The 225,972-nt window shown below is 40.6% G+C and overlaps 1 protein-coding gene, 2 long non-coding RNA genes, 1 other non-coding gene and 2 pseudogenes across 8 annotated transcripts; 4 read left to right on the top strand and 2 right to left on the bottom strand.

Annotated features, from left to right (window-relative positions):
• Positions 1-17,934: 17,934 nt before the first annotated feature.
• On the bottom strand, positions 17,935-23,015 carry LOC129659444 (uncharacterized). Its single transcript, XR_008718077.1, has 3 exons — positions 22,509-23,015; positions 19,838-20,016; positions 17,935-18,070 (listed from the first exon to the last, which is right to left on the bottom strand). It is a non-coding gene; the product is annotated as an uncharacterized LOC129659444 (long non-coding RNA).
• A 14,184-nt stretch (positions 23,016-37,199) lies between these two features.
• On the top strand, positions 37,200-44,795 carry LOC129641821 (uncharacterized). The gene is made up of 3 exons (XR_008709469.1): positions 37,200-37,242; positions 44,055-44,184; positions 44,761-44,795. It is a non-coding gene; the product is annotated as an uncharacterized LOC129641821 (long non-coding RNA).
• Positions 44,796-50,515: 5,720 nt separating this feature from the next.
• On the top strand, positions 50,516-153,475 carry DNAJC12 (DnaJ heat shock protein family (Hsp40) member C12). 5 transcript variants are annotated; one of them, XM_055590771.1, is made up of 8 exons: positions 50,593-50,651; positions 103,566-103,614; positions 106,785-106,910; positions 117,270-117,374; positions 124,720-124,798; positions 133,976-134,115; positions 145,907-146,111; positions 152,948-153,475. In XM_055590771.1, exons 4-8 carry the CDS (start codon positions 117,297-117,299, stop codon positions 153,040-153,042), a joined length of 597 nt encoding a protein of 198 aa, XP_055446746.1. In that variant the 5' UTR covers positions 50,593-50,651; positions 103,566-103,614; positions 106,785-106,910; positions 117,270-117,296; the 3' UTR covers positions 153,043-153,475. The 5 variants fall into 5 exon arrangements, with proteins under 5 accessions (XP_055446751.1, XP_055446746.1, XP_055446759.1 ...); XM_055590776.1 differs by lacking the exons at positions 103,566-103,614; positions 106,785-106,910 and having other exon boundaries at positions 50,516-50,651; XM_055590784.1 differs by lacking the exons at positions 50,593-50,651; positions 103,566-103,614; positions 106,785-106,910 and adding an exon at positions 50,819-50,960.
• On the top strand, positions 111,791-111,900 carry LOC129642418 (uncharacterized; annotated as a pseudogene).
• A 34,936-nt stretch (positions 153,476-188,411) lies between the features above and the next one.
• On the bottom strand, positions 188,412-188,493 carry TRNAS-UGA (transfer RNA serine (anticodon UGA)). Its single transcript has one exon. It is a non-coding gene; the product is annotated as a tRNA-Ser (tRNA).
• Positions 188,494-215,173: 26,680 nt separating this feature from the next.
• LOC129641820 (40S ribosomal protein SA-like) lies at positions 215,174-216,024 on the top strand (annotated as a pseudogene).
• Positions 216,025-225,972: the final 9,948 nt, after the last annotated feature.

Raw genomic sequence — 225,972 nt, 5'->3', positions numbered from 1 at the left:
AAATGCAAAGTTCAGTTCAGTCGCTCTGTTGTGTCTGACTCTTTGCAACCCCATGGACTTCAGCACACCAGGCTTCCCTGTCCATCACCAACTCCTAGAATTTACCCAAACTCATGTGCATTGAGTCGGTGATGCCATCCAACCATCTCATTCTCTGTCATCCCATTCTCCTCCTGCCCTCAATCTTTCCCAGTATCAGGGTCTTTTCAAATGAGTCAGTTCTTCGCATCAGGTGGCCAAAGTATTGGAGCTTCAGCTTCCACATCAGTCCTTCCAGTGAACACCTAGGACTAATCTCCTTTAGGATGGACTGGTTGGATCTCCTTGCAATCCAAGGCACTCTCAAGAGTCTTCTCCAATACCACACTTCAAAAGCATCAATTCTTTGGCACTCAGCTTTCTTTATAATCCAAATCTCACATCCATACATGACTACTGGAAAAACCATAGCCATGACTAGACAGACCTTTGTTAGCAAAGTAATGTCTCTGCTTTTTAATATGTTATTTAGGGTGGTCATAACTTTCCTTCCAAGGAGTAAGCGTATTTTAATTTCATGGTTTCAGTCACCATCTGCAGTGATTTTGAAGCCCCCCAAAATAAAGTCAGCCACTGTTTCCCCGCCTATTTCCCATGAAGTGATGGGACCAGATGCCATGATCTTAGTTTTTTTTTTTTTTTTTTTTTTTTTTTAATAATGGAGGGGGTTGCCATTTCCTTCTCCAGGGGATCTTCCTGACCCAGGGATCAAACCCATGTCTCCTGCAATGGCAGGCAGATTCTTTACCACTGAGCCACCAGGGAAGCCCCATGATCTTAGTTTTCTGAATGTTGAGCTTTAAGCCAGCTTTTTCACTCTACTCTTTCACTTTCATCAAAAGGCTCTTTAGTTCTTCACTTTCTGCCATAAGGGTGGTGTCATCTGCATATCTGAGGTTATTGATATTTCTCTTGGCAATCTTTATTCCAGCTTGTCCTTTCTCCAGACCAGTGTTTCTCATGATGTACTCTGGATATAAGTTAAATAAGCAGGGTGACAATATACAGCCTTGATGTACTCCTTTTCCTATTTGGAACCAGTCTGTTTTTTCCATGTCCAGTTTTAACTATTGCTTCCTGACCTGCATACAGATTTCTCAAGAGGCAGGTCAGGTGGTCTGGTATTCCCATCTCTTTCAGAATTTTCCACAGTTTATTGTGATCCACACAGTCAAAGGCTTTGGCATAGTCAATAAAGCAGAAATAGATGTTTTTCTGGAACGCTCTTGCTTTTTTGATGATCCAGCGGATGTTGCCAATTTGATCTCTGGTTCCTCTGACTTCTCTAAATCTAGCTTAAACATCTGGAAGTCACGGTTCACATATTGATGAAGCCTGGCTTGCAGAATTTTGAGCATTACTTTGCTAGCGTGTGAGATGAGTGCAATCGTGTGGTAGTTTGACCATTCTTTGGCATTGCATTTCTTTGGGATTGGAATGAAAACTGACCTTTTCTGGTCCTGTGGCTACTGCTGAGTTTTCCAAATTTGCTGACATATTGAGTGAAGCACTTTCACAGCATTATCTTTTAGGATTTGAAATAGCTCAACTGGAATTCCATCACCTCTACTAGCTTTGTTTGTAGTGATGCTTTCTAAGGCCCACTTGACTTCACATTCCAGGATGTCTGGCTCTAGGTGAGTGATCACACCATTGTGATTATCTGGGTCGTGAAGATCTTTTTTGTACAGTTCTTCTGTGTATTCTTGCCACCTCTTCTTACTATCTTCTGCTTCTGTTAGGTCCATGCCATTTCTGTCCTTTATTGAGCCCATCTTTGCATGAAATGTTCCCTTGGTATCTCTAATTTTCTTGAAGAGATCTCTAGTCTTTCCCATTCTACTATTTTCCTCTATTTCTTTGCACTGATAGCTAAGGAAGGCTTTCTTATCTCTCCTTGCTATTCTTTGTTAACACTGCATTCAGATGGGAATATCTTTCCTTTTCTCCTTTGCTTTTTGCTTCTCTTCTTTTCACAGCTATTTGTAAGGCCTCCTCAGACAGCCATTTTGCTTTTTTGCATTTCTTTTCCTTGGGGATGGCCTTGCTCCCTGTCTCCTGTACAATGTTGTGAACCTCCATCCATGGTTCATCAGGCACTCTATCAGATCTAGTCCCTTAAATCTATTTCTCACTTCTACTGTATAATCATAAGGGATTTGATTTAGGTCATATCTGAATGGTCTAGTGGTTTTCCCTATTTTATTCAATTTAAGTCTGAATTTGGCAATAAGTAGTTCATGATCTGAGCCACAGTCAGCTCCAGATCTGGTTTTTGCTGACTGTATAGAGCTTCTCCATCTTTGGGTGCAAAGAATATAATCAATCTGATTTCGGTGTTGGCCATCTGGTGATGTCCATGTGTAGAGTCTTCTCTTGTGTTGTCAGAAAAGGGCATTTGCTATGACCAGTGCATTCTCTTTGCAAAACTCTGTGAGCCTTTGCCCTGCTTCATTCTGTATTCCAAGGCCAAATTTGCCTGTTACTCCAGGTGTTTCTTGACTTCCTACTTTTGCATTCCAGTCCCCTATAATGAAAAGGACATCTTTTTGGGGTGTTAGTTCTAAAAGGTCTTGTAGGTCTTCATAGAACTGTTCAACTTCAGCTTCTTCAGCGTTACTGGTCAGGAGCTAGACTTGGATTACCATGATATTGAATGGTTTGCCTTGGAAACGAACAGAGATCATTCTGTTGTTATTGAGATTGCATCCAGGTACTGCATTTTGGACTCTTTTGTTGACTATGATGGCTACTCCATTTCTTCTAAGGGATTCCTGCCCACATTGGTAGATATAATGTTCGTCTGAGTTAAATTCACCCATTCCAGTCCATTTTAGTTTGCTGAAATGTAAAGTAGGAGGAGACAAACATGAGAGTAGGAGGACGTGGAGTTTACCTTCCTCCACGAATACATAAAAAATATATCTGTACACGGAGTGGTTCTCACTAAAAGCGAATTGGAGGCAGACAGAAAGACCCCTGTAAAACAAAAGCTGTAAGAAAGATCCATGCAGAATTGGATGAATGGGAGAAAAAACAATCAGGTTGGGACCTGCACCCTTGGAGCGTACACAGAAGAGGAGGAGAATTGTATCTACTCAGAGGTCCTCCCTGGGGAGTAAGAAGTTTGAACCAAATACTGGGCACCCTACCCTGGGGTATGACACTGGGTGGATTGAGTCTCCTTAGCTGGGTAAAAAACAAATGGGACTACCATAGTGCTCTAAGAAACCTAGACTCTGCTCGTGAGGAGTGTGCACACACTTGTTTACTCCTGAAATAAGACAGAGCAAACAGATTGAAACTGCCTGGGACACGGGCCTGTTTCCTGCAACTGATAGCACTTGACCTAGGCTGAGTCGAGTGCCAGCTCCAGCCCCATTGGTTCCACAATACAGCTCTTCTCCAGGACAAAGACTGCCACAGACAAGAAGAGCATGCAGTTGTAGGGGGCAGAGCCGGCTCAGGCCTAAGAAGAACCTGAGCCAGGTGAGGGCAGACATCACTAGCACTTGCGGCGGCAGGAGTTCAGAAACCGTCTAGAACTCGGCCTGGGGCCAGGACCACCCTAGCTTTTTTCCAACCCAAGCCAAGCACCTGCTCAGTCCCTCTTGCTCCAGCACTGCTTCCTTCTGGAGTAAGAGTATCAGTGTTGGGAGTGGGGAGAGCACACATTTAGAGGGGGAAAAACAAACATGTATCCAAGCCTCAGGGCTGTTACTCCAGCAACTTGAGCCTTACTCCCACTCCCCAGTAGGCTGGTGCTGGCCATTGCGCAGAGGAGGAACACCAGCAAACACCTTGCCCTTGCTCTAGCCCCACCATCTCTACTCCCACCTACCACCAAGATGATAGCTGCTAGGACACCGTGGAGGAAGACATGACTCATGCTCATGTTAGATATACTCTCCCAACAAAGCTACTGGGCACAGGCACATTGTAGAGGTATGCTCTCACACAAGGACACTCTTTCAAGACCAGGGTAAGTAACTGTTTCACTTAATTTCACAGGAAAGTTAAGAGAAATGAGGAGGCAGGGGAATTTCTTTCAAATGAAAAATAGAGAAAAACCCTGAAAAAAGCAACTAATGAAATAGAGATAAGTAATTTACCAGGTGGGGAGTTCAAAGCATTAGCAATAATAAAGCTAACTCAATAGGGAAGAGTGGATAAACACAGTGAGAATTTTGAAAAGGAACTAGAAAATATAAAAAAGAACCAATCAGAACTGAAGAACACAATAAATGAAATAAAAAGGAATTAAGAGCAAAGTAGGTGATACAGAATAATGCACTAGTGATCTGGAAGCACACTTATGAAGGAACTCACCCAATCAGAACAGCAAAATGAAAAATGAATTTTTAAAACGAGACTAGTTAAAGGGACCTCCAGAACAACATCAAACAGGGACTTCCATGGTGGTCCATTGGTTAAGACCCTTCACTTCCAATGCAGGGGCATGGGTTGGATCCCTGGTCTGGGAAAAAAGATCCCACATGCCATGTGCTGATTGGTCAAAAAAAAAAAAAAAAAGAACAACAACATTGAACATATCAACATTCACATTATAGGGGTCCCAGATGATGTATTTGATGAAATTATAGTTAAAAGCTTCCAGAACTTAAAGAAGGAAACAGATATCCAGATGCAGGAGGCAGAGGGGCTCTCAAACAAGATGAACCCAAACAGACCCATACCGAGGCATATCATAATTTAAAATAGCAAAAGTTAAAGAGAAAGAAAGGATTGTAAACACAGAAAGAAAAAAACAAAGACTCATGTATAACAGAACCCCATTAGATTATCAGCTGATTCCTCTGCAGAAATTTTGCAGGCCAGAAGTGAGTGTCATGATTTTATTTAAAGTGCTGAAAGGGAAAAAGCTACAACTCTACCATGCAAGAGTATCAGTTACAACTGAAGGAGAGATAAAAAACTTCTCTGAAAAGCAAAAACTAAAAGAGTTCACCAATACTAAATGAACTCAAAAAGAAATGTTTAAAAGTGGAAAAGAAAAGGCTACAAGGACTAATAATCTATTGAAAAGGAAGAATCCTAATAGTAAAGGCAAATATATAGTAAAGGCTGAGGATCAACCACTTAATAAGATAGTACCAATATTAAAAAATTTTTTTAATCAACTGTAACTACAGTAGTTAAGAGACAGACATGAAGATGTAAAATATGACATCAAAAACACAAAACATGGAGGAAGGGAGTAAAAAACTATAGATCTTTTATAGTGTGTTTGAAATTAAGTGACTACTAGTTTAAAACATGTAGATATATGGTTACAGAATAACATACATGAACCTCATGGTAACCACAAAGGAAAATCCTACAATAGAGGACATTCCCTGGTGGTTCACTGGTAAGGACTCCATGCTTTCACTGTCAAGAGCCCATGTTCAATCCCTGGTTGGGGAACTAACTAAGCCACAAGCCACATGGTGTGGTTAAAAAAAAAAAGACCTACAATAGATACACAAAAACTAGAATGAAAGGAACAAGCATACTTTAAAGAAAATCACCAAACCATAAGAAATGAAACCAAGAGAATAAGAAAAGAACAGAGAACTATAAAAACAACCAGCAAACAAATAACAAAATGACAATAAACATATAGCTGTCAATAGTCACTTTAGAATCCATTTCAGTAGCTCCAATTACCATCTGGAATATGCTAATGAGTCAAAAAAAAATCTCTCAGTGGTCCATTTGGAATATATATGTATCTGATATATAGGTATCTGATATATACTGAACCATAGAATGGTGTCAAAGCAACATGTGGGAAACTGAATCATCATGTACCAACTGAAAACCTATTATAGGTAAACTTTAAAAGGCTATAAAGGAGGGATTTCCCTGGTAATCCAGTGGTTAAGACTCCACACTCCTAATACAAGGGGCACAGGTTCAATACCTGGTCAGGGAACTAGATCCCACATGCCACAACTAAGACTCAGTGCAGCCAATTTTTAAAAGAAAGGCTACAAAGGAAATGGAGACAAGATAGCAGAGTATGAGCTCACTTCCTTTCATGAAAACACCAAAATCACAACTAATTGCTTAACAACCATTGACCAAAAAAAAAAAAAGGCTGAAATCTACCAAAAAGATACCCTACATCCAAGGACAAAGAAGCCACAACATGATGGTTCAGTTCAGTTTAGTCGCTCAGTCGTGTCCGACTCTTCGTGACCCCATGAATTGCAGCATGCCAGGCCTCCCTGTCCATCACCAACCCCCGGAGTTCACCCAAACTCACGTCCATTGAGTTGGTGATGCCATCCAGCCATCTCATCCTCCATCGTCCCCTTCTCCTCCTGCCCCCAATCCCTCCCAATATCGGACACGTAGGAGGGGTGCAGTCACAATAAAGTCAAATCTCATACCTGCTGGGTGGGTAACCTACAAACTGGAAAATAATTATACCACAGAAGTTTTCCCATAGAAGTCAAAGTTCTGAGCCCACGTTGGGCTCCCCAGTCTAAGGATCTGGCAAAGGGAAAAGGAGCCCCTAGAGAATCTGGTTTTGAAGTCCAGCAGGGTTTGATCACAAGAATTCCACATGACTGGGGGAAACAGAATTTCCACCCTTGGAGGGTACATGCAAGGTCTTGTGTACACCAGAACCCAGGGAAAAAAGCAGTGACCTCGTAAGAATTGAGTCAGGCCTACTTGCTAGCAGTGGAGAGTCTCTGGTGGAGGTGAAGCTGGGGATAGCTGTGGCTCACTGTGGGGACAAAGACACTGGTGATGGTAGTTCTGGGGGGTACTCATTGGCATGAGATCTCCTGGAGGCTGCCATGCTGCCATTTTCTTGAAAGGATCTGGCCCCACTCAACAGTATATGGGCCACAGTGCTGGGATTCCTCAGGTGAAAGACAGCCCTACCCATCAGCAGATGGACTGTTTAGAGTCTTCCTGGGCACACAGATGTCCGCTAAACACACCCTTGACATGGCTCTACCCACTAGAGGGACAAGAGCTAGCTCTACCCATCAGAGGTCAGGAAGAAGTCCCTCCCACCGGGAAGCCTGCACAAGCCTCATAGCCAGCCTCATCCACCAGGGGGAAGAGAGCAGAAGCAAGAACTGCAGCCTATGGAACCCTGCAGCCTATGGAACAGAAACTACCATCACAGAAAATTAGACAAAATGAGATGGCAGAAGAATATATCCTAGTTGAAGGAACAAGATAGGCAAGCTACTGGAAAAAGAATTCAGAGTAATGATAGTAAAAATGATCTAAGTTCTGGGGAAAAGAATAGAGGTACAGATGAAGAAATAAGAACTGTTTAACAAAGAACTAGAACTAAAGATGGAGAAGGCAATGGCACCCCACTCCAGTACTCTTGCCTGGAAAATCCCATGGATGGAGGAGCTTGGAAGGCTGCAGTCCATGGGGTCGCTGAGGGTCAGACACGACTGAGCAATTTCACTTTCACTTTTCACTTTCATGCATTGGAGAAGGAAATGGCAATCCACTCCACTGTTCTTGCCTGGAGAATCCCCGGGACGGGGGAGCCTGGTGGGCTGCCATCTATGGGGTTGCACAGAGTCGGACACAACTGAAGCGACTTAGCAGCAGCAGTAGCAGAACTAAAGAATGACCAAACAGAAAAGAACAATGAAATAACTGAAATGGAAAAATCTCCAAAATTTACAAACAGCTCATGCAGCTCAATATCAATAAAACAAATAACCCAATCAATAAATGGGCAGAAGATCTAAATAGGCATTTCTCCAAAGAATACATACAGATGGCCAAAATGCATATAAAAAGATGCTCAACATCACTAATTATCAGACAAATGCAAATCAAAACTATAGTGAAATATCATCTTACACTGGTCAGAATGGCCATCATCAAGAAGTCTATACATGGAGAAGGGAATGGCAACCCACTCCAGTATTCTTGCCTGGGAAATCCCATGGATAGAAGAGCCTGACAGACTACATTCTATAGGGTCACAAAAGAGTCAGACACAACTTAGCGACTGAACAACAATAACTTGAATTGGAAAATAATAAAAAGACTAAAGTTAGAAGAAAAAAAAGTTATTATTAAAAAAAAAGAAGAAGTCTATACAAAGTAAAGAGGAGAGTGAAAAAGTTGGCTGAAAGCTCAACATTCAGAAAACTAAGATCATGGCATCTGGTCCCATCACTTCATGGCAGATAGATGGGGAGACAGTGGAAACAGTGGCTGACTATTTTTCTGGGCTCCAAAATCACTGCAGATGATGATTGCAGCCATGAAATTAAAAGACACTTACTCCTTAGAAGGAAAGTTATGGCCAACCTAGACAGCACATTGGAGAAGGCAATGGCACCCCACTCCAGTACTCTTGCCTGGAAAATCCCATGGATGGAGGAGCCTGGTAGGCTGCAGTCCATGGGGTCGCTGAGAGTCGGACACGACTGAGCGACTTCACTTTCACTTTTCACTTTCATTAATTGAAGAAGGAAATGGCAACCCACTCCAGTGTTCTTGTCTGGAAAATCCCAGGGACAGGGGAGCCTGGTAGGCTACCGTCTATGGGGTCACACAGAGTTGGACACGACTGAAGTGACTTAGTGTAGCGTAGACAGCACATTAAAAAGCAGAGATTACTTTGTCAACAAAGGTCCATCTAGTCAAGGCTATGGTTTTTCCAGTAGTCATGTATGGATGTGAGATTTGGACTATAAAGAAAGTTGAGTGCCAAAGAATTGATGCTTTTGAACTGTGGTGTTGGATAAGACCCTTCAGAGTCCCTTGGACTGCAAGGAAATCCAACCAGTCCATCCTAAAGGAGATCAGTCCTGAGTGTTCATTGGAAGGACTGATGTTCAGGCTGAAACTCCAATACTTTGGCCACCTGATTCAAAGAGCTGACTCATTGGAAAGACCCTGATGCTGAGAAAGATTGAGGGCGGGCAGAGAAGGGGATGACAGAGGATAAGACAGTTGGATGGCATCACCGACTTGATGGACATGGGTTTGGGTGGACTCCGGGAGTTGGTGATGGACAGGGAGGCCTGGTGTGCTGCGGTTCATGGGGTTACAAAGAGTCAGACATGACTGAGCAACTGAACTGAACAGAACTGATACAAACCATAAATGCTGGAAATGGTGTGGAAAAAAGGGAAGCCTCCGACACTGTTGGTGGGAATGTAAATTTTGTACAGCCACTATGGAGAACAGTATGGAGGTTCCTTAAAAAACTAAAAATAGAGCTACCATATGCTCTAGTAATCCCATTCCTGAACATGTATCTGGAGAAAATATGGCTTGAAAAGATACATGCACCCTGATGTTTATTGCAGTACAGTTTACAATAACCAAGACTTGGATGCAACCTAAACGTCCATGGACAGATGGGTAAAGAAGATATGGTACATATATACAATGGAATATTACTCAGCCATTAGAAGAATGAAATAATGCCATTTGCAGCAATATGGATGGACCTGGAAATTATCATACTAAGTTGAAACAAGTCAGAAAGAGAAAGACAAATATCATATGATATCACTTACATGTGGAATCTTAAAAAAAAAAGATTACAAATGAACTAATGTACAATACAGAAACAGGCTGACAGAGAACAAACTTACGGTTACCAGGGTGGTGGCCCGAAGGAAGAGATTGGGAGTTTGGGACTGACACGTATACACTGCTATGTTTAAAACTGATAACTGGGAATTCCCTGGCAGTCCAGTAGTTAAGACTCCAAGCTTCCACTGCAGGGAGTATGGGTTCAATCTCAGGTCAGGGAACTAAGATCCTGCATGCTTTGTAACGCAGCCAAAAGAAAGAACAAGTACAGATCTTACTTTAAAAATATTTACTGCCAAAAAATGCAAGCCACCTTCCGAAAATGCGAGGTTGCCACAAATCTTCAATGTGTAAAAAACACAAAATCTGTGAAGTGCAATAAAATGAGATAAAACTGTATTGTCTTTCAGATGTCTGCCTGTAGGGTCTGCAGTACCTCTTTCATTCCTGCTGTTGGTAATCTGTGTCTTCTGTTTCTTTTTTTTTAAGTCATTCTGGCCAGAAGTTTATTACTTTTACTATCATAAATAGAGGATTTCCTTCTCCAGCTCTCTCTTCTCCAGATTTTCCCCACACTTTCCAGCAACTAGGGTCACATTTTCTGTTTTTTTTTTTTTTCTTTTTCTTTTGGCCCCACCATGTAGCATGAGGGATCTTAGTTTCCCAACCTAGGATCAACTAGGAATTGAATGTGTGCCCCCAACAGTGGAAATGCAGAGTCATAACCACTGGACCACTAGGGAAGTCCACCTTTTCTGTTTCCTGGCTAGAAAGATGAGTTTTTAAAATTGTTTTTTTCTTGGAGCACCAGGCTGCCACACAGTTCTACATGATTAGGGCTAACTTCGGGGCAAAGCAGTGAAATAAAAGAGCGGGGAAAAAAAAAAAAAAAGAAAAGAAAAGGCATTTCCCTAACTCTTTTTAGATTCCTTTATCTCAGTTTTTCTGACTTAAAGGATAAGTTTCTTATTGGGATTTTAAATTTCTGTGCTATTGCACAGAAATAGTGTAGCTCTGTGACTGGGACTGTGCTTATGATGGCCAGAAGAAGAAGAAAAAGGATGATAATTCCTCCACTTCCTCCACATTCTCCTGCTTTTAGGAACACCCTTTCATGGTCTTCTAACCAGAACTATAGGATTTCTCTAGAAGTTAGTTAAGTGCTGTGGCTGTCGAGTCAAAGCCAGGAGATGAAACATTTAAAACATGAGAAACTCTCTCCTTTATGTGTTCTTCTTAACCTTTTGGTTCTCTCCCCAATCTACCTGCTGCTATTTACTTTTTAAAGAGTCCTCAAGAGTCTTCCCTGGTGGTACAGTGGCTAAGACTCTGTGCTCCCAATGCAGGGGGCCTGGGTTCAATCCCTGGTCAGGGAACTAGATTCCACATGCCACAGCTAACAGCTTTTTAAGCTGCAAGCAAAACCTGATGCAGCCAAAAAAATACATACTAAATTAAAAAAGAGTACTCAAGTAGTTGCTTTCTGTATTTTTGTCCAGAGTTTTTAGTTGTAATCACTGGGAAAGATTGGATGGAGATAGCTTACTCCATCTGAGTCAGTACCGGAAGTCTTGAAAAGTCTTTTATGGATCACATACCATACTTCTGTATTATAAAAATATATATCTACATTGAAATTTATTTAAAAGAATTCCTCTGATTGTTAAAAACCTTTCTTCTGGATTGAGTTACTGATACCATAATTAATATTATATAACTTGTCAGCTCAGTTCAGTTCAGTCGCTCAGTCGTGTCCGACTCTTTGCGACCCCATGAATCGCAGCACGCCAGGCCTCCCTGTCCATCACCAACTCCCGGAGTTCACTCAAACTCACGTCCATCGAGTTGGTGATGCCATCCAGCCATCTCATCCTCTGTTGTCCCCTTCTCCTCTTGCCCCCAATCCCTCCCAGCATCAGAGTCTTTTCCAATGAGTCAGCTCTTCGCATGAGGTGGCCAAAGTACTGGAGTTTCAGCTTTAGCATCATTCCCGCCAAAGAACACCGAGGGCTGATCTCCTTCAGAATGGACTGGTTGGATCTCCTTGCAGTCCAAGGGACTCTCAAGAGTCTTCTCCAACACCACAGTTCAAAAGCATCAGTTCTTCGGTGCTCAGCTTTCTTCACAGTCCAACTCTCACATCCATACATGACCACTGGAAAAACCATAGCCTTGACTAGATGGACCTTTGTTGGCAAAGTAATGTCTCTGCTTTTGAATATGCTATCTAGGTTGGTCATAACTTTCCTTCCAAGGAGTAAGTGTCTTTTAATTTCATGGCTGCAGTCACCATCTGCAGTGATTTTGGAGCCCAAAAAAATAAAGTCTGACACTGTTTCCACTGTTTCCCCATCTATTTGCCATGAGGTGATGGGACCAGATGCCATGATCTTCATTTTCTGAATGTTGAGCTTTAAGCCAACTTTTTCACTCTCCTCTTTCACTTTCATTAAGAGGCTTTTTAGTTCCTCTTCACTTTCTGCCATAAGGGTGGTGTCATCTGCGTATTTGAAGTTATTGATATTTCTCCCGGCAATCTTGATTCCAGCTTGTGCTTCTTCGTTAAAATAACAGTAATATTACTCTGATACATAATTATTAAGAAAAAAATTAAGAGTATATCTTAATGACATGAATGGGAGCTTTAAATTAAGAAAGTTATTTTAATATCTGTGATTGAATATCAGTTATTACTAGAGTGGGACAGGTTCAGTTTCAATCATCCCTGAAACACCTTCTCCATCTACATAAGTAGATGTAAATGCAAGGAATTCTGTTATTACTATGTAACCCAGTCTTCAAACTTTTTTCTAGTTATATGCCAAAAATCACATAATTTTCTATTTTCAAAAATTATTTTTAATGATTTAATAGCTGTTGATTTGATTAGTTTTGTGCCAAAATCTTGGCTCTGTGTGCACCAAAGCCAAACAGAAATATGGAGACAGTTATGGAGGAGAAGAAAAGAGTGGCTTTATTACTTTGCCAGTCTAAGGAGGAACACAGTAATCTACTGCCTCAAGAACTGTGTCCCAGTCCCTGATGAGTTGCTGTTGTTCAGTTACCCAGTCATGTCTGACTCTTTGTGACCCCATGGACTGCAGCACACCAGCCCTCCCTGTCCCTCACCATCTCCCAAAGTTTACCCAAGTTCATGTCCATTGCATAGGTAATGCTATCCAGACATCTCATCCTCTGGTGCCCTCTTCTCCTTCTGCCTTCAATCTTTCCCAGCATCAGTGACTTTCCCAATGAATCAGCCATTTGCACCAGATGACCAAAATACTGGAGCTTCAGCTTCAGTATCAGTCCTTTCAATGAATATTCAGGGTTGATTTCCTTTAGGTTGAGTAGTTTGAACTCCTTGCTGACCAAGGGACTTTTAGGAGTCTTCTCCAACACCACATTTCAAAGGCATCAATTCTTTGGCATTCTGCCTTCTTTACAGTCTAGCTCTCACAACAGTACGTGACCACTGGGAAGACCATAGCCTTGACCATACAGACCGTTGTCAGTAGAGTAATATCCTTGCTTTTCAACACTGTCTAGGTGAGTAGGAAGAGGTTATATAGTCAGGCAGGGGTACTGATAAGGATCAAGGCAGTAACAGTCTTCATTCCTTCTGCAAAGTTTCAAAAGGGTGCGGTTGCTGACAAGATTAGGGTGTGTGCAGGGTCTTAGGAGGTCCACTTTCTAATGTTGATGAGCCTCTCTGTCCCCTTTAATCTTGCCTCAGGTGGTTTCCTGGCCTCTCTTCCTTTGATTAGCAGCTGTACTGCTCTTTGAAACTCACAGAAAGTCCTGGAGGCTGGAGTCTTGCCCACAAGGAATGGAAGACAAAAAAGGCCTCCATGCCCAACAGCCCCAAAGCATTAGTTTCTTGGGTTTTGGGAAGGAAAGAATTGGAAACTACCTGACTTTCTAGAGGTTTCCCTGATAGCTCAGCTGGTAAAGAATCTGCTTGCAACGCAGGAGACCCCGGTTTGATTCTTGGGTTGGGAAGATCCCCTGGAGAAGGGATAGGCTACCCACTGCAGTATTCTGGCCTAGAGAATTCAATGGAGTGTAGAGTCCATGGGGTCACAAAGAGTCAGACATGACTGAGCGACTTTCACTTTCACTGACTTTCTAAAGGGTTTGCTACTTAATGATCATTCATTCATCTCCTCATTTTATGAACAGGTTAGCAAGACTTATCAATGTCTGGGACCAACTGTACCCAGTTTTTTTCTATTAGAGGTGCCTTATTTAATCTAATAAAAGCTAGAATATTAAGTATTACTAAATTCAAAAGAACATCTTTATCATAAAATTTACATTGCTTTAGATTTCACATTTAAAATTAAAAATTTAATCCCTCAGTTACTTTAGTTACATGGAAACAGCTCAGTAGCCACACATGGATAGTGGCTACCGTACTGGGAAGTGTGCGTGCTTGCTAAGTCACTTCAGTCATGTCTGACTCTGCGGCCCTATGGACAATAGCTCACGAGGCTCCTCTGTCCATGGATTCTCCAGGCAAGAATACTGCAGTGGGTTGCAGTGCCCTCCTCCAGGGGATCTTCCTAACCCAGGGATGGAACCTGCATCTCTTACATCTCCTGCAGTGGCAGGTGGGTTCTTTATCACTAGCGCCACCTGGGAAGTGCAAATCTAAGCTAGTGTTCATTATCAACCTAATCAGCAAAATTAGATTTACTTTCTGTTAGAAAAAGTCTTCATTTCTCAAGTAAAAATTATGTTAATATGTAATGTGACAACTATATCATAACATTTTATAAGCTATATAAACTATGTAACACTGTATAAACTACTATAAAAACATATAAAATAGATTGCTAAAAGCAGCCACATAATCTTTTCAGTTCAGTTCAGTTGCTCAGTGTCTGACTCTTTGCGACCCCATGGACTGCAGCATGCCAGGCTTCCCTGTCCATCACCAACTCCTGGAGCTTGCTCAAACACACGTTCATTGAGTCAGTGATGCCATCCAACCATCTCATCCTCTGTTGTCCCCTTCTCCTCCTGCCTTCAATCTTTTTAATCTTTTAAACCTAGTCAAAAGTCACAAACTTCCAGTTTTAAAATAAATACATAATTTAAAATAAATAAATTATTAAAATAAATAAATTGCCATACATATACACCATTATGTGTATAGCAATGGTGAGTATAGTTAGTGTTGGGAGGAAGAACTTTCCTCTACCCTTCTAAGTTCTTCAGGCTGGTCTAACAATTAAATTGACACAAGACAGATTAACAGGAGAAAAATTAAACAAGAGTTTAATAACACAGAGATTCAGTATCAAACTCTAAAAAATTAATAGACTGAATATACAGAGAAGTAGAAGAATATGGTGGACCTGAAAAGCACTGTGAACCAATTCAGCTTAATTAAGATTTTTACAATTTTCACACAAGAGTAGGATACAAATTCAAATTCCCATAGACTGTAAACTAGTGGAAACTGGAACATATCCAGGGACATAAAGCAAGGTGCAAAAATGTCCTGGCCTAAAGGTATTGAGATTACACAGAGTCTGTTCTTTTATCACTTTGGAATTATGTTAGAAATCAATATCAAAAGATATTTGAAAATAACCCACATATTTTCAAGTGCAACGTGACATTTACCAAGAGAGATCTTCAACTTAGCCATCAAAAGTCTCAGTTAAGTTAAATTGAAAAAAACATAGAGGGTGATTGCAGAGAAGGAAGCATTTAAGTGAGAAATTAGTATCAATATGAGAAATAAATATTGAAGATAGTTTAAACAAAATCCCATGTATTTGGAAATAAAATGTTCGGTTTTAAATGATAGGTGTATCTAAGAAGCCAGAACAAGGAAAATTAGAAACTATTTGTAATAGAGTAAAAATGAAAAGAGAATTTATCAGAATTTGTTGCATGCAACTGAAGCTGCTCAATGCATTTAAATACAATGTGGAGTCTTGAATAAGGTGTGAAAACAAATAATGGGTATTAGTGTAAAATTTTGTGAAATTTGAACAAAATTTGTACTTTAATCAATATTGTATCACTTGTTAATTCCCTGTATTTTTTTCCCCACAACATAGTATTTCTTTATATTCTCACAATTGGATTAGAAGTTTTGGCCTCATTCAAAAAAAAATTTTTTTTAATCACTAAAATAATAAATTTTCTAGATTTTTAGTAGTAATACTAGATGTCAAAATACATGGAACTGTATTAAAATTTTGAGTGACTATAAATTAGAAATCTATCATATTATTCAAATTAAGTCAAACAAGCAGAATTAAAATGTCATAAATTTTTTTAGCTAGGCAAAAATGCATAAATTTTCTAAGATAAATATTATACATAGTATATATATGAATACAAAAGCTTTTCTACAGCTCTTGATAAAAGCTAGAGAAAGAACAGTAACAGCAACAAAAAGAGACAGAAATTGAAAAACATAAACTAAATGAAATGGGAGCACTGAATATGAAATAGAAAAAAATGAAACAAACTAGATAAAATTAAAAGATCATCATATAGTCCAGTTGTTTTTAAACATGGCTGCTCATTAGAATACATCTGGAGCTTTAGAGAAGAATGGCAACATCTGGGCATTTGTATTTTTCAAAAAATTCCAAGATAACTCTGATATGCATCTGGAATTTAAAAAGTGATTATAGGTTTTTGTATTAAATGGTAATTTTGGTGATACAGAATTCTATTATTTTCTGTTGACCAATCATGAAACTAGGGCATTAATTGATAATAATTACATAATCACAGCAGTAAAAGATGTTTATCAGTTTTTATAATCAATTGCCAGACTAAAAATTAAAATTAATTGCAATTGCAAGTCATAATGTAAACATGATTAACCTAACAATATAAAATAATTACATACAATTTGAGGGGTTAAGTAGAGTGATATGGTAAATGAAAGTGCATGTTCAAATATGCACATGTTCTCATTCACCCAGTCAGTCTCTGTCTCATCCAGCCAGCCAGTCTTTTGATTGGTGCATTTAATCCATTTAGAGTTAAGGTAATTATCGATACGTATGTACGAGGGCTTCCCTGGTAACTCAGATGGTAAAGAATCTGCTTGCAGTGCGGGAGACCTGGATTTGATCCCTGGGTTGGGAAGATCCCCTGGAGGAGGGCATGGCAATCCACTCCAGTATTCTTGCCTGGAGAATCCCCATGAACAGAGGAACCTGGTGGGCTACACAGTCTTTGGGGTCACCAAGAGTCGGACATGATTGAGCAACTAAGTATAGTACAGTACGTGATTCTATTACCATTTTCATAATTGTTTTGGGTTTATTTTCTGTAGGTCTTTTTTTTCTTTTGTGTTTCCTGGCTAGAGAAGTTCGTTTAGTATTTGTTGTAAAGCTGGTTTTATGGTGATGAGTTAGTTCTCTTAACTTTCACTTGACTGAAAACTTTTGATTTCTCCATCATATCTGAAGGAGAGTTCTTGCTGGGTGAGGTATACTTTCTTGGTTGTAGGTTCTTCCCTTCCATCACTTGAAATATATCGTGCCATTCCCTTCTGGCTTGTAGAGTTTCTGTTGAGAAATCAGCAGATAACCCTATGGGAGTTTCCTTGTATGTTATCAGGTGAGCGTATACTCTTCGGTTCTGTCTCGTCACAACAAAGGTTTGGAGTGACGGACATTAAAGCCCTTGGCGCCTCACAGCTCTTGGGTCTTGGACCGACCGTGTTATATCTCTCAGACAAATCAGTGTTACAGCTCTATTTTATTTAGAAAATAGCAAGAGAATCCATCCTGGAGGTATGAGGGCATGCCGACCCAAAGATGTGAAGAGAAGAGAGTGGGGGAGCGCGCCAGCACATGGGAGAGAGAGAGCACGCGCTTTGGCTCCTCTTTTTATGTTATTTTTCCTCCCCTGGGCCTGCCCTATGTAAATTGGGCTAGCCAGGAGTGCTGTTTGTTCTACCTGAGGTCCTTATTCAGGTCCTCCGACCTTCCTTTGACCTTCCTTTGTTCTATTTTCGAGGGCTTTCCCCTTCCTTGTCTTCTGGCCACCGCCATTTTGGACTCCTGTTTCCTATTCTAATTACCTAACACTGCCCCCTCAAGAGATGGGAGGCCCAATTCTTTGGGAATAGGGGCATCGAGGTCTTTCTGGCTACTTCCTGCCGAACTGGGATGGCAAGGGGGTATTGGGCCTCTCCCTCTTGTTAGTCTCGAGCCTCAGAGTCCTTGTAGCAGTGTCCATCTAAGGGTAAGTGATATTTTCCATGGTTGGCTGTAGTTTCATATCTTTGTTGAACTGGCACTGCATGTTGCAGCTTGATGACCTGGTGGCAGAGGCTGAGCCTCTGTGATCTCAAAATTGGAGACTACTGCATATCTGGCTCTTCTTTTTCCATCCAAGACAAAGCTGCTTCCATCAGTATACCAGATTTCCTCAGGATTGGTTAGAGGATCTTCCGACAATCCCTCTCAGGGTTTTGTCCAGTGGTCCAAGGTTTCTAGACAAGAGTGAAACGGGAGAGAGCCCTCGGGGGTAGGTAGGAGGGTGACTGGGTTAAGAACCTCACAAGGGGATATAGTGAGGCCTGGATTTTCCACCAGCATTACTTGATATCTGAGGATTCTTTGATCAGACATCCACAAATGGCCTCTCCCATATAGGAGTTGTTTTACTTGGTGGCTGGTAAAAATAGTTAGTTTGCCCCCAAAGGAGAGTTTTAAAGCATCTTCTATAATGAATGCAATAGCTGCAAGATTTCAAAGGCAAGGGGGCCAGCCTCGGGCAGTTGGATCGAGCCTCTTGGATAAGTAAGCTACAGGCTGGGGCTCAGATCCCAACCTTTGAGTTAACACTCCCAAGGCTATTCCCTCTCTTTCATGGACATAAAGTTGGAATGCTTTTTTTTGGGGTCTGGCAACCTCAAAGGCAGGTGCCTGAGTTAAGGCCTGTTTTAGTATAGCCTCTGCTTTCTTTTGAGGAGTTCCACACATTAGTGGGATTGAATCATCTCGTCCCTTCAAGCTTTCATATAAGGGCTGGGCAATTAGACCATGGTTGGGTATCCAGATTCTACAACATCCAGTTAGCCCCAGGAAAGCTAGCAATTGTTTTTGAGTCATAGGAGAGGGCAACTGGAGGATTCCTTGTACCCAATCAGAAGACAGCCTCCTGGCCCCGTGTGTAATCTGAACTCCCAGGTAAGTGACCTTTGTCTTGAACATCTGTGCCTTAGCACAGGAAACGTTATATCCCCTTTCTGCCAAAAAGTTTAGAACCTGAATTGCATGTTGTTGGGCATTTTTCTCATCTGGAGAGCAGATTAGTAGGTCATCTACATATTGTAATATTTTCCCATTAGATCCGAGGTCCAGATCTAGGAGATCTCAGCTAAGGGCCTGTCCAAACAAATGGGGGCTATCTCTGAACCCCTGAGGTAATACTGTCCAAGTCATCTGTTGGTGTTTTTCTCCTGGGGCTTCCCACTCAAAGGCAAAAAGGTATTGGGATTCTTTAGCCAGTGGTATGCAGAAAAATGCATCTTTGAGATCCAAGACTGTAAACCATTTGGCACTGGGTGGGATTTCTCCCAAGATTACATAGGGATTGGGTACTGTAGAATGGAGGGGGATTACAGCTTCATTTACGATCCAGAGATCTTGAACCATTCGCCAGTTTCCATCCTTTTTCTTTACTGAGAGGACTGGGGTGTTACATGGCGAATTGGTGGGGACCAATAGCCCACAAGCAAGGAATTTATTTATTAAAGGCTGTAGTCCCTCCGGAGCCTCTCTTTTGAGGGGATATTGTTTCCAGTTAGGAAACCGAGTGGGATCTCAGAGGACAATGATGACCGGTTCAGCTTGGTGGGCTTGTCCAGGAATCCCCTGGTTCCACACCTGGGGGATAATTTTGTCCTCCCATAGTTTTTGGCCCCTCTCTATTGGAGAAGGTGTAATAGGTTCTTCAGTAGTAACCAGAAGCTGTAGGGCTCGAGGGGCTGAAAAGATTCCCATCACAAGGGTGGTCCCCAGTTTAGTGAGTATGTCTCTTCCCATTAAGGGGACAGGACACTCAGGGACCACCAGAAACTGGTGGGAAGATATTTGTCCATCCCAGCAACAAACAAGTGTTTGGGTGAATCTTTTAGTAGTTGTTTTTCCTGTGGCACCCAAAATGGTACAGGTTTGGGAGGAGAAGTCTCCAGAGTAGGAGGTCAGGACAGAGTAGGTAGCCCCTGTGTCAACCAAGAAATTCTTGGACCTACCTGCCACATCCAGTTGCACCCTTGGCTCCAGCCCCGTGATGGTTACCTGTGACAGGCGGGCTGGCTGGAGCGGGCCGCTTCAGTCCTGTTGAACCATCATGAGGGAAGGCTTGGTGCTTGACTTTGAGGCTCTTGGGTCCCCAGGGCAGAGTGCCGCTCAATGTCCCAGTTGATGGCATCTGTAGCAAGCCATTTTAGGAGACTTGTCACGGTTTGGACAATCTGTGGCCCAGTGCCCCACCTGTCTACAGATTAAGCATTTGCCTCATGCCTTGTCCTTCAAGGACTTGGGGTTTGCCATATGGTTTCCCTGGAGTGCGGCCAGCATCTGGGCATGCCTTGTCTCTTTCCTTCTCTCCCTCTTGTGGGCCTTGGCCTCCTTCTCCTGTTCTCTGTTATAAAAGGTATTGGTGGCTGTCTGGACCATCTCATCTAAAGAGAAAGCAGGGTCCTGCTGCTGTAGCTGTTTAACGTAATTCTGATATCTGATGCACATTGGGACAGGAATTTGTCCTTTAAAATCACCTGTCCCTCATAAAAGTCTAAGTCCAGATTGGTAAACTTTTGGAGGGCCTCTTTTAGCCTTTCCAGAAAGGCAATGGGGGTTCTCGTTGGGCTCCTGAATTATTGCTGAGACTGGGCACAGTCCCACAAGTAATAGGCTTCCTTCTATTTCCATGGGTGGACTTCCTTAGGGTTGAGTCTTTCTGAAGCTTATCCTACCCAGTACTGTTGCAATCTGAGAGCCAGGCGTCCCTGGGTCAGGGTGCAGATCCCCAGGCAGGCTGAGGCATGACAGCCTCCTGGAGATGGAATCCGCAGGCAGGTCAAGGCATGACGGGCTTCTGAGAATTGGGTCCCTGGGCAGGTCGAGGCGTGACGACCTCCTGGGACCCCTGGACTGGTGGATCACTGAACAGGTTGAGGAGTGACAACCTTTCGAGGACCAGATCCCTAGGCAGGTCAAGGCAGGTTGACCTCCTGGGACCCCCCGGACTGGAGTTGGGCATCCCCAAGGTTTCAGTGTGACCAGGGCTGGGTAGGATTAAGGGGTTGTAATCTTAACTCACTGCTGGTTTGTCCACTGTGGATGGGAATAGATATCATGACGTAAAGCAATCTAAGCCTGCGCCCTGAGACTGGGGAACAGTGTAACAGTCATAAGCCTTATCCTCTTACTGTTCTAAGGGATTGTAAATCACTGATTTCTTCCCTAGTCCTCCATAAGAGCAGGATGTCTCCAATGGTAAACATTTCGTTGTCATAGACCCACTTTAGGTAATAACAGAAGTAGTGACAAAGGAGTGGGTTATCTGGCCCTGTTAGGGACATTAAGGTATTTTAATAATAGGCTGGGTGGAGCAATGTTGCCTCCAAGGGGGCAGGGTCCTGATTGTAGGAGTCAGTAATTGGCTTAAGAACAAATTTGTCAAGAGGCAACAGACCAGATGTTCCATAAAAGTGGAGTGGAGATTTGATCCAGGGGTATGTTTGTAACTTTAGGAAAAGAGTGGTAAGGGGTTGGGCCCAAATGGCCTGCAGGGCTAACTCCCAAAGTGGTAAATATTATCCCTGGAAGCCCAATTGCCTTTGAAGGGATGCCAACAGATGGACTTCTAGCAGGCATTGTGTGCCTGTCCCCCGCCCTAGCGGGTTCACTGAGAGATGCTGGTGTTGCACATGTTGTAGGAAACATGGAAGATGAAGGGCTGAATATCTAGAGGGGTTGGATATTATACAGTATTTCCCTCTCAAGGGCCAGCTATTTTCTGGTTGTCCTTCCAGATCGTAGAGGCAACATTGTGGGCTTGGATAGGGCTGAGGAAAAGAGCATGAAACAGGAGGGAAGGGGGCAGGGCACAACCTTTGAAAGAATGATATAGCACAAGGGTTAACATAAACCGATTGAAATCATTTGGGCCCAAGATGACAAGTCAAATTCAAGTAAACCTTGATCCCAATCAGTAAGACAAAAGATACACTCAGAGGTGGCAGGACAGCTGTAAGGCACTGTCAAAAGATGGAGGAGTGGATGGTTCCCCAATGGTTGGGATGATCCTCCCACTCATCAGCATATGAATTCACCCTGCTCGCAAAACCTAGCCAGGCTGAATTCCATAGCCCTGGCCCTTGCCATTGGCAATGGCCCACACCCTGGAGAGTGTGCTTCTTTCTGAATCCTAACAAATCCACCTCTTACTTGTTGCTTTGTCTCTCACTGAATTTTTGCCGTGAGACATCAGAGCCTGAGCTTCATTAGGTCCTGAAGCCGGGCAGCTTGGGTTTTCGCCGGGCTTGAGTCCCGGGAGAGAGAGCTGAAGGACAGGAGGGAAAAGCAGTAGGAGAAACATGCCAAGGAATCCCGTTCGTAGCCTGCTGGAAAATCTGCTAAATACCTGACCTGTGCTCAGTTTTCATTGGCCTGATCCTTGGCACAGAGAAGATTAAGGACAGAAGAACCTCCACTGGCTTGGGTAACCGCTACTGGGGCTCAGCAAATAGCACCTTTGGGACATACCAAAGAGTAGCCTCTCCAGAGTCCCTCCATTGTACCTACTGCTGCCTGCCTGTTCACGGGGGCTTCAAGGGAAACAAGAGATGAGAGATTGTAAAGGAATTAAGATTTTGTTAGGCATATGTCCCTCCAACCATAGTAGCGAGGACCTCCTACCTTAACCGGCTGTCTTCTGGAATCTGAGACTGAGCTTTCTGCTGAGTTTGTTTTTCGCTGTCCCGGTTTCCAGCACGATAGGCCTCTTGTCACTTCCCCTGTGCTGGGTTTTCTTCTGTGCTGGGTTTTCTTCGTGTTCTGCTTCTACAGGGGGAGCTTCGCCGAGTTGGTCTCCTGCTGTGCTTGGCCTCCTCCTTGTGGGGCTGCACAGAGGTTGTTTCAGCCAGGTTAAATCTGAATCACAGCACCACAGATGTCAGGCGAGTGTACACTCCTCAGTTGTGTCTCGTCACAACAAAGATTTGGAGTGACGGACATTAAAGCCCTCAGCGCGTCACAGCTCTTGGGTCTTGGACAGACCATGTTATAGCTCTCAGACAAATCAGTGTTACAGTTCTATTTTATTTAGAAAATAGCAAGAGAATCCATCCTCAAGGCGTGAGGGCATGCCAACCCAAAGATGCGAAAAGAAGAGAGTGAGGGAGCGCGCCAGCACGTGGGAGAGAGAGAGCATGCTCTTTGGCTCCTCTTTTTATGTGTTTTTTTCCTCCCCCCTGGGCCTGCCCTATGTAAACTGGGCTAGCCTGGAGTGCTGTTTGTTCTACCTGAGGTCCTTATTCAGGTCCTCCGACCTTCCTTTGACCTTCCTTTGTTCTATTTTCGCGGGCTTTCCCCTTCCTTGTCTTTTAGCCACCGCCATTTTGGACTCCTGTTTCCTATTCTAACTGACTAACAATGTTATTTGTCATTTTTCCCTTGTTGTTTTAATATTTTATCTTTATCTTTAATTTTCATCATTTTGATAACTGTGTGTCTTGGGTGTGTTCCTCCTTGGGTTTATCCTTCCTGGGACTCTCTGTACTTCCTGGACTTGCCTATTTCCTTTCCTATGTTAGGGAAGGTTTCAGCTACTATGTGCTCAAATATTTTCTTGGATCCTTTTTCTCTTTTTCCCTTCTGGGACCCCTATAACACAAGTGTTGGTGTGTTTAATGTTGTCCCACAGATCTCGTAGGGAGTCTTCTTTTTTTTTTTTTTTTTCATTCTTTTCTTAATATTCTGTTCTGCGGCAGTGATTTCCACCATTTTGTCCTCCAGGGCACTTATCCATTCTTCTGCATTAGTTATTTTGCTATTGATTCCTTCTAGTGTACTTTTCCGGAGAAGGCACTCCAGTGTTCTTGCCTGGAGAATCCCAGGATGGGGGATCCTGGTGGGCTGCCGTCTATGGGGTCGCACAGAGTCGGACACGACTGAAGCGACTTAGCAACAGCAGCAGCAGCAGTGTACTTTTTATCTGTATTTGTTCGTTAGTTCTAGGTTTTTGGTAAACATTTCTTACATCATCTCCATTCTGTTTCTGAGATCCTGGATCATCTCTATCATTATTCTGAATTCTTTTTCTGGAAGAGAGCATGTCTCCACTTCTTTGGGTTGTTTATCTGGGGTTTTATCTTGCCCATTCATCTGGGACAAAACCTGCTTTTTCACCCTGGATAGCTTTCTGTGATGTGGTTTTGGTTCTAGCCACTGGAGGACTGTGGTTCTTCTTGCTTCTTCTGTCTGCCCTCTGATGGATGAGGCTAAGTGGCTTCTATAAGTTTTCTGATTGGAGGGACTATGATGGTGGGAATATCTGGGTCTTGTTCTGGTAGGCCGGGCTCAATAAAACTTTAATCCAATTATATGCTCATGGGTGGGTTGCATTCGCTCCCTCCTTGATAGTTGTTTGTGTGTTCTGTGTGTTAGTCGCTCAGTCATGTCCCACTCTTTGTGACCCCATGGATTGTACAGCCCACCAGGCTCTTCTGTCCATGGGATTTTCAAGGCAAGGATACTAGAGTGGGTTGCCATTTCCTTCTCCAGGGGAATCTTCCTAACCCAGGGATTGAACTTGGGTCTCCTTCATTGCAGGTGGATGCTTTACTATCTGAGCTCCTAGGGAAGCCCTAGTTAGTTGTTTGGCCTAAAACAACTCAACCCTTTTGTTCTTGTTGTTCAGTGGCTCAGTCTGTCTGACTCTTTGCCACCCCATGGACAGCAGCACGCCAGGATTCCCTGTCCTTCACCATCTCCTGGAGCTTGCTCAGACTCATGTCAATTGAGTCCGTGATGCCATCCAACCATCTTGTCCTCTGTAGTCCCCTTCTCCTCCTGCCTCCAATCTCTCCCAGTCTCTCTCATTAGACTCTTTTCTAATGAGTCTTCCCATCAAGGGGCCAAAGTATTGGCGCTTCAGCTTTAGCATCAGTCCTTCTAATGAATATTCAGCATTGGTTTCCTTTAGGATTGACTGGTTTGATTTCCTTGCACTCCAAGGGACTCTCAAGAGTCTTCTCCAACCAGTTTAAAAGCATCAATTCTTTGGTGTTCAGCCTTCTTTATGGTCCAAATCTCACATCCATACATCACTACTGGAAAAACCATAGCTTTGATTATACAGACCTTTGTCAGCAAAGTAATGTCTCTGCTTTTTAATATTCTGTCTAGGTTGACATAGCTTTTCTTCCAAGAAGCAAGTGTCTTTTGATTTCATGGCTGCAGTCGCCATCTGCAGTGATTTTGGAGCCCAAGAAAATAAAGTCTGTCACTGTTTCCATTGTTTCCCCATCTATTTGCCATGAAGTGATGGGACTGGATGCAATGATCTTCAATTTTTGAATGTTGAATTTTAAGCCAGCTTTGTCACTCTCCTCTTTCACCTTCATCAAGAGGCTCTTTAGTTCCTCTTCACTTTCTGTCATAAAGGTAGTGTCATCTGCATATTGAGGTTATTGATATTTCTCCCTGCCATCTTGATTCCAGCTTATGTTTCATCCACCCAGGCATTTCATATGGGGTACTCTGCATATAAATTAAATAAGGAGGGTGATAATATATAGCTTTGACAATGTACTCCTTTCCCAATTTGGAACCAGTCCATTGTTCCATGTCTGGTTCTAACTGTTTCTTCTTGACCTGCATACCGGTTTCACAGAAGGCAGGTAAGGTTGTCTGGTATTCCCATCTCTTTAAGAATTTTCCACAATTTGTTGTGATTCACACAGTCAAAGGTTTTAGCATAGTCAATGAAGCAGAAGTAGATATTTTTCTGAAATTCTTCTGCTTTTCCTATTATCCAACAGATGTTGGCAATTTGATCTCTGGTTCCTCTGCCTTTTCTAAATACAGCTTGAACATCTGGAAGTTCTCAGTTCATGTATTGTTGAAGCCTACCTTGGAGAATTTTGAGCATTATTTTGCTAGCATGTGAAATGAGTGCAGTTGTGTGGTAGTTTGAACATTCTTTGGTCTTGCCTCTCTTTGGACTTGGAATGAAAACTGGTAAGGTTAACGGCACTTCCAAGAGGACTTACAGGCTTCTTCTAGGACTGCTACTATCAATGTACCTATCCTCATGGAAAGCCACTGCTGACCCACATCTCCACAGGAGAGTGACCTTTATCTCCACAGAAGACCCCCCAATCCTAGAAGTTAGGTCTATTCAGTTTTGTGTGGGGTCACTGCTCCTTTCCCTTGGGTCTTGGAGCACAGAAGATTTTGTTTGTGCCCTCCAAGAGTGGAGTCTCTGTTTCCCCCAGTCCTGTGGAAGCCCTGTAATCAAATCCCACTGGCCTTCAAAGTCATGTTTCCTGGGCATTCCCAGTCCCTTTTCTAGATCCCCAGGTTATGAAGTCTGATGTGGGGCCTAGAACCTTCTATTGTTATCCAGAGTATAGGTTGCCTACTCAGTGGGTATGGAATTTGATTTTATCATATTTGTGCCCCTCCTAACATCTCATTGGGACTTCTTTGTCTTTGGATGTGGATTATCTTTTTTTTTTTGTAGGTTCCAGCATCTTCCTGTTGATGGTTGTTCAACAGCTAGTTGTGACTTTGGTGCTCTTGCAGAAGAGATGAGCACACATCCTTTTATTTCACAATCTTGAACCAGAACTTCCCAATAGTGTATTCTTTATTTAAAGGTTGCTAAGAGAGTAGAACTTAAAAATTCTCATCACAAGAAAAAAAAGTTGTAACTGTGTGTGGTAATGGAGGTTAACTAAACTTATCGTGGTGATGATTTTACAATACAGTCAGCCCTTGAACAACTTGAGGCTTGGGGTACTGACCCCTACAGTTGAAAATCCACTTTACAGTTGGCCCTTCATTTCTGTAATTCAGCGTCTGCAGATTAAACCAACCTCAGATTGTATAGTATTGTAGTACATATTTACTGAAAAAAATCCATGCAGAAATGGATCCACACAGTTCAAACCTATGTTGTTCAAAGGTCAACTGTATATACATGTATAAAATCATTATGTATAAAATCCATAAAATATACTTGAAATTAATATAATTTTATGTGTCAACTACATTTCAATAGAAATAAATGAATAAACAAATATTTAGTCACATTTTTAAAAGATCAACTCACATACTATTAAAACTCTCTGGTGGTCCAGAGGCTAAGTCTCCTCACTCCCAATGCAGGAGGCCCATTGTTTAATTCCTAGTCAGGGAACTATATCCCACAAGCCACAACTAAAGATCCTGCATGCTGCAATGAAGGAGACACAAAAGATGTGGGTTTGGTCCCTGGGTTGGGTAGATCCTCTGGAGACGGAAAAGGTAACCCACTCCAGTATTCTTGTCTGGAAAATTCTATGAAAGAGAGAAGCCTGGTGGGCTACAATCTGTGGGGTCGCAAAGAGTTGGGCACGACTGAGTAGGGACACACACACACACACTTCTGAGGGAATACTGATACAGAAGATTTGCATTTATCTTGTGGGTTACAAGGGCACTGCCTCAGCTTCAAAGACACAGTTAAGTCCCCTAATGTAACCAGAGCGTGCTATAATTATTGGGCCAGCTTCTAGAGAATTCAAAAATGGACAAGAAACCAGGTGATGTTTTCTTGGAAACACCTGTGACATTTAACATCTCTTGTATGCTGCCTCTGATATTTCACTGAACTTTTTGATGTTTCTACCTATTTTTATCAATTCAAATAATAACAAATATGTTTGAGTTAAAACTTTATTGAGGCTGGACTTGGCTGGTGGTCCAGTAGTTAAGAATCCTCCTGCCAATGTAGGGGACACAGGTTTGATCCCTGATCCAGAAAGATTCCATATGCCGTTTAGCAACTAGGCTCTGCTGCGACTCCTGAAATCTGTGAGTCCTAAAGCCTGTGTTGTGCAACAAGAGAAGCCACAGCAATAAGAAGCCCATGCTCTGAAATAAGAGTGGCCCTCGCTCCCTGCAACTGGAAAAAGCCAGCGCGCAACAAACAAGACCCAGCTCAGTAAAAAAAAATCTTACAGAGGTCTATTTTTCAATCCACTTCACCATAAATATTACTTCTACTTGAAATCTTATTTTCATCTTTTAGTATATCTCTCTAGAACCCATTATGTGATATTTTCTATTTCATAAATCTATCACTATAGTAGTTGTTTATACATTTGTATTATTTCACCCATTTGGTATCAAGCTTTTTAAGGATATTGAGGTTATCTTTGTATTTAGTCTTCAACCAATCTTTCAATCAATACTATGAAGTATTTATTACATGTTGGGTAATGATACATAATGGGATATAAACATGGGCAAGAAATATATAGCTCCTAACTATAGAAATATATAGAATATATAGTTCCATGTAGTTCCTGACCATATGGAACTTGGGGAATATATTGCTTATCATTCAGATAGAGGGCATTCAGTAAGTATTAATAGAATTTATGTGAGAAAACTTTTTGTGTTAAGTGGGATTAAAAAATATGACATTTGTTGTAATTATAATTAAAATATTAGCAAGGTGGACTGCAACTCTACCACATAATTAAATTAATAAACCATATAAATCTGTGATAATAGTGGTAAAATAAGGCACGTAATTAAAGTCACAGTTAATTCATCATTTTCTTGTATAAGGAAAATTATCATGAAGATTAAGTTACCATGAAGATTAATTACCTCCAGGCAACTGATAAAAGTTCTGGGTAGTCAAAACCCTTCCCTAGAAGCACACTAGTTTCTGAAGCAGGATTACTCCCCTGACTTTGTGGGTTCAAGTCAGTTATTGATTCACATATGATAAATTTGAAAAAGAAAAAAACTTTTAAGGCTATTCCACATAAAATAGGTCACTATGCTATGCTATGCTATGCTAAGTCGCTTCAGTCGTGTCCGACTCTGTGTGACCCCATAGACGGTAGCCTACCAGGCTCCCCCGTCCCTGGGATTCTCCAGGCAAGAACACTGGAGTGGATTGCCATTTCCTTCTTCAATGCATGAAAGTGAAAAGTGAAAGTGAAGTCGCTCAGTCGTGTCCGACTCTCAGCGACCCCATGGACTGCAGCCTACCAGGCTCCTCCATCCATGGGATTTTCCAGGCAAGAGTACTGGAGTGGGGTGCCATTGCCTTCTCCAAAATAGGTCACTAAAAACAGTCAAATAAGATTAAATCACCTTAGTTCTAATATAAAATAATCTTTTTAAATTATAAGTGATAAAGCATGACCTAAATTTAAGGCTTTTATAATTTAATTTGCAATAATGCAATATAACGTACAGCTAAAATTATGCTATTTATAAAGTTAGAGGTATAATAAAACATGTGGCCTTTCTAAGCAAATGTGTGTGTGCATATTTGTCTCTGGCATTTTTTAGGAATAATTAAATAAAAATTATTTATTTATGATTAATTAATTAAGTAAAGATGAAACTGTTCCATTATTTAAAGATGAAATTGCCTTTAATTTCATCCATTAATTAAAGATGAAATTATTCTACTAATTTTTTTGGACACCATCATTGTCTTTTTCTTATGTACTTAGCAAAAAGAGAAAGCTACCTAATACTAAAAATTAATCAATCAGCTACTCCAGCCACTAAAATATAATTTTGTTTTTGGTAATAGAAGGAAGAAAATTTAAACATTTTAAAAATGGAAATAAGTTAAAAATGGTGTGATAGGCAGAATTCTAAAATGTCCCCTGAGGGACTTTCCTGTGGTCCAGCAGCAAAGATGCCATAACTCCCAATGCAGGGGACTTGTGTTCAATTCCTGGTCAGGGAACTAGATCCCTCTTGCCACAACTAAGACCAAACATAGTCAAATAAGTAAATAAACTTTTTTAAAAATAAAAGAGATGAAAGAAGGAAATGGCAACCCACTCCAGTATTCTTGCCTAAAAAAATAAATAAATAAATAAATAAAATTAAAAAAATAAAATAAAAGAGAATACCCCTATGATTCCAGTTCTGGTGTACACACCTATCATCCCCTCCTTTGGCATTTGGGTGGGGCCTGGGAATATGGTAGGGTAGCTACTCCCTTGATTAGGTTACATTCTATAAGCCTGTTTTTGTTGACTAGTAAGATTCACTTTCTGGCTTTGAAGAAGTAAGGTCCCCATGTTTGTGGGAATGCTTATGAGAGGACCACCTGGCAAGGAGCTGCAGGGGCCCCTAGAGACAGAGAGTGGACCCCAGCGGACAGCCAGCAAGAAAGCTGGGACCTCAGTCCTACTGAAACAAGAGGGAAGTGGGCAGGGCACAACTTTTGAAAGAATGACATATTCTGAGGACACAACATAAACCAATTAAAATCTAATGAGTCCAGGATGCTAGACAAGACCTTCAAATAGACCCTGATCCTCAATCAGCAAGCTAAATGACACACCCAGAGGCACCAAGACAGTTTCAAGTTACCATCAAAAGACCAAAAAGTGAGTGGTGGCCCAATTCCTGGAAATCTTTACCCCTTCCCCAAAATAGTTGGGATAATACTCCCACTCATGAAAGTGAAAGTTGCTCAGTTGTGTCCAACTCTTTGTGAGTCCGCGGCATTCTCTAAGCCAGAATACTGGAATGGGAAGCCTTTCCCTTCTCCAGGGGATCTTCCCAACCCAGGGATCGAATCCAATTCTCCCACATTATGGACAGATTCTTTACCAGCTGAGCCACAAGGGAAGCCCAAGAATACTGGAGTGGGTAGACTATCCCTTCTCCAGTGGATCTTCCCAACCCAGGAATCAAACCCGGGTCTCCTGCATTGCAGGTGGATTCTTTACCAACTGAGCTATCAGGGAAGCCCAATAATCCTCCCACTCATAAGTCTATGAAATGCCTCAGCCCATAAAAGCTAACCATGCTACATTTTGAGGCTGCTGCACTCACCCTGTGCAATGGTCCACACTCTGTCTGTGGAGCGTATTTCTCTCTGAATAAATTCACTTCTTATCTGTTACTTTGTCTCTCATTGAATTCTTTCTCCAATGAGACATCAAGAACCTAAGTCTCATTAGGTCCTGAAAACAGGTCTGTGATCTCAGTTGGAAGACTGTGGGTTTTGGCCAGGTCCGAGTCCCAGCACATGGGTTCAAGTACCAGTCTGAGGTAAACAGTTTCACTACAACAAGCTAAATTCTGGCAACCACTAGCAATTTGGAAGAGGATTTCCTAGCCTCAGATGAGATCAGACCCCCAGATTATACCTTGATTGCAGCCTTTGAGTACCTGAGTAATAGTCAGTTAAACCCTGCCAGGACTCATTGGAAACTGCAATAATAAGTATGTTCTTTGACCTTGTAAACTTACACCTATCTGGTATAAGCAGATAGGATAGGAGGTCCCCTAAGAAAGAGAACTAGGCACGGCTTTCTTGACATGAGAAGCCATTTTTTGCCTAAGCCATTTTGTGATCTAAGCCTGGTCACACTGCTTGCCCTTTTACAGGTCTCAGTAACCAGTGATCTAAAGAGAGAGACGTGAAGGAGTGAAAGAACAAAGGACAAGCAGTCAAGAAATAATACGTGAGGAATAAAACGCAGTGCTAGTTCCTCTTCAAGCCTTCAGGCATGCTAAGTCACTTCACTCGTGTCCGACTCCGTGTGACCCTATGGGATGCAGCCTGCCAGGCTCCTCTGTTCATGGGATTCTCCAGGCAAGAACACTGGAGTGGGTGGTCCTGCCCTCCTACAGGGGATCTTCCTGACTCAGGGACTGGACCTGCGTCTCTTACATCTCCTGTGTTAGCAGGCAGGCAGGTTCTTTACCACTAGAGCCAACATACAGAACTTCAGGTTCTGCAGGAACTTTGGCCCCCACCCAGGCAAAGGATACTGAGACCCCAAACTGGTCTAAATATAAGGAGTGATGATGTTGACCTTTTCTGACCCTTGTGATTTCAATCAATTAAAGCTTGGACTCTAGCAACTCTTGCCTCAATTCTATGCTGAATTCTGCTCAAGCCCCTTCATGAATATGCACACACCAGCCCAAACCACTTCATGAACATGCATATACCCTTAGCTTAAAAATTCCCCAATTTTGCTGTTCAGGGAAATGCTGCTTTGGGAAAGACGCCAGATGTTCTTGCTTGCTGCAAGTAAGAAATCCTTCCGTCTGCTCTTTGGCTTGATTATGTCTTTTGACTCAACACTCACCAAGAGGCTAACACAGTTTTTAGGTAACAATGGTAACTTTTTATGCAACAAACAAAACAAACAGATAACCTGTATTAAGATAGTAAATATTTGGGGTGTCATTTATTAAGATGCTATAATTGTGGTATTTAATAATCCACACAGAATTTAAAAGAAATTACTAACAATGTTTATCTTTGGGTTTTAGTCTGGTGTCAAAAACTTTTGAAAAATTTGGTACTCTTAGGAAACTTTCTGGTTATATTTAGATATACCTATTTGAATGCAGAATTCCAAAGAATGGCAAGGAGAGGTAAGAAAGCCTTCCTCAGTGATCAACGCAAAGAAATAGAGGAAAACAATAGAATGGGAAAGACTAGAAATCTCTTCAAGAAAATTAGAGATACCAAGGGAACATGTCATGCAGAGATGGGCTCAATAAAGGACAGAAATGGTATGGACCTAACAGAAGCAGAAGATATAAAGAAAAGATGGCAAGAATACACAGAAGAACTCTACAAAAAAGGTCTTTATGACCCAGATAACCAAGATGGTGTGATCACTCACCTACAGCCAGACATCCTGGAATGCAAAGTCAAGTGGGCCTTAGAAAGCATCGCTATGAACAAAGCTAGTGGAGGTGATGGAATTCAAGTTGAGCTATTTCAAATCCTAAAAGATGATGCTGTGAAAGTGCTGCACTCAATATGCCAACAAATTTGGAAAACTCAGCAGTGGCCATAGGACTGGAAAAGGTCAGTTTTCATTCCAATCCCAAAGAAAGGCAATGTCAAAGAATGCTCAAACTACCGCATGATTGCACTCATCTCACATGCTAGTAAAGTAATGCTCAAAATTCTCCAAGCCAGGCTTCAACAGTAAGTACATGAACTGTGAACTTCCAGATGTTCAAGCTGGTTTTAGAAAAGGCGGAGGAACCAGAGATCAAATTGCCAACATCTGCTGGATCATCGAAAAAGCAAGAGTTCCAGAAAAACATCTATTTCTGTTTTATTGACTCTACCAAAGATTTTGACTGTGTGGATCACAACAAACTGTGGAAAATTCTGAAAGAGATGGGAATACCAGACCACCTGACCTGCCTTCTGAGAAATCTGTATGCAGGTCAAGAAGCAACAGTTAGAACTGGACGTGGAACAACAGGCTGATTCAAAATTGGGAAAGGAGTACGTCAAGGCTGTATATTGTCACCCTGCTTATTTAACTTATATGCAGAGTACATCACATGAAATGCCAGGCTGGATGAAGCACAGGCTGGAATCAAGATTTCTGGGAGAAATGTCAATAACCTCAGATATGCAGATGACACCACCCTTATGGCAGAAAGCGAAGAATTAAAGAGCCTATTGATGAAAGTGAAAGAGGAGAGTGAAAAGGCTGGCTTAAATCTCAACATTCAGAAAACTAAGTTCATGGCATCCAGTTCCATCACTTCATGGCAAATAGATGGGGAAACAATGGAAACAGTGACAGACTTTATTTTTTGGGGCTCCAAAATCACTGCAGATGGTAACTGAAGCCATGAAATTAAAAGACGCTGGCTCCTTGGAAGAAAAGCTATGATAACCTAGACAGAAAATTAAAAAATAGAGACATTACTTTACCAACAAAGGTTTGTCTAGTCAAAGCTATGGTTTTTCCAGCATTCATGTATGGATGTGAGAGTTGGACTATAAAGAAAGCTGAGTGCCAAAGAATTGATGCTTTTGAACTGTGGTATTGGATAAGACTCTTGAGAGTCCCTTTGGACTGCAAGGGGATCCAACCAGTCCATCCTAAAGGAAATCAGTCCTGAATATTCATTGAAAGGACTGATGCTGAAGCTGAAGCTTCAATGCTTTGGCCACCTGATGCAAAGAACTGACTGATTGGAAAAGACCCTAATGCTGGGAAAGATCGAAGGCAAGAGGAGAAGGAGACGACAGAGGATGAGATGGTTGGATGGCATCACCGACTCAATGCACATGAGTTTGGGTAAACTCCGGAAGTTGGTGATGGACAGGGAAGCCTGGTGTGCTGAAGTCCATGGGGTTGCAAAGAGTTGAACATGACTGAGTGACTGAATTTATTGAACTTATCAACCTGCTGCTTCAGTTACTCAATTTTGTTTTCTTCCCAGCTAATGACACATCCTGAGGATTAGTGCTGTTAAATAGATGATAATTTTTAAGCTTAAATTCATAATAAAAGCTACTTTAAGCCTTTCACTATTTCTTACTGAAGCTTTCTTTGTTTTCCCAGACTTTCCGTTATGAGCAGTGCATTCTTGGACAATAGTTGGGGGATTAAAAAAAGAGGTTGTTAAACAAGAATCATCACCACTCCCATTGCCCACACTTATTTTAGAGCATTCCAAGGCTGAAACACCTCATTATAAACCAGTGATGCACACTGACAGAGATATGTTTAAGTCTGAGAAAGGCTGAAAGCTAAGGAGGATATATGGCATCTTGATTAAACATCAGTGAGGCCATTTCCAATTGTCTATGTGTATGGCATCTTAGAAGTTCTCACATTTGGGATACTGTTACACTATGGTAATATTCAGGATGGATGTGAGGAAGCTTTTCTCTTCAAGTTATGAGAAATGCTGTTGTGAAGGGGGATGGGAAAGGATAGCCTGAGTCATGCCATGGAAAGCGTACAGTTGAAGGTCTGGGAATAGAATTTCTTAAAAATTCTACATAGCTACATACCCCTGAAATTCTTCCAGGACTGCAGTTTGAAGACCTTGACCCTAAATATGGGCTCCTTCCTTTATTTCTTCCAGTCTTCCCCTCCCTTAACACTTACTGGGCTAGGCAGGTAGTAGAAACTTAGACGATGATCTCCCAATGTGTCCAAGACAGGAGACTTCTGACCTCCCTGGACAAGGCAGGATAACCACAGTCAGATTCTTGCTAATTCTCCATTTTGACTGCACAGGCTGTTTTTTTTTGTGGCGAGCAGGCTTGGTTGCTCTGCACATATGGTATCTTAGCTCCCTGACCAGGGATTGAACCCTCGTCCCCTGCACGGGAAAGAGAATTCTTAACCACTGGACCACCAGGGAAGTCCCTATTTTTAAATTTTGGCTGGAGGATATGGAAATATGAAAATTTCCATATTTCAGCCTGCAAACTTGGGGCACAGAGTTTCTTGCCTGAAAGATGAACTTTTCCATATTTCAGCCTGGAGACCTGGGGTGCAGTGTTTTCTGCCTGAAATATAAAATTTTCCATATTTCAGCTCAGAAACTTGGGGCACAGAGTTTCCGGCCCAAAATATGAAATTCTCCATATTTCAGGCTGGAAATTTGGGGGGCAGATAAAAATATGGGAAATACATCTTCAGAGTTAACACCTTTTGAATCATTTTTGAAAAATATCATCCAAATTTTTATGTATCTTATAATGGTACTCATTATCAGAACATAAGCCTGGTAAAATGTGACTTTTGCATGGCTTTCTTGTCCATATTTATCTTGTTGGTAGATTTATTGGCCTGTTTTAACTAATTAGTTCTTTTTGCAGCAAAGATTAAACTGGTAAATCTAGTTTATGTGATTTTTAATAATCTCATCCAAAGTAACTTCTCAATTGGTTGTTCTATTGCATAAAATTTCTTGTTTTATCTTGATACTTTTTTCTTCTTGTTTTCTTTTGTGTTTGTAGCTATACATCAAATATTTTCCTGTAATTGAAGTACAGTTGATTAACATAACTATATTTGTGTTGCGATACAACATACAGATTCAATATTTTCACGGAATAAACTTTATTTAAACATTACCAAATTGTGAGCTGTTTGTTGGTTTCAGAGATGAATTGTTTGTGGAGATCTTGGTTTGCAAATATTTCTTTGCATTTTGGGCTGCCTTCTTCATTCCTTAAGGTTTCTTTTGCTAGGCACCTGCTTTGAAATTGAAGTAGGTCGCATTTTCCTAGTTTTGGTTTATTTCTCATTGCTATAGGGGATAGATTCCAAAAGACCTTGCAATGATGTCATCCAAACCCAAACAGACCTTGTAGTTTATATCAGCACATTTCCTACCTATATTTTCCTTAAGACTTTCATACAATCCCTCCTGACCTTTAGATATTTATTATCTGGTGTTAATTTCATGTTTGCTGTTACTGTTCTAACCTCACTCTCATTTTCTTTGTTTTAACAATCCTCGCATGCTCCTTCATAGTGTCTCTTACCAATGTATATCCCCAACATCAGAGGCGGAATATTTCCTTTTCTCCATACCTTCTTCATCAGTTAAGTGTTTGTTAAGTTTTGGATAATGGCCATTCTGAATGCTGTAAGGCGATTCCTTCCTGTGGTTTCAATTTGCATTTCTAATATTTAGGGAGACTGATGTCTTTTCATGTGATTTCTTTTCAAGGGTAAGTTCGGGTTCCCTCTTGATTCAGCTTCTTGTAACTCGGCCCTGTTTTAAATTCTTTTCTGACGACCACCCCTAGGACGTTTGTTGAAATCAGCTGTTTTTGACATACAGACCCCTTTGGCCTTGAGAATACTCAATGCCCATCAGCACAGCTTTTCAAGCTATTGTTGCAGAAAATGGCCACAAGGCGGCAGCATTATTCAGCCTCGCACATTGCCCGCCCTCCCCCGCGCCGCGCGTCCCCCATTTTCGTGTGATTTTTTTCTTGGAGTAGAGGTGATTTCTGATTTTATGTGTGTTTCAAATGTACAGGAACTTGATTCATTAATGTATGAGCACTTATCTATTCTCTTTCAAGTTCTTGTTCCCATCTAGGTGATTACAGTGTGTTCAGTAAAATTCAGTAGATTGTTTTCGATCATCTATTGGATACATATATGGGTGATCAGCCCTGGGTGTCCTTTTTGGAAGGAATGATGCTAAAGCTGAAACTCCAGTACTTTGGCCATCTCATGCGAAGAGTTGACTCATTGGAAAAGACTCTGATGCTGGGAGGGATTGGGGGCAGGAGGAAAAGGGGATGACAGAGGATGAGATAGATGGCTGGATGGCATCACCGACTCGATGGACATGAGTTTGAGTGAACTCCGGGAGTTGGTGATGGACAGGGAGGCCTGGCGTGCTGCAATTCATGGGGTCGCAACAAGTCGGGCACAACTGAGCGACTGAACTGAACTGAACTGATGGGTGTCTACATTAATTCAAATCTTTTAATTTACTTCGCCTGTATCTAGAGATTGAGGGCTCCTGCAGAGGGCAAGAGGCACTCCAGAAACATCGTGGATCCTGAGCCCCACAATAATCCAGTCTTGGGACCCAGACCTGCACAGTCTCCAGGGATGTGACACCAGACAAGGTAACCATGGGATGAAGGGAAATAGAGTCAGCATATGTTTCTATATTTATTGTGTTTATCCAGTTAGTTGAACTTGAGTATATAGGTGAATTACAAGGCAGTGGGTTGTTTTTTTTTAAACTCATAGCCACTTAATTCACTCAGATACAGCTGTGTATATGTTGTATTTCAGGGACTGCTCCTTTATAGACTATTACAGAAAGTGGAGTATCATTCCTAGTGTTACCCAGTGGGTCCTGGTGGCTTATTTTCTAACATGCACACGTTAGTCAGGTAGCTCATTTCTATGTGCCCAACACCTTTCTTCTCTACTAGCAGTAAGTGAGAAGAGTTTTTTTCTAAGTCTGTGAACTGTCTATCTCAGCTCAAAGAGCTCATATGTATCCATTTTTAGATTCCCACCTAGAAATGTCATCAGATTCTATTTGTCGCTCCCTGTCTCTCTTACTTCACTTGAAATGATCATCTCTACCTTCTTGCCTGTCCCTGAGCATGCCATTGTTTCATTCTTCCTTATGACTAATTAATATACCATTGCATGTATATAACCTATTTTCTTTATTCATTCTTGTGTTGTACACTTAGGTTGTCACAGTGTCCTTGCATTGAAACCAGTCTAGCAGGGCTGGCATGGGTACCCTTGTTTTCAAAAACATTGCTTTTCCCAGACTGTATGTTCAGGCATATGATTGCTGTTTCTTGGGCACTTCCATATTTGGTTTTTAAAGATCCTTAATGTTGTTCTTTCTAGTGGATGAACCAATGGACATTTTTAGTAATGCCATCCCAGTTAATTTCTTGATGGGAGTTTCTATTCCTAAAATTTTCCCATTTTTATTTTGCTAACCTTCATTCTTGATTATTTCTTGTGCTTGTAGCTATCCATTCACTCTTTTTCAGTTGAGGTACAGTTGATTCACATTACTATATTTGCCTTGAGATACAACATAGTGATTCCATGTTTTAATGGAATAAATGCCATTTAAAGATATTACAAAATCATGGCTATATTCCTCTCTGCTGAATACTATATCCTATTATTTTTCTTGCATTGTACATAGTGATTTTTATCTCTTAATTTCTTCCCCAATCTGGCAACACCCACAACCAAATCCCCATATGCATCCGTTAGTTTCTGGAATTATGAATTTCTTTCTGCTTCATAGATAAGTCCATTTGTGTCTTATTTTAGACGAAACAAATGTGATTTCCTATGGCAGTTTTCTCTGTGTTTCTCACAACCTTGCCTTAGATAGGAATATGTAAATACATTTTCCTGAAAAGAGTATAATTTTCAGGAATAGTGTAATTTCAATTGGAATTTTTTCCATGTTTCATCCAGGAAAGCACAGAATCTTAACCACTGGACTGCAGGGAAGTCCCCCTGAGCATTCTTGTTTAAATTAATCTTTATTTCATATTGTAGTAACATCAATAGATAATGTTTTATTGGTGGCTATTGAACCGAATGTATTTCTACTTTGTTGTTGTTCAGTCGTCAAATCAGGTCTGATTCTCTTTGTAGGAGCGTTCCCATTTCTCCAGGCCCTGTTGAACTGGTAACACTTCTATTTGTTTATAATAAGTGTACTGGGATATAAATGTCTAGGTACCTAGAGATATAAATGTTTAGGTACATAAAAATCTAAATTCTAGGTAGATATATAGATATAGAAATGTCTAGATACATAGAGATATAAATGCCTGATTACATAGAGGCATAAACATCTACATAAAGAGAAATATAAGTATCTATGTACATAAAGACATAAATATCTAGTACATACAGATGTAAATATCTATTATAGATACACATAGACATAGATATCTATATACATATATAAATATTTATGTACGTGAAGATGGTTACACAGTGGATAATACAAGAGACAACTTTATAAAGTAGACAACATAAGTGACACAGATGGGGCATTTAGAAGATCACACTACAAGAGAGAAACAGAAACAATTTCAAAGTAAGAAGAACAAAACTAACCAGGATTCGTATTGGTGTTGTTGTTGCTGTTGGTGTTCTTCAGTCACTCAGTCGTGTCTGACACTTTGCGGCCCATGGATTGCAGCACGCCAGGCTTCCCTGTCCTTAACCATCTCCCGGAGCTTGCTCAAACTCATGTCCATTGAGTCGGTGTTGCCACCCAACCATCTTGTCCTCTGCTGTCCCCTTACCTCCTGCCTTAAATTTTTCCCAGCATCAGGGACCTTTCTAATGAGTCACTTCTTTGCATCAGTGGTGAAAGTATTGGAGCTTCAGCTTCAGCATCAGTCCTTCCAGTGAATATTCAGGACTGATTTCCTTTAGGATTGACTGGTTGGATCTCCTTGCAGTCCAAGGGACTCTCAAGAGTCTTCTCCAACACCACAAATTTCAAAAGCACCAATTCTTCGGCACTCAGCCTTCTTTACAGTCCAACTCTCACATCCATACATGACTACTGGAAAAACCATAGCTTTGACTATAGGAACCTTTCTTGGTAAAGTAATGCCTCTGCATTTTAATATGCTGCCTAGGTTGGTCATAGCTTTTCTTCCAAGGAGCAAGCATCTTTTGATTTCATGGCTTCAGTCACCATCTGCAGTGATTTTGGAGCCCAAGAAGATAGTCTGTCATTGTTTCCATTGTTTCCCCATCTATTTGCCATGAAGTGATGGGACTGGATGCAATGATCTTCATTTTTTGGATGTTGAGTTTTAAACCAGCTTTTTCACTCTCCTCTTTCACCTTCATCAAGAGGCTCTTTAGTTCCTCTTCACTTTCTGCTATAAGAGTGGTGTCATCTGTAAATCTGAGGTTATTGATAATTCTCCCTGAAATCTTGATTCCAGCTTGTGCTTCAACCAGCCCAGCATTTCACATGATGTTCTCTGCATATAAATTAAATAAACAGGGTGACAATATACAGCCTTGACGTACTCCTTTCCCGATTTGGAACCGGTCTGTTGTTCCATGTCTGATTCTAACTGTTGTTTCTTGACCTGCATACAGATTTCTCAGGAGGCAGGTCAGGTGACCTGGAAATCCCATCTCTTTAGGTATTTTCCACAGTTTGTTATGATCCACACAGTCAAAGGCTTTAATTTAGTGTAGTCAATGAAACAGAAGTAGATGTTTTTCTGGAATTCTCTTGCTTTTCCTATGATCCTACAGATGTTGGCCATTTGATCTCTGGTTCTTTTGCCTTTTATAAATCCAGCTTGAAATCTGGACATTCTCGGTTCATGTACTGTTGAAGCCTAGGTTGGAGAATTTTGAGCATTACTTTGCTACCTTGTGAAATGAATGCAATTGGAATTGCCCTTCTTTGGGATTGGAATGAAAACTGACCTTTTCCAGTCCTGTGGCCACTGCTGAGTTTTCCAGATTTGTTGGCATACTGAGTGCAGCACTTTCACGGCATTATCTTTTAGGATTTGAAATAGCTCAGCTGGAATTCCTTCACCTACACTAGCTTTATTCATAGTGATGCTTCCTAAGGCCCACTTGACTTTGCACTCCAGGATGTCTGGCTCTAGGTGAGTGATCACACCATCGTGATTATCTGGGTCATGAAGATCTTTTTTGTAGAGTTCTTCTGTGTATTCTTGCCACCTCTTCTTAATATCTTCTGCTTCTGTTAGGTGCATAGCGTTTCTGTCCTTAATTGTACCCATCTTTGCATGAAATGTTCCCTTGGTATCTCTAATTTTCTTGAAAAGATCTCTAGTCATTCCCATTCTATTGTTTTCCTCTATTTCTTTACATTGATCACTGAAGAAGGCTTTCTTATCTCTCCTTGCTATTCTTTGGAACTCTCCATTCAGATGGGTATATCTTTCTTTTTCTCCTTTGCCTTTCGTGTAACTACTTTTAACCTGGTGGCAATAAACCATCAAGGTCACAGGGGATTCATGTGGTGATGGCAAATTCTGGAAGGGTCAGGTAATGAAAAAAGGTTAAATGTTTCATCTGTTGTTTATAAAGTATACCTTATCAATTTATGGATACATACTTGTTGATACCTCCTTAAGTGTATATCATCCCATGTCTTCATATGCCCTCATCCAAAGCCTCTTGATGAAAGTGAAAGTGGAGAGTGAAAAAGATGGCTTAAAGCTCAACATTCAGAAAACGAAGATCATGGCATCCGGTCCCACCACTTCATGGGAAATAGATGGAGAAACAGTGTCAGACTTTATTTTTTTGGGCTCCAAAATCACTGCAGATGGTGACTGCAGCCATGAAATTAAAAGACGCTTACTCCTTGGAAGGAAAGTTATGACCAACCTAGATAGCATATTCAAAAGCAGAGACGTTACTTTGCCAACAAAGGTCCATCTAGTCAAGGCTATGGTTTTTCCTGTGGTCATGTATGGATGTGAGAGTTGGACTGTGAAGAAGGCTGAGCGCCGAAGAATTGATGCTTTTGAAGTGTGGTGTTGGAGAAGACTCTTGAGAGTCCCTTGGACTGCAAGGAGATCCAACCAGTCCATTCTGAAGGAGATCAGCCCTGGGATTTCTTTGGAAGGACTGATGCTAAAGCTGAAACTCCAGTACTTTGGCCACCTCATGCGAAGAGTTGACTCATTGGAAAAGACTCTGATGCTGGGAGGGATTGGGGGCAGGAGGAGAAGGGGCCGACAGAGGATGAGATGGCTGGATGGCATCACTGACTCGATGGACATGAGTCTGAGTGAACTCCAGGAGTTGGTGATGGACAGGGAGGCCTGGCATGCTGTGATTCATGGGGTCGCAAAGAGTCGGACACGACTGAGTGACTGAACTGAACTGAACCTGATTCAACTCAAATCATTCCAAGCATGACTCCAACTTGTTGCAGCACTAGTTAGTCATGTCTTGCAATTTCATAAAAAAGCCACATTGTAATTCATTTGTATAGACCAGTACAGGCTCAGGTTTTGAATTATTTTTCTAGGGGCCTTATAAATTATTTAAAATTTCCCTGCTTCACCGTGTTCTGATTCATTCGACACGGCAAAAGTTATGGAATGAGTATTTAATATAATTGGAACTCACCAGGTGTTTATTATTTGGTGTACATTAAGATCTGAGAAGTAGACTTTGATGGATATAAAAAGAAATATTTTGAATGTAGGAATATGATTAGAAACTTAGAGAGTCATTTGACCAGAGAGCAATCACGATGGATCAACTCCACCTCCTTCACCCATGAGGACAAGTTTATCTTAGTAATAATATCAGCAACTGAGGAGTTAAAGTGTTATTACTGTGAAAAATTAACAGAAAGTGAAAGTCACTCAGTCATGTCCAACTCTTTGTGCCCCCTGGACTGTAGCCTGCCAGGCTCCTCTGTCCACGGAGTTCTCCAGGCAAGAACACTGGAGTGAGTTGCCATTCCCTTCTCCAGAGGACCTTCTTGACCCAGAGATTGAACCCGGTCTCTTGCTTTGCAGGAAGATTCTTTACCACCTGAGCCACCTGGGAAGCCTCAATTAACAGAAAGGGCAGAGGAAATGTTTTCATATATAGAACACAACTTTCCAAGAGACTGTAAACTTCAGATACATGTTCTATTATTTGAAATCTTGAGTGGATTATGTATACGTTTAACAGACTGTTCAAAGTAACATTCTGTTCATTCCTGGAATGAATACACCACCTTTTGATTTGTGCATTTGTGACACAGTTAACCAGACTTAGAGGTACTCTGTGTTGGAGAGTACTCTAAACCAGCTTGTGCACACCTGCTGCAGGTCTGACGAGAAACACTTACTCTCACGTTGTTGTTGTTCAGTTGCTAAGTTGTGCCCAACTATTTGCGACCCCATGGACTTCAGTGTGCCAGGATTCCCTGTCCTTCACCATCTCCCGGAGTTTGCTCAAACTCTTGTCCATTGAGTTGGTGATGCCATCTAACCATCTCTTTCTCTGTTGTCCCCTTTTCCATTGGCCTTCAGTCTTTCCCAGCATCAGGGTCTTTTCCAGTGAGTTGGCTCTTTGCATCAGGTGGCCAAAGCACTGGAGCTTCAGGTTCAGCATCAGTCCTTCCAGTGAATATTCAGGGTTGATTTCCTTTAGGAATGACTGGTTTGATCTCCTTGCAGCCCAAGGGACTCTCAAGAGTCTTCTTTAGCACCACAGTTCGAAAGCATCAATTCTTCAGTGCTCAGCCTTCTTTATGGTCTAGTTCTCACATCTGTACATGACTACAGGAAAAACCTCACATATGGAGTATCAAATTTGTCTTTACATATTGCCTGCTATATTTAGACTCTTGGTTCATACTTCATGTAACCATGTAGTGTCATAGTTAAATCTGATTTGAAACTAAACTTATTTTAAGGATATGGTTAGCCTACCAGTAGTATAGGAGCATTCTGTTTTAGCACCTGTTGCCCTGGTGTGACATCTCAAAACCCAGAAATTCTTACTTGTTGATATGAATATCAATTTAATTTTAGCACAGTTTGAACAGAGAAGTGAAAAAATCATGGTACCAATTTTATCAGGTTTCTTCAGGGAGAAAATTGAAGCTGTTAGAAGGCAAAGTCCATGCAGCTTATGGGCTCTTTGACTCACTAATTTTTGCAGGAAATTTCTTACGTATTTTTTCAAGTGTGATCTTTCATTAATATAATAGCAAATAACAGAAATAGAAGAAACTAACTTGAAATGATGACATTTGTACCCTGAAAACCTGAGCACAAAGGAACCAATGGAACTGCAAAGATAAGGGGGCCAGCTTTTAAGAATATTTTAGGTTGACAAATAGTAACTAGTGTGCTTGCAATTTCAACAATACATTTTTATTCTGACAATGGATATCCTTTTCTAGAAGGCTGTCTCCTGCTGGAACCCTGGGATGATGGAATCGGGGCAGTTCCTCTCTGTCTTTACAGGACACTGGGCTGACCTGTAAGAAATCCCTGGCTTTCCCCTGGATCCTGACCATCGCATGGCCAGATGTTGGTAACAGTTTTGTTTTGCCTGTTGAAATGTTCAATGACAAAGGTTCTTTTGGTTTCCTGACGTGGGTGAAGTGTGGAGCCCAGTGATGACTTCTTTAAGAACTGTACATGCTAGTTCCCACACAGGTGAGCCCCCTGTGCAACGATGAGAGACCCTGCATGTGTGTGACCTGTGCCTCCTGGGAGAGCAGCTTTAAGCTAGTTTAAACCTGACCAACTTCTGTCTATCATACATGGTGGATTCAGACCGCTCTAAGTCCTGTCTACAGGCTTCCCTTGTGGCTCAGATCGTAAAGAATCTGCCTGCAGTGCAGAAGACCTGGGTTCAATCCCTGGGTCAGGAAGATCCCCTGGAGAAGGGAATGGCAAACCACCCCAGTGTTCTTGCCTGGGAAATCCCATGGACAGAGGACCCTAGAGGGCTACAGGCCATGGGGTCACAAAAAGTCGGACATGACCGACCAACTAACACTTTCACTTTTCAAGTCCTGTCTAGACTGATTATGTTTAGATGAGACTGCATGGTTTCTAAGGTGAGAACACTTAGACCTGACCATGTTCTGTGTGCTCTAGGACATGGAGACCTGAGTAGACGCCCGGCCTGGCCTCTGTCCTGGAAAACTCCGTGCCTGCATCTGAATGTCAGTGCTCAGATGTCTGGGGTCTGGAGCTGAGGTGGGTTTCTCTGGGCAACCGTGTTCTCCGCTGAGTGGGGTTCCATGGTCCTCCCAGGGGTCAGAACTGTGGTAGGGTTCATAGTCTTTTCCCCTACATCAGGTTCACCTTCCCTGGGGCTCATGGAGACTCCTCAGGTGGGCTACTTGGTAATTTGTCCAATTTACCAGCACCTTCGTTTGAGTAGGGAGACAGGTATACCTGGTGAGCTGTTTCCAGGGTACAGGGATCAGGCATACAGTCAGAGGGCAGCTGGTGTGTTTGTTGCTGTGATCTCCTTCCTGTCGACTCTCTCCTCTGAAAACACCTGAGCTGCCCCTTTCTTTCAGCCCAGCTCTCCCATGCTTTCTCAACATCTTGGTGGGACAAGAAAGACAGAGACTGCCACAACCGAGGTAGTGTGTTCAATTCTAGCATGAACTTTCAAACCAGCAAAAAATCACACGGAACCGAAGTGAAACAGGAGAGGCCTGACTTCTCAGGGACAATTGTAGGGAGAGGAGATGGACCCTACACTTCTTTCTAGGGTCCCAGGGACCTGGTTTGTTTACACATCGGGGGTCTGCTGACCACAGCTGTGGTGTCCTGGCCGTTGGGGACGTGTGACCTCAGGTGGGGAGGTCTGGGAACTGTGTGAGTCTCACCCCATCTGCGTGGGTCCCGATCATGTGTACTGGGAGACCCGCCCCCCACCCCCCCACACACAAAGGTAAGAGAAAGGGATGAATACATGTGAGTTTCATTTGTGTTTAGGAATTCATACTTTATGGTATTCACTTTATACAGGCCTGTGCCTGTTTGCCTCTTTACCCCTTCAAGGTTCACCCTTCCTGGGGCTCCTGGAGACTCCTCAGGTGGGCTGCTGCTGCTGCTGAGTCGCTTCAGTCGTGTCCGACTCTGTGTGACCCCATAGACGGCAGCCCACCGGGCTCCCCCGTCCCTGGAATTCTCCAGGCAAGAACACTGGAGTGGGTTGTCATTTCCTTCTCCAGTGCATGAGAGTGAAAAGTGAAAGTGAAGTCGCTCAGTTGTATCCGACTCTTTGCGACCCCATGGACTGCAGCCCACCAGGCTTCTGCGTCCATGGGATTTTCCAGGCAAGAGTACTGCCTTCTCCACTCAGGTGGGCTACCTGGTAATTACTCTATTTCACCAGCACGAGCATGGCAAGAAGGGGTCAGGTGTAACTGGGTGGTCGATTGCAGGGCAAATGGATCAGGCAAAGGGGCAATGGGCATTAGGTAGGTTGCTGCCATGATCTCCTTCAGGTTGACCGTCCTGACTGCAGAGACCAGACCTGGCCCTCGTCTTCCAACCCTGTGCCTGGAGTGTTTTCTCAGCACCTCAGTGAGACAACAAAGGACCAAGCCTGCCAGAACCAAGGTGGTGTGTTTGACATTATCATGACAGCTGTAGAAACAGCTAATATCACATAGGACCAAAGTGAGAAGAGGAGGACTTCTTTGGGGCAAGCGTGGGGAGAGGAGACCGACTCCACACTTCTACCATCTCAGGAGGTTACAGCAACCCACTTGTTTCCACCTTAGGGGCCCAACCAGCAGAACTTGTGTCCTAACCAAGGGTCTTGTGACTGCAGGTGGGGTCATGTTGGAGACTGTGGACACGTGTCCCCAGGACATGGTCTGGGGATTATGTGGGTCTCACCCCATCTGCAAGGGTCAGGAATCTGTACCCAGAAACCCCATATCTACTCTTTAGCTCAGTGTGGCTTGTCCCCTCTGAGATTTCCAACATCTGAATTGAGGGTGTTGCCCTGGTTAACCTCTGGTCCTTTTTCTTCTCTTCATCTTGTCACATCGCATGAGGTCAGGTGCATCTGAGTGGGCTGCTGCTCTGTGTTGTGCTGAGTGAAAACCTTTGGTGGTATCACATTCACGTCACAGCACATCCCTTCTCTAATCCACAGGGCCACCACTGTTTGGTGTCCCCTAGACGGATCTCAGGTACTTTAATTTGTAATTTAATTTTTGTTTTATGTTGGAGTCAAGTTTATTTCCATTGTTTTGTTAGTTTTAGTTGTACAGAACTTGATTCGATTTTACATAGCGCTATATCTATTCTTTTTCCATTTTTTCCCTCATATAGATTATTACAATTTGTTCAGTAGAGTTCGCTGTTCTATTTGATTATCAATTTGAAAGATACTAGGGTGTATATTTAAATCCTAAACTCTTAATTTATCCCTCCTTTCTTTCTTTTGATAATCATAATTTGATTTTCTCAGGCTATGAGTCTGTTTTGCACATTAGGTCTTTGGTATGAATTTATAGATTCCATCTGTAAGTGATAACTCACGATATTTGTTTTTCCTCTCTGACTTACCTCACTTAATGTGATAATTTCTTAGTCCATCTGTGCTGCTGACAGTATCCTTATTTCATTCTGTTGGTCGCTAAGAGTTGGACACGACTGAGTGACTTCACTTTCACTTTTCACTTTCATGCTTTGGAGAAGGAAATGGCAACCCACTCCAGTGTTCTTGCCTGGAGGATCCCAGGGACCGGGGAGCCTTGTGGGCTGCCGTCTATGGGGTCGCACAGAGTCGGACACGACTGAAGCGACTTAGCAGCAGCAGCAGTATTCCCATGTATAGAGGTACCACCAATCCTCATTTTTCTGTCAGTGGACATTTTGGTGGATTCTATGTCTTATTTTAAATAGTGCTGCCCTGAAAATAAAGGTGTACGTGTCATTTTGAATGGTGATTTTCTCTGGACCTGAGTCCATGAGTGGGACTGCAGGATCATATGTTACCTCTGTGTCTTGTGTTTCTTGGAAACTCCATGCTGTTTTCCACAGTGGCTTCCCCATTTACATTCCCACCAAGGTTGTAGGAGGATTTCATTTTCTGTACATTCTTTGCAGATCTTTTTATTTTATCTTTATTCTTTGTAGATCTTTCGATAATGGCCGTTGTGACCAGTGTGAAGTGATACCTTATTGTAGTTTTGATTGGCATTGATTTAATCATTATCAATGTGGAGTTTCTTTCCATGTGCTTTTATTATTTTATACCTTGTGAGTATAAGTTACCTCTTGAAACTGGCTTCTTGAAACTTGACCCTGTTTGGTATTCTTTTCTGATAATTTCCCCAGGACATTTCTTGAGGGCAAGTGTTATTTAAAGCTCTGTCAAACTTGTGACTATTAAGAGCCCTTCAGCACCTGTTTTATGGCTTCCCTGCTGGGCTCAGTGGTAAAGAACCCACCTGCAATGCAGGAGACTTTCAGAAGACACGGGCTCAATCCCTGGGTTGGGAAGAGCCCTTGGCAGAGGAAATGGCAACTCACTCCAGTATTCTTACCTGGAGGATCCCATGGACAGAGGAGCCTGGCAGACTACAGTCCATGGGGTCGCAAAGAGTCAGACACAACTGAGCGACTAAAAAACAGCACTTATTTTAAATAAATATTGATCTGTGCCATCTAATTACTCGCTGCCCCTCTCTCCGCACCGTTCCATTTTGGTAACCGTAAGTTTCTAAGTCTGTGAATTTGTTTGTCTTTTGTAATGAAGTTTGTTTGTATCCATTTTTTTAGATTTCACCAGAAGTGATATTCTGTATTATCTGCCTGTCCCTGTCTCACTCACTTCGCTTAGTATGATCACTTCTAGTTTCTTCCTTCTAACTGGAAATGGCATTATTTCACCCTTCTTTATGTCTGAGCAATATTGTGTATTGTGGATTATGTCTGTGCATTGTGTTTATGCACCCCATTTTCTATATCCGTTCATCTGTCCTTGTCCACTTAAGTCGCTTCCCTGTCTTGGCTATTGTACCTAGTGCTGCATGATCTTTGGGGGGTGCAGGTGTCTTTAAAAATTTTGTTTTTTCTGTATCTACCCCTAGGTATTGAAGAAGGAAATGGCAACCCAGTCCAGTACTCTTGTCTGGAGAATCCCATGGACAGAGAAGGCTGGCAGGCTACAGTCCATGGGGTCGCAAGAGTCAGACACGACTTAGCAACTATACAACCACCGCCATGCCTAGGTATGGGACTGCTGTGTCACTGGGTTCTTCTATGTTTAGTTTTTAAAAGAACCTCCATAATATTCTCCCTAGTGGGGGTACCGATTTACATTCTCACCGGCAGTGTAGGAGGGTTCCTTTCTCTTCACAGCCTCTGCAGAATTTGTTGTTGTGAGTTTTTGATGTGGCCATTCTGATCAGTGTGAGGTGGTACTGCATTCTACATTTGATTTGCCTGTTTCAAAGAACTGGTGATGCTGAGCATCTTTTCATGTGCTTTATGACCATCTCTATGTCGTCTTTAGAGAAATATACATTTAGATCTTTGGCTTATTTTTACTGAGTTTTTTTTTTTTTGTTTTAAATTGAGCTGTAGTAGTGGTTTGTTGGGCTCCAAAATCACTGCAGATGGTGACTGAAGCCACGAAATTTAAAAGACGCTTGCTTCTTGGAAGAAAAGTTATGACCAACCTAGACAACATACAAAAAGCAGAGATATTACTTTGACATAAAAGGTCTGTCTAGTCAAGGCTGTGGTTTTTCCAGTGGTTATGTATGGATGTGAGAGTTGGACTATAAAGAAAACTGGACGCCAAAGAATGGATGCTTTTGAACTGTGGTGTTGAAGACTCTGGAGAATCCCTTGGACTGCAAGGAGATCCAACCAGTCCATCCTAAAGGAAATCAGTCCTGAATATTCATTGGAAGGACTGATGCTGAAGCTGAAACTCCAATACTTTGGCCACCTGATGCGAAGAACTGACTCAATGGAAAATACCCTGATGCTGGGAAAGACTGAAGGCGGGAGAAGGGGAGGACAGAGGATGAGATGGTTAGAAGGCATCACCGACTCAATGGACATGAACTTGAGTGAGCTCCAGGAGTTGGTGATGGACAAGGAAGCCTGGCGTGCTGCAGTCTATGGGGTCGCAAAGAGTCGGGCACAACTGAGTGACTGAACTGAACTGAAGTGGTTCGTATGTGTTGGGGCCAAATTCCTGTGGAATCAGTCCTGAATATTCATTGGAAGGACTGATGCTGATGCTGAAGCACCAATAATTTTGCCACCTGATGTAAAGAACTGACTAATTGCAAAAGACCCTGATTCTGGGAAAGATTGAAGGCAGGAGGAGAAGTGGACAGAAAAGGATGCAGTGGTTGGTTGGCATCACCCACTCAACGGACGTGAATTTGAGCAAACTTCTGGGAGATAGTGAAGGACAGGGATGCCTGGCGTGCTGCATTCCATGGGATCAGAAAACGTCAGACAGGACTTAGACACTGAACGACTATAAAAAACTGGATCCTCCTGAATATGAAATACCCAGCCGCTCAGCTTTTCATGGTGTTGTTACAGAAACTGCCACAAGGCGGCAGCACTTCTTCATGCCACACTGCCTTTTTTCTCCCTGCAATTTCCTTATTTTCTATTGGAATGTCGTTGATTTCTGACGTTGTGTTTGTTTCAGGTTTACAGGAACCCAATTCAGTTATATTAATACATAGATGTTTATCTATTACCTTTTGGGGTCTTTTTTGCATACAGGTGAAAACAGTATGTTAATGAACTTCCCTATGCTATTCAGTAGGTACTTTTTGATCATCTGTTTGATATATATTAATGCAATGTTAATTCCAATCTCCTAATTCATTCCACCTGTATTTGGAGGTTCGGCACTCTGCTGAGGGCAACAGGCACTCCAGGTGCATTTTGGAGGCACACTGCCTACTCCACGGTCCCAGTTCCCTCAGCCCCAGGACTCTCCAGACTTGGGACCCAAGCCAATCAGGCTCCAGGTATGTGACACCAGCCTAGGTCACCATTTCCTGAGGGATGTGGAGTCAGCATTTGTTTTTTGTTGTTTCTGTTTTTATCCCATCATTTGTATTGAAGTCAGGTGGCACTGTTTGTAAGGAATCCGTCTGCCAATGCAGGAGATGTAGAGAGATGTGGGTTCCATCCCGGGGTTAGGAAGATCCCTGGAGAAGGGAATCCCACTCCAGTATTCCTGCCTGGAGAATTCCACGGACAGAGGAGGCTGCAGGGCTACCGTCCATAGGATCACAAAGAGTCGGACATGATGAAACAGCTTAGCACGCATATCAGTGAGTTACAATCTTGTGGGTTTTTTTCTTGTTCTTCTACCACAACTTGTTTCACTTTTCTTAATACATGGATGTGTGTGTGTGTGTGTGTGTATATATATATATGTATTTGTTGTTGTTGTTGTTTTCTATATAGGTTATTATAGAGTGTGGAATAAGTTTCCCTGTGTCATACAGAGGGTCCTGGTCATTTATTTATTTTATAAATAGTTGTGTGCATATATTACTCTGAAGCAGCTCATTCTTCACACCACACATCTTTATATCTTAGTGACTGAAAGCTTATTTTCTAAGTTTGTGAGACTGTGTCTCCAGGCGAGAAGTTCATTTTTATCTATCTTTAGATTATACCTAGGAGTGATATCATGGGATACTTGTCTCTCCCTGTCTCCCTTACTTCACTCAGAATGATCATCTACTTTCTTTCCTGTGGCCAGACTTGGCTGTATTTCCTACTTGTTTATGGTTGAGAAATATCGCATGGTGTATATGCACCCTGTCGTCGATATACATTCATCTGTGCTTCTACAATTAGCTTGATTACCTGTTGGCCATTGTATGTAGTGGGGCCGAAATTGCAGGGTTACCCACTTTTTTTAAAAATTTTGGTTGTCTTGACCCCACCCCAGTCCAGACATGAGGCACATGCCTGCTTAGGCTCCAGAAATGGAATAGCAGCCTAAGTGGGAAGGCTTCAGGGAATAAACTAGGCATTGCCTTTTTCCCTTGTCTTTAATCTCATGCCAGTGCTATGGTGGAGTCCAGTCGATTTGCAGTGTTGTCTTTGCCATTAGTGTACAATTGCCCGATTCAGTTTTGACACTTACATACAGCATATCTGTTCTCTTTTGCATTCTTTTGCCATAGAGATTATTGCAGAAGGTTGAACAAATTCCACATTCTGAACATCAAGTCCTTCTTGAGCATCAATTAGAGATACAGATTTCTGTGTATATATGGAAGGAAGGAAGGTAGGAGGTAATCCTTTTGGATTATCTATTACAGTTACAGATTTCTGTATATATGTTGAAATATACTTGAAACCGACTTGAATGTTGGTTGTGTTTGGAATTTGTTTCTGCAATGCCCTTTCCTGGGGGCAGCTGTCATTAACAGAACTTCTGCTGCTGCTAAGTCACTTCAGTCGTGTCCGACTCTGTGCGACCCCATAGACGGCAGCCCACCAGGCTTCCCCGTCCCCGGGATTCTCCAGGCAAGAACACTGGAGTGGGTTGCCATTTCCTTCTCCAATGCATGAAAGAGAAAAGTGAAAGTGAAGTCGCTCAGTCGTGTCCGACCCTCAGCGACCCCATGGACTGCAGCCCTCCAGGCTCATTCATCCATGGAATTTTCCAGGCAAGAGTACTGGAGTGGGGTGCCATTGCATTCTCTGAACAGAACTTCAGGCCTTGTGAATTAGAGGTGCCGGTAAGCCCTGGTGGTTAAGTTGTAGTTACAGAAAATGTCCACAAGTGGCAACACTTTTTCTTGCCCAACCCTGGTTCCTGGGGGCAACCAGAGCATCAGGGAAAGTGGGCCTCCCCCGCTGTGAATTCAAGTGGAATGTGCCTGAGCAACACTTAAAGGGGCTTGTGTCTCACTGCTTCTTCCCCTAAAGCTTCACAGCTCCAACCCCAGACTAATCCCAACCAGGGTCGCAGCACCCAGCTGAGGGTGCCTAAGGTGTCTAGAGACTGCCCTCTCAGCAAGGAGGCTGCACTCTCTAGGCTTGAGCTGGGGACCCCAACACCAGGAGACCTGGAGGTTTGGTTACTTTTCCAAGGTCCTCAAAGCCAGAGGGTCAGGATACCATCCTCTGGGTGCACTAGGAACTGTGGTCCCAGCCAGATTAAACCAGACAGTAGAGGTAACAGGTCACTTAATTAAGGGCACTCTGTCTGGTCGTTTCAAGTCCATCACAGTCCAGCCATTAAAACCATGACTGCCCAGGTTCCAGGGACGGAACAGAGGCCCAAGTCAGGTACATACTTCATGTATGAAAATAGAATTTTCTATATTTCATGTATGATAATATAGGTGCATATTTCATATGTGAAATATGGACTTTTTAAATTTCATATATGAAAATATGGGGGCAGATTTCCATATATGGTAATAGAATTTTCTATATTTCATATGTGAAAATATGGGGGACATTTCATACATGAAAGAAGAATTTTTTATATTTCATGTATGAAATATGGGGGCATATTTCATACATGAATGTCAAATTTCTTATATTTCATGTATGAAAATATGGCGACACATTTCACACATGAAAGAAGAATATTCTATATTTAATGTATGAAAATATGGGAGCACATTTCATACATGAAAGAAAAATTTTCTGTATTTCATGTATGGCAATATGGGGACATATTTCATAATGAAAGTAGATTTCCTATTTTTTATGTATGAAAATAAGGGGGCATATTTTATACATGAACGTAGAATTTCTTATATGTCATGTATGAAAATATTGGGGCATATTTCATATATGAAAGTAGAATTTCCTATAATTCATGTCTGAAAATATTGGGTATATACATTTATAGAGTGAACTCCTTTGCTATTGTTCTTTAAAGAAGAGAATCCACATTTTCCTATAACTTATAATGACACTATTACAACGTTCTATTGGTAAATCATGAATGTCACCTGATTAGGGTGATAGGGTGATTAGGGTGATTTAGGGCAATAGCTCTCAAACTTCAGTGTGCTTCAGAACCACCTGGATGGCCCTGTGAGATGAGAATACCTCCTGCCATATTAATAAGCAAGAAATACCACAGCCATCAGTGACTTCTGGCCTCCAAATGTGAATGAGAGCTCCCCAAACTGTGATCCCGCAGTGTGTGTGGATCCAACACCATTTTGCTGAGGAGCTGGGGGAACGCAAGAAGCCAGGTGAACGAGACAGAACAGCCGAGGTGCATATGAAAGGAATGAGGGTCGCATCTTCCCGTGCACAGAACGCTAAATCCTTAGCTGATACCTGATCTTTGCTGTTCAGACTGCCTGCTCCCTTTGTCGCAAACTTGTATATAGCCTGACTTTCCCCTGCCTCCGTGGAGCAGTTTTCTCAGAGCTTCTAAGATGCTGTCTCCCACACTTGGAGTCCTAACATTCCAACCAAATAAAATAACTCTGTACTTTCAGATTGTGACTGTATTTTTTAGTCGACAGCTTATTAACTCACGTTGTCGGACTGTAGGACCAGAGGTTCTTGTCGTGGTCCGGGCACGGGCTGGAGAAGAATTTCCAGACAGGAGGACCTGAAATCCATTAATAGTCATAACATGGTGGCGGGGGTGGGGGGGAGGGGGTGGGGAGGGAGGGGGTAGGGGGTGGGAAGGACAATAAGGGTCTGGTTTTTCCGTCCCTGCATTCCAAGATCCTCCTTGGTTTTAGTTGCTCTTTCGTCCTTGGGTCACCACAGTTCTAATTTAGTAGATTTGCACATACCAGTCCAGGGACCATAATGAAAACCACTGTGCCATTTTACTTAAGTCTTCTAAACCAAGTATACTCTCTTAACATCTTAATGGGCACAAAAGTCTTGCATTTGAAAGACTTCTAAGTGACTTCTTCATTAGGGCATTCTGAACTGAAATCAAAATGTCAGCATCAAAAATATCATTAAGTAAAGTGTTTTTTCAGAGAACATAGACAAAAGCAAGCTAAAAAACCTATATCCTGTAGTTAGACTAATTGGCTTGATTTGACTAATTAGTTCTTTGTGAAGCAAAAATAAAGATTAAATCTACTTTATGTGATTTTTAAAAGTCACGTAATGATTAGTTTCTTGATTAAATCTTCTATTTTTAAAAATTTCCCATTTTTATTTTGCTTATTTTTTCCTATTGATTGTTTTTTCTGTTTGTAGCTAGCCATCAACTGTTTTTTTTTAAAAATGAAGTACAGTTGATTTACATTACTATATTTGCCTTGAGTGTACAACCTAGTGATTCAATGTTTTTAGGAACCCTAGTCCATTGAACAGAGAAGGCAATGGCACCCCACTCCAGTACTCTTGCCTGGAAAATTGTGTGGACGGAGGAGCCTGGTAGGCTGCAGTCCATGGGGCCGCTAAGAGTCGGACACGACTGAGCGACTTCACTTTCACTTTTCACTTTCATGCACTGGAGAAGGAAATGGCAACCCACTCCAGTGTTCTTGCCTGGAGAATCCCAGGGATGGGGGAGCCTGGTGGGCTGCCGTCTATGGGGTCACACAGAGTCGGACACGACTGAGGCGACTTAGCAGCAGCAGCAGTCCATTGAAAGTTATTACAAAAAAATGGGCATATTTCCCTCTGCTGTATACTATATCCTTGTAGCTTATTTATTTTCTACATGGTTTGTATCTCTTAATCCCCTACCCCGATCTTGCCTCTCCCACTTCTGCTTTCCCTGTTAGTTGTCTACATCTGTGAATCTGTTTCTCTTTCATAGATAAGGTCATGTGTGTCATATTTTAGTTTCTGCATATAGGTGACATCATACGGTATTTGTGTTTCTGACTTACTTCACTTTGATAACCTCCAGGATTACATTGCTGAAACTGGCATTATTTCAATCTTTTCTATATTTCATATATGAAACGTGGGTAGATATTTCCATATATGAAAATGGAAATTTCTACATATCATGTAAGAACACATGGGTGCATATATCCATATATGAAAATAAAATTTTCTATATGTCATATATGGAAATGTGGGTGCATATTTCCATAAAAGAAAATAGAACTTTCTATATTTCCTATATGAAATTATGGGTGAATACTTCCATATAAGAAAATCGAATTTTCTATGTTTCCTGTATGAAAATTTGGGTATATATTTCCATATACAAAAATAAAATTTTTGTATTTTCTGTTTGAAATATAGGTGCGTATTTCCATATGTGACAATCTTATTTTCTATACTTCCTTTATGAAAATATGCGTTCAGGTTCTAGGTTTAGCTCTCTTGATAGTTTTTTTCTGGCGTGTGGAGACTATCCCTTATGGAGGATATTGCCAACGTACATTCCCAGCAGCAGTGTGCTGTGTTCCCTTTCCTCCAGGCTCTCTCCTGCCTTTATTGTTTGTGAACTTGTGAGGATGCCCATTGTGAATGGTGGGATTTGATTTCTAGTTGTCGTTTTGTTTGGCATTTGTGCAGTAATTAGAAGTGCTGAGCATCTTGTCCCGTGAGGCAGTGTGGTATTTTATTTAAATTTCTTTTTAAGAATGTGAGAAAAATTACCAGTGGCAAGTGGCTTTTAGACAGTCCATAGTGTTTGTAAGGCTGTGGTCCTAGTGTGATCAGATTGACTAGTTTTCTGTGAGTATGGTTTTAGTGTGTCTGCCCTTTGATGCCCTCTTGCAACACCTACCGTCTTACTTGGGGTTCTCTTACCTTGGACGTGGGGTATCTCTTCACGGCTGCTCCAGCAAGCACAGCTGCTGCTCCTTACCTTGGACGAGGGGTATCTCCTCACCGCCACCCCTCCTGACCTTGAACGTGGAGTAGCTTCTCAAGGCCCTCCCCGCGCAGCCACTGCTCCTTGGACGTGGGGTTGCTCCTCTCAGCCACCGCCCCTGGCCTTGGGCGGGGGGTAATTCATGGAAAATTCTGAAAGAGATGGGAATACCAGACCACCTGACCTGCCTCTTGAGAAACCTATATGCAGGTCAGGAAGCAACAGTTAGAACTGGACATGGAACAACAGACTGGTTCCAAATAGGAAAAGGAGTACTTCAAGGCTGTATATTGTCACCCAGCTTATTTAACTTATATGCAGAGTACATCATGAGAAACGCTGGGCTGGATGAAGCACAGGCTGGAATCAAGATTGCCGGGAGAAATATCAATAACCTCAGATATGCAGATGACACCACCCTTATGGCAGAAAGTGATGAGGAACTAAAAAGCCTCTTGATGGAAGTGAAAGAGGAGAGTGAAAAAGTTGGCTTAAAGCTCAACATTCAGAAAACGAAGATCATGGCATCTGGTCCCATCACCTCATGGCAAATAGATGGGGAAACAGTGGAAACAGTGTCAGACTTCATTTTTTGGGGCTCCAAAATCACTGCAGATGGTGACTGTAGCCATGAAATTAAAAGCTGCTTACTCCTTGGAAGAAAAGTTATGACCAACCTAGATAGCATATTGAAAAGCAGAGACATTACTTTGCCAACAAAGGTCCATCTAGTCAAGGCTATGGTTTTTCCTCTGGTTGTGTATGGATGTGAGAGTTGGACTGTGAAGAAGGCTGAGCGCCAAAGAATTGATGCTTTTGAACTGTGGTGTTGGAGAAGACTCTTGAGAGTCCCTTAGACTGCAGGGAGATCCAACCAGTCCATTCTAAAGGAGATCAGTCCTGGGTGTTCTTTGGAAGGAATGATGCTATAGCTGAAACTCCAGTACTTTGGCCACCTCATGCAAAGAGTTGACTCATTGGAAGACTCTGATGCTGGGAGGGATTGGGGGCAGGAGGAAAAGGGGATGACAGAGGATGAGATGGCTGATGGCATCACCGACTCGATGGATGTGAGTTTGAGTGAACTCCAGGAGTTGGTGATGGACAGGGAGGCCTGGCGTGCTGTGATTCATGGGGTCGCAAACAGTTGGACACAACTGAGCGACTGAACTGAACTGAACTGATAGTGTTTGTAAATCCCTGCCCCAGGACATTTCCTGAGGGCAGGTGTCATTAACAATGCCCCAGGGCTTCCCTCATAGTTCAGTTGGTAAAGAATCTGCCTGCAATGCAGGAGACTAGGGTTCGATTCCAGGGTTGGGAAGATCCCTTGGAGAAGGAAATGGCAACCCACTGCAGTGTTCTTGCCTGGAGAATCCCATGGACAGAGGAGCCTGGCAAGCTACAGTCCATGGGGTCGCAAGAGCCCTACACGACTTAGCAACTAAGCCAACACCACCAGACCTTGTAAGTTAGAAGTGCCAGTAAGCGCCAGTGGTCAAGTTGCAGTTACAGAAAAGGTCCACTAGGCGGCAGCACTTTCCGAAGCCCAACTTTTGGTTCCTATGGCGGCAAACAGAGCCTTAGGGAAAGTTGACTTCCTGGGCTATGAAGAAGAGTGGAATGTGCCTGCGCAAACACAAAAGGGCTTGTGTCCCAGTCCTACTTCTCTCTAAAACTTCGCACCCTTAACCCCTAGATGAATCCTAGTGGGGGCCACAGCACTCAGCTGAGGGGGCTAAAGAGCCTAGGAGGCTACACTGTAAGTAAGGGCCTAGGAGGCTACACTGTGAGTAAGGAGATTTGAACTGGGAACCCCAGCACCAGGAAAAATGGAAGCTAGGTGACTATTGCCTCCAAGATCCTCGAGGACTTGATCCAACTCTGAACTCTTTTCCCAGCTACAGCCAAGCAGACAGTAGAAGTTTAAAAAGGGCTCAATGAAGGGCACCCTGTCAGGCTGTCTCCATTCCACCCCAGTCCAGCAGTGGAAACCAAGCCTGTTCGGGCTCCAGGGATAGGATAGTAGCTCCAGTCAGGCAGACTGTAGGGAATCAAGTAGGCATTGCTTTTCTTTTCTTTCCTTTAACATCATGCCAATGCTGTATTGGAGTACTGTTGTTCTTGTCTTCAGTGTTCAGTTCAGTTCAGTTCAGTCGCTCAGTTGTGTCCGACTCTTTGCGACCCCATGGACTGCAGCACCCCAGGCTTCCCTGTCCATCACCAACTCCTGGAGTTTACTCAAACTCATGTCCATTGAATCAGTGATGCCATCCAACCATCTCATCCTCTGTCATCCCCTTCTTCTCCCTCCTTCAGTCTTTCTCAGCATCAGGGTCTTTTCAGATGAGTCAGTTTTTTGCATCAGGTGGCCAAAGTATTGGGGCTTCAACTGCAGCATCAGTCCTTCCAATGAATAGTCAAGACTGATTTCCTTTAGGATGGACTGGTTGCATCTCCTTGCCGTACAGTGTACAACTGCCCAACTCATGTGTTACATATGTATGAAGTGTCTCTATGATTGTTTTGGATTTTTTCCCATAGAAGGTGTAGCCTAGTGTTGAGCATCAGGCAGGCCCTTGTGGATTATCTAATCTCAGATCTAGTTTTCTGTGTATATGAGGAAGTTAGGAAGGAAGGAAGGAGATAATCCTTGTGCATGATCTCTGAGAGAAAGATGTCTGTGTACATGTGGAAGACTGGCAGGCAGGGAGACAGGCAGGCTCTCAGGAAGGACCCAAGTGGGTAATCCTTGTTGATGATCTATTAAAGATTTCTGTGTCTATATTAGTCCTGATCTCCTAATTTACTCCCTGCCCTTCACTATGGATCCCTTTGTTTGAATTCTCAGAGTCTCTTGTTGAGTTGCAAATTCATTCTTTTGCATCTTTTTTTTTTCCCAGTATTTCCTAGAAAGGACATAATATGCTATTGCCTTCCTCTGTCTGACTGATTTCCCTTAGTGTATGATTCTCTAAGGCCCATCCCTGTGGCTACCAGTGGCATAATTTCCTAATTTCAGTTTTGATTTTTCATGTAACTCTCCATTGTGTGTATGTACCACATCTTGTTTCAGCTTTAATCTGTCGGTGGAGTTTATACGGGTTCTTTGTCAAAGCTATTGTGAGTTAATGCTACAGTGCCTGTTGGGGTTCATGGACCTTTTAACTGCTAATTTTCTCAGAATATAGACTCAGCTGTGGGAATGTTGGATTCTAGATTTAGCCTCTCTTGATAGATGTTTTTTAGGCATTAGGAGACTGTCCATTATACTGGCTGCTGCCAAAGTATATTCCCGCCAATAGTTGAGGGGGATTCTTTTTTTTTTTTTTTTAATTATTTAAAATAGGAGTTTAATTCTTTTCATCTACTGTAACATTTTATTTTTTTTGATAAATCCTAGTTCTTTTTTTTTTAATTATTATTTTTTTACTTTACAATATTGTATTGGTTTTGCCATACATCAACATGCATCCACCACGGGTGTACATGTGTTCCTTGAGGGGGATTCTTTTTTCTCCAGACTCTTTCCTGCGTATATTGCCTGGAGACTTCTGACATTGGCCATTGTGAGTGTTTTGAATTGATTTCCCATTGTCCTTTTGACTGGCATTCCAAGAACAGTTAGGGATGGTGAGAATCTTGTTTTAGAGCTGAGGTTTGGGTGTGTTTTTTCATTTCTTTTTTCTTTTCATTATCTTAAACGGTGTCAGGACAGTTTACCTTTGGTAGTTGGCTTCCTAAAAGTCGGCTGTGTTTAGAATTTATTTCTCCGGTGCCGGCCACAGCACATTTCCTGAGGGCAGGCGTCCTTAACGGAATCCCAGGCCTTGTGATTTGAGGTGCCTGTGAGCGAGAGTGACCAGGTTGTAGTTACAGAAAACCTCCACAAGATGGCAGCACTTTTCCATGCCCACCTTTGTCTTGGGGCAAGTTGGCTTCCTGGCCTGTGAAATTGAGTGAAATTTGCCGGAGCAAACAGGAAAGGGCTTGCGTCTCTCTACTTTTCCCCCCTTAAAGCTGGACTGGATGAAGCACAAGCTGGAATCAAGATTGCCGGGAGAAATATCAATAGCCTTAGATATACAGATGACACCACCCTTATGGCAGAAAGTGAAGAGGAACTGAGGAGCCTCTTGATGAAGGTGAAAGAAGAGAGTGAAAAAGTGGGCTTAAAACTCAACATTCAGAAAACAAAGATCATGGCATCTGGTCCCATCACTTCATGGCAAATAGATGGGGAAACAATGGAAACAGTGACAGATTTTATTTTCTTGGGCTCCAAAATCACTGCAGATGGTGACTGCAGCCATGAAATTAAAAGACGCTTACTCCTTGGAAGGAAAGTTATGACCAACCTAGATAGCATATTCAAAAGCAGAGACATTACTTTGCCAACAAAGGTTCGTCTAGTCAAGGCTATGGTTTTTCCTGTGGTCATGTATGGATGTGAGAGTTGGACTGTGAAGAAGGCTGAGCGCCGAAGAATTGATGCTTTTGAAGTGTGGTGTTGGAGAAGACTCTTGAGAGTCCCTTGGACTGCAAGGAGATCCAACCAGTCCATTCTGAAGGAGATCAGCCCTGGGATTTCTTTGGAAGGAATGATGCTAAAGCTGAAACTCCAGTACTTTGGCCACCTCATGCGAAGAGTTGACTCCTTGGAAAAGACTCTGATGCTGGGAGGGATTGGGGGCAAGAGGAAAAGGGGACGACAGAGGATGAGATGGCTGGATGGCATCACTGACTTGATGGACGTGAGTCTGAGTGAACTCCGGGAGTTGGTGATGGACAGGGAGGCCTGGCGTGCTGCGATTCATGGGGTCACAAAGAGTTGGGCACGACTGAGCGACTGATCTGATCTGATCTGATGGTTTTTCCAGTAGTCATGTATGGATGTGAGAGTTGGACCATAAAGAAAGCTGAGTGCCAAAGAATTGGTGCTTTTGAACTGTGGTGTTGGAGAAGACTCTTGAGAGTCCCTTGAGTGGCAAGGAGATCAAACCAGTCAATTCTAAAGGAAATCAGTCCTGAATATTCATTGGAAGGACTGATGCTGAAGCTGAAGCTCCAGTTCTTTGGCCACCTGATGTGAAGAACTGACTCACTGGAAAAGACCCTGATGCTGGGAAAGATTGAAGGGAGGAGATGGGATGACAGAGGATGAGATGATTGGATGGCATCACCAACTCGATGGACATGAGTTTGAGGAAGCTTCAGGAGTTGGTGATGGACAGGGAAGCCTAGTGTGCTGCAGTCCATGGGGTCGCAAAGAGTCAGACACGACTGAGCGACTGAACTGACCTGAAAGCATCTCACAAACACCCAGTGCAGACTAATCCCTCCAGGGCCCACAGTACCCTGCTGAGGGTGCTTAGGTGCTAGGAAGCTGCACTCTCAGGGAGGAGACTGGGATCCCCAGCACCAGGAGAGGTTGAGGCTAGCTGAATTTTCCCTTGAATTTCCTTAGGGCCTTGATGCCATGCAGAACTGTTGTCTCAGCCAGACATAACACACATTAGACCTATAAAAAGTGTTCAGCGAAGGCTGTGTCGACCTCACCCCAGTTCAGCAGTGGGGTCCAGGCCTTCTCAATATCCAGGGATGGGACAGCATCCCAAGTCAGGGAGGTCAGACATAATACAGTAGGCACTGCTATCTTTCCTTTTTTTTTTTTTTAAAAAAAAAAAAAAAACATCTTGCCACTACACCATCGCAGCAGAGCCGATTTGCCATACTGTGATCGTTGTCAGTATACAGTCGCCTGATTCAGGTATTAAGTAATCTGTGGGGTGTCTCTATGATTGGGGGAGGGCTTTTACCTTAGAAAGCTTGAGCAGAGTGGTGAGCATCAGATCCTTGTGCAGATACTTCAGATACACTGAACTGAACTGAATGCGCCTTTTAATCAATGGTGTTCTCAGGATATTAGGCTAAGGTGTGGGGATGTCAGATTTTAGGCTTAGCCAGACTTGATATTTTTTCCAGGCATTCAGAGACTGTCCATTTTACTGGCTGCTGCCAATTGTCTATTCCCACTAACAGCCTAGGGGGATTCTTGTTCCTCTAGACTCTCTCCTGCATTTATTGCCTACAGACTTGTGCCACTGGCCTTTGTGAATTTTGCCATTTGATTTCCCATTGTCTTTTGATTGGCATTTCATGCAGCAATGAGGGATGCTGAGCATCATGTTTGGTCAGGGAGAGTTGAGTTATTCTTTCTTTTTTTTCCCTTAAATAGTGTAAGGACAATTTACCTTTGGCCATTGACTTCCTGAACTTTGACTGTTTTTGGAATTAATTTCTCCAGTGCTGGATACAGGACATTTCCTCTGTACTGCTGTCATTAACAAAACCCCAGGCCTTGTGAATTCAGGTGCCAATGGCAAATAGATGGGGAAAAATGGAAACAGTGACAGACTTTATTTTCTTGGGCTCCAAAATCGCTGTGACTACAGCCATGAAATTAAGACACTTCCTCATCTTGAGAAAGAAGAATGGAACTGGAGGAATCAACCTGCCTGACTTCAGGCTATACTACAAAGCTATAGTCATTAAGACAGTATGGTACTGGAACAAAGATAGAAACATAAATCAATGGAACAAACTAGAAAGTCCAGAGATGAACACATGCACCTATGGACACCTTATCTTTGACAAAAATATACAATGGAGAAAAGACAATCTCTTTAATAAGTGGTGCTGGGAAAACTGGTTAACCACCTGTAGAAGGATGAAACTAGAACACTTTCTAACACTGTACACAAAAATAAACTTAAAATGGATTAAATATCTAATTGTAAGGCCAGAAACTATAAAACTCCTAGAGGAAATCACAACAAGATCCTCTATGACCCACCTCCCAGAGTAATGGAAATAAACAAATGGGACCTAATTAAATTTAAAAGCTTTTGCACAATGAAGGAAACTATAAGCAAGGTGAAAAGAAAGCCTTCAGAATGGGAGAAAATAATAGCAAATGAAGCAACAGACAAAGAATTAATCTCCAAAATATACAAGCGGCTCATGCAGCTCAATACCAGAAAAATAAATGACCCAATCAAAAAATAGGCCAAAGAACTAAACAGACATTTCTCCAGAGAGGACATACAGATGGCTAACAAACACCTGAAAAGATGCTCAACATCACTCATTATTAGAGAAATGCAAATCAAAACCACAGTGAAGTTCCAACTCATGTCGATCAGAATGGCTGCTATCAAAGTCTACAAACAATAAATGCTGGAGAGGGTATGGAGAAAAGGGAACCCTCTTACACTGTTGGTGGGAATGTAAACTAGTACAGCCACTATGGAGAACAGTGTGGAGATTCCTTAAAAAACTGGAAATAGAACTGCCATATGACCCAGCAATCCCAGTGCTGGGCATACACACCGAGGAAACCAGAATTGAAAGAGACATGTGTACCCCAACATTCATTGCAGCCTGTTTACAATAGCCAGGACATGCAAACAACCTAGATGTCCATTGGCTGATGGCTAAGAAAGTTATGGTAATATACACAATGGAATATTACTCAGCTATTAAAACAAACCCATTTGAGTCAGATCTAATGAGGTGGATGAAACTGGGGCCTATTATACAGAGTGAAGTAAGTCAGAAAGAAAAACACCAATACAGTATATTAATGCATATATATGGAATTTAGAAAGATGGTAATGACAACCCTGTATGCAAGACAGAAAAAGTGAAACAGATATAAAGAACAGACTTTTGGACTCTGTGGGAGAAGGCAAGGGTGGGATGATTTGAGAGAATAGCATTGAAACATGTATATTACCATATAGATGGTAAATAGATGACCAGTCCAAGTTTGATGCATGAGACAGGGCTCTCAAAGCTGGTACACTGGGTACCCAGAAGGATGGGATGGGGAGGGAGGTGGAAGCCAGGCTCAGGACAGGGGGACATATGTACACCCATGGCTGATTCATGTCAATGTATGGCAAAAACCACCACAGTATTGGAAAGTAATTAGCCTCCAATTAAAATAAATAAATTAATTAAAAAAAGCCACTGCTCTTTGGAATAAAAGCTACGACAAATCTAGACAGTGTATTTAAAAGCAGACACATCGCTTTGCTGACAAGGGTCCAAATAGTCAAATCTATGCTTTTTCCAGTGGTCATGTGCAGATGTGAGAATTGCACCATAAATAAAGCTGAGTGCTGAAGAACTAATGCTTTCCAACTATGGTGCTGGTGAAGACTCTTGAGATACCTTGGACAGCAAGATCAAACCAGTCAATCCTGAAGGAAATCAACCCTGAATGTTCATTGGAAGGACTGAAGATGGACCTGAAGCTCCAATACTTCAGCCACCTTATGCAAAGAGTTCACTCATTTGAAAAGACTCTGATGCTGGGAAACATTGAGGGCGAGAGGAGAAGGGGCACGGCGGAGAGTGAGTTGGCTCGATGGCATCACTGACTCAACAGATACATGTTTGAACAAACTCAGGGAGATAGTGAAGGACAGGGAAGCCTGGCCTGCTGGATGCTGCAGTTCAGGGGATTGCAAAGAATCAGACGTGACTGAGCTACTGAACAACAGGTCCTCTGTCGGTTTTTTAACCAGGTTGTTCATTTGATACTGAATTGTATGAGCTGTTTTATGTACTTTGGATATTAAACCCTTATTTGTCATATTATTAGCAAATATTTTCCCCCTTTCAGCATGTTTTTACATCATTTTGTCACGTTACCCTCCGCCGTGCAAGAGTTTTTATGTTTAAGTAGGTCCCATATGTTTATCTTTTGCTTTTGTTTCTCTTAGTAGATACAAAAAACATTGCTATGATTTACATCGAATGTTCTGCCTATGTTTTCATTTAGGAATTTTGTGGTTTCTAATGCTGAGATTAGGTCTTTAATCCATTTTATTTTTGTACATGTTGTTATAGAATATTTTAATTTCCTTTTTACATGTCTGTCCAGTTTTCCCTCCAGTTACTGAAGAGATGGTTTTTCCTCATTGTATAGTCTTGCATCCTTTGTTGATTGTAACTCCAGGGGTTTCTATCTGGAATCTGTCCTGTTCCATTGGTGTGTGTGTCCTTTTTTGCCCAGTATTATATGTTTCGATCAGCTCTGTAGTACTGTCTGAAGTCAAGGAAATGGGATATCTCCAGATTTAAAGTTGTTGTGGCTCGTCAAGTTCTCTTGCATTTCCATAAAAACCTCAAAATTATTTGTTCCGGTCAGTGAAAATTGCCACTGATATTTCATAGGGATTTCATTGAATCTCAGGTGACACTGGGTAGTATGGTCAGCTTAACAATATTGAATATTCCAATCCAAGAACATGGTCTGTCTTTGCATATAGGTGTGTTTTCAATTTCTTTCACCAGTGTCTTGATAGTTTTCTCAGTACAGATGTTGAACCACCTTAGGTGAGCTTATTCCTAGTGTTTTTTTTTTTTTTTTGATGTGATTGTAAATAGGATTGTTTATTTCTCTGATAGCTTGTTAGTGTACAGAAATGCAACAGATTTCTGTATATTAATTTTGCATCCTGCAACCTTACCAAATTCATCGAGCTCCAGTAGTTGTGTAGTGGCACATTTGGGACTTTCTGTGTGTAGTATTTCACCTGGAAACAGTGACAGTTTAATTTCCAGCGTAGATTTCTTTTTTATTGCTTTCTCTTTGCTTGCTGTCACTAGGACTTTGAAAACTATATTGAATAATAGTGGCAAGGGTGGGCATTCTTGTTTCTGATCTTAGAAGAAATGTTTCATCTTTTCACGGCTGAGTCTGATGTTAGCTGCGTATTTATGAACATGGTTTTTATGCTGAGGTGTTTCCTCTATACCCGCTTTCAGGTTTTATCATAAATGGCTGTTGACTTTTGTCATAAGCTTTGTGTGCATCTGCCCCATCCAGCACAGCGGGTGAGAAAGAACTGAAACAGGGGTGAGTGCATAATAAAAAGACAGATACATATAATTTGGCAAGTGGGGAGTCAGAGGGCCCTCCTGCTCTCCATGGCAGAAAGACAAATGGCTCCTTTCAGCCCGCACTTTTATTGGCAGAAGTCACATGACATCATTAGGGACTAGCTATACAGGGGAGTTTCAGAGAAGGCAATGGCACCCCATTCCAGTACTCTTGCCTGGAAAACCCCATGGGTGGAGGAGCCTGGTGGGCTGCAGTCCATGGGGTCACTAAGAGTTGGACACGACTGAGCGACTTCACTTTCACTTTTCACTTTCATGCTTTGGAGAAGGAAATGGCAACCCACTCCAATATTCTTGCCTGGAGATTCCCAAGGACGGTGGTACCTGGTGGGCTGCTGTCTATGGGGTCACACAGAGTCAGACACGACTGAAGTGACTTAGCAGCTGCAGCAGGATACAGGGCAGTTTGATTAGCGCAGACTCTGCTGTTGATCAGGAATATCTTGTTTTGTTTACATGGAGACGGGCACAGTGGTAGGCAGTGAAGCAGAGCAGAGAGCACGTCCCACCCCAAGAATGTCTGTTAGGCATGCTTACTAGGGCAATCAGGAGGGTGCAGTTTGCCGCACCCTCGAGTCATGGGGCAGGTTCTGATCTCTGCTCTACCAGGCTGCAACATCTCCCACTTTTTGTTTTGATTGCAGGGCTATCATGGTCATCCAGAATAATAATATAGGGCTCTTTTTGTGTTAAATTTGGAGGTCCCCTGTTAGGATCAGGGAACCAGTGAGAATTGTTTGTCCAAATTGAAGAGGAAGGGTCAATCTAAGTTAAGGGTCTGGCTAATGGAGGATTTGGAACATAAGTCCAATACAGATCAGCATCTGCCCCAGTTACCGCACAGGAGACCAATGCCACCATAGCCAGCAGCATGGTCTCAGGAGTTTTAGGTGTCTGAGTGTGCAGGAGCTTCTGTTCGCTCTTCTGACTGGGGCTCTTCAGTTGTCCCCAGGTCACAGGAGGTGCCTGTGAGTGCGTGGTTGTGGTTCTCACTTGGGGAGGGGGGGAGGTCCGCCAGATGCAGCCTTTGGACTTTCTCTGTCACCATCGCCATGCTCACTGTGGGATCCCACATCTCCTGTGGCGCAAATGGGGGGTTCATGGTATGGCTTGATGTACCTGCTTGGTATCCAGCGAGGGCCTTGACCTGCTGAGACACAACCATATCCTTGTCCCCATGTTAGTAGGGGGGTTGGTCCTTCCCATGGACCACCTTCTAGTGCCTTCCACCAGACCTGTGGGTGTTGCACTGAAGGAGTATGTGAATGGTGTTTCTCATATGGGGTTGATTTTTGGTCATCTGTTTTGAAAAAATTTAAGGTTAGGAGAGCTAAATGCAGATGTGCAGGTGGAGATTTCCCTGCTATTCCCTCTTTTTGTTTTAAAAGCTGATTTTTAAGAGCATAATGTGCCCGTTCAACGATAGCTTGGATTATATGGGATGCCTGTAGAGTGACAAATAGACCAGAGAGAGCAAAAGGCTTTAAAAGCTTTACTGATGTAAGCAGGCTTAAAAGATCAGCCTGAGAATTGCCAAAGGTGAGAGGCCCTGGGAGCGGGGAGTGAGCTCGAATATGTGTAATTAAAAAAGGAAAGAAATGGGAACGAACAGGTTTTTGAAGTTGGAGAAATAGGAGGAATAATTCCTCAGAACTAACATGTTTAATTTTTGCAGTCTCAATAGACTTGGTTATTCCAACAACATAGGCAGAGTCACTAACAATATTAATAGGGGTCTTATCTTTAGAAACAAGTACTGTAATTACTGCTACTAATTCCACCCATTGAGCCAAGGTATAGGGAGTAACTAGAGTCTTTCCTTCCTCAGGCCCGGTAATGCCTGCTTTGCCATTGTTAGAGCCATCTGTAAAATAAGTAGGAGCGCTGGGATAGGTGCGGCTTTGGTGACTCTGGGCCACACAAAGGGAGTTAGGGAAATAAATTGTAACAATTTATTTGCTGCTGCTAAGTCACTTCAGTCATGTCCGACTCTGTGTAATCCCATAGATGGCAGCCCATCAGGCTCCACCATCCCTGGGATTCTCTAGGCAAGAACACTGGAATGGGTTGCCATTTCCTTCTCCAATGCATGAAAGGGAAAAGTGAAAGTGAGGTCGCTCAGTCGTATCCGACTCTTTGCGACCCCATGGACTGCAGCCCACCAGGCTCCTCCGTCCATGGGATTTTCCAGGCAAGAGTACTGGAATGGGTGGCCACTGCCTTCTCCAAATTTATGTGCAGGAGGGTGATTGCCGAAAATGCCCACAAAATCAGCAAGGGTAACCTGTTATGATAAGCAAGTTTGCCAAAGTTGCTGTTGTTGAGTTTTGTCAAATGGAACATGAATAGTTTGAGGATCAAAGCCAGTCAGCTGGTGAGTACGTTTTCTTCCCTGCATAATTAAATTAGACACAAGGGTAACGCACGTCATCAGGGTCTTGCCCTCCTGAGAATGTGGAAACAACCATTCTACGATGCCAAATGTAGGCTGTTCCTGAAATAAAACCCCTGTAGGGGTTTCTAGAGAAGCTACGATGAGAAGAATAGGATAATCATAATGAATACAATTAAGTTGAGCATTTTGAATGGCAGTATTTACCATATCAAGTTCCTTTTTAGCTTGTGGAGTCAGAGTCCGTGGGGAGAAAAGGGCTGAGTCCCCTTTAAGAGTCTCAAAGAGGTGTTTAAGTGAACTGATATGGATGCCCAAAGTAGGGTGCAACCAATTAATATCTCCTAAAAGCTTTTGAAAATCATTTAATGTTTTGAGATTATTGTATCTAATGGATACTTTTTGGGGTGTAATGGTGTGTTCTGAAACCCGATAACCTAAATAGAAAAAGGGAGCTGTTTTTTGAGTTTTTTTGGGGGCTACATGTAGTCCCCATCATATAAGGTCATGTTAAACTTGGTGAAAAAGTGGGTTTAGGGGAGACTACTCCGAGGCAGCTTAGAGTATGTCATCCATATAGTGAAAGATACAGACTTGAGGATAGAGGGACCAAGAGTGCTAGCCACGCATAGCATAGAACTATTCATCATTTCCTGAGGCAACATTTTTTATTGGTACCATTTCATGGGAGCTTGTTGGTTAATACTGGGCACCGAAAATGCAAATTTCTCTTTGTCTTGTGGAGCAAAAGGGATTGTATAAAAACAATCTTTAAGATCCAGAACTACAATTGGCCAATTTTGAGGTATGGCTGAAGGGGATGGGAGTCCAGGCTGCAAGGTCCCCATGGGTTGCTTAACTGCATTAATAGCTCAAAGATCATGAAGCAGCCTCTGTTTGCCTGACTTTTTAGGGATTGCAAAAACTGGAGTATTCCAAAGACTAGTACTCTCTTCTATGTGTCCTGCTTGAAATTATTCTTCTACTAAGGCTTGTAAAGGTATAGGTTTCTCCTTTGCTAGAGGCCATTGATCCACCCAAGTAGGTTTAGATGTAAGCCACGTTAAAAGTGTGGCGTGTGGTGGCAGAGAAATGTCAATGGCCCTAATTAAAAATTTTTATGTCCAGCCCTTTTTTGTCCAATCTGGGCTGAATAGGTAAAGAAGGATCTCCCTGTAAATTTCTTCCTAGTCCTTTTCCTGGTTGGTACCCCATTCTCGCCATCATATAATTTGTCTTTTCCTCATTGGTGAGAACTAGGTGCCATTGGGCAAGCAGATCTCTGCCCCATAAATTACAGGGAATGTCTGTAATAAAAGGTTAGAAATGGGCGAGTTGTTTATCAGGCCCTAGGCAAGGAAGAATTGCTGCAATTTGAGCAAGTTGTTGGGGTTCTCCCAAGCCTGATATTTCCCCCTGGGGTTCAGTCAGGGGCCAGTCATCTGGCCATTGACAAGAAGTAATGATGGAAACATCAGCCCCAGTATTTAAGAGACCAGAGAAGGTTTTTCCTTGAATTTTAACCTTACTAGTGGGCCAATCTGAGAGTATTTGTTGAGTAAAGCACACTACTTGATCACCTGTGCTCCCAAATCCTTGTTCTCCTCTGGTGACAGGATTAGAATTGTTAGGGATGTGGTAAGGCAAGAGATCTTGCCTGGAGACTCTCAGGGATGGGGCATCCTGGTGGGCTGCCGTCTATGGGGTCGCACAGAGTCGGAGACGACTGAAGTGACTCAGCAGCAGCAGCTAGGCAAGAGAAGGAGCTGAGCAATTCTCTGACCTTGAGGAATGACATGGAATGAATGAGAGAGTGAGCCATTACTTTAATTTTTCCTGAATAGTTTGGGTCAATAAGGCCAGGAAGAATTTGGAGGCCCTTAAGATTAAGGCCACTTTTGTCCAGAATGAGTCCTAGGGTCCCCGGTGGAATGGGGCCTTGAATCCCAGTATGGATTGCTAAACGAGGATCTGATTCACTAATCTGAACAGTTACTCTGGTTGGGAGGTCCAACCCAGCACTTCTGCTGGTAGCAGCTGAGAGGCTGAAAGGTATGCTGGAGGTCCTCACAGGGTATGCCCCAATTGTTTGTGGGGCCTAATGCTGGCCCCGTTGGCCATTTCCCAGCTGTAAAGGGGAACTGTTTTTATGAAATTTTGATCTGCATTGATTACACCAATGATTGCCTTTTTGGCACTGAGAACACAGCCCTGGTGTTCTAATGTCACCAGCAGGCGAAGGTATTATAACACCTGTTTTGGGATGGGAATGGCAATCCTCTTTTATATGTCCAGGCTTTTCACTTTGAAAGCATTTGGCAGGGGAAGAGTTAAAATTATTTTTAAAGGCAGCACAAATTGTCTGGGCTAGCATGGTTTTTTGTGAACCTGTGTACCAATATTTTGACATGCTTGGATAAAATCTGCAAGACTGCCATTTTGACGAATAGGGTTAAGGGTGGCCTTGCAATCTTCACTGGCATTTTCATAGGCTAACTGTTTTAACAAAATGTCCTCTGCTGTAGGACTATTAATTTAATGGCAGAGAGCAGATGAGAGGCAGTCTACAAATTCAGTGAAGTCTTTTCCAGGTCTCTCCAATATTTTAACAAATGAACCAGTATGCTTGCCAGGGTCTGATACTGTCTGCCACGCCCTTCAGCAGCATTAGTACACCTTCGTAAGTCAGTTGGGCTGTTGGACTGGTATATTGCCCTGTGCCTGTGAGCATTTCAAAAGTAAGACTATGTCCATTGGCCAAATTAATATGGGCTTGCTTTTGGCACAAGTCAGTATAAGAGGCAAAAAACTGTAAATATTGGGGATCGCTTAAAGCAGCTTTGGTTAACATTTTAACATAGTAAGAAGAGCATCTCCCATGCAAACAAATTTCCAGTAGTTCCTGTGTATACAGGGAATTGGCCCCATTTAACCTAACACTAGATTTTAATTCCTTTAAAACCTGATTTCAAAAGTTTCATGGGTTGCAACAACCTGAGTGGGATCATTGGGGTCAGGCCTGTAATCAAGAGGGAAAGCAAGATGGTTCTCAATGTACAAAGCACCCAAATGCAGGGTGGAGGTCATGGCCTGCTGAAACTGAGCCAGCGGCTTATCCTCCCAAGGCATTTCTGGACCCGATGAAGAGGTTGTGGTGGAAAATTGTCCTCAAGCTTGGATGGCAAAGGGGAAGAACAGTTAACAGGAGCTGCCTCTGAGGACATGGTCTTTTCACATGCTTTCTCAGTCTGTAGAGGGTATAGGCAGAGAAGGCAACGGCAACCCACTCCAGTGTTCTTGCCTGGAGAATCCCAGGGACGGGGGAGCCTGGTGGGCTGCCATCTATGGGGTCGCACAGAGTCGGACACGACTGAAGCGACTTAGCAGTAGCAGCAGCAGCAGCTGAGGACATGGCCTTTTCACATGCTTTCTTAGTCTGTAGAGGGTATAGGCAGAGAAGGCAATGGCAACCCACTCCAGTACTCTTGCCTGGAGAATCCCATGGACGGAGGGGCCTGGTGGGCTGCAGTCCATGGGGTTGCTAGGAGTCGGACACTACTAAGCGACTTCACTTTAGTTTTTCACTTTCATGCATTGGAGAAGGAAATGGCAACCCACTCCAGTGTTCTTGCCTGGAGAATCCCAGGGACGGGGGAGCCTGGTGGGCTGCCGTCTATGGGGTTGCACAGAGTCGGACACAACTGAAGCGACTTAGCAGCAGCAGCAGCAGCAGAGGGTATAGGACCAATTGCACTAGCCCTCAGGTCGCAAATACCGTCACGAGTATGTGATCCCCTCTCTCGTGTGCTGTTTTTAAATTTTCTCCCACTCGGTCCCAATTTTCAATATCTAGAGCGCCTTCTTCTGGAAACCAAGGGTTATATTTAACCACCTCTTTTAGCAATTGTGTCAACTGCTCCTCTTTCACCTGCGCTCCAGCATTATGGAGGAGGTGCTTCAAAAGCTGGAGATAAAGTTTCTCACCTTTACTCAAATCATTCCTCATTGTTACCCTGACTTTTTAAGACAACAAGGGACTTTCTACCCTTAGAGTCTGAGGGCCTGGTCTCTATCCAGGCTTCTCACTTACCGCTCTCTATCTTCACGTTCAGTTTTTTACCTCGGGGGAATCCTTCCTGACTTCAGGTCCCTGTTTGGGCACCACCTGCCACTTCCAACACAGCGGGTGAGAAAGACCTGAAACAAGGGCTAGCGGGTAATGAAAAGACAGACATAGAATTTGGCAAGCGGGGAGTCAGAGGGCCCTCCTGTTCTCCATGGCAGGAAGACAAAAAAGCTCCGAAAGGAAAATAGCTGAAAAGCCAGCACTTTTATTGGCAGAAGTCACATGACATCATTAGGGACTAGCTATACAGGGGAGAAGGCAATGGCACCCCACTCCAGTACTCTTGCCTGGAAAATCCCATGGATGGAGGAGCCTGGTAGGCTGCAGTCCATGGGGTCACTAAGAGTCGGACACGACTGAGTGACTTCACTTTGACTTTTCACCTTCATGCATTGGAGAAGGAAATGGCAACCCACTCCAGTGTTCTTGCCTGGAGAATCCCAGGGACGGGGGAGCCTGGTGGGCCGCCGTCTATGGGGTCTCACAGAGTCGGACACGACTAAAGCGACTTAGCAGCAGCAGCATACAGGGGAATTTGATTAGTGCAGGCTCTGCTGTTGATCAGGAATATCTTGTTTTGTTTCCATGGGGACGCACGCAGGGGTAGGCTGTGAAGCGGAGCAGTGAGCACGTCCCGTCCCAGGAATATCTGTTAGGCATGCTTACTAGGACAATCAGGAGGGCGCAGTTTGCAGCACTCTCGAGTCATGGGGCAGGTTCTGGTCTCTGCTCCACCAGGCTGCAACATCCATCTACTGAGATGGTAATATGGCTTTTATTTGATTTGTTACTGAGTTGTATCACATTGATAGGTGGATATTGAGCCATCCTTCCATCCCTGGGATAAATCTGGCTTGATCACGTGTGGTCCTTTTAACAAATTCCTGAATTTCCTTGTTAATTCATTGAGGGTTTTGCATCTATGTTTATCCGTGTTCAGTTCAGTTCAGTTCAGTCACTCAGTCGTGTCCAACTCTTTGCGACCCCATGAATCACAGCATGCCAGGCCTCCCTGTCAATCACCAACTCCTGGAGTTCACTCAGACTCACGTCCATCGAGTCAGTGATGCCATCCAGCCATCTCATCCTCTGGCGTCCCCTTCTCGTCCTGCCCCCAATCCCTCCCAGCATCAGAGTCTTTTCCAATGAGTCAACTCTTCGCATGAGGTGGCCAAAGTACTGGAGTTTCAGCTTTAGCATCATTCCTTCCAAAGAAATCCCGGGGCTGATCTCCTTCAGAATGGACTGGTTGGATCTCCTTGCAGTCCAAGGGACTCTCAAGAATCTTCTCCAACACCACAGTTCAAAAGCATCAATTCTCCGGCTCTCAGCCTTCTTCCCAGTCCAACTCTCACATCCATACATGACCACAGGAAAAACCATAGCCTTGGCTAGACGGACCTTTGTTGGAAAAGCCTGCAACTTTCTTTTTTCTGTGATTTATTTTTCTGGTTTTGGCCACAGGGTGATGCTGGCCTCAGAATGAGTTCAGAAGTGTTCCTTCCTCTGCAGTTTTTGTGGAATGGTTTCAGAAGGGTCTATATTAACTCTTCTCTGAATGTCTAGTAGAATTCACCTGTGATGCCATCTGGTCCTGGATTTCTGTTTGCTGGGAGTTTTAAGTCACTGGTTAAATTTCAGTACTGGTAATTGGTCTGTTGGTGTTTTCTATTTCTTCCTGGTTTAGTCTTGGGAGATTGTACATTTCAGAGAATTTGTCCATTTCTATTAGCTTGTCTGTTTTGTTGATGTATAGTTACTCATAGTAGTCTCTCATGAACCTCTGTATTTCTGTGGTGCCAGTTGTAACATTTTCCATGTCTGGTTTTTATTGATTAGGGCCCTCTCCCTTTTTTTTTTTCTTGATTGAGTCTGTTTAAAGGTTTATCAGTTTTGTTTCACTCTTCAAACAACCAGCTATTTGCTTCCTTGATCTTATCTGTTTTTCAATTTTTTATTCACTTATCTCCTCTAATATTTAAGATTTCTTTTCTTCTCAATTTGGGTTTGCTTTATTCTTTTTCTGTTCCTTTGGGCATAAGGTTAGATTGTTAGAGGTTTTTCTTGTTTCTTGAGGCAAACTTGTATCACTACAACTTCCCTCTTATAAATTCCTTTATTGCATCCCATAGACTTGTGGATCATTTCATTTTCATTTGTCTCCAGGTATTTTTATTAATTTTATTACTTTTTTTTTAACTTCTTCAGTGATCCATTGGCTGTTTAGTTGCATATTGATTAGCCTCCAAGGGTTTGTGCTTTTTTCAGTTTTCTTGTTGATTTCTAGTCTCATAGTGTTGTGGTCAGAAGAGATGATTGATATTATTTCTATTTTCTCACTTATCAAGGCTTTTATTGAGGCCTGGCATGTAATGTATCATAGAGAATGTTCCATGTACACTTGAAAAGAGTGTATTATACTTTTGGATGGAATAATATGTGAGAACATCTATATATGTATAGATATCTATATATACATATCTATCTATATCTGTATCTATGGGCTTCCCTCATAGCTCAGTCTGTAAAGAATCTGCCTGCAATTCAGGAGACCCCGGTTTGATTCCTGGGTTGGGAAGATTCCCTGGAGAAGGAAATGGCAACTCACTCCAGTATTCTTGCCTGGAAAATCCCCATAGACAGAGGAGCCTGGTGGGCTGCAGTCCATGGGGTCGCAAGGAGTCAGACACAACTTAGTGACTAAACCACCACTACACACACACACACACACACACACACACACACAAACACACACACATGATGTTGTACAGTCACTTAGTCATGTCCAGCTCTTTGCAACCTCATGGACTGTAGCATGCCAGGATTCCCTGTCCTTCACCATCTCCCAGAATTTGCTCAAACTCATGTCCATTGAGTTGATGATGCCATCCAGCCATCTCATCCTCTGTTATCCCCTTCTCTTCCTGCCTTCGATCTTTCCAGCATCAAAGTCTTTTCCAATGAGTTGGCTCTTCGCATTCAGCATCGGTCCTTCCAATGAATATTCAGGGGTGCTTTCCTTTAGGGTTGTCTGGTTTGATCTCCTTGTTTTCCAAGGGACTCTCAAGTATCTTTTCCAGCACCACAGTTTTGACTTTAGCATTCTGAAAACACTAGGGAGATCAAGACACCATTTTGACATTTGGCTCCATAGCTTACATTTTTCACATGATGATTTCAAATATATAGAGATCAATTTCTAAGTTTAGAGATAGCACAAATGGCTTTTTTCTGTGTTGAATTAGGTTGAGTTGGGTTTTTACTTCTACTTTTTTGCCTGATTTAAGTGTTTTACCACATACAGTTATGGAAAAGAAATTTGCTCCCTCCTTTGTCTTAAAATAAGAGATTCCACCACCATATAATGAGTAAATTAGGCAGAATTCAACTGGATTTTAAAAATGTTTTGTATTTTGCAATTCTCACATTCAGTTGGAAACCAAAATTTATTCCAACTTACAAAGTAGTACATGGAAGATACGATTTTCATTCTGGGATATTTCTGTGGATTCCACAGCCCTGTGCTCCATGGAAGGGCTGTATTTCCTCACTTCCTTGATGAACACTTGAGGAGGAGATGATAGGTGGTGAGTTGTGGAGAGTGGACCAGATTGTCAGCACAGGACCCTAAGAGGACAATTCATGTTTGACTTTATCCTCGTCACAGAAGACTGTGGGGGCACATTTACGGGAATGACTGCACCCTCCTGGCTCTTGGGTCACAGCCTGGTTTCCATCATCTATGGGGTATCTGTGGAACTCTGTAGCCCCCAGTAGCTGTCTGACTGCCCATCCTGTTGTGGGGAACTGAATTGCAGGAACCGCTTACAGGCAGAAAACTGCTTGAGAAAATGACCTGCCATTTAAAGTGTTTCAGACTCCCCTCTGAGCCCTTGTGAGCATTGTCCCAAACCAGTCAGGAGTGAAACCCCTGTTCCCATCTTTAAGAGTAAAACCCAGTGCATCTGAAGGTCCTTAGTTGCTATGCAAACAAGGTAAGCTTTTTAATTCTGAACTTTCATAATTTCCTGCAGGAATATAGTTTAAATACAGTTTCGGCTTATTGCTGCTTTGTTACATCCATGGATCTTACCTTTAGGATAAAATTACATTTGAAAGCTGTGGTACAAATACAAGCAATGCCTGTTTATCTCCTGACCATGCAGAACGGGGTGATCAGAGTGGAGATGGCTCAGGTCACAGCACAAGCACCCCATTTTCAGGTGTGTTTCCCTTTTGTCTTTCCACCCTCATAGGTTCACCCACCTGGACTCCATCACTCTTTTTCAAGCTCTTCAATAAAGTGTAGATTGTGGCTCAAACGGTAAAGAATCTACCTGCAATGCAGGCGACCCACGTTTGATCCCTGGGTCGGGAAGGTCCCCTGGAGAAGGGTGTGGCAACCCACTCCAGTGTTCTTGCTTGAAAAAATCCCATGGACAGAGGAGCCTGGCGGGATACAGTCTATGGGATCAGAAAGAGTTGGACACGACTGAGCGACTAAAACACACACACACCCCTAGAAAGTACTAAGCCTGCCTGTTTAATGTTTGTAGTGACAGTGTGTATTAAGACTGAAAAGGCAGAGTGATACCAGACTTGAGGAGGCTGAGTGGAGAGACAATGGCTAGTCTTTTCACTTCACCTTGTCTCCTGTATTGAAGCCCTGGCAGGAGAGCGGGTGTAGCAACACAGTTGCATAGAATGCTAGGATGAACAGAGTGAATGTAAACCCTAAATGACACACAGCTATTAAATTACAGCTGGATTTCAACTCAGAAGTATTTGAATGCTCAGGAGAAAAGGTGATACTGGCAAGTAGAGGTGGGTCCTCAAAGGACCAATTTTCTAATAATTTCATCTACAGATTTCCTTTTCCCTGATACTAGTGATATAAAATGCAGTACATAGGAGGAGCAAGATGGTGGAAGTAGGTGGACATGGAATACATCTCTCTCCATGGATACATCAGGAATACACTTTCAGACACAGAAGTCCATGCAGAGCACCAGCTGAGAGTGGATAAGAGTACCTCACCAGCAGAAAAGAATATAGACCCATGTAAAACTCAGGACAAAGGAACTAGGGGAAAAATGGGAGTGTTAATAGGATTTCTACCCTAGTGGGTGGGGGAACTGAAGCAGGGGTCCATCCTCACACCAGGGCAATTGTCTGAGTCAGAGGAGAAACATTTAAGGCTGAGAGAAGCAGCTGATCTGTGGCAGCCTAAATGGAATGAGAATCAGACAGCTCTTGCTACAGCCATACATACCCTAGGTGGCTCAGTGGCTGGGAGCTGGAGTCTAGGGATTGTGGAGCAATCCCAGGGCAAGGGCGGCTATTGACTGCAGAGACGGATTGAGGGGATGTGAGGGAGGAGATTGTGGTGGGAAATGCCTGCGGAGGAAAGCCAGGCAGCCATGGAAGCAAGTCACACATAGGGGTGGGGCCATCACCATAGCCTCTCTTCCCCAACACGCCAGCATCGGCAGCTGAACAATAGAGAGGCTGTCCCATCAAACGCCTGATGCACTGAACGACAGAGTAGGACCCCCACCCAGGGTGCCCCTTTAAGTGCCTGACTTGCCGATCTACAGAGAAGGACCCCAGGCAAGGGAGCCCTCTAAGTGCCTGAAGGGTCAGAGCTATGGAGTAAGACTGGCCAAAGAGGCCTTCTGATCGCCGGCTACAAGAAGCTTGAAAAAAGATTCTGATAGGGCCATAACTCCTGCAGCAGAGGCAGTCCGTGTCCCTGCAAACTTGGTGCTGCCAGGGCCCCCAAGCCAAGCAGCTGAGCTACCTTCACACTCAACTCTCACTGGGACAGACTGCCACAGGCAAAAGAAGTCTTGTGCCTATGCACACAGGGTCGCTTCAGTAGTGTCTGACTCATTGTGACCCTGTGGACTGTGGCCCGCCAGGCTTCTCTGTCACTGAGGGGGATTCTACAGGCAAGAATACTGGAGCATATTGGCCAATACTGGTTGCCATACCCTTCTAGAACATTGTATTTCCTGCTGCCCTAGCCTCCAACTCCCGTGAGTACCTGGTGCTGCCAGAACCCCTGCAACCTAAGCAGCTGCACCACCTCCACACTGGGCCCTCACAAGGGCAAACGCAAGTCCTCCAGGGCAGCCTCAGGAGCAAACCCCAGTGGATGACCCATATCCGGAGGTGGAAATAAAATCACAACTGAAACCCAGAGGCAGTGCGACTGAAGAAGAAGACCCAAAACCCTCCCACCAGCTGTACAGCTGCAGATTAAACCCACACAATCAACTGGGCAGACTCTGTGTCTGTGGAATATATAAAAGGTCATTGAGCGCTCCCACAAAAGAAAACACACTAGTTCTGATAGCTGTGGACATTGGAGGCAAGAACACACAGGAGTAGGACAGATTAGAATCAGTAGAACACATAGATTAGAATCTGAGCTGCTCTCTCAGCAGGTCCTGAGATCAGCACAGTGTTAGAGGGCATCCTAGGGAGGTGAGGTGGACTGTGACTCCCAGCAAGGGAAAGGACTCCAACAGCAGTGACTCAAGAAAAACATTTATTATTCTTATGTTTTGACGTGTTCTGTAGATTTGGATTTTTTTCTTTTTTTCCCTTTCCCCCGCCTCTATTGTAGTTGTCGATTTTATTGGCACTATGAACTCTAACTAAGCTTTCCCCCCTGCCTTTTTTTCCTTCAGTCATATTTTTTATTGTTGTTATAAACCTCTGCCTCTATATCAGGCTTTTGCAGTTCTGGGGAGTTTTTTTTTTTTTTTTTTCTCTTTCTTAAATTATAATTTTCAATTTTTAAAATCTATTATTATTTTTTTATACATTTATTCCTTTGTTTGCTTTTCCTACCGTTCTTTTCCCCTTGCAGTTAATCTTTAATATATATAAATCTTTATCTACTTCTATTTAACTTTGCATATCTATTCTTTCTTTCTTTTCTTTCTTTCCTTTAGTCTCAACATATTTGTTAGTTTTATTTTCATTGCTTTATACCCCAATTGGCACCTTGCTTTCGTCTTGTTTTCCACTTTGTGTTTTTGCTAGTTTTGTTCTGGTAGACATAACTTTTGGTTCCCTTTGTTTGCCAGGTCAATGTATTGTACTTTATTTTTGTTGGACTGTTTTGATTTTGCTTATGGGTGTATATATACATGTGTTTATTCAGTCACACTTTTTATTGTTGTTGTAAACCTCTGCCTCTACGTTGGGCCTTTGCAATTCTGTGGAGTTTTCCTTTTTTCCTTTTCTCTTTCTTCTTCCATTTTTTTTTCTTTTCTCTATTTTATAATTTTAATTTTTAAAAACCTATTATATTTTTTTCTACCTTTATTCCTTTGTTTGCCTTTCCTACTGTTCTTTTCCCCTTGCAGTTAATCTTCAATGTATATAAATCTTCTTCATCTACCTCCTTTAACTTTGCATAGCTATTCTTTCTTCTCTTCTTTCCTTTCCTCTCAACATGTTAGTTTTATTTTCATTGCCTTATACCGCAATTGGCACCTTGCTTTAGTTTTGTTTTCCAGTTTGTGCTTTAGTTACTTTTGTTCTGGTAGATATAATATTAGGTTTCCTTTGTTTGCCAGGTCAAGTTATTGTACTTTATTTTTGTTGGACTGTTTTGATTTTGCTTAGGGGTGTGTATATATATATATGTATATATTCAGTCACACTTTTTATTGTTGTTATAAACCTCTATCTACATTGGGCTTTTGTAGTTCTGTGGAGTTTTCCTTTTTTTCTCCTTTTTTTTTTCTTCTTTCCTTTCTAAAAATCTTTTTTCTTTTTTATAATTTTAGCTTTTAATTTTAAAACCTATTATATTTTATCTACATTTATTCCTTTGTTTGCCTTTCCTATTTTGCTCTTCCCCTTGCAGTTAATCTTTAATATATATAACTCTTCTTCATCTACCTCTATTTAACTTTGCATATCTATTCTTTCTTTCTTTTCTTTTTTTCCTTTCCTCTCAACATAGTTGCTAGTTTTGTTTTCATTGCTTTATTCCACAGTTGGCACCTTGCTTTAGTTTTGTTTTCCAGTTTGTGCTTTAGTTAGTTTTGTTCTTAACTGGCAAATATAATTTTTGATTTCCTTTGTTTGCCTGATCAATCTACTGTACTTTATTTTTGTTGGACTGTTTTGACTTGGCTCATGGGTGTATATGTATATGTGGATATTCCATTATTTTAATTATTATTTGCCTGATTTTGTAATTGCCATTTGCCTGGGGTTCATCTTTGGTTTCTCATCTTTGGATATTTGTTTTAATCTCATTTAATGTCATAACAAACCACTTGTGGAATTTTTGTTCCTGACCAGAGATCAAGCCCTGAGCCTTTGGAGTGGGAGCACTGACTCCAAGACCCTAGACTACCAGAGAACTAACCCTAGTGGGTATCAAATAGTGAGAACTCACACAAAGAAAACCACTGTAATACAAGGCCCCACATCATCCAATCACCAGTAGCACCTTGTGCAGGATGCCTCATTTAAACAAACAAACAAAAAATACAATCCCAACCATCAGCAGACAGGATTACCACCTTACTCAGCCTTGCCCATCAGAGGAAAAACAAACAAAAACTCAGCACAAATCTCACACAAATGAAGGAACAAACTAGAAACACAGAAGTCCAAATAAATGAAGAGGAAATAGGCAAACTACCTGAAAAAGAATTCAGAATAATGATAGTAAAGATGATCAAAAACCTTGAAAACAAAATGGAGAAAATGCAAGAATCAATTAACAAAGACCTAGAAGAATTAAAGAATAAATATACAGAGACAAACAACACAGTTACTGAAATTAAAAATACTCTAGGAGGAATCAATAGCAGAATATCTGAAGCAGAAGAACGAATCAGTGAGCTGGAATATAGAATGGTGGAAATAACTTCTGAACAGCACAATAAAGTACAAAGAATGAAAAGAACTGAGGATAGTCTTGGAGACCTCTGGGACAATATCAAATGCAACAACATTTGAATAATAGGGGTCCCAGAAGAAGAAGAGAAAAAGAAAGAGTATGAGGAAATTTTTGAAGAGATTATAGTTGAAAATTTCCTCAACATGGAAAGGGAGATAGTCAATCAAGTCCAAGAGGCACTGCTGCTGCTGCTGCTGCTGCTGAGTCGCTTCAGTCGTGTCCGACTCTGTGCGACCCCATAGATGGCAGCCCACCAGGCTCCACCGTCCCTGGGATTCTCCAGGCAAGAGCACTGGAGTGGGTTGCATTTCCTTCTCCAATGCATGAAAGTGAAAAGTGAAAGTGAAGTAGTTCAGTCGTGTCCGACTTTTAGCGACCCCATGGACAGCAGCCCACTAGGTTCCTCCGTCCGTGGGATTTTCCAGGCAAGAGCACTGGAGTGGGGAGGCACAAAGAGTCCCATATAGGATAAACCCAAGGAGAACCATGCCAAGACACATACTAATTAAACTAACAAAGACTAAACCCAAAGAAAGAATATTAAAAGCAGCAAGGGAGAAGGACCATGTAACATGCAAGGGAAACCCCATGCACTTAACAGCTGACCTTTCAGCCGAAACTCTACAGGCCCGAAGAGAATGGCAGGATATATTTAAAGTACTGAAAGGGAAAAATCTACAACCTAGATTACTGTATCTGGCAAGGACCTCATTCAAAATTGATAGAGAAATCAAAAGCTTTTCAGACAAGCAAAAGTTAAGAGAATTCAGTACCACCACACCAGCTTTACAACAAATGTTCAGTCGGTTCAGTCGCTCAGTCATGTCCGACTCTTTGCGAACCCATGAATTGCAGCACACTAGGCCTCCCTGTCCATCACCAACTCCCAGAGTTCACCCAAACTCATGTGCATCGAGTTGGTGATGCCATCCAGCCATCTCATTCTCTGTCGTCCCCTTCTCCTCCTGCCCCAGCATCAGAGTCTTTTCCAATGAGTCAACTCTTTGCATGAGGTGGCCAAAGTATTGGAGTTTCAGCTTTAGCATCAGTCCTTCCAATGAAAACCCAAGACTGATTTCCTTTAGAATGGACTGGTTGGATCTCCTTGCAATCCAAGGGACTCTCAAGAGTCTTCTCCAGCACCACAGTGCAAAAGCATCAATTCTTTGGCACTCAGCTTTCTTCACAGTCCCTCTCTCACATCCATACATGACCACTGGAAAAAGCATAGCTTTGACTAGACGGACCTTTGTTGGCAAAGTAATGTCTCTGCTTTTGAATATGCTATCCAGGTTGGTCATAACTTTCCTTCCAAGGAGTAAGCATCTTTTAATTTCATGGCTGCAGTCACCATCTGCAGTGATTTTGGAGCCCCAAAAAATGAAAGTCTGACACTGTTTCCACTGTTTCCCCATCTATTTCCCATGAAGTGATGGGACCAGATGCCATGATCTTAATGAATGTTGAGCTTTAAGCTAAAGGGACTTATATAATCAAGAAATACAAGAGAAGAAAAAGGATCTACAAAATCAACCCCAAACAATTAAGAAAATGGCAATAGGAACATATGTATCAATAATTACTTTAAATGTAAATGGATTAAATGCTCCAGCCAAAAGACACAGACTGGCTGAATGGGTACAAGAACAAGACCTGTATTTTGCTGCCTACAAGAAACCTACGTTAGACCTCAAGACACATGTAGACTGAAAGTGAGAGGATGGAAAAAATATATTCCATGCAAATGGGAAGCTAAAGAAAGCTGGAGTAGCAATCCTCATATCAGACAGAACAGACCTTAAAATAAAGAAGATTAGAAGAGATAAGGAAAGATACTACCTAATGACCAAGGCATCAATCCAAGACGAAGACATAACTGCCGGGAGCCTACTGAGCTATCCTTATTTCAGCCGCTTTTCTCCACTGAATTTCCTCACTGAGCTATCCTCATTCTATTACTCTTTATATCCTTAATTAACATTTAATTAAGCAGTTGTTTCCTGACCCTCGCCTATGCCGTCTCTCCTTCGAATACCCTGGATCAGCTGGGGCTGGACCCCGGCACATAACAATTATAAATATCTACGCACCCAACATAGGAGCCCCTCAATACATAAGACAAACACTAAAAGACATAAAAGGGGAAATTGACAGTAATACAATAATAGTAGGAGACTTTTAACACCCCACTCACACCAATGGAAAGGTCATCAAAACAGAAAATTAATAAGGAAAAACAAGTCTTAAATGATACATTAGATGAGATGGATCTCATTGATATCTTCAGGACATTCCATCCGAATGCAGAAGAATACACTTTCTTCTCAGTGCACATGGAACATTCTCCAGGATAGACCACATCTTGGGACACAAATCAAACCTCAGTAAATTTAAGAAAATTGAAATCATATCAAGCATCTTCTCCTACCACAATGCTATGAGATTAGATATCAATTAAAAGAAAAAAACTGTAAGAAACACAAACACATGGAGATTAAACAACACGTTTCTAAATAACCAACAGGTTACTGAAGAAATCAAAAGAGAAATCAAAAACTTTCTAGGAACAAATGACAATGAAAACAGGACAACTCAAAACTTATGGGATGCAGCAACAGCAGTTCTAAGAGGGAAGTTCATAGCAATACAATCCTACCTCAAGAAACAAGAAAAACATCAAATAGACAGCCTAACTTTACACCTAAAGCAAATGGGAAAAAAAGAACAAAAAACCCCCAAAATTATTAGAAGGAAATAAATCATAAAGATCTGAGCAGAAATAAATGAAAAAGAAATAAACAATAGTAAAGATTAATCAAACTAAAAGCTGGTTCTTTGAGAAGATAAACAAAATTGACAAACCTTCAGCCAGAGTCATCAAGAAAAAAAGGAGAAGAATCAAATAAACAAAATTAGAAATGAAAAATGAGAGGTTACAACAGGCAATGCAGAAATACAAAGGATTATGAGAGACTATTATGAACAACTATATGGCAATAAAATGGATAACCTGGAAGAAATGGACAGATTCTTAGAAAAGCTCAATCTTCCAAGACTGAACCAGGAATGAACAGAAATTAGGAATAACCCAATTACAAGCACTGAAACTGAAAATTTGTGATCCCACATCTCCCTAAAAACAAAAGCCCAGGACCAGATGGCTTCACAGGAGAATGCTATCAAACATTTAGAGAAGAGCTAATGCCTATCCTTCTAAAACTCTTTCAGAAAATTGCAGAGGAAGGAACACTTCCAAACTCATTCTACAAGGCCACCATCACCCTGATACCAAAACCAGACAAAGACAACACAAAAAAAGAAAATTGCAGGCCAATATCACTGATGAACATAGATGCAAAAATCCTCAACAAAATTTTAGCTAACAGAATTCAGCAATACATCAAAAGCTCATACACCATGATCAAGTTCGGTTTATTCCAGGAATGCAAGGATTCTTCAATATATGCAAATCAATCAATGTGATACACCATGTTAACAAACTGAAAGATAAAAACCACATGATAATTTCAATAGATGCAGAAAAAGCCTTTGGCAAAATTCAGCACCCATTTATGATTAAAACTCTTCAAAAAATGGGCATAGAAGGAACCTACCTCAACACAGTAAAGGCCATATATGATAAACCCACAGCAAACATTATTCTCAATGGTGAGAAACTGAAAGCATTCCCCCTAAGATCAGGAACAAGACAAGGGTGTTCACTTTCATCACTGTTATTCAACATAGTTCTGGAATTCCTAGCTACAGCAATCAGAGAAGAAAAAGAAATCAAAGGAATCCAGATCAGAAAAGAAGAAGTAAAGCTCTCACTGTTTGCATATGACATGATACTGTACATAGAAAACCCTAAAGATACTGTCAAAAAATTACTAGAGCTAATCAGTGAATTTAGCAAAGTTGCAGGATACAAAATCAATACACAGAAATCACTTGCATTTCTATATACTAACAATGAAAAAGTCAGAAAGAGAAATTAAGGAATCAATCCCATTCACCATTGCAACAAAAAGAATTAAATATCTAGGAATAAACTTACCTAATGAGACAAAAGAACTGTACACAGAAAATTATAAGACACTAATGACAGAAATCAAAGATGACATAAACAGATGGAGAGATATTCCATGTTCCTGGGTAGGAAGAATCAATATTGCAAAAATTAATATACTACCAAAAGCAATCTATAGATTCAATGTGATCCCTATCAAATTACCAATGTCATTTTTCACAGAACTAGAACAAAAAATTTCACAATTCATATGGAAACACAAAAGACCCCAAATAGCCAAAGAAGTCTTGAGAAAGAAGAATGAAGCTGGAGGAATTAACCTTCTCTGACTTCAGATTATACTACAAAGCTATAGTATGCTAGATCAAGATATACATCAAGACAGTATGGTACTGGTACAAAAAGAGAAAAATAGACCAATGGGACAAGATAGAAAGCCCAGAAATAAACCCATGCACCTATGGATACCTTATTTTTGACAAAGGAGGCAAGAATATACAATGGGGCAAAGACAGCCTCTTCAATAAATGGTGCTGGGAAAACTGGGCAGCTACATGTAAAAGAATGAAATTAGAACACTTCCTAACATGGTACAGAAAGACAAACTCAAAATGGATGAAAGACCTAAATGTAAGACCAGAAACTATAAAACTCTTAGAGGAAAACATAGGCAGAACACTCGATGATATAAATCAAAGCAAGATCCTCTATGACCCGCCTCCTAGAGTAACAGAAATAAAAACAAAAGTAAGCAAGTGGGACCTGATTAAACTTAATAGCTTTTGCACAGGAAAGGAAACTATAGCAAGATGAAAAGACACCCTTGGAATGGGAGAAAATAATAGCAAATGAAACAACTGACAAAGGATTAATTTCCAAAATATACAAGCAGCTCATACAACTCAATGCCAGGAAAACAAACAACCCAATCAAAAAGTGGGAAAACGACCTAAACAGACATTTCTCCAGAGAAGACATACAGATGGCTAAGAAACACATGAAAAGATGCTCAACGTCACTCATTGTTAGAGAAATGAAAATCAAAACCACAATGAGATATCACCTCACACCGGTCAGAATGGCCATCATCTAAAAGTCTACAAGCAATAAATGTTGGAGAGGGTGTGGAGAAAAGGGAACACTCTTGCACTGTTGGTGGGAATGTAAATTGATATAGCCACTATGGAAGATGTTATGGAGATTCCTTAAAAAACTAGGAATAAAACCACCATATGACCCAGAGAGCCCATTCCTAGGCATATACTCTGAGGAAACCAGGGTTGAAAAAGATACATGTGTCCCATTGTTCACTGCAGCACTATTTACAATAGCTGGAACATGGAAGCAATCTAGATGCCCATCAAGACAAAAAGGAACACATTTGAGTCAGTTCTGATGAGGTGGATGAACCTAGAACCTATTATACAGAGTGAAGTGAGTCAGAAAGAGAAAGATAAATATCGTATTCGAATGCACATATACAGAATCCTGAAAAATGGTTCTGAAGAATTTATTTACAGGGCAGCAATGGAGAAACAGACATAGAGAATAGACTTACAGACATGGGGAGAGGGGAGGAGAGGGTGAGAAGTATGGAAAGAGTAACATGGAAATTTACATTACCATATGTAAAATAGATAGTCAATGGAAATTTGCTATATGGCTCAGGAAACTCAAACAGGGCACTGTGTCAACCTAGAGGGGTGAGATGGGGAGGGAGATGGGCGGGAGGTTCCAAAGGGAGTGGATATATGTATACCTATGGCTGATTCATGCTGAGGTTTGACAGGAAACAACAAAATTCTGTAAAGAAATTATCCTTCAATAAAAAAATAAATTAAAAGAATGCAGTACATATATTTTGCAGTACATAGCTTGACTACAGTACTGAGTGGATACATTCAGCCTAAAATGCAGGGACCAAGACTCAAAAGTATGGGTTTACTGCATCTCTTGATTGGTTTGCTACAGGTTTGTCAGGAATAACCAGAAATAATTATGAAAAGAATTTAAAAATGGCCTCAACTGGAAGAAGAGCAGCTGTCAGAAGGCTGGCAAACCTTGCATATGCATGCGTGTCATGAGGTAATTTATTTTTAAAGGAGATAGAAAGCAATAATTATTCACTTGGTATGAATTTTTCAATGTGCAGTTTTAATCTAAATTCAGAGTGAAATGTTAGTAGGAAAATATATTTAAGAAAAAGTTTTATTAAAAAAGTCTATTCTAAATAATAATTTTTTCTAAAAAAAGAAACAGTTTGCCCATTAGCCACTAAGAGCTTCAAATGCAATACCTACCAAAACATAATTATTTTTATAATTCACCTATAATAAAATTAATTCCCCAAGTTATGTATACAGGCCTATTGTTTCACAGTTGTTGATGATTTCCATGTTTTTTCTGTTAAGGCATTTAGAAAGAAAATTAAAATTGTTACAAACTGTAAGTTCTAAAAATCTGAAGGGAAAACAACTTTTCCTCATTATAATAATTGTGTGTCAAAAATACATCATTGTTTAGGAGGTGGGGGAGGGAAGGATTGGGAGTTTGGGATTAGCAGATCCAAAGTTCTTATATACAGGATGGATAAACAGTAAGGTCCTACTGTATAGCACAGTAAACAATATTCAGTTCAGTTCAGTTCAGTTCAGTCGCTCAGTCGTGTCCGACTATTTTTGACTCCATGGACTGCAGCATGCCAGGCCTCCCTGTCCCATCACCAACTCCCAGAGTTTACTCAAACTCATGTCCATTGAGTTGGTGATGCAATCCAACCGTGTCATCCTCTGTCGTCCCTTCTCCTCCCGCCTTCAATTTTTCCCAGCATCAGGTCTTTTCCAATGAGTCAGTTCTTCGCATCAGGTGGCCAAAGTATTGGAGTTTCAGGTTCAACATCAGTCCTTCCAATGAATATTCAGGACTGATTTCCTTTAGGATTGACAGGTTGGATCTCCTTGCTGTCCAAGGGACTCTCAAGAGTCTTCTCCAACACCACAGTTCAAAAGCATCAATTCCTCGGCGCTAAGTTTTCTTTATAGTCCAACTCTTACATCTATACACGACTACTGGAAAAACCATAGCTCTGACTAAACGAACCTTTGTTGGTAAAGTAATGTCTCTGCTTTTTAATATGCTGTCTAGGTTAGTCCTTACTTTTCTTCCAAGGGACAGTGTCTTTTAATTTCACGGCTGCAGTCACCATCTGCAGTGATTTTGGAGCCCCCCAAAATAAAGTCTGACACTATTTCCATTGTTTCCCCATTTATTTGCCATGAAGTGATGGGACCAGTTGCCATGATCTTAGTTTTCTGAATGTTGAGTTTTACTCCAACTTTTTTACTCTCCTCTTTCACTTTCATCAAGAGTCTCTTTAGTTCTTCCTTGCTTTCTGCCATATGTGTGGTGTCCTCTGTATATCTGAGGTTATTGATATTTCTCCCGGCAATCTTGATTCCAGCTTGTGCTTCCTCCAGCCCAGCGTTTCTCATGGTGTACTCTGCATATAAGTTAAACAAGCAGGACATACAAGCATACAGCCTTGACATACTCCTTTCCCGATTTGGAACCAGTCTGTTGTTCCATGTCCAGTTCTAACTGTTGCTTCTTTACCTGCATACAGATTTCTCAGGAGGCAAGTCAGGTAGTCTGGTATTCCCATCTCTTTCAGAATTTTCTAGTTTATTGTGATCCACATAGTCAGAGGCTTTGGCATAGTCAATAAAGCAGAAGTAGATGTTTTTCTGGATCTCTCTTGCTTTTTTGATGATCCAACAGATGTTGGCAATTTGATCTGTGGTTCCTCTGCCTTTTCTAAATCCAGCTTGAATATCTGGAACCATTTCAGATTTTCTGGAATTTCACTGTTCATGTACTGTTGAAGCCTGGCTTGGAGAATTTTGAGCATTACTCTGCTAGCGTGTGAGATGAGTGCAATTGTGCGGTTGTTTGAGCATTCTTTGGCATTGCCTTTCTTTGGGATTGGAATGAAAACTGACCTTTTCCAGTCCAATTCTCAATATCCCATAATAAATCATAATGGAAAAGAATACAAAAAAGAATACACATTTATGCAACTGAGTGACTTTGCTGTTCAGAAGAAATCAACAGAACATTGTAGGTCAACTATACCTCAATAAAATTTTAAAAAATAGACCAGTGTTATTGCTCTGTTCCTGTTAAATATATTTGGTACTGGATACTATTGAATGTTTTGAATGCCCTGACCTTTTAAACTGGAGCAAAATGAAAGAAGCCAACATACAGATTAACTGAGGTTTCTTATTTCAAACACAGCTGCAGGTTCAGGTCACAGAGGGGCCTTATGTGATGAAATCAGTAATGTAGAAGTGTCATAGATACAAAATTTATTTATTAGATATTATTAAAGCCATACTCTGTGCTGGGCACCTGTGAACTGCTGGTAGTCAGGCCATCTGCTCAGTCACCTTATAACTTACTGGTAGAGGCGTATGAGGGTACAAGGAATTAAAAATACAGAAATAATTGGATTCTGTGTCTAAAAACATTTTAATCTGATTGAGAATAGAGAATCACATAGAAAGGCATGTTAAACCTGGGAATATGATTTTTTGAGAAAAAAGTGTTCTCTTAACAAAATCCTGAATGCGGGTTAGGGCTTCAACTTGGCCAAGAGGTGGGAAAAATATTTCCAGTCAGAATCAAAATACATATGCAGGTCAGAAGGCAAGAAAAGTCATCACTGGAACACAGAGTGACTCAGAGATAGTTTAACTTTTGTAGCAGATAATTATACATGTAAGTAAAGCACACAGAAGATTGGTAACAAGAACAACCTTTAGGTAAAGAAATAGGTTACTACAGGTGGGAGAATACTATTGCTGTGGAAAATGGAGAAAAATTAGGAAAATTCAGTGTGCAAGATATGATGATTTCTTGCCCCTAAGCATGAATATGACTACCTCTCTACAATTGGAAGAGAAAGAAATCATAATATTTCTGCATTTTTATTAATGGATCATTAAAATTTAAAATGAGGCAGATACTTTGTAAAAATATTGGCTTCAGTTCAGTTCAGTCTCTCAGTCGTGTCCGACTCTTTGCGACCCCATGAATCGCAGTACGCCAGGCCTCCCTGTCCATCACCAACTCCTGGAGTTCACTCAGACTCACGTCCATCGAGTCAGTGATGCCATCCAGCCATCTCATCCTCTGTCGTCCCCTTCTCCTCCTGCCCCCAATCCCTCCCACCATCAGAGTCTTTTCCAATGAGTCAACTCTTCACATGAGGTGGCCAAAGTACTGGAGTTTCACCTTTAGCATCATTCCTTCCAAAGAAATCCCAGGGCTGATCTCCTTCAGAATGGACTGGTTGGATCTCCTTGCAGTCCAAGGGACTCTCAAGAGTCTTCTCCAACACCACAGTGCAAAAGCATCAATTCTTCGGCGCTCAGCCTTCTTCACAGTCCAACTCTCACATCCATACATGACCACTGGAAAAACCATAGCCTTGACTAGACGGACCTTTGTTGGCAAAGTAATGTCTCTGCTTTTCAATATGCTATCTAGGTTGGTCATAACTTTTCTTCCAAGGAGTAAGCGTCTTTTAATTTCATGGCTGCAATCACCATCTGCAGTGGTTTTGAACCCCCCCCCCCCCAAAAAAAAAGTCAGCCACTGTTTCCACTGTTTCCCCATCTATTTCCCATGAAGTGATGGGACCGGATGCCATGATCTTCGTTTTCTGAATGTTGAGGTTTAAGCCAACTTTTTCACTCTCCTCTTTCACTTTCATCAAGAGGCTTTTTAGTTCCTCATCACTTTCTGCCATAAGGGTGGTGTCATCTGCATATCTGAGGTTATTGATATTTCTCCCGGCAATCTTGATTCCAGCTTGTGCTTCTTCCAGTCCAGCATTTCTTATGATATACTCTGCATATAAGTTAAATAAGCAGGGTGACAATATACAGCCTTGACGAACTCCTTTTCCTATTTGGAACCAGTCTGTTGTTCCATGTCCAGTTCTAACTGTTGCTTCCTGACCTGCATATAGATTTCTCAAGAGGCAGGTCAGGTGGTCTGGTATTCCCATCTCTTTCAGAATTTTCCACAGTTTATTGTGATCCACACAGTCAAAGGATTTGGCATAGTCAATAAAGCAGAAATAGCTGTTTTTCTGGAACTCTCTTGCTTTTTCTATGATCCAGCGGATGTTGGCAATTTGATCTCTGGTTCCTCTGCCTTTTCTAAAACCAGCTTGAACATCAGGAAGTTCATGGTTCACATATTGCTGAAGCCTGGCTTGGAGAATTTTGAGCATTACTTTACTAGCGTGTGAGATGAGTGCAATTGTGCGGTAGTTTGAGCATTCTTTGGCATTGCCTTTCTTTGGGATTGGAATGAAAACTGACTTTTTCCAGTCCTGTGGCCACTGCTGAGTTTTCCAATTTTGTTGGCATATTGAGGGCAGCACTTTCACAGCACCATCTTTCAGGATTTGAAATAGCTCAACTGGAATTCCATCACCTCCACTAGCTTTGTTCGTAGTGATGCTTTCTAAGGCCCACTTGACTTCACATTCCAGGATGTCTGGCTCTAGGTCAGTGATCACATCATCGTGATTATCTGGGTCGTGAAGATCTTTTTTGTACAGTTCTTCTGTGTATTCTTGCCATCTCTTCTTAATATCTTCTGCTTCTGTTAGGTCCATACCATTTCTGTTCTTTATTGAGCCCATCTTTGCATGAAATGTTCCCTTGGTATCTCTAATTTTCTTGAAGAGACCTCTAGTCTTTCCCATTCTGTTGTTTCCCTCTATTTCTTTGCATTGGTCGCTGAGGAAGGCTTTCTTATCTCTTCTTGCTTTTCTTTGGAACTCTGCATTCAGATGGGAATATCTTTCCTTTTCTCCTTTGCTTTTTGCTTCTCTTCTTTTCACAGCTATTTGTAAGGCCTCCCCAGACAGCCATTTTGCTTTTTTGCATTTCTTTTCCATGGGGATGGTCTTGATCCCTGTGTCCTGTACAATGTCATGAACCTCATTCCATAGTTCATCAGGCACTCTATCTATCAGATCTAGGCCCTCAAATCTATTTCTCACTTCCACTGTATAATCATAAGGGATTTGATATTGGCTTACTAATTTTCTAAAAAATTATTGCTAACTTAATAGTGATGGGTATTCCAATATAATTTTGAAAGTTAGCAGATTTCAGAATAATTCCATAATAAATTTAGAGTCCTGGGATGATTCATTTTACACTGTTTTGATGAGTCATTATAACTGAGTTAAACTTCTTTATTGAATACATATATAATTGTATTTTAAGAGGTCATTTTTTAAAAAATAAAATGTGTCTGGGAATTTTCCTTCATTATTCAGTGTGATTCCATTAACCTCCAGGTCGATCCTTTGGAAGATGAACAAAATTATAATTGACATCCTCTATCTGTATTCACAGAGAAGGCAATGGCAACCCACTCCAGTGTTCTTGCCTGGAGAATCCCAGGGATGGGGGAGCTTGGTGGGCTGCCGTCTCTGGGGTCACACAGAGTCGGACACGACTGAAGCGACTTAGTGTCAGCAGCAGCAGCGTCTGTCTTCAAGCAGGCTGCAAACCTGATCCTCAGCTATTGCTTACCAAAGGGAAATTTAAAATGTTTAGCTGAGTGAGAACGAGATTAAATATTGTTGCATTTCATTCTTTGGATGACATTTTTAGCTCTTTATGGGACAATATATTAGGGTTATTGATTAATTGTAAACAAAGCTAGTTGACTATTAAAACTGGGTAGAATTTGTCTTTTGTTGGTGAGCATTATTTGGGATGTAAAACCATGGACTAATTTTTACCATTACTTCAGAAGATTGCTATAAAGTACTTAGAGAAAAAAATAAAGTACTTAGAAAGATGCATGTCACATTAAAAAAAATCAGATTGCTAATCATTTCTGATATTCTGTTATTTTAAGTACTCAGAAGCGCTTTCACTTTGGATCAAAAATAATTCATTCCTTTTCAAAAGCTCTTTTAATGTGTGTTTAGGTAATTGAGTCCTAGAAACATGTTCTTTTCCATTCAGCAAAGACAGATCGCTAGATAATAGGTAATAGACAGACAGATAATATCATGTGCAAAGAGACAGTTTAATTAAGGTTATTCAATGATAGAAACATACCTTTCCCTTTTCTCAAAGCCAGACCAAAGGATAAATCTGAGACACAAAAATGTATTTAATGCTATGTGAAATTTTGTGTACTGGAGTAATATATTAATTCAAGAAAATAAGTATTTTAACTGGCCCAAATAGCACAATAAGATATAAGACATGTGAATAAAGAGATAATATAGATGGTTAAGAGAATACACAGGAAATAGACTACCAAGATAGCAATTTTAGTTCTGCTTCTCTTAGTTATATGACAACAGGCAAGACTCTTAGTATTTCTGCCTGTAAGTTTGCTCATCTATAAAACGGAAAGAACTGTCTACCTCATCAGGTTTTTCTGGAGAATTAAGTAAGTTTTCAAAAAACAGAATGCCCCAAAACATTGCTTGGCATGTAGAATACACAATATATATGCTTTTATTTCATGTGTGCCATGCTTCTCTGTCTGGGTAGGCAAGACCTCTTAAACACTTATGTGACATTTAAAAATTAATAAACAGCAAGTATATATGTATGTCAGTTTCTATTCCAATCCCCAAGAAAGGCAATCCCAAAGAATGCTCGAATTACAGCACAACTGCACTCATCTCACATGCTAGCAGGGTAATGCTCAAAATTCTCCAAGCCAGGCTTCAGCAATACGTGAACTGTGAACTTCCAGTTGTTCAAGCTGGTTTTAGAAAAGGCAGAGGAACCAGAGATCAAATTGCCAACATCCATTTCTGCTTTATTGACTATGCCGAAGCCTTTGACTGCGTGGAACACAACAAACTGTGGAAAATTCTGAAAGAGATGAGAATGCCAGACCACCTGACCTGCCTCTTGAGAAATCTATATACAGGTCAGAAAGCAACAGTTAGAACTGGACATGGAACAACAGACTGGTTCCAAATTTGGAAAGGAGTACGTCAAGGCTGTATACTGTCACCCTGCTTATTTAACTTCCATGCAGAGTATATCATGAGAAACGCTGGGCCGGATGAAGCAAAGCTGGAATCAAGATTGCCAGGAGAAATATCAATAACCTCAGATATGTAGATGACACCACCCTTATGGCAGAAAGTGAAGAACAACTAAAGAGTCTCTTGATGAAAGTGAAAGAGAGTAAAAAAGTTGGCTTAAAGCTCAACATTCAGAAAACGAAGATCATGGCATCTGGTCCCATCACTTCATGGGAAATAGATGGGGAAACAGTGGAAACAGTGGCTCACTTTATTTTTTTGGGCTCCAAAATCACTGCAGATGGTGACTGTAGCCATGAAATTAAAAGACACTTATTCCGTGGAAGGAAAGTTATGACCAACCTAGATGGCATATTCAAAAACAGAGACATTACTTTGCCAACAAAGGTCTGTCTAGTCAAGACTATGGTTTTTCCAGTAGTCATGTATGGATCTGAGAGTTGGACTGTAAAGAAAGCTGAGCGCCAAAGAATTGAGGCTTTTGAACTGTGGTGTTGAAGACTCTTGGGAGTCCCTTGGACTGCAAGGAGATCCAACCAGTTCATCCTAAAGCAGATCAGTCTTGGGTATTCATTGGAAGGACTGATGTTGAAGCTGAAACTCCAATACTTTGGCCACCTGATGCGAAGAGTTGACTCATTTGAAAAGACCTTGATGCTGGGAAAGATTGAGGGCAGGTGGAGAAGGGGATGACAGAGGATGAGATGGTTGGATGGCATCACTGACTCAATGGACATGGGTTTGTTTGGATTCTGGGAGTTGGTGATGGACAGGGAAGCCTGGTGTGCTGCAGTCCGTTGTATTGCAAGGAGTCAGACATGACTGAGTGACTAAACTGAACTGATATATGTATGTATATATAACTGAATCACTTTGCTCTCTCTCTCTCTCTCTATATATATATATATATACACACACACACACATACACACACATAGATATATTATTTTCTAGATTGTTTTTCATTATCCCTCATTATAAAATATTGAGTATAGTTCCATGTGATATACAGTAGGTCCTTGTCAATTATCTATTTTATAGACAGTTGTGTAGATATTTTAATCTCAGGCTAATTTATCCCCTTCCTCCCCACTTTTGTAACCATGTTTGTTTTCTATGTCTGTGATGCTATTTCTGTTCTGTAAAAAGTCCATTTGTATCATTTTCTTCTTGTGGTTTTCATTCTGTTGGCCCTCTGATGGATAAGGTTAAGAAGCTTATGGAAGCTTCCTGATGGGAGAGACTGACTGAGGGGGAAACTGGGTCTTGTTCTGATGGGCGGGGCCATGCTCAGTAAATCTTTAATCCAATTTTCTGTTGATGGGTGGGTCTGTGTTCCCTCCCTGTTGTTTGACCTGAGGCCAAACTATGGTGGAGGTAATGAAATAATGGCAATCTCCTTGAAAAGGTTCCATGTATACACTGCTGCACTGAGTGCCCCACCCTGCAGCAAGCCACGACCCAGACCTCTGCCACAGACTCCTGGACACTCAGGGGCAAGTCCAGGTCAGCCTTTTTTGGGGTCACTGCTCCTTTCTCCTGGGTCCCAGTGTACACAAAGTTTTGTTTGTGCCCTCCAAGAGTCTGCTTCCGCAGTCCTGTGTAAGTTCTGGTGGTTCTATGGTGGGGTTAATGGTGACCTCCTCCAAGAGGGCTCATGCCATACCCAGGTCTGCTGCACCCAGAGCCCTTGCCCCTGCAGCAGGCCACTGCTGACCCATACCTCAACAGGAGACACTCAAACATAGTTCTGGCTCAGTCTCTGTGGGGTCGCTGGGTTCTGGTGTGCAGGAGGTTTGTTTGGGCCCTCCGAGTGTCTCTGGTGGGTATGGGGTTTGATTCTAAATGTGATTTTCCCCTCCTACCATCTTTCTGGGGCTTCTCCTTTGCCCTTGGACGTGGGGTATCTTTTTTGTGGGATCCAACATTTTCCTGTCGATGGCTGTTCAGCAGTGAGCTGTAATTTTGGCGTTCTCTCAGGAGAAGATGAGCGCATGTCTTTCTACTCTGCCATCTTGCTCCGCCACACCTAGATATATTTGTTTTTATTTACTTGGCTGCACCAGGTCTCAGTTGCAGCATGCAGGATCTAGTTCCCTGATGAGGAATGGAACTAGGCCCCCAGCATTGGGAGTGTGGAGTCTTAGCCAGTGGACCACCAGGAAAGTCCCCACTGTACTTTTAGCATACATGATTGTTTGTCTGTTTTTACTTTCCTAAAATATGGGGATGCCATTTACATTTTTTATATTTGTCTTTTTAAACTTAACCATATATTTGTGCATTTCTTCCATCTGCACATGTGAATGTAATTGTTCTTAGGTGTGCAGTATTCTATTAATTGGCTAGGCCAGAATTTATTTAGCCAGTCTGCTGTTGAACAATATTTGGGCCATTTCTAGTCTTCCTCTATGATGCCACCATGAAATTCCCTTTCTACAGCAATGCATCAGCCAGAGTCTGAATATATAGGATTAATTTTAAGAAGCAGAAGCACTGCCTAACAGAACATGTACCTTGTAGCATTGACAAGTCTTACCTAATTGCTCCCTGAAGTGGCCTCCTGATTTCCTCCCAACCCATCTCAGGAGAGACCTCAGCTGCGTCCTGTCTCCTTACCCCCCTAACCCCTGCCTCCATCCTTGCCTCTCACTGCCAATCTTTTGCACATTATTATCACTGCTGCTGCCCTAGGAAACCAGATGCAGTGTGAAGTTATTTTCTCAGTTATGCTTCTTAAGAATGAAGGTGAGATAGAATTCATCCTTTTAATGTATACATATAAGTCAAGGGTTTTCTTTTATACTATTAAAAAATGTGGGGGTTTGATGCTGAAGTGATCACCACAATCTATGTTAGAACACTGCAGTTGTCCCTAAAATTGAACAGGGCCCCTCAGTAGTCACTCCTTCTCCTCACCCAGCCTCCAGCTTCAGTTCAGTTCAGTTCAGTCGCTCAGTTGTGTCCAACTCTTTGTGACCCCATGGACTGCAGCATGCCAGGCTTCCCTGTCCATCACTAACTCCCAGAGCTTGCTCAAACTCATGTCCAGAGAGTCAGTGATGCCATCCAACCATCTCATCCTCTGTCACCCCCTTCTCCTCCTGCCTCCAATCCCTCCCAGCATCAGGGTTTTTTCCAATGAGTCTGTTCTTTGCATCAGGTGGCCAAAGTATTGGAGCTTCTGCATCAGCATCAGTCCTTCCAATGAATATTCAGGACTGATTTCCTTTAGGATGGACAGGTTGGATCTTCTTGCTGTCCAAAGGACTCTCAAGAGTCTTCTCCAACACCACAATTTCAAAGCATCTTTCTTCAGTGCTCAGCTTTCTTTATGGTCCAACTCTCACATCCATACATGACTACTTGAAAAACCATAGCTTTGACTAGATGGACCTTTGTTGGTAAAGTAATGTCTCTTCTTTTTAATATGCTGTCTAGATTGATCATAACTTTTCTTCCAAGGAGCAAGCATCTTTTCTTTATTTGTACAGATTAGGCTGCTCTGGATATTCCATATAAATACAATCATTCAATATGTGTTTTTTAGTCAATAGCTTCTTGTATTTAGCATAATGTTTTCAAGATAATATTTTATTGTATGGATGCACCACATTTTGTTGATCTCTTCACTAGTTGATGGACATTAGGGTTGTTTCCACATTTGGACAATTGGGAATAATGCCGGTGTAAACATTCATGTACAGATTTATGTGTGAACCTATGTTTTTTAGTTCTGTTGCCCATATATGTTGGAGTGGAATTGCTGAACCTTGTGGTAGATCATGTTTCAATTACCTGATGAACGACTGCCAGGCTGTTTCCCACAGCAGCCTTACCATCATTACTTCCCCATCAACACAGTATGAGTGTTCCAATTCCTGCATATCTTTGCCTCCACTTGTCTTCTTGTCACTATGGTCTGAGCCACTCTAGAAGGTATGAAGTGGTTTTGATTTGTGTTTCCCTAATGATTAATGATGTTGAACATTTTTTCAATGAACATCTTTTCATTGAACATCATTTATTTCCTTGTTGGTCATTTTTATGTCTTTGGAGAAATGTGTATTCAAACTGGTTGCCAGTGTTTTAGTTAGGTATTTGCCTACATACTATTTAGCCATAAGGGTTTACATATTCTAGATACACTTTTCTGAGTAGATACATGCTTTGCACTTTCTCCCATTCTGATTGGGGGAGGGGGTTGGGGGACGTGGCTTCAATTTTCTCAGTATTTACTTATTTTTAATTATATGTTTGGCTGCACTGGGTCTTAGTTGTGCCATGTGGGATCTAGTTCCCTGACCAGGGATCAAACCTTGGCCCCCACTGGAGCACGGAGTCTTAGCCACTGGACTGCCAGGGAAGTCCTGGGGGCTTCGATTTTAATGGAAAAACCAATTTACTTTCGTTTCTTACACAAGTTTTGCATTACAGTTGCCTTTCAAACTAACTTGATTTAGTATCCGTTTAAAGATAATCACTTTTTTTTTCAGTTTATCTACTGACTACAGACAATTAAGAGGTTGTTTATTTTTATCCATAAAAATAGAATGTAGCCATAACTCTGAAAAGAATGTTGTTGAAGCATTACTTACATGTAGACTTTTCTCATTAGTTGAATGGGAGACTTGCTTGTGATTCAAACTATTTTGTGAGGCAAATTGTTTTTCCTGACAATAAGCTCATCATCACAAGAAGAAATACTGCTTGTCAAAGCAAGCTGTTATTTTGTTAGACTACAAAGAATCGGGGCTGTGCAAAGAAAATTAAAAGAAATTAAAAGATGCTTGCTCCTGGGAAGAAAAGCTATGACCAACCTAGACAGCATGTTAAAAAGCAGAGACATTATTTTACCAACAAAGGTCCATCTAGTCAAAGCTATGGTTTTTCCAGTAGTCATGTATGGATGTGACAGTTGGACTATAAAGAAAGCTGAGCACCGAAGAATTGATGCTTTTGAACTGTGGTGCTGAATAAGACTCTTGAGAGTCCCTTGGACAGCAAGGAGATCCAACCTGTCCATCCTAAAGGAAATCAGTCCTGAATATTCATTGGAAGGACTGATGCTGAAGCTGAAACTCCAATACTTTGGCCACCTGATGTGAAGAACGGACTCACTGGAAAAGACTCCGATGCTGGGAAAGATTAAAGGCGGGAGGAGAAGGGGACAACAGATGAGATGGTTGGATGGCATCAGTGATGGGAAGGACATGAGTGAGTAGTCTCTGGGAGTGGGTGATGGACAGGGAGGCCTGGCATGCTGCAGTCCATGGGGTCGCAAAGAGTCGGACATGACTGACCGACTGGTCTGAACTGAACTGACTAAACTGAAAAATAAAGTCTCTCACTGTTTCCATTGTTTCCCCATTTGCCATGGCAAATACCATGAAGTGATGGGACCGGATGCCACGATCTTAGTTTTCTGAATGTTGAGTTTTAAGCCAACTTTTTCACTTTCCTCTTTCACTTTCATCAAGAGGCTCTTTGCTGTAAGGGTGGTGTCATCTGCATATCTGAGGTTATTGATGTTTCTCTTGGCAATCTTGATTCCAGCTTGTGCTTTATCCAGCCTGACATTTTGCATGATATACTCTTCATGTAAGTTAAATAAGCAGGGTGACAGTATACAGCCTTGACATACTCCTTTCCTGATTTGGAACCAGTCTGTTGTTCCATGTCCAGTTCTAACTGTTGCTTCTTGACCTGCATACAGATTTCTCAGGAGTCAGGTCAGGTAGTCTGGTATTTCCATCTCTTGAAGAATTTTCCACAGTTTTTGTGATCCACACAGTCAAAGGCTTTGGCATAGTCAATAAAGCTGAAGTAGATGTTTTTTCTGGAACTCTCTTGCTTTTTCAATGATAGAATATGGGCTTCTTTTTGAAGTGATGCAAATGTGCTAAAATTGACCTTGATGATGTTTGCACCTCTTTGCAACTGCATTGATACTTGTGAGTATAATAAAAAACATCCAACTGTAGACTTTGAATGAGTGAATTATATGGCATGTGAACTACATATCAATAAATCTATTTTAAAAATATGAAAAGATATTCAACTTCACTCATATGTAGAGAAATGAAAGTTAAAAACAACAGTAGCAACCATTTTTCATCCATCAGATTTGCAAATATTTTCAAGCCTATAATATTTAGGACTCGGTGAGGGTGTGGAGAAGCTGTGCTCTTGTACTGTGGTGGGAGTAGAAATTGAGGCAACCTTCTTGGAAGGAAATCTGGTAAGATCTTTCATGATTTAATATATATATAGATCTTTTGATTTAGTCATTCCACTCCCAGGAATTTATTCCTCTGTACAGTTATCAAATATAAAAATGATTACTGAAACATCAATTACAATAATAAAATTAAGAAGCAACCAAAAGTAAATTAATAGAGAACTGAGCAAAATAAATTATAGATCCATATAAATTATGAATACCATGAAGCATTAGAAGAATAAAAGTGTAGAACCTTATACATATATGCTTCTGTTTTATACAAAAAAGGGAAGAAAATAAGAATAAAAAAATACACATATGTGTGTTTGACATAAAGAAGGATACACAATAAACTAATATAAATGTTTACCTGGTTGACTGGGGACTAAGTACATGGTAGATAGAAGTGGATGTGATATTTTTCATTGACTACCTTTCGACATTGTTCTACTTTTGAGGTTTTTGAATATCTAACTTAAAAGAAATTGAATTAAAAATTAAGACTGTGACTGAAATAAAAGCATAAGGCTTATCTATAATAAGTAAATTACAACTTGTACAAGATACATTAAGTGACAAAAAAGTTGCAGAATAATATGTACAACATTCTTTTCATTTATTTATTTAATTAACAAGTACTTTTAGGTCCCTAACTTATGTTCTAGATACTAGTGATATGGAAGTACATCAGGTAGCCAAAGTTCCTGTTATCATGGAGGTTACATTTTAGTAGTGCATAGAGCCTCACAGATGGCTCAATTCTGAAGAATCCACCTGCCAATGCAGGAGATGGGCTTGATCCCTGGGTCGGGAAGATCCCCTGGAGAAGGAAATGGCAGTCCACTCCAGTATTCTTACCTGGGAAATCCTATGGACTGAGAAGCCTGGTGGGCTACAGTCCATGGGGTCACAAAGAGTCTGACATGCCTGAGTAACTAAACAACAATACAGCAGGCAAACATTTAAATAAACAAGGTTAATTTCACAGTGATAGAAGCAGAAAGTAAAACTAATGGTGATAGAGACATGGGCTGGGGAATAGTTACTTGATGGGTATCACAAAGACCTCTCTGAGGCAATGACATGAACTGAGCCCTGAGTGAGGATAACCTGGGAGAAGTAAGCAGTTCAAGAAGATAATGTAGTGAGTGCAAAGGTCCTGAGTGCAAAGGTCCTGGAGCAGGTTGGCAAAGTTTGAAGATCTAGAATATTGTCTGTACAGCAGGCAGAGCGTGGTAGGCGGTGAAATCAAAGTGCTAGTCAGGGGACAAATCATGGGTTTAAATAAAAGAATAATACATATATTTGTATACAAACTGAAAACATCTGGAAAGAGACATAAAATCTTATTAACATTATTAAGTGGCTATTTTGTGGGGATAATGGTTAGTAGGATTCTAATTTTCTATACCACAGCAGGATCTGGATTTTTTTAAGGGGGAGATGGTATTCTAGCTTTTTAATTTTCCCCCTTTTACAGAGAACAAAGTAGAAGAAATAATACAGGAGAATCTGGATTTTTAAAAGTATTTTAAAGTGCAAAAAAAGAATATGTTTCAAGGGAAAAATAGAGTATTGAGTAAGAATCTAGGAAGGTGAAAATTGTACCCAGAAGCTTGATGATTCCTTTGGTTCTAGTCCCTCTAGTGGCAAGCATGGGGCAGTCCTGGTGACTGAGTACAAGCACAAACATTCCATTTTCAGCTAACGTATCTTTAACAGAACTCTGAAACACTCAGACATTTGAATTCTTGAAATCCTTGCCAAAGGATGAGTGGGAAAGACCCTAAAATCTCTACAGTGATTGTTACAGTCATCTACTGTATATCATAAAGCAATGGACAAGTAGTCTTTAGAGTTCAAGAGTAAACCATGAGGAAAACGCTCCAGTGCAGCAGTCTTACAATGGGGTGGCTTAAATATTCAGGCCCTGATCACCATCTCTTCCGAGCCTCTGCTCAGGCCTATCCTGCTTTGTCTGTTCTCCATGTGAACAATCTATATCTTCAACCCATCTTGGTCAGCTCATCCTTCTACAAAGGTTCCCCGACAACTCACCTTGTGTGTGTGTTAGTTGCTTAGTCGTGTCTGACTTTGTGACCCCATGGACTACAGCCTGCCAAGCTTGTCTGTCCGTGGGATTTTCCAGGCAAGAGTACTAGAGTGGGTTGCCATTTCCTTCTGTGCCCCATCCTTAACTCATCCCTTGGCATTTCCTAACATAAAAATAACTGATGTTTAGGGAATTGTCACTGGGTACCAGATACCATGTTAATTAATGTTACCCTGTTCAACCCTCAAATCAACCCTGGGAGGTGGTGCTATGATCTCTTCCCTTGTACAGATGGAGAAGGTACACCTGAGGCATTGGGCCATACGCCTACGTATGACTGGTAAGTGGTAGCTTGGAACTGAATCCCTGTCTGACTCGAGACCACAAACATTTAGCCAGTACTTGAATATACCTGAATATAGTTTTTTATTTGGATACCGAACATATAATCAGTGTAGATCATGAGGCGTAAACTCAGATGTGTATAGGGACCAGGATGTGAAATACGGGGCTTTCTTGCTCTATTTTTTGTTGGTCTACATTTGAAAAATGGGGATCAAAAATATTTCACTTTCCTCTTAACTTTATCATAAAAATATTTGATAACGCCTGGCAACTGATTATTAACTTCAGTATCAGAAAGCAACAGAGAGTATGGAGACTGTGGCAAACTCAGCAGCACGGGTCTCACATAAAAGAGGTATTTATTCCCAGCTCAGCTTCAGAAAAATGCTGCCATTGGGAGTGGTAAGTGAGGTGAAAGTTGCTCAGTTGTGTCTGACTCTTTGTGACCCCATGGACTATATAGTCCATGGAATTCTCCAGGCTAGAATACTGGAGTGGGTAGCCTTTCCCTTCTCCAGGGGATATTCCCAACCCAGAGATCAAACCCAGGTCTCCCACATTGCAGGCAGATTCTTTACCATCTGAGCCATGAGGGAAGCCCAAGAATACTGGAGTAGGTAGCCTATTCCTTCTCCAGCAGATCTTCTGATCCAGGAATCGAACTGGGGTCTCCTGCATTGCAGGTGGAGTCTTTACTAGTTGAGCTACCGGGGAAGCAAGTGAATCCCAAATCATCAGATCTTCCGATTTTTTAAGAGAAGATAGGACCCTGGAGTTTTATGCAAAATCTCCCAATTTTAAAATGTTGGCAATGAATTCACAACATTTTAAGAATGTGGTTTGGCAGGACTGATTTGATCAGTGGGTCACAAGTTCATTCTTGTCTCTTTAATTGCAATGCAAGTTCCTTGTGAGAAACTGCAAAAGCAGATTTCTTTTCTATTTCTCACAGTGGTAGGCACCAGCCAAGTACTCAAAAGATTTTTGTTGAGCTTTGAAACTGTTCATGAGTATTATTCTATATTTAGATTTCAGTTCCTTTTGCAAACATACACTGTACTGTGAATTTATCAGAGCCAATGGATTCTTTGAATTTACTAAAGAGGATGATGGAGCCTAGGACACAAACTATTCATTAGAAGTTTATTGTTTTTATTCCATTTGTACTTGGAATAATCCTGGTATCAGATTGATATCCTTGGTCTAGGTCATACCTTGATGCACATTTTAATCTCTGGTGATAGCCTTAAAAAAAATATACCCATGCCTCAACCCCAGGAAGTCCGTTTTAATTGTTCTAAAGGAGGGTCTTGGCACTGTTGTGTATGTAAATGTATATACACATATGTGTATAAATATGTGTGTGTATATATATATATTCACCAAGTGATTATTCTTGGCCAGGTCACATGGCTTATGGGATTGAACCCGGGCCCCCTGCAGTGGAAGCCCAGAATCCTAACCACTGGGCCACCAGGAACTTCCCCACCAAGTGATTTTAATGTGCAGCCAGACTAGAGAGGGTCACTGGTCTGGATCTGGGAATCAGAACTCATAAAAGACCAGATAATCTTGATCTTACTGCCAGAAGTTATCTCATGAGTTATTTGGCCCAGTTTCATGCCCTTAAGCCACTATTTTCCTAAAATTGCCATTATATCTTATTTGACTACTGTACTGCTAATATGGCTTCCCTTGTGGCTCAGACAGTAAAGAATCTGCCTGCAATGCAGGAGACCTGGGTTCCATCCCTGGATCAGGAAGATCCCCTGGAGAAGGGAATGGTAACCCACTCCAGTATTCTTGCCTGGAGAATTCCATGTAGAGACTGGCAGGCTATAAGTCCATGGGGTCGCAAGAGTTGGACACAACTGAGACTAACACTTTCACTTTACCAATATACTTGTCTGTAGTTCTATTTGAGAAGAGGGGGAAAAAGCTGAAACCTCAGGGAGATATTTTAGTGTTTGTTTCCCAAACATAATTGAGTGATTGATTGTTCATGGAATTTCTTTCTGTTTAAAAGAAATCTGTGATAATAACAGGAGGTCTAAACTAAAAACCTGGTGATTTCTGCCTCACTAACAAGTGACATATTAAGCCATTTTTCAATAATTAAAAATGAATTATTTTTTAAAAAGAGAAAGCACACACATAGTGAAATTACAAAAGTTATAGAAGTATAACGTTTACCTTCCATTCCTGTATTTGGATCATCAAGTCTGCTTCCCTGAAGGTAAGTACTCTTATGGGTTTCTTGTGTATCTTTCCAGAGACACTGTAGTCTACAGTTATTTTTAATTTTCACATTTTGGCTTCAGATAGGAATCTGTACTTCAGTCATTCTCCTTTTTAACATATCTTTCCATATTTCCTTAAGAGCAAAGGTGCTAAGATTAGAGTGGGAAAGAATGATCCATGCTGAGTGTTAGAACTTAAAAGGATCTCAGAGGTCATCCCGTCCTTTGCTACTCCTGGATTAACAGGGACTTCAGCTGGGGGCGTGTCAGAAATGCAGAATCTCAGACCTCTCCCAGACATCCTGAAGCAGAAGTTGCATCTTCACCAAATCCACGTGATTCATGTGTACTTTGAAGTTTGAGAATCATTGCTCTGGTCTTGAATTCTCCTTCACAAATCGAGGTGGTGTGGCTCAACAAGGAGACAGTGGAGAGCTGATACTAGAAATCAGGTTTCCTAACAGCCTTGTCAAGTGCATTTTCTGAAATGCCGAAATTCTGGCCAAATAATCTGATGCAGTGATTTTATGCATTATGTTCACTAAGAGCTTTGGAGTCGGACACAGCACAGTTCAATTGCTAGCTTTATTCATGGCATACAGTAGGAGCTCAATAATGGTAATTATTCTTCCTGTTACTGTTATTTTATTTTTAAAATTAATAAGTAACTTTGAAGAGCCAGTTTTAGGTTCACAGCCAAATTAAGCAGAGTTCCCTTTTATCCTCTGTCCCTATCAATATCTGCACACATTAACAAGAGGATTACTAGCATTTGTCACTGCACTTTGCACTTGACTGAAGCTTCAAAGCAATGTTTCAACAGCCTTAAACGAATCATTTACAGATTCTATTTAATGTCTGATTTAACAGAAGACTTTTTCTTTTCTTTTTTTTTTTTAAAAAACATATCCTGTTCCTGTCTCAGAATGTTCTTTTGCTCTGGCAACCAGGCCTGAAAGAGTGAGGTTAAGGTCTTGGCAGGTTCCGTTTTCTTTCCACTGAATATTACGCTGGAACGGAGCAGCAGATTCTGAAGAAAAGACATTGAGAGGTAGGAGATAGATAAAAAATGAGATTCCGTTTTTAATCAGAGCGCTCAGCTGATGTCCAAACCCCAGTTTGAGAAGGGAGCAGGGGCCCGTGTTGTGGGAAATAAGAACGAACGATTGCAGGCTCTTTCTGGAACTTGGGCTTTGGCGTCTTGGAAGTTCGGGGTCGGAAGGACCGCCAAGGGCAAGGTGCCGATTTCATTCTGCATAGCAGAACTTGGCGCTAGACTGGAAGGAAAACGGAGTAGCTGCTAGGAGAGCTGCTAGTCTGAGAACGACTCTCAGAGTTGTCCGCGTGGAGCCCACCTAATTTCTATGGGCTCCCTAATTTCTGTTCTCGCTCGGAGCTCCTAGGGCTTGGAAACTTTTATAGACTTTCTGTTTGAGCTCTTATATAGCTTTTTTCCCCTCACTTAAAAGCCTCTGAAATCTGTTCGTTTGTTTTGTTTTGTTTTTTAAGGCATTTCCGGAGGGACATTTCCGGGAGGCCGGAAGTAACTGGGCTTTCCTTTGTCACTCCTTTTACACGCCAATTTCCGCGATGTCTTGTGGGAGCTGTAGTCCTGGGACGGCGATTGCCGCCTGGGTTGTAGGAGACTGGGCGGTTTTTCTGGTTCCGAGGCTGGGCCTCTGACGGGCCACATGCGAAGAGCTTTCGCTAAGTTAAAAAGCTCTATGTGATTTTATATTTGGTATATGTATTTTTTTTAAGTTATTTTTTTTTTCTTTTTAACCAGCTTGTGTAAATTAAATTGTATTTGTTCTTTTAAAAAGCATCCCAAGGGAATTCCTTGCGGGTGCAGTTGGGTGGGGATCCCTGCTTCCACTGTAGGCGGCCTGGGTTCCATTCCTGGTGGGGGAACTAAGATCTCGAAAGCCGGGCCAGCAAGGAGATAGACACAAATTATTAAATAGAATAAAAAGCATACAGAAAACAAAAGTGGTAGGATGACTATATTGACTTCACACTAACAGTTCTGAGAGATGTAAACTGAAATTAAAGGCTTTCTGTACCTGCTCAGCACCCTCCCTTAAAAGGAATCCGCATATTTGATTTTTAAAGAAAAAAATCAGGTGCAAATGTACATATAGTTGACCCTTGAACAAAATGGCCTTTGAAATGCAGGGATCCACTTACACAGGGAATTTTTTTTTTTTTTTGGTCAATAAATATATGAATTATGAAAAACTGTGCAAAAGAGGTAATGACATCATACTCTTCTTAAACTTTCTTTTTCATTTGATAATTCATCTTAGAGATCTTTCCATACTGCACAAAAAGAGCTATCTTACTCTTTTTTTTAAATGGTTGCATGGTATTTCATAACAAAAATACCATAATTTATTCATCCATTGGTCTCTTCTTCACCATCCCATTGAGGGACATTTTGATTATTTCCAACTTTTTTCTGTTGCAAACAATTTTGCAATGACTGCCTGGAACATATTTTGGTGTAAATCCACAGGATAAATTTGTAGAGAAAAATTATCGAGCCAAGGAGATATATGCTTTATAAAAGTTTACAAATATCACCAAATTGCTAAACTGTACCAGTTTACACTGGAATTTCCAGATGGCTCAGTGGTAAAGAATTCACCTGCCTGTCCACCATGCAGTGGACACAAGTTCGATCTCTGGGTCTGGAAGATTCTCTGGAGGAGGGCATGGTAAGCCACTATAATAGTCTTGCCTGGAAAATCCCAGGGACAGAGATGCCTGTTGGGCTACAGTTCGTAGGGTTGCAAAGTCAGACACAACTGAGCATGCACACACATACCGATTTATAGTATCCAGCAATGTATGAAGGTGTTTGCTTCCTCCCTTCTATTCTAGCACTGGGTATTATCAACTTTAGAAATTTTGCCTCTCGGAGAAGTAAACAATGTATCTTCCTTTGAATGATTAGCAGTTTCATAATTATGAATGAGGCTGCACTTTTCTTGATACATTTAATGGCTATTTATATTTGTGAAAGTAATCATATCCTTAATCCAGTTTTCTATTGGGTTGTTAACCTTTTTCTTACTGATATTTTGGTACTTTTTGTAAAGTAGGGAACTCAGCCTTTTGTCTGTTATGGTAATTGTGAAAATTTTTTCCTTGTACATTATTTACCTACCTTCTGATTTTACATTTGTATTTTTTTTTTTTGCCACTACACATCTGCATAAATTTTGTACAGTCATGTTTATTAATTTTATCCTATGGTTCTGGGTTATTTGGTTATCTGTAACTTTCTTTGGTATAAGGAGGAATGGCTCTACCGTCATCATTTTTTCAAAATACTAGCCAATGGCCCCAATATGATTTTTATTAACCTTTATCATTAGAGAGAAAAACCCAGTGAACATGAAAAATATACCCTACCATAAGATGCTGCAGCAAGTTTAGAGGTTAGTTTTGGGGAAAAGAGTAGAAATAAATAAGTGGTACTCTACTTTTCTCCAAATACATACTTACCTTATATTATTGCTTTTTCAAACAATACCCCAAAAAGGTTGCTATTATGTTTATACTATATTTATATAAAGTATTATTTATTTCATATTTATTAAAGTAATGAAGATTTCTAATCATTATACAACCTGAAAAATAAAAAATATGAAAATGATTTTTAAAATTATGAATGATTGAAGTAGAATTCCCAAATTGAGAGAGGGTTATGTATGTTCAAATATAAAGGAAACTTTTCCCCCCAAATCATCCTTTAGAAGAAAATGTAGATACCTTATACTTGTAACCTTACAGAGTTTCTCATACAGTGGAAGAACAGCACTATTCTTAAATTAATACAGTTTTTCATAATATAGTATTTTAAATATATAGGTTTAAGTAAATTTAAAAAGCTGAATATTATAGGTCATTGGATCATTTTATATATAGCTAAATAATGAAAATTAAGTATTACATGTAAGCATTTGACTATTGTATATAAATGTAGACACTATATTGGAGAAGGAAATGGCAACCTACTATAGTACTCTTGCCTGGGAAATCCCATGGATGGAGGAGCCTGGGGGGCTACAGTTCATGGGGTCTAAAGAGTCGGACACAACTGAGCAACTAAGCCACCACTACCATATATACTACATTCACATGTAATATATACAAATATGACCCCAAAGTCAACCTTTGTGAAGGGGCGGATTGTCTCACTGGTGAAACTTAGGCTTTTATTCAGGCCTGGATAATGTATTCTTGTCATTTTGCTATTGTTTGATCCAGACTTTAATGTGGATACAGTGGTGCAATATGTTGAACTTAAAAGAAATTCTGAAGTATAAACATCATTTAAAAACATGGTGAAAAATACAAGAAGAAATAGCTAAATGTTTTACCATATTTGCCTCTAGGCAGAGGGAGATACGAGGCAAGTCTTCTGTTTTCTGTTAAAACCTTAGAATATTGTGTCCTGAGGCATGTGGGCTCAATAGTTGGATTCTTGGGCTCTAGAGCACAGGCTCAATTGTTGTGTGCATGGGTTTAGTGCTCTGCGGCACATGGGAACTTCCCAGACCACAGGTCAGACCCGTGTCTCCTGCACTGGCAGGTAGGTAGTTTACCACTGAGCCACCAGGGAAGCCCGTTTTTATAATAAGAAAAACATGAGGATGTATGGTTGGGCACTTCCTTTTAAGATTTTATTTTTCTCTGATTATAAAATCACATTGTATTCATTTTCATCAAGACTTATCAAACTCAACATTTTATGTAAAAATAGGAAAAGGAGTACATCAAGGCTGTATATTGTCATCCTGCTTATTTAACTTATATGCAGAGTACATCATGAGAAATGCTGGGCTGGAAGAAGCACAAGCTGGAAATCAAGATTGCCGGGAGAAATATCAATAACCTCAGATATGCAGATGACACCACCCTTATGGCAGAAAGTGATGAGGAACTAAAAAGCCTCTTGATGAAGTTAGTGAAAGAGGAGAGTGAAAAAGTTGGCTTAAAACTCAACATTCAGAAAACGAAGATCATGGCATCTGGTCCCATCACTTCATGGGAAATAGATAGGGAAACAGTGTCAGACTTTTATTTTTTGGGGCTCCAAAACCACTGCAGATGGTGACTGCAGCCATGAAATTAAAAGACGCCTACCCTTGGAAGAAAAGTTATGACCAACCTAGATAGCATATTGAAAAGCAAAGACATTACTTTACCAACAAAGATCCGTCTAGTCAAGGCTATGGTTTTTCCAGTGGTCATGTATGGATGTGAGAGTTGGACTGTGAAGAAAGCTGAGCGCCAAAGAATTGATGCTTTTGAAGTGTGGTGTTGGAGAAGACTCTTGAGAGTCCCTTGGACTGCAAGGAGATCCAACCAGTCCATTCTGAAGGAGATCAGCCCTGGGATTTCTTTGGAAGCAATGATGCTGAAGCTGAAGCTCCAGTACTTTGGCCACCTCATGCGAAGAGTTGACTCATTGGAAAAGACTCTGATGCTGGGAGGGATTGGGGGCAGGAGGAGAAGGGGACGACAGAGGATGAGATGGCTGGATGGCATCACTGACTTGATGGACGTGAGTCTGGGTGAACTCCAGGAGTTGGTGATGGACAGGGAGGCCTGGCGTGCTACGATTCATGGGGTCGCAAAGAGTCGGACACGACTGAGGGACTGAACTGAACTGAATATAGGTGGTGCTAGTGGTAAAGAAACTGTCTGCCAATGCAGGAGACATAAGAGACCAGGGTTTGATCCCTGGGTCAGGAAGATTCCCTGGAGGAGAGTATGGCAACCCACTCCAGTATTCTTGCCTGCGGAATCCCATGAACAAAGGAGCCTGGTGGGCTACAGACGAACAAAGGAGCCTGGTGGGCTACAGTCCACGGGTCACCAAGAGTTGGACACGACTGAAGCAACTAAGAACACATATAGATCGCTTCTCGGCCTTTTGGCTAAGATCAAGTGTAGTATCTGTTCTTATCAGTTTAATATCTGATACGTCCTCTATCCGAGGACACAAGAAAAAAAAAAAAAAAAAAAAAAAAAAAAAAAAAAAAAAGAACACATATAAATATACTAATATATATTTAAATATATACAACTAAGTTATTTTACTAATATATATTTAAATATACAGCTAAATTATTTGTGACATGCAGTGATATTTAGTTTCAAGTGTACAACATAGTGATTTGACTTTTTTTTTTTTTTTTTACCATACTGTGTGGTTTGTGGCATCTCAGTTCCCCAATCAGGACTGAACCTGGGCCAAGGCAGGGAAAGCACCAAATTCTAACCGCTAGACCACCCAGGAACTCCCATGGTTTAATATTTTTATATAATCACCACAGTAAGTCTGCTGCTGCTGCTGCTGCTAAGTCGCTTCAGTCGTGTCCAACTCTGTGTGACCCCATAGATGGCAGCTCACCAGGCTCTGCTGTCCCTGGGATTCTCCAGGCAAGAACACTGGAGTGGGTTGCCATTTCCTTCTCCACAGTAAGTCTAGTTACCATCTATTGCCATGCAAAGTTGTTACAATCAATATTTTTATTTTTGGGATATGATCTTGTAACCAAGTCATTCAGTACTATTATTAATAAAAATAACAAAACCTCAGAGGCTTAAGACAAGATTGGAAGGAGCTTTTCACTGAATTCTGACAGTGAAAATAAATGTGGAAATATAAAAATGAGGAAAATAACCAGTACAGTCATGTAAAACTGTAACCTCACAACATAAAGGACACCTTCAGCTGGTTACTTATAGAATTATGAGCTCTTTTTAATCCTTACCTTTATCCTAAGGGGTGCTGTGAGTTGAGGGCACTAAGGAGGGAACCATTCAGAGCCAAGGTGGCAAACATGTGGGCCACAGTTTAGTAAATAATATGATAAATAACACAATATGATGCAGGTATATTCTATTTGTGCTGCTGCTGCTGCTGCTGCTAAGTCGCTTCAGTCGTGTCTGACTCTGTGCGACCCCATAGATGGCAGCCCACCAGGCTCCCCCGTCCCTGGGATTCTCCAGGCAAGAACACTGGAGTGGGTTGCCATTTCCTTCTCCAATGCATGAAAGTGAAAAGTGAAAGTGAAGTTGTTCAGTCGTGTCCGACTCTTCGCGACCCCATGGGCTGCAGCCTACCAGGCTCCTCCATCCATGGGATTTTCCAGGCAAGAGTACTGGAGTGGGGTGCCATTGCCTTCTCCGGTGTTCTGTTTGTAGAACTGCTTAATTTTAGGTGATTAAAGAAAGGAATGAAAACCTTTAGTTGATTTTATTCTGCCACATACATTATGCTTACATGAAATAAAAATTTTGATAAAACTCAGTTATAGGATGTAGGGAGAATAAAAGAAATTATCAGAGTTCTTTAAAAAAAAAAGCGCAAAACTACAGGTACTGTATAAGTGTATAGACAATAGGCTCTCAGTAAATCCCTACTGACTTACATATATGTCAGCTTTCTTTTCTAAAAGATGTGCAAACAAGAGTGAAAGAATCTAAGAACAAGAGTATTTAGTGCAGTATTTTTTATTAGAGCTGAAGATTTGAAGTGTCTGACACTAAGGAATTGAGATTAAAAAAATACATACATACATACACACATACATACATACACACACACACACACACACATATATATTTACCAAAATGCATATAATGAATGCAAAAACGAGACATTGTTGGCAGTGGTTATCTTGGTTACCTCCAGGGAATAAAACTGGTGGCTGGAAGACCCAAGGAGAGAGGGACACTTACCTTTCATGCCTACCCTTATATAGCTTTAAAATTTTGTTGTATGTGCATGTAGTGCCCATTAAGATCTTCCCAAGTGGCTCAGTGGTAAAGAATCTGCCTGCCAAGCAGAAGACGTGGGTTCAATCCCTGGGTCAAAAAGATCCCCTGGAGAAAGGAAATAGCAACCCGCTTCAGTATTCTTGCCTGGGAGGTCCCATGGACAGAGGAGCCTGGTGGGCTACAGTCCATAGGGTCTCAAAAGAGCTGGACACAGTTTAGAGACTAAATATCAAACAGCAGTGCCCATTAAAAATATAAAATTTAATTAAAATTAAATTTAAATTCAAAGTGATGGTTAAGTCATATTTGTCAATGTTTTCCGGTTTTCCTTCTTCCAAATGCACACAGCCACCAGATTAATCTTAAACCTTCACTTTTAACATGTCACATGCTTAGGAAGCTACAGCAGTTCCCTGTTGCCTCCACACTTGTTCAGCGTCCTCTGCCTGATCCTCAAGGCTCTCCATGTTCTGGCCCTCATCTTCAGTACTGGTCTCAAATGCTATTTTCTTCAACACACTCTGCTGTAAAGTTGTTTTCTTCACTTTTCCCTGAATATTTTTCCTACAACAGTTTATGCATTTTGTTCCTTCCTCCTTCTCTCCATTTATTCTGTAAATGCTTCTATGGATTTCTTTTAAATTTTCCCTCTAAACCGTACAGTTAGCATTTGATTAGGTAATATGCTGGGCTTCCTTGTGGCTCAACTGGTAAAGAATCCGCCTGCCATGTGGGAGACCTGGGTTCGATCCCTGGGTTGGGAAGATCCCCTGGAGAAGGGAAAGGCTACCCACTCCAGTATTCTGGTCTGGAGAACTCCGTGGACTGTATAGTCCATGGGGTCACAAAGAGTCGGACACGACTGAGTGACTTTTACCTCTCAGGTAACATGCTAAAGCTTAGTTTGAGTTAATCTTGCATTCTCAACTAAATTAATTTTCTAATATGTCAGGTGTTGTAATTAGAGCATAGTTCTAGTCAAGGAGTAAGGAGCAGGGTTCAGCAAGGTCTTCATTGCCCTGTGACTCCTACAGGATCACAGGAAAGGATCACTGGAGACAACAGTTGACCTACAGTGAGCAAGACACACATGAGGGGGGAGTTCTTTGATGGCCGATTAATTTCCTTCTTTGTCCAACTGCAGCACAGTGTAGGGTGCTTCAAGGGTGAATTGTTCTTGTTGTTTTAGTTGCTAGTTGTGTCTGACTCTTTTGTGACCCTATGGACTGTAGCCCACCAGGTTCCTCTGTCCATGGGGTTTCCAGACAAGAATACTAGAGTGAGTTGCCATTTCTTTCTCCAGGGAAACTTCCCGATCCAGGGATCAAACCTGGGTCTCCTGCATTGGCAGGTAGATTCATTACCATTGAGCCACCAGGGAAGCCCTCTTGAAGAGTGAATGAATTGGCTTACAACATGCAGTAGAGCATGCAACAAACCGAACAAACTGAAAAACAAATTCTTGAATAGGGCCCTCTGAATTGTCACCCTTTCTAAATCAGTAAATAATGGCTATGTGATATTTGGCATTTTGCAGTTTTTATTGACTTGTTTTTTGTTGCTTTCTTCTTATTACTAGAATAATATATGTTTATCTTAGAAACTGTAGATGAGGAAAAAGAATAAAAAATCACCTGTGACTCCAAAACCTGGTGTATATGGTTTTGCATGTTTCATAAATATACATACCATATACAGATGGTCCCTAATATACAATAGTTCAATTTAGGATTTTTCAATTTTATGATAGTGCAAAAGAAATAGTACAATAAAAATGGTACTCTGAATTCTCAATTTGGATCTTTTCCTGGGCCAGGGACATGTGGTATGATACTCAGGTATTTAATAAGTTATATGAAATATTCAACACTTCATTATTAAATAGGCTCGTGTTAGATGCTGTTTCCCACTTGTAGGCTAATGTAAGTGTTTTGAGCACATTTAAGGTAGGCTAGGCTAAGTTATGATATTCAGTAGGATAGTTAGGTTAAATGCATTTTTGATTTAGGATTAGTTTATGGTGTCAAACCCCATGCTAAATTGAGGAAGAGCTGTATATTTATAAAACAGGAATCATACCATACTTCTAAAACTTAAAATTTGTATTTTTTCCTTTTTAAATTGAGATGTAACTTATGCCCAGTAATTTGCATAAGTCTCAATGCTCAGTGAATGTTTACATAATTGCTTGTTACCTTTTTTCCACCTAACAATGTGTGAACATTTCCCAGGTATTAAATATGTTTCTACATTTGAAAAGACCCTGATGCTGGGAAAGATTGAAGGCAGGAGGAGAAGGGGACAACAGAGGATGAGATGTTTGGATGGCATCACCGACTTAATGGACATGGGTTTGGGTGGACTCCGAGAGCTGGTGATGGACAGGGAGGCCTGGTGTGCTGCGGTTGATCGGATTGCAAAGAGTAGGACTTGACTGTGCAACTGAACTCAACTGAACTGACATCTTTTAAAATGACTACATGATATACTACTGTATGTGGATCATTATTTAAGTGATTGTTGGACAGTTAATTTTTCTACAAAACTTTCATTATTGTTAATTGGTAATGATAACTATCATTATTGCTGTATCTTTGTACACATTCATTTTTTTTTTTTTTGGCTCCACCATGCAGTATGTGGGATCTTAGTTTCTGGAGCAGGGATCAAACTCTCTTCTCCTGCATTGGAAGTGCAGTCTTAACCACTGGACTGCCAGGGAAGTCCCACAAGTCACTGTTTTAAATAATCCTGTTTGTGTCTTGTCTGCCTCTCTCCGTTGCACTGTAAGCTCCCTAAGAACTGTTTACCACATCTTTTTCTACAATTGTGCTGAACACAAAATAGGTCCTCAATAAATATTTGTTGAATGAATAGATTATCAAATGAATTATCAAATGATCTCTTAGTCTATTTCTTTCTACTCTTGTGTGTGTTAGTTGCTTAGTCGTGTCTGATTCTTTGTGACCCCATGGACTGTAGCCCTCCAGGCTCCTCTGTCCATGGGATTTTCCAGGCAAGAATACTGGAATGGATTGCCATTTCCTTCTCCAGGGCATCTTCCCGACCCAAGGATGGAACCCCGTCTCCTGCATTGCAGGCAGATTCTTTACTGTCTGAGCCACCATGGAAGCCTGTCTACTCTTAAGCTGTTTTAAAACTTACGAAATATTCTTAATACTCAGGAAAGTGCTCACTACTCATATTTAACAAATGCTAAGATTTTACCATAATGCTTCAAATTTTTTTCTATTCCTTAAAAAAAAGAGGTGAAAATATATCAGAGGTGAAAAAATGGCCAATTTGAGGAGTATGTAAAAATGGATAGTGTTTATCAACTTCTAAAAGGAATGGTTCATTTACATCACTTACATAAACTCAAACTACAGATCCCAGCCAGCACTGCAACAGCTCCGCATGTGGGCTATTCTTTTCTCTTGTATAAACAGCCAATGAAAACTAGAGTTTACAAAGGTCTAGGATGACAGCTGGCATGTTGACTGTGGCCAGCCTTAAATCTAGTTAACTGCCATTTGGAACGCTGCTGTAAACCAGATCTCAAAAGGCGTTTCCTGTTAATTCTCAGTTCATTGTGCCTCTTGTTTCAAAGGGAAGAAAAACTGGTTTAGTCATCTCAATGGATGCGATACTGAATTACAAGTCGGAAGATACTGAAGATTACTACACATTACTGGGATGTGATGAACTGTCTTCGGTAAGCAATGAATAATGCTGTTCTTTTTCACAACAGTATTTCAGGTTTTATTTAAGGCTTTAAAATTTTGAACTTTAAGTCACATTGCCTAAAAACCTAATCACGTATTATTTTAAAGCTCTTTTGGCTCAGAGAAAGTTAAGGACTTAAAATAGTGTGTTGGGTCTTTACTTGAATAGTGTCCTCTTTCAATTTTCTGGACACTTCTGATTGAATATGTGTATTCTGACACATGGTCATAGACTGTTTTTCAAATATACTAAAAATGTATATTTGAAATTTTATTGTAATTGCTATTGGCAGTGTTTCATAGTATATACATAAGCTATATCTTTATTATGGTAATGTACACTGTAATTGAGATGAAATTTAATTTTCTAGTAATGATTTTAAAATGTTTCATTAAAATATGTAGTCTTACATGAACACATAAATTATATAAACCAAGACACATCCTTTTGGGTTAATAATTCAAATTGTGTAAGAGGAATTACTTCTTTAAACTGTGGCTTCTGAAACAAAATATGTGACAACTCTGTAATTGTTCATTTGATCTATAATGGAACAATGTTTTAAAGGTCCCTATGGATAATTATAGGGTCATAAAAGTTTTTCACATTATGGAAAGTTCATTTATAATTTTACCTCCCAAAGGTAACGTTCTTAATGTTTGGTAAATTAGTCTCCAGACTCTTTCCTATGTATGTATTTTTGAAGAACATGTTTACTTTTTACCCATTAATATTATAATAAGGATTTCTCCATGCTACTAAAGGTTCTTCATACATGGGTTAATGATTGCATAATATTTTATTTTACTATTGTACCAAAACTTATTATTCTCTTATTGTTAAACATTTCATTTACAGTTTTTTTAGTGTTTTAAATATTGTTTAGATGAGTATGAAATATATTTTATTACATTATTAAATATATTCACATTGTTTTATATTTATGTAAGTATTAAAATATTTATTTTATTACTAAAATATAGCTATTAATATTAAATGCTTTAAAGCAAATTAGTTTTCTATTTATCTTTGTTTTATAAGGCTGGAGTTAAGTAATAAAATGTACTTAGTTTTGTTTGGCAAATAGAATGCAGTATTGGACACAAAGATTAAAATATCTTCATCACCCTGAGGAAGTTAGCTTAGGTACCTTGTAGTTAAACACCCACACACAAAAGAGGTTATAATATTCTTTTAATTGCATATTTCTTCTTTAGGGTAATATGTTACTTTTGTTTTCTGTAGGGGTGGTTTACTTATATTAATTGAGAAAGCTTATCATATGTTATTCATACTTTGAATTATACTCTTGCCAAATAATTTTTTGAAGGAACTATTTAAATCAAAGGAACATAATTTAATTTGAAAAGTTTCACAATTCGGATTTTTAAAAAATATTGTTATTCTAGGTTATAAAGTAAAGGTTGTAATATCCCCTAAATAAATCTCTTTAGTCAGGCTTTTGTAGTTATGTTATTGTCTTTTCAGTTTACAAAGAAAGATTAGTTTTGAATAGACTAAAAAAATGATCCCATTGTTTATTTATAATGTTTATAACAATTTCATTTTGTCGTGACCAGTTATAATTATACTTGTCTGTGTATACTGTGGCATATATTAAAAGGAGAATATGTCAAAAAAAAAAAGGTGAATGAGAGCATAGTCTTGACATTCCTTCTTCTGGATATATTTTACTAATTCTGTCGTTGCATAGCATGTGTAGATAACAGTCACTTATCTAAAATGAAATGACCTGTCGCAATTTTATCAATTCCTTTTATACATTATTTTTCTCCTCTTTTTATATGTATCCTTCTCAGAAGGCAATGGCACCCCACTCCAGTACTCTTGCCTGGAAAATCCCATGGACGGAGGAGCCTGGTGGGCTGCAGTCCATGGGGTCGCGAAGAGTCGGACACGACTGAGCGACTTCACTTTCACTTTTCACTTTCATGCATTGGAGAAGGAAATGGCGACCCACTCCAGTGTTCTTGCCTGGAGAATCCCAGGGACAGTGGAGCCTGGTGGGCTGCCGTCTATGGGGTCACACAGAGTCGGACACAACTGAAGTGACTTAGCAGTAATGCTTTTTTAAACTATTATTGTGACATTTCCTTTACTTGATTTGTGTTGTCTGGATTTTCTTTACTTCAAGTATTCCTTGATTTGATACTCTAAAAAATTAACCAGAACTGTTTCTATCCAAAAGCAATTTAGCAGTTATAATTTCAAAGCAACTTGATATTTTGATACTACTTAAAACAATTGAGAGACACACATAATTCTTTTGCTTAGTATACAGTTCTTACACTTTAAAGCTTGTGTTGGAAATTAATAAACGACACAAGTAAGGCCATGGAAGAATTTCCATGCTGTTGAGTAGAAAACAAATACTCCCTGTTCAGAAACATTTACCAAAGTTTAAGGAAAGAATATCTGAAAAGACTTCGGAGAAGAGATGGGGTGTGAAACGATTCTGCATCAAAATTTGGATGCATGGAGGGAGACACAGAGGGCATTTGAGTAGCCAGGGGAAAGCTGGAGAAGATCCCTTCAAGTGGGAATCAAATTAGTCCCTATTGCACATGAGTATTTCCTGGCACAGAGCCAAATGCTATGCTATTAGGATATGCAAAAGATAAGCTTTTAAGTTTTAAAATTTAATTTCTAAAATTATATATGTTCAATAAGGAAATGAGGAGTATAAAGAGAGCACAGGGAAAAATGCCAACTCAAATGCTTAATGTTTGCGACTATGATATATGCATGCCATTTTGTACATGCATATATATATATACACATATAATTTTGTATAAATAAGTACATGTACATATGTATACATATTTATATGTTTATCTTTATATGTGGGCTTCCCCATGGCTCAGCTGGTAAGAATTCGCCCGCAATGTGGGAGACCTAGGTTCGATCCCTGGGTGGGGACGATCCCCTGGAGAAGGGAAAGGCTACCCACTTCAGTATTCTGGCCTGGAGAATTCCATGGACTCTAGTATAGTCCATGGGGTCTTGTGTCTGGAGTCAGACTGCCTGAGTTGAAATCCTGGCTCTGCAACTTACTAGCTCTGTGACTGTGAAATTTACTTTCCTATGTTTTGTTTCCCTAATCTGCAAAATGGAAATAATGATAGTACCCACCTCATAGAGTTGCTGTGGGAATGGAAAGACATGCTATATTTAAAGTACTTAGAACAGTACCTGGCACACAATAAGGTCTCAATAAATCTTAGCCATTATTTATAATTATTTGATTTTATTTATTTGGTGTAGCTCACAGAATCCTAGTTCCCCAACCAGTGACTGAACCCAGGCCCATGGCAGTGAAAGCATGGAGTCCTAATCACGGGGCTGCCAGAGAATTTCCTCATTATTTTACATATACACACATATACACATATGTTACCTAATTCCTTTTGAGTAAAACATTAAGATTTTATACCTCACACAATGCTTTGTAGCCTACCTTTTTCTCATAGGATGTTTTATATAAAATTTCTCAGATTATTAAAAATCTTCTACTACAAGAAGATTTTTTTAATGACTGCAAAATATGCCATCCTATAGCCCTATTACAATTAACTTTAACAATATCCTATTACTAGGCACACAGATTTTTGTTTAAAATGTATAACTTTTTATTCATCGAAACTTTCTATAACTAAATCCATTCCCTACCTTCAATTATCCTCTTAGCCAAATTCTTATAATTGAAGTGGTTGGATTGAAAAGTATGCAAAAAATTAAAGGATTTATATATTTTGTTGTTGTTGTTCAGTTGCTAAGTCATGTCTGACTCTCTGTGACCCCGTGGGGTATAGCATGCCAAGCTCCTCTGTCCTTTACTATCTCCTGGAGTTTGCTCAAACTCATGTTTATTGAGTAAATGATGCTAACTAACCATCTCATCCTTTGCCACCTCCTTCTCCTTTTGCCTTCAATCTTTCCCAGCATCAGGGTCTTTTCCAATGAGTTGACTCTTTGCATCAGGAGGCCAAAGTATTGGAGCTTTAGCATCAGTCTTCCAATGGATATTTAGGGTTGATTTCCTTTAGGATTGACTGGTTTGATCTCCTTGCTGTCCAAGGGACTCTCAAGAATCTTCTCTAGCACCATAATTTGAAAGCATCCATTCTTTGGTGCTCAGCTTGCTTTATGGTCCAACTGTCACATCTGTACATGACTACTGGAAAAATCATAGCTTTGAGTATATGGACCTTTGTCAGCAAAGTGATGTCTCTGCTTTTTAATATCCTGTCTACATTTATCATAGCTTTATATATGTATATCTCAATTGATTTATAGAAAATTTGCTAAAATTTGCTAAAAATGTTAAAAGAACATTTAAATTCTTCACAGGAAAGCACAGGTGAGTTCATTTCCTTGTACCCTCAGTGACACTGGTTATAATAATCCACGGATGTTTTGACTTTTTGATTATGAGTAAAGTTGATATTTATTGTGTATTTATTGGCCAGTAGAATAGACAGCTTTCCAGATCATTGGACATTGTGTCAGAAACGCAAAATTCAGTGGCTTTGACATGAAGGGCCTCAGTTGTCCATGAGCTGCACTTGGCACCAGGAACATGGGGTGGTGATGCCAGGAGATAAATAGAATGTGCCCAAGACAAACTAAGCCACTTTATTGGTTAGTTTTCCCAGAACCAGCCCTACACAGAAGATCTGTAATTAATTCTGTGGTAGTAAAATATGAAAAGTAATGATAGACTGATATGCACTTTTCTTAACTTTTAAAAATTGGATAGGAATGAAATAAACAACAACAAAACCCCCAAACTCTCTACTTTTGATATATAGATATAATTTTTATCCATTTGTGTTGTTAATTTCCCCAAGATATATACATAAATATGTAATGTGTATAAAAATGTGATTGAAGGATTCTACCATCTTACGGGAAAAGGAGTAAAAGTGTTTTTAAAATTTTATTATGTTATGTTTGGCTGCACTGGATCTTCGTTGCATTTTGGGGTCTTTTTCCAGTTGCGGTGAGTGCAGTCTACTCTTTGTTGTGGTTCAAGGACTTCTCATTACTGTGGCTGCTCTTGTTGAGAAGCGCAGGCTCTAGGCATGTGGGCTTCAGTATTTGTGGCACACAGGCTCAGTAATTGTGGTTCGCAGACCCTAGGGCATGGGCTCAGTAGCTGTGGTACACCGGCTTAGTTGGTCTGAGGTATATGGAATCTTCTCCGATCAGATATCGAATTGGCAGGCAGGTTCTTATCCATTGCACCACCAGAAAAGTCCAGGAATAAAGGTTTCTTAAAAAATATTCTGTATTGTTGGAAATCTTTTCAAAGAGAGTTTGTGAGTACTTATAAATTACTTGTTAATTAAAAAATTCTATTAGATTCTTTAAAATATTTAATATTTAAAAATTTTAAAATCTTAATTTTCTTTGTTGTATTAGCAGGTTATGGTGACAGGTAAAGGGAGCACCCAGGAAGAGGAAACGTAACTCTAGTTCTTACTAGGAAATCTATCTCTTCCTGTTATTCCAAGGGTCTCCCAGGACATATTTAACAAGGAAGAGAACAGAGATATCAATCTGGGCTTTAAACATACTCATATCTAATACTGTCTTTGATTGTAAAAGTGAAGATTTTTTTTATGAGAGTTGATTAAGGATGACATACAGCTGATAAAAATATTTCTCCCATGATTCTTATGACAATATTGAACTGAACTGCTTGAGAATTTAATTCTCAAACGAGATCATTTGCTATCATGAATTTGTGCATAGTAAATGTGGAACTTGTTAATAGGTCCTAAACCTGAAGAACTGGCCCATGTAAAACAGTGGTTAAGATGATGGGATTTGGGGATTTCCCTGGCAGTTCAGTGGTTAGGACTCCTCACTTTCATTTCTGAGGGCCATGGTTTGATCCTTGGTTGAGGAACTAAGATCCCACAAGCTGTGCAGCCAGCCAAAAAACAAAAATAATTATTGGATTTGAATTCCAACTGCTTAGTTAACAAAAAACTCAGCTTTTTTTCCAGTAACAAGTTAAATGAGTTCAAGGAACTTAACCACTGATGCTTAATTAATAGCTATTAAGTTCTTACTGTGATCAGGCTTTGTGCTGGAGTTACATTATTCATGAAATGTAAAGATGAGGAAATCTAGGCACATGGAAATTATATAACTTGCCTACACTGACAGGGCAGAACTGGGATTTAAAACAAAGCAATTAGACAGTCGGACGTGACTTAGCGACTAAACAACAACAAAAAGTCAGATACTAAGAGCCACGTAACCACTTTTGCATTCTGCTGTTGACATTACAATTATAATTAATAAAGCCAAGTCTTGATAATTCATGATAATAAGGATTAGATGGGTGAGTGAAACCCAATAAAAATCAAAGATGGCCCTCAAACCTCATTTTAGTTTGGGCGGAAATCTCTGTTTTTTCAATCAATATCTCTAACCAAACTGTTTACTGGTAACAAAATGATCAAGTTTATCCTTTTTTTTCCCTAAATTGTGAAAAAATTTTTTCTTTCCAACTATATGGAGATATAATTGACATATAGTACTGTAAGTTTGAAGTGGTTAAGTTTGAACTTGTGGTAATCTTACCACAAGTTTACGGAACATCCATCATCTATATAAATACCAAATTAAGAAATAGAAATTTTTTCCTTGTGATGAGAACTCTTAGGATTTACTCTTTTAACACCCTTCATATACTACATATAGTAGTGTTAATTATATATATCATTTTTTATATTACATCACTAATACTTATTTAACTGGAAATTTGTATCTTTTGACTACCTTTATTTAAACCCTCCATCCCCAATTGTGAAATTCTTTTTGTGTGTATGTGTGAAATTCTTAATAGAAAAGAAAAGGACAAAAAAAGAAGAAAGAACTTTATAATGGGTAATTTATAAACTGGAAAAATCATCTTGAACAACAGAGGTGGCTAAACATCCTTTGAGGAACTCAGGTGTGTAAACACACCTATTATATATTGTTAGGATAAACCTATATGACCACTTTTAATGTTTAAATATACTGAACTCATAGGTGTCTTGGGCCATCATCTAAATACAGTAGCAAGTTCAATTGTCATTACCTACTACTATTTGAATAGGAATGTTTATTGGATACTTTCTGAATTTTGTGATTGAGAAAATAATTTCTTAGACTAAAAAGTCAAAATACAAATAGGAATCAAAATAAAAAGGTAAGTGTTCATGGTGGCTTTTTTTGGGAAGGACTGACACCCTACGTTCCCTTTATGTCATTCAAGTTGGATTCTTCATTTTAAACATTAATTTCTGTTTTAGGTTGAACAAATCCTTGCAGAATTTAAGGTCAGGGCCCTGGAATGTCACCCTGACAAGCATCCTGAAAATTCCAAAGCTGGTAAGTAGTTAATAATGGTTGCTTTTCATGAAAAAGTATAGCATATAGACCTAAAAAGCCAGTGAATAGTAGCTTCATTTTCTTTTATCTATTTATGCTCAAAATTATTCTTTCATTTAATGCCAAAGAGTGTTTTTGCACTATTGGATGGAGGCTGAAGAGGAAACCGGGTAGGGTCTTTTTTCTAATAGCAGTCATTTAACATTCATTTATCTTTCTGCTATAATGTGCTGCTTCACGATTTACAATTTGTCCAGTTGGGACTTCCCTAGTGGTCCAGTGGTTACGACTCCATGCTTCCAATGTAGAGGGTGTGGGTTTGAGCCCTGGTTGGGGAACTAAGATCCCATATGCCAAAATAAATAAATAAATAAATAAAATAACAATAAGAATAAAAAAAGTGTGTCCAGTTTTATGCTTCCTTTCACCAATTTTTGAATGTTAACAGTGACTTCCATTTGTAACTAGGTGGTTATCTTAATGAGAACCTTGCTGTGTTTTCTTCTGAATAGGTCTGTATATATTGTATAATAATATATTCATACATTTGTTTTTTCTTTATCATATTTTAAATTTCATGACCATAAATTTATACATAAATGCTTTTGTGTATCTCAGCTTGAAAAAATACAGACAAAACAATAATCCTTTCTTAACTTGTCTCCCTCCTGCTTCTTCTCTATCACTGTACTTCCCTTTAGAGCCAGTTTTCCTGAAAAAGAAGGTCACAGTTGGTATCACTACTTCCCTTTCAGCCAGTTTTCAGTTTATCCCATTTTGACTTCCTCCTCACCTTTCTAGGAAATGGCTCTTGTAATAGTCACCAAGAACTTCTTGGCTGCCAACTCCTTTTAGTCCTTATCTTCCCTGAGCTTGCATCAGAATTTGAAACTGTTGATCATGCTCATCTTCTTGACACTCCTTTTTCTTAGCTACCAGGATATGCCCTTATGCTTTTCCTCCTACTTCTTGGGCTGCTCTTTCTGTCTCTTTTGTGACGTCTCCTCTTCTGTCCTAAGGTTCCCTTCTAAAATCTCTTCTGAGGACTTCCCTGGTGGTCCTGTGGTTAAGACTTGGCTTTCCAATGCATGGGGTATAGATTGGAGGCCTAACTGGGGAACTAAGATCCCATATCCCTTGCAGCCAAAAAAAGCAAAACATAAAACAGAAACAATATTGTAACACATTTAGTACAGACTTTAAAAATGGAACACATAAAAAAATCTTTTAAAAAGTTTTAAACTCTCTTCTGGGCTTACTCCCCACTTTTTCTCTAGAATTTTGTTGAAGTCTGTGGTTTGCAATCATCAGTTATTTGTTTGTTTTTTTTTTTTAATCATCAGTTATTTGTTGATGGCTTCCCATTTTATCCTTAACTCAGTTCTCATTCCTCAGTTTCAGACTGTGGCTTTGCTGCTTTTTGAAAATATCCTTTTGAGGATATTTCAATGTCACTCTGTCAAAAACTGGCCTCATTATTCATCCTTCTCTCACCTCTTATGTGCATGCTCAGTCTTCAGTTGTGTCCATGTATGTACCACTCAGCTTAAAACTTCACCAATGCAGTTCAAGTCTTTTGTATATTCCTACCCTGATTTTATTCTCAGAGTAGGTAATACTATCTAAAACTTGATGACTATGGTTACTATAATATATGTGTATACTATTGGTATATGTCTAGTATGTGTATACCTATGATTTTTTTTTTTTTTTTGTGCCATGTCTTGGAACATATGGGATCTTCCCTGGGCAGGGATTGAACCCTCACTCCCCTGTAGTGGAAGGGTGGAGTCTTAACCACTGGACCATCAGGGAAGTACTATATGTGATTTTTCTGTAAGGAAAATATGATTAAGACCTGTCTGCTGCTGCTGCTGCTTAGTCACTAAGTTGTGTCCAACTCTTTGCAACCCCATGGAGTGTAGCCTGCCAGGCTCCTCTGCCCATGAGATGTCCCAGGCAAGAATATTGGAGTGGATTGCCATTTCCTTCTCCAGGAGATCTTCTTGACCCAGGGATTGAACCTGTATCTCCTGCATTAGCAGGCAGATTCTTTACCCTTGGAGCCATCAAGAAAGCCCATTAAGACTTATCTTTAACTCCACATTTCACAAATGGTAAAACTCAACTCCTTTTCATTAAAAAAAAATTTCCCTTATCTTAAAGCTCTTAATTTTCTCTAAAAATCACTGATCCCTTTGATTGTATAAATGGGTTATTTTCCAATGTATAGAATCATCTTTTGTTAGATACTTAACTATTACCATTGCACATTTGATTTTTCCCCTTTTTATTAAGGCATAACTTACTTAAAGCAAATGTGAAAAAACAGTAAGTATAAACTTGATAAGTTTTTGTCTACATATAACCAGTTTAACCACTGCCCAGATGAAGATGTAGAACATTTCTACCACTCCAGGAAAAGTCCCTTTTCATGTCCCCTTCAGTGTCAGCACCCTTTCCCATTGTTGGATCTTTATCATCATGGATTAGTTTTGCCTAGTTTTAAAATTTTATATACATGGAATCATGTGGTATGTACTCTTTTGTGAAGCTTCTTTTGCTTTACCTTGTGTCTGTAATATTTACACCTTGATTGTACATGTAACAGTGGTTCATTCTTTGTCATTGCTGGGCCTTGAGGCATAAGCCCCTTCATGTTGTGCCCCTCCCCACATCTCCAGTCTCATTTTCTCTTCACCACCATGCTTACAACCCTATGTTTCAGCCACTCAACACTACTTTGGCTCCTAGGGACATTCCTGGTGGTCCAGTGGTTAAGAATCTGACTTCCAGTGCAGGGGACATGGGCTCAATCCCTGGTCGGGGAACTAAGATCCCACATGCCACAGAACAACTAAGCCTGAGTGCCTCAACTAGAGAGTCTATGTGCTGCAAACCAAAAAGCCCACATGCTCTGGAGCCTGTGCACCACAATTAAAGGGAAGCCCATGTGTCGCAGTGAAGAGCCTGGGTACTGTAACTAAGACTCGACTCAGCCAAAAAGAAATATTTAAAAAATCCCAGGATTTAAAGAATTATTTAAAAGAAAAAAAAAAAAAAAAGAACTACCTTGGCTCTTTAATGTATCCTGCTGTCTACTCTCTAAACCTTTATACTTATTGCTTTTTCTGCCTGGAACATTCCTGAGGCCTGCTTACCTCCCTGCCCTGCTTTTGATTGGCTGGGTTGTGCTCCCAAGTCAGGTCTCAGCTTTGCCATCACTTCCTCTGGGATTCAGGTGTGCCCCAGCTACCCAGAGCCCCCTATACATATGTCAGGTGGCCAACTGTATATTATATTGTTAGCTTGTTAACTGTTTGCTTATTAGTTATACTGGAGGCTCTGTGAAGCTGGTCTTACTTATCTCATTCAAAATGGTATGCCTTGCACCCAAAATAGTATGAACAGCACCTGCCATGGAGGACAGCTACTTTGTGCACAAACTTTCTTAAATGAGTGAAAGAATGAATTCATGAACATTTCTGTAGGAGACATCTATTAGTTACCCTTCTAGAATTAATATTAAGATAGATATCCTAGCATAAAACTTTAAAAATTTGATGAACACTTAAAAAAATCACCACTACAGATTATTCTTTAACTGGGTTCTCTTCCAGTGAAGCATGGCGTTGAGTTGTTTTTCTGTCACGGCAAATGATTTCCATTAAGGATACATGATGAATCATTGTGCAGTCATTGCCATTCTAGTTGCCATAGTGATGGGAGTTTTCATGTACGGGTACCTGAAGGTTTCTTGTTCAGAGAGACACTGGACTGTGTAAATACTGTTTAAAATGAAAAGATACACAGACATTAATATCTTCCTTTGTCAGGCTTGCAATAGATAGATGATTCAATCTTTGGATCGAAATTGTTTTCAAACATGTTCAAGCATCTGTTTACTTAATTTGGATGAACATGACTTCCTGAAAATTTAAGTCATTCTTTACATACTTGCAGAAGGGTTAAGGTTACTGATAAAAATACTTTAAAATGTGAAACAAAAATTCACCCTGATGCTGGTTTTAGCTTGACTGAAATCCAGAATATATTGGACAGATTTTGAAACACATTTCATTAAGGTAAAAAGCTAAGCCTGTAGAGCAACTGCAAGTAGAAGAAATTAAACTTGTGTAATATGCCTTTTTGGCTTGCTAAATGTAGTCTCAACCATTGCCATTGAAATGACTGATTTGGTAGTATGATGGAGTAGTAGATAGGAACACAGGTCTGTCTGTCTGCATTGCTTCTAGCTCCTACTTATGAACTAGTTGACTTTGGGCAACCTCTTTGAGCCTCAGCATTCTCCTAGGCAGAATGGGAGACTAATAGCATATTATCACCTCTTCTGTCTCTGTGTGCTCAGTTGCTCAGTTTGTGACCCCATTGCCTGTAGCCTGGCAGGCTTCTCTGTCCATGGGATTCTTCAGGCAAGAATACTGGAGTGGGTTGCCATGCCCTCCTCCAAGGGATCTTCCTGACCCAGGGATCAAACCTGAGTCTCCTGCATCTCCTGCCTTGACAGGCAGATTCTTTACCATTGCGCCACCTGGGAAGCCCATGTATCTGCTGTGAGGATTAAATGACGTATTTTGCATGTGGGAAGAACTCAATGGATGTCGGCAGTTATGATCAGTGTACTTTTCTTGTTCTATGAAGCACTGCAAGATAAAAATTTAACAAAATGGGACAGTTTTTTTTTATAAGTAAACATTAGCTATTTCTCTCATTAAAAAAAATCTAAATCTAAGGCTTTTTGAGATCCTTGTTTTGCAGTGGGTGATGCAGGCAGGACTGGTCGTGCTATAGAAATTGAGTCACTGAGATCAAAAGCCGCTGGTTGGTGCTCATGCCAGTCCTGTGTGTGTGTGTGTGTGTGTGTGTGTATGTGTGACAGCAGTTGTTTCAAGTCAACCCTTTATTAACTTCCCTTTCACCCTGAAGAGATTTCAGACTAACTTAAGGACCTGTGAAATGGTATTTTTGTTATTGATTTACAGGCTTCAGAGACATCTGAATATTTGAAGAAGGGGAACTCTTTGTCTTTTACTAATTGAAATCTTTCAATGTCTCAGTGTTTTCCTACTTTAAAAACTCTTTATTGCTTTTTTTCCCCCTTAGAATAAAAATAACATACAGTATTAAATAATGTTGAAAGTGAAAGTCTGCTCTTATCTCTCTTTGCCAGAGAACCACTGTTAACAGTGGATATATTTTCCTCCAGATTGTTTTCAAAGCATGTCCTGACTTCTTCTCATTATTATTTCTCAAGTAATTTTAAGTGGCCTACAGTTAAAATGTGGCTATTATAATAATATAATTTTTATTGTGAAATATGAATTAAGAGGACCTCTGTATTTTCAAAGCAGACCTGGAGTTAAATTGGAATGTTTCTTAAGTATTCCATCATCATTTTCTCGTATAAGCTTATAAAATGAAATCTCTCTTCCCAGAACTGGTACATGTTTATCTTGTATGATTCATTTGATTAGCTGGTATATTAAAGGACAAATATAAATCCAAGCTCATTTTTTATTAAATGTGGTGAAGGTGTGGAACAAAGAAAAGGCCACCTAACAGGAAAGGTAAGGTCTCTTTTGCTTTCTGCTTATCATCTGCTGTTGAGGGATTGACATAAGAATAATTTCTTTCATTCCGGAAACTCTGCAAAATGAGGCCAACAATAATGTGCAAAGAGAAGGTGAATTGTAGATAAAAATGTAAATTTTTACAACCTCTGCTCTAGTAGTCACTGGTGTGTGCATCCATGGTAATAATTTAATGAGCTTTTTATTTCTGTTGGAAAAAGTGACATCTCATTTATACACTGGTACATTTACATTGTCGTCAGCAACAGGAAGGATTACTCACTCGAGCTGGCAGCTATTGCAAGATGTTTTTTATGTATTTGTTTTCCTTCGCTTTCAATAGCCCCACCTTTAGGATTTTCCTTTTAATCCATCGATTGCTACTACCTCCAGCAGTGATATCAAATATTTAATGATATATTAAGCACCTGTGCTGCCCAGCTTTGGACAGGGCCCAGGAGGAACCCTGCCATGTTGGGCAGTATCTCTGGTTGCTGAAGGAATAGTTGAAGTGGTGGTTTTGGGGGATGAGAGCTCAGGAACAGTAGCGCTTTACCAACTGGGGAACAGAAGTATTTCAGTAGTTTCATGATTGGGATGGTGGTACCATCAGTACTGACTGTACATTGTCCTAACGTCTTTTGTTTCAGAGGATATTGACTACTCATGAGCTATTTTTAAGCACTGTCAGGATAATTTTAATTATTTTTCCCACTAACACTATTAAAAGGTGCCTAATTCACAAACTGTTTTAAGGGTATGTCACTTCTTTGGTGCTTGGAGCTCAGGTAGCAGCATTCTATGAACATCTTTATATTCACATTCAAATTGGAAGCATTCGCTCATTCATTCATTGAACAAATACTTTTTGAGCACCTGCTACACTGCTTTAGTACAAGGGATGCAGCAGAAAACAAAACAAAGTCTCTGCCCTCATGGAGTTTGTATTCTCATTATAAACAAATAACTGTACATAATGTCAGGGGGTAGGTGCCAGGGGGCTTCCCAGGTGGCACTAGAGGTAAAGGACCCCCCTGCCATTGCAGGTTAGACATAAAAGATGCCAGTTCGATCCCTGGGTTGGGAAGATCCCTTGGAGGAGGAAATGGCAACCCACTCCAGTATTCCTGCCTGGAGAATCCCATGGACAAAGGAGCCTGGCAGGCTATAGTCCATAACGTCGCACAAAGTCAGACATGAGTGAATTGACTTAGCACACACTCAGGTACCATGAAGAAAAGTAAAGCAGAGTGAGGGAGATAAAGGAATGGGGCTGATGGGGTGGGCAGCTATTTTATGTAGAAGGTTGGAGAAAACTCCATCAACAAGACAATACCAGGCTGACATCTGGAAGAAGTAAGCTGTGTGAGTGCTTAGGGTAAAGTGTTCTTGGCAGAAAGGACAGCAAGTTCCAAGTCCTGGGGCTGCAGTATGCTTGGTGTACTCAAGGAACATCAGGGCGGCTACTATGGCTGTAGCGAAGGAGATGGGAAAAGTAGGAGGAAATGAAGTTGGAGAAGGAAGAGAAGGGTAGAGAGCAGGCAGAGCATGCCAGACCTAATAGCCATGGTGAGAATTTTCAGTTTAATTCCAACAAAAATGAAAAGTAAAAATGGAAGTGATTTTGAGTAGAAGAGTGATATTATGTGACTTCTTTTACTTTCTTTTTTCTTTAAGATCATTAAAAAAAATTTAATTTAATTTATTTATTTGGCTGTGCTGGGTCTTAGACGCGGCACACAGGATCTTTAGTTGCAGCATGTGAACTCTTAGTTGTGGCATGTGGGATCTAGTTCCCTGGTCAGGGAATGATCCCAGCCTCCTCCATTGGGAATGTGGAGTTTTAGCCACAGACCACCAGTGAAGTCCTTCTTCCTTTTTTTTTCCTCCCTTTTTTGGCCATGCTGTGTGGCTTGCAGAGTCTTAGTTGAACCCAGGCCCTCAGCTATGAAAGCGTAGAGTCCAAATCACCAGACTACCGGGGAATCCCCTATGTAACTTATTTTTGAAAAGACCACTCTGACTGCTGTGTAGAAGATAAAGCAAGGCAAAGGCAGGGAGATGAGTTGAGCAGTTAATATAATCATCCAGCCAAGAGAGGATGGTGGCTTGGACTAGAGTGATGGCAGTGGAGGTAGGGGCAAGAGGTCAAAGCTTGTATAGTTTAAAGATATACTGACTCCACAGATAGAGTCAACAGGGCTTGTTGATGAATTAGAAATGAGATGTGAAAGAAAGAGAAGAGTCAAGGATGACCCCAAGTGTAGAGAAAACTAGTGAAGTATTTCCTGAGTTCTCAGGCACAATCAATCTTACTTCTGTATTTCTCTGTATTGAAATGATTTGTTTATATGTCTGCTTCCTTACTAGACTCTAAGTTTCTCAAGGGCACAGCCTGCATCTTAGTGATGAATGTTGACATTTTCATTATCCTCAGAGATGAAGGAGAAAGTGGGGATTAGAGGGTAACATGTACTGTAGGAAAATGGAAGGGGCAGGAGGCAGTCAAGTGTAGCCTGGTGAGCACCAGCTGGGGAGCCTGGCAGGCTTGGGTTTGAATTGTGGCTCCATCACTTGTAGCTTAGGACAAGTCACATTAACCTCCTTTAGCTTTAGATCATGTAAAATGTGAATAATGCTAATATTAATAATATCCACTTGATAAGGTTGTTGTGAACAAGAAACTATACTCATCCCGCCCCTCTACGTAGTCACAGAGTAGTCACCAGAGTCCTGGTTTGAGTTCCAAGTCACACAGCAAATTCACACTGGCTATTTATTTTACATATGGGAGTGTGTATGTTTCCACGCTACTCACTCCATTCATCCCACCCTCTCCTTCCCCTGTCCCCTGACGGTGTCCTTAAGTCTGTTCTCTATGTTTGCATCTCCATTGCTGCTCTGCAAATAGGTTCATCAATACCATCTTTCTAGATTCCATGGTGCTGCTACTTAGTCGTGTCTGACTCTGTGCGACCCTATGGACTTTAGTCTGTCAGGTTCCTCTGTCCATGGGATTCTCTAGGCAAGAGTACTGGAGTGGGTTGCCATGCCCTCCTCCAGGGAATTGTTCCAGACCCAGGGATTGAACCTGGGCCTCCTGCATTGCAGGCAGATTCTTTACCACTTTCCAGTATTCTTGCTTGGAAAATTCCATGGACAGAGGAGCCTGGCAGGCTACAGTCTAGGGGGCTGCAAAGATTCAGAGACAACTGAGTGACTGAACACACACACACACACACACACACACAGAGGAAAGACTGTAACTTATCCAATGTTTGTAAATGTCTATCCCATGAGATAAATTATATCTGTTGCTCATATCTGCATCATCAGCACCTGGGATAGCACCTGTCACATCACTGGAGCTCAGTAAAGGGAGTGGATAAACTGTGAGCCAGGTACTTTGCATACATTATCTCACTTGTCCTTACAGTACACTTTATAAATGAGGAAAAGAAAGCTTGATGAAGTGAATTGGCCCAAGGTTACATAGCTGGTAAATAACAGATGCATATTTCAGTGAGATCAGTTTGGGCGTTTAAAATACCTCCAGGGCATGCTCATTTTTTGATTTGTTTTCCAGTGGAAACTTTTCAGAAACTGCAGAAGGCAAAGGACATTTTGACTAATGAAGCAAGTCGAGCCCGCTATGACCACTGGCGAAGGAGCCAGATGTCAATGTCATTCCAGCAGTGGGAAGCTTTGAGTGACTCGGTGAAAATGGTAGGTTTCTCTCTGGGATGAAGGGAATTTATGAAGCTCAGGCTGTCCTGGATTAGACTCACATAGTAGCTTAAAGGGGCTTCCCTGGTGGCTCAGATGGTAAAGAATCCTCCTGCAATGTGGGACACCTGGTTTCTTTCCCTGGGTTGGGTAGATCCCCTGGAGGAGGGCATGACAACCCACTCCAGTATTCTAGCCTGGAGAATTCCCATATACAGAGGAGCCTGGCAGGCTACAATCCATGGGGTTGCAAAGAGCTGGACATGGCTGAGCAACCAAGCACAGCACACAGCACAGTAGCTTAAAGTGTCAACGGACAAGAGGAGAGAGAAGACCAAGAAGCTGGTAAAATCTGGATACAATGCAGTATCCACAAAATCTTGTGAAAGGAAATTCAATACATCAGGGTCAGAAGAATCTCCGACTATGCTTTTCAGTCTCTGGCTGTTTGTATATGTATACGTAAATATGTCGGAAAAGGCAATGGCACCCCACTCCAGTATTCTCGCCTGGAAAACCCCATGGACAGAGGAGCCTGCTAGGCTCCAGTACATGGGGTTGCTAGAGTCGGACACGACTGAGCGACTTCACTTTCACTTTTCACTTTCATGCATTGGAGAAGGAAATGGCAACCCACTCCAGTGTTCTTGCTTGGAGAACCCCAGGGACGGGGAGCCTGGTGGGCTGCCGTCTATGGGGTCGCACAGAGTCGGACACAACTGAAGCGACTTAGCAGCAGCAGCAGCAGCATGTACATATGTATACATGTATATGTATATACATATGCTTCCTGTTATCATCTACTGTTTGATACATTCTGATAACTGTGCTTCTCAAGTTGCTCATATAACACTGCTGAATTTTGAACCAATGCAAATTCATATGCTCCATCTTCTTAGTTCATATGAGCCTGTTCTCTTCTCAAAGCTTAATAAAGTCAATAAAAACGGGACCTGATTAATCAAAGAAATCTGTAAATTATTCCTGTTATTAATTTTGGTAAAAGGATTATTGGATAGATGGAGAGAGACTTTTAAAACCATTCTGTTATTTTCTTCCACGCCATTAAAAAAACTAAATATAAAATAATCTCTATAATTTTTGTTATATATTTATTTTATCCTTCCATGGACCATTGTAGATTGCAGAGAGAATGTAATTTTAAAGGTTTCTACATTCTTAGGCATGATTTACATGATTTTTTAAATCTGCTTTATTTTTTTCCCTACAGGGATACTTTTCTATAACATGAAACTTAAAAATGGAGAAGTTACCTTATAAGGAAGTGTTCAGGGACATGTTAGAATAAGTGTATAAAGTGATTCACATCTCTTAAATTCTGGTTCTTCAGGGTTATGTTCAGGTTTCTTCTTAATAGTTTTTATTTAAACAAGACTTGATCAAATTGTTTTTTCACTGATAAATGACCTGTACCAGTGAGGGAGGTCTTTGAAGTAATGGGGAAGAACAATGCAAAACTCTCAAAGTATATAGTTAAAGCCACTCGACATAACATATAAATGGTTTTCTTCATTTCATTTTAGAGTGCAGTGTATATTCCTATGATTTGTTTATGGTTGGTTAATTATTTATGAAGGACTAACCATAAGACTGTTGAATATACATACAAAATAACTAGAGAGAATCTTTAAAAAAATAGTGACTTAGCTTCACATACTCAAAAATAGGATTTTTCTTCTACATTGTGTATATCCAAAATTCCTTCTTAACTCTGACTAAACATTGTTCTGCCACCTCTATATAACCATATTTCTATTCTCTTGAGTATTACACACTGTAACTGCTACTGAATTAGTGACCCTTGCTATTTTAATGCCTTTTGATTTATAGTTCATTTTTCTTGATGATCCACTGAACTGTATTACTTAATTTTAACTGCTAATATCAAGTTAGCTGTGGATTTTTCAAAAACCCTTCTCCAAGTCCCTGTTCTAATTTACATTGCAGATGTCTTTCCATTAAATACTAATGTCCTATCTCCAAACACATCATTTCTGCTTAGAATTTAGTTTAATTATGAACTGTTTGAGGGCTTACAATAATTACATTTCAGATCTTCAGTTCAGTTCAGTTCCGTCGCTCAGTCGTGTCCGACTCTTTGCAACCCCATGAATCGCAGCACGGCAGGCCTCCCTGTCCATCACCAACTCCCAGAGTTCACTCAGACTCATGTCCATTGAGTTGGTGATGCCATCCAGCCATCTCATCCTCTGTCATCCCCTTCTCCTCCTGCCCCCAATCCCTCCCAGCATCAGAGTCTTTTCCAGTGAGTCAACTTACTGGCTGCATTATTGGTCTTGTCAGCAATGTTGAAATACTATGCTGGGCTAGCGTTTGGTTTGGGATTTATTTTTATTAGTAGTACAAAAATGATGAAATGCATATCTTTCCACTTTAAATCAGCAGTGATATTTTTCCTTGCACAGTCTTCTTTGGGCTCAACCATTGCTGTTTCTCTATTTCTTCCTCAGTGAACTTTGAAACCCCTACACCAAGTTTCATGTGTTTTGTACCTCACTGGATAGACTTTCTTTTTTTTTTAAAAATTTATTTATTTATTTATTTTTGGCTGCACTGGTCTTTGTTGCTGTGTGTGGGCTTTCTCTAGTTGTGGAGCACGGGCTTTGGGGCACACGGGCTTCAGTAGTTGAGGCACACGGGCTCAGTGACTGCGGCACACAAGTTTGGTTGCCATGTAGCACCTGGGATCTATCTGGACCAGAGATTGAACTCGTGTCCTCTGCTTTGGCAGGCGGATTCTTGACCACTGCACTACTAGGGAAGTCCCAGATAGACTTTCTGTAACTTCCTTTCATTCCTTTCTGTTCTAATTCTCATAGTGATTTCTGCATGTGAAAACATCACATGTAGAAGTAAGGTTCTCTATAACATTTTAGTTGTCGTTTTTTTGTGTGTGTGCATTTCTTTGTCCATTCTTTCACACTCACTACTCTAGAGAAATTAATAACAATTGTCATACCTAGTATTGTTCATCACCTATTAGATCACTACCATTGTGTAGATAAATATCATCATTAGGGTATTTGGACTAGATATACTACATATGCCATTCTGACAATAAAATGGTTATAATTCAGGACTTGAAATTTTAGGTGACGTTTATCTAAAACACATCTGCATGTTTGCTTGCCCTAAGGACAAATCACAATGCACTTTTGCAGCATCACACAGGTTCCTATCATGAGAATCTCCTAGAGCAAATTCCTCACACACCTTCAGGGATGATACATTTCTATCATTCAACGGTGATGAAACTCTAATTTGTATTTTTTTCCTCCACTGCAAGTCCTTGTCACTTAACCAGCTATTGATTTTACTTTTTCCTTTTTAGAAGCTCCTCCTGATAGTTTAATTTGTAAAACTTTTGATAAATCAATCACCAAAAGGGAGGGGATATATATGTATGAATGGCTCTTTCATTTTTCTGTACAGTAGAAACGAACACAACATTGTAAAGCAACTATACAACTAAAAAAGTGTTCGATCAGGTCAATGAGTATGTTGGAAATTTAAGTCTAGATATGTAATATTGGTTTAAAAAAGGGAAATTTAAATCTAGATATGTAATGTTGGTTTAAAAAAGGGAATATGAAGTGGGGACTTCAGTAACTGTGGCCTTCAGATCTTGGAATAACTTGAAAACAGATACCTTTCCAGCTTAAAGAATCTTAGGGAAATCATTGCTGTCTTGTTAAATGGTTTTACCCCAAGGAATCCATGGTGTGAATGGTTCTTCCTCCAAAATGGCTTGAGGATGGTTCTGGGGAAAGGGTTACAGCAAAGCCACAGTGAAAATAAAATTCTGAGAAAAACATTCTCATAAGCTGTTAAAAATGTCCCATGCTGTATCAGTTACTACAAATGCTTTCAGAGTATTTACTATAGGTCAGTCATTAATCCTCACCCCGTCATCTAAGGCAGACTGTAGGCGCTTTTATTCTGAGAGAGAAGTACTGAGACAGAGAGTCAAGATATTTTATACAGGCCACCTAGCTGACCTGTGACACATAGAGCTCACGTTTTCAGTTCTCTGAGCCCTGAAAGCTTGCATTTCTTACTCTCAGTCTTTCACTAAGTTTCTCAGTATCCTTTGCCCTCCACAGACAAAGCCACTGGCCGGCCTCCTCTATTCCTTGCACATGCAAAAAACCCAAGAAACTAAGCAAATAAAACAATAACAACAGACTCAACCCAACCAAACTAAAACTAGATTATATTTTACACCAGCTGAAGCCATTGCTTCTTTTTAAAATTAACACTTTTATGTTGAAATAAAACCTACAGAAAAATGCTCAACACCTGCATTTATAATTTAGCAAACAGTTGTGAAGTGTATACTCGTAACCTCTCCTCTCCCCAACACACATATTACTGGTACCCAGAAGCTCCCTCCTTAATATATTTTGGCAATCATAACTCCATCTAATTTTTATTTGGTTAATTTTTTATTTTTGGCCACACCCTTTGGCATGCCATATCTTAATTCCCCAACCTGGGATCAAATTTGTGTCTCCTGCAATGGAAGTGCGGAGTCTTAACCACTGCACCACTGGGGAAGTCCTTAATTAAATTTTTAAAACCTAGTTGTACATATATATAGACTTGTCAGAGAAAATTTAGAAGACACCAAAATATAAAAAGAAAAAAAAAGACTTTATAATGCTGCCATGCCAAGATAACCCCATTAGTATTTTGATGCATTTCCTTCCAGTGTTTTCTGCCCATCATTTGTTAGTGTGAGAGCCAGTTACATTGAATGATGACTTTGCTTTATTGGGTCTTTCTTTGGGGAAGAGGAATTAGGATGATGCTCCTTTGCAGTTGAGGAGAGAGAGGTTGAATGTGGAAAGAAGTGAGTTCTCTGGTTGGATCAAGGCAGAAGGCTTGAATATCGTTATGGTTTTAGGGTGTGCACAAGGCTATATTGCCCTCTAGTATGTTTATTTTATGTATGTGTATCTACAAATATATTTATTTATCTATATTTGAATGTATCTTTGTACCTTTTAATTTAGTTGAGATCATCTATTTGTCCTCATGTGTGTGCTCAGTCACTTTAGTCATGTCTGACTCTTTGTGGCGCCATGGATTGTAGCCCGCCAGGCTCCTCTGTCCATGAGATTCCCCAGCAAGAATCCTGGAGTGTGTTGTCATGCCCTCCTTCCAGCGTCTTCCTGACTCAAGGATTGAACCTGCGCCTCCTAAGTCTCCTGCATTGGCAGCCAGGTTCTTTACCACTAGCGTCACCTGGGAAGCCCATTTGTGATCATGTTGGCTGCTATTCATAAACACCATATTATTAACATTTCTAAATTCTCTTAAAAAATGATGATGAACAGATTTATTTAAGATTCCAAGGAAGCATTTTACCAGTTTGTACTTTCCTTTTCTTCTGATGAGGTGCTTCTCCTGGTTCCTGCCTATGTGGTCAGTGTTAGTGCTCCTGAGACAAGTGGTAAGAAATTATGGTATCACTCTAAGTTCTGTAAGATGCTGATGATCCCTGCTCCTTCCCCGCCCCATCCCCCTCACGTTGCTTGGGTAAGCAAACATGGCCAAGTCCACATGTAATGGGCCACTGCCTCCCCATGTTGCTTTGTTCAAACTGGCAAATAAAGTGGTGCTCTGGGAAGGAGTTGGCAGCTGCAGTATTTTGAGAGAGTTCAGACTTCAGTGCACTGCAGATGAAAAGCCTGATATCCCTTGCATCATGGGATGTGTGTGTAGCAGAGGCAGTGGCCCCTTCTGTGAGTTTTGGCACAATTTTTAAATATCGCAACTTCTGAATTTATTCACTAAGCCTTGGACTTCAGAAAATCAATGTTTTTGTTTTTGTTTTGTGCTCTTGCTCTGCTTTTATTCTTTTTTTTTTAGCACAGGAAAACAATGTCCTCATTATTAGGAAAATAATTTATTCTGCGGTTTTAATTTGCCCCAATACATGGCTTATGGGTTTTTCTTGGGTTTCTGAGTAACAGAGGTTACTGTTCAGTAGTGCTTTAGGAACAGCATCCCACAGTATCAGATGAGATTTCAAGAAACAGTTGTGTTTATTGTTTTGCTTATGCCACAGCTAATTATTCTACTTGAATATTCTTGATACAGCAAACTCTCTCTCTTTTTTACTCTGTATTCATCTATTCTCCCTTTAATTTATCTACTCATCCATCCAGTTTTAAGCATCTTAATAGGAAATACAGGGAGATCCCTGAAAGTCCCAAGGTTAGGACTGGACACTTTCACTGCCATGGTCCAGGTTCAATCCCTGGCCAAGGAAATAAGATCTCGAAAGCCATGCAACTCGGCCAAAAAAAAAAAAAAAAAAAAAAGAAGGAAATACATATGTGGGACATATGTGAAAAGGGTCCAAAAGCATGCATGGGTAAAAGTAATTGTTTCTTACCTTTGCTCCATTTTGAAGATCCATTTTTCATTTTTTCCTCACTCATGATATCACCATCAGTAGCCAGAACTAGGTTGGAAAAATTACACAGTTAAATTATTTGGCAAAGGACCACTATCAAGTATATTGGACACCATTCTAGGATATCAGGTATCTGGGGAGAGTTTTCAAGTGTTTTGAATCTTGTGTTTGTCTAAAAATATTAAAGTTTTAATATAGACGTCAATGAGGAAATGCCCAAAATTTGATTTATGGTCCCTAATTTTTTTGAAACTGTAACTTAAAAAATAATAAAACACTTTTGTTTTTTAAAAAACAAACTAGTACAATAGGATATGTAATAAAAAGTGAGTCCATCTTTATTTCATACCTCAGTGCTACTTCCCTCTCCCAGAAAGCCACCATTGTAGTTTCTTGTGTTTTCTTTCAGAAACCTTCCATAATGTATACAGACATTCCATAAAAAGTCTCCAGAATAATTCTGTTAATGAATGGGAGGAAAGTGAAGTCACTCAGTCGTGTCCGACTCTTTGCGACCCCATGGACTGTAGCCCTACCAGGCGCCTCCATCCATGGGACTTTCCAGGCAAGAATACTGGAGTGGGTTGCCATTTCCTTCCTCCAGGAGATCTTCCTGACCCAGGGATTGAACCTAGGTCTCCCACATTATAGGCAGATGCTTTACCATCTGAGCCACCAGGGAAGTCCATGCTGCTGCTGCTGCTGCTAAGTCACTTCAGTTGTGTCCGACTCTGTGCAACCCCATAGACGGCAGCCCACCAGGCTTCCCTGTCCCTGGAATTCTCCAGGCAAGAACACTGGGGTGGGTTGCCATTTCCTTCTCCAATGCATGAAAGTGAAAACTGAAAGTGAAGTCACTCAGTCGTGTCTGATTCTTAGCGACCGCATGGACTGCAGTCTACCAGGCTCCTCCATCCATGGGATTTTCCAGGCAAGAGTACTGGAGTGGGGTGCCATCACCTTTTCCGAGGGAAGTCCACAGTATCATTAAAAAAAACAAATGGAAAGATAATTAAAAAGTTCTCGTTATTTGATGGTAACTGGACTTGAAGTGAATTCTCTTAAAATTAGGACAGATATTTCACAATAAATATTGACTAACTTCCGGCTTTGTGCCATGAGTTTTCTTAAAGAAAACTCCTGCAAAACATGTATGCAGATCAAGAAGCAACAGTTAGAACCAGACCTGGAACAACAGAATGGTTCAAAATTGGGAAAGGAGTACGTCAAAGCTGTATTTGTCACCTGGCTTATTTAACTTATATGCAGAGTACACATTGTGAAATGCCTAGCTGGATGAAGCACAAACTGGAATCAAGATTGCAGGGAGAAATATCAATAACCTCAGATATGCAGATGATACCACCGTTATGGCAGAAAGCGAAGAGGAACTCAAGAGCCTCTTGATGAAGGTGAAAGAGGAGAGTCAAAAAGCTGACTTAAAACGCAACATTCAAAAAACTAAGATCATGGCTCCAGTCCCATCAGTTTAGTTCAGTTCAGTTGCTCAGTCGTGTCCGACTCTTTGCGACCCCATGAATCGCAGCACGCCAGGCCTCCCTGTCCATCACCAACTCCTGGAGTTCACCCAGACTCACGTCCATCAAGTCAGTGATGCCATCCAGCCATCTCATCCTCTGTCATCTCCTTCTCCTCCTGCCCCCAATCCCTCCCAGCATCAGAGTCTTTTCCAATGAGTCAACTCTTCCCATGAGGTGGCCAAAGTACTGGAGTTTCAGCTTTAGCATCAGTCCTTCCAAAGAAATCCCAGGGCTGATCTCCTTCAGAATGGACTGGTTGGATCTCCTTGCAGTCCAAGGGACTCTCAAGAGTCTTCTCCAACACCACAGTTCAAAAGCATCAATTCTTCGGCACTCAGCCTTCTTCACAGTCCAACTCTCACATCCATACATGACCACAGGAAAAACCATAGCCTTGACGAGATGAACCTCTGTTGGCAAAGTAATGTCTCTGCTTTTGAATATGCTATCTAGGTTGGTCATAACTTTCCTTCCAAGGAGTAAGTGTCTTTTAATTTCATGGCTGTGGTCACCATCTGCAGTGATTTTGGAGCCCAGAAAAATAAAGTCTGACACCGTTTCCACTGTTTCCCCATCTATTTCCCATGAAGTGTTGGGACCAGATGCCATGAACTTCGTTTTCTGAATGTTGAGCTTTAAGCCAACTTTTTCACTCTCCACTTTCACTTTCATCAAGAGGCTTTTGAGTTCCTCTTCACTTTCTGCCATAAGGGTGGTGTCATTTGCATATCTGAGGTGATTGATATTTCTCTCGGCAATCTTGATTCCAGCTTGTGTTTCTTCCAGTCCAGCGTTTCTCATGATGTACTCTGCATAGAAGTTAAATAAGCAGGGTGACAATATACAGCCTTGACGAACTCCTTTTCCTATTTGGAACCAGTCTGTTGTTCCATGTCCAGTTCTAACTGTTGCTTCCTGACCTGCATACAGATTTCTCAAGAGGCACATCAGGTGGTCTGGTATTCCCATCTCTTTCAGAATTTTCCCCAGTTTATTGTGATCCACACAGTCAAAGGCTTTGGCATAGTCAATAAAGCAGAAATAGATATTTTTCTGGAACTCTCTTGCTTTTTCGATGATCCAGCGGATGTTGGCAATTTGATCTCTGGTTCCTCTGCCTTTTCTAAAACCAGCTTGAACATCAGGAAGTTCATGGTTCATGTATTGCTGAAGCCTGGCTTGGAGAATTTTGAGCATTACTTTACTAGCATGTGAGATGAGTGCAATTGTGCAGTAGTTTGAGCATTCTTTGGCATTGCCTTTCTTAGGGATTGGAATGAAAACTGACCTTTTCCAGTCCTGTGGCCACTGCTGAGTTTTCCAAATTTGCTGGCATATTGAGGGCAGCACTTTCATAGCATTATCTTTCAGGATTTGGAATAGCTCAACTGGAATTCCATCACCTCCACTAGCTTTGTTCGTAGTGATGCTTTCTAAGGCCCACTTGACTTCACATTCCAGGATGTCTGGCTCTAGGTCAGTGATCACACCATCGTGATTATCTGGGTCGTGAAGATCTTTTTTGTACAGTTCTTCTGTGTATTCTTGCCATCTCTTCTTAATATCTTCTGCTTCTGTTAGGTCCATACCATTTCTGTCCTTTATTGAGCCCATCTTTGCATGAAATGTTCCCTTAGTATCTCTAATTTTCTTGAAGAGATCTCTAGTCTTTCCCATTCTGTTGTTTTCCTCTATTTCTTTGCATTGATCGCTGAAGAAGGCTTTCTTATCTCTTCTTGCTATTCTTTGGAACTCTGCATTCAGATGCTTATATCTTTCCTTTTCTCCTTTGCTTTTTGCTTCTCTTCTTTTCACAGCTATTTGTAAGGCCTCCTCAGACAGCCATTTTGCTTTTTTGCATTTCTTTTCCATGGGGATGGTCTTGATCCCTGTCTCCTGTACAGTATCACGAACCTCATTCCATAGTTCATCAGGCACTCTGTCTATCAGATCTAGGCCCTTAAATCTATTTCTCACCTCCACTGTATAATCATAAGGGATTTGATTTAAGTCATACCTGAATGGTCTAGTGCTTTTCCCTACTTTCTTCAATTTAAGTCTGAATTTGGCAATAAGGAGTTCATGATCTGAGCCACAGTCAGCTCCTGGTCTTGTTTTTGCTGACTGTATAGAGCATCTCCATCTTTGGCTGCAAAGAATATAATCAATCTGATTTCGGTGTTGACCATCTGGTGATGTCCATGTCCCATCACCTTATGGCAAATAGATGGTGAAACAATGAAAACAGTGACAGACTTTATTTTCTTGGGCTCCAAAATCACTGCAGATGGTAACTTTAGCCATGAAATTAAAAGATGCTTGCTTCTTGGAAGAAAAGCTATGACAAACGTAGACAGCATATTAAAAAGCAGAGACATTACTTTGCCAACAAATGTCCATAGGGTCAAACCAATGTTTTTTTCCAGTAGTCATGTATGGATGTGAGAGTTGGACTATAAAGAAAGCTGAGCACTGAAGAATTGATGCTTTTGAACTGTGGTGTTGGAGAGGACTCTTGAGAGTCCCATGGACTGCAAGGAGTTCAAACCAGTCGATCCTAAAGGAAATCAACCCTGAATATTCATTGGAAGGACTAATACTGAAGATCCAATACTTTGGTCACTGATGTGAAGACCTGACTCATTAGAAAAGACCCTGATGCTTGGAAAGAGTGAAGGCAGGAGGAGGAGGGGACGACAGAGGATGAGGTGGTTGGATGGCATCACTGACTCAATGGACATGAGTTCGAGCAAGCTCCAGGAGATGGAGAAGGACAGAGAAACCTGGCGTGCTGCAGTCCCATGGGGTTGCAAAAAGTTGGACATGACTGAGTGACTGAACAACTGCTTGTGCCATGAGTTTTCTTAAAGAGAAGATGTATAACCCAGAATTCTAATATTTGCCAGCTCTGCATTGATCATGGCTGGAAGGAAGGCCACACAGTAGTAGGTTTAATCTCTGGCATGGCTCAAGGTACACAGTCCAGTTGTTTGTTTTTTGATAGTAAAATACACATAAAACCTACCATTTAACCATTTTAAAGTGTACGTTTCAGTGGCACTAAGTACATTCTCAATGTTGTTCACCCACCATCACTATCTAGTTTGAGATCTTTTTCATCACCCCAAAAGGAAACCCCTGTCCTTGTTAGCAATCATTTCCTATTCCCCTCTCACCCAGCCTCTGGTAACCACTAATCTGCTTTCTATCTGTATGAATTTGTCTATTCTGGAATTATACAAAATGTGGCTTTTTATGTTTGACTTCTTTTACTAAGCATAATATTTATAAGGTTTATCCATATTGTAGTACTTTCTTCCTTTCTTACGGTCAAATAGTATTTCATTGCATGGATGTGTCACATTTTTGTTTATCCAATGAATTGATGGACATTTGGATTATTTCCATGACTGCTATGAATATTTGTGTGTAAGTTTTTCTTTGAACACCTGTTTTCAATTCTTTATATCTAGGAACTGAATTTCTTGGACATATGGTAATTTTATGGCTAATTTTCTGGGAAAATATCATTATTTTAATTTCTCTGATGCTTGTCCCTTTCCTTTATACTAGGATACAGATTTCTTCTCATAGTTTTCCAAATCAGTGAGGATTAATTGATTAATATCTGAATTAATTGATTACTATCTGGCTAATAGTCAAGTCTAACATTTTGTTAATAAGCACTATAATAGTAGGTTAATTGTTACTACATATTGAACTTTAAATATAGAAACTATATAATATGGATTTTATATTATACATCTGCTTTCAATTAATGTAGTCAATGCACTGGGCTGTCAGAGGAAAAAAGGACCTGATGTTGGAAGAATCTGACCAAACTCTTACTGACAAAATTGAAAATGAGGAACAGGATGAGCAAAAAGAGATAAAGAAAGAGGAGTTTGGTTCAACCACAGAGAAAATGGAGCAGAAAGAATCCAAATCTGTGGAGAAGTCATTCTCCCCACAAAATCCAGATTCTCCAGGTAAGTCATGTCATGTAGTTTGTACAACAGAGAAGGTCTGAAATTAAAAGACCCATTTTATATCGTATGTATTCTCAACCTTTCCAATTACTTAGTAGTACCAACTATAAATGTTGTTTCGGCACCTTGAAAGAGACTTGACATCGACACAGAAACTAGATATATTCCTTAACACATTCCTTGCAAGCGAAAACTTGAGACATTTCTGGGATCATCTTCTGGTTTACTGAAATAACACTAGCTAGCTTGTGTTGGGTATGTATGTATATATTTATTTATTTTTAAACTTTTTTTAAAATTTTTTGATGTGGGACCATTTTTAAAGTCTTTATTGAATTTGTTACAATATTGCTTCTGTTTTATGTTTTGATTTTGTGGCCTTGAGGCATGTTGGATATTAGCTCCTCAACCAGGGATTGAACCCACACCCCCTACATTGGAAGGCAAAGTCTTAACCACTGGACCACCAGGGAAATCCCCGTGTTGGGTATTTACTGTGTGCAGTTCTTTACGTATATTACTTAAAATCTATTATCTTATTTAATATTAATTTTACATGAGTTAATTTATTTAATCCTCATTACGAGTATTATTCTCATTTTACAGATGAGAAAACTGAAGCCTTGGGAGGCTGAATAATTTTCTCAAGTTAATCCAGCTTGTATGTGGCAGGGAAGGGGTCTGAGATGAGACAGTTTGACTGCAGAGTCTGCATTCTAAGGCACTCCACTATCCTCAGAAGATACATTATCTGTAGGTAGCTCTGTAGACATCTGACCCATGTATAGGCCCACTGAAGCAGGGTATTACAGAGGTTAAACTCTTGGCTCCTAAGCTAACCCACCTGGGTTCACATTCCGTGCTAAGTTGCTTCAGTTGTTCTCCACCTTTTTGTGATCCGACGGACTGTAGCCCTGTAGGCTCCTCTGTCCAGGGGATTCTCCAGGCAAGAATACTGGAGTGGGTTGCCATTTCCTCCTCCAGGGGATCTTCCCAACCCAGGGATCAAACCCAGGTCTCCTGCATTGCAGGCAGATTCTATACTGTCTGAGCCATGAGGGAAGCCCCTAAAAATCCAGATGCATATGAAAGAGCTCAAGCACCAAGGGCCAAGTTGGGTGCCAGGTGGTGGTCCAAAGGCCCAGAGCCACGCATGCATCCAGAGGCCCAAAGTCCTTGGCTAGAGACACCGAAGGAGACCATGTCAGCTCACATTCTAGCTCTACCATTTATTATTTATATTACTTGGAATCAAGATTGCTGGGAGAACTATTGATAACCTCAGATATGCAGATGACACCACCCTATGGCAGAAAGTGAAGAACTAAAGAGCCTCTTGATGAAAGTGAAAGAGGAGAATGAAAAAGTTGGCTTAAACTCAACATTCAGAAAGCCAAGATCATGGCATCTGGTCCCATCACTTCATGGCAAATAGATGAGGAAACAGTGGAAACAGTGGCTGACTTTATTTTTCTGGGCTCCAAAATCACTGCAGATGGTGATTGCAGCCATGGAATTAAAAGATGCTTACTCCTTGGAAGGAAAGTTATGACCAACCTAAACAGCATATTAAAAAGTAGAGACACCACTTTGTCAACAAAGGTCTGTCTAGTCAAGGCTATGGTTTTTCCAGTGGTCATGTATGAATGTGAGAGTTGGACTACAAAGAAAGCTGAGCACTGAAGAATTGATGCTTTTGAACTGTGGTGTTGGAGAAGACTCTTGGGAGTACCTTGGACTACAAGGAGATCCAAGCAGTCCATCCTAAAGGAGATCAGTCCTGGGTGTTCATTGGAAGGACTGATGTTGAAGCTGAAACTCCAACACTTTGGCCACCTGATGCGAAGAGCTGACTCATTGGAAAAGACCCTGATGCTGGGAAAGATTGAGGGCAGGAGGAGAGGGGGATGACAGAGGATGAGATGGTTGGATGGCATCACTGACTCAATGGACAAGGGTTTGGGTGGACTCCGGGAGTTGGTGATGGACTGGGAGGCCTAGTGTGCTGCGGTTCATGGGGTCTCAAAGAGTCGGACATGACTGAGTGACTGAAGTGAAGGGAAGTGAAAGTTATTTAACTCCTTCACACTTTAGTTTCCTCATCTACAAAACAGAGATCTAAGTGGTACCTTCTTATAGAGTTACCAAGAGGATTAAATGAGGTGATCCATGCAAAATGCTTAGGACAGTGATTTGCCTATACCAAGCCCTGGGCAATTGTTAGCTATGGTTATCATTTCTTTGTCTATCTGGCCATCCCACTGTGCTTATCTTGTATAGGTGTGTTATGTATCCACACTCTAACTACCTTCAACACCCCAGTAGAATTTAGCCTTTAAGTACAATATTGCTTCTGTTTTATGCTTTGGATTTTTGGCCATGTGGGATCTTAGCTCCCCCACCAAGGATCGAACCCACACCCCTGCATCAGAAGGCAAAGTCTTAGTCACTGGATGGCCAGGGAAGTCCCTAGCCTTTAAGTAGAAGTTTCCTGAATGTCCTCAAACACTTCTTATAAAAAAGAAGGTAATTAGATAGGTTATGGTGAACTATAGTCTTTCTAGAAATAGTCACTTCTAAACTCTCTTTGGTGAGAATTTTTACATGCTAATTTCTTTTTGGGAATAAAGATTCTTGGTGCTTCATTCAGGTGCCTCTGCTGGTTTTCCAAGAGATCCTTTAGTAGAGCCTGCAGTTGATTGCATCAGCCTCGTAACTGGCAACGGTTATAATATAACAAACGGATCAAAGCAGAAGGCCAGATGTCCCAAGAAGTGTTTCAGGGAAACATACACATACAAACACCCTCCCCGCCCCCCAACAGTTTGCATATACAGGCAAACACGTGACTGCTTCCCCATTTATCCTTGGAATATTCAGATTTGTGCCTCCTGAACCTCTAGGCCCTCCCTGTGACTTTTTATTTCAGATTCAGGCCTATTCTGAGTTCACCAGACTTGAGGGGGTTGATCATGTCAGAGCCTCACACTAAGGCCACACTTAAATCCCTTTCATAAGATTCTATAAAATTTTCTCTTTCTTTTAAAAAAGTTATTTAGATATTTAAAAGCCTCAAAGTAATATGAGCTTATCATTGAAAATTCAAAAAATCAGGACATCCCTGGTGGTCCAGTGGTTAAGACTCCCCACTTTCACGGGGTAGGGGGCTCAGGTCTGATCCCTGGTCTGGGAATTAAGGTCCCACATCTCGAGCAGTCCTGCCAAAAAATAAAAAAATTTTAAAAATTCAAAGAATCATACATAGACAATAACTTAGTGTCTACCCTAGTGTCTCATCCTTCTCTGCTTCTACTTCTTGAAAAAACAGTGCAAATGCCCAGGTGTGTCTCCTTCTACACTGGTTCTCTATGTTAACAAAGGCATGCATAAGCATATGTTCGTTTGTGAGGGTTATACTGTGCACATTCCTCTCTGTTATACAGTAACTAAGAGTACAGACTCTGTAACCAGAGCCTGGCTTTTTCCACTGCTGAGTTGTGTGACCTTGGGCAAGCAAATTAACCTCTCTGTATTTATATCTTCTTATCTCTCTATAATGGTTAAAATATTAGTGTCTATCTTATAAGGTCTTTTTGAGAAGTAAATAATGTATGTAAACTATTTGGATCTGGTACATGGCCAGTGCTTCTTTAGTGTTAGCTTTTATTACTATGGGGTTTCTCCTTAGATCCTTATATTTAGAATGAACTCACTGTTTTTAACAACTGATAAATATTCCATAGTGTAGATATATTGTGATTGACTCTAAACAAGTTGTGATGCCAGTTTTGATACCCTCACATCATGAAGTATATTATACTATGGTTGAGGAAGGAAGTGAAGGGGGTGAGAGGGGGAGAGGATCACTGTTCTGAAAGCTACTACTGAAGAATAAGAATTAGGAAATTTTGCTGAAGGCTGCATATACCAGTATTTTCTTAATGTTATTTAAGAGATTATTGGCTGTTCTGAGTAGTGCCTTAAAGTTGGGTTTTCATATGCCAAAGTACAGTTGCATGCTTATTTATAATTTCATTTGACGGCAATGAAAATTTTTATAATGTCAGCATTTAAGAAATATTATTCATGTCAGCTTTACCAAGTCCCAAGTGGCTTCCCACATAACTTTTCAGCATTTTTGTTGATTTCCTTAAGCAGTGCATGGTATTTACTTTGAAGTTTGCCTTTTGATGCCTCTTCTGTCATAAACATCCATCAAATAGCCCCCATCATTTCCGACTCTTCACTGCAACCAGGAAAAAAAGAAGCACAGCATCTGAAAACCCACATGCGAGACAATCTAATGTTTACTTTATTTTCATTTAAATATGTAATAAATGTGCCTTCTGATAAATACAGTTCTAGAATCAAATACTATTGCATAACATCCTGGAGTTAAAAAAAAAAATCAAACATAGCAGATGCTGTTGATGTGCCAACATATCCTCTGGGCATCTGCCTTCCCAGGCATTGCCAACCATACGGCTCCCACCAGAGGGCTTTCACTGGCAGTGAATCTGGTTTGGCAGCAAGTGAGCGGACAGTTAAGTGCCAGGGAGTAAACACCCTGTGGATGTAGCCATCAGATAATGAATGTGAGTGGGAGGATAAGTTCTCCAATACCTTCACCCCTCAAGTGGAACAACTCTTGAGTTTTTTTTTTTTTTAATATTGTCTCCCAGGGCTCCCCAGGGGATCAAACCCTAGTTGTCCAGAGTAGTAACTTCCTGAAAATGTACCTTTTATAGACGTGGCTCCTTTCCCTACTTCCCTACCAGGGTCTCTTGGGATCACCTCCCAGATTAGCCACTTGCATTCAAATTCTTGTCTGGGGTCTATTTCTAGGGTAACCCAAATGTGAAAACATCTTTTTTAAACTCCAAAAATAACACATATTGAATGTAGAAACATGAGGAAAATACAGTCAAGCAAAAGGAACAAAACACAAAAACTTGCAGTCTTACCACTTAGGGAAATATTTATTATTGCTATTTTGGTATATTTTTAAGATATGTTAGTATACCTAATGGAGGAGGCAATGGCACCCCACTCCAGTACTCTTGCCTGGAAAATCTCATGGACAGAGGAGCCTGGTGGGCTGCAGTCCATGGGGTCGCTAAGAGTCAGGCATGACTGAGTGACTTCACTTTCACTTTTCACTTTCATGCATTGGAGAAGGAAATGGCAACCCACTCCAGTATTCTTGCCTGGAGAATCCCAGAGACAGAGGAGCCTGATGGGCTGCTGTCTGTGGGGTCGCACAGAGTCGGACACGACTGAGGCGACTTAGCAGCAGCAGCAGCAGCTGCTGAAATGAAAAGGATATCACTGTACATATTTTTTGTGTGTGTTTCAATTACAGGTTGTGGGAAACAATTTTCTTTTTGCCTTTTCCCCCAAATGGAAATTCTTCAGATTTTTTTCTCTGATAATTCTGAAGAAAGTGCAGATCCTATTTTCCTGGGATAATCACTGTCAACTATTCTGTGTATATTTTTCCTGCTAGATATTTAGATAATATTTTAAATATCAGTGAAGTATGTATTATTTATTATTCTGTATTTTATGTATTATTCTGTAACCTGTTTTATTGGAAATATTTTAAACATAAAAAATAATATAAAGCATACTTGTTCATTGTAGAAAAATAAGAAAATACAGATGAACAGATAAAGAGTATAAAGAATGAAAATTATATGTATTGCAACTCTTCAGGAATAGCTACTATCAACATTTAGGGGTAATTCCTTGTACACTTAAAAAAGCTTTTATATAAATACCCATGTAAATAATGAATTTATGAATGAGATCATGCTGTCTAAATTATTTCCTGCTGCTGCTGCTGCTAAGTCAATCCAGTCGTGTCCGACTCTGTGCGACCTCATAGACGGCAGCTCACCAGGCTCCCCCATCCCTGGGATTCTCCAGGCAAGAATACTGGAGTGGGTTGCCATTTCCTTCTCCAATGCATGAAAGTGAAAAGTGAAAGTGAAGTTGCTCAGTCATGCCCGACTCTTAGCGACCCCATGGACTGCAGCCCACCAGGCTCCTCCATCCATGGGATTTTCCAGGCAAGAGTACTGGAGTGGGGTGCCATTGGCTTCTCCAAAATTATTTCCTAACTACTAGTTACTTAGCAATATATTATGAACATTTTCCTATAATGATTAAATATTAAAAAATTGTTAATGACTATATCAAAGCCTTTTAATCAATTTTCTGTTACTAAAGATTTAGATTGTTTCTTTGAAACATTTATAAATGGTATCACAATAAAATCCTTATAGTTAAACTCTTGGGCATATCATGATTATTTCATTAAGATAAATTTCTACAAGTAGAATTATTGGTTTAAAGGTTTATACATTTTAATGAGTTTGATAAATATTGCCAAATTACCTGCTAGAAGAATTTTGCCAATTTACCCTTCCTGTAGTAGAGAATGAACATAACTTTTTTCTAGTTGTAGAATAAATTATTTGTATTTCCAGGGATTCTTTCCATTGACCTTTTACTTTTGGCAGCTGTTTGAAAGTAGTTTCCAATTTCTTTGCAGATGAATTGTCAAAATTCCTACCACTGGAAGCATCTATAAATATCCTTTTATTTTTAAGCATTTAAACATGTGAACTCCTCTCATCCATATAAACCAATTCCTGTTCATAAGGATTCAAAAGTCTGCTTATCCATTTATGTAAGATATTAAAAACTGATACCAAAGACTTACCCTTACATTTCATTTATTGTTAGGATATCTTATGAACAAGCTGTTTTACTATGATAAGCTTGACTTTTCCTACCTTTGATTTTAAAATATCCCCTTCTCTCTTCTACAGGTTTTGCAGATGTGAACTGTTGGCACCTTCGTTTCCGCTGGTCTGGGGGTGCTCCTTCAGAACTCCTGAGGAAATTCAGAAACTATGAAATATGAAATATCCGTGTTCCATAGAGGAGAGAGAGAGAGAGAGAGAAAGAGAGATCATTTCTTGTGCTGCCAACTTGCAGTCTTTCTTCAGATCTTAAAAATGTCATATTTGTGAATTGCTGAGTACCAAATCATTCCTCCATCCTTGAACCCATTCTCTCAATGTGTTTTTAAATGAGAAAATTTTCAGACTAGTTTCTTTCAATATTGAAGTAAATTAAGGCCCTTAGATCCAGAGTAGATTGTATTATGTGTATTTTCCTGTTAATGTTATTTATAGAGATCTATTAAAAATCAATCCCTGTTGTTAAATATTTCATTGACGTACCATGATCTTTATTAGTGCTGGATATACAAGAAATGTTTTGTGACTCTGAACTTAAAATGAAATGTGAAATTACTTGTGTAAATTGAATGAAATAAATAATCTTTCCAAAGTTCACAATGAATTTTTTATTTAAAAAATTTATTTGGCTGGATCAGGCCTTATCCCTTGGAGAAGGGAACGGCAACTCACTCCAGTATTCTTGGTTGGAGAATTCCATGAGCAGTGGAACCTGGCAGGCTACAGTCCATGGGGTTTCGGAGTTGGACATGATTGAAGTGACTGATCACGCACACACATTGGGCCTTAGTTGCATCATGAGAGATCTTTTGTTGCAGCACTCAGATTCTCTAGTTGCTGCAGACGGGCTCTCTAGTTGTGGTGCTTGGGCTTAGTGCTCTGAGGCATGTGAGATCTTAGTTCCCTGACCAGGAATCAAACTGGCCTCCCCTGCATTGTAAAGTGAAAGTGAAAGTGAAGTCGCTCAGTCTGTCCTACTCTTTGCGACCCCATGGACTGTAGCCTATCAGGATCCTCCGTCCATGGGAATTTCCAGGCAAGAGTGCTGGAGTGGATTGCCATTTTCTTCTCCAGGGGATCTTCCCAACCCAGGAATCAGAACCCGGGTCTCCTGCATTGCGGGCAGATGCTTTACTGTCTGAGCTACCAGGGATAAGGCTCATTGTTAATCACTGAACCACCAGGCAAGTCCCCATAATGAATTTATAATTCAGTTGTATTCTGAAAATAATTTAAAAAAGTATTTCTATTTCAAGTTTAATAATTATAAATTTAAAACATTATTCATTTGAGAAAATGTTTTTACAAGATTTCTTTTATTATATAGCAGGTGATACATTTATAAACTATATTCTAACTATGAAAATGGACCTATGAGGTAATATGTTCTTTTTAGGTTGGAATTACTAGGTTTATCATGAGTGTAGTTGATGGTTACTTTTTATTGTGGAAAAAAGTGAAAAAATTAAGAAGAAAAATGATTTTAGAGCAGTTCTTTGTTCAAAATAGAATTTTCACTGTTCTATAGCAAAGTTAAAAAAATAAAAATTTAGGAAGATTTTTTTTAAAGCAAAATAATTTAGAAATTATGTCCTTCCTACCTTTGTGATTTAAAATGTGCTTTCCTTTTATGAAATAATGTCATAGTAGATTGTATTGGTTTGTTGGGATGCCATAACAAAATATGACAGACTGGGTGGCTTAAACAATAATTCTCAGGGTTCTGGAGGTTAGAAGTCCAAGGTCAAGGTGTATGCATATTTGGTTTCTTTTGAGGCTTCTCCCTTGCCTAGCAGATGGCTGCTTTATCCTCACAAAGGCCTTTCTTCTTATGAGCATTAGTCATATTCGATTAGGACTCCATATTCGAAAGGAGGCCTAAAAGCATCCTTTAACTTCATCCCTTTAAAGAGCTCATCTCCAAATAAGGTTACATTCTGAGCTACTGGGAGTTGGGACTTCAATAAATGAATTTTAAGGGAACATAATTCAGTACCTAACATAGATGAAAACTTTTTTTTTTTTTTAAACAAATACAACCCTGTATTGGTTCCCTTAATATTATTTGAAGTTTTGTTGTTTTGTCAAATCCAAAAATCAGGGCCATCCATTTAAATAATTATTTCTATCAACATTTTACCACTTCAGTAAAATGTATTTTGGCATTGTTAACATATCTACAAAGTTTATTTCAAAAACAGAAAGTAAATTCAAAAGAGGATGCATGTTTAATTAATAAAATGAGTTTTTGGACTATAGTTGCCTGTCATAATGCCTGCCTGGCCCAAATAGGCACTCGAATAAATACCAGATTGAATAACTGAATTTTTGAATCTAAAGAATCAGGGTTTTAATTTTTTCCTCTTTCTCGCCTAGACTGTTTGATTTACAGCACTGATAGCTTTTAATGACTTGTGGAGGGGAAAAACATTCTCACTTACTCATTCTCACTCACTCACACTGCTCTGCTTTTGTCACAGACATATTTCCCAACTGTTGATAAGACTGAGCATTAGCTCTTGTTTACTTTCCTCTCCCATGATGTTTGAAGCCTCTAAATAAGAAATAGCCTCTAAAGAAAGAGTGCCACTTGAATAGGGATTTCGGATAGGTCAGCCTTGTGCTAAGCACTTTATTTACTTGATTCCATCTAACTTAGTAGGAGATCTTTCACATTAAAACAGTTAAGAATTCTCCTGAACTCAAGACTTAAAAAGGGAGGTGACTATACTTTGATAATACAATCAAAAGAAAGAGTGTTTCTCTTTGAATAAAAAGGAAGAAGAAAACTGGACAACTTTCCTCAGTAATTTGTTTGAATTCCCCAGTGTGTCCAGCACAATCACAATTGTATGTATGTGTAACAGCACATTTTCAAAGCCACTTATTACTGGATTATGGCTTGAATTCATGGCATAGCAAAATGATTATGAAAAGATAATTTTACATAAAAGTGATTAAGCTCTTAAGTCATCTCTAAATGGTAAAGATAATTAGTTTCTCTTATATTTGATATTGAATCAGTGAATGAATGAGGCACATATTTCTTGAGAAAATTATTATGTGATATGTACTAGCAATTGGGGCTTCCCTGATAGCTCGGTTGGTAAAGAATCCACCTGCAATGCAGGAGACCTTGGTTTGATTCCTGGGTTGGGAAGATCTGCTGGAGAAGGGATAGGCTACTCATTCCAGTATTCTGGCCTGGAGAGGAGTCACAAAGAGTCAGATACAACTGAGCAACTTTCACTTTGTGTAGGATATAAAAATACTTAAGGTGGTGCTAGTGATAAAGAACCCACCTGCCAACAGGAGATGTAAGAGACATGGGTTTGATCCTTGGGTCAGGAAAATCCCCTGGAAAAGGAAATGGCAACCGACTCCAGTATTCTTGCCTAGAGAATCCCATGGACAGAGGAACCTGGAAGGCTACCGTCCATGAGTTTGCAGAGTCAGACATGACTGAAACAACTTAGCACACTGAGCACAGTTGATAATTTAGTGAAGTAAGACAGATATTGGACTATCTCGTAGTTTAAAAGGGGCATGCTGTATTAGTTTAGGTATGTCATGTGATTAGTACATGCCTGGCACATAGTAAGCACTAAGTGTACTATTACTATTCTTACATATTAAACCTTTTGATAATCAGTTAACAGAATTGTGGCCTCTTTCTCTCCTCGTTACCTTTCCTCCTATTCTCCATCTCAGAAGCACTGTTTCTTGTATATCCTTCCAGATATCCTGTGCATTACACACATACATGTGTTTCTGTTCTTTTCTCTACTCAAATGGGAACACTATCCTGTGGCATGCTGCTGCTGCTGTTGCTAAGTCGCTTCAGTCGTGTCCCACTCTGTGCGACCCCATAGACGGCAGCCCACCAGGCTTCCCAGTCCCTGGGATTCTCCAGGCAAGAACACTGGAGTGGGTTGCCATTTCCTTCTCCAATGCATGCAAGTGAAAAGTGAAAAAAAGTGAAGTCGCTCAGTCGTGTCCGACTCCTAGCGACCCCATTGACTGCAGCCCACCAGGGTCCTCCGTCCATGGGATTTTCCAGGCAAGAGTACTGGAGTGGGGTGCCATTGCCTTCTCCATCCTGTGTCATACCTTTCATTTATTCAGTTTCTATGTCTTGGAGATTTTTCCATGTTTAGTATGTAAATTCTACCCTTTTTTTTTTCTTAATCTGCTACATGATTTTCATTGTGTGAACCATAATTTATTTAATTTACTCTACTTGAGCCTTTCCAGGTTATTTCAGTTTTCCCTTGAAACACAAAGAGCAATGTAGTGAATAGCTTTACATACAGTTTCTTGTATGTGAAATATACTGTAAGATAAATACTTCTTATTGGAATGGATCAAAGAGTGTATATGTACATTTAGAATTAGATTGGGTTTCCCTGGTGGCTCAGATGGTAAAAAATCCACCAGCAATGTGGGAGACCCTGGTCTGGGAAGGTCCCCTGGAGAATGGAAGGAACAGCTACCCACTCCAGTATTCTGGCCTGGAGAATTCCATGGACAGAGAAGCCTGGTAGGCTACAGTCTATGGGGTTGCAAAGACATTACTTAGTGATTTTCACACACACATAATTAGATTACCATATAGTTCAGCAAACAACAGATATAATTTGGTAAGTTGCAGATCTTAGGGCCACTGAATTGTAAAACCCAGAAAATAGTTCATGTTCATTGGGATTCTTGTGTTTAGTCTTTTCCACTCTAGGATAGATTTTGTTGAGTACCTCAGTTTGAAGCTTATAGAACAATTTACCAGCTGTCTCTGACCCCCTGCCATACCAGGGATTGCCCAAGATATAAAGCAAAAATAAAATCAGAGTGTACTTTTCTTCTAGTATCTTCCACAGAGACAGGATGAGCTCAGGATATTCTTTTCAGTGTTATGGCTTCTGGGTGTCCCGAAATGTTGAAATACAATTCTAAAACATTTTTGCTCTTTTAAGTAAAGGGCAACTCAACAGAGCAAATCTCGAAAACTTGGGCAGAATTCACAATTTCCTATGATCCCCAATAGTTCCTAGTCGCCCATGGACATATACCAGCCTGTCAAAAACATGCCCTTTGATGAGCAAATTAGAAACCCGAAAAAAAACTTTGCAGATATTTCTCGTAAAGAGAGAGCCGGATCAGGGGAAGATAAGGTTGCTTTCCCGCTTATGAATTTTCATATCCTTTCCGTGCCCAGATCTGATTGTGGTTACAAGATCAATCATAGCAGCAAGTGTGGATGACTAATGCAGTTATTGAGAGGGGTCTTTAATTTCCTGAAGGCAAACACCATTACCTACCACCTCCATATCACAGACGAGGAGATGCCAGGGCTACTGGGGACTCAGTGATGGAAGAAATTATAAAACTGATGCAATTACTGAGAAAATGATGAAATGTCTCACAAGAAAGGCTTCAATTCCCTTCAATTTGAGGTTTTGTGATACGCATCAGTGTGGCTGTGTGTTTAGTATTATTCTCAGCTCCCTCTGTCGTCTTACCCTCATGGTGGAGAACATTTTGTATCAGGCAGGTCATTCTCATCCTTTCTCCTCCCACCTCGGCTCTCATGTCTTCCAATGTTTCTGCTTTGATGACTTTTGTATTAATTAGCAGCCAAGAGTAAATGTTTTCACAGTGGAATCTAGGTTAGGTTGAAGGAGAATTAGATCTTTCTCTGGTTCTAACCTATCGTAAGATTTAGGGCAAATGACTTGAATTCTCTGATCCAGTTTTTTCTCCCTGAGGCTGGAATTAAGAATCTCCCCTTTATAGAACATAGACTCTTGGCTCAGGACCAGGTTCAGAGTTGGCCTGTCCACGGCGCTGGTGGGGGCCAGGAGAGTGTGGAAACATATGGAGTGTGTAGTCCAGAAGAGGAAGTCAAAGATTAGTGAGGACAGGAAAGGCAGAGGAGAATGTTCCTTCTCCATCATTTTTTCTAATAACTCTTCTTTTCTGGCTGTTCATTTAAGTAAAAGGGCAGAGATAGAAAAGGAGAGATTACAATTAAGTATGTATTAATATATCTATCTATATGCACAGCCTCGAACACCTCAATTATTTTTTTTTACATTCATTTGAGTTCAATGCCATTCTTGATATCATCCCATCTCTGAAGACAATGGTGACTTGTTTTCAGAGTATATTAAAGTATTTAAATACTTTCCAGCCACTAGACTATCAGGGGAGGTTCTAAAACAGGTAAAATAATAACAACAACAATAATAACTCTTATCTTTACCAATTTCCAAGGCATTTTCTCATGTATCGTGTTTAAATCTCACAACGAATTCCATTTTCTGGAGGAATTTGTAACTTTTTTTATATCCTAAAAACTACAATAGAATGGAAAACAGATTTTTAAATTTAATTATTTTTGTGTGTGTGTGAAATCATTTTTGTCAGTCTTGCAATCTGCCTTGGGAATATGCACCCCTCGATGTCTGGGTCTCAAACCCAGAGGCTCTGACTTAACTGGCCTCTATGTCTATCCCAAGGGCGCTGGGTTTTCACAGCTCCAGGTAATACTAAAGTGCCATGTGTTGAGGACCACATAGCTTAAATAGGTTACAGATGAAATGATTAACATCTTGATGGCTCTACCTGCATACAGGAGATTAGAGTTCTCCCTTCCGTGTCACTGGCCATTTTTTGGGGTTCCCCTGGCCCCAGAAGCACCTCATTTGGGCTCCCAACAGGTCTGTGAGAGGCAGTCACCGTCGAAGGCAGTTGCCTTCGCCAGGGTTCTCTCTGGTTTTCACCTCCAGCCGAGGCGGCTGCTTGGAGCGCCCCCTGCTGCCGCTGCCGCGCGTTGAGTACCTGCTGGCGGGAAGAAGGGCCTCCTGGGGGCCTGTTCCGGAGGCTTGTTCTCTCTAGGCTCGTTTTAAACAATTCCTCAGCTGCTGAGACTTGCCCTCGCCTGACTGGGAGCACAGAACTGGCTCTCCCAAGACCGTCCTTCTCCTCTTTCACCTTGGCCTCACCCCCAATGCCTTTCCTCTGCCAGCTGGAGAGGAGTGGGTGAGGGACCGGCAGGGGGAGCCGTGGGTTCCGAGGTCTATGGCTCTTGCTTCAACAGTGTTTGGACAGAACAGATCAAGGGACACTCCTTCAAGCCTCGACCCCCTCCAACCTATTTTCCAGTCGCAAGCTTTGGAATCAGTTATTTGGCTATCCTCAGCCGCCAGGACATGCTAACACCATTTTTTTTTTTTTTTTTTTTTTAGCTTAACTCTTTATTACCGATCAACCGTGAGCTCCCAGATACCTCAGAATTATCCCACTGAGATGGAGTTATCTTCAGCCGCCTGGTCAACAGGGATCTGCGGGCCTCCTACACCTGTCTCTCTCTGGGCTTGTGTTTCCACCATGAAGGATATGGCTCTGGAGAACTTGGAACACTATTTTATGGAAATTGGCTGAGGAGAAGCACGAGCGTGAACCTCTCTTGAAAATGCAAAACCAGCGGTAGTAGCCACTTGCAGGAGTTGGGTAAAACCCAGGACTGTGTGGAAGCCGCCATTCTGATTGTCCGCGCAGACTCCCACCTCTGTGACTTCCTGGCGACCGGCTTCCTAGACAAGAAGGTGAAACTCATCAAGAAAATGGGCAGCTACCTGACCAACCTTCACAGGCTGGCTGGTTCCCAGGCGGGGCAGGGCGAGTATCTCTTCCACAGGCTCACCTCCAGCATGACTAGTAGCCTCCGAAGCCCAGCAGCCTTTGAGGAGACCCTCTGGTGACAGCGCTTCTGCCTGAAGCCCTTCTCTGCAGCCACTAAGTAGCTTTTTAAGCACTCTGGAGCTCTCTCCCAAGCCTTGGACCATATGGAAACTGTAAAGCTTTTTGCAGAAAAAACAGAAGGAAAGGAAAGAAAAAAAGCCTGCATGAAGGTTATTTATCAGATCATACTTAAAGGGAAGTGATGAGCTGTGTGGCCTCAGGCAAGTCCTTTACTTCTCTGAACCCATTTCCTTTCTTAAAATGAGATGGGTAGGAAAGCAGGAAAATGGGGAATCCAAAGTAGACTGTTCTGCTTTTGATGCTTATCTTCTAGTTTAAATTCAAGGAATTATGAAGTCTTTACATCAAGGCAGGGACAGTACACGGGGCAACATCCATGGTGGCATCATCCATGGTGAGAAATGTGTGGTTAAGAAGGTTGTTCTGGAGAGAGCAGTTACCTTCACAGTAAGCTTAGGTAAGTTCATTACCCTCCCTGTGCCTCAGTTTCCTCATCAGTAAAATGGGATAATAAATATCAAACACTTATATTAACTATTAATAGTAATGACTGGGGAAGAAAATCAGAAAGTGACTAAAAAGATATTTTGCCAACACCATCCCATTTCTTTGGTAGTCCAGCATCACCCAGTTGCCTATTACAAATGCGAACTATTGGACTTCACCCCAAACCTACTCAGTCAGAAACTATGAGGGGCAGGGCCTAGGAATATGTTTTGGAATCTTTCTGGAATCTCCAGGTGCATGCTAAAGTTTGAGGAGCACCGTTCTAAAATCTTCCTTCCCAAAGTGTGGACCAAACCCCAGAATCATTAGCATCATCTATGAACTTATTAGATAGATAGTCAGAATCTTCGGCTTCACTCTGGAGCTGCTAAATTATAATCTGTGTTTTAACAAGATCTCCAGGTTTTTTTTTTTTTTTTTTTTTTGGCCACACCAAGCAACTTGTGGGATCTTCATTCCCTGACCAGAAATTGAACCCATGCCCTCAGCAGTGGGAGCTCAGAGTCCTAACCACTGGGCCACCAGAGGTTTCTTGCTCCCAGATGCCCCCTCCCTCTCTAGGGTATTTCTATGCAAGTTAAATCTCAAGAAGCTCTGCCCTAGAACTGCATCTCTAATACAGTAGTCACTGGCCATTAAAATGAAATTAATTAAAATGAAATAACATTAGAAATGCAATTCTTCAGTCACACTAGCCATATTTCAAGTGCACAAGAGCCACATGTGGCCAGTGGTTACAGTATTACAGTATTGGACACTGCAGATTATAGAACATTTCCTTCATCTCAGAATGTTCTATTGGACAGTGATGCTCTAGAATAATTATTGTTATGTAATTATTATTATTTTTTGTAGCCATAGAGCATCTAGATGAAGCAGATTACCTGGGACAAGTGTGACAGACTCTAAAAGTCAAGCAAGTGACATAAATGAATGAAGCAGGACAATTAAAGACAATCAACAGCACAAGTGCAATGGTAAGTGGCCAGTGATACTCCAGGTCCATAGCAGGACTCCAATTGGGAGTGCTGGGGATATTCAGCATATTCAGATTCAGCCAATGTTGCCGTGGAAGAGGCTAAGCCTAGGCTAGGATAATTGTTTCATTTTTGTTTAAAAATCTAGACATCTGGATTTTATGTGATTCATAAATTTTGATTACTAGCCACACATGGCTGTTATGCACTTGAAATATAGCTAATGTGACTGATGAACTGCATTTCAATGAAATATTATTTCATTTTAATTAACTTTAAGTCAAAAATTTAAAAAATGTTTTGCTTCCCCAGTGGTTTAGTGGCTTCCATGGTGGTCCTCTGTCTAAGACTCTGCACTCCCTATGCTGAAGGCCTGGGTTCAATCCCTAGTCAGAAAACTAGATCCCATATGCTGCAGCTAAAAGGTCCCACATGCCACAACAAAGATCAAAGGTCCTGCGTGTACCTCGACTAAGACCTGGTGCAGCCAAATAAATAAATAAAAATTAATATTAAAAAAAGATGAATTCAGTTCTGAGGATCCAAGTATAGTATGGTGATTATAGTTAATAATACTATATTATATACTTGAAAGTATATGAGAGTAGATCTTACATTGGATCTACTCTCTAATGTAGAATTGCAGAGTAGAACTGGCAGTTGTGTGAGTTGATGGACGTATCAGTTTAGTTCAGTTCAGTCGCTCAGTCGTGTCCGACTCTTTGCAATCCCATGAATCGCAGCATGCCAGGCCTCCCTGTCCATCACCAACTCCTGGAGTTCACTCAGACTCACGTCCATCGAGTCAGTGATGCCATCCAGCCATCTCATCCTCTGTCGTCCCCTTCTCCTCCTGCCCCCAATCCCTCCCAGCATCAGAGTCTTTTCCAATGAGTCAACTCTTCGCATGAGGTGGCCAAAGTACTGGAGTTTCAGCTTTAGCATCATTCCTTCCAAAGAAATCCCAGGGCTGATCTTCAGAATGGACTGGTTGGATCTCCTTGCAGTCCAAGGGATTCTCAAGAGTCTTCTCCAACACCACAGTTCAAAAGCATCAATTCTTCAGCATTCAGCCTTCTTCACAGTCCAACTCTCACATCCATACATGACCACAGGAAAAACCATAGCCTTGACTAGATGAACCTTTGTTGGCAAAGTAATGTCTCTGCTTTTGAATATGCTATCCAGGTTGGTCATAACTTTCCTTCCAAGGAGTAAGCATCTTTTAATTTCATGGCTGCAGTCACCATCTGCAGTGATTTTGGAGCCCCCCAAAATAAAGTCTGACACTGTTTCCACTGTTTCCCCATCTATTTCCCATGAAGTGATGGACCGGATGCCATGATCTTCATTTTCTGAATGTTGAGCTTTAAGCCAACTTTTTCACTCTCCACTTTCACTTTCATCAAGAGGCTTTTTAGTTCCTCTTCACTTTCTGCCATAAGCTAATGCAAAATGATGGTAATCATTTTGCAGTGTATAAATGTATCCAGTCAACTCTTTGTACACCTTAAACTTTCACAGTGTTATACCTCAGTTATATTCAGTAAAGCTTGGAAAAAAAAGGAAAAGGGGAATTTGGATGGAGACACTTAGGGGAAATGCCATGTGACTGGCAGAGGCAGAGACTAGAGTGGTACAACTGCAAACCAAGAAACACCAAGGATTGATGGCTATCCCCAGACTAGACAGAGGCAAGGAAGGATTCTCATTTGATGACTCATCAGAGGGAGCATGATCCTAATAACACCTTGATTTCTGGCCTCCGGGACCACGGGACAAATATTTTTGTTGGCTCAAGTTACCCACTCTCTGGTTCTTTGTTTTGGCATCTCTAGGAAGCGAATGCATTCCATACTAAAAAGTCAAAAGAGTAAATCTTTAACTTAAATTCTTCTTTTTGGTCTTTGCTTCTTTTTTCTACCACAACATAATCTAAACATCTTCAGTATATGTTCATCTTGGGAACGATCTTCTGAATAAGGAGAATGACAGAGAACTGAAAATCTAAACAAGAGGGAGAGGTTGAGGTGGAGGGAAGGAAGGTGGGATTAGAAATCTAGACAAATGCATACACTGCCTTACCAATCAACACAGCCTTATGAGACAGCGTTGAATTTCCTGAACAAGCCAAGCTTCTCTGGGCCATTGTTAGTTCTTTCTTGGGAATCACGGATGTGGCTTTTGGTCTTGGAGCTGCCATTTACTAACTCAGAAACATTGGGCAAACCATTATATATATACAGATGATTTAGTGAGTTGGCCAAAGAATTTGTTTGGGTTTTCATAAAATGTTATGGAAAAATCTGAATGAACTTTTTGGCCAACTGAAGATTTTTCTCCTCAGTAAAGTGAGGGAGTTGGCTTACACCAGGAAGCCTCCCTTGCTTGCCCTGCACTGAACAGCATCTGAACCAATCTGCACCTGCTGTAGCGTGTATCAATCACTTGCTTGTTCTTGGTTATTGCCTATCGCTGCCACAAAACTGTGAGCTCCTTGAAGCAGGGACTGTCTTGTTCACCACCAGATCTTGTTGAGCCCCTGACCTCACACACAGCAGATCAACAAAAAGTAGTCTGTTACAATAACACTGTATTTATGATAATCCTGTACAAATCTATGGTAAAAATTTTCTTTCAGAGAGCTAGAAGAAAAAAAATCTGTGTGCATGTAACTGTTTAACTCTTTACTGTGAGTGCTGCCAGGGACTGCTCTTCCATTTTCTATTTGGCAATCAGTCTCTGAGAGTCCCCCTCCCCACGGTGGCTTCCACCTCACTGAGCTCTGACACTATTTGTGCATTTGGTGCAGTGCCCAAAGCTGTGCTGAGGACAACTAAAGTGCTTGCTCAGGGTAGATTTTTGTATATATGTGTATGTGTACTTGATGTTTTGTGCTTTTCAATGATGAGAGTAAAGCCTTACAAGTAGTTTCAGAGAGGAAACAAGAAAGTGACACAGTACTGGAGGTGTTTAACAAGGGTTTGGAAACAAGGATTTTTCCTTTACTCAAGGGAAGACATCAGAACTGTAGATATGCATGTATAGTTGAAGCCCTAAAGAAAAATGAGCCAGGGAGAGCACTTCAAACACAGGAGGTTGGTTTCTGCAATGAGTATCAGATGAAATCTTTCCTTAGGAGTGATTTCATTTCAGGATAAAGAGGAATTTCACGATGCACAGTTACTGTGTGAAAAATGTATAATGTGGTCTTTAGCGATTTTTGCAGAGTGATAGACACATCAAGGTGTTGGCATTTTGGTGAACTAGCTTTACAAAAAGCAAGGCTATTTCTTCATAAGGTGATTTCTAAAATCTTTTCTGTTCTAAATTTCTATGCTTATCTGAGTAGGTGTTTTTATACTTTCAGAATTAGTCAAAGTAGGTTTTATCCAAGCTAAAATTTTATAGAAGATGTGAGAAGAAAATGTAAAGACTTCCTTCAGGGGACACAAAAGTTCTTAAAATCTATAAGCTTGCATCGCCATTCCTTGGATGGCCACAAGATGGCAGCCTTGGGCCAGGAGTAGGAGACAGGTCCCCGCGCCCCTCGCCCCAAACGTATTTGCTAGTTGCTGTGCTGCGGAGAAGGCGATGGCACCCCTCTCCAGCACTCTTGCCTGGAAAATCCCATGGACGGAGGAGCCTGGTGGGCTGCAGTCCATGGGGTCGCGAAGAGTCGGACACGACTGGGCGACTTCCCTTTCACTTTTCACTTTCATGCATTGGAGAAGGAAATGGCAACCCACTCCAGTGTTCTTGCTGGAGAATCCCAGGGACGGGGGCGCCTGGTGGGCTGCCGTCTATGGGGTCGCACAGAGTCGGACACGACTGAAGCGACTTAGCAGCAGCAGTGCTGTTGTAAAAGACACCAGATTTGGCTGTTTCTTTGCTTCTGCACCTCTACAGTGTGGTTAGCTGGTATCCTTGCCCACCACTGACATTTCATGAATATAACCTAGAAGAAATCTTAAACAATCCTGCAATTTTGAAAGTTGCTCTGGGTGTACTTTGACTACCTTCTCCACCCAATTCTGGTCTTATTTGCAGTTTCCTCCACATTGACACTTTTGGAGAATGGACCCAGAGGGAGCTCTTAATGGTCTACACTCCCCAATCTCCCCACCGCTAGCCTCTTTTCTGCATCTATATTGAATATTTTCAATACAAATTTACTTCCTATCTCAAGGATCTATGCCAGTGTTTTTTGGTCATTAGACTCCTCTCCTTCTCAATCATTAAAAAAAAGTGTAGATTCCTGGGGTCACCTCATATCTATTGAATCTGAATCTCCAACAATGAGGGGCAAGGGTTGTGATTTTAGTAATCTGTCATAGGTGATTCTTCTAATTTTTGAGAATCTCTGATATAATAAGAACCCCTTCACTGCTCTGGATTCTGGTGGGTCAAGGAAGATACTTCTTCAAATAACCCGTGAAATAAGGAAAGAGAGAAGAAGATGATTGATGATTATGATAATAATATGGGCTATGGGCTCCAAAATCACTGCAGCCATGAAATTAAAAGACGCTTACTCCTTGGAAGGAAAGTTATGACCAACCTAGATAGCATATTTCTTTTCCATGGGGATGGTCTTGATCCCTGTCTCCTGTACAATGTCATGAATCTCCGTCCATAGTTCATCAGGCACTCTATCTATCAGATCTAATCCCTTAAATCTATTTCTCACTTCCACTGTATAATCATAAGGGATTTGATTTAGGTCATACCTGAATGGTCTAATTGTACAGGAGACAGGGATCAAGACCATCCCCATGGAAAAGAAATGCAAAAAAGCAAAATGGCTGTCTGAGGAGGCCTTACAAATAGCTGTGAAAAGAAGAGAAGCGAAAAGCAAAGGAGAAAAGGAAAGATATAAGCATCTGAATGCAGAGTTCCAAAGAATAGCAAGGAGAGATAAGAAAGCCTTCCTCAGCGATCAATGCAAAGAAATAGAGGAAAACAACAGAATGGGAAAGACTAGAGATCTCTTCAAGAAAATTAGAGATACCAAGGGAACATTTCATGCAAAGATGGGCTTGATAAAGGACAGAAATGGTATGGACCTAACAGAAGCAGAAGATATTAAGAAGAGATGGCAAGAATACACAGAAGAACTGTACAAAAAAGATCTTCACGACCCAGATAATCACGATGATGTGATCACTGACCTAGAGCCAGACATCCTGGAATGTGAAGTCAAGTGGGCCTTAAAAAGCATCACTACAAACAAAGCTAGTGGAGGTGATGGAATTCCAGTTGAGCTATTCCAAATCCTGAAAGATGATGCTGTGAAAGTGCTGCCCTCAATATGCCAGCAAATTTGGAAAACTCAGCAGTGGCCACAGGACTGGAAAAGGTCAGTTTTCATTCCAATCCCTAAGAAAGGCAATGCCAAAGAATGCTCAAACTACCCCACAATTGCACTCATCTCACAAGCTAGTAAAGTAATGCTCAAAATTCTCCAGGCCAGGCTTCAGCAATACGTGAACCATGAACTTCCTGATGTTCAAGCTGGTTTTAGAAAACGCAGAGGAACCAGAGATCAAATTGCCAACATCTGCTGGATCATGGAAAAGGCAAGAGAGTTCCAGAAAAACATCGATTTCTGCTTTATTGACTATGCCAAAGCCTTTGACTGTGTGGATCACAATAAACTGGGGAAAATTCTGAAAGAGATGGGAATACCAGACCACCTGATCTGCCTCTTGAGAAACCTATATGCAGGTCAGGAAGCAAGAGTTAGAACTGGACATGGAACAACAGACTGGTTCCAAATAGGAAAAGGAGTACGTCAAGGCTGTATATTGTCACCCTGCTTATTTAACTTATATGCAGAGTACATCATGAGAAACACTGGACTAGAAGAAGCACAAGCTGGAATCAAGATTGCCGAGAGAAATATCAATAACCTCAGATATGCAGATGACACCACCCTTATGGCAGAAAGTGAAGAGGAACTAAAAAGCCTCTTGATGAAAGTGAGAGTGGAGAGTGAAAAAGTTGGCTTTAAAGCTCCCCATTCAGAAAACGAAGATCATGGCATCCGGTCCCACCACTTCATGGGAAATAGATGGGGAAACAGTGGAAACAGTGTCAGACTTTATTTTTTGGGGCTCCAAAATCACTGCAGATGGTGACTGCAGCCATGAAGTTAAAAGACGTTTACTCCTTGGAAGGAAAGTTATGACCAACCTGGATAGCATATTCAAAAGCAGAGACATTACTTTGCCAACAAAGGTTCGTCTAGTCAAGGCTATGGTTTTTCCAGTGGTCATGTATGGATGTGAGAGTTGGACTGTGAAGAAAGCTGAGTGCCGAAGAATTGATGCTTTTGAACTGTGGTATTGGAGAAGGCTCTTGAGAGTCCCTTGGACTGCAAGGACATTCAACCAGTCCATTCTAAAGGAGATCAGTCCTGGGTGTTCATTGGAGGGACTGATGCTGAAGCTGAAACTCCAATATTTTGGCCACCTGATGGGAAGAGTTGACTCATTGTAAAAGACCCTGATGCTGGAGGGATTGAGGGCAGGAGGAGAAGGGGACGACAGAGGATGAGATGGCTGGATGGCATCACCGACTCGATGGACATGAGTTTGGGTGAACTCCGGGAGTTGGTGATGGACAGGGAGGCCTGGTGTACTGTGATTCATGGGGTCGCAAAGAGTCAGACACGACTGAGTGACTGAATTGAACTGAACTGATGCCATAATAGACCCATATATATCTCAGAATCAGTCATTCAAGGCCAGTATCTCCGGGGATGGATGCTAGATCATCATATTGCCAATAAAGAACAGAAAGTAAGATGATTGGCTACTGCAGTCATTCAGACTGAATTTAGTTTTGGAAAAGTTCTTTTAAGTGGTGAAACCAGGGGCAAGAAGGGTACTAGGGGAGAGGTGGCTATATCTTGTAATCCAATAGAGTTAAATAATAAACACCCAGAAAAGTAGATGTTAAGACCATAATAAACCCTTAACTTGAAATTCATTAGCCTCTTTCCTTTGAAATTACTGTCTTATCACCATGACGCTCAATTGTTTTCAGTGCGGATTCCTCCAAGAGTCAATTTCAGCAGCAGTTTTAGGGACTGGTCGCTGATTCAGTATAAAGTCAGAAACTGAGCAGCAAGTACAACTAATAAACAAAGATACAGTAAAATACAGAAACTGTAATAGTAATCAAAGAAAAGCAAATTAATAAAAACGAGGAGCATGCCACCTGTTAAATTAGCAAAAAAAAAAGTTGCAAGTGATAATATTCAATGTAGATAAGTATTTTATGATCACAGCTTTCTTATGCATTACTGGTAGCAGTAGGCATTGGCACAACTCTTTAGCAATTAATTTAGGAATATGTATTTGGAGCCACAAAAATGTTCATATCCTTAGCTTCAATATTCTCATTCCTGGAGATGTAGATCCTAAAGAGATAAAATAAAATATGGAAAAAACTTCTATCTCAGGGATGTACATTACATTATTTAACATTGCTGTTTAGCAAAAATCAAAAAAGGAAGCAGCCACAGTGTATCATTGCTTCATTAAATTTGATGCAGCTACTGTTTAGTTTATTACAGAGACATTAAAAATCACGATTATGAAGACAAAGGAGAGAAAAACTTTATGAAATAATTGTAATGAAAAATATAAAATATACTATTGTTACAAAAGAAGCAACAGGCCTCTAATGAAGTCACGAATACTAAGCCCACATCACCAAACTGAAACTTAGAACCTAACCTAGTTGCAGTTTCAGTCTCTTCCAGGAATGTAGTTTTAACTGCTCAGTTTGGAATTTTCTGGTCAGCACCAGTGAGGCCTTCTGCCACAGGAGGCTTTTCCATCCTCCAAAGGAATATGAGGTAACCCAGTCCTTCCTTATCTCTTCCCCCTTTTGCCTATAAAAACTTTTCATCTTATATAGCTTCTCAGAGCTCCTTTCTCTTTGCTAGATGGATTGCTGCCCAATTCATGAATTGTTCAATAAAGTCAATTAGGTCTTTAAAATTTACTTGGTCGAATTTTTTCTTAATACTATATTAAATTGCTGTAGTCTCTCCCATCAGGAAGCTTCCATAAGCCTTTTATCCTTATCTATCAGAGGGCAGACACAATGAATACCACAATCCCAGAAAACTAATCAAACTGATTACATGGACCACAGCCTTGTCTAACTATGAGCCATCCGTGTCGGGCCACCCATGATGGCTGGGTCATGGTGGAGAGTTCTGACAAGACGTGGTCCACTGGAGAAGGGAATGGCAAACCACTTCAGTATTGTTGCCTTGAGAATCCCATAAACACTATAAAAAGGCAAAAAGGTATGACACTGAAAGATGAACTCCCCAGGTTGGTAGGTGCCCAATATGTTACTAGAGAAGAGTGGAGAAATAACTCCAGAAAGAATGAAGAGATGAAGCCAAAGTGAAAACAACACTCAGTTGTGGATGTGACTGGTGATGGAAGTAAAGTCCGATGCTGTAAAGAGCAATATTGCATAGGAACTTGGAATGTTAGATCCATGAATCAAGGTAAATTAGGAGTGGTCAAACAGGAGACAGCAAGAGTGAACATAGACATTTTAGGAATCAGTGAACTAAAATGGACTGGAATGGGTGAATTTAATTCAGGTGACCTTTATATCTTCTACTGTGGGCAAGAATCCCTTAGAAGAAATGGAGTAGCCCTCATAGTCAACAAAAGAGTCTGAATTGCAGTACTTGGATGCAATCTCAAAAATGACAGAATGATCTCTGCTTGTTTCCAAGGCAAACAATTCAATATCACAGTAATCCAAGTCTGTGCCCGAACCCACTAATGCCAAAGAAGCTGAAGCTGAATGGTTCTATGAAGACCTACAAGACCTTCTAGAACTAACAACCAAAAAAGATGTCCTTTTAATCATAGGGGTCTGGAATGCAAAAGTAGGAAGTCAAGAGATACCTGGAGGAACAGGCAAGTTTGACCTTGGAGTACAAAATGAAGGAGGGCAAAGGCTAACAGTTTTGTCAAGAGAACACACTGATCATAGCAAACACCGTCTTCCAACAACACAAAAGACAGCTCTACACATGAACATCACCATATGGTCAATACTGAAATCAGACTGAGTATATTCTTTGCTGTCAAAGATGGAGACGCTCTATACAGTCAGCAGAAACAAGACTGGGAGCTGACTGTGGCTCAAATCATGAACTCCTTTTTGCCAAATTCAGACTTAAATAGAAGAAAGTATGGAAAACCACTAGACCATTCAGGTATGACCTAAATCAAATCCCTTATGATTATACAGTGGAAGTGACAAATAGATTCAAAGGATTAGATCTGATAGAGTGCCTGAAGAACTATGGAGGGAGGTTTGTGACAATGTACAGGAGGCAGTGATCAAGACCATCCCCAAGAAAAGAAATGCAAAAAGCAAAATGGTTGTCTGAGGAGATCTTACAAATAGCCAAGAAAAGAAGAGGAGCTAAAGCCAAAGGAGCAAAGGAAAGATATACGCATCCAAATGCAGAGTTCCAAAGAATAGCAAGGAGAGATAAGAAAGCCTTCCTAAGTGATCAATTTAAATAAATAGAGGAAAACAATGGAATGGGAAAGACTAGACATCTCTTCAAGAAAATTAGAAATACCAAGGGATGCAAAGATGGGCACAATAAAGGACAGAAACGGTATAGACCTAACAGAAACAGAAGATATTAAGAAGAGGTGTCAAGCATAAACAGACGAACTATACAAGAACGATTTTCATGACCCAGATAACCATGATGGTATGATCACTCACCTAGAGCCAGACATCCTAGAATGCAAAGTCAAGTGGGCCTTAGGAAACCTCTCCACGATCAAAGCTAGTGGAGGTGATGGAATCCCAGTTGAACTATTTCAAATCCTAAAAGATGTTACTGTGAAAGTGCTGCACTCAAGTGTCAGCAAATTTGGGAAACTCAGCAGTGGCCACAGGACTAGAAAAGGTCAGTTTTCATTCCAATCCCAAAGAAAGGCAATACCAAAGAATGTTTAAATTACTGCACAATTGCACGCATCTCACATGCTAGCAAAGTAATGTTCAAAATTCTTCAAGCCAGGCTTCAATAGTATGTGAACCAAGAACTTCCAGTTGTTCAAGCTGGATTTAGAAAAGGCAGAGGAACCAGAGATCAAATTGCCAGCATCCATTGGATCATCGAAAAAGCAAAAGAGTTCCAGAAAAACATCTACTTCTGCTTTACTGACTACACCAAAGCCTTTGACTGTGTAGATCACAACAAGCTGTGGAAAATTCTTAAAAGAGATGCGAATACCAGACCACCTGACCTGACTTCTGAGAAATCTGTATGCAGGTCAGGAAGCAACAGTTAGAAACGGACATGAAACAATGGATTGGTTCCAAATTGGGAACGGAATACCTCAAGGCTGTACATTGTCACCCTGCTTATTTAAGTTATATGCAGAGTACATCACGTGAAATGCCGGGCTGAATGAAGCATAAGATGGAATCAAGATTGCCATGAGAAATATCAATAACCTCAGATACGCAGATGACACCACCCTTATGGCAGAAAGTGGAGAAGAACTAAAGAGCCTCTTGATGAAGGTGAAAGAGGAGAGTGAAAAAAGCTGGCTTAAAATTCAACATTCAATAAAACAAAGATCATGGCATCCGATCCCATGACTTCATGGCAAATAGATGGGGAAACAATGGAAACAGTGAGAGACTTTATTTTGGGCTCCAAAGTCACTACAGATGGTGACTGCAGCCATGAAATTAAAAGACGCTTGCTCCTTAGAAGAAAAGCTATGACCAACCTAGACAGCATATTAAAAAGCAGAGGTATTACATTGCCAACAAAGATCTGTCTAGTCAAAGCTATGTTTTTTTCCGGTAATCATGTATGGATGTGAGAGTTGGGTTATAAAGAAGACGGAGTGCTGAAGAATTGATGCATTTGAACTGTGGTGTTGGAGAAGACTCTTGAGAGTCCCGTGGATGGCAAGAAGTTCAAACTAGTCAATCCTAAAGGAAATCAGTCCTGAATATTCATTGGAAGGACTGATGCTGAAGCTGAAGCTCCAATACTTTGGCCACCTGATGCAAAGGACTGGCTCATTGGAAAAGACCCTGATGCTGGAAAAGATTGAAGACAGGAGGAGAAGGGGATGACAGAGGATGAGATGTTTGGATGGCATCACCGACTCAATGGACATGAGTTTGAGCAAGTTCCTGGAGTTGGTGATGGACAGGGAAGCCTGGCATGTTGCAGTCCATGGGGTCTCAAAGAGTCAGACACGACTCAGCGACTGAACTTAACTGAATACTGTATTATTTCCTGTGTATCTCTATATGTTTGAAATAGTCAATGATTTAATTTAAAATTTTATTTTAATTTAGTTATTATTTTTGACTGTGCTGGGTCTTTGTTGCTGCACACGAGCTTTCTCTAGTTGCTGAGAGTAGAGGCTACCCTCTAGCTGCAGTGTGCGGACTTCTCATTGCGGTGGTTTCTCATGTTGTGGAGAACAGGGAGTTCAGGCTTTAGTAGTTGTGGCACATTGAACCTGTGTCCTCCACTAGCAAGTAGATTCTTGCCACTGGACCATTCTTAGTCTTAGTCTTAGTGAAGTTGCTCAGTCGTGTCTGACTCTTTGTGACCCCATGGACTGTAGCCTACCAGGCTTCTCTGTCCATGGGATTTTCCAGGCAATAGTCCTGGAGTGGATTGCCATTTCCTTCTCTAGGGGATCTTCCCAACCCAGGGATCGAACCCGGGTCTCCTGCATTGTAGACAGACACTTTACCATCTGAGCCACCAGGGAAGTCTAGGGAAGTCCAATGATTTAATTTTAAATACAGTTATGTATTAAACTATATACAAATAGAACAGGAAGGAAATAGACCATTGTGATAAAGTTGGTGTATTAGGTGCTTGGTGAGGAATAATTATTTTTATTTTCTCTGTTTTCCAAGTTTTATGTAAAGCAGAGTCCTGCTATCTCCTTTTGCCCCTTTGGACCCACTCTCTGCCCTGTTTCTAGCTACAGAGACTGACTAGAGGCATTTGGACCATGGGGAGGCCCACTCAGGGTGTGGAGGAGGGGAGAAGAGTGAGCAGGTTCAGCTCTCTGCCTTCAGGATCGCTGTGGACTCTTCAAGGACAGTCCTTTCCTCAGAACTCCCTTCTGAGTTCTGGTGGCCACTCCCTCTCCTCATAAAAGGCGCAATGAGAAAACTGTAAGTTTCAGTTTTATCTGGGGACTCAGTAAGGACTACAACCCGGGAGACAGCCTTTCAGAGAGCTCTGAGGAACTGCTCTGAGGATGTAAGGGGAGAGGTGAGTATATATGTGATTTTGACTAAGGAGTAGGTGCAGCCTAGCACACATCTCAGTAGACAGTTGCTGCTGGTCACAGGGAGCAGGTATCTCAGCTAATTATTTTTGTGTTTTTCTATGTGTGGGAAGATGCAAGAATCCGGGTTCATATTACTATCTCAGGGCCTGTTTCCCTGAAGCATAGAATGCCTCATCTTGTTCTTAGACCTGAATTCCTTTTAGGGTATACTGTTGGTCAGTGACAGTAATCCTTGCAGAACTAGATGGCAAGGGACATTCCTTGTTTCACCACTTTCCTGTCCCTTGTGAGTTTTCTGTACCCTCTCCATAACCTTCAAAAATAGCCTTTTCTTACTAAGCCCATATAGAATTGCCCTAAGTTGAGTGTGCTTTCAGTTTCTTGCTGAGATACTTACTGCTACTCTATTAATCATGCCCTTTCATTTTCTGTATTTTTGGTGCTTTGACATCTGGGGCCTTACTAACCCTGGAGAGACTGTCCCTCCCAGGGCAACCAGTTCCTGGAGACATTGAACATCTCAGCTGCAAGCATACCTTTTATATGCAAGTGAACCAATCCTGAGTCTGTACCTCCACTGCCTGTGGGCCACTATTACTCTATCTTGATCACTCCAGGGCCAGATACCAGACAACTAGGAATAAACCTTAAGTACCCAACAGCCTGCTGAAATCATTCAAACTAGCCAATCCTAAACCTATTTGCCCTGTCTTCCCAGCTCCTCATAGAAACCAAAATAGAGCCTTTCGCCCACCTTTCCCCCTTGCTTCCTCTACTTCTGGAGAGACCCATGGCTTGGCATGACCCCTCCCTTTGGTAACTGTTGCCAGCTAAAAATTGTCACTTGCCATCTGCCTCTGCAGGCTTCCCTGGTAGCTCAGTGGTAAAGAAGCTGCCTGCCAATGTATAAAATGCAGGACACGTGGGTTTGATCCCTGGGTCGGGAAAATCCCCTGGTGGAGGAAATGGCAACCCGCTCCAGTATTCTTGCCTCGAGAATTCCATGGACAGAGGAGCATGGTGGGCTACCGTCCATGGGGTCACAAAGAGTTGGACACGACTTAGTGATTTAACAACAACAACGTCTGCCACTATAAGGATTAGGTTGGGCTACTTTGGTCCCTGACCTGAAAGAAGTTCAGGGTGGAGATCAGGAATGAGGCACTCTGTGCTCTGGGATAAACTGGCAGAACAGGTTTTGGATAGTTAAATATTTTCAGGAGATTTTATGAGTCCAATTTTTTGAATCTTCTCATATTTAGAAAAGCACTAAAATAATTAACAGAGACATCCCCTCCTCATGACTAGCAGCAACCTTCTGTTTATATGTGTGCTTGTCTGTACTTATCTCCCTTCATTAAAGTCAGATAGAGTACTCACCTTCCCCCAACCACTTTGGAGCAGTTCCTGAGAACTCTTTCCTGGGCTATTGCCCCCAGTAAAACTTAACTCACAACTCTCACCCAGCGCATTTTTTTTCAGTCAATATTGTGAATAACAAATTATCTTTTCAATGATAATCTCTGTTGTCCTTACCATACCTGAATAATAAAACCTACTTTTTAGAATAGATATAAACATTTTGATACTTTTATTTTTTTTTTTCAAATATAATGCCCACCAGAACTTGTGACATTGCAGAAGAGTTATAATTGGAAATGAGATAGCTGTGTGGTGGGCTTAAGCAGAAAGATGTGTCAAGGGACTTCCCTGGTGGCCCAGTGGCTAAGACTCTGGCCCCCCAATGCTAGGGGTCCAAGTTCAATCCCTCGTCAGGGAACTAGGTTCCACGTGTCTCAACTAAAGATCCTGCATGCTGCAAAGATCGAAGAGCCCATGTGCTGCAAATAAAACCTTGTGAAACCAAATAAATAAACAAATACATATTTTTAATAAGGGAGAGAGACTATTACCTTAAAAAAGTGAAAAAGAAAGTGAAATCACTCATTTGTGTCCGACTCTGCAACCCGTGGACTGTAGCCTACCAGTGCTCGAGGGTCCATGGGATTTTCCAGGCAATAGTACTGGAGTAGATTGCCATTTCCTTTTCCAGGGGATCTTCCCAACCCAGGGATTGAACCCAGGTCTTCCACATTGTAGACAGATGCTTTACCATTTGAGCCACCAGGGAAGTCCCTACCTTAATCTTAAAAAAAAAATGTATTTAAAAAAAGAGGCTCCAAATGAAGTCATTTGTCCCCCAGATAGCAAGATTTAGTTGCAGTTTCAACACCTACTAGAAGAGTGACCATTTAAACAGTCAATCTGAAATTTCCTCATCAGCCCTATAGAGGAATCCTGTGTGACAAAGACCCCTACCGTTCCCTTTCGCCTAAGGACATCAGCCTGGCCTAAAAGAATTCTTTCTTTTGCTAATACCTTCTTGCCCCACCCTCATTCTGTCTCAGAGCTTCTCTGTTTACTGATTGGGTAGCTGCGTGATTCAAGAATTATTGAAGAAAGCCAATTAGATTTTCAAGTTTACTCAATTGAATTTTGGTTTTTGACCAATGAAAATCTCTCTTATTCCCTCAACAGCCCAACATTCCCCTCAATGGGAATGTTGTTGTAATAGTAATAGATAATAAAAAAGAGCAGCTAAGATATTGAAATATGGGGACTTCCCTGATGGTCCGGTGATTAAGACTCGTGCTTCCAAAGAAGGGGGCACAGGTTGGCTCCCTGGTTGGGGAACTAGGATCCCACGTGATGTGTGGTGTGGCTAAAAGACTAAAAAATTGAAAATATAAAGATACAGTCTAGTTGTCAGCAGTCTGGGTGTTTCATAGAGACAATCAAGAAAAATGTTTAGGGGTTTCTATTTTAATGAAGTTTAAAAAGTGTTGGGGGTAAAAACAAAGAATAATTTACTCAAAGTTGGTGCTGGTGGTGCTGGTATGTTAATACAGGTTAGAAACGAGTGGCCAGGAAGCATCAATCTGCCTGAGCTTTGGTCATTTTTCAAGCCTGGATGAATGTAAGGTAAAATCAAACAAGTAGATTTGAACTATATATTAGCTAATTTTCATGGCAGAAATAGGAACAGGAAAAGCAATAGATAAGAGTATCTCTTTGCCTCTTTGCCTGCATTTAAGAAATAAATTTGTTTCTGCAATGGATGCACCCTCAAGTCAGTCTTGCAAAGGAGTTGAGACTGTGGCATGATATTAATATAGGTACTGAAAAAATTCATCAAGTCATACATTTCACCCCTGAAAATAGAAGCAGGAACTGAGAGTGGGTCTTGTGGACCTCCCATCACTCCCTTGCCTTACAAATAATCATTGTCATTTTTTAGGGAAAGTTCCAGACCTGCATTATTTGTAACATTAGCCTTTGCTGTCTTTTTTATGAGCCAGAGGCAGTGAGCACTATACCCAGAGGCCATTGGCTGAGGTCACAGAAATGATTCCTGGAGCATCTTCAATTGTTAGTAAAAATTCCAGAAAGCCCAGTAGCTACTGGGTAGAATGTGGAGCTAAGCAGCAGGGAGGGGAAACAGGAGGAAGAGAAGGGAAACGGAAATTAACTCACTTGAGATGTCAAAAGGTAAATGAGTACTTTTACTTCTGATCCTCCATTTCCCCTGGAAATGAAATAGATTACCAGAGTAGAGGCTTCCCTTTTCTTTCTAGGTTATTTGTGTAGACTATACCTTTTTATTTTATTTATTTTTCAGCTTTATTGAGGTTCGAGTATGCTTTTAGAACTGTTTGATTTCTTACAGTGAATTCCTGTTAGGTGCTCAAAGGGCTGACCCCTTTCTCTCAATTGTACATGAAAATGGGTAACAGAGATTAAGCTTCTTGCTTTAGAAAATGTCATATATATATGTATACACACACACAAGATTTTCTTTTAGGCACTTTTTTTTTTTGGTAAAATCAAAAGATTGGAAAACTTGACTGATAATCAACAACGATTTGGTTAAATAAATTTGGGTCTGTTCATTCTGAGGCATTGAGCTCTACCTGCAGATGGTATTTGAGTTAGCAGAGGCCATTTTTAATGAGAAAGCTCTTTATATAGAAAGATGTTCACAGTGTTCTTTTCAATAGCAAAAGAAGGTTCAGAACAATTTGTATAGGATGCTAACATTATTTTAAAAATATGTATATTCTTGTGTGTGCATAAAGAAGGTGCTGAAAGAAAAGCTGAGAAACTGATAACTGGTGGTCCAGGAAGGTGATGTTGGTGGCAGGATGCCAGGGAAAGGTGGGAACCACTATGATTTTGATCTATAAGAATATATTGCCTATTTGATAAGCTGCTGCTGCTGCTAAGTCGCTTCAGTCGTGTCCGACTCTGTGCGACCCCATGGACTGCAACCTACCATGGGATTTTCCAGGCAAGAGTACTAGAGTGGGGTGCCATTGCCTTCTCCATTTGATAAGCAAGTCAACATAATTTAATTTAAAAACAAATCTTCACTTTGTCTTTTTATATAATAGGATTCCTGGTGTTTGCATTCTTGGCTGTCCCTGATATATAATACCTGATATTCTTGTTGGCTTTTCTGGAGTATTTCTTGAACATGGGACAGATAAGGAAGAACATTAATTGAATTTTGCTTACATGACATTTTAAAAACTTACTTCAGTGTATATCCTCAAATCTGTGTGTATGGGGTAGTGTGTGTGTATGTATGTGTATGTGCATGTTGCTGGGTGTGTATATTCCAAATCAGCCATTAAGGAGAGTCAAGAGTGCCAGTGTGTGGGAAATTGCTAAGTCTGTTCTGTGGGAGATGTTGTTAAGTCAGATAAACTCTTCCAGCATCATGTTGGAGAGTACTTTGAAAGAAGGTCATAAAGATGTCAGGGCCAAATTTTGAGGGGCCTTTGCTAGGACTCCTAAGCTAGGGAGTTTGCCTTTATTCTGCCCGCCAAGGGGATCCACTGGGGAGATTGGTGGTTCAGATCATTGTCTAAGAAGAGGCAATGATGGAGGCCAGAGAGGCTTACCAAGTCCAGAGGATGCAGGAAAGAGGGTCCTCCAAATCAGATTTTTCCTTCCCAGAGATAGGTCATCTCACATCCAGGGGTCAAGACACATATCATGCAGTTGATACATACATTTAAAAAGTTGGGATAGGGACTTCTCTGGTGGTTCCGTGGCTAAGACCCTGCATTCCCAATGCAGGGGCCCTGGGTTCAACCCCAGTCAGGGAACTAGATCTCACATGCTGCAGCTAAGAGTTTGCGTGCTGCAACTAAGACCCACTGCAGTCAAATAAATTAAAAAACAAAAAAACAATTGGAGTGGACTGGAGTTGGAAGGAGGAATGTAACGCAGGCTGGGAAATTATATTTTTGAAACCAATAATGAACTGTTAATGGCATCAGGGGAAAAAAGCCCACATAAAAGAATCTCAAAGGAGCTGCTAGCTTGTTAGAGAAGGCCTCACCTAGTCTCAAACACATCCTTGCCAGAGCCTGGGCAGCTTTACCTATCAACTCCCTGGGAACTTGTTCCCTAATTTATCCAGCTGAGAGAGACAAGAGAACAAAGATAATTTCACCCCAGCAACATAAATCGAAAGACCTCTTTTCATTTCTATCCAGTGGCTCCTTTGAGTTGGTCCTAGACACTGTTATGAGGGACCAGCTCTGGGAAAGGGGGAAGGACATGTAACAACAAGTGATCCCACCCTCAGTTCCTCACTGGTAAACTAGATGTGACCTGTTTGGAGAGTTAAATGAAACAATGTATATAAAGCACTTATCACAATGCCAGGCCTATGGTTGGAGTTCAGAAAATGGCTCTGATCATGCCACAATGTAGAAGTAATAATTATTGCCTCTTAGCAGATAAGGAAACTAAGGCCGAGAAAGATTAAGTAAGGAGCCCAAAGTTACACAGAAAGAAAGGAAAGCAGCCTGGATTTGAAGCCTGGTTGCTCTGACTTCAAAGTTCCTCTTCTTCCTGCTTGCTCAGGGCACTTTGCAAATAAACTTGCAAACATGAATTCAAACTTCACCTTAAGATGCTCAAAGGCTGAATGGCTTTGTTTACAACAGCAGACCCAATACCTTCTTATTTCAGAGCAGAGGCCTACATGGCAAAATACAGAAAGAAGAAAATAAGCAGGTATTTCCACGGTCTGCACCCCATCAGTCTCCTGCTGAGCAGAGCTGACAAGCATGATGTACAGGAAAGAACACCAGATGTATTGAGATGTATTCACATTGATGTATTGAGATGGAATGATCTTAGAAAACATTTACTCCTAATTTTGTCTCATGTATGTATTACTGATGTCTTTTCTTGGTATCTTTTCTTGCTGTTGTTTAGTCGCTAAGACATGTCTGACTCTTGCAACCCCATGGACTATAGCCTGCCAGGTTCCTCTGTCCATGGAATTTCCCAGGCAAGAATACTGGAGTGGGGTGCCATTTCCTTCTCCAGGGGACCTTCTGAACCCAGGGACCGAACCTGGGAATCCTACATTGGCAGGTGGATTCTTAACCACTGAGCCAAATATGTTTATATTAATGGAAATTGTAAGATTTCATATGTATGTATTAATATAAATGTGAAACCATAAATGAAATGTTAACAGCCGTTTAACAATGTCCCAATTAATTGTATTTTAACAATTATAACTTGGAAAGACTTTTTTTTTTATTATACTGGGGAGAGTCCTCTAGAGCAGGGATTGTGAACTCCAGCCTGTGGGCCAATCCAGGCTGCTGAAAGGTTGCTGCTGCAAGCCGTGTGTTACTGCGGGATTGGTGACCTCCAGAGGAGAGGATTTCGATCCGGGGTCAGAGACAAGGCTTGACTACTTGGAACTTTTTGTGTAGCAAAGTTTTATTGAAGTATAATAGAGATAGGGAAAGCTTCTGACATAGACATCAGAAGGGGACAGAAAGAGTGCCCCCTTGCTAGTTTTTAGCAAGGTGTTTTATGTCTGTTAGAAAGCCATTAGGGCTTCCCTGGTAGCTCAGTTGTTAAAGAATCTACCTGCAGTACAGGAGACCCAGGTTTGATCCCTGGGTTGAGAAGATCCTCTGGAGAAGGAAATGGCAAACCACTCCAGTATCCTTGCCTGAAAAGTCCCATGGACAGATGAGCCTGGTGGGCTACAGTCCATGGGGTCCCAAAGAGTTGGGCACTCTTTACTTTTGTGTAGGGAAGGGAAAATGTCTGCCACTTGCAGTTTATTTCTTCCTGCTGCTTGGGGACCTCTGGCCTTGCTACCTGTTACCCTCTTACTGCTGCCTGCTTGTGTAAATAAAGTTTTGCTGGAATCATTTGTTTATGTCTTCTTTCATGTTACAAAAGCTGAGTAGTTGCAACAGAAACCGCATGATCTGTAAAGCTGAAAATATCTACTAGCTCATCTTTTACAGTAAAACTTTGCTGATCTCTGTACTACAAATGTGTACCAAAAGGAAGTATGGCATTTCTGTGCTCCAACGTCCCAATATATATGATGTCAGAACATTAACAGTCTTTTTCCACTGATGCATGTGTCTCAACATCTGGAAGATAAATACCTTTTATATGGATACTGTATATACTTATCTCTTAGAATGAAATATGGTGTCAGGTGAAATATGTAAAAAATTGCCTCTCTAGACATATACTTTGAATTTGTCACAAATGACTATGTTTGGGAGGGAAACATATCTCCCCAAAGTGTTTGGGAATGAATATGGTACGAAAGAACAAAGGGTTCTGACATCCCTAGAGTGGGACCTGGTACTGATGAGCTGACCAGGCCAGGACTGTGCCCTGCCTCAGCACCTCGGTGAGGAGCAGAGCAATTCCTGACTCTTTTCCATCCCTGACCTCAAGCATCAAAGAGCATCAAGAGCATGAAGCCCATGGGCCATGTTCTCTGTCCCTGGTATCTTCTGATTGGCCTAGAGATACCAATGGATACCTGGCCTTGTTCACTCATGCCTCCCCTGGCAGCGCAGTACCAGACAAAGCAGCTAAGGTAAACTTAAGTCCCTCCCATCCACTCATTAGGCCTTGGAATCCAACCCATGAAAGAGTGTCCCCAGGTCTAGGACTAAGCTAAGGTAAACCTAAGTCCCTCCCATCCACTCTTTAGGTCTCGGAATTCAACTCATGAGTGTCCCCCAGGCCTAGGACTGATGAGTAGAAGTGAGGGAAAATGGGAAGTAAAAAGAAATAACCAGTTTCCTGTGGCATCCAGTCTACCAGCCTGAGTGAGCTTGTCTGATTAACTTCATGTATGTTGGAAAGGAAACTAGTGATTAAAACAAGAGCTGAAAGCTCTTTCTCCATCATTGCTTCAGATAGAACAAATCAAATTTTTCTGTCTAAAAATTCCGATGTCAGAGGTTCTGTCTCTCTAGCTCCTGCAGAGACTATGACTTAGGCATCATTGTTAGTTGTTTCTGCTCTTGCATTTAGAAAAGGCATAAGACCAGATGTTCTTGAGGATGTGGGCACATTGGGGAGTGATGCCTTCAGAGGTGGGCATGGGGGGTTTGTCAGGGCCAGAAGGGACTTGGAATATAAGTTTTATACATGTTCTAGGCCAGCCTTATCTGTGAATCGCTTTTCCCCAGCCACACTACACACCCCAGTGTAGGTTTCCATTAATGAAACCACTGGGGATGAAACTCCTTTACAATAAACATGATGTGTTAAAACAAAATAACAGCTTCATAAATCATTCTAAAGAGTGCTGCAATGCATCAGGTGGTTCAGCTGCAACATTCCTGCTGATCTATGCAGTTAGGACACAAATCTATTCAGGCATAATTTTTTTTAAAGTTTTTATTTATTTATATTTATTTTTGGCTGTGCTGGGTCTTCAGTGTGGTATGCGGGCTTCTCATTGGAGGGGCTTCTCTTATAGAAGAGCAGAAGCTCTAGAGCTTGATGGCTTCAGTAGCTGTGGCTCCTGGGCTCTAGAGCACAGGCTCAGTAGTTGTGGTGCATGGGTTTAGTTGCTCCGCGGCATGTGGGATCTTTCTGAACTAGGGATCAAAGCTGTGTCCTGTGCATTGGCAGGCAGATTCTTTACCACTGAGCCACCAGGGAAAGTCCCTCAGGTACAGTTTTGATTCATCCCTGAAAGTTGAAGGAAAGCAGAGGATACCCACCTTCATTAGAGACTCTGTCTCCCACTGTTTCAGGTATTCTGAGATCTTTTAAAAAAATTTTATTTGGTTGCATCAGTTCTTAGTTGCAGCATAGGGGGATCTCTGTTGCCTCATGCAGGATCCTTCTGCTGTGGACTTAGTTGCTTTGAGGCATGTGGGAACTTAGTTCCTTGCCCAGGATCAAACCCTTGTCTCCCATATTGCAAGGTGGATTCCCAACCACTGGGCAACCAGAGAAGTCCCATTTGAGACCTTGTGCTTGCTGATCTTCTCAACCACAAAACTCATTCAGAAAAATTATTCATTGAGGGCCCACTAAGGATCAGATATGGAGAAGGAAATGGCAACCCACTCCAGTATTCTTGCCTGGAGAATCCCATGGACAGAGGAACCTGGCGGCCTCAGTTCACGGGGTCGCAAAGAGTCGGACACGACTGAGCGACTTCACTTTCACTTTCACAAGGACCAGCTAAGGAGTTTCAGTGGTTAAACACACATATATATTCCACACTATGTGTTCACATGCAGGGAGAAATTAAGCAAATATTCATACTAATGTATCACATAGTACAGTAAATGTTGTGAAGAAAAAGAATAAAATGGTATGAAATCACATAAGAAGGCAACCTAATTTGATGGGGAAGGTTACAATGGAACATACATAAAATTCCTAAGGTGGGAAAGAGTGTAATCTCTTCAAGAAACTAAAGGAAAGGACAGTACATCTTGCCAGAGAATGAGTGGGAGAAGCCCAGTTGGTATGCTGGCAGGATCATGGGGGGCTAAGGGGTCATTGTAGGGAGTTTAGTCTTTATTGTAAGAGCACTTGGGAATCTCAAGAAAGGTCTTCAGAGGAGAGTTATTAGACCAAATGTGCATTAAAATTTTTTTGGCTGTGCCACGTGACTTGCTGGATCTTAGTTCCCCTACCAGGGATTGAACCTTGGCCCATAGCAGTGAAAGCAGAGTCATAACCACCAGGTAATTCCCAGTATATCAAGTTTTTGAATTTTATTTTATGGACAGTAGATTAAAGGGGAGGAAGAGTAGATGGGGGAGACAGGAGGCTGAGATGTAATCAGCCTGAGAGGCGATGTTGATTTAGATTGGGTGATGGTGGTAGATTTGGAACAGAGTGGATTCTCAGCATATTCAGGGCACTTGGGGTGGATAGATGAGATGGGGAATAGGAAGTATCAGGATAATTCCAAGTGGATATGTCCTGCTCAGTGGGTCGAGATGCTGCAAACTGGAAGCACAGATGGAGAAGGACCTGGATTTGGAAGGCAAGGGATGGTTAAGAGTTCAGTATTTCCTTACAGATCAACTGATTACAATTTACAAAAAATTCTCTTCAGTTTATCTACATTGAAAAACTTTTTGAACTCTGGGAAGTTGAAGGATTTATTTATTCATTTTTTTAAGGATTTATTTTGTATCAATAGAAGTGGATAGAGAAATATCTGAGGTAGGGTAAGGAGACTTTGGAATCATATTTATAACTTCCTCTGCCTTCTAAGAGGGGCTCTTTGATTGTTGGGCACACTGATGCCAATGCACAGGGATGAGACTTAATTACTCTGTATTATAAAAAAGTGAAAGAGCTGGGATCTTGAGGGAAAATCCTCAAGGTCATTCACCATATGAAGTTGGGTTGCACGGGAGAGTGAAGGTGCTGGGGGACTGGGATGAAGAGAAAGGTGGAAGGAGAAGAAGTTGAGGTTGTGTCCTCCGAGGAGTGTGCTACAGAACCACTTCCACATCTCCTCTAAAATCTTCTGTGGATTTTCCTTTGCTCCCCACAGAGAGAGATGACATTCGGGTTACATGGAGGCCAGGTGAAAGTGAACCACTTGTAGGGAGATGGGCATGGAGGTTGCCCAGACAGATGGAGGTCTGTATGCACTTGCCTCCTGGTTCAGTTGGTTCTTTCAGGGCTACAAGACAGGGGAACAGAAGAAAAATAAAAAGATGGCAAGGAAAAAATAAGGAAAGGGAAGGAAATGGAAAGGTAAGGCAGGGAGGAGGATATTATATATTAAATTAACTCACATTCATGCTAAGACAGAGGTTGCGTGTGTAAGTAGCTTCAGTTGTGTCTGACTCTTTGTGACCCTATGGACTGTCACGCACCAGGCTCCTCTGTCTGTAGGATTTTCCAGGTAAGAATACTGAAGTGGGTTGCCATTCCCTCCTCCAGGGGATCTTCCCAACTCAGGAACCTGCATTGGGAGGCGGATTCTTTACCACTGTACCACCTGGAAAGCCTGAGGCAAAGGTAAGTGGTCTTCAAGAGAAAGATAACAAGTTTGCTTCCCCCTGCCATTTTTTCCAGGGTATTCTAGGGGTGGACTGTGGACTTGTGTGTTGATTCATATATTTATTCATTCCTGTATTAAAGATTTATAGAGTACCTTTTCTGTGCTAGTCTCAAAGATGAGACATGATCCCTTTTTACATTCGCAGGAAATTTACCATTTAGTGGGAAGAGAGGCAAACGGGCAGAAATAGTTCAATGTGAGATTTGCTATAATAAGTAGCAAGAATAAAAATGGGGCTTCTGGGGTCAAACCTGGAAATTGCAGGAATGCTTTACCCAGAAGGTGACACTTGAAGACAGAACATGAGTTTTCCCAGCAGGTAATGGTGAGGTGAAGAGGGAAGCTATATCTGGTGTTTGGAAGAAAAGAAGTTGACTGGGTCTGATTTAAGCAGAATACTTACTGGAAGGAAATCAAATAGTTCATAGAATCGCCAGGAGGGCTGCAAAGCCACTTTTGGAAAATGGGACGGGAGTAAGTTAGGCTAGGCAAAGTCCAAGATCAATGTGGAATGACGACTCTACTGTTGCTGCTGCTGAAGAACTGACTGTAAACTTCATTTGTAACCTTGGTGCTGCTACCCTTCGTAATCTCTGCAGCTGCCAGGCCTCTGCTTACCAACAGGGTGGATCCTTACCCTCCCTGCTTCTTTGCATTAATAGTTCTTTTTTAAAAAATGGAGGCTAATTACTTTACAATATTGTATTGGTTTTGCCGTACATCAACATGAATCTGCCACGGGTTTACATGTGCATTAATAGTTCTGATTGAAAGTTGGGGGCAGTGAGCACATCTGATTGGTTGGGCCTAGGTCACATGCTGCCTCCCTACCTGCAAGAGGTACTTGGAAGCAAATATGTGACTGTCTCAGCTTCTGTGATAGAGGGAGGGGGGAGTGAGGATAAACTGTAGTCTTCCATCTAGATTAAAAAAGAGAGCAAGTCCTCTAACTAGGAAGGCAATTGTGTGTGAACAAGTGAAAAAGTTCAAAGACAAGAGCCATCAAACAGGGCTGGGAAGCTTTCTAATAACTCAAAAGGAGATGGAAGAGAAGGACGGGAAGGCTGGGAAGCAGATAGGGGACTTATTTTGAAGGTCTTATGCCTAGAAATTTTGACTTTCCTGTTAGAAGAGTGTGGCAGACACAGTTGATTGTCCACTCCATATCCATCCATTTTTATTCCTTATCAGTGAAATTCTAATTTTGAATTGGGTAGCAATGCATTCAGCTTAAAACACTTATTTCATTAGAATTCCTTGTAGCTGGTGGGAGTTGGACACGACTGAGCGACTGAACTGAACTGAACTGAGTGGTAGTCATGTTACACAGTTCAAGGAAATGAGATATAAACAGGGTTTTTGTCTCTTCACTTTCTAGCTGAATACAGATGTGAGGTCTGGAGGTCTGGCAATCATCTTAGGACAATGAGACAACATGCTTGGAATGTGGCCTGTGCATTAAGAATGGCAGGAGAGGGACTTCCCTGGCAGTCCACTAGTTAAGACTGGTCCTTCCAAGGCAGGGGCATGGTTCCCCTGGTTGGAGAGCTGAGATCCCACATGTGTCATGTGGACAAAAAATAAAATAAAATAAAAATGGCAGAAAAGAAAGCTGGAAAGAGCACTGCTCCATTGTTCCATTGGAGAGTTAACTGTTCCCCGATTTCTTGAGACAAACCACTTATGTGTTTAAGCCACTAGAATTGGTCCTTTTATTATTAAAAAAAAACCAAACAACTGGATAAATACACACGTTTTAGAAAACTAAGTTAAACAAAAAACTATCTGTTAGGAAAATTAAAATTAAAATCCCCCCAAATTCCACCATCCAGAGATAATAATTACTGCTAACATTTTGGTTCTTTCTTTCCAGGCCCCATTCATTCTTTTTTTCTGTCATTCTTTCCACATAAATGATTATATAAATGAATTGTTTAACAAAAATGTGATAATAGTATATATTGTCTTTCCACCTGTCCAACTTTTTGCATTTGGAAATATATTGGAAAAGTCTTCCCATGTCTGTAATATCATTTTAGTGGCTACATGCAGCGTTCCATCGTGCGGATCTACCTATTCTACTTTAGAAGTTGAACTTTCAGAAGTTTGTATTTCACACCCCTTTTAGATGTTGTGAGGTGAAGGTGAAGGTGATTTTGGGATGGAAGGAGAGATAGTATTAAGTTTGCCATCAGTTTCAATGAGATGATACCTTGTTCAGGCTATGATAGTCTGAAAATTCTCACCAATATTTATCTTCATTTTATCTTTATTCTGCGAACGAGGAACAAGATTCTGAAAGATTAGCTTGCTGTTTAGGATAAAGAAAGACTATTTCCATTAGTGTGAACAGCGGCATGTTCACAGCTCTGACACTTACTGGCTTTTCTTTGACGCGTTTAATTTCTCTGTAGTCAGACCATTTAGCCGGCAGATACCGGAAATTCAGCTGAAGAATGCGGATCATCAATAGAGGGTATTTATTAGAAATAGGTGAAAAAAAGAGCGAAGCCAACCACTTCCGCAGCGAGCAGGGTTCGAACCTGCGCGGGGAGACCCCATTGGATTTCAAGTCCAACGCCTTAACCACTCGGCCATCGCTGCCACGGCGAAGAAAGGAAGGCGGAGACACTTTAGTGTTAAAACTGAGCACATGCGCACCACACACGCTAGTGGGCGGGGCCTATAATCTCCCGGAGGTCTGCTGTGAGAGGCGGCCGGGGCTTACTGCTCAAGTTGCAGGAGCTACCTCGTTAACTCGAAGAAATAATAAAATCTCCCTTAAGTAGTTTAAGTAAACGCCTTTAAGGGAGTATCTTAGAAATCCTTCCCTTCCACGCGCTTGGAAGATCGAAAATCGCCACCCTACTTAGCTTCTGGTCTCAGACCGGCTGTTTGCCCTCCCGCTTCCTCATTAGGTCACAGAGAGAGAGCTGAAACAAATAACTCTATCCTTCAGTGTTGCGGGCCCGCGCCCTGGAAAAGTTCTGCATCTTGGACTGCTTTGACCGCGGTGATTGCGTTGAGCGCTCCTCTTTTTGCGGAAAGACAGAGAGGAGTGCGGGAAGGCAGGAGCCCTCCGCAGCTGCCCCGGGGCTCGCCTCTCCCAGGCTCTTGCCCATGCAGTCATCTTTCATTCTCTCCCTATTGACCCTTTCGTTGCTGAGCCCTTCTGGAAGAAAATGTGCCCGATTGTGGCCTCAGTTTTCTCAATTGACGGGGTGACTTGGAGATGCTTTGAGAACAAAGTTCTGCGAATTAGGTCTGCATTTTACATTTAAATACCATTAATTCCACCTGCCCCCTCCCCCCCCCCCCCCCCCCCCCCCCCACACACACACACTTGTTAAGTGTAGCTTCTGCACTGGGTACTTTAATTGCGTTATTTCGTTAAGGTTCTCAGAATCCGGTAGGTCTGTACCCTGGTTCTTACCTCAGAGAACTGAGGCGGGAATGTGGCCCAAGGGCTGGCGCTGGCAATCCCAAGGTGCATGCAAGCACCTCCTACTCGCACACTGTGGCGTCCTACTACCAGAAAGTTCGGTCTGTTGAAGGAAGATCTTCAGAAAACCATAGGAGGCCTTTTATTACTTTAAATTTCTGAGCCTGTTCAGGGAAACGTTACCATCTTTCTCATGGTAATTTCTCACAGAAATTTTCACAGATGCAGAAATTTTCCTGGGCGTGGGCCAGGATATCATAGTAAGGCTGGAGAACGAATCCTTGCTCTTTGAAAGACCAGATGTTAAGTGACCTCACTTGAAAGTTGTGTAAATTTTCTTGAGATTTTTTTTTTCAGTACCTTTCTCATCTAAACTTTGAAAAAATTAATTTTTATTGGAGTATAGTTGCTTTAAAATGTTGTGTTAGTTTCTGCTGCATAGGAAAGTGAATCAGCCCTACATACATATATCCACTCTTTGGCTTTCCTTCCCATTTGGGTCACTGCAGAGCACTGAGTGGAGTTCCCTAGTGTGTATATATAGTGTGGGTGTATACACACACACACACACACACACACACATACATATATGCGCTACTTTCTCAATTTGTCCCACTGTCTTCTTCCCCACCATCTCATGCCCACATGTCTCTTCTCAACCTCTGTGTCTCTATTCCCGTCCTGCAAACAGGTTCATTAGTACCCCACTCCAGTACTCTTGCCTGGAAAATCCCATGGACGGAGGAGCCTGGTGGGCTGCAGTCCATGGGGTCGCGAAGAGTCGGACACGACTGAGCGACTTCACTTTCACTTTTCACTTTCATGCATTGGAGAAGGAAATGGCAACCCACTCCAGCGTTCTTGTCTGGAGAATCCCAGGGACGGGGGAAGCCTGGTGGGCTGCCGTCTATGGGGTCGCACAGAGTTGGACACAACTGAAGCGACTTAGCAGCAGCAGCAGTACCATTTTTCTAGATTCCATATATATGGATCTTCCCGATGCAGGGATCGATTGGAAAGTGGTTCTTTACCTCTAGTGCCACCTGGGAAGCCCAGTGCATTAATATACAATATTTGTTTTTCTGACTTACTTCACTCTGTATGACAATCTCTAGGTCCAGCCACGTCTCCACAAAGGATCCAATTTCACTCATTTTTATGACTGAGTAATCAATAACCTCAGATATGCAGATGTCACCACCCGTATGGCAGAGGGTGAAGAGGAACTAAAAAGCTTCTTGATGAAAGTGAAAGTGGGGAGTGAAAAAGTTGGCTTAAAGCTCAACATTCAGAAAACGAACATCATGGCATCTGGTCCCATCACTTCATGGGAAATAGATGGGGTAACAGCGGAAATAGTGTCAGACTTTATTTTTTTGGGCTCCAAAATCACTGCAGGTGGTGACTGCAGCCATGAAATTAAAAGACGCTTACTCTTTGGAAGGAAAGTTATGACCAACCTAGATAGCATATTGAAAAGCAGAGACATTACTTTGCCAACAAAGGTCCGTCTAGTCAAGGCTATGGTTTTTCCAGTGGTCATGTATGGATGTGAGAGTTGGACTGTGAAGAAGGCTGAGCGCCCAAGAATTGATGCTTTTGAACTGTGGTGTTGGAGAAGACTCTTGAGAGTCCCTTGGACTGCAAGGAGACCCAACCAGTCCATTCTGAAGGAGATCAGCCCTGGGATTTCTTTGGAAGGAATGATGCTAAAGCTGAAACTCCAGTACTTTGGCCACCTCATGCGAAGAGTTGACTCATTGGAAAAGACTCTGATGCTGGGAGGGATTGAGGGCAGGAGGAGAAGGGGACGACAGAGGATGAGATGGCTGGCTGGCATCACTGACTTGATGGACGTGAGTCTGGGTGAACTCTGGGAGTTGGTGATGGACAGGGAGGCCTGGTGTGCTACGATTCATGGGGTTGCAAAGAGTCGGACGTGACTGAGCGACTGAACTGAACTGAACTGAACTGAATTAATATCCCACTGTATATAGGTACCACATCTTTATCCATTCCTCTGCTGATGAACATTTAGGTTGCTTCCATAATCTGGCTATTGTAAATAGTGCTTCAGTGAACCTTTGTGTGCATATGTCATTTTGAATTATGATTTTCTCTGGGTATGTGCCAAGTAGAGGGATTGCTGGGTCATGTGGTAGTTTTAGCTTTAGTTTTTTAAGGAACTTCCATATAGTGGTTATATCAGTTTACATTCCCACCAACAATGCAAGAAGGTTCCCTTTTCTCCACAAACTTTCCAGCATTGTCTGTAGATTTTTAAAATGATGGCCATTCTGACAGGTGTGAAGTGGCATCTCATAGTAGTTTTGATTTGCATTTCCCTAATAATTAGTGATGTTGAACATCTCTTTCCGTGTTTGTTGGCCATCTCCCTTAACTAAGCGCTACACTCAATATGCCAGCAAATTTGGAAAATTCAGCAGTGGCCACAGGACTGGAAAAGGTCAGTTTTTATTCCAATCCCAAAGCAGGGCAATGCCAAAAAGTGTTCAAACTACTGCACAACTGCACTCATTTCACAAGTTAGAAAGGAAATACTCAAAATCCTTCAAGCTAGGCTTCAATGGTCCATGAACTGGGAACTTCCAGATAGACAAGCTGGACTTAGAAAAGGCAGAGGAACCAGTGATGATCAACCAGTGATCAACTGCTGACATCTGTTGGATCTAGAAAAAGCAAGGGAATTCCAGAAAATCATCTACTTCTGCTTCATTGACTATGCTAAAGCCTTTGATTATGTGGATTACAACAAATTGTGGAAAATTCTTAAAGATATGGGAATACGAGACCACCTTACCTGCTTCCTGAGAAACCTGTAGACAGGTCAAGAAGCAACAGAGCTGAACATGGAACAACAGACTGGTTTCAAATTGGGAAAGGAGTACATCAAGGCTGTATATTGTCACCCTGCTTATTTAAGTTATATGCAGAGTACATCATGTGAAATGCCAGGCTGTATGAATCACAAGCTGGAATCAAGACTGCTGGGAGAAATATCAATGAGCTGTGATACCACCATTATGGCAGAAAGCAAACAGGAACTAAAGAGCCTCTTGATGAAAGAGGAGAGTCAAAAAGGTGAAAGAGGAGAGTCAAAAAGTTGACTTAAAGCTCAACATTCAAAAAACTAATATCATGGCATCCAGTCCCATCACCTAATGACAAATAGATGGGGAAACAATGGAAACAGTGACAGACTTTTTCTTGAGCTCCAAAATCTCTGCGGATAGTGACTGTAGCCATGAAGTCCAATGATGCTTGCTCCTTGGAAGAAAAGCTATTACAAACCTAGACAGTATATTAAAAAGCAAGACATCACTTTGCTGACAAAGGTCTGTCTAGTCAAAGCTATGGTTTTTCCAGTAGTCAGGTACAGATGTGAAAGCTGGACCATTAAGAAGGCTGAGCACCAAAGAATTGATGCTTTCAAACTGTGGTGCTGGAGAAGACTCTTGAGAGTCCCTTGGACTGCAAGGGGATCCAACCAGTCCATCCTAAAGGAAATCAGTTCTGAATATTCATTGGAAGGACTGATGCTGAAGTTGAAACTCCAATACTTTGACCACTTGATGTGAAGAGCTGACTTATTGGAAAAGACCCTGATGCCGGGAAGGATTGAAGGCAGGAGGTGAAGGGGATGACAGTGGAAGAGATGATTGGATGGCATCACTGATTCAATGCATATGAGTCTGAGCAAACTCTGGCAGATGGTGAAGGACAGGGAAGCCTGGCATGCTGCAGTCCATGAGGTTGTAGAGTTAGACACAACAGAGTGACTGAACAACAGCTTAACTAAAATAAGGTACTAAGTGTCTCAGTTCAGTTCAGTTCAATCGCTCAGTCATTTCTGACTCTTTGCGACCCCATGAATCACAGCACGCCAGGCCTCCCTGTCCATCACCAACTCCCGGAGTTCACTCAAATTCATGTCCATTGAGTCAGTGATGCCATCCAGCCATCTCATCCTCTGTCGTCCCCTTCTCCTCCTGCCCCCAATCCCTCCCAGCATCAGGGTCTTTTCCAATGAGTCAACTCTTCGCATGAAGTGGCCAAAGTACTGGAATTTCAGCTTCAGCATCAATCCCTCCAGTGAACACCCAGGACTGATCTCCTTTAGTCTAAATCTATTTAATTGTGGATGAGGAACAAAATACTTGAGAATTGTAGAATAAGTTTTATCTAATTTGAGATTTTGCTTTTAAAAATTTCATCTTTTTGTTTGATTTTAATTTGGCAGAGCTACGTGGGTGGTCTCAGTTTCTTTATGAATACTGTATGAGAGCAAAGTTATTACTGACATTTCCAGGCATAACTTTTATCATGTATATTAACATTTACTTTTGTATCATGTATGCACATGTACTTTTATTATGTATATTAACATTTATATTAACGTTTGCTTTTCTAGTAGACACTATCCAAGAGGAAATAAAGCTTTGTCTTTTTATCTCTTATATTCTATGTATGCTGAGATAACCTATAATTTTATCTTACTATTTATTGGTTATTTCTTGAAGTCTTTTTAAAATTCCTTTCTTCTGTGTTGTTGAATGATAATACTTATGGAAAATTCTTACTCTTCCCTAACTTCCTCTTCCCCTTTTAAGAATTTTCTTCACTGGCTTAAACACTTGACAGTAATGGGAGTTGATTATGGTTAAAATAGTTCAATCAGAAATTCTACCGAGTGTTTTTGTGTGTTTGTGTAGGGGAAAGGAATGCTGCAAAGGAAAAGAATATTACAAAATTAACATGCATTTGTAAGAACAATTGTGATTAATTTTTCTTTGCATCATTTAAAAAATGCAATACCTAGATTTAACATTATTTTGATGATTTTTCCCCTGAATTTTAATTTTCAGCTTCTTTGAGTTACTGTAGGCTTTTAAAAAGCTTAAATTGCCTTTTAAAATGATTTATCATATTGCTAAAATGAGCCAGGAGGTCAAATTTATTATAGGTGTTATTTTTAAAAAGTGTGAAATTCTAAATTAGTTCTTTTCCAGCATTAGCTCTTTAGCGATGCCATTTAATGCAGTGAGTGGCAAGTAGCAGAAAAAAAATAAAATACATATGTTTCAACCCAATTATAATATAAGCATGTTATCATTCATGACAATAACATCATAATAATTTGATTTTCAACTATGGACATTTTAGTTTATAAAGGTCCCCTGTGATTCTGGTTGCCTCCTACTCCATACCACCCCCAGATTTTGTTCCTTTATGTGGTAGTTTTTATTAAGCTAATTTGCGTGTGGAAGGCAAATATTTGTGGCTTTCACTCAAAAACTTTCTTGATCCCACTTTCAGAAGCAGAATACTGAGAGGGATGGGGCATACGTTTGGGAGCAGTGTGACATTTCTTTGTCCTTTTATAACAAATCAAAACTTAATTTGAATTATTTTGATGATTTCCACTTCCCCAATTTTAATAAATCAGAATTTAAATGTTGGAATAACATTAGAGCTAGTCCAATCCTTTTATTTTCAGATAAGAACTGTGGCCCCAGGACTGGAAAAGGTCAGTTTTCATTACAAACCCAAAGAAAGGCAGTGCTAAAGAATGCTCAAACTACTGCACAATTGCACTCATCTCACACACTACCAAAGTAATGCTCAAATTTCTCCAAGCCAGGCTTTGGCAGTACATGAACCATGAATTTCCAGATGTTCAAGCTGGTTTTAGAAAAGGCAGAGGAACCAGAGATCAAATTGCCAACATCCATTGAATCATCAGAAAAGCAAGAGAGTTCCAGAAAAACATCCATTTCTGCTTTATTGACTATGCCAAAGCCGTTGACTGTGTGGATCACAATAAACTGTGGAAAATTCTGAAAGAGATGGGAAGACACTGACCTGCCTTTTGAGAAATCTGAATGCAGGTCAAGAAGCAACAGTTAGAACAGGACATGGAACAACAGACTGGTTCCAAATTGGGAAAGGAGTATGTCAAGGCTGTATATTGTCATCCTGCTTATTTAACTTATATGCAGGGTACATCATGAGAAACACTGGGCTGGATTAAGCACAAGATGGAATCAAGATTTCTGGGAGAAATATGAATAACCTCAGATATGCAGATGACACCACCCTTATGGCAGAAAGTGAAGAGGAACTAAAGAGCCTCTTGATGAAAGTGAAAGAGGGAAGTGAAGTTGGCTTAAAACTCAACATTCAGAAAACTAAGATTATGGCATCCAGTCCTATCACTTCATGGCAAATAGAGGGGGAAACAGTGGAAACAGTGGCTGACTTTATTTTTCTGGGCTCCAAAATCATTGCAGATGGTGACTGCAGCCATGAAATTAAAAGACGCTTACTCCTTGGAAGGAAAGTTATGACCAACCTAGACAGCATATTAAAAACCAGAGACACTACTTTGCCAACAAAGGTTCATCTAGTCAAAGCTATGGTTTTTCCAGTAGTCATGTATGGATGTGAGAGTTGGACTGTGAAGAAAGCTGAGCACTGAAGAATTGATGCTTTTGAACCGTGGTGTTGGAGAAGACTCTTGAGAGTCCCTTGGACTGCAAGAAGATCCAACCAGTCCATCCTAAAGGAGATCAGTCCTGGGTGTTCACTGGAAGGACTGATATTGAAGCTGAAACTCCAATACTTGGGCCACCTGATGAGAAGAGCTGACTCATTGGAAAAGACCCTGATGCTGGGAAAGATTGAGGGCAGGAGGAGAAGGGGATAACAGAGGATGAGTTGGTTCGATGGCATCACCGACTCACGGATATAAGTTTGGGTAGACTTTGGGAGTTGGTGATGGACAGGGAGGCCTGGTGTGATGCAGTCCATGGGGTCGCAAAGAGTCGGACACAACTGAGCGACTAAACTGAACTGAACTTATTTCCATATCTTGGCTATTGTAAATAAAAATATATCATCTTTTAAGCATAAAGTTACATATTGTTGAGTATTTACATTTTTGTGAGGCCAATCTGGAGAACTCTTTTCATCGTGTAAAACTGAAATTCTATACCCATTAAACAACTCAGTATTCTACCCTTAAAAAAAAAAAAAAAAAAGAACTGTGGCCCATGAGTGGTTGCCCAAGGTCACACATCTAATTAGTGGCAGATCCAAGACTATAATTTGTTATATTAGGTTACTTTGTTTACTAGATTTTGCTGCCCTCATGTTTTCTTTGTTAGTCTCTGGCTCAGTGACATGTAGCTCTAGAAGTGTGTATATGGCAGTGTGCATGCATGCTCAGTCGTGTCTGACTCTTTTTGACCCCATGGGCTGTAGCCTGCCAGCCTCCTCTATTCATGGGATTTTCCAGGCAAGAATATTGGAGTGGGTTGCCACTTCCTTCTCCAGAGGATCTTCCCAACCCAGGGATCAAACCTGTATCTCTTGCATTGGGAGGGAGATTAGGGAGCCAACAATAGGGAAGAGTTGTGAGTTGAACGTTGAAAGCCTATGAAATATCAGATACTGAATATATTGTGGTGGATAATTTTTGCTCTTCTGTTTTCCAGTATGCATCCTCCAAATTGATGATGACACTTCAATTGCACTAAAGGAGGATGGCTCCTCCCCCATTGGATGTGAACTTACTTCACCTGTTAGTCAAGAGTTCCATCCTGCTCTGGTTAAGGGGTAGGCATGGGACTTGGATTTCTGTTGCTGAATAATAGGTTATCACAAACTTAGTGGCATAAACAACATGACTTTATTATCTCATGTTTCTGTGGGTCAGGTGTGTGGTCACGGATTGACTGTGTCCTCTGCTTAGGGTCTCACCAGTTTTCAAGGTGCCGACTGAGACTTTGTTCTCATCTAAGGCTTGGGATCCTCTTCTAGGATCACTAGTTGTTACCAGAATTCAGCTCCTGTGGTTTCAGGACTTTTTGGCTGTCAGTGGAGGACCTTTCTCAGTTCCTAGACGCTGCCCACTTACCTTGCTATGTGGCCCTCTCTACAACATGGTAGTTGCGGTTTTCAAGACCAGCAGGAGAAAACTGCTCTCTAGTTTACTACAGTAGAGTTTTATATAATATAGTGTCATCACTGCAGTGACTATTGCATCATATCACAGATCCTGCTCAAGTGAGGGGGATTATACAGGCTGTGTACAGTGTGGGCAGGGATCTGGGGAGCTATCTTTGAATTCTGTCCACCAGACAGCTCAAGCTGGGCCAATCAGACTCTCAGAATCCCTGTTCTTTCCATTATACAATTGTATTTTTATGGGCATCCTACACAGCACACAGCCAACAAAGGTCCATCTAGTCAAAGCTATGGTTTTTCCAGTGGTCATGTATGGATGTGAGAGTTGGACTATACAGAAAGCTGAACACCGAAGAATTGATGCTTTTGAACTGCGGTGTTGGAGAAGACTCTTGAGAGTCCCTTGGACTGCAAGGAGATTAAACCAGTCCATCTTAAAGGAAATCAGTACTGAATATTCATTGGAAGGACTGATGCTGAAACTGAAACTCCAATACTTTGGCCTCCTGATGCGAAGAACTGACTCATTGGAAAAGACCCTGATGCTGAGAAAGATTGAAGGCAGGAGGAGGAGGGAATGACAGAGGATGAGATGGTTGGATGGCATCACCGACTCTATAGACGTGAGTTTGAGTAAGCTCTGGGAGTTGGTGGTGGACAGGGAAGCCTGGTGTGCTGCAGTCCATGGGGTTGCAAAGAGTCGGACACTACTGAGCAACTGAACTGAATTGAACTCAGCACTGCACAGTATATATGGTAACCAATGATAGGTAATCAGAGTGTCGAAATTTAAACTTAGCTGCTTTGTGTGCTTTTGTACTTCATTTAAAAGGAATAGAATTGGTAACAACTGCAGAGTTTGAGAGGCTTAGCCACCATTCAAGATTCTTGAATTTAATTCTGTATTGATTGGAGAATAACCCTAGCTGTACATTTGTGACAACATATGTAAGGGGCTTAGTTCAGAATGGCCAAAAATTTACTAATTTATTGGCAGCAAAACCCTGATGAAAATTTAGTTGTTAAATTACAGGCATCTTGAAAAGTGATGTAAATAATTCTCATGAAAATTATTCCTTTGCAAATGACTGTATTTTTGCATGTATGTGTGCTCAGTCGTGTCTGACTGAGTCTCCGTGGACCGTAGCTTACCAGGCTCCTCTGTTCATGGGATTTCCAAGGTTAAAGAATACTGGAGTGGGTTGCCATTTCCTCCTCCAGGGGCTCTTCCCAGGGATGGAACCTGTGTCTCTTGCATCTCCTGCGTTGGCAGGCAGATTCTTTACTACTGAGCCACTTGGGAAGCCACCAACTGTGCTTTTGCAGTCTAAGCAATTAGTGGTGGATTGCTTTTTGATCATTATATTGCTTCAGTTCAGTTCAGTTCAGTAACTCAGTCGTGTCCGACTCTTTGCGACCCCATGAATCGCAGCACACCAGGCCTCCCTGTCCATCACCATCTCCCGGAGTTCACTCAAACTCATGTCCATAGAGTCGGTGATGCCATCCAGCCATCTCATCCTCTGTCGTCCTCTTTTCCTCCTGCCCCCAATCCCTCCCAGAATCAGAGTTTTTTTCCAATGAGTCAACTCAAAGTACTGGAGTTTCAGCTTTAGCATCATTCCTTCCAAAGAAATCCCAGGGCTGATCTCCTTCAGAATGGATGGGTTGGATCTCCTTGCAGTCCAAGGGACTCTCAAGAGTCTTCTCCAACACCACAGTTCAGAAGCATCAATTCTTCGGCGCTCAGCTTTCTTCACAGTCCAACTCTCGCATCCATACATAACCACTGGAAAAACCATAGCCTTGACTAGACAGACCTTTGTTGGCAAAGTAATGTCTCTGCTTTTCAATATGCCTATTATATTGCTTATATGTATATATTTTAAAGAAGACTGGAGCTATATCCTAGTAAGGACTAGAACAATTTATTGGTAGGATTTTCCTACCTAATCAGTCCTCTAATGCCATGTCAACTAAGAAATAAAGTCAAGAATGATGGAAATTCTCTTTTCTTGAAGGGTATGATGCTAGTATGATATTCAGTCTTGAGTTCTCAATAGTAGCACCTACTGATTTTGAAACAGCAGAGATCTAGTTCTACTAAAGACATCTTAGTATACTTTTAAGTGCAATTAAATATCAAAAAGGCAGAATAAATTTATTAAGGATGAAATCTTCACCCAGCTTATTTATAAGAATTGAATTGCCTTATAAAACTCTTTGGACTGGCTCTCTATATAGAATTGATGTTACTTGGGTTTCCAAGTGGGATTTTTTTTTAATTATTTTTTTTAATTTATTTTTAATTGGAGAATAATTTCTTTACAATTTTGTGTTGGCTTCTGCCATACAACAGTGTGAATCAGTCATAAGTATACTCATCTCCCCACCCTCTTGAGTCTCTCCCCGACCCCCAACCCAGTCCTACCCTCCAGGTTGTTACTCCAAGTGGTTTTTATAAAGGCAACTGATATTATGAACAGAGGTCATAAAAATAACTTTATGAATTATACAAAAATACAGCTATGATCACTGCATTATAGTTAAAATTGACTGGAAAACAACTCACAGGCCAGTTTTCTTTTAACTTTAAGGAATTATAACTTTAACACTGTCCTGGTTCTTTGTAAAAGAATGCTGTCTCTTTCTAATTCTGATTTCTCTTTGGGGCTATTCAATTATAAGGGAAAATCAAGTGTTGACCTTAGGCAGCTTATATAAGCTTATGAATTAAATATACAAATCTTTCTTCTAAAACCATGTTTTGGGATTGTTAAATAACAATATATAACTAAGAATTCAATCCCCCATGCCCATAACTAGATTTCTTTGCTCTCCTTTCCATGTTTCTGTCAAATGTTTCCTGTTCACCCAGTATGTTGGAAAGTACTTACAATTCATGAAAATGCCTAACAGAGTGCTTAATTTTTTAGTGGGTACTTGATACATGATAGTTCTCTTTTTATTATGAAAACAATGTAGTAATGTTATAAAAAGTTTTAAGAAATAGAAAAAACCCTGACCCACTCAAGCCTTTTTTAGCATCTTTGCTTTATCTTTCCCCTTACACTTACATAGGTTTTTAATAATTTTAATTGTGTATGTGACAATTTTTCTGCTTTTGTTTTATTGAGATAAATTCATATAACATAAAATTCCCAATTTTAACCATTAAAGTACATGTCAGGGGCTTCCAGTACATTCATTACGTGAAACCATTACCATTATCTATTGCGCTAGCCAAAAAGTTCATTTGGGTTTTTCCACAATATCTTACTACAGAACATTTTCATCATCCTAGGAAGAAACCCTGTACCCATTAAGCAATCACTCCTACTCTTTCACTCTTTCTGTTTCCTGGCAATTAATCTGTTTCTGTCCCTATCAGTTCAGTTCAGTTGAGTTGCTCAGTTGTGTCTAACTCTTTGTGACCCCATGGACTGCAGCACGCCAGGCTTCCCTGTCCACCACCAACTCCAGGAGCTTACTCAAACTCATGTCTATAGAGTCGGTGATGCCATCCAACCATCTCATCCTCTGTCATTCCCTTCTCCTCCTGCCTTCAATCTTTCTCAGCATCGGGTCTTTTTTACAATGAGTCAGTTCTTCACATCAGGTGGCCAAAGTATTGGAGTTTCAGTTTCAGCATCAGTCCTTCCAGTGAGTATTCAGGACTGATTTCCTTTAGGATGGACTGGTTTGATCTCCTTGCAGTCCAAGGGACTCTCAAGAGTCTTCTCCAACACCACGGTTCAAAGCATCAATTCTTTGGCACTCAGCTTTCTGTATAGTCCAACTCTCACATCCATACGTGACTACTGGAAAAACCATAACTTTGACTGGATGGACCTTTGTTGGCAAAGTAATGTCTTTGCTTTTTGATATGCTGTTAAGGTTGGTCATAGCTTTTCTTCCAAGGAGCAAGCATCTTTTAATTTCATGGCTGCAGTCACCATCTGCAGTGATTTTGGAGCCCCCCCAAAATAAATTCTGTCACTGTTGCCCCATCTATTTGCCATGAAGTGATGGAACCGGCTGCCATGATCTTAGATCTTTCCCTATAGGTTTGCCTATTCTGTACATTGTGTATAAATGGAATCATATGATATGTGGATTTTTGTGTCCAGCTTTTTTCACTTATCATGCCGTTTTCAAGGTTATATGTGACTATACCATACATCACTATTTTTAAATTTTTGTGTGTGTTTTGACAGTAATTTTCTGTGTTGCCTTTAAAAGATTGTGACAAAATATGCATAACACAAAATATGCCATTTTAACTATTTTTAAGTGTACAATTCAGGATTCAGGGACACTGAATGCAATTACAGTGTTGTACCAACCACTATCCATTTCCAGAACCTTCTCATCATCCTGAATGGAAATTCTGTGCTTATTAAACAATAACTCCTGATTCCTCCCTCTCCTCCTCAGCTCTTGGTAATCTCTCCTAGGTAGAATCATACAGTATTTATCTTTTTGTGTCTGACATATTTTACTTAATGTAATATGCTTTTGAACTGTGGTGTTGGAGAAGACTCTTGAGAGTCCCTTGGACTGCAAGGAGATCCAACCAGTCCATCCTAAAGGAGATCAGTCCTGCGTGTTCATTGGAAGGACTGATGCTGAAGCTGAAACTCCAGTACTTTGGCTACCTGATGTGAAGAGCTGACTCATTTGAAAAGACCCTGATGCTGGGAGAGACTGAGGGCAGGAGGAGAAGGGGACGACAGAGGATGAGATGGCTAGATGGCATCACCGACTCAATGGACATGAGTTTGGGTAAGCTCTGGAAGTTGGTGATGGACAGGGAGGCCTGGCATGCTGTGGTTCATGGGGTCGCAAAGATTTGGACACGACTGAGTGACTGAACTGAACTGAACTGAACTGAGTATTTCCAAGGTTTATCCATGTTGTATCATGTATCATAATTTCCTTTCATTTTTGGCAGGTGTGTATGTAGTACTGCATTTTGTTTATCCATTTTGTCTAATGATGGATACTTGTGTTGTTTCTGTTGTTTTTTGTGAATAATGCTGCTGTCAACAGTGGTGTACAAGTATCACTTCATTTCTTTTTCAGGTTGAATGATAATTGCATTGTATAGGTATACTGCATTTTGTTTATCTAATCACCATTGAGTTGTTTCTACTTTTTGGCTATGCTTATGAGTAATTCTGCTATGACATCTGTGTACAAGAATTTGAACATCTGTTTGCAGTTCTCTTGAGTAGATACCTGGGAGTGGAATTGTGGGGTCATAGGGTAATTTTATGTTTAACTCTTTGAGGAACTGCCAAACTGTTTTGCAGTGATTGCATCATTTTACACTTTACCTTTTATACATTGTACTGTCATCACTAATGTATGGGGGTTCCAATTTTTCTACATACTAGCCAACACTTATTTTCCATTTTAAAAACTATTGTATCTTAATAGATGTAAAGTGGTACTTCACTATAAATTAGATTTATATTTCCAAGAGTTGACTCATTGGAAAAGACTCTGATGCTGGGAGGGATTGGGGGCAGGAGGAGAAGGGGACGACAGGAAATGAGATGGCTGGATGGCATCACCGACTCAATGGACGTGAGTTTGAGTGAACTCCGGGAGTTGGTGATGGACAGGGAGGCCTGGCGTGCTGTGATTCATGGGGTCTCAAAGAGTTGGACACGACCGAGTGACTGAACTGAACTGAACTGAATGACTAATGATGTTGAACTCTTTCCAATGTGTTTATAGGCAGGCCATTAGTATATCTCCTTTGAAAAAATGTCTATGTAAATCCTTTGCCTATTTTTTAAAATCAGTATTTAATTGATTTATAATATTGTGTAGGTTTAAATATACAGTGTTTTGATTTGATGCATTTGTATATTGCAATATGATTACCATTACAGTGTTAGATAACACCTGTATCATGTCACATAATTATTATTTCATTTTTTGTGGGAAGAATAATTAAGATCTAGTCCCTTTGAAATCTATAATACAGTGTGTTTCCTACAATCACTGTGTTGTACAGCAGATCTTTAGGACTTATTTATTGTTTAGCGGCAAGTTTGTTCCCTTAAATAACATCTCCCCAGTTTCCCTACCCCTTAGCCCCTGGTAACCAACATTCTACTATTTTTATGAGTACAGCTTTAAAAATATTCCACATATTGGTGACATCATACAGTATTTGTTTTTCTTTGTCTGAGAAAGATATTACTTAACATAATGCCCTCAAGGCCCATCTGTGTAGTCACAATTTCCTTTGCCTTTTTTTGATCTAGATTTTTGTGGGTTTTTTTTTTTTTTTTTTGGCTGTTGATTGACATAAGTTAAAACTGTATCATATTGTCTGTTTCTGTCACTGTGGTTATTATTTTAATGGTTACTTGATAGTCTGAGTAGATGTATTATATTTCATTTTCTTATTCTTTCATCTCTCAATCTTCCAATTAAACATCACTTCCAGACTATACTTTCTTATTTTATCATGTTTCTATTTTGCACATATAGTCACTCTCAAATTTGAGATATGTTCATACACCATGTTTCAAAGGGTCCTCTATAGAACACTTGTGCCAGGATTACCCAGGTCAGTTGTATGTGTGTGTGTGTGTGTGTGTGTGTGTTTGCATGTGCAGGGAGGGGGAATGTTGAAAATTCACATTTCTGGGCCTTGCTCTAAGCCTTTTATACTAGAATGTGTGGGGACATAACTTGTCTTTATTTTTATTTTATGTTTTTGTGGGGACATTACTTGTCTTTAAAAACAATGGTATATATTATTTGGAAAAATACTTTGTATTTTTAATAAAGGTTCTTTTTCCCATTTATCCTATCTTAACGATATTTCCATGCTGATGGTTAGCCAGCTATGTCATCACTTTCACGTCCATATTGTAGGGCATTTAGATTATTTGTAATTATTCATGGTTACAAACCGTGTTGCTTGCTTCCTTGTAGTACATGTGTCTTTAAATACTTGACAGGTTATTTCTTTGGGAAAAATCCCTAGATATGTAATTTCTGATTAAAATATGTATTTTAAAAAGGATGTTAGTACTTGTTGCCAAATTGTCCTTTAGAGTTGTTTTCCCAATTTGCATACACACTGGAAGTGTGTTGGTATCTGTTTCTCTGCACTCTTGGCTTTCTTATGTCCAGTCTGATTATTCTCTTATATTTTGATAATAAGCAATAAATAGTTTCTCCTTGTTTTGATTAATTGACTGTTATGTGAATTATCCCTTCTGTGATAGGTAAAACCAATTATTTTCTTCTGTTAGATTATTCACTTTTTCAGGATCAGATATGTTTTTGAATCTTTTATTTCTTCATATTTGTCCTTACTGGATGCTTGTCTTGGGTAGGCACTCAATAAATTTTTATCTGTTTGGTTTGAATTCCCAGAAACAGAAGATTTTTCAACTTTCACTTCCAGAATTCAGAATGTATTATATGATTGTTAATGTTTCAGTCCCAACAACACACTGATTTTGACCATAGTCATAGTCCATCTTCACACAGTTCTTAAGTTCATTATTTTTTTTTTAAAAAAGGACAATTAATTTGAATTAATTAAAATGTAGAATTAATATTTGAACACAGGTTAGTTCAGTTTAGTTCAGTCACTCAGTCGTGTCTGACTCTTTGCGACCCCATGAATCGCAGCACGCCAGGCTTCCCTGTCCATCACCAACTCCCGGAGTTCACTCAGACTCACGTCCATCGAGTCAGTGATGCCATCCAGCCATCTCATCCTCTGTCGTCCCCTTCTCCTCCTGCCCCCAATCCCTCCTAGCATCAGAGTCTTTTCCAATGAGTCAACTCTTCGCATGAGGTGGCCAAAGTACTGGAGTTTCAGCTTTAGCATCATTCCTTCCAAAGAAATCCCAGGGCTGATCTCCTTCAGAATGGACTGGTTGGATCTCCTTGCAGTCCAAGGGACTGTCAAGAGTCCTCTCCAACACCACAGTTCAAAACCCTCAATTCTTTGGCGCTCAGCCTTCTTCACAGTCCAACTCTCACATCCATACATGACCACAGGAATTTTAATTGGCCAGAAAAAGAGAAAGGGAAAGAGTTATTTAATAAGGCTCAAGTCTATAAGTGGGTTTTACATAGTTGATAGAAGGAACTGACACTGCTTCTGGATGAGTTTGAGCTGGACATAATAAAAACTATCCCAGTGTGTTTTTATTTTGTTATGAGACAAATAAATTCCCTGGTGGAGGGTAAGTGTTTTCTGAAAATCTGTCTCTTTTTTAAAGGTCCAGTTGCAGCCTTTTAATGGAAAGGGAAACTTTGAAGGGTAAGGACTGTGGCTTCTTCTTTTGTATTGTTTAAAGTGCAGCATCAAATTTAGGTTCTGGCCACCAGGAAGCTCCCCCAAATGTTCACTTATAAGTGTTATTAAAATGTCAGTGGCAATGTAATGGGATGGAGAAAATGGTGTTTTCCTGAATGTCTCTCAGGAAGAAAAGTAAATATGACAGGAAGCACTAAAACACTTGGAATGATGGGGGGCGCTAATAATGGGATATTTGTGGCCAACATGCTTCAACAATGAAAGATGTTGCTAAACTGTTACCTATGGAAGGTGTGTTCAGTTAGATACTTTCCAAGGAAGGTGGGTCCAATCTTCCTTTGCTGAGTGTTGAGTCAGTTCAGTTCAATTGCTCAGTCGTGTCCAACTCTTTGTGACCTCATGGACTGCAGGAAACCAGACATGCCTGTCGATCACCAACTCCTAGAGCTTGCTCAAACTCATGTTCATTGAGTCGGTGATGCCATCCAACCATCTTATCCTCTGTTATCCCCTTCTCCTCTGTCTTTCAGTCTTTCCCAGCATCAGGGTCTTTTCCAGTGAATTAGTTTGGCATCACATGGCCAAAGTATCGGAGCTTCAGCTTCAGCATGAGTCCTTCCAATGAATGTTCAGGACTGATTTCCTTTAGGATGGACTGGTTTGATCGCCTTGCTGTCTAAGGGACTCTCAAGAGGCTTCTCCAACACCACTGTTCAAAAGCATCGGTTCTTCAGCACTCAGTCTTCTTTATAGTCCAACTCTCGCATCTATACATGACTCTGGAAAAACCATAGCTTTGACTAGACAGACCTTTGTCAGTAAAGTAATATCTCTGCTTCTTAGTATGCTGCCTAGGTTGGCATAGCTTTTCTTCCAAGGAGCAAGTGTCTTTTAATTTCATGGCTGCAGTTACCATTGCAGTAATTCTGGAGCCGAAGAAAATAAATTCTGTCACTGTTTCCACTGTTTCCCCATCTATTTGCCATGAAGTGATGGGACTGGATGCCATGATCTTCGTTTTTGTGAATGTTGAGTTTTAAGCCAGCTTTTTCACTCTCCTCTTCCACCTTTGTCAAGAAACTTTTTGGGTCCTCTTCACGTTCTTCCATAGGGGTGATGTCATTTGCATATCTGAAGTTATTGATATGTCTCCCGGCAGTCTTGATTCCAGCTTGTGCTTTACCAAGCCTGACATTTTTCATGATGCACTCTGCACATAAGTTAAATAAGCAAGGTGACAATATACAGCCTTGACATACTCCTTTTCCAATTTGGAACCATGTTGTTGTTCCTTGTCTGGTTCAAACTGTGCTTCTTAACCTGAATATAGATTTCTCAGGAGGCAGGTAAGGTGGTCTGGTATTCCTATCTCTTTAAGAATTTTCCATAGTGTTGTGATCCACACAGTCAAAGGCTTTAGCATAGTCAATGGAGCAAAAGTAGATATTTTTCTGGAACTCTCTTGCTTTTTCTATGATCCAATGGATGTTGGCAATTTGATCTCTGGTTCCTTTGCCTTTTCTAAAACCAGCTGAAACATCTGGAAGTTCACGGTTCACATACTGTTGAAGCCTAGCTTGGAGAAGCTGAGTAGGAAGCACAAGTTTAGGGCAAGAACTGAATTGTTTTGAGCAATAGAAGAGAATACATAAGTCCTCCTTGTGGCCCTTCTCCAAGCCTAGGACAACTTGTTCCCTAAATGTTGAATCAATGCACTGAGATGGGATGTGGGTATGATCTAGGAATGGAGAGTAAGTTGAGAGTGAGTGAATGATAGAGAATTCCACTGTAGATATCTATTGTATTTAAAATGCCTTGGACACATTCAAATAGATTTATCATGATTTGAGCTGGTACTCTTTCAGGAAAAATAAAATCTTTTGAACTGAAAGTATAGTAGCAACTTTTCAAAGAAAATTCTTATGGGCTATTTTATTTTTTAATCTGAACTTTTCCAAAACCGAACTTTACTGATTTTTAAATTAAAATTTTATTTTTGTTGTATTTATTTATTTATTTATCTGTTTGGCTGTACTAGGTTTTATTTGCAACATGTAGGATCTTCTATCTTCATTGCAGCATACGGGGTTTTTGTTTGTTTGTTTGTTTGTTTTTTAATTTGCAGCTTTCAGGATCCTTTTAGTTGTGGCATGCGGTTCATGGGGTCACAAAGAGTTGGACACGACTGAGCAACTGAACTGAACTGTGAACTCTTAGTTGCATCATGTGAGATCTAGTTCCTTCACCAGGGATTGAACCTCAGTCCCTGCATTGAGAGAATGGAGTCTTAGCCACTGGACCACCAGCGAAGTCCCTAAATTAAAAATTTAAATAAATGTATGTAATACAAGTACATGGGTAATTCATTACAATTCCTGTGCATTATATTTTCATTTTTAGCAAGTACCTATATCACATACCTAGCCATTTACATTTTTTGGCTATGTAATGGGCAACATGGGACTGTGAACCTGCTATTGTTCCTATGTCTGTGCATTTCTCCCATAAACACTGTTCCAAGTTTGGTATGTTTGCTCTCTGATCATTTAGGAGCTGGACTTGTTTGCTTAACTGTATAATTTTAATGAAGTCTTGAGAGGAAGAGAAGATAAGGGTGTGCTCAATTTGCCATCTTTAACCTATTAATCTTTTCTTGATAAGTTATAGTGCACAGTTTTAATAGTCAGGTCTTATAGAGTTATATGGACAAATAAAAAGATAATGAGAAACTAATATGTTGTGTGAGAGATTGTAAATTGGAAGATATTTTATCTAATTTCATACACTATTAGAATATCTCGGTTATAAAACCGCTGCCCATTTTTGTATTGTTGGCTCATTATTTGTAAATAATGTAGTAAGAAATAAGGCCATTCTATCACTGATGGGCTCTGAAATGAAAGGTTATGTCTTTTTTTAAACCCTAAAGCACAGTGCATTTTTAATTAGAAGTTATATCATTAGTAAGTGCTTAGAACACAAAGTGACTTCTTAGTTTGGGTGAAATTAGTAATGCAAAGTTTTTACTCATCAAAAGATAAAGTCAACAATAGTTGTAAAAATTATGATTTTTGAGATTTTATGACACTTTCTTTTCTAAAACTGTGTACCATTCAGATATACGTGTAAAGTTTTACTTAGAAATTTTTGAAAATTTCTCTAGAACTACTGATAACATGTGTGAAGTCAGAGTGGGACTGTCACTCCAAGAGAGAGGGGAGAGTAGATGAAGTCAGGTGGGTTGGGGAAACCAATCAAATTAAATACTGAAAGGTTTTGCTGAACCAAGAAGATGCCAGGATTCTTGGCCTCCAGAGAAGAATTCAATCCTGGGCCAGAGATGAGGCTTGATTGCTCAGAGCTTTTGTGTAATAGTTTTATTAAAGTATAAAAGGGATAGAGAAAGCTTCTGACATAGACATCAGAAGGGGGCAGAAAGAGTACCCCCTCACTAGTGTTACCAATGAAGTTATATACTCTTAATTAGTTATTCAGTTCAGTTCAGTCGCTCAGTCATGTCCGACTCTGTGACCCCATGAACCGCAGCACACCAGGCCTCCCTGTCCATCACCAACTCCCAGAGTCCACCCAAACCCATGTCCATTGATGGGTGATGCCATCCAACCATCTTATCCTCTGTTGTCTCCTTCTCCTCCTGCCCTCAATCTTTCCCAGCATTAGGGTCTTTTCAAATGAGTCAGCTCTTCGCATCAGGTGGCCAAAGAATTGGAGTTTCAGCTTCAGCATCAGTCCTTCCAATGAACATGCAGGACTGATCTCCTTTAGGATGAACTGGTTGGATCTCCTTGCAGTCCAAGGGACTCTAACAGTTCAAAAGCATCAATTCTTCAGCGGTCAGCTTTCTTTATAGTTCAACTCTCACATCCATACATGACCACAGGAAAAACCATAGCCTTGACTAGATGGACCTTTGTTGACAAAGTAATGTCTCTGCTTTTTAATATGCTGTGTAGGTTGGTCATAACTTTCCTTCCAAGGAGTGTCTTTTAATTTCATGGCTGCAATCACCATCTGCAGTGATTTTGGAGCCCAGAAAAATAGTTATTAAGTGAATCAAAAAAATGTCCGGAAGTTGTAAAGACCTTACTAGACCCACTCCCATAATTTACATTTTAAGATAACAAGATTAGCCAGAATGTTGTTTTTTTTTTTTTCCTCCAGAAACTGTCCTCAAGCAGGATACATTATTGTTATATAATCCTAAGGAATGTAGAGGAAAAAAAGTTTGTCCTCTCCTCCTACTTGAAAATTCCAGACCCCTCTCTCCTTGGGGACCCCCAGACTTCTAATCAACCTGCTTAGTAATTGACTCTCTCAATACATTTGGGAGTTTAGCATTGAAGATTTTTTGGCCATTGGGTTTATACATAAGAAATGTAATATTTTCCTTTTAAAAGTTTTCTTCCTTTTGTAAAATGTCAGGAGCAAGAATCTTAAAAGGACGTGGACATTGTGAAAGTTGTCTTGCTGATTTTTGTTTTTGCTTTTATTATTATTTTTTTTTACTGAGGTGAAAAAGACAAAACAAAAATTAGTCACATTATTATTATTATTATTTTTTGCTGTGTTGGGTCTTCGTTGCTGGGCAGGCTCTGGTTGTGGTGAGTGAGGGTACTCTAGGTTGCGATGCGCGGGCTTCTCACTTCTCTTGATGTGAGCATGGGCTCTAGAGCACAGGCTCAATAGGTGTGGTGCATGGGCTCAGTTGCTCTGAGGCATGTTGGATCTTCCTGGACCAGGGATCAAACCCGTGTCTCCTGCATTGGCAGTCAGATTCTTTACCACTGAGCCACCAAAAAAGCCCCCAAATTAGCCATTTTAAACTGAACGATTCAGTAGCATTTAGTACTCTCACAGTGTTGTGCAACCATCATCCCCAAAGATTGCCCAATCTTGATATGGACACTTTTTCTAGAACATAAACTGGTACACTGGCTTCAAAATTTGTTCTTAATATATCAGCCACCTTGGAAATAAGCCAAATTATTATGTTCTGACCATGCAATTCCTTTAGAGCTTCACTTTATACAGTTTATAGTTTTCTTATCAGAAAATCTCAAAAGGATATTAATGTCCTTCCTTCCTATCATGTTCTTTGAATCCAGTCATGTAGAAATTAAATCAGAACATAGTATTCAAAAATCTAGAATAACATTTTATTTACTGTTTTTGTTTTAGGATATTTAGAAGTGTACTGCTATAGGACTTTGAAAATGCAGGCTGCTGAGTAGGCAAATCTCATAAAGAATGGTTCATTTAGCAAATAAGTTAATAGATCTGCAAATGTTTTTGCATTTTTTTTTTTTTTTACCAGCACATATGCTCTCATTTGTCATATGCTGTAGGATGATCATCATTGTCATTCTGTGATGGAGATTCTCCTTTGAACAAGGCTTAAAGTGGGTAGAATTCTATGGAGAATAATTTCTGGTACCATTGTGGGGGGTGGAAGAGAAGGGAATAGGGAAAGGGTCAGAGAATGCTTTTATCTTTTCGTTTTCTCCTAAAACTCTATTTTTAAAAATTAGATATCTTGCCTTCAAATTTCTGCTTTTCTTATTATCTAGCTGTTTATTTTGTAAATGAGATTTAGAAATGAATAAGGAAGCTTGAAAGGAAGAAATGTTCTCTCTGGAAAGCAGACTCTCACCAGCTTTGGTTAGTCATGGGTAGCAGTTAAGCCAAATTTGTTGTTTTATTCTATCAATCAAATATACAGCTAGTCTCTTTTTCCTGTTTTAGTGTGGAATAAAATACCACACAACAGCACGTATACCTAATAAATCTATGTAACTATGGAGATTTGTAAAAAAGCACAAAGTTTAATTATATTAATTATGGATAGTAAATTAAATAGAAAACAATAACCAAAGTAGTATAATAAAATAATAAGTAAAATAAATTACATTTTAATTAAATTATGTGTATAAATATATATGTATATGTAATAATTATAGTAATTATTTAAAACAGTGTTTCTTTAAGTGTGGGTCCCAGACCAGCAGCATTGGCATCACCTAGGAACTTGTCAGAACTACAGTATCTATTGATTCAGAAATTTTAGGGGTGGGATCCAGCAAGCCCTGTTTTAATAAGCCCTCATGGTGGTTCTTTATTTATTTTTAAATTTTTTTAAAAAACATTATTTATTTGGCTGTGCCAGGTCATAGTTGCAGCATGCAAGATCTTTAGCTGTGGCATGCAAACTCTTAGCTGTGGCATGTGGGATCTAGTTCCCTGGTCAAGAATTGAACCTGGGCTCCCTGCGTTAGGAGCATGAAGTCTTAACCACTGGACCACCAGGTGGTTCTAATATAGGACTCACAATAAAATTTGAAGAGTGGAGAACTACCCTACTGCGCCATGCAATGCAGGAGACCTGGATTCGATCCCTGGGTTGGGAAGATCCCCTGGAGAAGGGAAAGGCTTCCCACTCCAGTATTCAGGCCTGGAGAATTCTATGGACTGTATAGTCCACGGGGTAGCAAAGAGTCAGACAGGACTGAGCGACTCTCAGTTTCACTTTTACCCTATTATTCACTGATAGAGTGCCCTCCAGTGTTTTTGCCAAAACTGCATTGACAAATTACTGGGCTTGGCCTAGAAATCCCGATGTAAAGATGACAACAAAAGAATTTTATTTTGTTTTCTAAAATTGTCCTCCCTCAATATTTCTTTAAGGATTTTTGCCTATACATACTTTGACAAATTTTAGAAAATATGATCTATATAATTTGAAACTTTGGTCTTTTTTGGACTTACCATTATGGAATTAAAGTACTTTGTAAAAGTCATTAAAAGTATATTGTAAACATACTATTTAAAGACTGCTTAAAAGCTTAAAAGTTCATAATTTCATTCTCTTTATTTTCCACATTTGTACAATGGAAGGTTATCTTTTTAGAAGTTGAGATGAGGGAGCAGTTCCTTGCTTACAATATTATTTTGTATATACTTACCAATATCTTCTCATATTGTCAAAAAGGCATAGACAAATTTGGTGAAACTGTAAAGCAGGCAGTTGCTGGTGCTTAAAAATGTTAATTTGTTACAATTTTGTGTTTTCCATTTCATGTCTTCTCCTTTTGAGACCTCCTTTTAGGCTTGTATACTTCCTGTCTCCTCAGTTTACTGACCCTTTTGCTGCTCAGTGCCTTTTGGATTCATTTATTCCATTAAATATTTTCACAGTCTTCCTCAGGTTCTATCTTAAAACCCTTAAAGGCAGGAATTTGGAGACTATGATAAGTAATTGAAAAGGTAGTTGACCTACTTGCCTTGGATCTCAGGATAAAGGTGCTTGCTTACTTAAGCATAGGGGTTGATGGAGGACCTGTGGAACCAGAAAAACCACTTCTCCATTTATTAGTTTTCTGTCTTAGAAAATAAATACCTTTGAGCTTAGACTAGCTCATCTAACAAACTAATAATCTAACAGTATCTAATTGATAAATGTGAGCATTACATTACACTTAAATTAGAATTTATAGATATGAGCATTACATTATAAATAAAGTGCTAGGATAATGTCTGACAAATTCTCAATAACTATTAGATATTACTATTAGAGGCACTATTAGTGTTTGTTTAACTCAAGAGCCATCTTTGTACAGTTGCTGAGATTCTTGGTTTTAGCTCTTCATTTTTGTGACTAATACTGCTTAAGTTATTTACATTTTATGTTAATGGAAAACTGGCTCTACTTTTTCCTACAATTATATTTAACCTTTAAAATTTAAATTTTTATGGAAAAGGTGTTTTAAGAAGGCATTATCTCAGATTCCTATTTTCTTCTTCTTTTTAAAAACTCAAACTTATAAAAAACTATCTCAGAGGAAGTTATCTTTGGTAAAGTAAGTTTATTTTTATTGTCATTATAATATTACAGCTTTCCTAGAAATTTGCAGGGAAAAGCATATATTAGTGTGCTATTAATTATAAGCTTATTTAATATTTTTTTGTAATCTGTGAATGTGCTTAGTTCTTAGGCATCATAACTTAAAATACTAACTGAAAAATAAAGTAAGCATGATTAAGCTTTATTCTTATATTGTGTAATTTTGGGGATTTTGGACATATGTTTATTGACTCCAAGAAAGCTGTTTAGCATGAGTTACTCACTTAAGTGATTATATTTATATTTATCTGTTCTCTCCATGTGCTGAGTGAGCAGTGTGCAATACTTTGGCCTCTTACATTTATTCATTTACTTATCGACCTTCTATTGAGTGACTATTATGTGTTAGATACCATGCTTGGTCCTAGGTGGATAAGCACGGGTAAGATATGATAGAGTTCATTTCTTTTGTGCAGAAATATGTGAATGCATAATTTTGATGCAATATCCTAAGTTCTATAATAGAGGTATATAGAAAGAAGCATGTGGTTGGTACATTTAACTTGGCATTTAACTTAGTTGGGGTACAAGGATTGATGGTTGTATATGAGGCCAGGCAATTAGGTAAGACTTGTCAAAGAAAATGTTTGTCTGAACTGAGCCAAGTTCAGAGTGGCCCAGGCTGGTATATCTGAGGGAACAGAGAGCAGAGTATAAAAGGAGCACTGTTATCATTTGTAGATGACATAGGAATCAACCAAGAAATGTAAAACTAAGGAAAGTTCTCTGAGATTGCCAGATATGAAATCGGTCAGTCAGTCAGTTAAGTAGCTCAGTCGAGTCCTACTCTTTGCGACCCTATGGACTGCAGCACGCCAGATTTGCCTGTCCATCACGAACTCCCAGAGCTTTCTCCAACTCCTGTCCATTGAGTCGGTGATGCCATCCAACTGTCTCATCCTCTGTTGTCCCCTTCTCCTCCTGCCTTTGATCCTTCCCAGCATCAGGGTCTTTTCTAATCAATCAGTCCTTGTCATCAGGAGGCCAAAATATTGGAGCTTCAGCTTCAGCATCAACTCTTCCAATGAATATTCAGGATTAATTTCCTTTAGGATTGACTGGTTTGATTTCCTTGCAGTCCAAGGGACGCTCAAGAGTCTTCTCCAATGCCACAGTTCAAAAGCATCAATTCTTTGGTGCTCAGTCTTCTTTACAGTCCAACTCTCATATCCATATATGACTACTGGAAAATAGATATTAATACATATTAAAAAGCCTTAATATTACACACTTCCACAGCTTTAAAAAATATTTACCTATTTATTTGTGTGTGTCAGATCTTAGCTGCTCCACAGGGGATGTTTCTTGTGGCCTTTGGGCTCTCTAGTTGTGCCATGCTGGCTTATTTGCTTTGCAGCTTGTGCGATCTTAGTTCTTTGACCAGGTATTGGACCTGTGTACTCTCCTTTGGAAGGCAGACTCTTAATCCCCCGACTGCCAGGGAAGTCCCAATTTTATGCCTTTTGATAGTGATTTCACTATCTAAAATGACTCCCACATATGTATAATGTTCAAGCGCTCTCTAGTGTTCTTAAGTGCACGGAGTCTGTGATGTGTTTTATGGATAAGATATTTGTGTTACATAAGCTTTTTCAGATATGAGTCATAGGGCTACTGGTCAAGAATTCAAATGGATTTCATTCTGCAAATGAAGGAGGAGAATGTCCTGAAATTCCTTGCAGTAGGAGCCCACTTAGGTGGCACCAGCCTTGGCTTCTACATAGAACAGTACATCTACAAAAATGATGGCATCTAAATGATAAATCTGAAGAGAGCCTGGGAGAAGATTCTGTTGGCTGGTTCATTGTTGCCATTGAAAATCCAGCTGATGGTGGTGTCATATCCTCTAGGAACGCTGGCCAGCGAGCTTTGTTGAAGTTTGCTGCTGCCACTGCTGCCACTTCTATTGTTGGCTGCTTCACTCCTGGAGCCTTCACTAACCAGATACATGCAGTGTTCCGGGAGACATGATTTCCGGTGTTTACTGATCCCAGGGCTGACCCCCAGCCTCTCACAGAAGCCTGTGTTAACCTGCCTACCATTGCTCTGTGTAACACAGATTCTCCACTGTGATATGTGGATATTGCCATCCCCTGCAACAACAAGGGAGCTCACTTAGTGGGTTGAATGCAGTGGACGCTCACCTGGGAAGTTCTGCACATGCGTGGAACACCCACGGGAAGTCATGCCTCATCTCTGCTTCTACAGATATCCTGAAGAGATTGAAAAGGAGGAGCAGGCAGCAGCTGAGAAGGTGTGACTGAGGAGGAATTTCAGGGTAAATGGACTACTTCAGCTCCAGAGTTCACTTCTCCTCAACCTGAGGTATTGGACTGGTCGCAAGGTGTGCCGGTGTCTCCTGTGCCTGTTCAGCAGTTTCCCACCGAAGAATGGAGTGCTCAGCCTGCCGCTGCACGCTGGTCTGCTACTCACACTGCTCAGGCCACGGAATGGGTAGAAACAGCCACTGAGCGCTCTTAAACTGTTCTTCCCCAAACTCTTAAAATGGAAATTGGGTTGACGGAAGATAAACAGCTGTGAAAAAAAAAAGAGAATATATCAAGTAAGATGCTTTTAACAGAAGCACATATAAAACAAGAAGTAAATATTGATCGTAGTGGAAATATTGTGACCATAGACTCACAGTAATTGTATTTCTCCTAGGAGCAATGGTTCAGTAGTCACTAGTTCAGTGTTTATGGTGACTTTATAGCATAATTAATGCCAATCAACTGTATATGTATGTCCAGCATCTAGTCAAAAAAATAAAAAAATACAAGGAGGTTTAGTAAAAATAATTCACTATTAGGAAATGGCTAAATTGGTGTTGGAGGGCTGAAAATCAGGAAACCAGAGGGAATACAGGCACAGCTATCACCCTTGGGAGAACAAAGGCAAGAAGAGGCATTCTTAAAACCTTCAGGCTGGTCCAGTGGAGCCAGGCTCAGCTGTCTGAGGAGAGAGTACTGTTGGGATGAAGAATACAGACAAGACATTTCTGGGACGAAGGAGCTGAACCTGGAACAGCTGTTGCTGATTCAAGGAATGAAGAACCATTGCTGGGCTGAGCTGTATGAACAGCAAAGAAATAGGAAAAAGCAAATTCCACCTACTCTCTTGCCTTCGAGTGTCCTTGGAAGAAGCTAACAGAAAACCAGCTGGTGAAGGAGGGCGTGCTGAGTTCCAGCTCCAGTATCACAAAGCAATAGTTGATTTGGAGCTGAGAGTACTAAAATTTAGGGTTTGTTGGTTACAGTAAGTAACACTATCCTAAGTATTACTACAAGAGTTTTTGTTGCAGTGTTTTTCTTTTTAATTAATTAATTTATTTTTGGACCCATCAACCAGTATGTGGGATCTTAGTTCCATGACCAGCAATCAAACCTGTGCCCCCTGTATTGAAAGCATGGAGTCTCAGCCGTTGGATTGACAAGGAAGTCTCCTGTTGCAGTGTTTTTTATTGTAGGAGAATTGAAGACAAGCAGAGTGTCTATCACTATGAAAGTGTTCAGTCGCTCAGTCTGTCTGACTCTTTGGAACCCCATGGACTGCAGCAGGTCAGGCTTTCCTGTTCTTCATCATAGGGTGTGGGGAAATGGACAGTCTTAAGGAGTGGTTGGAGGGTGTTTTGAAGGAAGCTTGCTGGAGAAAGAAGAGCATGGTTTGTTCTTGTTCTAGAGACTGGCAAGTATTCTGGGTATCTATATGCTTTTACCACTGAAAGATAACCAATCAGAAAAGAAAAATTTCTTCTCCTTAGTATATTTATATGCTTTTATTTTGGAATTGGTATTTGGAAAGACAGGGAAATTGGGAGCAAGAAAAGTCTCTTGTCCTTAGAGTATATTAGATAGGCAGATATTACTATTTAAAAGCAATATAATAAATTAATATTTTTATTAGGTGGGTACATAGTTAAATGACTCACATAGAGACTGTAGACCCATTGTCTTATCAAGTATTATGTGCCCTGAGAGATAAAAAGTTTGAAAATAAATTGTAGTTGGAGTACAAATGATATAATTTTATAAAAATAGAATATGACTAATATGTATTACCTGTTTATGTTTATGGAAACCTCACTTGAGCACTAGCAGACCACAATGTACTGTGTATTTAGAAACTTTCCCAAACTACACTACAGGGAGAATTTTTAATTGCTAAAAGGAGATTTATTGTACTTGTATATACAAGTTTGACCATAGTGGAAGCAGCTGATTTATATGCTAGAACAGGAGCAGCCTTGGAATTGGTGATTTATAGCATAAATCCTGGAAAAGTTATCAGGTTACCTCTTTAAATGGGGTATGGAAAGAAAGAAGCTAAAAACTGGAGTGTTGGCCAAACTTCTGTAGCAGCTTCCCAAACATCTAGTCCTTTCAAGAGAATGCTGGGAAAGGGAAAGCCCTGATTTGTAGTGTTTGACAATTTTTGTGCTGTGAATACTCCTAACCATGGCCATTTAAAAATTACCTGCATGAAGTCAGTAAATGCAGAATTGGGATTAGATGCTGGCAGTCAGTTCTCTCACCTGTAACTTCATCTTACCCCACAATAGGTGAGATGCCACATGCAACTCACCAGCAATTGGCTCTTATTTCCATTTGGTCTTATAGTGATCTGATTCAAGAGTATCATTCCACGGACCTGCTTTCTTGATTTCAAGTGGCTTAAAACATAAACCAAGTATCAGCTATACCAGAAACTTCTGGTTAGCCTAGCCCCTGATTCCCATCATGCCTGTGGAAGATAGTTCCTGGCAGGCCATTAACACGCTCACATTGTCCCTGTCACACCACACATCTTTCACTGTCTGCAGTGGGGCTTCTCCAACACCACAGAGGAGAGGGGGAACCCATTCCAAGCCTTGACTTGGATTCTCCCTGAAAGCAAAAGCCTGAGATAAGGACTTGTATCTAGGTAGTTTATTTAGGTGGTAGCACCAGGGAGCAGGGATGAGAGACTGGGCAGGATGAGGAAAAGAGAAAAGAATCTTATAAACTTGGATTGTCAGAGTCACTACTGAGTCCAACTGTAACTTGATACAATCCACAACCTTCTGAGGATTGTGTAAAATGCCCCTTAGAATTCTCTACATGGGGGTCAACTGGAGGGAGCAGTTCTTCACCCTCACTGGCTGTGTCTTAATCCTGGACACTCAATCCTGGGAACTTCTATGGACATGCACGTACTGAGTGGGTTCCCCCTGTCCTCTGTGGTACTGGAGAAGCCCCACTGCACAGTGAGAGATGTGAGGTGTGACACTGACAATGTGAGGGTGCTGTGGCCTGCCAGGAACTATCTTCCAGAGCTGTGATGGGAATCAAGGGCGAGGCTAACCAGAAGTTTCTGATATAGCTGATACTTGGTTTATAATGTTTTAAAAGGTGGATGAAACATTTATTCACAGTGAAGCTACTATTTAGGATCATGAGATTAAATTGCTTATCAGAGTACTGAAAAAATGTTGGGAGAAAATGTAGTTTATTTCTCCCTCTCTTTCCTTTTCCTCAAGTAAAACTCTGGGTTATACAGTGTTTCTGTGTCATAATAAACCCATAGAAAGGATTTTGATCAAGTTCATAAACACTGAATACACATGAGCAAATATATTCATTTATCTAATGAATACTTAAAATTAGTATTTTACGTAATTTCTGAGACATAAATTCCTAGTTTGCACATGGTAAGTGTTAATATTCCTGTATTTGACAATCTGAATTCTGAAAATAAAACATTAGACTCTTATGTTTGTATTACTGAAAGGAGTAGCCCACCCAAACAAGGATCATTCACATCTAGGTGCCATATAGTAAAGGTTCTTCTTATTCAGCTGACTCTAGGCAAAAAGATACCTATTCCTAAGAATATGTGTATGAAAAGGGTTCTTACAGCTCAGGACATGATAAGTATTTGAACTGATTACTTGAGAAGAACTAAACCTATATTATGTGAAGAATGCCTACCCCAAACTTTTTCACCTGTGTAGTTTGTAATGTTTGCAATCTACAGCCTTAGTCAGGTCCTGTTTCCAAATGAATCTACCTTGTAGCTAGAAGCCAGAATTTTAGTTCCATATCTGGTGTGCCTATGTGAAGCCTGAGCAATTTTGTGTCCATTGAATAATAGCCTTCCATCTAACTTTCCACCACGTTCATTTAATCTAGGTGACTGGGTTTCTGCCCAGAGTGCTTGACTGTGGCTCTAACTTTATGCCTCAGATTGGGTGTTTTTAGTTGAACCACCTGAAATAGGGCATTACCACCACCTAACATAGAGTGACATTTCTGGGTGGAGACTCCTGCTGCAGTTTCCCACTCTCTAGATTGTTGGTTCTTAGGCATTGTAACTGGTCCTAATTAAATACAAGCAAAGAGTCGGACAGGACTGAGTGACTGATCTGATCTGAACTGTATTTCATTAGGCCACCAAGCTACTTCGATTGGGCTCAGCTCTTTATTGTTGCGTGGTTCTTTCTCTTGTATTTGCTCACTGCTAAAATTGAAATAGAGCCTGCCTAAAATGCAATATAAACTGTATACTATTTACTACATAGTTAAAATGATTAAACACAGTTACTATTTACTTGAAAACTTTATGTTGTTAAAATTTCTATCTCAACACCTGTATTGTAAAATGAAGTCTCATATTATTTTAGGTACCTAGATTGCAGTAGCTTAAATTCCTACTGCCTTAGTGCCAGAAATCAGCCCCTGAATGTGTTTCTGGGTTATTTTGAGTCATGCCCAGAGCTCTCTCAGCTGTGTTTAGGAAGAGGTCCATCATGTTTTCCTGTTTCAGATGCCTTGCCATGCTGCTGCACTGCTGCTTTTGCTCTTGTTTTCCAGGTTGATATTCCATCTAATTCAAGAAATAGACCCTTTCCTCAATTTTCTATAGGATAGCATTTTAACTAAAGTTTATAGAAAGAGGCAGGAAAAAGAAAAGATAGCACATCATAATTATGACAGTAACTGTGGCTATGCTCAGAATCCCATGGCCATGAAAATGATTTTGATTTTTTTCAAAGCTGCAAGAGCAAGTTGTTTCTAGAACTATCAATACAAGATGCTTTGGTGTTATAATATAGTCAAGGGACTGATAGGGTAGTTAATTAATAAAAGAAATGTCACCCAGGTTGTCTGTGCTGGGAATTTTCATTAACAAGTTGTAAAAGAAATAACAAAGTAATCAATGAACTAAAGCAGACATGATTGACTGTAATTACTGTGCTCGTTAAGGTTATTGACTAACAGCAAGATGAGCTGTCAGAGTTGAGGCATGGCACTCTGAGAAAATTAATCAGAGCATTCATTTTAGCCCTTCTGTTTTCACCAAGGCAGTGAAGTTAATGTGTCAGTTTTAGTAGTTTAGAAATAGTTAAATCAAGATTTAAAATTTCAGCATCCACATATTCTGACTAGCATCTAAATACCATATTTGGGTTTACACAAAGTGAAACAGAGGGAGAGGGAGAAATTAAGTGGTAAGTATATAAAGACAGCAAGCAAGACAACTGTAGTTTGTATCAGGGTAATAGCTGTAAACATGGAGAAGCAATGGGTTTGAAGGATATTTGAGAAATAAAATTAATAGCATATCATTTTATCATGATGCTGACATCTTTCATTTCTGTATCAAGGCAAATATAACAGGAAATTTTCTTGGTTACCTCCTCCTTCTAGAGCTATTTCTTCTTCATTTGAAAGCCAATAGCTATTGATACTTTATCTTATATAGTTAATTTTCATATGCCATGCTGTTAAGGACATTGCCATTGCCCCTGGCTTTTATTCCAGTGGTGAAAACAGAAAAAGTAAACATATAAATAAATATGCAAGGTTGTGATAAGTGACTAGGGGCAGTGAGATAAGGTAATCAGGTAATACCTCTCTGAGGGATTATATCAAAGATGAGAATGAGCCAGGCATGTAAATAGCTGGGAGAAAATGATTTCAGGCAAAAGAATAGCAAGTGCAATGGCCCTAAGGGAATAAGCTTGGATGTTTTCTGAACAGAAAGTGTAATCGAAGTCAGTGAACTAGGGGAAACAGTGCTGTGAGTCCAGTGGGAGAGGTCGACAGGAGCCAGATCATGAAGGGCCTTGTAGATTTGGTAAACAGTTTTCCTTTTGTGCTATGGATAATAGGAAGCCATTGGATAATTTTATGCAGGAGAATAACATGAATTAAACTGCCTTATGAAATATCATTTAGATGCTATGTAGAAAATGGATTGCAAATGCCTCAGAATACTTGGGGTAGAGGAGACAGAGACAGGTGGATGTATTCAAGATAACTTTTGGAAATAGGATTTATGGAAATTCTTGACGGTTGTAAAGGAAAAGACTGAATCAAAGATGACTGCAGGATTTTGGCTTAAGCAATTAAGTGATGGTGCCAATTACTAGAGTATGAAAGATAGAAATAGGGTTTTTACACCTCTCCATCCCTTAATTTTTTTAAATTATAATTTTAAAATTGAGATATAATTGACCTACAATGCTATGTTAGCTCCAGGTGCACAACATATTGATTTGATATTTCTGTTATAATCACCATAAATGAGATAGGTTTGAAAGGAAAAATCAAGAACTCTCTTTTGGGTACGGAATAAGTTTGAAATGTATGTTTGCTATCCAAATGGAAATAGCAGTTGGATATATGCCTCTGGGTTCATGAGAGAGGTCTGGGTTGGGGATACAAGTTTGAGAATTGTTAGCCTGTGAAGGTGTGACGGTTAAGTGAATCAGTTAGCTCAATTCTTGCATTTCACTTTGCTCTGCTACACCTCCCTTTCTCATTCCTTAATGACACATTGGTGGGTTCCATAATTTTCCTGCCATTTTCAGTGCTTTAAGGCCTGCTTAGTCCAGTTTGAAACTTTCATTTCCTTCCAATTTAAATCTCATCTCCTCCCTTTCCTCCAGCACTGACCAGATGTCCTCTTGAGGGACCTGAAAGGAGGAAGGGGCAAGATTGACTTTTCCACCACTTCTTCTGCTCTGATATCTTCTAGAGGAGATGAGTAGTTGGCCTAATTCCTCTAATTTTTCAAGTCCCCCAACTTTTCCTCTATTGGGGCTGAGAGGGAAGCATAAAGTGATTTTCTTAACTGATTTTCAGTAAGCCCCAGAGTGAGATGTCTGTCCTCAGATGCAGAAAATCCCTTAGCATGTGGTGTACACAGAAGGCTTCTTTTTCTTTCATTTTGAGCCTTAGTTGCCAATTCTGAGCAATAAGAAAAATTCCACTCAGCATCCTATTACAGATCTCATTTTTAAAACGGTCAGATTGGATAATGTAATCCCTGAGGTAACTTATGGATTTGGCCACATGGAGGTTGTGGATAGACTTTAAAATGGTCCTTATGGCAGTGAAGGTGACAGAAGTCACATGGAATGGGTTTGTAGAATAAATGAGAAGTGAAAACACAGGTATGACAAGCAACTCGGGGAAGTGTTGTGATGAAGGCAGCAGAGAACTTGGGAGGAGCAGCTGGAGAGATCTGTAAGGTGAAGCTGATGTTTGTTCGATGTTTTAAAATTAAAGATAGTGGCCTGACTTTCTGCCAAGACAAGTAGAGAAGGGGTTATAATGAAGTACATGAGATAACAATGAAAGAGCAGAGTCCTAGCGAAGGTAGGAGAAGAAGGGATCCAGAGCAGAAGAGGAGAGATTAACCTTTGGTAGGAGCAAGAGTACAGCTTGAATTGTAATAAGAAAGAAGGCAGGACTCGAGTGGGTGGATTTGTAGATTTGAGGATGAGAAGGTAGGGGCTGTCTTCCAAGATGGCTTGTTTTTGTGAATGAGGCAGGAGAGTTGGTTGATAGCTAATAACAAGGTGGGTAGAAAGAGAGAGTGGGGTAAACATCTTTTTGCTACAGTATACAAATGTTGAAATAGGAGCAGATTCATCTAAAACACCCAACAAAGTCCCAGAACTATTTATCACATATTTTTGGAATAAAATACCTTTAATTATCACAAACTGAAAGTATTCTTTACTTCAAATATCATCTTAAAAAGGTGTGACAGAGGCGAGGTGAGGTGAACACAGAGGCTATTTGGAATGCTAGAATGAGAAAGAGGATTTTGGGTGGAACATTCCAACTTCCATCTTGTGTTTAAAGTCCATCTAGGTGCCTCTCCTTAGTCAATAAACAGGAATTAGAAAAAAAAAGTGTTATAGCTGTTCAGAAAATTACATATTTTTAGGTCTCAATCTGAAAGCCAATATTTTAAGGTGTCATATATAGAATAAAATGGACTCATGGTTCATGCAAAAGCTACTTTCATTTTTTAAGGGATTTTAATGTAAAGAAGAAACTGTATTCCATTCTGATTAAAATACTGATTATACCCTGAAAGGCTGATTTCCCAGGAGGGACTGCTGATAGAGATTGAGGTGTTTTCTTTTTGGAGGCCTCCCTTCTGTTCCTCTAATCTAACTGGCCCCTAACACAGGGCTCTGCATCAAGGGGCTCCTCAGTACATGCGGTTGAGTGAGTTTGTCTGGGGCCAGCCCTGATGCCTAGAGCCAAAGATACCCTTGATTACCTCAGAAGGATTTCTATGATGGCTCTGATTTATTCTTTTTTCTTTTTATCTAGCTCCCCTATCCTTAACCTTTGTTTGCTTGCAGGAAGAATGTGAGCCAAAATTTTAAAGTTTTAAAAGTATAAAGAAAGAAAACAAGTAAATAGGGAAGGATAATAAATACTGAACAAGACTGGGCAAGGTGACAAGATGGAATTACTGTGAAAATCTGGAAGGGGGCCAGGGCACAGAATGCAGTGGCTGTGTAGTTTACAGGAACTATTTAGTGTTCAGCATGCTTCAGTGATCACCCAGAGAAAGCCAGATTTTTCCGGTTTTGTTTGCTACCCTATAGTTTGCTATGGAAATCTGACATAGGTGATCTGTATTTTCTGTCACCCAACCGATATAAATATAGACTGTGGGGCCTCTGCTCATCAAATCCGACGTGATTTGAATTGCTAGGAGGAGGACCTCTTGTGGCTATAGTGGGAAATACTTCAGCTGAAACCTATCTTGGAGGCTGCAGACATTTTTAAGAGGGAATAAAAAAACCCACAACTTTATAGAGCTCTTTAAAATTATATTTCACTATTTATACTATTTAATTGCTTTTATTATACCAAGTAATATAATTGCATCTGTATTGCCTCTCTGAGGAGCTCATTGTAATTTGAAGCACTTCAGATTTGATCCATGTAAAATCACATATCCCCTGAAAAGTAGATAGAAAAAATAGGGGTTTTCATCTCCATTTTGCAGATGGAAAGGAGAGGTACAGAGCAGGTAAGTAACTTATCTGTGGCTTTAAAGTAGGAGCAGGCTGGCTTATAAGAGAATTTGGGTATCTAATCTTGGGCTCAATTCAACAGTCTGTGTTTAGAAAACATTCATTATTAAAGCTCTAAAACAAAAACTTCTATTTTGCAAGTGAAAAGTGATTTCTTTATTCAAGAAAAGATGGATTGAGAGACATAAAACTTACCCTTTGTTTTCACTGTGAAAAGAGGCTGCTCCTAGATTCTCCAGGGGGAAAAAGCTGCTTAAAAAAAAATCTGGGGAAGACAGTATGTTAGCAACTAAGAATCGTTGGAGAAATGTAACGTCAAGTGTATGCACATTTTAAAGGAAGCTACATAAAAATAGTTAATTCACAGATTTTCCTAGAAATCATATAAAATGAGACCTCTTTCATAATTGATTCTCTCTGACAATTTACAGACCTTGCCTTTTCCTCTTAGCTCCCTAATATTTGTTCTAAGAGTGCCTATAGAGCTAATAAATAAATGCCCGTGGCGGATTCATGTTGATGTATGGCAAAACCAATACAATATTGTAAAAAAAAAAAAAAAAGAAACCTTAATAAAAAAAATTTTTGAATTCAGCCTTTTAAGAACAGGAATGCCAAAACTCAAACGAATAGTTCTATTTTAGGGGTAGTGACCACCCACTACTACAGTCACTACTTTTATGACTTTGTAAGAACATCACAAAAGTGTTAATGCCTAAAAGAATATGGTACAAGTTCAGGTGGGGTGTCAAGGAATAGATGAAGTGATAAAGCATAAAGCAGAGGTATGGAAGATTGTTCCGGTGAATGTTAAGATGTTGATAGGAGATTAAAAAGGGAAAGAGGAAATATATAAAAGAATAGCTGAAGGAAAAAGAAATTTTGTTGGAAAAGAGGTGTTTTTTTTGGTGATTTTAATAATGGATAAGTCTTCACTTACATTCTTTACTAATAATTACATGGGTCTAACCCTAGAAGCACAGAGCATGATGCTTGGTAAGATTTTAGAGGAAAAAACTATCTCAGATGTGACATAGAATTCTACGGTACTGAAGACACTGAATTTTACATAATTGATTTTTGATGTGTGAATTTCCTGG

The sequence above is a fragment of the Bubalus kerabau genome, chromosome 1 (genome assembly GCF_029407905.1).
Source record: "Bubalus kerabau isolate K-KA32 ecotype Philippines breed swamp buffalo chromosome 1, PCC_UOA_SB_1v2, whole genome shotgun sequence".
Taxonomy (NCBI): domain Eukaryota; kingdom Metazoa; phylum Chordata; class Mammalia; order Artiodactyla; family Bovidae; genus Bubalus; species Bubalus kerabau.
Note: the sequence above shows the minus strand (reverse complement) of the source record. Positions and strands in the feature narration are given on the sequence as shown.

Excerpts from the sequence above, each read along its gene's own strand:
- DNAJC12 (XM_055590776.1), top strand. The coding sequence starts at position 117,297 with ATGGATGCGATACTGAATTACAAGTCGGAAGATACTGAAGATTACTAC. Across the intron at positions 134,116-145,906 it reads TGAGTGACTCGGTGAAAATG|TCAATGCACTGGGCTGTCAG; the intron begins GTAGGTTTCTCT and ends CAATTAATGTAG. Across the intron at positions 146,112-152,947 it reads ACAAAATCCAGATTCTCCAG|GTTTTGCAGATGTGAACTGT; the intron begins GTAAGTCATGTC and ends TCTCTTCTACAG.